At 37.1% G+C, this 288,358-nt stretch overlaps 1 protein-coding gene across 1 annotated transcript; it reads right to left on the bottom strand.

Annotated features, from left to right (window-relative positions):
• Positions 1–89,914: 89,914 nt before the first annotated feature.
• On the bottom strand, positions 89,915–96,367 carry LOC128863393 (uncharacterized). Its single transcript, XM_054102529.1, has 4 exons — positions 95,909–96,367; positions 95,639–95,804; positions 95,032–95,557; positions 89,915–90,270 (listed from the first exon to the last, which is right to left on the bottom strand). The coding sequence occupies exons 1-4, from the start codon at positions 96,292–96,294 to the stop codon at positions 90,086–90,088; spliced, it is 1,263 nt and encodes a 420-aa protein (XP_053958504.1). The 5' UTR covers positions 96,295–96,367; the 3' UTR covers positions 89,915–90,085.
• Positions 96,368–288,358: the final 191,991 nt, after the last annotated feature.

The raw sequence follows: 288,358 nt of genomic DNA, 5'->3' as shown, positions 1-288,358 counted from the left end.
ATTTTTTATTGCAGACTTTAATTACACTGCGTTACAAAAACGAACTTTTTTTCTGTCCTATGAACCAAATATACTTTTTCGGAAAGGGGGAAAAAAGTAAAAATACATGTGTATCGGCGATTTTCGTGTACACGTCAGAATTTCTTTTTTATGTATAAAATATAGAGTTCGTATAAAGATCGGGAAAAAAACCTGGCTTATTGTTGTGATATTCATTCGATGCTTGAAAAAATTGGTTACCCTCATATTTCAGAGGAGTGGCGACTTTTCATCGATGCATCGGTCAACAGCCTTAAAGTAGTGCTGCTTCATATCGGTAACAAACATCCAGCTGTCCCGATCGCATATGCCACCAACCTCAAAGAAACATACGAAGGCATGGAATTAATATTACAGCTGATAAACTACCAAGAGCATAATTGGAAAATATGCTGCGATCTAAAAGTGGTCGGATTACTCATGGGTGTTAAGCGTGGATTTTCAACCCACCAGTGCTTTTTGTGTACATGGGAAGGTCGCAAAAGAGATCAGCACTACACTGAATTTAAGTGGAAGCTGCGAACATGCTACAAAGTAGGCGTAGAAAGTATAGAAAATCTACCATTAGTGCAGCCATGTCAAATCATTTTGCCATCACTACACATTAAGCTCGGTGTCGTATTAAATTTTGTTAAAAAACTGGATCGTGAGGGCGAGGCGATTGCAAGTTTGCGCAATATTTTTCCGAAACTGAGCGGCGCAAAGATTCATGCAGGTATTTCTTTTACGAAGGCTTTTAGTAACTTTATTTTTCTAATAATGTGTATAATTTAAGGTGTTTTCAGTGGTCCGCAGATAAAACAAATAGTTGCAAGTTATGAATTTTCATCAAAATTGAATGCTATCGAACAACGTGCATGGAAAGGCACAGTTGCCGTTATTGAACAGTTTCTTGGCAACAAACGAGCTGGCAATTATAAAAATATTGTTGCAGAAATGATGTCGGCATATGGCGAAATGGGCATATTAATGTCGCTAAAGATCCATTTCCTTCACAATCATTTAGATTGTTTCCCTGGTGATTTAGGAGCTTGTAGCAATGAACATGGCGAAAGGTTCCATCAGGACATTCCGGCTATTGAAAAGCGCTTTAAAGGACAAGACATTACGCATATGCTTGGCGAATACTGTTGGTCTATTTGTCGCGATACTGACACAAATGCTTACAAAAGCAAAAATAAAAGGCCAACGTTTCTTTAAAAGCATTAAAATTCTTAATGGAACAATTTTTAATTTTAATATAATAAAATTGACAAAAAAATTCGGAGTTTTATATCTCTATTGTAATGCGGAGTGAAATACCTTTCTTTTGATACCCACATCGGCATATCTCATGCAATTTTTTTTTAATTTCGAACAGGTGGCAACCCTGTGAAACATTGTCAGTGGCAGAACCTAGGTGAAAAGTCTAGAAATGTGATACACTATCTGTGTGCCCAATTTCATTCAAATCCGTTAAGCTAATCCTAAAATCGTGTGGCTATACAGATATGCATACAAGAATTGCTCGTTTAAAGTTATAAAATACAAAAAAAAAAAAAAATTGTCACGTGTACATGAAAATCGCCGATACACGTGTATTTTTATTTTTTATCCCCTTTCCGAAAAAGTATATTTGGTTCATAGGACAGAATGTGTGTAACGCGGTGTTATTGATTAATTTTTAATCTGTGACAGACAACATTGGTATGTCACAATTTTTTTATTTCTTTCTTTATGTATTTATATATTTAAATGAATTAATCTAAAAATTATTGCAATGTTAGATGCAATAATTATAAATAAATAAATAATTACTAGTACTACTATACTCCAAAAAGGATTTTTCTTGTAATATACATTTTTTTCTACATATTTGGTAAAATGTTTTTTTCATATTTTTGATTTTGCAAATTTTTTTCTCTATTCTTTTCACAATAGCAAGACTTGAGTATAATATAACATAAACTAAAAAAGTTCTGAAAAAACCTTAGATTTATTCAATGCTGAAACCGCAGTGTACAGTTTTTTAAAGTTCCTTACAACATTTAAGGTATTTTTGTTAATTTTTTGTTAATGCTAAATCATTTTTTTTTGGTATTTCTCCTGTATTTGACCAGAGCGACCACAATTGTGCGACTTTATATTGTATTGATAATGTGAAATTTAGATTAAAAAAATAAAATTTGTAAAAGAAGTCTTTCAGCACTTTTTCCAACAATGGAGAGAGAGAGAGAGAAAGAGAGAGATAGTATATTGAAAATAATGACAAAGAAACATATATAAAATCTAAATATTCATTCATCGGGTCAGCATCAGTGTGAAATGGTCTCATATTTTTATTGTAAATTTTCATTCAACTCATAAATAGTACATAATCGTATCTTATTTACGTTTGACTAAGCCATTGCATTTCAATTGCAAAATAAGCCAATATTGAAAACGCATTCCTTTCGAGCTTTCAATTGAAGAATCGCATATGAATTGCAATCACCAGCACTGCTGCATATCTTATCTTCACGCGTCACTAGCAGACAGACAAGCAAACACCCAACACATTCCGCTCTACTACGAGTATCATTCATTCACTTAAACTTGCTTACACAAGCACGACAAAAATGCATAAATACTCGTATGCGTGCATGAATGTGTGTGTGTGTAGGTGTGTGGCATATGGTTGAAGCCCTTGAAGGAATATATGTAGGTATGAAAGCCTGTGGATGAATGGGTCAGTGCAATAAATTTCGATTGTCCATTCAACAACATTGTACAGCACCCACCACCAAGTAAAGACGCCAAGAATTACAACAACTAAGTCACCAAAAGCTCACCCTCCCTCAGCAAACCAACAAATACTAACATGCATCACTTTCAGTAACAGCCAGCGCAACAATAACAACAGTAGGAGTAAAGTCAAATGTTAGCATGACTGTGGGCAACATATTGACCAGCATATCCATTGCTGACTGCTGCTGCTGCTGGTGCTGTTAACACTGCCGCCAATCTTGCTATCGAAAGGACATCCAATCCATCATCATTGATTAATATGTTTTTGTGAGCCAGCAGCGAGCAGTAAGCAAAGATGCTAACCGTATTGGAGTCTAGAGAGAAGTTGCACAGGTCTATCCATATACATACATACAGATACATACATATGTACGTATAGGCCAGGGCGTAACTGCCGCAGACACACCTAGCTGGTGCATAAATAAACAGTGGTGTTTGTAGGTGTGACCTCTTGAGCCTATATAATACAAACGCCGAGATTGCGGCAGTTAATTTGCACCAACGAAGGCATAATTGTCAAATGCAATTTGCTTTTGTGTTATTAATTGTCCAATAACGCCTTGAGCTTATAGTTCAACTGTGCCAACACCAGCATTTAAACAATGCACCTTCAGCCATTTCAAATACCCAATAAACCAAAGTCCTCTAAATCGGATTATGAAACAAAATCTTAACGAAAAATATCAAACGTATTTTGCAATTTTAAAATCATATTTTCGCAAAATATTTCGTAGCGAATTCGTGTCTCACAAATATGAAATTTTTATAAAAATAATATTTTGATTAAAAGAAATGGATATTTTTCTTCATAAGATCTTAAGCAAAAATAAAATGCAAAGGCGACAAAATATCACTAAATATTGGGGGCAGAACAAGCAGCCAAAATGGGCATCCCTCACAACACGTACAGTTGTAAATAACCGGAGAAAACGGAAAAAATCTTTCATTTCCTCTGCGAATGCACTGCCCTATGGAAGGACAGAATGTTAACCCTAGGTAAACCGCTGTTCGAGATTCTGGAACAGCTGTCTGGCTTAGATGTCAACAACCTGAGAAGGTTCCTGAACCGCACAGACTGGATATAGTCATGCTGTAAGTAACTGTTAAACAAGTTGGTAACGAGGATGTGACAACAAAATGATGAGGAAGCGCTAGTTGGATTCTGGAAGAATCACCACTTAAACCAACCAACCAACCATTGGTTTGTGAAAAATATGAAAATCAAAAATTAACTCAATTTATCGTAGGAGGTAAAAAACTGTTACTGAGCAAATAAGGCCCCAACAATTCAGCGCAAATTTCATCTGGTCAAAACAAAGCATTTGAGAACTCTGCAGGGCCATGCAGCGAGGTCTTAAAGTCTTGGCGTTAGATCGAAAAATGCTGACTAAGTGACACATTTCGAGTTGGTTGTTTGCTGATTCGCAGCAGGCTGTGTGGGGATAGTGCAATGATGAGTCGCAGAAGAAAAGAAGCGTTGTATTAATATACTAAAATACTTAAAAAATCTTAAGGGATTAGGGGTAGTCAGAGGCCCGAAAAAATGATGTTTTTCAATAAATTTTTTTTGCTAGTCAATTGCTTTATTTTACAAAAATAAAAGCATAGCTTTCGACTTGACTTTAGCAAAATTAAAAAAAAAAAATTAGTAATTCTAAAAGTTATCGCGGCTTGTGTGCAGCCCGTTTCTCCAGAAGTCCCTTGCGGTGATCATCACAAGTCCTTAGAGACTCATCTAAAATCAATCTGACAAGAGAAATTAGTTTTATTAAGCAGTTAAATCAGGAAGGCATCCCGGATCCACTTTAAGGAAAAAACATGTTTCAGTAGGGTTTAGAAACTACTCAAATCCTATGAAAGACTTGGAATTGGATCCACTGCAACCTCCTCTACCATAAAGAAAACCACGTTTTGTAAGATTAATTTCTTGAAAGTTGTATACAATTTTCCGAAAAGTGTAAAAAAGGGATAATAAACCACAAATTAAAATGCTTTCAACAAAATGATATTTTGTAAATTTTTTCAAGGTTCGGATTTCTTCAAATTTATAAAAATTTATAAATTACCCATAAACCATTCGAATTAAAAACAGATGCAAAAAAAAAGGTTAGTGCCCTAGCAACTATTTATTCGTACCCGAGTATTTATTCTCAAATAATTACACCGCATTGTAAAACTATAAACACACCATTACTTAAAAAAAGGTATATTCCTATGAAATGAGACTGTCAGCTATTAGTCCATAGATGTCGCTAGGGGTATTTTTAAACCTTTCCAAATATCTTGTTTTTTTCGTTTGTCATCTGTCAACAATACTCAGTTCATTGATTGTTACATTTCATACAACAATGCATTTTTTTCGCTCTTAAAAATGTCGAATTTCGTGCCTTCAAACTATGATTTGCGGACATCGTTGACTTTCTGTTATCAATTGAAGAAAAACGCTTCTAAAGTGCATCAAATGCTTATAGAAGCTTATGGTGGACATGCTCTAAGTAAATCACAGTGCTCCAGGTGGTTTGAAAAATTCCGAAGTGATGGTTTTAGCGTGGAGAACGAGGACCGTGGCCGGCCACCGAAAAAGTTTGAGTACGCCGAATTGCAAGCATTGTTGGCTCTTCATCCAATGGTCAAGCGCAAGAAATGATGTCAGAGCAGTTGGGAGTGACCCAAAAAACCATTTACAAACGTTTGAAAGACATGGGCATGATTTTAAAGGTCAGAAGATGGGTGCCGCATAAACTGACTTGATGGCAATGCACCGCCACATCGGAAACGAGCGGCCCGGTAATTGGTGGAGACGTACGATTGGGAACCGTTGGTGCATGCGGCTTACTCACCAGACTTGGCGCCTTCCGATTACCTTTTGTTTGCATCGATGGCCCACGCAGCGGCCAAAGACGGCCAATTTTTTTGGTGCGGCATCCACCAATTGCCTGAGAGATGGGAAAAATGTGTCGCTCGCGATGGCTATTATTTTGAAGATTAAATTTGTAACCATTTTTTGTTAATAAACGTTTGAAATTGAAAAAAGTCTCATTTCATAGGTATCTACCTGGTAGCTCATATTACAACAAAAACCATGTAACGCAGACTTTCTAACTTTGTACGAATTTCTTCAAATTTCTTCCAAATTTTCAACTTTTTAACCAGAAAAACATTGAAAATTTCATCTCTGGGTATGCAGTTTTATAGGCCATTGAATTTTAATGCAACGAGGTGCAAGTTTCAAGTGACAACCGAATACCTTTGATTTTTAACAATTTTTTTTGTTGACGGTGCAAGCTTTTTTCTTCCATATAAATAAACTCAAACTTGTATGTGACGTGACAACTCAATAAAAAAATTAAGGAAAATCGGGAATATTTTGTGAGCATTTGTAACTTGCGATTTGTTGAAAAAAAATTCAGTGCGTTATGAAACTGTGGGGACAGAAAAATTCTTATTCAAAAGTTCAAACTTGTAATGATTTGTGACCACCCTCATGCTTGGACTTCAATTCCTGCGATTATGGCATGAGAAAGATTATTGAAGTAAAGGCTTACGCAAAGCCTCATAACACAAAGAACTATCTGAAGATCTCCATTATGAAAGGGTTGACGGCAATCGACAAAGGATAGTTTCAAAGGCTGGTCTCATAAATTTGTCCAACAAATTAACAGCATTATTCTTTGGTTGCAAGGAAATAAAAGTAAACGAGCTGGCAGATGACCAAACATTTTATTGCTCTGGCTTTCGAACGACACGACTCGCACATGAACAGGCAGATTAAAGCAGGGGATTAGGCGTTTGTAAAACTGCGAAAGCCATCTGTAATGGGATCGATCAACGGCACACTCGCTTCTTAGGAATATTTCCGGGTCATGTCTTGCTAGTGGCGCGTGGATTTAAGATGCGAATAACCAATTATGGTATATGTGGAAAGCTTAGCCAGAAAGGACCTCATAAATCACTCTTACGCTTTCTCTTGCACTGTCTTAAAAGCGGCTGAAATGTTAGATCATCTCTCAAGCTGGAAGACTAGCTGAAATTTAAAAAGTAGAGTAGAAGGAATTATTAAATTTTGCTAAAAGCATTTTTATCCTAAATAATGTCTTGTTCAATTAATATAGGATCGGACTCTATCTGGTATTGCAAGAAACCAAAGGTCTTGTGGCACACATAAATGACGATGTAATGGAGTTCTGGGAACTTGCCAATAAAATACAGCACACATTTTATTTTATTTTTACTATCGCCTTCCAAAATAGTATCCACTGAACTCAGCACAAGGATTCAAACTTTACTCGCATGATTGGAAGAATGCGTGGCAATTCTCCAGAGATCTCTTTCATGGTCTCCTCTATACCGCTGTTATGAGTTTTCTTGAGGTTGAAAACAAGAAAATGCTTTAAGTGACTGTATCGGAGCTATGGAAGAGATGGGGAGACTTTAGGATGCCTATTTTTACCAACACTAAACTCAAAATACGAAAGAAATCATTCGAAAATGTACGTCTCAAGCGTATCATTGAAAAATTGGTACAAAACGTAAGGCGCTGAAAAGAAAGTTGATGGTAGAGGGTTAAAGGGAATATAAGAAATGCCTTTTGTGGCGGTAGGAATAGATAAATTTCACGATTGCGATGTAAAATATCATCTTTATTCTTCTTCTTCTTCTTGATTGGCGAGATATTCGCTAACGCGATTTTGGTCCACTTCTCCTCCACCTGATCTTTCCAGTGCAGAGGAGTCTTTCCTCTTCCTCTGCTACCACCAACAGGTACCGCATCGAATACTTTCCGACCCGGAGTGTTTGTATCCATTCGGACGAGATGACCCAGCCAACGTAGCTGGATCTTTATTCGCTGCACTATGCCGATATCGCAGAAAAGCTCATATAGATCATAGTTCCATCACCTACGGTACTCACCGTCGCGAACTTGCAAAGGTCCGAAAATCTTTATTAGCCTAAATCAATTGAATAAGTCGCATGTAACTCGATCGAAGTTTTGGGCGATTGCTTTAAGAATTGCCTATGTAAGGTGTCGAGGAGGGACTGTGTTGAAGAATTGCGCTTGTGATACCCGGAGATTTATTTAAAAGCTATCTAAGTTGAATATCATACATAATATTCAAATGTTTCTAATTGGGTATTCTTCTAAGTGGGCCTTAACAAAAGAAGTGCATTTTTTGGTTACAATCTTTCGATCTTCATTCGCCAAGTTTTAATCACAATATAATTCTAAAAATTGTAAAGCAAGTTAACTTGGATAATTATGAAATTTATAAAATTTGTCTACGCCTTGCTTAACTTAAGCCCTCACTAGTTTATGACCTCTCCAATTCTATTTATATTTCAGAGTTCACAAAAATAAATCTTTTTTCAAAATTAGTAAAATCATGCTTTTACCCAAATTCGCACTAATACATTTGCATGCCTCCTAACTAAGCTAGCAAATAGTTTGTCAACACCATTCCATTGGTTTAGGCTTTTATTTATCGGACTATTGTGCTCCTAAAGCTTAAGTGACAGAGCTGAAATATTGTCTATATTTGGAGGAAAATTTATTAATACGAAATGACAGTCAGATAATTCAATATTCAAATTTCGAATGAACATCAACTTTTATTTAATAAAATTTCTTGCACCACATTAAAATTTTCTGCAAATGGGTGGTCATTGCCTTAATGCCGTAATAACAGCCGGTTTAGGGTTATTATAGCGGTTGATGTAGCGTTAAACTTAATTGATTCCATTAACCCGCAGTTGTAATAAATAAGTGTACTATTTCCGCGTAGCTGATTCCTATTTCTTGATACGTGACCAATTTTATAATATACTAGCAAGACGCCTCCAATAATTTTCATTGCATAAAACTGTAGGTCATTGCAAATGGTGAACAAATCACCGAAAATCAAGAACGAAAATTAGATGTAGAATGGAGGTATAGACACCCGAGTATTGAGGAGTACGAATAGTTGTATACTCAGTCGAAATTCGTTTATTGTTCGGTGGAATATTTTCTTACGCGATTTTGGTATTTTTCTTTGGTTTCTTTCTCGCGCTAACCGGCGCCGGTTCGGCAGACCAAATGAAGCCAAGTCCTACTCCACCTGGTCTTTCTAACGCAGAGGAGGCCTTCCTCTTCCTCTACTACCACCAGCTGGTACCGCATCGAATACTTTCAGAGCCGGAGTGTTTGTATCCATTCGGACGACATGACCACCCAGCCAATGAAGCCGCTGGATCTTTATTCGCTGCGCTATGACTATGTCGTCGTATAGCTTATACAGCTCATCGTTCCATCGCCTGCGATATTCGCCGCTGCCAACGTGCAAAGGTCCAAAAATCTTACGCAGAATCTTTCTCTCAAACACTCCAATCGTCGCTTCATCGGATGTTGTCATCGTCCAAGCTTCTGCGCCATACGTTAGGACGGACAAGATGAGAGCCCTGTAGAGTATTACGTGGGTGCCGATCCGCGAGTGCGCCGACTGTTTGTTTGAAGACAGGAGGTACTTCGTTTTGTCCTCGTTCACCACCAGACCCATTCGCTTTGCCTCTTCATCCAGTTTGGAGAAGGCAGAACTAACAGCGCGGTTGTTAAGGCCGATGATGTCAATATCTTCGGCATTCACCAACAATTGTAGAATATTATAAAAAATCGTGCCTGAGCGATTAAGTTCTGCGGCTCATACGATGCTCTCCAACATCAGGTTAAAGAAGTCACACGACAGCGAGTCACCCTGTATAAAACTTCGTTTGGCATCAAACGGCTCGGAGAGGTCCTTCCCAATTCTGACAGCACTACTGGTATTGAGTAACGTCATCTTACATAGCCGTATTAGTTTGATGGGGATACCAAATTCAGACATTGCGGCATATAGATAACTCCATTTCGTACTGTCTAATGCAGCTTTGAAGTCGACGAAGAGATCGTGTCGATTCTCCTTTCATGGGTCTTTTCCAGGATTTGGCGTATTGTGAATATTTTATCGATGGTAGACTAAAACCACACTGATGAGGTCCAACCAGTTGGTTGACGGTGAACTGCAGCCTTTCACACGATACGCTCGCTAGAACCTTATAGACGATATTTAGAAGACTAATCCCGCGCTGATTGGCACAGAGATTGCAGGATCACCCTTCTTATGGATTGGGCAAAGCACAATTAAATTCCAATCGGCAGGCACGCATTCATCCGACCATATTTTGCATAGAAGCTGATGCATGCACTTTACCAGCCCCTCGCCGCCATGTTTGAATAGCTTAACCGGCAGTCCGTCGGCTCCCGCAGCTTTGTTGTACTTCAGCCGCGTTATTTTCCTCTCGTCATGGTCGGGTAGTGGAACGACAGTGACAGTTTCGTCGTCAACGATTGGGATATCGGGATCTTCACATTCTCTATGGCATTCGCACCTGTCACTAGTTAACAGGTTCGAGAAGTGTTCCCTCCATAATTGAAGTATGATTTGGATGTCAGTCACCAGATCACCGCTTTTGTTCTTACAGGAAAACACCACGGTCTTGAAACCCTGTGTAAACCACCAAACTTTCTAGTAGAATTGTCGGGCATTCTTCCTCTCATCCGAGGCTTTGTTGTGTTTTCATTGATTTTGACGTGATAACGTCTTATAATTCGATTTAACAGGCTGCACGCACGAAAAAATGTGTCGTTACCTTTCTCATATGTAGTTACCTTGCTCATTAGTGTTACCTTGCTCATATGTAGTTACCTTGCTCATTAGTGTTACCTTGCTCTTTAGTGTTACCTTGCTCATATGTAGTTACCTTGCTCATATTAGTGTTACCTTGCTCATATGTAGTTACCTTGCTCATTGCATTGAATGAACTGCAAGCGAAAGCGCGGAAGGAACGACAAAGCAAACAAAGCAAACGAACGGCAACGTTCGACATCTTGCTCTCCCCTACTTAAGTGAGCGTATATATGTATGTATATGCGCATATGTACATATATAAATTCACGTATTTGTATTTGCATATGCCTTCTTATTGATTATTATTAATTTGATTTACTTGAAGAATTTAAAATAAAACCAAGTTTGTTAATAATACCTGTTGTTTTAATGTTATTATTATTATTTTTTTATTATATATGAAGGAAAAAATGTATGGTAATATTTACCATATCTATACTATTATAAAGAGGAAAACTTTGTTTGTTTGGTTGTAATGAATAGGCTCAAAAACTACTGGACCGATTTTAAAAATTCTTTCACCATTCGAAAGCTACATCACGAGTAACATGGATTATATTTTATTTTGGAAATAGGGGTCGAGATATAGGTCAAAACGTGGACCCGGGTAACCTTCGGATGTGTATGTACAATATGGGTATCAAATGAAAGCTGTTGATAAGTGCTTTAATACGGGGAAATTTTCATACCTATTGATGACTAGGGTCTGGAAATATATACCAAAACGTGGACCCGCCGTGTCTTTGAACCGAATTAAACCAAACTTACACACATTGTTAAGTAGGTATTGAAGATGATTTCCGTATAGTTTGAATACCTATTGGTAGATAGGGTCTCGAGATATAGGTCAAAACGTTGACCCGGGTAACCTTCGGATGTGTATGTACAATATGGGTATCAAATGGAAGCTGTTGGTGAATGCTTTAGTTCAGAGTATTTCCATCCGCTCCGTGACTAGGGTCTCGAGATAGAGACCAAAACGTGGACCGTAGAATGTGTTTGTACAATATGGATATCAAATGAAAGCTGTTGATAAGTGCTTTAATACGGGGTAATTTTCATACCTATTGATGACTGGGGTCTCGAAATATATGCCAAAACGTGGACCCTCCGTGTCTTTAAACCGAATTAAACCAAACTTACACACATTGTTAAGTAGGTATTGAAGATGATTTCCGTATAGTTTGAATACCTATTGGTAGATAGGGTCTCGAGATATAGGTCAAAACGTTGACCCGGGTAACCTTCGGATGTGTATGTACAATATGGGTATCAAATGGAAGCTGTTGGTGAATGCTTTAGTTCAGAGTATTTCCATCCGCTCCGTGACTAGGGTCTCGAGATAGAGACCAAAACGTGGACCCTAGAATGTGTTTGTACAATATGGATATCAAATGAAAGCTGTTGATAAGTGCTTTAATACGGGGTAATTTTCATACCTATTGATGACTAGGGTCTCGAAATATATGCCAAAACGTGGACCCTCCGTGTCTTTGAACCGAATTAAACCGAACTTACACACATTGTTAAGTAGGTATTGAAGATGATTTCCGTATAGTTTGAATACCTATTGGTAGATATGGTCTCGAGATATAGGTCAAAACGTGGACCCGGGTAACCTTCGGACGTGTATGTACAATATGGGTATCAAATGAAAGCTGTTGGTGAATGCTTTATGATATGTTATGTTATGTTATGTTATGTTATGTTATGTTTTGTTATGTTTTGTTATGTTATGTTATGTTATGTTATGTTATGTTATGTTATGTTATGTTATGTTATGTTATGTTATGTTATGTTATGTTATGTTATGTTATGTTATGTTATGTTATGTTATGTTATGTTATGTTATGTTATGTTATGTTATGTTATGTTATGTTATGTTATGTTATGTTATGTTATGTTATGTTATGTTATGTTATGTTATGTTATGTTATGTTATGTTATGTTATGTTATGTTATGTTATGTTATGTTATGTTATGTTATGTTATGTTATGTTATGTTATGTTATGTTATGTTATGTTATGTTATGTTATGTTATGTTATGTTAATGTTAACTCATTCTCTATATCCATACAAAATATCTATCAAACAAATAAAATTAAAAGTTTCTTTTGAAAAATGCAACCATTCAATCAGTGTTTTCTTATGACGTTATCACGTTAAACTATCGTCAGTAAACCGACTTTACAGACAACCTCTTTTTTTAAGTGGCGGCACAACCAGCTAGCCTGGGGTGCTTTTCCATCTCACGTTGGCTCGCTCCCGAACGGGTGTTCAGAAGCTACCCAGATCCCGAAAATTGTGAGCTGCATATGCAGAAGAATCGTCCCGGCCACTCTTAAGTGAATGTCGATGAGTAACTTTCCCCACTTGCGTGGACTTCTACATATGGAACCATATTTTCATATGCATATTTTCTATACTACATATTTTTAATGAAGTTCACAATTTTCGTCAACCATCCGGGTGATCCCATAACAATAAATTTATAAGAATCGCTTGAGTCGTCTAGAAGGACTAGAAGAATTACAAGCACACTCACACATTGGAATTTTATTTATAAGGACGTACAAATGTATGTTGTGAAGCAATTCTTAAAGGGATATTTTTAAAAATCAACGTATTATTTCTCAAAAAAAATCGAATATTAGTAAGTTTATTCAAACGCAATGCCCTCCAAAGTACTCATGGCATGGAAACTTCTGCTAATAAAGCCCTGGGGCTGTGTTCCAATTACCATTACGCTTCTCTAGTGCGTATATGGAAAAATCCACCATAAGTATTCTTCTTCTTCTTCTTTATTGTAGTACTATGACAGGTTCTTTCAACGAAAAAATTTTTACAATATGTTATTTATTATTTTTTTGTTTCTTTTCTTTAATAAATTATAATTATTTCATCATTCACATCGAGATCCAGACGCCCAGCAATCGTGGCAACGCTTTGGTGGTCTTCCTGGAGGTCGTGGAGTTTGAAGTTGACCTTTCATCACAATCTTTGCCAATCAATCGTCTCCCTATCTCTTTACATGCTGTTGCCATTCTTTTCTTCTCTTGCGGCTCCATTTTACTACGCCGGTGATTTCGCACATCTCTCGTATCTCCTCCTTTCGTTTAAGATCACGCCTTGTGTAGCCAGCTATTGCTCGCAGTGTTTGCTTTACGACGATGGATATTATTCGCACTGTTCTAGTTGTATCCGCTTGAATTTCAATTCCCTATGTCGTAATTGGTCTTATGCATGTCTTATATAAGCGAACTTTACTCTTGATGCTCATGGTTTTGTATAATATCGCGTAAACACCCGGACACCCGTGCGGCTTTTTCGGATTGATTTCACACTTCATCAACGACACTTTTTGAAGACGTTAGTTTTGCGCCCAAGTAATTGAGTTCCATGACCTGCTCGATGCTTTTGCTTTATACGGCTAACTTGCATCTTAATTGATAGTAATTTCGTCTTTGATGTGGATATTTGCATGTTGTATTTTTGCGAAGATTTTTCGAAAGAATATCAAAAGAAGATCATCTTCTGAATTCGTCTGAGCACTGTATCGTCGGCATATCATAATATTGTTACCTCAGTGGTAGATATATTAAAACCGTGTGTTACGTCATTAGCATCATTAATGATTTCATCCATTGTAGTTTTGAATAGGATTGGGCTTAAACTATCGTCTTATCGTATACCTGCTGCAATTGGTTGCTTAGAACTTATGATGTTTTTCGATTTGATATATGTGCTGTTGTCAGTATTCATGTGCTCTATGACAAATATTATGTTGTTACCCACAGATTTTTGCGAAAGTACCTTTATAATATCATTAAGGAGTACTCTGCCGAATGCCTTTGTAAGATCTACAAAGCAGAAGTGGAAGAGGCATTTAAATTCTATGGATTATTCCAAAATTTGTCATTGTACACATAAATTTTGCATCAGTTGTCGATGGATTTTTCCTGAAGCCTTGTTGTTCCTCATTTGCTTCTGCAAATTATGTTATTTCCTCAGCGACAATTTTTGTAAACAGCTTTAACATAGAGCTAAGTAATGTTTTACCACGATAATTACTTGGGTCCGTTTTGTCACCTTCTTTAAAGGTGAGTATTGTAATGCTTTCTTTCCATTCTAATGGAACCTTACTCGTATCGAAAATCTTTTGAAAAAAATGGCTATAAAATTGGAAAAAGCTTCGTCGCCATATTTTATAACATCATTTTGTTGTGCATTCCGTCCATTCCTGGACACTTGCGATTTTTTAATTTTTTTATCGTAATTGAAATACGTTTACTCAAGATGGTATAATTCCCCGCACTCGCCACCCTTCGGCAGTTAGATAGTCGACCCACTTCAACTTCTTGAAGTCAAAAGTCAGTCATAAATAAGTCTCAATACTTTGTTAGTCGTAGCTTACGGCGGACGAATAATGCAAATTTTCTGGTCTATGACGATATCAAAACAAAGACTGTGCGAAATCATAAAACAAAAGAGCGTCGATAGTATCATTAAATACAGGAGATATGGCTGGGTCGGTCTCAGCTTAACCTATTAGCGACCGTGGTTGTCAAATGACGACTTTCAGTATATATTTTTTATTTATTGCAATATATTTTTAGTAATGAAATTTCCTAGCACAATCATTGCACTGGTATGTGTTGCGTACACGAACATTGTTTTTATAAGAGTCGAGCTTATATGCAAGGTGATATACCAAGATAACTAAATGCGTATCATGATTTTTAAATTTTTTATTGTATTTTTGGTTCAGTTTAGGTATCGTTCCTGTGCAATTTACATCTCTTTCTTACCTAGTGCATAATATTTGATGAACTATTTACATTAGTGTTCGATTTATAAAGAAAAACTTAGTGTTAGTCAATTGATGACCTGGGGAGGATATAACTATATTTGGTAAGTTCAAATATTTTATAAATTAAAGTTATTTTTCACAACTATACGTTTATAATTAATATTTTTATATACCCAAAATGGCATCTAAAGGTTTTTGAGCTTGAAAGAAATAGAGGATATAATACATTATGAAGCATTTTGGGACAGAGGGGCCGATAGATATAGTCGATCTGCCAGTTGACAGTTTAGGTAGGATCTCGTTTTATCTTTGGTCTTTATATCTTTATAATTTTTTGATACGTTTCAATTTATTTATTTATTTAAGTCTATGAATTACAATCCTTACAGACTATGATACAAAAGTTGGTTAGACTAAACTACAGATATACATGTAATTAAAAACAACTATAATATAGAATTCAGGTGATTTAAAAATGCTACTCTTGAAAGCGAAAAATCGAGAACAACATCATTATGAACGAAATTCAATTCCCGTAAAGCACGAGTAATGGGAGCATTACTGGCATATAGTACTTAGTTTTAAAGCTTCCCCCATAAAAAAGGTAGAAGTTCCTAAGCGATCGTTGGGGAACATTAAATCGAATTCTGTCCAACAAGTAGGGACAATCAATTACTCCAGTAATAATATTATGAGTAAAAGACGGACACAATATAGACCTACGAATTTCTAAGGACTGGAAACTTAAACACAAAAGACGAGCAGAATATGACGGCATGGATCAATAAAATACAGAGACCGAAGGGCATATTTGAGAAATATTTTTTGCACACGTTCGATTCTATTGATAGCCTGCTGACTACACGGTCTCGAAATAAACACAGCATATTCTAAGTGAGATCTAACAAAAGATATATAGAGTGACTTAATAGTGTAGGGATCAGAGAACTTAGTGGGGATCTGTCTGACGAAGCCCAACATCGATAAAGATTTTGAAGTAATATAATTTATATGGTTATTAAAAGAAAATTTGTTATCAGAGATAACACCAAGATTCTTAAACTCACTAACACACCGCAGGACACATGTCGGGAACTGTACTGAGTGCACAAAATGTTGGACGTTTTCGAGTAAGATATTTGAAAGCACTAAGATAAGTTCAGCGAAAGACGTAAATTCTGGTACCACAAGTAAAGCCTATCCATATCAGCTTGAAGTTTAATCGTATCCACTTGAGTCTCGATCGCTGAGAATTTAGCAAATGAGAAACAACTTTTGATGTCATTAATAAATAACACAAATAAAAGCGGTCCCAAGATACTTCCTTGCGGAACACCAGAGATGGCAGCAAAGGAGGTAGATGAAATACCATCAATTGTTACAACACAACGTCTATTGCTCAAATAAGAGTTTATCCATTGCAGAAATGCAGAATGAAAGCCAAAACGAGCTAATTTTTTAACTAAGATTCTATGAGAAACTTTGTCGAAGGCTTTCGAAAAGTCGGTGTAAATACAATCGACCTGGAAGCCAGCTGAGAAAGAATCAAAGCAGTATTCACTAAAAACAGCCAGATTGATACCGTAGATCTGTTGGGAATAAACCCATGCTGATTAGGACAAATTAAAAATTTAACCGCAAAGCCTGGATATACAATGTTGTCAACATGCGCTTTATACAGCTCGTGTAAACTTTCAGGCGGCAAATACAAGGCAAGTATATATAAAGAGCCTTGTGAATTGGGACAACTTATGCAGACGCAGATCTGATCAAACAGAGAGTCACCGTTCACGAGGGACACAAAAATGCGTTTAAGTGACACTTGATACCAATAAGAACGCCACTTCTGCGCAAGCACCCTGTTTTTGCAGCATCCCTGTCGTTGCGAAAAACGTTAAATAAGTTCAGGTCGAAGAATTCACTGTCGTAGAAACTTGTATTTAGCCACGAAGAACTCGTAATCTAACGGCGCACTAAGGGAATGTACATACTCAGCCTTTGTGCGCATGCCGGATGAGTTCCGAAAATAGACCTTAAGACCACCACTAGGAAGATTCAAAGATGTTGTTATGCCGGTGTCGGCTGCTGCGAATCCTTTTGAAAAAACCGAAACTGCTTCACTATTACATTTGTTGGCCAGATTTCTGAGCTCCGGAACTCCCAACTTAAACTTGATCCTTTTAATCCTGGTTAATGCTGGGAAATTGCTTCGAGTGGCCATACGTAGGCTCAAATTCTCGTATGAGCGTTCGGTCAAGTAAACACGATTGTTTTGAGTGTTTATGAACTGCTCAATTGGAACATTTTTTTCATCAGATAACAGGAAATTCGCCACGTTCGTGCAAGCGCAACAACTGCTTTACTCTTTCGCACCGAACTTTTTTTGCTGGGGTGAAAGATCGTGTGCGTTTTGGAACTTGTAAGCCTTGACCTTGAGCTCATTTTTAAATATGCGTCGAATGCTGTCTTGCGATATTTTCAGTTCTTTGGCCATTTTTCTTCCACTTCGACGTGAATTTCGTTCAAGTCGAGCCTTCACTTTCCGAACCAAATCTGGCGTTGTTGCGGTTTTTCTTGGTCCACCTCCATAGCGTTTTGCAATGCTACCAGTATCATTGTAATGTTTTATAGTGCGCTACACAAACATTTTATTCACTTTGAGGTGACTGAGCGCACGAACAATGGCTGGTTGTGATTTTCCAGCCAAATATAACGCAATCACGCTATTACGTTTGAATTCCATCACAGGAAAAAAATCAACAAAACTGAGACGCAAATGCTTTTGATGGCTTATAAGCAATATATTGAACTATCATTAGAACAATTTTTACGCTGATGTCATGAGCTGTTTTACAGATACAAGCAGTGTGAAGTTGGTATCACATCGTTCACCCTGTAGTTTGTAACTAATTAATATAAGTTAACAATATATTTTTGAATTTTTTATTTTCACTGTCTCAGGTAATGCTAATTTTTTAACATTAAGAAAAAAAGCAAAGCATGTCACTAGCATATTAAAACACATCCGTTCAGCGCAACACCTTTAATCACAATTTGATGTGCAAATTAAATGAAACTGGTATAAAAGGCACCGGAACTGTAAGAATAAATAGAATGAATAACTGCCCTTTAAAAAACGATACTGGGATCGTATGATTACCGATTTGAGAAGAGAAACAAAATTCTGGCGATAACATGGAACGACAGTAGGTGTGAAAATGTTAACCAACAATTTAGAAATAATGCCACTTTATAATGTGAGAAGATGATCCAAATCGGAAACGAAGGAAGTTTGTGTGGATCGTCCAATTATTTTATCGCAGTATAACAAATTTATGGAAGGTGTAGGAGAATTGGACTGAAACGTTCAAAAATATCAAATAAGGTTCGGAGGGAAAAAATTGGTATTTCTCGTTATTTACAAACGCGATTGATGTTACGCTTTACAATGGGCATGTACTGTATATTTCTGCAAATAATCCAATAACATTATTAGATAAGATTGCTAGGGCATATGTACAACAGGATTCGACTTTCAATCCAAAGTTGTCAGGAAGACCTCCTGTTGTAAGGTCGTCAAGAGTTATATCGGAGGTCCGGTTCGACCCATTAGGGCACGTTTTAGAAAGAACCAATAAAGGAAAACAAAGAAAATGTTCGTATTGTTAGCGTACAGTGTGTAAGAAATGTAAAAAGTGCAACGTTGCCTTGCATTTAGAATGGTTTCCTAAATGGCATTGTAAATGATTTTATATATTTTTTTTATTTTTTCATAAAATGATTATTTGTAAAATATAGTAAAACAAATAAATTTTCTTTTCACAATGTCAATAACAATAATTTGTATTGGTAGCCTTTAATAGCCACGGTCGGCATTTGACTACCACTGATATTATTAAGTTTATCTCTACAAGTAAGTGAACGAAAATTTGTTTGGCAATTTTTACTTTATTTTAATGACCAAAAAATTAAAAAAAAAATCTGGCCCTTAATGGGTTAAGAAGAAATACAATCAACATTGCTCATGTGGCCTTACAATGGGACCCGCTTGGTTGTGGCAGCAGTGGACATCCAAAAACTATGTGCAGGCGCACAGTCTACAAAGAAAAATCTAAACAGTTTGGCGAAACGCGATGCACGGCTCGGCACAGAGAGAAGTGGAATTTCTTCTTGTAAACACTCTAAGTTCCTTATTTTATGATGTAAATTGAAATTAATTCGCCAATCATAATAATAATAAAATACATTTATTCATAAAGGCGCGTACACCCTTCGTTGGGTTTTCGGCGGAGCTTCTCTTCCAATGTATGCTGTTGCTCCAGAAATACAGATACCTACATGGATTTATTTAAATATTACAATAATAAACCATTTTAATGTCAGTGCAAAGCAATAAAAATGTTTTATTTTTATTTTTTACTTCACTAAGCAAAATTTTTTTAAAATTTTGAGATTTAGCATAAAATTAGAATCTTACGAGTGTATAAATTTCGTACCGTTCGATGGCTATGTGTTTTATTTTTATTTTATTTTTTTATATTTTGTGAAACGATTCTGTTAGTCGCAAGCAATAATTTTGAAGGCAGCAAATAAAAATGTTTGCGTAATTTTTCAATTACGAAAATTTATTGCACTTTTTATCATCCAGCGGCAAATAAAACTACTCATGTTTATTGCATGTTTGCATGTGAAGGTTACGCAGCAATAAAATAAAATTATTTAAATCATATTTGGCCTCTGATATGTGCTTACATCTGTATGTATGGGTGTAGGTATGTTCGCATTTATTGTAATATGCAAATAATATCTGAAAATAAATACATGGCAGGGAGCATGTAATTGAGCTTGTTATGCAAAATGCTGAGCATATGTAGCCTCCAGCAGAAGAAGTATGTTTTGAATGATAAAACATTAAGACAACATCCGTTAGAACATGGTGGGCAAATTTACGAGCTTTAAGAAGAGTAGAACCTTGGAGAATGGAAAATTAAAGAAAATTTCATACACTTAAAGCTGATGTGGAAATAGAAAGAAGCTGTGTGCTAAAAGTCTTGTACTAAGGCTAAGGGAAACTAAAAAGCTGAAAAGCAGCTCGAATTCATTACACTACCATACTTCAAGAACAAGACTAACTCAATGAAGTAAGGGACTAGACTAATCAGTGGCCACCTGCAATAAGAAGTTTCTCTTGGTACTGAAAAGTAGACAATCAGAGGCAAATCGAGGCTCAGACGACTGCATTCAGATCTGTATTCAGGAAGAATAAAGCGGAGTCATTTTCTCCATCCCATTTGTTTTTTGTTTCGGGATCCCGCCCATGAAGGAAACTCTCAGGAGTACTGCTATACCGTCGGTAGTCTGATGGAAAGCTCTAGGGAGAGGTCGTTCAAAAAGTTTGGACAGCATTGGTAGCATAAAAATAAGTCGCTATGAAGACACATCATTTGGCGATTTTCCGGCTTTCAGAATCATAATCACTTCTGCTGTCTTCCAGTACAAAGCGACATATTTTAACAACAAACACAAATTGATCAATTGAGACAGAGAAGTAACACAATTATTGGGCAATCTTTGAAGAATTTCTGCAGTTATGAGGTCGAAACCAGATGTTTTTTTGGTTTTCATTTTGAAAATTTCGCTCCTTACGTACTTCTTCGCTACTAATAGGCTCAATGCTGACTTGACGCAATGTATCTTCAGATCTATCATTGGCAGAGAAGGTTTTGCGAAGATTCTCTGTAAATAAATTTGCTTTTTCTCATTGGCTTTTGCCCATAGGGTATCGTTTATTTTGATGTGTTTTATCGGATGATTAAACGACTTCGGGAAAGTTTTTAAAAATCTCTATTTTCCAAAAAAAATTCTTTATATACCACATATGTATAAGGGATCAATATAGAACGGGCTAACCAAAATTAGTTAAATTCAAAATGTATCTGTCAAAAAAGTATTTATTTTGTATAAGCAAAAGACTGTTCGAGGAAGCAGAATGCGGTAAATCTTTTTCACAGAGGATTAGCTGTTGAATATTTGACTACCTGTCTTTTTGAGCCCAAATGTCACACTTTTTTTTAGTTTAGTGCAGTCCTTCAAATCTGGAAAATATTACATTTGCAGAGCCAGATTCGGTTAAAATGTTGAGGTCTTGGGCAGGCGGCAAGCTTCCGAAAAGAAAAGGAAAACTGTAGTGCCATATCAAAAGCGAACCATGAATTCAAAGAGAATCTCGAAACCCTGTTAACCCTTTCGAACAGGGAAACAACCATCGGGAACATTTCGAGTTTAGTGATATATCTAGCTTCAGTACAGGCCTTGAAATAGAAAATCTGAAAAGGAAGTCCACCAGCCCCTCCAGGGGCTCTAGGTGGGATATGTGAGTCCCGGGACCTTTACGTCCCATTAGGTCTCTATATCATACTAATAAATAAATACCAAATAATAAGTTGGATGTTTCGTATCAACTAAAAAAATGTATTTCATTTATTTTGAAAAAAAAAAAATTAAGTGAAATTATATATTATTTAATTCAGATATTATAGCAATCAACGCTAATGATAAGGAGCGAAACAATTCTTGCGCAGTGGAACTTCACATTCTTCACATAATGTTTTAGTACGCCTGGCGACAGCCAGCGCATCGTCGTCTTGTGCTTCCTTCGATTGGTTGATGAGTAGCGGACTTTTCATAAGTCTTTTTTTTTTGGAAATGTAACCAGACCTTCCACTGCGAATATTGGCGGCCGTTTTCTAACCTTCGGCAATCAGCTCTTCTGCCAAAATTATTATAAAATCAATCAGAGGCATCTTTTGCCGACGTAGCTCTGAATATAAAATCCATGAATTCACAACGGACATCATCAAAAGTCGATAAAAATTTTCTTCCACCACTTATTGGATTTTCGGTTGAAATCATATAAGCCGGCCATTTGATCTGCCATATCGATTCCTCCCATAATTTCCCTATAAAACTGTATCATCTTAGGACATGGTGTAGGTATTATTTGGCCATCCCTCTGCTTTTTTCCTATGGTTGTCAGTTTTCTATGGTTGGCAGTTGCTTAGGACGATAACTTCTTTGTATCCAGCCATTTTGTGTACATTAGTCCAGAGCTGCTTGTATTACTGAGTCAGATCCTCCGATATGTGAAGAAATGATGGGGGTTCGTTGAGCTTGAATAGTCTTTCGTGACTGGAAATTTTCATCAGGTGTTGACCGAACCGGAACATTTTCAAATGCCGACACATAATTATTTTCACCACTTTCCGTTGATTGCGACTCATCATTTTCAGAAGAAGTATGATTTCTATTATCTTCGCTAGATTTTTCTGATAAGAAGCTTTCCTCTTCAGAGGGCTCGTAATTATCGTCACTGCCGTCTGAAAAATCGACGTCACCAAGGTCACCAGAATCGTCATACTCCATTAGCTGGGCCAATATAACCTCTTAGACTTAGAACCTGAAATAATACTACAGTAATTAACTTACCCAAACACAGTGATCCAATTCGAACTTAGTTTTAGTAAAATCTACTACTTTTTTTACATTTATTTTCACTGAAAAAATCGAATATTCAGAAGAAAATAGAAATTGATTCAAGGTCAGTCACGTTTAGAAGCAAACTAAGCGGCGTCTGTTTACTATTTTAGCATAAAAAAAAACAAAGAACCGTTACTGAACCTCACTATACCAGACGGGACAGTTTTCAATGAGTTTTAATGGAAAATTTAGACTATACTTATAAGAAAACTTTGGTTGGGACGTATGTGTCCCAATAGGTCCAAAAGGGTTAAATTATATATGCCAAATTTCATTGCTGTCATAAATATAGTATTGTATCTATCAGCACAATTTTTTTTTTATATTATATAATGAAAAGTTAATCAGAAAACCAGTTAATTAGACTCGAAAATAAATAACTCTGTAATAAAATTACTCGGAAGAGTTGTTGAAGAATAATAGATAATTGCGATATATCGGCCCTTAGATCTTGGAAGCCAAATAATGTTTAAGATCACTTATATAATCTGGCTTGACAGCGACACAGCTGCAGCAAGAAGACAAATTTTTTCTTCTACTACAAAAATTGCCATCCTGGAGTAAAGAGAGATTCAACACGTTCGCCTACAAAAATTACACATAAAGCAGGCAAAGCAAATATTTATTTTTTCTACGCTATTGCCGAGAAAGTATCTTTATAGCAGCCAAAATTTATGATATTTTTCAAGCTCACTTTTGTTAGAGACTAATACATTTTGTTGAAACGCAATTTAAAAAATTTTGAGTTATTTTACTTTCAACAGGCCATACCTCTGATGACCTGCATTTATTTAAGCGCCCACATTCCCACATTTCAGCAAATAAAGCAAGAAGAAGAAGTGAAAGCGCACTCATTTAGATTAACATAAGACAACTTATAAGTACGTACATAGGTACCTGCTTAGCCCAATGTTGACTGATGAACCCTTCAGCTGGCTGGCACAAACGCCGCCAACTCAATGATGCATGTGGGGCAAGCCCATCTAACAGCTTGAGCGATTGTCTGCCAGATAAGCAAAGGCGCATGGCTCATTGTTAGCAAGCGAGACATACCAACAACTAATGTAATCACTACAGAGAAACAATAAAAGCACAAAAGTAGCTACTCGTGCAAGCCCGCATATGCATGTATAGAAGTGTGTGGATGTCTAATGAATGATCCTTAGAAGAGTTACTTATACGCCATGTGCGCACGCAAGGGGGGGGTTTGAAGAAACAAACGCTGCTATGAGAAGAGGTACAGATTAATTTTTAAGATTAATTAAAATATTATAGGTACAGTTATATGAAAAATCTTGCAGCGAAGAATAGATATATTTTAGGATACTTACAGACTGACAATTTATAAGACACTAATAAAGGGAAGTTATGTATGCACACACCACCGTGTCGATAAAATCCCTCACAAAGCAGTCGACAACCTCCAAGGAAGCCATGAAATGCCGCACATCTCTTAACGAGATGTCTGGGCCATTTCACCCAATCATAACATGGGTTCTTGGCGATTGTGACATTGAGTGGAACTACAAAGCCGATGAACTAACGAAAATCGGCCCCAAATTGACCGATGAAGACATAGACAATGATATAGGTATACCCTTGCAAACATGTAAGCTACGTATCCTCGAAGAAATTGTAAGAGTAGCGAATAAAAGATGGCGATGAGGCCACTTCCAAAATCGCCCGACAGCTGTGGCCGACTCTCAATGCTAAACGCAGAGAACTTCTCTTAGAAAGAGATAAGCACAGTCTTAACACATAGATTTCAGTTATGACGGGGCACTGCCTAATCGGTAGACACACCTAGAGAATGGGTGTGCAAACGCATGACTTTTGTAGAAGTTGTCTAGACGAGGAAGAGACGAGACTCGCCATTTTGGGCAGATAATCTTTGAACAAATTGGAAGATCTCAGCTCTGTCGAAATTAAGGATCTTATAAAATTTTTGAAAAGTACACACTAGTTTTAGGAGAGATAAGGGCAAGTTCCCCATGCGGCATAACAATGGGTCATGAGCCTGAGGGTGTCCCACAGTGGAGAAACGCTTCAACTTGACCTATGTCGGAAATTGGTAGTGATTTGCTATTCCATAAAAAAATGAGTTTTATCGCATTGATCTAAAGGTAACTTTTGATGAAGTGAAATTAAATGTTTGAATGAAAGAATTCTCAATATTGAATCCATGAAAAGGTGCTTGAGTACACTTGAGAAATATATTTCTAAACAGATACGAGTATATTGAATGTATTCGCCATTTTTGCAAAGAGTCGTAGGTCTAAATTATAGAAACCACATAAAGCAAATTCATAACTAACTTAACCATTTCGATGAGTAACTAACTAATTCTGCCGCAAGACAAAACAGGCTTGTACTTATATGGGTTCCAGACACTCCGGTGTTAAAGGAAACGAAATTCCCGATGAATTGGCCAACCGTGGATCAGCGGCTCCCCCACAAGGGCCAGAGCCAATAATCGGAATCAGTTCCGCAGGAGTCATGAATTGGATCAGCGATTATGTAGGCAATTTACATAAAGAGCGATGGTCCGATCTAGAACGCTGCAGAATGGCAAAGTGTTTTGTAACAAGTCCGAACGGAAAACTGTCAAACTTTCTACTAACTTCATTGCGGACCCAATGTGCCTGCCAAGCTTGGAGGAGGCGGATAGCACTGAGCACTTCCTCTGTGAGTGCCCTGCTTTTGCTAGATCACGGCTACGAGTTTTGGGTTCCGATGTCATGAGAATGAGTGAAATTCGTTCTCTAAAACTGGAGGATATTTACAGGTTTGTCAAAGAATCTGGAAAATTCTCACAGGACTAGCGATCTCTGTCTCTGTTTCTGTCTCTGTCTCTGTCTCTATCTCTGTCTCTGTCTCTGTCTCTGTCTCTGTCTCTGTCTCTGTCTCTGTCTCTGTCTCTGTCTCTGTCTCTGTCTCTATCTCTGTCTCTATTCTTTCCTATCTCTGTCGCTATCTCTGTCTCTATTCTTTCCTATCTCTTTCTCTGATACTTTTCTCCTTCCTTCCTTGACTATCTACCCCCTTTCCAATACAATGGGCTTTTTAGCCTGATGGTTTTAGGAGCCACCAAATCTCCTGGTGCTCCTTGGCTCGACCTTTTCAAATTTCAATTTTCACCTAACTTAACTATTTTGATGAGTATGCGCAGATCTTAATTTCAGAATCTTTGATACATCAGACAAGCTTTTCACCGTTAAGAAAAGCGTTTTCCATTTTTTATTCAGCTAATGAGTTCTCTCCACAACTGTTTCAACAGTTCAAAATTTAACAAATTTTTGACTTTAACAACTTGCCACCAATATTTATTTTCAAATTTAAAAAATATGTACAGTTCTCGAATTTCGAATGATCAAAAGACCATTTCAATTACTTCATGGGCTAAAAATCAGCAACACGTCCCGAAATCTGCATCCATTAAAATTTCATTAAATTTCAAATTTATTTTGGTGAGTTGCCCTAATGATGCCGCGTTTAAATCTAGACGGTGACCAATTTAAAGGTATCGGTTTTATAATTAAAATAAAGCAATGAAAATTCAATTTGATTGGGCAATCTTTATTATTTTTGTGAAGGGTTCATGACATTTATTTTTTAAATACAATTTCTTGCAAATGTTGGCCGCACCTGCGCTGTAGTTTGACTCTCCGTAAACATCAATTTTGAATGACTCGGAAAAGGGTTTCGGTCGGTATCTCGTGAATAACTTTAGCAATGTTGACTTCCAATGCTTAAATCGAAGCTCCTTTATCCACAAAGCACTTAGACTTTACATACCCCTACTAAGAAAAGTCCAATAGGTGTGATATCACACGATTTTTGTAGCCAATCGAGTGATCGGAGACGAGAGACAAATTGCTCACTGAAACGACGGCGCAGTAAATACATTGTTTCACGGGTTGTATGGCAAGCAGTGTCGTCTTTCTGGAACCAGTAGGACGGCAATGTTGTGGAGATCACGGGCTTGAATCTGCGGCATCAAAAAGTCGTTTATCATGGCGCTATAGAGTTCGCCATTCACTGTTACATGAAGAAATATGGGCCAATGATTCCACAAGCCCATACGCCGCACCAAACGATTATTGTCAATGGATGTATTGGCTCTCCTTGAATGGCTTGGGGTTGATTTTCAGCACAAATGCAGCAATTTTGCTTACTAATCGCTGAACAAAATTTCTGGTCTAAGCGCGCGATGAACACTTTTCATACAGCGTCGATTTTCGTAATGCTACTGTACAATTTGTCAACGTTGTTGAGGCGTTACTATTTCCATGATGAAATGTCAATGAATACTGCAAAAAATTATGTATTTAGTTTGACAGAAGTCACGTCTGATCTGTCTAAAAAAAATCCTATTGGAGGGTAGCGCCAATCTGATCACCCTCCACTTTGCAATAACCGCAGAGCAGCGCATGCCTGATATTTTCTTACATGTCAAGTAAGAAAATGTTTCTTGAAAATAAATTTATCTCCTCCAATAAAAAATTCTGTGTGCGCGCCTGTTTACACACATACACATACATACATACTTATACATTTGGGCACATACTTGTATGTGATGCATACCTTTGCACCGTCTAATATTCGTAATTTCGGTGCACTTAACCCACTCTAAGGAGATGACACATAGTGGTAATTGACGGTACATACGACGGACATACAAATATTCAGTGGACAAACCTACATTTTGCGTAAACATAAACATATTAGACTTGTACTTATGAGAGGCTATAAAGCCACTTCAACCAAGCAGATCCTTGCTTACATGTGGGTAAATATTTTACAAGCACACAATGACAACAAACACACTTAGCTCAGTCCATGTCGCTGCTAGACAAAATTTAATGTTGCTTCTGTATGTACGTATGTGTGTGTATGCATGAGCACAGGTACGCTTGTATGTGTGCGCTTTCCATCAGAGAATATCTGAAATAGTGAAAAATGGCTGATGATACTTTGGAAAGTACCAACCCAGATTAGCAGTGATGCTGTGTGTAAAATGCCATGTCAAATAAGGTAGATGCAGGTTTTCGATAACAAATTATGTGGACGACGTTTTCTGTTAATCACACAATCTTTTCTGTCAACCAAAGTAGAAGTGATAGCCACAGGTATTGAAGTGAATTTTGTTTGATTTCTAAAAATGAGCATAAATTTGATTAATTTTTGTGTCTAACTCTATGAAATTTTCAAAGCTAAATACTTGCTTTATAAACTCTCTTTGTTATTAGATGCACACTTCTGGCCTGTGGCAGGTAATCAGTTTTCATGTGATAGTAATCCTACTAAGTTCACCTGTCGCTAGCCACTGGGCAACTTTAAACTAGTAAATTTTACTGCAAGGTCATAAAGCTGCGCATAAGTGCGCACATGCATCAAAATCCAGCAGCAAGTTGCTTTCAACCGAGAAACTGTATTATAAAACTGTAAAAAGGTATAACGCTATTATGCAAATTTAGTTTGCGGCTTATGTGATAAGTTGCAGGATGTAGCGAAAGTATCTGAAATACATTTACCCATACATATGAACACTAAAAACAGCATCACTCGCAAGAACAATTCGAAGGCAGCCAGTTAGCAATAAAATTTCGACGTATTTTGGCATAAACTGTGAAGAAAACAGCTGAAAGTATGAAATTCGGTCACAAAGCTCTTCATAATACTAAAAATTTCGCAATAAAATATGAGTGATTTTGCTGTTTTATAATTCGTTTTGCGTTGTTTGCTTTTTCATACTTCAAGTTGATGGACATCATAAATTTTCAGACACGGATATGCACATCTTTTGAGCGAAGTTTAGTAGTTTACAATTACAACAAACAAATCAGGTTTCATATTTTGTAGACTACTAGAGAATGGACTACCGACTACTAAACTTTCAAAATGTTTTTGACGAAGACAATTTTTTTTATTGGTGCGCAACAAACACCTCGCTGATTTTTTTGATGAAAATACAACTTTATTCTGAAAAAACGGTTACAAGTGAATCATTGAAAGTATTGCCCATCGCTGGCTACTACTTTTTCCCATCTTTTTGCCAGATCTCGTATACCGTCACGGTAAAACTGTGCCATCGATCGAAACAGGTGATAATCGGACGGCGTAATATCTGAAGAATATGGCGGGTGGGGTAGTATTTCCCATTTTAGTGTTTCCAGGTAGGTTTTAAGGGGTTTGGCAACGTGAAGCCGAACGTTGTCATGCTGTAGAATCACTTTTTCATGCCTCTCCGTACTGCGGCCGCTACTCGCGCTGTACTCGGCTCAATCGCATCAACTGAAGTCGATACCGAACCCCAGTGATGGGCTCGCTTAGCTTTAACATTTCATGATAAATAACACCAACTGAATATTCGGCCAAGGTGACGACGTAGAAGCATGCCTAGGCAGTCCCCATGACTTTCTTTCCTTCGAATTGCTGTAATGAATCCACTTCACATGTCACGATGCGATGAGGAAAACCCTCCCTGTTTTGCCGCTGGAGCAGTTGTTCACAGGCGAAATAAAAACGATTTTCAACATCCCTTGGTTTTAACTCATAAGGAACCCAAGTCCCAAGTACCCTGTTTCTGAATCATTCCCAAAGCATGCAATCGCTTGGAAATGGATTGGCGGGTAACTCCTAATACTGAAGCAAACTCTTCTTGCGTTTGACACAGATCCTCATTGAGCAATGCCTCCACTTCAGCATCTTCGAAGGTTTTTGGCCTTCCTTCACGGGAACGGTCGCCAACATTAAATTCACCGTCTTTGAAGCGACGGAACCAATCTCGACACGTTATTTAACTCAAAGCAGCATCTTCATAAACTTTTTGTAGCTCTCGATGCGCTTCAGCCGTTTAGCCGCCGTTTTTTCGAATGAAAGTGGAAAATCAACACTTCCCGCAAATGGCGATTATTCGGCACAAAATCAGACAATTTCACAAAACCAAAATTATATGATACCAAAACAAAATCACTAATCTATCGAAACAGTTTGTTTACCATATGTTTAAGCTTGGTTTATGACGCTTAGGTTATGTTAGAATCGACTAGCACACACTGGTGGCGACATCTATTGACAAGTCGCGGGAACTTAGTTGCGCACCTAACAATTTTTTTAAAATTATATTTATATATGAGTATATTAATTCCACTGGAACAAAGGGCCTCACCAAATTTCCTTCATTTGTTTCTCTCTCATTGCACTAAAGGGCGCTCTGACGGTTGGGACAAATGACTATCCGATGATATCATTGTATCTGGGTTCCAGGACATAGGAACATAGAGGGAAATGAAATTTATGATGAACTTGTCAGCAAGGAGACCAAAATGGTTGCAGAGGTCTTCTATTCGGTCATTGGTATTCCCTTGACTGTTGTAAAAGGTGAATTACACAACTTATTTCTCAGGAAAGCGCAGAAGAGATGCTATTTCGAAAGCCCTTGGCATCAGTGCAATAGACGCAGGGCTCATAAAGCCCTGCGGACTCCACATCATTCAATTTCGAAACTCGCAGCTATGTTTACCGATCATTGGACGATCGGCATACACGCAAACACGCTAGGTTTACCATTTAACCTCCATTGGAGAAGCTGTGGGGACCTTTCAGTGAAGGAGACTATTGAGCACTTTCTCTGTAAATGTCCGGGCTTGGCAGTTCACCGATTAAAGTCACTGACTGCTCCTTTCTTCGGCAGCCTGGGACAGTACTCCAACCTAAATCCCATCAATATTCTCTAGTACATCAACAGCTCTGGTTGGCTGCAAATAACTGCCCATTGGAGGTCTCATAACTGTATCAAAACGGCGCTTTAGTGCTATTTGGGGAGTACCAGATTGGTACTTCAACCATTTTACCTATACATAAACGGGCCCCTAATCGGCTTCAGCTCTGAAGCTCATTATCTTAAGGTAACCAAGTGAAACTTATATTAATTTCATTTGCTGGAAAATTCTCGGGAATAAGCAGGGTTTTTATAAAAGTTGATTCATTAATTTTTGTGAAGAAAACGCAAGTAATCCGTAGTACCATTGGAGGCCTCAACTATATGCTTTTCTGGTTTATATGAAATTTCACGTTGGTAGAAACCTCTTTGAAAATTTAATTTAAGAAATATAGAGGGTGGCTAAATTTCAAGGGCCGATATTGAATGTAAAGCACACCTAAATTTCAACCTTTTTCGGCATTTTATTTAAATTTTTTTTAATTCCAGACTAATTCAATTTGAGCCGTGAAAAGATGCATAATCGAGCAACGCGTTAAAGTTATTCAGACTTATTTTGAAAATGGGCAACAGTGAATTACCAATTTTCGAAGAAAATCATCTTCAGTGATGAGGCACATTTTCACCCCAGTGGATTCGTCAATAAGCAGATTTGTCGCATTTGGGCGAATGATAAACCAAGAATGATTGCCGAAAAACCAATGCACTCACAAAGACTGAAAGATATGAATGTGGACGATATGTGGTTGGAACAGGACGGTGCCACTTGTCACACAGCTAACGAAACAATGGCTCTTTTTCGCGAAACATTTGATGGCCGAATAATCTCACGTCGCGGCGATATATTTTGCCGTCAAGATCATGTGATTTGACACCGTTGGACTTCTTTGAAAGAAAAGTATACATCGATAAGCCAGTAACAATTCAAGAACTAAAGGATGAGATAATTCGGCACATTAACGGCACAGAACCTCAATTATGCCTCAGCGTCATGGAAAATTTGGACCATCGGATGGAGGTGTGCCGCCGAGACCGCGGTGGCCATTTGTCCAATATTTTGCTCTTTGCGTAATTGAGCTATACCAATATTGGCATAGTAAAGAGAAATGACAATAATTTCTTAAAAAAATTGTATTTTATTGAAAATGAATACCGGCCTTTGAAACTTAACCGCCCTTTATTATAATTAGAGGAAGAAGCGCGATCTGTATGCGAGTTCTTATATTAATATAGTATACATCTGACTACAAATTTTCGTAGAATTGCCTACCGCACTTTGCAGCCCATGGTGGTGAACTGAAAACAAGTTCTACAATCCACTTATACAGCGTAAGCCCTTTTCAAGCTTATTAGCATATTTTAAAACTACAACAAATTTTTTGCAAACTGTCTGTAGGTCAGACATTTCACATGGAGACACTTAAGCATGTAAGCGCACGTGTAAGTGCAGATAAATCTCGTTTTCAAGCATTTCAGACAAGCGTAACTCGCATATGTAAATATGTATTTATTCATATATCGCTCCGCTTATCATCCTAAAATCACATTAATTTGCATTGTGGCTCTGCCTGTCGCACAGGAAATTTGCATACGCACATACCTATCTACTAACCACATATTTATGCCGCGCAAGTAGTTCCTGTCATGCATACATACATGCAAGTGTGTGTGTGTATTTTTGGTTGTTTTATGTTTGGAACTTTTACTTTTATTTGCTCCAAAAAAGTTTCATGTATTCACTTTTCAGCAGCTTACTTTGCCTTTGTATGCGTGCACGTATGTATATGTGAATAGGCACAACTTTCGGAAGCAAAGTAAACATTAAACAATATGGTGAGGCGTCTAATTACTTAATCATCCTTCTTTTAAAGCGCACAAATCGGATTTCCTTATTGTCCTTGTGAAACTATGAGCTAACGGCTATGAAAATTGTTGAAAATATCTTATGAAAGAAGATCCAGACATAGGTAGAATGCAGCATTGATGCTTTCCTCTGGAATTGAGACATTAAATAATTATCCTTTATAAGACATGTATGTATGTGTGGTGGCTGATGATTGGATTCAGGCTTGCTACGTTGCCACGAGCGTTTATTTCAGCTAAGAAAATGCGGTAAATTTCCAAAGAAATAATTGCGCTAGAATGAATCGCCCAAACACTGTTTGTGGCAAGGTAAATATTATTTCAGGCCTAATTAATTAAATTAGTTGGAAAATGCTAATAAAAACACACGTGGGGAAAGGAGATTCTTTAATTAATTTTAAGAAGATAATCTCCATGATGTTGAGTCAACAGATGTGAAAAGGATGTACAGGCGCACTTCAGCAAAAGTCTATTAAAAGTAGCTGTAATTCGTAATCAGCAGTTTGACTCAATAGTTTGGGAGATAGAACAACAGTATTTGCATAATACGAGTAAAATGTATTGATTTACAAAGTAAGGTGCGTTTCATAATCATAAGACACCTTTGGGATACAATTTTTGAACTACCATAAGCTCGCTTTTACTATCCGGAGTAGCTTTTATTTGGTGTCATTTTAACAGTTACAGACTTAAGACTGCCATCAATTGTTTCTGGTGCGAAAGTTCGCTCTATTTTGTAGTACCGTGCTCTTTTTCAAAGAAGCTGCACTTTTGCTAGTCTAAGATACTAGTCGAAAATAAGCTTCTAAACAGATAGACGGCTCTGATTATTCTTTTGCATGACTTTAATTATAATTTGATTCAATTTAACTAAAATGCCGGGGGTTTCAATATTAGCACAAGAGAAGCGTGGAAAAATTTTGACCTAGAAGGATTCAGGCTTGTCAATCAAATTAATTGAAAACAAAAAGTAGGCAAAATAAGTCTTTGTGTTATCCGGAATTTTTTACGGCGTCCTGAGAATTACAACATTTTGAAACCCGTTGAAAGAAAATTATCACTATCAAGTCGTGAGTAGCGCGCAATCATAAGTATAGCTTCTAACTCGACTAAGTCTTGCGCCAATGTGGCCGCCGTTGTTCAAAATAAGGTTTAAGAAACAACAGTTTTGCGCACACTACAGAGGTTCAGTCATTTAAAATTGTCAAAAATAAGAAAAGGATCCCCTTTTTTGCCAAGCTGGCGCATCTTCAGTTTGCTGAAAAACACCTAGACACCAACTGGGATACAGTAAAATATTTGGAATATTTTTAATGTTGCCCAATTTCATACTATTTTTTAAAAACGTTATATTTTCGAATAAAAAAAATGGAACCTTGATGGACCCGATGGTTTTTTAAATTAATGGACATATTTGCGCTAGAGCCTCCTCTTATTTTCCAAGCGCAACTTCGGTGGCGGTTCTGTTATGGTTTGGGGTGCATTTACATCGAAAGCAACTCTAGATATATAGAGTTTACATCATTGCGAATGAATAGTGGGGACTACAAAAACGTTTTGAAATATTGTCTGCTTCCTTTCATTCAGGACAATGGAGAAGTGCCCTTCGTTTTTCAGCAAGACAACGCCCGAATCCACGTACGCAGGGAAACAAGGCAGTATTTGACTGATTGTTCCATAGAAACTATGGATAGGCCGGCCTGTTTTCCGGATCTAAACCCAATAGAAACCATTTGGGGTATATTAGTCTGAAGAGTTTACGCCAAGAATCGCCAATTTGACAACACCAATGAGCTTAAGCGGCAATTAAGGCAGAATGGGCTTCTCTAGATGTAAATTTACTTAAAAAGTTAGCAGAATCGATGCAAAAAAGGTTGTTTTGTGTCGCTAAAGCGAATGGTGCTTCCATAGAATACTAAAATATTCTTTTTTTTTTTTTTCTTTAACTTTTTATTTGTTTATTGAATCTGCCTTTTCAAAGCCCTCACAATAAGTATTCAAATCTTAGAACTAAAAAGAAAAATTTTATTTTATCTTATTTTCTACAATAAATAATTATCAAATGGCCCTCTACTCATCGGGGTGGTAGGTCATTTCTTCGAAGCCTGGTCGTATGTTGCGTACTCAGGAGTTGACGTGCGAACGGGTTCGGGTGATCTTGCAATTTCAACTGATAGTTTTCACGAACTTTTTTGAATACTTCCTTCACCATCGGTACATCTAGGTCCCTATGGATGTTGTCGTTTCTTATATACCACGGCGCTCCAGTTATGGTTCTTAAAATTTTCGACTGTGCTCTCTGTATAAGACCGATACTGGAACTGCTGGCCGTTCCCCACAATTGGATTCCATAAGTCCAAATTGGTTTCAAAATTGCCTTGTACAAGAGGACTTTACAGTCAAGGCTCAATCTTGATTGCTCATTAATTAGCCAGTGAAGGTTTGAAGCTTTGATTCTCATATTAAGCCGCTTTGCCTCGATGTGGCGTCTCCATGTTAAACGCCTATCTAGGTGAACGCCGAGGTATGTGACGTGATCAGACTGTGGTATGCATACGTTGTTAAGGGTAACCGAGGTCTGATGAACGGTCTGATAACTGCTAGGAAGAGAAATACCACACTGCGCAAGAACCGCAGAAAATAAAGACACTGCCTATAGAAAGCCGTTGGGATCGGGCACAATTCGAGCGGTATAAGGTCGCGCTCAGCTGCTGAGAAAGGAAGGGAGACGTGTTATTCGAAATAAAATATATGAGATCGGAATAAATGAATTCGAAGGGGTTGAAGTGAGGACAGATAAGAAAAAATTCCTAAAACTTCTCTCAGAAAGTTCGTTGATTTACAGGAACGGCGAGCTAATGACTGACGGTGAGACTACTCACTCTTGCTGAAGGGACACGGCAGTGGATGTTACAGATATGGTGAGAGCAGCGATTTTTCAATCTTTAACGACGGGAATGTTTACCGGACCATAACGAAGTGCGAGTAGCAATAGCGCAGAAAAAGAACAAAAATACCACTGGAACCGACGGAATGCCAACTGAGCTATGACAGTATGGCAGCGGAAAGCTGGTAAGGTGGAGCATAATTGTACTCTGCTTAATAAATAAGAACGGGGACTCCACAAACTACGTTAGTTTTTTGCGGAATTCGTCTTCAGAGTAGCACATAAAATGTTCTATCGAGCATATTGGAGGAAAAACTGTATCGCACCAACCGATCAGGCCTTATCAGTGGGGCTTTTGACATAAAAAATCCACAATTGACCAGATATTCACAATGCGCTAAGCCTTGGCAAATTCCCTTGAAAGGAGAATCGGCACACACCATCCTTTCGTCGATTTTAAAGCCTCATTCTGCTGTTTAAAAAGAAGTGGCCTGCATGCCACAAAATCTGAATTTAAAATCTCCGCAAAACTAATACTGTTGTGCAAAATGACGTTGAGCAATACCAGCAGCTCCACCAGAATCGGGAAAGGCCTCTCAGGGCCATTTGATACCAAACAAGGTTTCGCCCATTGTGACTAGCTGTCGTGTGACTTCTTTAACCTGATGCTGGAAATGATTGTGCGAGTCGCAGACCTTCACTGCTCAAGCACCTTTTATTTTAGGAGCGTATTATTGCTGCATACGTCAGCAATATATTGACATCATCAGCGTTAAACGCTGCACGGTTAGCTTTGCCTTTTCTAATCTGAATGTGAGGCGAATGGATCTGGTGCTGAACGAATTCAAGATGAAGTATCGCCTCCGTCATTAAACAAACAGTCAGCGCATTTAAGTCTGAGCATTTGAGAAGAGTTCAAATTTCAACGTAGTAAAAAACTTTGTTTATTTGGAAACTTCTTTCAACACGAATAATAATGTTGGCCTTTAAATCCAACGTTGAATCGCTCTTGCCAACAAGTGCTACTTTGGACTAAGTAGGCAATGGAGTGATAAAATCCTCTCTTGACGAACAAAAATTACACTTTAAGTCTTATTACACAAAATTCTCTCATTATGTTCGTCTTACTTACTGTATGACATAAAAGCCTGAACGATAGTAGATTTATCAGGCCTGAAGTTACAGTGCTAAGGTGTAATTCATTCTTTAACGCTGTGTTTCTATGCCTTCATGCAATGCGCTTGAGTGAATCTTATATTGCTGAATTATGTACAATGATCGAGTGATATTTAGGGCAGATCTTCTGTGCATTGGCATAGCAAACTGAAACTTATTTCAGTTCATGCCCTGCTCAACCCAGTCATGCCCTGCATCATGCAGGCAGCTGCATAGGAGTGCAACTCAGTAGTTGTGTAACTCAGCTGTTAGTGCGTAGGTACAGTTTTGTTGTTTTTACTATTCGTATTTTCCACATTTTTTTGGACTTCAACAACTTCTCGCCTTTGCGCTGGAATAGCACCGCCGGCAATCCATCACTTGTTGCTGTTGCTATTTGCACTCTTTCGGAATTTTATTAATTGGGTTACTGTGCTTTAATTTAAAAATTCCTTTTTTTACTGCCATCCATTTGCTTAATTTTCGTTTATTATTTTAATAAGTCCAATCCAATTGCAAAACTCTTCACTGAATAAATCGAATTGAAGTTGGCTGCAACAACACTTCAATAGCATTTGGCCAACGTTCGCTGTTGAACGTAATTAAAAACGGCGGTTGCCACTTCAGAACCAGCCCAGCACAACTTGCGCGCCAAATTATTCAAGTTAAAACTTTTTATTGAATGTCTGCAGGAATATTTAAATTACCATATTAATGGAAATTTAAAGAGAGCATCAGGCAACTAAAGGAGTGCACAACGTTCGTGATGATAGATAAAATTTAATTTTACTGAAGAAGAGGAGGGAGGAAAAGAAAATCGATTACTGTTTACTGAGATATTATAAAATCATTTAATTTGTTTGATACTGCATATGATTCATCGTCGGGCAGCTTTACAGCGCATGCTAAACTTCAGCTTCATCAACCAGCCCTCGCCAAATTACAGGATTCAAGGCTGCTGGCCTACAGTTATGCGTTTTCGTTTCTTGTTATCATCGAGGACGTTTTCGAACCAGTGTTTCCTAGGCCTTCTCTTATATGTGGTGGCCAATGAGTTGTAGTTTAAGAAGGATTTTTGGGGACGCATGCCCAAGACATGACTTAACCATTGGAGTCATTGCGACTTGATGAACTTAGGTTAGGTTAGGTTATGGTGGTAGTCGGTATGACCAACTCAATTAGACCTCACAGGTGCGTTGTGATACCACTGTGCGACACGGGAACCTTGTTTATTTACTTTCATGAAACCATCTTTAGGCTCTTATGAAGCGTAGGATTGGTCTAATCCCCGCGTCAGACAGTTATGTAAGAGAATTGAAAAAGTGTTTACCTAGACAACCTGCTCTGATTTTAGCTTAGGCTGGACAATTGCAAAAGAAGTGCTCTCTTGTTTCTTCCTCCTCCTTATCTCTGCAGCTTTTACAATATTCATGGGAGAATACTCCTAGTCTGAAGGAATGCCTTCCAAATAGCCAGTGGCCGGTTAAAGAAGCCACGACCTTCGAGATATCTTCTCTTGAGAGGCTAAGCAATTCCTTTGTTCTTATTTGTGGCCATAGTAGCCTGGCTGTTACGCATGTACCTTCATCTTCCCATGACCTATTGGCCTTTTGGGTAATGTTTTTTATTATTCATTTACTTGTGGCCAAAGGTATTCCAATGGTACTTTTATCACGGATCAGTTGAAAAGCAGTACCTTTTCTGGCTAGCTCATCGGCTTTAGAGTTGCCCTCAATATCTCTGTGTCCCGGAACCCAAATAAGGCTGACCTTGAATACGACGCTAATATCATTTAGAGCTGCTCGGCATTCCTGTGCAATCTTTGATCTTTGTATAGCCGCATTCATTGATTTACTGGCCGCTTGGCTATGCGAGAATACTTTTATAGTCGTTTTTGTTACGGCATGCATATTTAGGTACACATATGTAGCCACATCTTTTATGGCTAGAACCTCTGCCTGATAGACGCTGCAGTAGTCTGGTAGTCGAACGGATAGTTCCAGCCCTAATTCTTTCGAAAATACTCCTTAGCCAACTTTATCGGCTAGCTTGGAACCATCTGTTGGGCCTTGGTTGCTGCCACTTCCTTCTTGACGGTATACTTGTCTTGGAGAGCTTGTCGAGGGTATGTCTAGGAGTAGAATAGTATTTCTTGTTTGTGAATAAAGGCGTGGCCAAACCGCCGTTCTTCCCATAGCGCCATACTTTTAAGTCTAAGCGCCGAGGCGGCGGCCACGTTTTTCCCTACGAGATTTAGTGCAGGTAAATTGATTAGCACTTCTAGCATTTTGTTTGGGGTAGTCCTTAAAGCACCAGAGATGCATAAAAGCGCTGTTCTTTGGACCTTACTCATGATTTTAGCGTAACTCGCCTTTAGAGCAGATGACCACCATACAAGTATTCCATATATTAAGATTGGTCTAAGTACCGAAGTATATAGCTAATGAGTAACACGAGGTGTTAACCCCCATTTAATACCGACCGCTCTTTTGCAAGAATATAATGCAAGGTTGGCCTTTTTTACTCTTTCCTCAATATTAGGTTTCCATGTGAGATTCCTATCTAATATGAGTCCTAAGTGCATGATATTCTCTCTCAAAGGAATCTCCACACCCTCGAAAACCAGCGGGGAGATTATAGGATTATAGGGTGTTAGGATATCTGCCTTTAACAGCAATTGCTAGGTCATCTGCGTATGTAGTGACGAGGCAACCCCCTCTCTCCAGGGTCAGCAATAGCGAGTTTACCGCCAAAATCCAGAGGAGAGGGGAGAGGACACCACCTTGAGGTGTGCCTCTGCAGACCTGTCTGCTTAGAACAGTGTTGCCTAAATTTGCCGTTACCTTCCTCCTGACGAGTATTGCTTCTATCAGGGCAACAACATGGGGTTCAACTCCAAAGTCTTCTAAAGCATCTACTATAGCGCTCGCCTTTATATTATTGAAGGCGCCTTCTATATCTATCTGTCATGGCAAAGGGGAGGGGGTGCGGGGTGTTCCTCTTGGATCTGAATGTAAACTTCGGCGATAGCCTCCTCAATCCATCTCCATTTTTCCTTAGGAATGTTGCCTTCCTCCTATCCCTTGTCAATGACGGCCAGTATCTCACCGCCGCCTTTTACGACCTCACTGAAAGGGTATTTATGGCCACCTATGTTTTGCTTTTTTCAGGTATCCGGAGCACTTTTTTCAGGTATCCGGAGCACTCCGTTCACGACTGGGCTATTTTTGATCTGGGTCCCCAGCCAGGCTGAACCTCGGCACGGGTCGTATTACATCTTGTTCCAGGCCAAAGTTTTTTTCAAAAGATTTGCTCCTCCGATGAACTTAACAACACCATCACTTTTGCAAATCCGCAGCAGCTACTCGTTGTATCTGTTTCTATAATAACCATTCTCAACCCGGATTTGGGCATATATTTTTCGTAAGACTCTGCTTTCGAAAGTTCAAAGTTTTTGTTCATCTTTGATTGACATTACCCATGACTCACAGCCGTACGTCAAAGCTGGTCTTATTATTGTTTTGTAAATATTGTATTTACAACTGCGCGAGTGTAGTCTGGATTTTAGTAGTTTCAGGTTGGAATAAAATGCTCGGTTTGCCGCAACAAGTGGATCTTGAATGTAACCTGAACGCTATGCGCATTTTTTAGTATTTTTCCCAGGTAGCCAGGTACTTGAAACTCTCTACTCTGTCAAAGAAGTAATGTCCATATATAATATTTGCAGGCTTCCGCGTTTCAGCATCGTGTGACATTTTCACGTATTTGGCCTTCTCGGCGTTGATAAGGAGTCAGACAGTCTTTGCTTTTGTGCCGATATTAGAAACAGTTCTTTAATGAAAACATCAGCGTTTTCGCGCAGGTTGGCCATGTCATCAGCATACGCGATGGGTAGGCCGAAGCGGCTGAATAGATGACCGCTGCGTATAAATATCACAAAATAAGTCCGCGATAGAACCTCAGCATTTGGAACAAAAATTATACTAATTTCTTTATTTTTTAATTTAAATAATTGCTTTTAAAAAAACACAGTTAGCCCTGTAATAAAGTATATGTATATATGTATTACTTCAAGTATCAAAATTCGCATATTTCATATTTGCAGGTCAGTCCATAAGTTCGTGCGTATTTTAGCCATAATTTCACTTTTGTACGATTTTTGCATACAAAAAATTATTCGCGGAATATAACGGAACTATTTATATTTTGCTTTGCAACGGCTTGAAAATAAAAGTGTTTTTAACCGTATCGCTACTGGTGATGAAAAATTGGTCCTTTACAATAATCCTGTTCGCAAACGCCAATGGCTAGATAAGGGTGAAACACCAGAACCAATCCCTAGAGATGGCTTTCACCCCAAGAAGATTCTCCTGTCTATTTTTTGGGAAAAATGCCTGTACTGTTTATTATGAACTTCTGCAGCCAAACCAGACGATAACTGCTGATTATTATTCCCATCAGCCTGAACCGTCTTTAGTGAATAGACGCAAAGTTTTGTTTCACCACGACAACGCAAGACCTCAATCCGCAAGGCAAGCATATTGCCCCTTGTGATTATCATGTTTTCCGTGGACTTCAGTCCCACATGAGTAACAAGAACTACTCCTCAAAAGAAGCTATAAAAAGGGATATCGACGCGTATTTTGGCTCCAAGGACAAAAAATTGTTTGAGCAGGGAATTAAAAATTTGCCTAAACGTTGGGAAGACATTGTAAATAATGAAGAAAAATATATTATTGATTAATAAATACTTTAAACATCTTTTTTATTAATTTTTAAACTTATGGACTGACCGATATGAAAAATAGGCAAATTCTCCCAAAATTTCAATTTTTTTTATTTTTTTTTTTCTAATTCATATTCCGAATTCCTTTGATATTCATATTCACAAAATAAATACCATGGAATTAATTTCAGCTTATAATAAAAATATCTTGTCAACAATATTTCCGTTTTGTATTACCATTTTAACTTCTCAAGCACTTTAAGAACACCCGATACTTTTTTTGCGCGCTCTATATGATTTGCCAAAGTTAGTAAACTTCAAATCAACGCATTTAAAACAATTGACTCAATTTAAAACCATTCGTATCCATTTTATTTCAACCATTTAATCACCAGAAACTTCTGAAAGAAAAAATAGAAGTGAATCCGGTCGCTCGAAGTCAACTATCGAATTAGCTTCATCACTTGCAGTAACGCACTTTGCCCTTCACACTTATCTAACACAGACTCGTATGGTGTTATTTACTGTTACTTACTGTGGTCATTTCAACCAATCGAAATAATCGTAAAGAAGTTAAGTCCTTAAAAATACTGTACTTAAGAAAATTTTCAGGTCAGAGTGGAAGTTTTATGTCTCCTAAGTTTAACTTTCGAATTAAAGCCATGGCAACGCAGGACACTCACAGTAAGAAATATATAGTTGCCACATGAATGTTTGTTTGTTCGGTTGCTTTTTTTTCTGGTTGACCATTACTCTTACTGTTGTTGTGTGTGTGTGTGTGTGGCAGAATGTGCGCAACTTTCAATAAGCCAATTTCTTTCTGTCGGTGGAAATACGAGTTAACAGCGTGCGAGCAATGGTTCAGACTGCAGTAAACAAGAATGCATGCGCAATCATGTAGCTGTGTAAGTAAGCACAAGTTCAAGTATGTGTGCGTAAAGGTGTCAGTGTACGTGCCACACATAACTTGTTATTGTGTAAGCTCTCGCTGTGGCTTTGGTTAACGCGCTGTGGCACTGGCTGTTAGCAAATTGTAGAAAATGTGTTTTCCCGCCAAGGTACTAGTTGATGAAAAAATTTGTATATGCATGCACGAGTATTTGCAGTGCGGCACTTTGGAATAAACTTTGATATTTTATTTTTCACTCTTTTAATTATTCTCTAACTTTCTCTCTTTCCCTCGCCCTGCTGTAGCTCTAAGCACCTTTCAACTTTAAATTGTTTTTCTGCAGGGAATTGTTTTTGTTAGACAGATTTCATCAGTACGGGTAGCACAAATGAAGAGCCAAGGGTGTGGTTATCACCTGCTCGGGAACTTCCTTTGAATTAGGTATTTTTTTTATATGAATAAGCCTTTTTGTGGCAGTTAAAAGCTTTAAGAAATTTATTAAAAATTCCGTTTTTAAATTTTTTTTTTGTCAAACTTATTCAATTGTATTTCTGGAAAACCTTCTTTACTCAGCTGGTATAAAACGGAGCAAATTTTATAGTCGGCTAATGGTTATGAGAGATATTTATTAAATTAAAAAATTGAATTAACTAAAATTGAATGAGAAGAAAAAAAATACCGCGCTAATTGCGAACCAATTTTTTGTAGAAGAATTTATTTTAAGGGGTTAGGGGTAGTCAGATGCCCGAAAAACCCGTGATTTTCAATAATTTTTTTTTTGCTAGTCAGATGCTTTATTTTACAAAAATAAAAACATAGCATTAATACATCATGCTTCGACTTGACTTTAGCAAAAAAAAATTAATAATTGTAAAAGTTATCGCTGTTTGTGTGAAGTCCGTTTTTTTCAGAAGCCTCTTGCTCTGACAATCACAAGTCTTTGTGATTCATCTATGTAAAATCAATCGGACACGAGCAATTAGTTTTATTATTAGATGATCTTGTGCCTGATCGAAGCTTTTGGTGGCTTTAGGAAATATTCTTCAGGTCTTCGAGAAAAAACCGACAATTAGTTGTTTAAAAAAATCGAAATTTTTGGAAAAGAAAATTCTCGTGCCTAAACGAGTTTCTTATATTTTTCAAAAGCTGTAAATTTTATTGAAATTTACCAAGCGGTTTTTAAGTTACAGTGATCACCAGTTCAAAAAACATAGTTTTGAGAAAAATGCATTTGAAGTTTTGCTACTTGTTCTCGAAAGCTCCGGAGCGCCCAAGCGCCTTTTGTTAATTGTTGAATAACTCAAAAAGTATTTGTCGGATTCACTTCAAATTTTCACAGAATATTTTTAAGATATTATACTTTAGTAAAATGCAAAAAGAAAGAAAACAAATTTTTTGAAAAATCTGTCTCCCCATAATCCCTTTAAACTAGCTTTTTTTTATACAAATTACTTTGAATAATTTTGGAAGCCTCCACATAAAACTCACTAGTGAGCCCATTTTAAGAAACTCGGTTTCTGTACTGTTGGCAACCCAATTCAAAAATATAATAAAATTAATATCTTTCATACGCTTTTCATTTGATACTCATGTAAAAATATTTCAGTTAACTTATGTACAATAATAAAATAAACTAACCATTTAAAACTAGTAGCAACCCTATTTAAAATTATTTAAAAAAATGTTCGTCCATATTTCTTTCACTTGACACCCTTGTAGTAGTATTTCAGTTAACCTATTTATGAAATTAAATAAACCCTTTAAAGCGGTTGGCAACCCTATTCGAAAATAATTAAAAATAAATATTGTTCATATATCTTCTTCTAATAGTATTTCACTTAACTTATTTATTAAATTAAATTAAAACTCTTAAAAGGGTGGCAACCGTTAGCAAAAATTCTTCCCGAGATTTTCGTCATTTCACTTTTTATTAATTATGTATTACTAATTTTTTAATTCGTTGAATTTAGGTTTCAAACAGGAGGTAACCCTTATTTTATTTATTGACTATGTATTACTAATTTTTAAGTCGTTGAATTTGGTAACCCTTTCAAAAATATTTTATAAATAAAAATTGTCCATACCTCCTTCGATTGACACCCAGGTAGTAGTAGTTGAGTTTGCTTATTAATTAAACCAAACTTACCCTTTAAAACAGGTGGCAACCATCTCCAAAACTATTTTCTAAAACAAACTTTCTTATTTTTTTTCATTTGTAATTTATTAATTACGTATTATTAATTATTTAACTGTTTGCATTTAGTTTTTAAGCAGGTGGTAACCCTATTCAAAAATATTTTGTAAATAAAAATTTTCCATACCTCCTTCGTTTAACACCCAGGTAGTAGTAGTTGAGTTAACTTATTAATTAAACCAAACTTACCCTTTAAAACAGGTGGCAACCATCTCCAAAACTATTTTCTAAAACAAACTTTCTTATTCTTTTTCATTTGTAATTTATTAATTACGTATTATTAATTATTTAACTGTTTGCATTTAGTTTTTAAGCAGGTGGTAACCCTATTCAAAAATATTTTGTAAATAAAAATTTTCCATACCTCCTTCGTTTAACACCCAGGTAGTAGTAGTTGAGTTAACTTATTAATTAAACCAAATTAACTCTTTAAAACAGGTGGCAACCATATCCAAAACTATTTTCTAAAACAAACTTTCTTAATTTTTTTCATTTGTAATTTATTAATTACGTACTATTAATTATTTAACTTTTTGCATTTAGTTTTTAACCAGGTGGTAACCCTATTCAAAAATATTTTATAATATATATAAAGATTTTTTAGCTCGGACTGAATTGCAAATTCATACTTACTTATATCGCATTTGAAGGGGTTTTCAAAGATGTCAAGAAATGGTTGAAAACAAACAAAATCCTGAAATCCGTCTTCAAAATTGTTAAACAATTGTTCGAGAATTGCAATATGATCACTCGGCTTAACACCCTCATGTTTCGTAATAATAAGCGAAGTTTTCGGAAAATGGGCATAATCGCCAGATTGAAGTTCCCTTAAAAGCAAAAATACATCTGTTTGGAATTAATGCACATTTTTCACAGCATCGTTTATTCCTGTTTCTTTTCCTTGAAGCTTTAAATTGAGTTTGTTCAAAAAAAAGGAGACATCAGCCAAAAATGCTAAATCCAAAATAAAATTGTCATCTTTTAAAGATCGAACTAGGGTGTCTTCATTACAATTAATTTCAAGAAATTGCAAAACTTCTTCCCTCAACCTAAATAACCTGTTGAGACAATCACCACGACTTAGCCAACGAATGTCTGTATACATTTTTAGGACATTATGCCGAGCAGAAGTTGTTTTTAAAAAATTTACAAATTTTCTGTTGGTGAGGGAATGGTGCCCTCCCCGTATTTCATTGATAATCTGTTCTGCACCTTTCATGACAGGATGACCGCTCAAAAATTTTGAAGCGAGTGCAACTTGAATAATGCAATGAAAATGTCTCCCAGAAATTCCATTATTCCATTATTCAATTGGCCAACGAACCCTTCATTCTTGCCGGTCATAACGTTTGCCCCATCCGTGCATAGTCCTACAAATTTTTTTGCATCGAAAACTGAAAAAACTTTTTCGTTTACTACGTCGAACAAGATCTTTCCTGTAACATTCCCACAGAATGTTTCAAGAGAAAACATTGTTTCAGTTATTTCATAATTTACGTTAACTATCCGAACATATATCGCCAGTTGACATAAATCATTAATATCGGTGGTTTCGTCCAAGCACAGAGAAAAAAATTGGCAATCATTAATTTGTTCCTTCACTGCAGATTGAATGTGTATTCCCAGTTCATCAATCCATCGGGCTACTGTTTGGCGGGATATGGGTATATTTTTAAGTAGCTCTGTATCAAGATTCATTTTTTTTTTAATTTTTAGACAAATGTTTTTAACAAAAACACCATCTATAAAAGGCCGGCATTGTTTAGCAATATATAAGCTGATCATGGAAGATAGCTCAGCTTTCATTTTTATATTTGATTGCTTAACAACTTCCTCATTTTCTACTTTAGCCAACAACCCTTTGAATTTTTCCAAAAAGTCTAACTTTTTTTCTTCATATAATCCCTGACTAGCTTTTTTGTGTAAAATTTGAATATTTTTGTGGGAGGAATCGAAATGCATTTTGATATTACATCTATAGCCTCCTTTGAACGACTTGTAACATAAAAGGCATTGCAACTCGCCAAAGGCATTTTCTAGCATAAAAAAGTTCTCACAGGGCATTGTATTGCATACGCTAAGTGTCGCGGACAAACTTGGTGTTTATTCGTTGCTGGTTTGTTAACGACTGATCGATGGAGAGTAAGAATACGTGTGATCAATTGATCTATGCGATGGACAGCACTGTATTAGTGGGATTTATATTGAATGATGGCTGTTATTTGATCAAAAGAAGTGAAGTAAAGCATTAAGTTTAAAATTAGCTATTGTAGAGGTAGCTCGGAATATTTCTTAGGCAAAGGTTAGGTTAGGTTAGGTTAGCCTGGTTGGCAGTAAGCCACGCATAGACCTTTTGGTCCCTAGCGATACCAGATGGAGACCGACCTCTATGAATACCTAAAGTAGACATCATGTAGGATGTCAGCGCTTTTGGCGAATTTAAGTAGGGCTGGGAGCTCCGCTTTTGTGACGTCTTCCAGACCCTCAAACAGTGGGGCTCCCAGGCATCTTAGTCGTGTTTTTGATAATGCCGGACAAACGCACTGAAGGTGTTCTAAAGTCTCCTCAACATCCTCTCTGCATTTTCTGCATTTGTCCGTGTTAGCAATCCCTATCTTGTACGCATGTGCAGCCAATAGATTGTGACCTGTTAGCATACCTATGATAGTTCTGCATTCCTTTCGCGAGAGCGTAAGTACGATTTGAGTAAGTTTTTTATCGTTAGTTCTACACATGAGTTTTGCTGTTTTGCATGTGGTCAGGTTAGTCCACCTAGCCTTAACTTGCCTTTTCATGTGGTCGTCCATTTCATTGTATATTGTGTTTAGCGGTCTCGGTATGTCGTTCTCTTGTTCAAATGGTAGACTCACAGCACTTTTTGCTATCTCATCTACTATTTCGTTCCCAGGCAAAGATTAATTCGAATTTAAAAATATTTCAATTTGAATGCCTACAAAATTTCCATTGATATTTTACATTAATCCATCTCCAGTGTATTTCTAGATTAAGTACTTTTTTCCATACTTTGGTGCAAAGTAGTAAAAAGAAAGAAATGTTTAAATGTAACGAAAGCTGGTGAATTAGTCAATTTCCAAACCAAAAAGCAAAGCTCAACATAAATTTCCTATTGGCGCAATAAACAACTTTGGCTGCGTTTGAAGCTTTGCCCAACTCTCATGGCTTTCAGGGGCAGAAAAAGCTTTGCACAAGCTATAGAAAATCACTTTGAGCTTTTTGATGAAAACTTTTATTAGAGCTTTAAAGTTGGCCTGACGAGGTATCGCAAGTTTAGTCAGAGAACTTAAAAGCAGGTGTAGGCGGAAATCCAAATTAGGACCAATTCGTAGGTGGCGTATAACAGAGATGAAAAATTGTATGGCTGTTCATCTCATGAGAACAGAGACCGCTTATAACCAAGAAAAATTTTACTCTTTATGTTGGCAAGCAGAAAATTATTTGGAATTTTATATTAGGCCTGTTCTATTCGGCTTTTCCCGGCTCGCTATCTCTATGCTCGATTAACTTGACGAAAAATTTGCATCCGAAAGCAATAAAAAAGTTATCGAGTAAGATTCGCCGCTCATTAGTCCGCACTGCCTTACCAGCACAAGTAATTTAAGTCACCTCTCTTACCGCATTGCCGACGTTTGCTCATTTGCTTCAACTATTCGCCACTTGCTAAGTCTTGGCGAAAAAAAGAGGCCTATTATTAAAAATAGCAATGAAAATCGGCATACAAATCTACAAAAATATTAACATGCAAGGTATTAAATAATTCGAACAGGTGCAGTATGTAAGTGACCTGTCCGACCGATTGTCGCAGTTCCTCCTGCCTGTAAGCAGAGGGGACTGTAGGAGGCTGGCTGGACTGATGACGGGCCACTTTCTATGGGTAAAGCACATGGAAAAGGTAGGCATCTCAGACAGTGCACTCTACCCAGCATGAGGATAGGAGGATGAGACGGCAGACCACTTTCTGTGCGTCTGCCCCGCTTTCGTTCGAATCAGGCTTGAGGTCTTTGGCACTAATGTGATAAGAAGCGACCACCTTGGAAAGCCAAAAAATGGAAACTTTCCCTTGTAGGTTACTAGTTATTATATGCAGACGTTTCCTCTTTTGGATCTGTGGTCCAAGTGTCTTTACAAAGTTACGACGTCCCTTTCCAATTGGGTTTACTTGCTTGTTGACTGTTTACCACTGAAGTGTTAATAAGAGTGCCAAATATGACCTTAGGTCAGCATCTTTTATATCTCATTATTGAAAAGTTGGTGTATTACGGGTTTATCTGGATGATGATCCATTAGCAGCCCAGCTCAGCGTGAGCTTTAGCTTCCTCAACGATTTCCTTCCATTTAACTCTGTCAAGCACTACCGTCTTTTATGTTTTTTTACAGGCCTTCGGTAATGTTTTATAGCTATGCAAGCTTAGATCTGCCTTGCATTATGGGATGATTGTATTGTAATCAATTTTTTTTTATATTAGCCATTCTTCCATGCACACTTTGTGACCGGCTCTGCATAGTTGTTGAACCTTAATAAATTTTACTACGTCCTCGCCTTTGCGCACTTCAATCAGCTCATTGTTATACCATATCCGGTAATCGCTGCTGCTTGCTCATATTTTTCTTAAGATAACGCGCTCCAAAATCTGAAGTCTTTCTACTTTCCGCAGTGTCATGGACCAAATTTCAGTACCCTATGTAAGTACTGGTCTCACCATCGAATCATACATGGTAAGCATACAATTTCTGGAGACAATTCGGTGGAAACAATCGTCCAAACGAGCCGCCAATTCAAAGGTTGGTGAAGGAATTTGAGGAAACTGGTTTTGTTGGGGATAGAATAAGCACTGGCATACCAAAAACTGGGCGTTTTTTTGAGAATATTGCTGGTGTAGCATAAAGTGTTGCTGAACTACCTCCACCATCGATATCTCGATGGTCTCAACAATTAAGAATTCATGAGCCGATGTCGACTGTTATTAAGAGTGACGACACAAAAGCAGGATAAGGTGATCATCCAACCTTTTAAGCGAGACCCTTCTTTGCGACTAAGCCAAACACCCACAATTCTTGGTAAAAAGGGAATAGATGTGAGTATCAACACCATCGAACGTCGACTGAAGGAGGCGAACATATCCTACCGTCCCACATCATCAAAACCACTACTCTCAGAAAAACACATTGAGAAAGAACAAAACAAGAAAATGACGCCTTCCCTGTCCCCAGATGCCAATCCCATTGAAAATGTGTAGGGAATTAGGAAAACTTTTCTTGCCAAAAGGAAAGTCCATGATTTAAAGCAACTCGTACGTCAAGTTCACAAAATCTAGTCCTCTTTGTCGATGAGCTACGCAGAAAAGCTGGTTCCAAGCATGAAGAAGATCCCAGGCTATACTCGGCAACGATGATGACTACACGGTTTATTGAGTAATTGCAAATCGTAGTTATGTAACAGGTGGCGCTAAAGTAATCCTCCTATCAGAAAATGCTATAAATTTTGCGATTGGCCCCTAATGTCAGTTCTGTTTTGACATTTGTGTAGTAAACAAATGCGAAATACACGTTAATAAACAATGTTACGCTACACTGCTCCAGAACGCGGAATATTGCTGACAATTTATTTGACCAATAATCGGTGGGTGACTTTGGCACAACGTGAATTTCGTCGCAGATTTCCTCGCCGTCCAACGCCTACTGGTGAAACACTGCGACGTTTAGCCGCTCGCCTCGAAGAGACTGGCACAACACGAGATGCTGCCAGACGTGGCAGACCCCGGAGCAGCCGTTCTGCAGAGAATATTGCTGCTGTAGCCGAGGATGTCATGGAAGCGCCGTCGACATTGACCAGACGACTGGCCACGCAAATGGGTATCAGTCGACGGTCGTTACAGCGAATTTTGGTACAAGATTTGAAGATATTTCCGTACAAAGTCCAGACGGTGCATCAGCTGTTAGCTGCTGACCGCCAATCGCGTCTAACATACGCTCAAGCCATTCTTAATCACCACCCAGAGGAAGATGATTTTTCATCAAAAATAATCATGAGTGATGAGGCCCATTTCCATCTTAGCGGGTACGTAAATAAGCAAAATTTACGCTTCTGGGACACTGAATATCCGCGTGTAACCCACGAAGAGTCATTACACCCGCTCAAAGTCACTGTATGGTGTGCTGTTTTCGCTGGGGGAGTCATCAGACCTTTTTTCTTCGAAGACGTTGCTGGCCAAACGGTTACTGTGAATGGTGAGCGCTACAGAGCAATGATCAACGAGTTCTTTTTGCCGCAACTTGATGAATTGGGATTGGAAAACATGTGGTTCCAACAGGACGGTGCAACGGCACACACCGCACGTGCCAAAATCGATATGCTGAAGGATGCATTTCCCGGGCGCCTAATCTCCCGTTTTGGCGATTTGCACTGGCCAGCAAGATCGCCTGATTTGACCGCTCCAGACTTCTTTTTGTGGGGCTTTTTGAAGTCCCGGGTTTATGTCAACAAGCCTCAGACTCTTGCAGCTATTAAAGACAATATCCGTCAAGAATGTGAGGGCCTACCGCCGGAAGTTTTGGTCAAATCAAAGTGATGGCAATCAACTGTGGCGACGGATATTTACATGACATCATATTCTCGAATTGATGTAAAAAAATTAAGAGACCAAATAAAAATAATCCACAAGAAGAATCAAAGTTTTTCATTTTTTTTTAATTACAGCCAAAAAACATCGCAAGGTTACTTTTGCGCCACCTGTACATACTTTAATGTAAATTTCAAGGGCCGATGTTGAATGTGAACCACACCTAAACGTCAACGAGACCATTGGACTTCTTTCTTATTTGAAAGAAAAGGTGTATGTCGATAAGCCAGCAACATTTCAAGAGCTAAAGGATGAGATAATTCGGCACATTAACGGCATAGAACCTCAATTATGCCTCAGCGTCATGGAAAATTTGGACCATCGGATGGAGGTGTGCCGCCGAGACCGCGGTGGCCATTTGGCCGATATTTTGTACTGTGCGTAATTGAGCTGTATTGTAATTGAGTGTATTTTATTCAAAATCAGTACCGGCCCTTGAAGCTTAACCACCCTTTAGATAAGGAACTATTTGCATTTGGTGGTCTTTGGAGGTGTGCCGCCGAGGCCCCGGCGGTTATTTGGCCAATATTTTGTTCCATACGTAATTGAGCCACACCAATATTATCACAGTAAAGAGAAACGACAATAATTTCTAAAAAAATTGTATTTGATTCAAAATCAACACCGGCCCTTGAAACTTAACCACCCTTTATATATCTTTTATACTTCATGAATAATCGCGGTTCCTTTTTTCTGACACAGACTGGCACTGAATTGAAATAGAGTTCTAGCTTAACTCCTTGTCTGATTTCTTATCGCTGAATTTTGAGTGTAGATTTTCAAATCATTTTAGCAATTTGTAAAATTTTCTTCCAAAACTTATATATCGCCACTCTCAATATTCTCTAGCAATCTGGCAACTTGATTATCACTGAGGTTCGTATTAAGTGCTGCAAAAATGTGCTGATTGCTGCCGAAAAGCTAAGCAATGAAGCCCATAAAAATGTATTGTCTAGCAAATATTTTCATCCATTGAAGCTTTTAAAGCACTACGAAAACTGGCGAGTAGGAGCTTCAGTATTTTTCATTTTGCTCAAGTTTGGTAGATGTCGCTAAATGAGTCATAGAATAACTGGAAGATATATTAATTCAAATTATTCTATAAATTTTACGTTCCCTTTAGTGTGCTTTAGCCATTCTCTTTTGTTTTTTTATTATTTACTTTATTTTTCTTTCAAAGCATTTTTTAATGCATATTTCCAAAGACTATAAAATGTTTACAAAATAAATATTGCAATCGCTAAAGCAAATATATCCCCCAACCACTTTGGAGGCAGATGAAATCTTTTTAAATGTTTTTATAAAAAAGAAAAACTGCTGCGCATCTACTAAATCTTTGTTCCATTTAAAATCCAAAGCAGCAGTGTCAGTTAAACAAGTTGTCTTGTTAATTGCTTTTTACACAGAAAAAACGAGAAAAAAAATCAAATGCCTTTCACACATTAGAGACAAACGTTCGCAGTTTGTGTACAGTTCGCAGCGTTTTGTGGCGAGCGTTTTGTGGTGTTGGCAAGTTCACATCTGCTGCTAATGTGTCAACAGTTGTAATGCATTTTATTATCCTATTTCCGCAGACATTTTATATGTGCCCCTTCCTTTCCTCTCTTCTGTTGTGTGTACACAAATGGTAAGCCGCAACGAAAATGGTAAAAAACGCCAAATGAGAAACAACAGCAACAGCAACGGCAATTGGATGAATGCAAATTAAAGAAAAAACCTCTTCACGCAAAAGAGTGTTGGATGAAAAAATTATGGTGTAAATGTTGCTAATTAAATGCGCACCCGTTTCCTGCTTCCTACTGCTCTCACATCCGACATTAGCTTTGTTGCTGCTATCCCTTTGCCGGAAATGGTCTTCTATGTAGTATTTGGGCTTTTTATACCAGAAGAATTACAAAAAAAAAAAAAACAAATAAAACATTTTGTTAATATGTGTCCGTTGATGTAATCGTTTACGCACACACATACACTTACATGTGCAGATACAGACACATTTAATATGTGTGTGATTTTATGTGCGTACGCTTTTGTGAGAATTTCTTATTCCGGCTGTCATGTGAAGATTTTCAGAGTCTTTTTTTGGTAATTTAATTGTTTAGGCATTTCCTAACGCCGCTGCGCCCTTTTCCGTTTCCACAATCAGAGTCAACATTTTAAGTAATGAGCTTTGTTTTATGCGAAGTGTTCCTTTGTTTGGCTTTGCCGGGAGACCAAAGCAAAGTTGCGCAATTAATTTCTATGACGGGTAAAAAAATTTAAGTTTAATGAGTTATTGAAAAATTTTCTTTTGTTTTGAAATCATTCAAGAAGAATGTGAAATTTTACTAGGATTGCGGAAAGTTGTCCCTATTTGGATCAATGAAGCACTGCTCTAGCATTATTTCTTCTGTAAAACATTGCAGCTCTGCTTGACGCTTGAAGCCAAAGCCCATTGATTTTAGCTTTGGGGGTGGCACCGCTCCAAGATTTTAGATAAACAAAAAAAAAACATCAAATCCTAAAAAACCATATCTCGTTGGCCTGCTTTGGCAAAAAATCTATTCATATTCAAACATTCAGTTCCCGATTTTACCACAAGTAACGAGTTAGTGCGTGACTACCATTCGGAAGTGCACAGGCTCGAAACTCCGGACTCGAAGCATTAATTAATATACAAATTTTTTCCTAATGGCGATCGCTCTTCGGCAAGCAATGGAAAACCTCCGAGTGTATTTCTGCCATGAAAAAGCTCCTCATAAAAACCATTTGCCATTTGGAGGCGGTGTAAACCGTCGCAAACTTCCGTTTTGTAAGCAACTTACGAGGGTTGCTATTTATATTTCTGGCTTTGACACCTAGTGTTATCAGGCGCTATCTAAAGTTTCCATTGGAAAGTTTAATGTATTTTTACGCCACCCAGCATGTTTTGAAGTATTAGCCATGCTAGTGCCATTAACAGTGGCTTATAGAATTAGTCTCGGCAAAAAAATGGAATTGAACCGATAACACTTTCGGCCGATTATTTAGATTAAGAAGACAAGAGTGCATCGACGAAACAAAAAACGAGCAAGCAACACCTTTTAGCACCACAAAGAACAGGTAGAACGGATTTTCTCGTGGTCGTTGAGTGCAAAATCAGTTGCTATGCCTGAAAATATCGAACTTCTGCGTGAGTCATGCGTGAGATTGAGGTATCGTTAGGCACTAGTATGACGAGCATCAATAAAAATCGTACGATCCCTTTTTGGTAAAACAGTGTGTTCGCGTTGATTTCAAAACAATTAAAACAAAAAAAAAAATACCCCAGAAACTCACCTGGGCAAAGTGCTTCGAAAATTGGTTCAAATGACTTTAAAATGTTTTAATCATCATAGAAAATTTTCTGGAAAACAGTAAAGCCGTGTTGAATTACAATATAACTGTTCACTTCTCCATATTAGCAACCCTCGTATATTAGACTTAAATAAATAGAACAATAGGTAAATGTTTTTCATATCTAGTTCAGGAGTGGAAGTTAAAGATAGCGAAAAATTAAGATAAAAATTATTATAAGTAAAAAATTTTAAATCCGGTAGAATTTAAAAAAATGTACCCTATGATCTGAAAGTACCGGGAATGTTTAAATAAAACAAAACAGAGTTTAATTTCAGGCAAATTTATTGTATCTCCTTTAAAATATGACCCGTCTGAAGCAACGCACATGTGCCAACGCTTAACCCAGTCCTCCATGCACCCCAGGTAGGCCGACGAAGGGATGGCCTTCAGGTTCTTCGTCGCATTCTCTTTGATCTCCTCTATCGACTGAAATCTTCTTCTACAAAGTGCTAACTTCAACATGGGAAAAAAGTAGTCGGACGGGGCCTTATCAGGTGAATACGATGCTTGCGTGTTTGGTCAAATAATCCCACGCAATTTGGGCTCGGTGTGAAGGCGCGTTATCATCATGCAAAATCCAAGAAATGTTTGCCCACATTGTCGGTCGTTTACGACGTACAGCATCTCTCAAACGCTTCAAAACGGATAAATAATATTCTTTATTGACTGTCTAGTCCGATGGAAGGTACTCATAGTGCCCACTGCCTTGGCAATCGAAAAAAACAGTCAACATCACCTTCCCGGTCCTTTTTGATTATAGGGTATAATTAATTCTATTTTATTTCATTAATTATTTTTTATTATATGATCACCTACGCAAACTCTAAGATGTTTTGGGTTCAGAAAAATAAAAAAAATCGTTATACCCTAATGTTTAGTACAAAGTATTACCTTTTCAATAACAAAAAATCTACTTAAAAAATAGGCATTCATTTTTGAAGTGAAAACTTCTTTAGAATCGTTGGGAGTGATTTGAGACTCGATGAAACGAAAAAGCGACACTCTTGGCTACGAAGCGTTATATGTTGATATACATACGTATATGTGTGTGGCTGCGTACTGCTGAGCCACGCTAGTATAGTGAGTATTGTAGTATGTATACTACACTGCCTATTACTTGCTTTGGTGTTTAGTTCAAGCGTCATACGTATGTATGTTTGTATGTATGCTAGTACGTATGTGTGCGCGCCTGCGTATTATGGAGCCACGGTGAGCGAGAAGGCATTATGTATACCTATACCACACTACCTAATACTTGCTTAGACCAAGCGTCCTACGAATGTTTGTGTGTATGTTAGTATGTCTGTGTAATATACGCGTTACGATGCTCACAATAGCAACCGCGTGTGCTGTATTGCGTCCATATTTTTATATTCGTAAATATTTAAATTTTTAAATACAATATTTACCGCAATTATGTCGAAAAATAATGCAGAAAAGTGTCGTGAATATCGACAGAAAAAAAAACAAAAAGAAAAAAAAACTAAAAAAAAACAAGAATTGACGCGGTATTTCAAAGATGTGTTGACAACATCGAAACCAAAGCATTTCTATCATATTTTAGCTATCATAAGCCACTCGTATCATTTGTTGAAATTGAAAACATTGAGGATGAATAATAATAAAATGAAGAAAATAAAATATGAACTTTGTAGCAATATTATAATGAACCTATAATTATCCCGCTCCTAATGCTGTTTTCGTCTCATTCTCTCTCAGTTTGTTTTACGGAAGGTTTCACTTCTATCGCGTCTAACCGTTAGACTGGTATTTTTTTATTCACAGTCCAATTAAATTAAACCCAAAAGCCAGATGAAGCACCCTCTTATTTGCATTAAAAAAACCCAAAAGAAATTTTTTCCTTTACACCCTAATGTTTAATATAGAGTTATATCCATTACAAAATCTAATTTAAAAATATTAATACATTTTTTATTCCAAGTCTAATTAAATAAATCTCTTAACGCCAGATGAAGCACCCTCTTATTTAATATATTATATAGAGGCTTTGCGTTCAAAAAACATTAAAATTTTTTTTTCGGTGCACCCTAATGTGTAATATAAAATTTTCTCTTTCCAATAAAAGAAAATCGAACTTAAAAACATTCATGAATTTTTTATTTAAAGTCTAATCAAATTAAATTCCAAACGCCGGATGGAGCGCCTTGTATATATTATACTAGCGGACCCTCTGCCTGCTTCGCTAGGCATATCAAAATTAGAAATGAATAATGAACACTCGATTTAAATTCACTCTATTTGTATTTATTCTTTTTTTACAATATAAAATTAATGTTAATTTTAAACTTAAACTAACGCAAAGCCTTTTCGTAAACTACATTTTTTGTTTCGCCCTGAGTTGTGGTATAAATAAACAGAACTGATGGCTTTCCTACACGTGAACATGATACATATAATTGTCCGTGGGAGAAGCACGTATATTCTAAGTCAATTCCGCATAATTCCAGCGATTGTCCTTGTGCTTTGTTTATTGTCATTGCAAATGCAAGACGTATTGGAAATTGCTATCTTTTGAAGTCAAAAGCTAAATCTGGTGGAATCAGCGGAATACGCGGAATCAATACGTATTCACCTTTGAATTTTCCTTTTAAAATTGTTGCTTCAATAAGATTATTCATGACCTTTTTGACTGCTAACCTTGTTCCGTTACACAATCGTGGCTGATTTAAATTTCCAAGTAAGGTATCAATTGATTTAAATGTTACAATCTCACCAGGCACATCATTTAAAATATTCGCATTCAATTGACCAACATCCCTATTTTTCGCAGCCAGTATTGCTCTTTCAGCTAACCAATTGTGGTTTTGATAATTTTGCGCAATATTTGGAAAAACACTTGAAACTAATTCTTGTTTTGTGTGTGCAAAATTATAAAAATTATGTGGCAAAGTGATTAAGCCAGTAGCCAGTAGCCAGTAGTAGGAATTTGTCCATTTCCTATCTTCAGAAGTTGTCTTGAAAATTCGTCAGCCGATGCATTATTTTGCAAATAAACTCGCAGATTTGTTTTCAAAGTCAAAGTTTTACGTGCCTCCATAAATGGGATGTCTTTAAACATGCTTTTAATTCATCTGCTGGTGTTGAACGGGGAATTACTGGCAAAGTTTGACGAAAATCACCAGACAATAATATTAAAGCGCCACCAAATATTTCTTGATTATTACGTAAATCTTTCAAAGTTCTATCCAATGCTTCCACTGATTTTTTATGTGCCATTATACATTCATCCCACACAATTAATTTGCATTGTTGCAAAACTCTTCCCATTCCAGAATTTTTTGAAATGTTACATGTTGGATTTTCATTAATTTGCATATTCAATGGTAATTTAAGTGCGGAATGCGCTGTACGGCCACCATCTAATAACGTAGCAGCTATTCCAGACGATGCAAGCGCTAATGCTATATTGTTTTGTGATCTTAGGCTTTCACCACAAAAAATTTATGGCGACTGTCAATCCATATTGATGGATTTCAAAAAATGTATGGATTCAACCGCTGAATAATTTCGTATATTTTAAATCCATCTAAACTTTTACATTTGCGCATTTATATATATGTATTTAACATTTAATTTAAGTAAACGTTTCAATATTTGTCCAAAAACTTTGAACTTCGAAAAATACAGGCTTATGGTTATTAATGGAATCAAATACATATAACGAATTTTTATTTTATCTAAATCATAAAACGTTCAAATGAAGCTCAAAATATTTTTCCAGTTTAAAAAAAAGCAATGTGCTTTGATGCCGTATCACGCATGCATAAAAAGGAAAGAAAAGAGATGACAACTATTGCGTTACGAATAATACAGTCGCATACGTCACTCGACATCGAAACAATGTTATTCATGTCTGTGTATATTATACAATATTTTATTCATTTGCGTGTATTCTCATTCCGTATACGTAATGTCCGTATAAGGGAAACACGCAAATATTGTATTTTTCACACTTACACAACGCACGCATACTTTTACCGATTTCTTTAAAACTTCACATAAACCATATATAGACCAATACCAATGATCTGTGAAAGTTTGATTGAAATCGGTGAATGCGTTTAGGCGTGAATCGGCGACTAACGAACACAAAAAAACGTCTCCATTTTTATATATAAGATAAAGGCTTTCCGTTCAGAAAAAAAATTTTTTTTCGCTACACACTAAGGTTTAATATAAAGTGCGTTCAAAAATATAAAAAAAATCGTTACACCCTAATTTTAAGCACAAAGTATTACCTTTTCAATAAAAAAATAATCAAATTAAAAAATAGGCATTCACTTTTTATTTACAGTCCAAATAAATTAAACTCCAAACGCCAGATGTAGCACCCTCTTATTTGTTATATATTTATAAAGGCTTTGCGCTCAGAAAAACCCAAAATAAATATTTGTTAGGTACACCCTAATGTTTAATACACAGTTTTCTCTATCCAATAAACAATCGAATTCAAAAACATTCATGAATTTTGTACTCACAGTCGAATTAAATAAAATTCCAAATACCAGATGAGGCACCCTGTATATATACATAGTTGCACATATTAAAACATTACTGCTTTATTATTTCGGCCTAAACGATAATGCAAAAATAAAGTATGCATTGCTACTTTTTATCATCTCTCCAAAATAAATCAAAGGTACCAGGGAAAAATATGTTTGAGGAAATGATGGCCAAATACTTACTGAGATTCAAAATTCCCAGCTCCTACTTATGTTTTCGCATATAAAGTGTAGTAATTTTACGCTCACTCTTGCCTATCTAAATTGAGCTCATCAAACCGCAATGACCAACATATTTTCCTAACAGTTGATTACAAAATTATGCCAAAGCCATAAATTTTGGGTTGTTTATTGGCCTTCGCATTGTTGGAATTCATTTTGCAAAGGCAAACATAAATATTGCGAGTAGTTAGAGAAGCTGCATATAAAAATGCCGTAGAAGCAATAAATGAGCAACTTGATATGCAATTCAATCAAGTAAACTACAGTAGCGAGTACGTCAAAAATAAAAAAGCGCAAGTAGTAAAAAGAAATTTCTGAAGGTTACCCACAAATGTGAAGCAAAGGAGTGGAACATAAAAAGGCATTCATGTTTGCTATTTCGTCGTCAATGATGATGTTATATTCATCAATAAGCAACTAACTACCAGTTGTGAATACTAGAAGAGTAAATCACTTAAAGCACTCGATATAAAGTTCGAAGTTGAATGGTGGAAAAAATACATAACCAAGGACTTAACAGTCAACTCAACCAACAGCAAAGGCCATCGACGGTAAGTACCTACTCGACGCTGCTACATAGCCTTCGCATACTAAACCTTTATGTGTGTGTGTGTGTGCGTTAGTACTTTCTCGCTTGTATCTATGCTACGTATGTACATATATACCAGGTTAATTAAAAATACGCCTTGCAGCCACAACCAATTGTGTGGATGCTTCAAATGCATATGAAACCAAAGAATGCCGGCCACTGAGAAGAAGCAGAGGAGTCTTCTAATAAGCATTCCCAAGCACAAAGCGAAACATAAAAAGAACGCAACATAAAATTAAAAGTCTAATATAAGTATGTATGAGGTTATTAATATACTTTTGCATACATATTTAAGTACGTGGATTGCTTGTAACGGAAGTTCATAAAGGCTGTTTTACATGTGTATGCCATATGTGTGGCTATAAATGCGGTACTTAGCTACCTATGTACGGTGGTGTAAGTGTGCTTGAGTCTGTGTGTGCGTGTTGGCCTGTAATTAAATGTTACCAATACCAACCGTAAAACGCGTAAAAGCGGAAAAAGCATAAAAAGTAAGTGCACATGTATGAGTATTCATGCGTTTGAAGGGCCCATGGCAAGGGTGTAAGTTTGAGTTGCTTCATTTTATGCGCCATCTACGTAGTTAGAAGCTACCTACCTACATCTCTGCAGTTGTATGTGGAGATACATACTTAAATATTTCATACATATATAGGTGTTTCCTTTTTCTGGCACATTTCCTTTTCGACGTTTCCCGCCTTCAACTTGCATACATCCAATTTATGTTTTTCCTTTGCTGTCCTTCAGGCAATCCTCTCCTCATTTATTTGCTTAGCCGAATGCCATTTACGCTGGTAATGGTGTTGTTGGTGTTTTGTATGTAGTTGTAGCAGTGGTTGCGGATGTTGTTGATTTTGAAGTAAGCAGGCCCTGCATTAATGTGCAACTACATAGCTGGCTTAACATAAGGGCGCAATGCATAACGTGAAAAAAGAAACAAAAGCTAAAAGCTTGGGGAAAGCAAAAAGTGATTTGCGAACTGATAAGATAAAAAATAATAATAGTGAATTGCTTAAAATGAAGTAAATTTATGTAAAATTATGTATCAAATGTCAAATATATATATATATTTTTACTCCGCTTTGCATAGAGTTTTTTTTTTCATTTTGGAGCTAAACTCTCCTACATAGCTTTTTTTGATACAATATAAATTTCATAAGCTCCCAAAATAGCCATATGTATATTCGGGCCAAAAAATGCTAAAAAATTAGTTTTCAAACACCGAGAAATTAAAAAGGACTCAACCGATGAGAGCATTTTTTTAACCATGAAGTGCTTACAATTATTCTGCTTCAATCAAATTATTCACCTACTTCCCGGTACTATTAAAATTGTGGAAATAATAGGGACATTTAAAAAAAAAACTGCTGCTTATGTGGGCGAAAATTCCATTAAGCGTGAAATAAGCAGGCAAAGCTAAGTTGAAAAATGTACGCTTTAATATTTCTATATCAGCAGATTTGTTTTCGAGTTGCTCACTATCCTTTCGTAAAGGGGATCACTAGATTACCGCCATAGATACATTAAACGGTGCTACAAAAAAAAAATCGAGCTCTTCAAGTGATATAGTGCACGTTTTAGGTCAAGACCAGTACAACACAAAACTGTGTTTAGAAAATTCAAAACACCCTCAAATTTTTTATTTATAGTGAAAAACCCGATTTATGGTGTTTTTGATGAAGTTAAATTCATAACTAACCCATTTTTCAACCGATGTTTAATTTCAACATGGTTTTGGGAAGGGGAGTGTATGTGCGATATGAATGTATATAATTCTTAGATTGAACGATTGACATTCAAAAGAAATTTTCAATAACAAGCTCTGATTTGTGCAATTTTTCCACGTCTTTTTCAATGTGATGCAATTTTTTTGGGCACTATTCTCCAACGGGCACCACAAATATATACACATTTTTAAACTCCAATAAAATGTGTTAAAAATAAGCTATTTTTCATCTTCATACATTGAAAACTGTAAAAGTTACGGTTTTTTTTAAAAAAGGTTTTTTCCACATTTTTAAAAACCAGCTGAACCGAGACTGCGAGAGAATACCGCATGACCGATAGTGCTTTACTGCTCATTGAGGCTAATTTTGAAAGATAGCAATAAGTTTACATAACTATGAATACATCTAACATATCAAAACTCAATATAACCCAAGCTTACCAAATCCAAACTGACCAACGGAAGCTTGCATGCCACAGCAGAACCGTTTGCAATTCGCTGGTAAGCATGTACAATTTAATGAGTGTGAAAAATCATCTCTCTTGAATGATCAAGACCTATTAGAACTTAGCATAAGTGCATCTAACCTAACCTTACCTAAGTGTACTAAGTAAATAAAGGGTGGTTAAATTTTAAGGGCCGATGTTGATAATAACCTAACATTTAAACATTTTTTTGGAAATGTTCGTCATAGACATATACGTATGAAATAAAAGCAGAATTTAAGCAGAAAACAAAAAAAAATGTTTAGTCAAAAAAATTAAAAATATTCTTCGAAACTTCCGTCATAAATATTTTCTCATAAATGTCTTTGAGAGAAAATTTAAAAGGTTTTTTTTTCCTTTCGGTCCTATTATAGATATCAAATGAAAGAAGAATATAGGAAGAATTCAAAATCATTTTCGCTTCGTCCTTAAAATAAATCACAAAAAATTTTAAAATGTTTTTTGAAACTCTCGTCATAGATAAAAGGAAAAAGAGCTGCAGGAGAATTAAAAAAAAAAATTTTGTGTCATAAAAATCCTTAAAAAAAAATTCTAAATATTAAAAAAAAATTAAAAATATGTTTGAAAAACAAATTTAAAAATATTTTGAAAAATACTTAGGTTTTAAAAAATACGTGTCTTAGAAATAAATTTAACAGCTCTGTTTCTGTTGTTCTAAGCGAAAAACATTCCGCAGGCTGACCCGTGACTAGCAATCAAAATCTCGTATTAAAAAACATTAAAATTATTATGTGAAAAACCTTAAAACTATCAATATAACTTGCTTTTAATACCATTTTTTATTTCTTTACATTTTTATTCATTCGAAAAAGCGAAATTGACCGCCTCTGCTGCTGCTCACAGACCATCCACAAATAATGTGCAATCCTTTAGGCCCGCTGCTGCTGTCATAAATCTTCGACAAGTGTCATTTGCCATTTGACGCCAAACGTTTATGGCGTTTAAAATTTGCGATATGCATCTGGGCAGAAAACCCTTTCAGACACAAGCGGCTTACGTTAGTGTTATTGTTATTGTTCTAGTTGCTTTGCACTGAATGCACGCAATTGTTATTGTGATTGTTGCTTTGCTTTTCATTGTAAGCATTTGTTGCCCTGGCTCATTGTTGTTTATCATTGAATTAGGGATGAGCCAGTTGCTTTTGCTGTTGCCAGCTACATTGTTGTTCTTGCCCTTGCATTGTGCCGTATATCAGTTGGGAATATATCCTACAATGTAGCGTCGCTTGGTGCTGACAACACTGCCGACAAAGTCAATCGCACGATTTGGCTTGCATGCTTTGTTGTCGGACCACAGCAAAACGGTAAATATGTGTGGATATGGAAATATGTATGCACACATACATACGTCACAATTACAAAATTGCAGTTAGATACGAGGGTGGCTGATAAGTTGGCGGTGTTAGTATTTAATGAATGAAAAGTGTGGTTAGATTTTTGCTTTCTGTTTAAATGAAATCGGTTGTTTTTCACATTCTAAATATAAAGTTTTTAAGGCATTGGAAAATTTGTTTCTAGGTTTCTATTCAAAATTATTTTTTTCGGCCCCTTGCACTGGCGTTCACAATCATTTGTTCTCGTTACAGTTTTCATAATTTTGAAAAAATTAAAATATCAATGAGAGCCAGATTAAGGCTATAGAATTCGTGGTCAATGTCTGTGAATCCCGTATTTAAATTGAGTAGATAAGTATATAAGTATAGAAGTATATAAGTACATAAGTTTATAAGCATATAAGTATACAAGTGTATAAATATATAAGTTTATAAGCATATAAGTATATAAGTATATATGTATATAAGTATATAAGTACATAAACATAAAAGTATATATGTATATATGTAAGTATATAAGTGTCTAAGTATATAATTATATATGTAAGCATATAAGTATATAAGTACATAAGTATATATGTATATAAGTATTTAAGTATCTAAGTATATAAGTGCATAAGTATATAAGTACATAAGTTTATTAGCATATAAGTATATAAGTGTATAAGTGTATAAGGATAAAAGTATATAAGTACATAAGCATGTAAGTATTTAAGTATATAATATATAGTTATCTAAGTATAAAAGTATATAAGTATATAAGGATATAAGTATGGATGTATAAAAGTTGTTTGTTATATTTTATTTATCTTAATTTTTATTATTTGACACTCCGCTGCAAATTCAAAAAGTAAAAATTTCTGACCGCTTTTCGGTTTATACATTCTTTCAAAAAAGTATTGAGAATTGTTCAATAAAACGCAAAATAATTGTAAACTCATCAAAATTTATTTTGTCACCTTCAAAAGAGGCTCCATTCGAAGCAAAGCATGTCAACGATTAGTCCAGTCATCAAAGCACCTTTTAAACGCATTTGAAAAGATCTTCTTCAGCTCCTTCAGCGAATTTTCCTTAATGGCCTCTGTCAAAGCGGCGTCCGTGGAAAAGGAAAAAGTCTCAGGGGCATAAATCCGGTGGTTGTTCAATGGTATTTGTCGAGCTTTTGGCCAAAAAAGTGTTCTCAATATGAGCCCTGAGAGACGGTGCGTTATCATGGTGCCAGATCCATGAGTTTTCTTTCCACAAATCGGGCCTTTCCTATGCACATTCTCCCGCAACAGTCGCATAACTTCCAAATAATATTCTTTATTTACCGCAGAACCATCTAGAATAAATTCCGAGTGCACAACATCACGATAATCAAAGAAAACGGGCAGCATGATTTTAACTTTTGACATGGTTTTTTGGGATTCGACTCATGTGAATAGCGCCCTGTGGGATTGCCGCCTGTTGATTGGCTTGCATATAAAATTCATATACCCACGACTCGTCACTTGTTATGATGCGCTGGATAAACGTTAGATCCGAATTCACTTGCTCAGCCACCTTCTTTCCATGAATCTTTTGAAAGAAATTCAACTCTCTTGGAACGAGTCCAGTAGCCTCATGCATCGAGCGTCTCATGCGCAATTTATGGTGACAATGGCAATGAAGTTAATGCTCACATGGTGTCTCCGCAGTTTTATGGATGTCGATTATGTGCCCCTTTCTGTTAGGCGAAATCAAATCCGACTGAAGTAAACCTAATTTCTATCTGCTAATCGAAGCATTTCTGGAGCCCAGGGTGGTTGGTGGCTCGCAACCGAGGTTGGATTGCAGGTAAGAAAAATGTGTCTACTATGAGTTGTTCTAGAGACAATTGCAAAGGGGGAAAATTGGACACTAAGCCGACCTGTTATGAAGCGATTTATTCCTTGTTGTGGTTTCTGGAATTATCTGCAAAAAGTACCTTTTAATTATTCCAATTAACTTGAATGTAACGTTATTCTTTGCATTAACAAGCAAGACGACGAGCTGTAAATAATAATAATTTTGCATCCGAAGTGTGCCTAATGGCCTACACTTCGACCTAAAAGATATCTTGTGTCCCCATTGAGGTGCCGTTGAATTTTTTCTTGTCGTTATTAAATCGAAACATAGATGGTGTCAAAGAGTGCTCAAAGCTTGCCTTCATCTTAAGCTTCAAATATTGCTTGTTGGGAAAAAAAAACTAACAAAAAAATTTTATTTTTAATAATAATTTTTATTTTTTCTTATCTCAGAATAAATTTAAGGCAGTCTTATTTAAAAACTTTACAGCACGTACTGTAGGATATTCTCGTATTTTTAATTCATTTAATATATTTTCAATACATGCATACATATGAAGTAAAATATTTTATAACAACTACAAATAAAGCAAAAACTACCTCGCTAATAAGATGAAAATCGAGTTGTATCACTTCTGGTACAAAGCCAAGTCAACGGTTAATACCAACTTCATTTATGCACATGTTGAGAGCCATGATAATTGTAAATGTCAAAAGCATTTGTGTAATGCGAGATTAAGTGGCATGTATATGTACGTACACACATACACACAAACACACAGATTTGCACACACATTCATAGAAGCGCAAAATAACAACACCTTCACGCTTCTGCACAATAATAGCGCCATGAACACCCATCAAAGTAAGCACACCAACAGCAGAGATGGCAGCTACAGCTAAACAACAACAGCTTCAATGACTGTTGACGAGCCGTAATGCTGCGTTGATGGCCATTACCGCAGCTGCGAGCAGAACAAAGCTTTCTACGCTCTTATCAATTTCACCGAACATCAGCCAGCAGCAGCTCCTTTGAACTCGCAGCTCATTCCCGCCTTCTCAATGGTCTGCCTCGAACTACTAATCAATTTCAATAATGCGCGCTGCAAAAGCAAGTTGCCCTCTTATCGATAATGACAGCCGCAGCAGAAGCAACAACAACAATAACAACAATCAATGAAAACATGTGCATACGTCTTCCCTAATCTGTCTCTGCGGGTTGCAAATTGCTATGGGTTGCGGTCGATTGTCTTGAACTGTTGTTTATCACAACAATTTTCTAGTAGATTTTTTAAAGAGTAAAACTTCTATGAATTTTTGTCGATAAACTGACTCAATTCAGACATTTTTTACACCGATATAATCTATACCTACGTCCTGTAGGGACCATTTCGGAGATATCTGCCAATGAATTTTTTGTATAGCTAATATTGTCGTCTAAATGGATAGAAAGGATCCAGCTCCGAATGTATTCGATGCGGTACCAGCTGGTAGTAGCAGAGGAAGAGGAAGGCGGAGAAGGACTTGGCTTCACTTGGTGTGTCCAACTGGCGCCGGTTAGCACGAGAAATAAACGACTGGCGCGCTTTATTCAACTCTTATCGCGCTAATTAAGAAGAAGAAGAATATTATTTCAGGGGTCCCGGTGGTCTAGAACTCTCAAAAAATCGATTTTTTCTGATATTTCGAAAGTATAGGCCTTTAAGAATATATCGTCAAATTTTTGGAAGGATATTCCCAGTATTTTCGATTCTACAGCCGTTTTAGCAGGTAGGGTCAGATTCGTCACGCAGCCACTCTCAAAACTGTAAACTCAATTATCTCAAAACTACTTTTTTCGGCCTGGTATTGTAAAATAAAAAGCAGTTCAGCATGCGTGCCAAATTTCTGCAGGGCTTAACGATTATAAATTTGTAAGATATCATCGCGTATGTAAACATAAATAGAGTAAGAACCAGTCTCGTCCCCTGTGCAACTAGTTTGAAGTTGGTGCCAAACGAATTCTGCTGACTGTAAGGAAGTGAAGCATAAAAGGGCATAAATGCTTGGACACTAGACACAGTTTTCATTCTGATTAGTTTTTTGTAATTTTGCTTTTATTCTAAATTCTTATATTTCTATGCTTTTTTTACTCGATTTACAGCAATAAAATACTGCATATGGGTGAATGCATGCGGAAGTAGGAAAGGTTTATTGACAGCAATAAATGTAAGCGGGCGGCTACTCTACTTCAGGAGCACAATTGAAAAGCTTTCGCTTAGAATTATTGCAGAATCGTAACTGGGTTGTAATTTTGTGTCACAGGAGCTTGTATTTTCATCGATCAAGTTTGAAATGCCAACTGACTATTGACTAACTGAATTGGTAGAAGACACAGGGAGCCATACCAGGCGAATACGGTGAGTGATTCAGGGTTTGATGGTTAAAATGCGATTTTTAGTCAAAAAATCAGTAAGAAGAGTGGATCGATGAGATGGTGCATTATCATGAAATAAGCGCCAGCTTCCTCCGTTGCGGTATTCAGGGCGAATTCGACGAATGCGATGCAAAAAACGCTTCCAAACGCCAATCGTAAAAAGAGGTTGTCTGTAAAGTCGGTTTACTGACGATAGTTTAACGTGACAACGTCATAAGAAAATACTAATGTAATGGTTGCAATTTTCAAAACAAAACTTTAATTTTATTTGTCTGATAGATATTTTGTATGGATATAGAAGAGGAGGTAAATGGAATTGCAATGGAATAGGTCAAGTTACATTTACAAAAACGTGAAAAATTACGAAACATTTATCAAATTTATGAAAGATATCTTCAATTTCGATTGTGCATCAGACGTTAATAAGTCAACAACACTAAGAGGCACCATCATCGATTTGCCTTTTTCAAGACACTTTACACTCGAAACACCCCCTTTCATTTCCTACTTTTTCTATCATCGTCCTATTCTCAACAAAGAAATGGTTCATTACCATGCAAGCAGCAAGAAGGCATATGCAAATACAACTATGTGAATTTATATACAAATGCGCATATACATACATACATACATATATATGCTCACTCAAGTAGGACAGAGCCAGATGTCGAACGTTGCCGAACGCGGGGGCCGATTGTGCTCTTTGTCGTTCGTTCCGCGCTCTCGCTTGCAGTTCAAGCACATTAGCTTACATTTGCTTGCGTACGGAATACATAGATTCGTATATTTGATATGTCCATATGACTTGAATGCATCTTTTTCCTTCATATATTGTATAATAAAAAAAGTAATAATAATAACATTAAAACAACAGGTATTATTAACAAACTTGGTTTTATTTTAAATTCTTCAAGTAAATCAAATTAATAATAATCAATAAGAAGGCATATGCAAATACAAATACGTGAATTTATATATGTACATATACATACATATAATTACATACGCTCACTTAAATAGGAGAGAGCAAGATGTCGAACGTTGCCGTTCGTTTGCTTTGTTCGTTCCGCGCTTTCGCTTGCAGTTCATTCAAGGTAACGGCAATGAGCAAGGTAACGACAAATGAGCAAGGTAACGACACATTTTTTCGTGCGTGTAGCCTGTTAAATCGAATTATAAGACGTTATCACGTCAAAAGACTTTTAGACTTCTCCAGACGCGATTTTTGGGTGGTGGCTCGTCTGGGGCCTCCCATTCGGCACTTTGACGCTTAGTTTCAGGTTCAGGTTGCAAACACCACGTTTCATCATCAGTTGCAATGTTGCAAAGGAAGTTCTTGTCTTTTCTCGCCTCTTTAATGAGGTCTTTCGAATGTTGAATTCTGAGTAATTTTTGGTCCTCAGTTAACTCGTGGGGAATAAAACGTGCACAGACCTTTCGTAAGCCCAAATGATCTGTTAAAATGCGATAAACCGATGTTTTGGAGATACTCAACTCCGATTCCATGAATTTTAACAACGATTTCGGTTCATTTTTGATAAATTCAGAAACAATTTCGATGGAGGTTTCAGTGATTACTGATTTTGTCTTCATTGTAATTTATGTCCTCACAACCATCTCTTAAACGTGTAAACCCCTCATGAACTCTGACACGAGATAGAGACAATCATCGCCATAAATTTTTTCATCAATTCAAATGTTTCAGCAAACGTTTTACCGATTTTAAAACAAAATTTGATATTAGCTCTCCGTTCGAAACTCACTTTTTGTACCGATGACTCAAAGATAGTGACACTTTAGACGCAATAACTTCACTTCCACTGAACCGAATGTCACTATGCGTTCACTAGAAGTTAGCGCTTTCAAAAACATTTTTATGACACCAGTCTTGTCTATTTTGGACCTCACCTTGTAATATTGGGTGAAGTGAAAAGGTCAATGGCACATATTTGATGTATGGTGAAGAGTTGATTTCTCTTTTTGTATTAAAATTTTTTTGAGGAAAATAGTATTTTTTATATAAACGTGACGATTTACTGTTTTACAAGCAGCATTAGACTTCTAAAACAAACTCTATAATGCGAACTTTTGTAAACATTTCTGTTAATACAAAAACACAATTGACGGCTAATTGAGTTTAAAGCCATACCTTCGCAGTTTCAAATTACTCGATATTAAAATTCTATTTCAAATTAGTAACATTTACAGCTTTGTGAGTCATTGTGCTATAAAAATTTGCTCTAAATAAACATTCTAAAGCTGTCCACTTTATTTTTAAGGCTAGATTTTATTTAGCACTCTTCCCTTCCCCTTAACCGAAGCTTGTGAAAAAATAGTTATAAAAAAATATGTAAGTATGCCTGATTTTTACTTGAGATGTTCTACAAATCTGCGCATTCAATCTATAAGCATCGATAACGGCCATTCAATCCAAATCTCTGCGAAAATGATAAAAGAAAATTTTAATTCCGCGAGGGAGAAAAAATTGTATGACAGTAGTAAGAAATGCCGAACAAAATCACTGCTTTGTAAAGCGAAGCAAAGAAAAAAGTTTTATAATTTCTGTGAAATATTAGTGAAAATCAAATAATCGCCAAATTCAATTTACAACACCCGCCGGTGGCCAAATATGTATGTAAGTGATAGATTTTATACTGCACTGCCAATACGTAAGTGAACTAAGTAAATTAGATGGCTGTCAAAAGTGAAATAGAAAAGCGGAAGTTATGAGGGAGACATAAAAAGCAAACGACGTGGCCATTAAATGTTAACGGTTTTCACACTGCAGGCAAATCGAATTTCATAGAGAATGTGAATAGATAATAGAAAATATAATACCTCTTTAAAAACAGCAAAAAATGAATGCTTAGGCATTGTTTTCTTACGAAAAAAAAAGTAAAAAAATAATATAAAAAAATTAATTTTATTCAAAAGAAGTCGGAAAGTGCGTGCCAGCGTGACTAGTCTGTCTGCCTTCGCTTGCATGTCAGAGAGTTTGTGAGAGAGGAGGCAGATGTCATCGGCGAAGTCCAGGTCCTCAAGATGTCTGGTGAAACTCCATCCGATGCCTTTTTTGTGCAGAGTCAATTGGCTCATGACGTCATCAAGAACGATGAAGAAGAGAAGGAGCGACAGGAGACAACCTTGCCTTGCGCCTGCGTTGGTAGTAAATGGATCCCTGATATCGCTTTTGGGAAGCACTGCCAGTTCGGAGTTCTCATAGAGGGCTTTGATGAGGCGGATTATCTTCGCGGAAACTCCCTCTTTACTCAGTGCCAGCCAGTTGCCACAGTCACGCAGGTTGCCTTTCTTGGGCAGCTTCACGATGATGCCTTTTAGGTAAAATGTTTATCCGGCCCATATTGGCCTACTAATGCTACAAGTATAGCTTCTTCTTTCTTCTTAATTGGCGCGATAATCGCTTACGCGACTTTGACCGAGTTTAACAAAGCGCGCCAGTTGTTTCTTTCTCGTGCTAACCGGCGCCAGTTGGGTACACCAAGTGAAGCGAAGTCCTTCTCCACCTGATCTTTCCAACGTAGAGGAGGGCTTCCTCTGGTACCACCGGCTGGTACCGCATCGAATACTTTCAATTAATTTGTATCCACTCGGACGACATGACCCAGCCAACGTAGCCGCTGGATCTTTATTCGCTGCGCTATGTCTATGCCGTCGCAAAGCTCATACAGCTCATCGTTCCATCGCCTGCGATATTCGCCGTTGCCAACGTGCAAAGGTCCAAAAATATTACGCAGAAACTTTCTCTCAAACACTCCAAGCGTCGCTTTATCGGATGTTGTCATCGTCCAAGCTTCTGCGCCATAGGTATAGCTATAGCTATCTATTTGTAGCTTACATGGTGCCAAGGGCATATACTAAATATATATAGTATAAACTTTTTCTTGGGTAATTTGGAGCGTAGTGCTCAGTCTGGCTAACTCATCCGCCTTATAAGTTATAGGGCTAGGTTAGGTTGTAATGGTTGCCCCGAGAGTGGGCCCAATTGGACGAAAGAAGTTAGGTTCATCCTTTGTGATACCATTGCCAGAGGGAAAAAGAGTGGGGTGGGGAGGTTTGAGTATTGTGGACTGTGTCGTTTTATGATGCTGATGAAGTTCATCAGATTTTTGATATCAAGACCTGCTATATCAGCAGACGGAGAAAAGAAGTGAGAACCAAGATGCTTAAATCTTAGTCCCGCGAGAGCGGGGCAGCTAAGAAGCAGATGCTGAGATGATTCCACCTCATCTCCTATACAGCTGACGCAAAAAGGACTCAAAGTAATTCCGAGTCTCACGGCATGTATACTCTGCGGATATCGGCCCGTGGAGATGCCCACGAAATTTGAGAGCTGAGATTTTGTCATCCTCAGAATATCCCTCAAACGCCTCCTATCCAAACGTTGCCAGAAGACTTCGCGACCTTACACGTTCGTATACTTGCCCAGCGCTGGCTGAGTTGGTGCAAAGCCCATCCTCCCAGGAGTAGAGTGCAGGTTGTCAAGGGGATCCCGATCCTCTCCTTTCGCGAGCACCTTGGTCCTCACAGGTTTCTTGTTTGGCCAGCTCGTCGGCTTCGCAGTTTCCAGCAATGTCACTATGACCAGGTACCCAAATTATCCTTATGTCGAAGAATTCTGATGCAGTCGAAAATGAGTCCAGGCATTCCCTGACCAGTTTCGAGTGCACGATAATAGAGCCTAGGGCCCTAATTGCCGCTTGGCTATCGGAGTAAATATTTACCTTATTAACAGTTATTACGCAAGTAAGTGCCAGTCAGAAATTGACTGATATGAGTGAAAGGTACGTGCAAAAATAAAAAAATGTGAGCCGTCATGGGACGCCTGGCAGATGTGAAACAGCGTGTGTGTACAAGTAATAGGCATAAAAGATAACATTATTACAGGAATTAAATATAGCCTAATGAAAAAATGCAGTATTACGAATTTCTTACAGAAAATGGTAACTTCATTTAATAAACATTTATCTAGATATGATATCAAAATTCGATATTAATATCAAGCCACAATTTAAATACTTTCATCTGTGACTTCAGTAATAGTTATATTCGATGTTTCCTCTGCCGGTATTACTGTGACGATTGGTCGATGATAACTAAAGTACGTTACAAAAGTACTGGATGAAATATTATCAAGATGTCTCACAAATACAGCATCTATTGTTGTTCCATATTTGGTAGTAGATTCTCTTGGATTGTTGTTGATTTGCAATTGAAATTTTTTTTGAAGTGTGCTTCGAGTGCTGAAATTTTTTGAATTTTCAGGTGGCGCAAAATCAATCAACCAGTTTTGTATTTGAAAATTATTAAATAAAATTAAAAAAAAATTAAATAAAAAAATTACTTTGAGTGATGAAATTTTTTTAATTTTCAGGTGGCACAAAATGAATCATCCAGTTTTGTACAATATTTGAAAATTATTAAATAAAATTTAAAAAAAATGAAATAAAAGAATGACTTTGAGTGATGAAATTTGTAGACGTTTCTGGTGGCGCAAAATTAATTACCCAGTTTTGTATTTGAAAATTATTAAATAAAGTTAAAAAAATATTAAATAAAAAAATGATTTTGAGTGATGGAATTTTAAATTATCAGGTGGCGCAAAATTAATCATCCAGATTTGTATTTGAAAATTATTAAATAAAATTAAAAAATAATAAATAAAGAATTTATATTGAGTGATGACTTTTGACCTTTACGCCCGCCATTGCTTGTCTGTTTTTATACAGCAGCTCTACACCTCACAAATTTCAATTATGATTGACGTACTGCACTATTTGTAAAAAATATAAATACTCCGATAGCATGATTAATTTTGTGTCACTTTGTATGATAATCCAAATGTGTCTTTAAAATATGCCTTCCTCCATAGGCTTAAACCTTTTATTCAATTTCAACTTTTGCTCATTACGAGCTGGCATATCTCGAATTTGCTATTAAATAAGTTTGCACTTTTCATTTCGAATTAATAAAGCAATAAATTTGGCATTGCAAAATAGTTCCACTTGGTTTAAATAATTGAGTAATGAAACTTCTTTCTGCTGTGGCTCTGCTTTCTGTGACCTTTTGATATTTTTCAACTCAAACACTGACCTTCGTCATTTCTTCGCACAGAGAGCGCGCCTCAAAGGTGTCCACTCTAGCCAGCCTTCCAGCTTCCCATGAATTCTCTGTAATCGAATTCCTATTAACTACATAGCAAATTACCGAACACATTCAAAAACACATAACGCGCCAACATTTACTAAGCACTCACGAGCATCCAACTTGCCGCTCTTTAGCAACTCTACATTTGTCTCTCTAACATGGCACACATACTAACACACTTTAACCCACATCATTCGTGAGTTGTTCCTTTGAAATTGGCTTAGCACTTCTCATACTACTACACATAAAATAGGTATATACCTATATGATACCTTAGTATAGCGTGGCTACCCGTCGTCACGGCAAGCGTCGCCACGCCAACAATTCGGTTTACAAGTGAGCCTATAGATGTTTCAAATCAAAAAGTACTTAATTATTTGGGCTAAAATTTTTTTTAATTTCGATACAGCTTTTTTTAATTTCGTTTGTGCAATCACCTCCTCGAGGCAAGCCTGGGGATTACGAGGGATGCGAAACGAGTTTGAACCCTATTTCCATTCATTTTGTGACCACAACTGAAACCTTTTGAAAATAACTCGACTTCCTTGATTCGAATGCCTAACACAAATATATAGACCAATCTGGCTGAAATCTGGTGTGCGTTCTTCCAAGAGATGCTCCTAAGTAAACATAATCTCCATACGCGCCAGTAAAGCCATTTTTCTAACTTCTTTATTAGTTTGTGGCTTAAAAGTCAAACTCAGACATAAATTTTCCTACAACATTACAGCATTTTCAAGTGTGAGTAGTACTAAGAAAAAATGAGAAAACAAAAAATTCCAAAAGAAGAAAAAAACACTAACAGAGAGCTAAGAACGACAAAAAACAAAATTTTGGCCTCTAACGTGGAGTGGTTTTTAGATTGAAATAAAACTCCAAAAAATTATAGCTATTCGAAAACCTACATCTGTACATACATACATACGTAAATAGTGTCAAGGTGAAAGTTAAATTACAGGTACGCCCTCAAACAGGCCAAACCATTTATCTAAAACTCTCCACAAACTTATTTTCTTTTATTTCGCTGCTTTTCTAATGCTATTTTTTAGGTGCAGAAAAGAATTCATGAATGAAAGAACGTCAACCTTCGGTATGAGGCGCAGTGTCGTCATTCGTCAGTTACGCAAGTGGTCGGCAAGTTTTCGGTGGAATTTTCTCATTCAACAAAAGTAAGCTTCTAAAAATTTATACTTTTGTGCATAAAATTGACTACAATAACTTTGAATCATATTATTGTTTAAAACTTATTGCTAAGAACAGCACCAGAATGAAAAAATATGTAAATGAGGTATGCTGATAAATTACACTACGCAACGAATTTTCAACTTTTTGTTTTATCTGATGTTGCATAATGTAATCACATAGGTAATGCATCGCATCTCAGTTCCCAGAAAAAAAAGTATAAAGCCAAAATTTTTTTATAAACATAAGTATTCACTACGACTTTTACTGATGCTTTAATAGAAAGTCTTTTTCGTGCCACAGCATTTGCTCTTGTTTTGGGCATCTCTCACTAGAATTCAAAAGTGATCTGCGAGCATAGTTGGCTTCTAGCTTTCTTGATAAAACTTTTCAAAAGCAGTGACGTCTTGACTAAAGTATTATCCGTGGCCGTGTATTTGAATCCATATTTTCTTCGAAAAGTCTAAAATTCAGAGAATGCAATTTTTTTTTTTTGTTTGGCGTTGTTTTAATATTTCGAACCCGTAAAGTTTGCATAAAACAGTATACTTTATCAACCAACGATTTATCTTAATTTCATATATCATGACCAAAACTCCTTAATCCATCCGCTTTTGTGGTGGAAATGAGCGGGGGAAAGAATTATTCTTTTTAATAAAATTGTATACAGGATCCGGCACTCGAAGTATAACAAATTAAAACGGGCATACATTTAGTTTGGAAATCGACTTTTATTAAATTCAAAGTAAAAAATGTGTGAAAATAGCACAAAATTAAGAATCAATTTACTTTTGCTCGACATGACCACCTTTTGCCTTGACTATGGCCTTGAGATTGTACAGAAATGAATCACAAGCTGCCCGAATGTGACTTGCAGGTATTTTGGAGCACTCGTGGTTAATGACTTTATTGAACGCCTCGATACTGGTGAATCTTTCAGTTCAAACCTTCCTCTCCAAAACGGCCCACAGAAAATAATCCATCAGATTCGCGTCTGGTGAACTTGAAAGCCATTGTGTGGACGCTATGAAGTTCGGAGCGTTGTTTTTTTAGCCATTCTTGGTTCATTCGAGCTTTGTGAGATGGTGTGGAGTCTTGTTGAAACGTCCATGATCTGCATCGAAATGTTTGTCTGCCCACAGCTTCAAAGCAACCTCCAGAATTCTTTCCCGATAATATTTCGCACTTGCCTTAGCGCCAGGCTGGATAAAAAAGATTGGAGAGCGCCCATCTGTGGTTACAGTGGCCCAAGCCATCACATGTGCTACCGGCGGGTACTGTCTCCTGGTGGCCAATCGATGACTCAAATTCTCGTATGAATGGTTGGTCAAACAAACCCTATCGTTTTGTGAGTTTACGAATTGTTCAATTTGAAGAATTTTTTCGTCAGAAAACACAATGTTCGGAAATTTATCGCTTTTGGCCAAGCGCAGCAACTCCTTCGCTCTCTCAAGTCTGACTTGTTGCTGCTTTGGTGTGAGATCATGCGCCTTTGGAGTCTTGTAAGGCTTGACTCTGAGTGGCGGTATGTGGCGGATGCTACCGTCAGATATTTTCAGTTCTTTCGTCATTTGATTGACATTTCATCGGGGATTTCGCTCAAGTTGCTTTTTGAATTTTTGAACCATTTCACGTGCCGTTGCAGTCTTTTGATGACCACCTGCATGACGTTTCGCGATGCCACTAGTATGTATCATTGTAACCAGTAATGGTGCGATAAACAAAAACTTTATTTTCTTTAAGGTGCTCGAATTCACGAGAGCAAATGTAGCAAGTTCACAAAAAAACTGGTAAATACACAAACTTGTAAAGTTGCGAAATCTTTCTGGTCATATGTGGATGGGGGCGTTCGAATGATTTTCTGAGGGTGAAAAAATCTTAGCTCTCGAATTTTGTGGGTGCTCTTACAGGAAACTGTCCGCCAGGTATGCATGCCGTTTAGACTCGGCATTACTTTGAGTCCTTTTGCAACAACGGTATGGAAGATGCGGTTGGATCATCTCTTCACCTTCTTCTTAGCTTTCCTGTATCATTCGGGGTAAATTCAGACGTCTTGGCTCTCATTTCCTTACGACGTCTGCTGATATAGCAAAACTTCATATTGAAAAACCTGGTAATCTTTATCAGCAGCAACTTTAAAACTTACGTGTATGCGCTTTTTTGTATACGATTTTTTTTAATATACGAGTTTTTGAGTATCTTTTGAATTTTTTTTCCCCTTATCCACTCCTCTCGGAAGCATAGGGCCTCGACAAAACTTTCGTTAGTTTCGCTAATTTATTTGATTTCTGACAGAGTAGGTGATTAACCTGCCGCTATCAGTCCTAAATAGTGGGAATACCCACCTGTCATTGCTTAGGAGCAACACCTTCTTATTGCTTGGAGCGCCATCTCTGTGTCACATTTTTCTGGCGGGAGGATCGCACAGATGATTGAGGACTTTGCTAAAGTAGTGTGTCTGCGCTATGACCGCGGCTGCCGGCTTCCTCTTGTTGAGATGAGATTTTTTTTTAGAAACAGGTAAAGTAGGTAAATTTGGAAAAGTGCGAGCACGCTGATTTACGTGGGATTCAAACCCACAACCTCTGGGATGGCAGGTTAGTGCACTTACGCTGAACTACCAAGGAATACCAGCATTTTAATAATTGAATATACGTAAAAAAATGAAAAAAGTTACGTACATATCTCCGCTCCCTGCTATGATAGTGTTGAGTAGTTCTTTTTGTTTGTTTTTCATATACTTATACATATAAATATAATACTTGAAGTCTAGCACTGAAAAACTCGTAGTAACATTTATCAACCCACGAACCTCTCCTCGTCTTATATGCTTTTCTGCAATTTTCGTTGATTGCATACTTCAAATACAACCGAAAAAAAGAAGAAATTCCATAAAATAGCAATACAAAGTAAAAGCGGAAAATTAATTACATTCATCAAATAGCACCACAACAAAAGCCAGTGAGTAGCTATAAAACAGAGACACTTACGTACATAAATCAATTATGCCATCGTGACCTATTGCGTCCATGGTGACTTTCTTACTCACATCGCCACATGCAGAACAGTTCAACGTACGCCACTATGAAGAAAACATGTTTCGCAATTTCAAGAGTACGCAACTACTTTTGCAAATGTATTAGGGTAGTCCACAGAAAGTTGAAGGACTGATTACTTGTATTTATTGAGACAATACACAGAATTATTCTCTACTCAAAAAACAAAGAAACGTATTTTGCTCTATTTTGGCGCTGCGATTGGGTTGTTCGGAAAATAGTTTCGATTTTTTTTGGGGGGCCAGGTCTGGACAATATGGTGGGTGTGGTAGTACATCGCATCCAAGGGTCCATTAGGTCTCGCATTATCTTGGTGGAACACTACACCTTTTCTGTTGAAGTGCATCATTCAATTTGTCTAGCAGGTGACAGTAGACTTTCGAACTAATTATTGTGTTATCCAGTAAAAGCTCAAAAAAAGTGACTCCTTTAAAATCCCTTTTCTTGACGGATATCGGTTTTGGAAATGCCGTTCATCCTTTTTGCTCCATGATCTCTTGCATTTGACATTATTATTGTATATACAACCCATTTTGTTCCCCAGGAATGATGCGCTTAAAAAATTGATCATTTTCTCGACGTTTGAGGAGTGAAACACAGACTTCGCAAATTTCTCTCCGTGAGGAGATATATCGAGCTTCCCGCTTAAACCCAGGCATTCCAGGTGGTCATAAACAGTCGAATTCAATAAATTTCACCTCTAACCGAACTCACGTGTTGTTATTCACCGGCCTGCATCAACTAATGCCTTTATCGCGGTTTTATCAGCTTCAACAGGCATTCCAGAACGCGGCGCATCTTCTAAATCAAAATCGCCGGATCGAAATTTTGCAAACCAGTTCAGGCACTGGGGTATTGTCTATAGTAAAAAAGTCAAATATGATCAAAATGCTGTGTATTTCTCCCCATATATAAAAGGGCACGGACCAAAAACTAATGCGTAAAATCAATTGAACTTATTCACACACAAACCTTGCTTTATCAGCTGTCAAAACATATGACAAATAATGACAATGCGACTCAGGTGTGAAGTTAGCTGTTAAAAAATACAATTAAATGCTCTGTCGGGAAAGAACAAAATTACTTTCCGAACATCCCAATATTTTTGAACTAAAAAAAGACGATTTATTATCGTACTTTGACTCTTATTTTTATATTATTCCCCAGTACTTCCTATATGGCACTTTCCGTAGTATTCAGAAAAAGTCTTCATTTCTGAAGCTATATATGAACCCACCCCATTTTTGATACCTTCATACAATGCAAAGTAACTCGTCCGTCATACATTGTGGCAATATAGGTATAGTCTATCTACATATCCATCAATACGGTGGCTGAGGTAGGACTTTCCTGTTCAGCGTTTCCAAATACGTTTTGCCTGATGTCGTGTTATGTGAAAGTTTGTCGCTTATGGCATAGTAATGAACGCATTTTTTCCGCAGTGCTTGACTTAAGTTTATGAACTGTGTGAGATAAAAACAGAATTTTCATAAAATTAAGGAAGTAATGGTCTGCACAAAACAGTAGTGCAAATGATGATGATGCCGAAAAAATTAATGCAAAAGCTTCAGAAAATGATGTATATTTGAGAAAAACTTCAAATTTTTACGTCAAAAAAATATTGCTGCTGTTAGTTCATAAATTCTTGCAGATTATGCTATTCACAGAGGCCGCTGCAGTCGTACGGGTTGGTGTGTGACGGCCATCGTGCACGAAACACCAATTGACAGAAAAAGTTGTTTTAGCATTTGACAGGCAATGGAAAATCTTCGAGGGAATTTCTGTTATAATAAATCTGCCGTTCGGAGCTGGCATACAATTGTGGACCCTCCATTTGGGAAAAACATTAAGCCGCACAGGAGCAGGAGCTCAGCCAAACGCACAAAAAAGGGTGTGAGCGTCAATTATATTTTAGTTTGGAGAAAAAGAAATCCATTATTTTCTCGGTAGATGCCTCTAGTGATCTATATCTCATAAAATATAAAGTTTATGCACTTTTTCAAGGTGACATTTCACACTAAAAAATCGTTTGCTATTTTTTGTTTGTTCTATACAATTGTGGCTACAGGGTGTTAACAATGGAAGCCAAAATTTGTTTGGTACATTTAAGAGTTCTTCTTTGATAAAACCAAAAATGCAAGCGAGGCCGGCTTAAATTGTGAATGGTGTTTATGGCGCCGATAGTGTAGCAGCTAACTATGTATACTCTTGGTTTCGTGGACTACGTTCAGGCATTTCTGATGTTAAAGCAAATGTCGATAAAATCACAGAGATAATCGAAGTCGATCGGCAAGTTAGTAGTCGTAGCATTGCCCAGAAGCTAAAACTCTTTATGGTCCAGTTTTAGCCATTTGCGCAAAGCTGTATTTAAAAAGCAGCTCGATGTTGGGGTACTACTCCAATTAAAACCACAAAAAAAAAACCTGATGGATCGAATTTCCATTTGCGAAGCCTTAGCCAAACGGACTGAAATCGAGGCATTTCTTAAACAGATGGTGACTGGTGATGAGCAATGGGTCACATACGATATTAACGTGTGAAAACGATCGTAGTCAAAGCATGATGAAGCAGCTCAAGTGGTGACCAAACTAGTTCTTGATGGCCTGGAAGGATCTACTGCGTATTCGGTGGGACTTGAAAGGAACCATTTATTATGAGTTGCTTCCGTACCGATTAACCAGAAATGGCCGCATTGGCCAACAGAAAAGGTGTTGTGTTTCATAAGGACAGCGCAAGGCTATACACATCTGTAGCGACTCGCCAACAACTCCGAGAGCTGGGTTGCGAAGTTTTAATGCATCCACCAAATAGTTCGGACCTGACACCAAGCGGTTACTAGCTTTTTGTCTCATCGTATATAAGTATAAGTATAAGTATACATAAGTATAAGTATAAGTATAAGTATAAGTATAAGTATAAGTATAAGTATAAATATAAGTATAAGTATAAGTATAAGTATAAGTATAAGTATAAGTATAAGTATAAGTATAAGTATAAGTATAAGTATAAGTATAAGTATAAGTATAAGTATAAGTATAAGTATAAGTATAAGTATAAGTATAAGTATAAGTATAAGTATAAGTATAAGTATAAGTATAAGTATAAGTATAAGTATAAGTATAAGTATAAGTATAAGTATAAGTATAAGTATAAGTATAAGTATAAGTATAAGTATAAGTATAAGTATAAGTATAAGTATAAGTATAAGTATAAGTATAAGTATAAGTATAAGTATAAGTATAAGTATAAGTATAAGTATAAGTATAAGTATAAGTATAAGTATAAGTATAAGGACCACCCTAATATGTGCAAATTTAGTGTGTCCTTCGGCCAAATTGCTCAGTAAAGGAGGTAGCCACTTAGAGAGTGCTGTGTGGTAAACACTTTTTTTTTTCATCTAATTGTTCTCGAGAGTGTTTTCTTAGCATTTTATTAATTTTCATAATTCATTTATGAGTGGACGTACATATGAAATGAGATACAGCATAAATAGAACGAGAAATAGCTGCCAAGGGAAGAGGAAAGCATTATGTAACAACAAGAGTTGCTGAAATGGGTTAAAAAAGGGGTTTACAATGACAAAAGAAAACACACAGGTGGTAGTCAAAGTCATTATCTGCCCTCTTATTTATCCAAATTTTTTAAATTCAGTGTATTTGGAAATTTATGTTGGGGCGTTAATTCGATTTTTTCCTAAAACTTGCTGAGAATTTATTCTACTTTAAGTCATTCTCTCATTTTTTTTTTTTTTTGGGAAAATAAATTTTAATGTGCGCAGTTTTTAGATATTTACACAATTTTCACTTAACCCTTTCGCTACATCTTTTTATTGCGCCATCCAAAAAATTCAAATTTTTCTCTGAGTATTTATTTTAGGACCAATAACAATACAAATAATTTTTTTTTTTTTTTTGTTCAGTGCTTTTTTTTAATGTTGCCATATGGCAACAAATGCTTTGTATGGTAGGTTAGGTTAGGTTAGGTTGAAGCGGTTGTCCATTGTGGACACACTCAGGCTCGTAGCCCATTGTGATGCCGCATGGGGAAACTAGCCCTTATCCCTCCTGAAACCACAGTGTACTATTCAAAAATTTTGCTAGATCCTTAATTTCGACAGAGCCGAGATCTTCTAATTCATTAAAGAAATGTTTGCCCAAATTGGCGAGTCTACGTCTGGATAGAGCAGGACAATGGCACAGAAGGTGCGGAATCGTCTCTTCCTCTTCCTCGTCTAGACAACTTCTGCAGAAGTCATGTGTTTGCACACCCATTCTCTGGGCGTGCCTACCAATTAGGCAGTGCCCCGTTATGACTGAAGTCAGTATGTTGAGACTATGTTTGTCTCTCCTTAGTAGAAGTTCTGTGCGTTTAGCATTGAGAGTCGGCCACATCTGTCGGGCTATTTTGCAAGTGGCTTCGTTTCGCCATCTTTCATTCGCTATTCTGTATGGTAAAGAAAAACAGTTTATTTTTGGTTTTTGCATAAAGCTTCGTACATTTATTAAAATTTGGTTTGACATCAAAATTTCAATTTATTTATAAATCAAGATTTCTAAACTAAAGTTCCAACAATAACAAAATATTTAAAATAAAAAAAATCCATTCAATACTATAAATATACACGTACATACATATTTAAAAGTGAACAAGGATATAAACTAAAAACATAAAATATTATTGTAGCTTAAAAAGTATTATAGAAAACTATAGCTATAAAAATTACTTAAAATAATACAAAGGAAAGAAATATCTTACCAAGAATTTAGTCGCTGCAGTGATAGTCCTTAAATCAATCGCGATCTCCGTTAGGTAGACACAAGTGAACCGAACACTTTGAACATTTGTATCTGGAAAATCCTGAATATCCTTTTAATTTGCATCTGTTTTTTTCTCAGTGTGCTCCACCCAATGTTGATTTCCATCATATCGGACAGAAACTGATGGTGCTGTTTCATATCTCTTTCGAGAAGTTGATGGGCTGTCGATGTTTTCATTCAAAAATGCGTCCTTATTTGATTGCGCCAGCAGACCATCAGCAATGTCGTTGCGGAACTCAACCAGATCCATGTGTTTCTGCTTTATTATTACCCTCATGATCCTTCCTGTACTCCAGCCATGAGTTTATGGCCAGGTCAATAAAGTGGTCAAATATTTTAAGTGCCCATTTTCTTGACCGTATCGATATTCTATACAATGAAAGAAGGAAGTCTATTTTATCAAATCCTACCATATTCTTGTTGCACACAGCCACAATGTAGGGCTGAGTTATTTCAACTTTCGTCTTTTTTTCAACTAAAAATCTTTGCACATTTTTAAGCGGCTCTTCGCCATATTTTGATTAAATCAATTGGACAACACCTCCAGCAAGCCATCTTATGACATAAAGATTGTCCTCCCTTTCGATGCGGTAATCAAAACTACCTCAACTTTCCTTTTTTAGTTCCTTTCCAGATTGCAAAGGCATTTTCCTACACCTATTTCCTCTAATTGTACCCGTAGCCCAAATACCTTTTTTCTGTAAGTACAGTATCAAATTAAGTGTAGCAAAATAGTTGCCAAAAATAGCTTCAAGTTTTTGTTTTCGGGAATAGTTCTTGTGAGATGAACTACAATATCGGAGCAAAACCCTAGTTTTGGTCCAGAAATAACGGTATTTTTTCCTTGATATATTTCAAAGTCATACAACATGCCATTTGAACAAAATAATTTAATTCCCCATTTTATTGGCTTTTTAGGCATGTATTTTCTAAGGACAGTCTTTCCTTTGAAAGGTACCATCATTTCATCCATACAAAGATTCTCTTCTTTGGGGATAGTATACAACTTTTTAGTAAAGATATTTATTAATGGACGAATCCTGAAAAGTTTGTCATTGCCTGGATCACTTGTTGTGAACTTCAAGTTGTTTCGCAAGGAATGAAATCTATTCTGTGTCATATTTTGACGAAATGCCGGAATATCTGTGGGCGCTGTTCAGTACATAGACAATCTGCGATAACCAATTGTCCCAATCATAACCTCCAAACGGACCTTGACGACTAAGCTCCTCCATCATAAAAGTTTCATTATTGTCAAATGCCTCAAATAAATCCTCTAATCTTTCTTCCCATTCCGAATTCTCAAAGTCTGAGAGATCTGAGACCTCAAAATTCTCCAAAATCTTTTCTATAACGCTGTCGCTAATTTTTCTTGCCATATTTGAAAATAATATTCCGCAAGCAACAACACGCTACCAGTTTCAATCGCAAATAAACTTCTTCTGCAATCTAATGCAAGTTAACACCTTACGAGAAATTTGTTGCCATATGGCAACAAGCTTAGTTTTAAAAATTAGCACAGCTTTTAAAGCTGCGAGCGAAAAAATATTTATATGCCAAATGACAAATTGAACATTTTTCTATACACTTTATTAAAAAATTGTTGAAAACATTTGCCCAAAATGCCTCAAAAATCTAAAAATGCAAAATTCAAATTTCAGAGTGAAGTGCTATATGCCAGAAGGCTTTCTTTGAAAATGTTGTATTACCGATATATAATGGGCGGTTATTATTTATTATATTCCTGTTTAACCATTAAACTTCAATTTATGAAAATATGTAACAAAAAAGTTGATATTTTTTACAAGAGAGTGTTGACGGCCTTTTAAAGTTTACTGTTGCCATATGGCAACAATATCGCGAAAGGGTTAATTCACAAGCGGGTGGGGCAATTTTTTGTATTGCTCAGCCTTACGATACCCGTGCGTATAAATTCCCTCCAAGGTTCACAAAGAAAATTAGAGTAGAAAAAATGTTTGTTACTTTTGCCTAAAATAGTTCATCAACTGTGGTTTGCTTTTCAAATAATGACCGGATGATAGCTCAGGCCTCATAATAAAAAAGCTTAGCTGCAAGCAACTTTTTTGTCACTTAAATTTCATATTTTGCTGCTTCTCCTAAAGAAACTCTGTACACGTTTTTATGTAGTCTGACTCATTTTGACTTTTATTACAAACGAGCCTGCGGCCATTAGGACAGCCTGACTAGACAGTGTCCTTCTGCGTAATTTGTAACTCCCACTAGCTTACATACGTACATATTTATTTGTGATTTGCATTTTATTGCTTCATTTTTGTATTGAGTCTTGGCAAATGAAGTGCATCACTACATAGATATAAATTTATTTGCAGTGTTTTTAACAAAAAAACTCCCAATTCTCATGAAAGCAAAATATCAAAACTTTTGCCATGAGCCAACCAAGATAGCGTTTTTGCTAATAAAACTGAAATATTTATAACAAAATGAGGTTCTAAATATGCTAATAGAAGATGTATCGTACCGAAAATATGAGATGGTACATTTGGAATTTTTTTTTTCATATATCCAAGTGACCTTCTGAGATTCATCATACAAACGAGCAAGAAACAAAAATGCCCTTCCCCGCTTAAATAATTTCTAATATAAGAAAAAGATTTTAGGAACTTTATTATTTCTCTAAATTTCAAGGAGAAAGACACTTCAGCTCTAAGCAGTAAAAACCACACTTATGCTGTGTTTGCAGCTGGTCGAAGGCAAGCAGTTCGCCGGCGAGCTGAAAATACTTGAGTAAGGATGGGCAAGTATTTTTTCGAAGCCGCAATCATTTTCTGCCCATTTTTATGGACAGGTAATTAATTCACAGAGAGGTCGTTGGTTCGAATCTCGGTGAAAGCAATTAATAAAAACATTTTTCTAATAGCGGTCGCCCCTCGGCAGGCAATGGCAAACCTCCGAGTGTATTTGTGCCATGAAAAAGCTCCTCATAAAAATATCTGCCGTTCGAAGTCGGCTTGAAACTGTAGGTCCCTCCATTTGTGGAACTACATCAAAACGCACACCACAAATAAGAGGAGGAGCTCGGCCAAACACCTAACAGAAGTGTACGCGCCAATTATTTATTTATTTTAATTAATTAGTGGGTAAACTTAGTGTCGAATGAATACTGCGCAGCCAAAGGTGTACCAACACAAGTGAAGCCATTTGGTTATCCATCTAAGGAAAGGTCATTAACTGGTTAGACGGCTAATATCGAGGGTTTTCTTAAGAGCTTTAGAACTTGAAATTATGACACAAAACAGAAATATTGTTGGAATTAATTTTTTTTATAAAATTATATTATAATTTGGTAGATAATTACGTGGCTTGCCAAATTTTGCTGAATAGAAATATCAACACACTTTGCCATTCTCAGCCCTCAAACCATAGTTATGATATCGATAGTTCTCATGCAGCTAAAAAACATCCGATGTATGGATGCTCATTGGTTAACTAACAGGATCCAATAAACTGATTAGGTCTATGAATTTGGACTGTTTGCCGGGTTTATGTCTTAAGAAAGACGTCCAAGTATATTTTATTTAAACTAAGCGAAACACTTTCCCACCTGCAAAACAAAGCTCCTACCAAGTTCGTTTGAAAAGTTTGTCCAAAGTGAGAGAAATGGCACTACAGCGCATGTCGAGGTTCTGTTTAGGTAGTAGCATCTCATCAAAGAACACACAACAAGTTTCAGCTAGAGCGGTCTGTTTCTTAATATATTTATAATATATATTTCTATAATATTATAATATATTATATATTTCTAAATATTTGGCATTCGTTTTAATCGAGGAAGTCGAGTGATTTAAAAAAATGGACGAAAAAGAAGTTCGTGTGTGAAATTTCACGCCTCAGCAGTTGTGGTCGCAAAATTAATAGAAATTGGGTGCCAACTCGTTTCACGTCACCACTGTATTCCAGACTTGGCTCTCCTCGAATCCTCTGGACTACTACTTACTCCCCAATTTAAAGAAATGGCTGTTGGGAAAAAGATTTTATTCAAATGAGAAGGTAATTGCAGGAACAAGTTGCTATTTTTTGGACTTGGACATATTCTGCAAACAATTCAGTAGTTTTTATTCCCTCGTAAGCCGTACGAGTTAATCTAGCAATAAACTTTTATTATTCATTGGGCAGGCTAGGGATCTTTCGCTCAACCAAGGCTGAAGCGTATGACTTGGTGTATCATCACCGTCGTCTCTACGTTACTCCAAATCACATAAAAATCCGAATTTTAAGTACAGTGGCCGACAGAAGTCTACATACACCCCTCCCTTTCGTTTTTTTTTTTTTTCAAAGTACAAATACTTTGCTTAAAAATGTGTTTATGCAATTTCATTTGAAATCCTTTTCTAATCGACATAACTAAAACAAATCCATTCTTTAACATAAAACAACACAGTTTTGCTAAAAAACGCAAAAAAAGCGTTGACAAAAGCGTACACACCGAACCGGTTTCCTAGCTTGTGCTCTGATATCCTATGTTGTGATAACGGTAAAATGCCGTTTGTCTATTTCTTTCCTTTTCTTATGTTTGTTGCTTTGCTAATATTGATTTAAGTTGCAATTTGAATACTTAAGCATCTACAATGACTCCTCGAAAAGAAATATCAGTTGACGTTAGAAATTTAGTTATTCAACACAGGAAAGAAAAGATTCATATGGCGAAATTTCAAAAATCTTAAACTTAAGTCGTGCAACAGTCCAGGCCATTATAAAAAGCTTTACAAATAGTGGTTCCACCGAAAATAAGCTGCGCAGTGGCCACCCGAGCAAACTATCTCGCAGAAATGTCAGCTTGATTCTAAAAGAAATGGACAAAAATCCAAAAGTTTCTGCTCCGAAATTGGCCGAGGATATAGCAAGCTCATCCAACACGTGTGTTCATCCAAGAACAATTCAAAGAGCTCTGAACAAAAATGGCTTTCATAGTAGAACACCACGGAAAAAGCCTCTTATTTCTGAAAAAAATCGTAAACTTCGCTTGGAGTCGCCAAAGCACACAGGGAAAAGGGGAAGGATTTTTGGCAAAAAGTTTTGTCTACAGATGAGTCGAAGTGTAATATATTCGGTAGCGATGGAAGACCAAAAGTGTGGAGGAAAAAAAATCTGCACTGAGTCCGAAGAATTTGGTATCAATAGTGAAGCATGGTGGCGACAATGTAATGGTTTGGGGAGCTGTTGCTGCATCTGGAGTTGGAAGATTAGTATTTATTGTAGGTAATATGCATCGCGGCCGCCGTAGCCGAATGGGTTGGTGCGTGACTACCATTCGGAATTCACAGAGAGAACGTAGGTTTGAATCTCGGTGAAGCACCAAATTAAGAAAAAAAACATTTTTCTAATAGCGGTCGCCCCTCGGCAGGCAATGGCAAAACTCCGAGTGTATTTCTGCCATGAAAAAGCTCCTCATAAAAAAATATCTGCCGTTCGGAGTCGGCTTGACTCAAGACGCACACCACAAATAGGAGAAGGAGCTCGGTCAAATACCCAAAAAGGGTGTACGCGCCAATTATATATATATATATATAATATGGATCGCTATAAATACAAATCACTATTGGAAGTCAATTTGAAATCTTCGTTGGATGGTTTAGAGCTTGGTCCAGGTTGGTTCTTTCAACAGGATAACGATCCAAAGCACACAGCACACATTGTGAAGGTTGCTTTACCATGCTCCAAGGCCATTAAATGCACTACTGCAAACCCCAAATTCGAATATTTTTGAACATGTCTGGGAAATTTTAGATTGAAAAATTAGAAAAAATCCGTTTTCAAGCGCTTCAGTACTCAAAGAACGACTAATAGAAGCTTGGAGCAATATAACTTCTGCAGAGTTAACAAATTTAGTCACCGCGATGCCACGACGGCTTCAAGCTGTAATTGAAGCTAATGGTGGACCAACTAAATACTAAGAAGCAATATTCAAGTAAAACTCTGTAAGCACATTTTTCAGTAAAGTTGTTGAACTTTCAATCCAGTGGAAATGGGGGTTGTATGTAGACTTTTGTCGGTCACTGTAGTCAAGTACTGTATTTTATTTTATTTTTTATTTATTTATGTATTTTATCGGCAAACAAAAGGTTTACAAGCTATTACATAGGTAGCTAGAAATTAAGATCTTATGACAAGATTCTTATAAGTAAGTTCTTAAAATTAAATTTAGAGTAACAGAAATCAAAGACTAAGGAAAAAGAATAAGCATTAAATCGAGTTGGAGTCCTTCTAAAAAGAACATTCAATCCATTAAAAGTTTTAGCAGTACCTCCAAAAACCAATTCATTGCAACGAAAAATGCGTGAGGGAGCATTAAAATTATTTTGATTGAGCAGTCTATTGAGCTCGCATTAATATCGAAAAGAAAGTACATCGACAAGAGAACACGCCTAGACTCTAAGGAGCAACGAAACCAATAAGACGGAACGGAATCAACGCATTTCATCGACTACAACGCAAAACGCAGAAAAGCTCTCTGAACAGACTCTAATCAATGAAGGGGACAGATACCTGTAAAATTTCGAAGAAAACATTGTTTTTTTTTTTTCATAAAATGTTGATATAATCTTTTAAGAATATGACAAACAATTTTTAGAACGTAAATTTATGTATTTCTTATATTAAAAATCGTCAACAGTGACGACTCTATTCTTTGCGTTCGAGCGCTGGGAGAGGTATAGTTACGTTGTATTCAAACTTTAGACGCGTTTTTCTCAAAACTATATTATATTTTTCGAATTGGCGTACACGATAACTCGAAAAGTTATTGACCGATCTCACTGAAATTTTGCACACATCTTTTTATGATATTATTTTCTATGTGAATTTACAATTCGAACATTTTTCAAAAAATTATTTTTTCGGAGCAAAAATACAATACATAGTAGAAAAATTAGCCCCAAAATTCATTTTTTTTAGCATTTTATTTCGCGAATTTTTTTTTTTCATTTATTGTTAATTCATATAGAAATGGTGACATTAATAAACAAAAAAAATTTTGTTTGTTTGTATTCAGGTCACTGATGCCGATACTACAATGCTCGCCGATTGAGAAGCCCCACTGCGACGTTCCCGGAAGAATTGAGTGTACATCCGCCATTTTAAATGATTAAAATTAAAAAAAGAAATTTTACATTATCTTAATGTATAAATAAACTGTATGCCAATTTTGAAAAGAATATATTGACTTCTTCATTTTAAATAATCTTAATAAAAATCAGGGAAAATATGGGCGTTTACAGGTATCTGTCCCCTAACGAAATAAATAATACCGAGTTAATAAGATAAGCCGGCATGTGGCTTTATTGTAGTTTTTATTTATATTTATTATATTTATTTTAATTCTCTTGCTTTACAGACTAACTTAATTTATATTTAAAATCATTTACTTTCTTATTTCCTAAAACTTTTTTTTACCAACTATCCTAGATTCTAAAATAGCAAAAGCTAATCCTTTTCAAAATAACCTAAATGCAAATACTGTGGCAGAAGTTTAGTCAACTCGTCAAGGAACTCTTTGTTGGCATACATTTCATTTCGAGCATCTTCGGATGTCATCATATCGTCAGGACCAATATCACCTCCGCGGAAAGCCAACCAAGCGGGAAGAAAAGTGGTAAGAAGGAAAAGTTCTGTAAATGAAAATGAAAGAAATTAATTGTAATTGGACAGAATAAGCAGCTGTTACGATGTGTTATGAAATACGATATATATCTATATATATAAAAAGAAGTTACATTTCCTTTGTAACCTTATAACTCAAGAACCGCCAAACCGATTGACACGAAAATGTTAGAGTTCTTTTCAATCTTTGAGGAGGTGGGAAAGTCAAATTGCCGGTGCTAGAACTTCCGCCAGAACCTTTGCATTCATTGGTTTTTGGCAATTCACCAACGTCGAAGCATTTCCTCTTAAACATTAAAAAATACAATTCATGATTTCAAATGACATCTTTTGGAGCTACAAATATTATAAGAGATGGATTTATGCAGACGTTTAAGGTTATTACTTCGTTTGGAATAAAAAATATCATATTTAATTTATGTGCCGTCCCTGTGTTCGATGTTTTTAAAAATTCAGATCCGTTATCTACATATATTCCTCGAACTTTACAGATTCAAGGTCAAATATACCATAGAGCTGGGTCTTTGCTACTATTCCCAGCGCTGTGCAATTTCGACGAATACGAGAAGATCAATCGTGAATGAATTGCAATCAATGTTCCATCAACACAATGAATTGGTGAAATGACCACAAAATAATAATAAAAGCCGATAAAACACCAATTGGGGAGCACGTCACACGATTCAATATAAAAAAACATTTTATGTATGGTGGTGCGAAGCCCACTGGGGAATGCTAGTATTTATATATATATAATTGGCGCTTACACCCTTTTTGGGTGTTTAGACGACCTCCTCCTACTGCGTCTCGATGTTTGTTCCAAGAATGCAAGGACCTACAGCTTTAAGCCGACGACGAGCGGCACATATTTTTTTATGAGTAGCTTTTTCATGGCGGAAATACACTTGGAGGTTTGCCATTGCCTGCCGAGGGGCGACCGTTATTAGAAAAAACTCTTTCTTCATTTTTGGTCTTTTCGAATTCCGAATGGTAGAGACGCACGAACTCATTCGGTTACGGCAACCGCCTACGATATAGGATATAGTAAAAAACTCTCAAAACGATATCCGGAAACAGGCGTTGGGATCACTTATTGTTAGATATTAAACAGGTATAGTCTGACAATCCTATTCGTCGTTTGGTGTTGAATTTTTTTGAGCACGGGACAGTAGAAGATCCACAACATGCCGTTCATCAACGACCAAGACGTCTCAATGAACTTGTTCAAGCAGTGAGAGAGAGCGTTGCCCAGGAGCCAACAGTGTCGTATCGTCGTCGCGCTCAGCTTTTTTGGAGTCAGTGAAACCACAATGCGGCGTATTTAAAAGGATAATTTAAATTTGTTTCCGTATAAATGGCAATTGACATAAAGAATATTGCCGATAGACCATTCACGTCGCTTGGAATACGGCCAAACAGTCGCAGGATGGTTGACACTGAACCCAATTTTTGGAAGCAAATTTTAATGACTGACGAGGCACATTTTAACCTCTTTGACAGCGTGAATAAACAAAATTGCCACATTTGGGGAACTGAGAAACCACACGAGATCTATGAAACGACGTTGCATGACCGGAAAGTAACTGTTTGGGCCGGCATTTGCGCCAAAACCATCATTGGGCCATATTTCTACCGAGAAAACGAAACGGTCGATGGAAACCGATATAGAAGGATGTTGGCTCATTATGTCTGCCCGCAAATGCATGAGAAAGGTTTAGACGGTTACTGTTTCAACAAGACGGAAAATCTCCGGGACGTCTAGTGTCAAAAAAAGGCGACATAGACTGGCCCCCCAGATCACCTGACTTAACTCCCCCGGACTTCTTTTTGTGGAGTTATCTGAAAAGTAAGGTTAACACCAACAAGCCGCAGACTATTGACCAGCTTAGGGCAAACATTCAGCCGAAAACGACGAAACCCTAAATGCTTGACAATGTGATGACAAACGCAGAAAAAAGATCGCAGTTTGTGATTGCTAATAAAGGTGGCCACTTGATTGATATTGTATTCAAAAAATAGTTTTAATAAATTGTAAATATCCAAACCAAATAAAAATACTTCACTTATACAAATCAGTTTCTTTTTTTCAAAGTTATTCGATGTTTTCATACCGACATAAAAGATGTCGCACCCTATAGAATTTTCATGACAAATGATGGAAAGTTATAAGCGTACGAGAGAATGACACCAGTCAATTTATGCTAACGAATTTTCTAGAGTGAAACATCCATCCACAGTCATGGTTAGGAGCTCTAATTTCAGTCAAAATCTAAATCCTGTACATTTCGTAGCGGAAACGTTGCGCCCAGACCAAAGAATTTCGATGCTTAAAAATATTCTGGTATCACTTTTATTATGTAATATAAAGAGTGAATAATTAAATTGTTAGCAGCACCGTGCCGTAACTCGGGAACTCGCCAGGCTCAAATTCGATCGACTGCTGTTGCGCTTGCCTTAAATGGAGAGCGCAAATAATGCATAAAGACAAAGGGTTGTAATCCCGGTCTATTGCGCTACTTAAACTCGCTTGGTCTAACTCTCCACAGAAAGAGCTGACAGAAAGGCAAGTTACGATGGAGCAGCACGCGCAAGTTATATAATTTTCCAGATATGGTTTACTGATTCGTCAAAAGTAAAAGTAAATTCAAAAATCGATTCCAATGAGATTTTACCCCATACTTCCAGATAGTCAGATGGCTTTGAAAGCCCGTCTTAGAGAACTTCAACACAGTACAATTAAGTACCGGGAAAGTCTTCCTAGACACTGAAGAATATTATTATTTAAATCGTTTCTGATTTATTTGATTATTTGATATGATAATAACGCGTGATTTTTTAGCTATTATCTTTTTAAATAGTTGGTTTAAACAGCTGACGCACGTTTCGTGTTTTGTTTCACTGTCAAACCTCTTTAGTTTGGTCTATAATTTAACCATGAATCGTCTTACAAACGAACAATGCTTGCATATCATTGAATTTTATTATAGAAATGCGTGAACCAAATTTACATTATTGGACAACGAACTATCAACACGCTTACGTAGAGTGCGAACTGAACAAAATATCGCAGCTGTATCGGCCAGTGTTAATGATGAACATCAATTATCGATTCGTCGCCGTTCGCAGCAATTGGGCTTCTGTTACTCAACAACGTGGAAAAGTTTGAGAACGGATTTAGGTGTGAAGCCTTTCAAAATACAGCTGGTGCAAGAATTGAAGCCGAGCGACCTACCGCAACGCAGAATTTTTGGTGAATGGGCTCTTGGAAAGTTCGCCGGAGATCCACATTTTTATCGAAAAATTGTGTTCAGTGACGAAGCTAATTTTTGGATCAATGGGTACGTAAATAAGCAGAATTGTCGATTTTGGAGTGAAGATCAGCCATTGTAAGAGCTACCAATACCAGAAAAGGTCACAGTTTGGTGCGCTTTATGGGCTGGAGGTATCATTGGACCGTACTTCTCAAAGATGCTGTGAATTGTAACGTAACTGTGAATGGTGAGCACTACCGTGAAATGGTATCCAACTTTTTTTGCCCAAAATGCAAGAGCCTGACTTGCATGACATATGGTTTCAGCAAGACTCTGCCACATGCCACATGCCACACAGCACGCGTAACAATGGACTTGTTGAGAGACTTGTTCGGTGAACATTTTATTTCAAGTTCGGGACCTGTCAATTGGCCACCCTGATCGTGTGATATAACGCCTTTAGATTTTTTTTTGTGGGGCTATGTTAAAGCTCATGTCTATTCAGACAAGCCTGCTTGAATTAACGCATTGGAAGACAACATTAAAGCATTTATATGTGAGATGCCGGCCGAAACATTGCAAAGAGTATGCCAAAATTAGACTAAGTGGATGGACCATTTGAAGCGCAGTCGCGGTCAACATTTGCAAGAAATAATCTTCAAACATTAAATTATATGGACTGTACTATCGGTTTAAAAAAAATTTCATGCATTTTACGTATGTTTTTTTGAAAAACTTTCCTATAGCTCATAAAAAATCACCCTTTATAAATCATCAAAATGTTTTAACCAGGAATTTATGACTTTTCACCAAGCTCTTCCTACTTCATATTTTTAAAAAAGAAAATTTTTATGGAACCTTTTCTGAAAATTATTTTAAAATCTTTTATATCTTTTTTAGTTATTCAAAAAGGTATAATATTTAAATTAAAGAAGTAACCCGTAGGCGGATTAGACGACTAGAGAGGGTAAAACTTCATGTGCTATAACTAAATTAATCAAAAATAGACTGTATGATAATCCCCGATAAATATCGATGCCGACTTTTCCAGTAACCTTGTATATGTGACTTAGTCTTATAAGAAATTTTCGGAAGATGTTATTTTTTTTTTAAGTTTTAAAACTTTAGCGAGAGGCGTCAGTTTGCAAAAATCTACGTACAAATGTATACAAATTTTATCCTAAGATTTCATAGATATTCCCAATAAATCTTAAACAAAGTTTTTTTTCGCTGAAATATAAAAAAATTCTAGGTGCTATTGGTCCTTTAAAAAATAAAACTTTGTTCGAAGAAAAGCTGTGCCGCCGCATTCTCTTTCATATTACATTTTATAATTTATACAGCTTATTACAAGTATATTAAATGACCTTTCTCAGTATTTTGCTTTATTCCAATACCCCATTAGAATAGTTTTTAAGACCAATGCCACTACGTAACTTTAGTCACTTTACTTCTGCTGAGCTTCAGATCGAAGTCAATGCTTTCCTCTGTAGTAATATTTTAGTTAAATTGACTTACCCCAATATTTGTGTTGCATTCGCTGCTCAGCGATCTTCATTAATTTCGGCATCGGTCCTTCGAAACCAATTTTCTGCAGCGTTTCTTTGAACTGTTCAAAATAGAAGTAGATGAACTCCGTCAAGTGTTCACGCTGATCCGAATTCAAGAGCATGTAAAATGAGTAAATCAAATCATTCACTAAAGGACCGACATAACACAGCTGATAATCCAGTAGCATAACATCCTCAAATTTTCCCGTTTCCGCATTATGCTTGAACATCATATTTTTATTGTGAAAATCACCATGGCAAAGCACATAGTAAGCATCCGCCTTTGGTGTATTGTGATACTCCTTGAATGAAGCGATTGCGCCTTCAAAAACAGCGTCTTTGATTTGTTCGAGATGCGGTACATACTCCTGCAGTGATGGCATTGTCTTCATTTGTTTGATCAAATGATCGATGCCGGCTGACATAACTTCATTGTCCTCAATCTTCGGTATGGAGAGTAGACCCTGATGAAACTTTTCGAAATATTCGGGCTCCTAAATAAAAAATATTATTGTAAATAATTTTTTTTTTCTTTTTTTTCATTGCTCTATTAATTTGTGTTTGCGCTCACCAACCTCCAAATTTATTTTATAGCTTATGGCATGCCATTTGGCCAACTTGGCATAGGCGGCTCTAAGCTCTTCATAGCTGAGGTAACGATCGCGCACCACCTGATAGCCCAGCGGCACAATATCCTCGAAGATGATAACCTTTTCAGGACTCAGCTGATAGTAGAGAATGCTAGAATGGGTAGTAGTAGTGCATATGTAGTGCAACTATTTTGCTAAATTATTCCATGCGAAAATTTGCAGAAGTACAAAAATGTTATTTAATTTTCCACTTACGGCGCTTTGAGCACTGTATCCTCGCCAATGTCACGCAATATCTGCTCGAAGCGCGGTATCACCTCTGTGTACATGCTAATTTCAGTTTCAAATATAGTCGATTCGGCAAACATTTCCTTTTTGTGTCCCTCCTCACTGGGCATTATCTTCATAATCATCTTTTTTACCTTCGCCACACCATCGCATTCATACCCAACAGCTGCTCGAAACATAACACTCGCATAGTGATCGCCCTTGAGTGTGGCCGGTGATAATTTAGTGCTCTTTAGTTGCAAATCCTTGGCATCAGTCTCGCAATTTTGCAACACCTTGCTGAAGAACTCATCATCCAACCACGTTGGCGGCTCCAGTTCATCCGCGTTGTAGTTCTGGTTATTTGGTGCCATTTTCACTTTGCCGTACCGAAGTTGTAGCGTTGAGTAACGCGTGGAGACTGAGACGAGCTAGTTATATTTTACGTTTATTTAAAAAGAAAGGCATTGCAAAAATCTCCAGTTCAAATTTATCTGGTTAGAATTGTGCCTAGTGCTTGATCAACTAGTGCACATCAACGAACAGTTATATAGTTTGTATTGTAGTATGTGTGAATAAATAAATGATTCAGCAATTCAATCTGGTTATACACTGAAAAAGTTGCTAAGCATATAAATTATACCAGCCGACACAAATATTTAGCTAAAAACCAGACTACAAAACTAAAGTTCTCTGAAGGCCAATCACTCAATACATCCAGATCTGAGCTCTGAATAACCCAGTGCACCAGGTTTTTTAACAGCTTAAAAGTGCAAAATTACTATTTTTAATGACGAAACTGTATATCAAAATAGAACACTTTGCTTTTTCAACCCAGTTTGATAAGAAAAAAAATCTTTATTTTGTCTCTGAGATAATGTTTGTGGTTGTCAACAACCCCACAAGGCTTCGCCTTGGAGATATAATAAAATACTTTTAGTCAGTAAGAAATCGCTTTACTTCAGATACGTTCAGTGTATTTATAATATAAATATACAGTTACTCGTATATACATACATACACAGGTAGCTGTCCAAAGAATTAAGAGCGATAAAAGATACTACAAACTGTTATCCCGTCTAGAAACTAGACGGAAGTAACGACTGTACTCTTATTTATTTCCTATATTATTGAGAACTTTGCTGTAAATTTATATATTTACTAAAAGATTACATTCTGCCATTTCTCCTTCACTCACCTACCCTTTCTGTCATACTAGGCATCAATTTTTTTGTATAACTTATGAAAATTTGGTGCCTTTTGCCCACAAAATCAGAAAATTTTCTTTAAAAAAATGGCTTTTACTTTTTTCCTTACGCGAATTTTGTTGAAAATTTCTATGATGTTTCAAAGTTACCTATAGCACACCAATCTTTTAACTCTTCATAAACGTAGAAAAATGCTAAGAATAAAATTTATGATTATATATACTTCGCCCAGGGTCCCTTTTTACCACATTGTTTCTGGCGCAAGTTAGCTTTTAGTTCCCTCTCGAGATTCAGAGCACTTCAGAAGAGCGATTCACTAAACGATTCGTTATTTGTGTCTACAGTATTTGTCGTTTGCACTAACGATGGTGCTGTTCACAAACCTATATTAACCAACACTAAACAGTTAGAAAATGTCATTTCTGCCAAATTATATAGCAAAATAAGCGAATACCGCGAAGAAGAATAACATAAAGACAAGCTAGCCAAGCCGTTAAATTCAATTTTCAGTGTTTTTCAATTATATTTGCACGAAGTACAACTAATTAATTTCGTATTTAAGTATGAAAGTGAAAACACTTTTTCCCATCTTTCAGGCAATTTATGGATTCCATCCCAAAAACACTTCTCATCTTTTGCGCCGAGAAAGTCATCAAGCCATTTTTTAATACCTTCAACATTGGTAAACCGTATTCCAGAAAGGTGATTCTGCATCGACCGAAACAAGTGGTAATCAGAAGGAGCTATGTCTGGGCTATAAGGCGGGTGAGGTAGTATTTCCCATCCGACATTTTTGCAACATGTGGCCGAGCATTGTCATGATGGAAAATCAATTTCTCATGTTTGGTCGCCCATCCTGGCCGTTTTTCGGCTATTGCTTACTTCAAACTTATCAATTGTTGCCTGTATAGCTCTCTTGTGATCGTCTGGCCTGATTATAACAGCTCATAGTACAGCACACCCTTCTGATCCCATCAAATACAGAGCATTTCCTTCAAACCATGAATATTCGGCTTTGGTGTCGATTTGGCTGGTTGGCCTGGCTACACATATGATCTTTTATGCTTTGGGTTGTCTTAACGGATCCACTTTTCATCGACAGCGACAATACGATGCAAAAACGATTTCTTTTTGTGGCGATTAAGCAGCATTTCAATCATGCAAAATCGTCTCTTAACGTCTCTCGGCTTCAATTCGTGTGGTACCCAATTTCCTTGTTTGTGAATATATCCGGCTGCCTTTAAATGTTTAGAAATGGCTTATTGAGTGACTTCCAATGTTTTTCCAAGTTCTTCTTGAGTTTGACATGGATCTTGCTCGAGTAATGCCTCCAATTCTGCGTCTTCAAACTTTTTTGATGGACCTGATCGCTCTTTGTCTTCTGTGTCAAAATCACCACTTTTAAATCGTGCTAACCACTGCTGACATACTCTAACGCCTGGAGCATATTCAGGATAAGCTTCTATAGAATAAACGATGTGCTTCTGTTGCACTTTTCTTTAAATTGAAGAACAAAAGCAAACCTCCCCGCAAATGCTGTTTTGTTGGAACGTAATTTGACATTTGGACTGTAAAAAAGAAAATTGTGTGTTTATTCACTGTGATATATCAAATTTACTTGATTTTTTGGCGTGCTTTAATATAGAGTAGCAGTCACTGTCAAAATATACATTGACTACATAAATAGATATGAGGTTAGTAACAAATACGAAATTAATTAGTTAAACACCCGATAGATAAATGAAATAAAATAGTTGATTATTTCAAATTAATATTTACTTAATATTCTCTATACATTTATTGCTTTAGGATATCATCGACTGCTCTTAAAAGAAGCAGCGCTGCAGCCGAGCAACTTGCCGCTTCACTTAGGTCATAGGACACTACACCTTTGCGTGAAATATGGAACAGTTCATTGGACCTGTTATATTATGTATGCCACGGCTAATGGATGGCTGGCTCATAGATACTCCCGCCATTGCTCACCTAAGGGTCGTTGACAAGATCAAGTTGCAAAAAATCGCAGTGCAGCTAGAACCGAGTAATACTCGTATAAAAGCAGGACGATCCAAAAATGTAGCGAATCGTACCAAGACAGTAACCGAGATAATTGAAACGTTGCTAACTATTGAGGTCATACTTCTTAAAATGCTATGACTGATATGACAGACTGGGCCAAATCATAATAATCGAAAAATTCGGTTGGGACACGCTAAAGTAATACAAGTGTAAATATTACATTGAAAACAAAAAACTCTTTCAACATGATTATTCTTCTTCTTGCTTCGCGCGATAATCGCCTAAGCGATTTTGGTTAAGTTTGACAAAGCGCGCCAGTAGTTCATTTCTCGTGCTGACCGGCACTAGTTGGATACATCAAGTGAAGCCAAGTCCTTCTCCACCTGTAGTGCAATTCACTAACACATTTTAACGATATTCGCGTCGTTATATTTCCTTAATCAAAATTTTTACGATTTTTCCATTCGGTAACCCATTTCATAACGAAAATCGTTAAGACAAAATTAGCTGTTTTAGTTAACATGTCGCTTATCTAAAACTATACGACAAGAATTTTGATGCGGTTAAATTAAACGAGAAAACAAGAATTAGTAGTTTGAATTAAAGTTGTGAAATTACATTAAAAAAAACTTATTAAAACAACTCGAATATGTCTTACGAGTATTAGGAGGTAGTGAGCCCTTAAACAAAGAATGGACGTTTGGTTTCCATTTGGATGTACGGGAGTTCCAAAATCATTTAACTGAGGACTTAATTTTTCAGCTTAACAGTAATCTCCGAGGTTTCAGAATAACAGCGACTTCTACTAAAAAACAGGTAAATCTTATATTTTCTAGCTTATTCAATTCTATTATAATTCTTGATTTTATATATATTACACCGCGTTATTGAGAGACAAATTCTACGTTAGATCTTTGGCCTCCTCTGCGTTAGTGGGGAGTACCGCGTACGATGGAACAGCGGATTGTATGAGCTATATGAGGACATGGACATAGTTAAACGTGTAAAAATACAGCGGCTGTATGAAAGTAGGCGATCCAGCAAGGCGAATTTACGACACGGTACCCCAAAAAGGAAGGCGAGGAAGAGGAAGACCACATCTCTGTTGGAAAGGCCAAGTGTTGCAGAACCTGCCTTCACTCGAGATTTCCAACTGGCATCAACGAACGCAGGACAGAAAAAGCTGGCGCGCCATTTTGGATTCGACCAAAACCACATAAGTAAGTAAGAAAGAACGCATTATTGATGTCAGCATTGTTTTTCTATAATTACAGACCTCAGGTGGGTTTAAGTTTTGACTAATAATCAGTGCCATTTGTGTAGCAGATTTTCCTACTTACTCAGCAAATTTATTGCCCTTGATATGGAATCGTTCAGGTATCTATAAAAGTTTATACTTTGGGTGGTGAAGAGATAGTAAAAATTTAATAAGGATTAGTTAAATGCTGTAGTATTTAAGTTAGAAAAGAGGGTCCACACAGCTCTTCTTTCTTTATGCTTTTCAAAGTGATGACTGTCTCTAAATTGCAATTATTTCTGCTGACATAACTGACGAAAAGAACAGAATAAGTCTAGATTTTATTACAAGATGTTCTGTTATTATTGGGTATTTTTTTCCCTGTTCACTCCTCTCGTTAGCATAGGGCCTCGACAAGATTCTTCCATCGTACACGGTTCTGTGCTGTTGTTTTTGCACCGCCCCATGAGGTGTCGGCATAATTCGCGCAACATCGACCTTTTCCAAGTGTTTTTTGGTCGACCGCGACCTCTGCTCCCTTGCGTGTTCCAGTCCAGTGTCATTCTTGTGATGCTGACTAGTGGTTTTTTCAATGTGTGACCTATCCATCGCCACTTTCTGCATTTGATTTGCCTAAAGATGAGTTCCTTGTTCGTTAATATTCACAGTACGTCGTTACTGTTGGTGTTTGGCCAGAATATTCTGCAGATGATGCGGAGGCATTTGTTGATGAAAGATTGTAGCCTCTGTGTGATGGTCTTAGAGACCATTATACAGTTCAATTATTCATTTGCGTCCCACTGATGGGTATAGTTTTCATGTTGCTCTCCAACAGCTTCGAAGCATTGATTGAAAATTTTAGTAATGGTGGGCCAGTCAATATAATTTAGCTTACTTATAATCTTTATTTATGTTAATATTGTAATAATCGCAGGTCAAGAGCTCGAAAATTTTGGAGTATTTTCAGAATTTATTTTTTACAATAAAAAAATGAAAAACGAGATTTAAATTTGTTAGGTTTTTTATTTAACTTCTTTTACATACAAAAAAGAAAATTTTGTTTTTTAATTTCAATAATTTTAAAAATGACGCTGAATTTGACCCTCTCGAAAAATTGGACCTGGACGGTATTGCCCATTTTGGCTCTTCTATTTACCTGAAGTACACAAACTAAAAAAACTATTAACTTGTATGACTGTAGCTATGACCCGTTACTAGAACAAAAAGAAGTTGACAAAATGGCGCGGTTTTGAATTTGACACTCTAAAAATCGGATTTTTTAAAGTTTTTTAATTACAAAAATAAGAAATATTTGAAATAATAATATGATTCTAGTATGGGAATTGTCTTTGATGTTGTGAACAACATATTCAAATTTCAGACGATTCGCTTGAATTGTGTTTTTTACAACACCAGGCCGAAAAAATAAGTTTTGAGATAATTGAGTTTAAGGTTTTGAGAGTGGATATTTTCCATTGATGCCGCCGCATGACGAATCTGAGTCTACCTGCTAAAACGGCTTTAGAATCGAAAATACTAAGAATATCCGTCCAATAATTTGACAGTATATTCTTAAAAGTCCATACTTTCGAAATATTGAAAAAAACAAGAAATCATTTTTTTGAAAATTCTAGAGCACCGGGATCCCTTACGCTTTCACTTTGTTAATAGTCTGTAAAGAATTGCTTCAAATATTGAATGAATAATTAAAAAAGTATACTTAGCTCTGGGAAAAAATGTCTTACTTCAATAGTGAGTGCTAAAAGCTAATAATAATAAGCTGCTTATAATAATTAATTCCAAAAGCAACACATGCCGTTCTTAATTCTTTGGATAGCTACTGTATTGCATATACAGAAATGCACATTTCAGTCTCGCGGTGGAGATACTAAACGCAATTTGTTAGCTCACGTAATTTAATAAAATGCAGTTTTGTTATTTATTTATCATTATCACGCGCCTCAAGTGCCCGTCAGCGGAGCTGTGCATGTCGGAATGTAACCGACAAGCGGGAAGTAATGCCAACATCTATCAATCGGTGAATGTGGCGTGGCGTCACACACTGCCGTATTTTGTCAGCAATGAACTCAAAATATGATAAAACCAAACGAAACAAAAAATAAGATAATTATAGGTAAACATTTTTATCAAAAATCTTATTGAATAATGTTCAGCTTATTATTAAATACGGGACATTTGGAAAGGTTCATTTATTTATATTGCAGAATTAAATTGAATTTTCATTAAAAATATGTACCCAAAAAGAAACTAACACCCGTAAGACCTGTATACAGCAACTGACGGATTTAGATGAGAAGAATTAACAAGATAAATGTAGTTAAACTAAAACTGGCACGAATAAATCTCTGTTCAAACAAATCGACCAACTTTAGTTCATACAAATACAACGACCAACAATGACTGCGCGATTTTTTTATTTATTTATTTTTTTTTTTTTTTTTTTCTTAGAACTAAGTACAGAAAGCATCAAAACAAAATTGTATCTAGTAATTTTGAAATGGGCAAAGAAAAATATGATTTAGATATGATAACAATGATGTATGGTAGAAGGGGGCACATACGCAATTTTTTTTTAACCGCTGTGGAAACTACAATAAAAAAATATTTTTTTTTGGTTTGATATTTGCTTACCTGGAAACCTTCATTTCTTATCTTCTTTGTTTTTTCTCCTTTGTAATTTTTTAATGTTTCTATATATTTTTTTAAAGATTATTTGAAGTTACCCAAATTGGCGAAGCTGCCCCGCCTATGGCGCACATACGCCAGGAAGATGGGGTAAAACCGCCACGATGAACAAAATGCTTTTTAAAAAAGTATAGCTACTTATAGTTTTTAATAAACTTTTTTATTTAAACATCAAAGGATGAGAACAAGAATGAGAAAGATGAGGAGAGGGGAGAGAGGGGAGGGAGAGGCTGAGGAAGAAGGATAAGAGTGGAGAGCAGAGAATAGAAAGCGAATGAGGGGAAGGGAAAGAGGAAGGTAAGAGAAATTGTTAAATCTATAAAATGCCAATAAAGTATATACTTTACTTCACATCAAATTGTGTTAAATCTGATTCAAATACATATGTTGCAGCAGCTCGAGAAGTACCAGGGGGATGAATGGGTTCAGGAAGCTTCAGAAAAATATCTGTTTTTGGCACATATGACTCGTCTTTAATAGCCAGATCAAAAAATACCCATGATTCCGTCTTTTTTCGTAGAAATTCGATTTCGAATGAATTTTCAAACTTGCCTATTCTTTGACCAACATAAAATTGATCTATTTGACCTTCAAAGTCCAGGCCCTCGGTGTCAACGAACGATCCAGTTGATTTATCTATATCTGAAAACTTATAAGAACGATGATATCGGTTTTTTTGAATTCAAGTTCCTTTTGGTTACTTTGTGTGGTCGTACTTTTTTCAATTCAGTATTTTCTTTTTCTTCCTTGGACGGCGTAGATGTAAGAATTTTAGATGAAGCTTTTCTTAGATTTGAAGAATTACGAGACTTGCCAATTTTAGGAAGAGGGCGAACTTGTTCTGGAGTTTGTTTAGGAGCTGGTATGGGTGAACATTCACAAGGAGTGACCGGTTCAACATCATCAGCAGTGGCATGCTCTACAGTTATGTCTACAAAGTCTGTGTCTTGAAATACTTGCCTGTTAAATGGGTTTATCCCGGCTGTTGTAAAACCCTTGCATATGTTCTCAGATACAAATGCCTTTTGAAAAGGCATTTTAGAAAGGTGAGGTATATCGTATATAGTTATAGCTCGTCCAGGATTAGATAAAAGAAAATCATTGTAAGTGCTGTGGTTATACCAGTTTCATCAAAATTTGTACATTGTCAAAAAATGCCATTACAGCTGCTTTTGTAAATGACGTAAAACGCGCAAGGCTCGTGTTTTCAGGTTTTCTCAAACTTAAATCTTTGTTTCGCTTCATGAAGCCTTGCATCCAATCAATTCCTGCTGTTTTGGTACTTATCCAACTTACAGGAACTTTTATGTCGTTCACATCGGCATAGTCGTAAACATACTTCCACGCAGCGCTGTACGTGAATCCATGTTGAAGGTTAGAACACACCTTGAAGTATTCTGCTATGTAATTTTCCTGTTTCTTTGTAAATACTTGGTGGGAGCTGTACTTTGAAGAGAATGGAAATGTTTCGTCGTCTGAAGAATTTCCAGAGTCATCAAGTGCTTGGGTTTTTTCTTTGTTCATTTTTGCTATTCTGTCTCTTAATGTAGTGCGACTTAAGCCGTATGTTCGCGCGGATTCGCTTACGTTAAATTTTTTAGCAAGAACATCCTTAATAGCAAGTTTAATTTTTTCCTCATCCAAATTGCTACGGTTAGTTTTTCTCTTATAGTTCCCAACCATGTTGCTACCAACAACCTAAGCGTAAAATTTTATATAAGTTTATCTGAGTCTGACTCAACGGTAGGTTGCATTTCCCATGGGGTAAATGCGCCACTGTTAAATTCAATAGCTCACATGTTAAATTCATCGCATGGAACAGTCCACAGGCACCTGATTCAGTTGTGAAAAGTTTCAAAGCTGGGAAAATGGTTTCCGCATAGACTTTCCGTCGCCAACCTTCAGCAGAGAGTGAATGTGTGTTCTCAGCTGCTGCAACGGCTTGAAAATGAAAGTTTTTTGAACTGTATCGTTAATGGTGATGAAAAATGGGTCCTTTACAATAATCCTGTTCGCAAACGCCAATGGTTAGATAAAGATGAAGCACCAGAACCGACCCCTAGAGATGGCCTTCACCCCAAGAAGATTCTCCTGTCTATTTCGTGGGATATGGCCGGTATTGTTTATTATGAACTTCTGGAACCAAACCAGACGATAACTGCTGATTATTATCCCACCAGCTATTAAACCTGAATGAGACACTTAACAAAAATCAACCGTCTTTTGTGAATAGACGCAAAGTTTTGTTTCACCACGACAACGCAAGACCTCATACCGCAAGGGAAACATTAGGCAAGCTGAACAAGGTGGGATGGGAGCTAATGCCGCATCCACCATACTCTCCGGATATTGCAGCTTGTGTTTATCACCTTTTCCGTGGACTTCAATCCTATTTGAGTAACAAGAACTACTTCTCAAAAGAAGCTATAGAAAGGGATATCGAAGCATATTTTGGCTCCAAGGACAAACAATTTTTTGACCAGGGAATTAAAAATTTGCCTAAACAATCGGAAGACATTGTAAATAATGAAGGAACATATATTATTGATTAATAAATACTTTAAATATCTTTTTTATTAATTTTAAAACCACCTTTAAAAACACACATGAGCTTATGGACTGACCTGATATATTTATCTCGATCTATCTTTATGAGGTTACTTACAATGGTTATGCGAAGATAATTACGTTCCCTTACGCTGGTATAAAAAAGAAAATTACGCTAACGTAATAACAATAATAATATTGTAATAAAAATATGTGCTAGAGATTGAAACTATCAGAGTCCATACATTTATTTTTGTCGATGTATGTCGATAAATTAAGTGAACTTAGAGTGTAGAGAAGATATACTTTTGCTATTAATTTTATTACCTTGCATATTTGCAATCTGAAGTAAAACTTGAAAATATTTTATTGGCTCTTATGTGTGTTTACCCAGCTATTTTAGATCTGTGTACTATTTACCCACTGTGCGATGTAAACAGTGACAAAGTATATTAAAAACGTAAGTAAAGAGAGTTAAGGTTTTATAAGTAGTTATGAGAATGCACTTACCCGCACACACACACGCACAAAAGTATGTGTGTGTAGCACAAATATAATAAAAAATGCATGCACCGTTGCTTGTCAGTTGTTGTTTGTTGTATAATTCAAGTTCAAGTGGCCCGCAAATGATCGCTGACGAGATTGTTGAGATGTGTACGCCCTACGTAATATATGTATTTATTTTGGCTGGTACTGATTTATAATTAAAACTCTATTGAGGTAGCAATTAAATGTAATAAATGATATATCTGTGAGTTAACCCTCTAACCGTTTAGACCGTCTGTAGACGGTCAATAATTTTTTGCCAACAACTACGCCTTAAATATTATTTTAGAATAAAAAACCGTTACTCCGCACTGTTGTGAGTATGCTTTTTATGAAGTGAAGCTAACAATCTCAGTTTTCTCTCTATTTTGAGCGCACACGCTAGTGGAGTGCCGCAGGTCAGTGTGATGAGTGAAATAAATTATTTTGAAAACTGGTGAAATTACGATTCGAAAGAAATTGGAATTTTTACTTATGCTGATGCTTTAAAATTTTATGGTAAGCTTAAAATAATATATATTTTGATAATTTATCATGTTCCTTTGAGTAAGCCGAAGGTTATATGTATTATTCTAGCATTTTCCGATGGCCGTCAGTAGACGGTCATAACGGTTAATGCGAAATTTTACATATTCATACCAAATATGACTTTCATTTATATATCCGCTATTTTGTAACGTATTTTTTCAAGTAATGGACAAAATGAGAAAATGTAAGTTGTCTACGATGTCGGATGAGGAGATAGAAGCATATACATATGATGTCAGTTGATGAGCAACTCAACGATGATGGCTTCGATAGTGACGACGATATTTCTGACCCTGACTTTCAACCTGATGATTTCATTGAGGAGAGTACCGAGGAGAGTACCGATAGGGCAATATTGGAGTGCTTAGATGAAATGGAGGAAGCTAACACAAGCTCTGCATTTTTGAATGCTTTGGATTTGTCTTTGAATGTCAGCAAGATATATCTGAAAACTCTTGTACTTTCCTTTACATTGAATTTCGATTTAAATTTTAAGAGAAACTAGCCCCTACCACCTCGGCAGCAACACCTTTTAAACCATCAAAGCGACCACGATCTCCACTACCTGTGATTGAAATCGAGGGACCTTTGCCAATTCCATCTAATGGAGGATTTAGCTGCAAAAGTGTGGGGGAAATCGATATCAGATCGAAAGAATTTCAAAAAATTTGTTGGAAGAAAAAGTCATTACAACTTCACGTTAACGACATCACATTTCGAGGCAATACATCTTTGCCAGCATTCATTAATAATTTAGAAACGCCATTCCAATTTTTCAAATACTTTTTTTCTTCAGAAATTGTCGACCTAATTGTTATGGAAACAAATCGTTCTGCACATCAGGAAAATGTCAATACTTCGTTTTCAGCTACAGAAGCAGATATTCACAAATTTGTAGGAATTTTGTTGTTTATGTCACTGTACCGATATAAAACATGGAAAGCTACTGGAGCAAAAACGCATTTGAGCCAATACGAAAAGCAATGTCTTGCAGGCAGTTTGAAAATATAAAGCGTTACTTATCATTTGCTGACAAAGAGCAACGCGCTGAAAGAGGAACTGCTGGTTATGATCCGTTGTATCGTATCAGACGTATTGCGGAACTGTTTAATGAAAGGTTTGACTCTGTGCCAAAAACAGCACGCCTTTGTGTTGACGAACAAATGTGTGCAACTAAAACTAAGCATCATCTACGTCAATATATGCCGAATAAGCCACACAAGTGGGGTATAAAATTGTTTGTTTTATGTGATACTTCTGGATATGCGTATAGGTTTGAAGTATTTATCGGAGCGGGCGATAACACTGTTTTGCCAGGAGAACCGGACCTCGGTCCCACAGCAAACGTAGTAGTTCGCCTAAGCCAATCGATTCCTGAATTTCAAAATCACATTTTGTATTTTGACAATTTTTATACCTCACTGCCTCTTTTAGTTTATCTGCGTGCAAAAGGAGTTTTTTCTTTGGGAACTATTCGCTCTAATCGAATTCCAAACTCAAAGTTGCCAAGTGAGAAAGACGAAGAATATTCAGTTTCGAGCATGGAATATTCCATTGAGTATGTTGGTGCAGCATATGGTGTGGACATTTCAACAGTGACATGGAAGGATAACAGAGCAGTTCGACTTGCATCGACATATGTAGGGGTGATGCCGTTTTTGAAGACCAACCCCACAGCAGTCTCAACGAAACTACCACATTACGATCGTAAAAAAAATCGTATATCGAAGTAGACTGCCCACAAATAATAAAAGAGTACAATACCCACATGGGAGGGGTGGATTTGATGGATGGACTGATGGGACGATACCACATCCGACTTAAGACACGCAACCCAATGAGCCGAATATTTTACCATTTCCTCGATATGGCCGTAACAAATGCATATATACTCTACCATCGCGTCAATCCAAGCGATAAAATTAATCTTCCAGACTTCCGCGAGAAAATCGCTTGTGGCCTTTGTTCTTTTTCGCTTCCAAAGAAAGTAGGGATACCATCAACAACCTCCTGTCAGCCAACTACAAGCCAAGGAAAAAGGTGTGTCAGACCTATAGATGACATCAGATTTGATAACACTGGACACATTCCCGCTATGTTTGATAAATCAGGAAAAAGGAGATGCAAATATTGCAAACAGTCCGATACTCAAATATATTGCTCGAAATGTGAGATAAACTTGTGTTTGACGCCTAACAAAAATTGCTTCAAGGAATTCCACTCGAAATAAAGTTCATTAATAATCTTTTAATATGATTTGTATTTTAAACCATTGCAATGTAGTATATTTTAACTTTAATTGAATTATTAAAATACATTGCTTACCAGATTTCATATTTGATTTGTTTTGTCTCAAACCGTTTTGACCGTCTCCAGACGGTCAAACTTTTTTCCTCTCTAATTTCCTCATTTCGGGAATTTTATTGATCTGCAGTATTACAACATTATTCAGACTGCTAAATTCACCGGAAAATGAAATTCGTATGCATTTTAAATCGTTATTTAAAAAAAACGGTTAGAGGGTTAAGTTTTAAAATTCTGTGCGACTTTTCGCATTCTCTACATAGACAATTTAAAAATGAAGTGATATTTCATGCCTGTCACGAGCCCCTAATCAGTTATGCAATAATGGCTACAATTGCAATTTATGGCTTTTCTAGCTATTACATTTTTCTCAACTCGATTTGTTTGCGAATTCTAATAGCAGTGTGGTTGGTTGGTTGGTTGGTTAGAGTGGAGATTCATCCTGAATCCAACTAGCGCTTCCGCACCATTTTGTTGCCACATCCTCTTTACCAACTTGTTATTTACGGCATGACTATACCCAGTCTGTGCGGTTCAGGAACCTTATTAGGTTGTTGACATCTAAGCCAGACAGTTGTTCGAGCTCCTCGAACAGCGGTTTGCCCAGGGTTAACATTCTGTCCTTCCATAGGGCAGGGCATTCACAGAGGAAATGGAAGATTGTTTCCTTTTTCTCCGGTTGTTTGCAACTGTGACAGTATGTGTTGTGAGGGATGCCCATTTTGGCTGCCTGTTCTCCGACAGACCAAAAGCCAGTTATGACTGCCGTTAGTCTCCAGGCATCCCGTCGTTTCATGTTTAACAATATTGATGATTGTTTAAGGTTGTAGGTGGGCCATAACGTTCTGCTGATTTTGCATTTCGTCTGGCCCCTCCATCTACACTCCGCCATTCGGAGGTATTTTAGGGAAATTGTACTCTTGACTGCGCCTAATGGTGTGAATACCGGTTCTGCAAGAGCGTTATTCATGGCAGATCCCTCTCTTGCCAGTTCATCTGCTTTTTCGTTACCTTCAATATTCCGATGTCCTGGGACCCAGATTAAGGTAACATTATGTTTTTCGCTCAAGGTGGAAAGGCTATTCCTACTTTGTTCCACCACCATTGAGGTTGTAGTCGCTGAATCCAGTGCCTGGATTGCAGCTTGGCTATCCGAGAGAATAGCGATATTGCTCTTAAAAGAGAAGTCTGTGATTAGTAGCCTACAAGCTTCCCCAATTGCCAGTACTTCCGCCTGGAAGACACTGCAGGTATTGGGGAGGCGCACAGATTTTTCAATCTTAAGTCTATGAGAATATATACCAGCTCCAACACCACAATCCATTTTAGAACCATCTGTATAGACTGTAGTGTCGAAGTTGTTTAATGAGAATCCCTTATTCCACTCTTCCTTAGATGGAAAGAGAGTGGCAAAATTCCTATTGAATGTTACCGTCGGGACGATGTAGTCAGTCCTCACCGAGGTTAACTGAGTTTGCCGCAATAGTAGACTGGCATGACCATAAGTGTTTTCTTTCCAGCGGCCCGCTTCGTTTAACCTAAACGCACTCATGGTTGCCGTCTTCTTAATATGTAGGTCTATTGGAATAACGTGTGTCAGTGCGTTCAGAGCCTCCCTAGGACATGATCTGATTGCGCCGACCGTTATTGCACAGGCTGATCTTTGTATTCTGCCGAGTAATTTGATGTTGTAATCTCTCCCTAGAGCTTTCCACCAAACTACCGAACCATACGATAAAATTGGTCGTATAACCGCCTTGTACAACCATAATGTATGCTTAGGTTGAAGACCCCATCTTCTTCCAAGCATACGTTTACAGGCATATAGAGCAATTTCAGCTTTCCTTACCCGTTCTTCGACGTTTAATTTCCAGCTAAGTTTGGAGTCCAAAATTACCCCTAAGTACTTTGCACTGGGTGAAAGTGAGAGGGTTTGTCCATTAATATTTGGTAGGGTAAAGCTTGGTACCTTGTATCTGGTGGTAAAGAGCATGAGTTCTGTTTTACGCGGGTTTAAACTTAAGCCACAGCCTGTTGCCCAAGAATTAAGCTCGCCTAACGCCCTTTGAATGATCCCACTGATCGTATTAGGACACAGTCCTGACGCCATTAGCACCACATCATCAGCGTACGCCACCGCTTTTATCCCTCCTCTATTAAGTTTTATTAGGATTTTGCTAATCACACATAACCAAAGAAGTGGAGATAGTACTCCCCCCTGTGGAGTACCCCTGTGGACTCTCTTAGTTATGTTGATGTTACCCATATTAGCTCTAATGATCCTGGTTTCTAGCATAGAGATGATCCAATTGGTGATACAATTTTCCACCCCTAAGTCTATTAACGCCCGTTGGATAGCATTCGTGCTAACGTTATTAAATGCGCCCTCTATGTCAAGAAAAGCTGCCATCGTATACTGTTTGTTTACTAGAGACCCCTCTATTGTTCGGATTACCTCGTGAAGCGCTGTCTCCGTCGATTTGCCTTTGAGGTAAGCATGTTGTGCAGTTGATATGCTAAAGCTCTCCAGCGAACTTCTAATGTGCATATCTAAAAGCCGTTCCAAAGTTTTAACAAGGAAGGACGACAAACTGATCGGCCTAAAGTCCTTCGCTGATTCATGTCCTCTTCTGCCTACCTTTGGTATGAAGACGACCCTAACAAGTTTCCAGCTGTTTGGAATATAACCTAGATTTAGACACGCTTTGAAAATTTCCATTAGCCATGGTAGAATACTATCAAGAGTTTCCTGTAACATCTTAGGAAAGATCCCATCAGGGCCTGGAGATTTGAAAGGTGAGAATGATTTGATTGCCCATGCAACCTTCTCTTTCGTAACTATTACATCGACAAGATGCTGTGGGTCATATCGGCTCCGCCGGATTCTCCCAGCATCACTGTCATGGGTGCTACATCCCGGAAAATGTGTATCTAAAAGAAGTTCTAGAGACTCTTCCGCCGTAGAGGTCCAAGTGCCATCCGGCCTCTTGACCCAAGAAGCCATTGAATGGTCCTTGGACAGAATACGGCTAAGTCTCGCAGAATCTCTGGTAGATTCGATAGAAGAACAGAAATCTCTCCAGCTCTCTTTCTTGGCGGCCCTGATTGCCTTCTTGTATTGTCTCCGACTTTCTCTATACAACTGCCAATTACCTGTTGAGTAGCTGAGATTGAAATTTGATCTGGCTTCTTCCCTTAATTTTGAGAGCTCATTGCTCCACCAAGGAGGATAGGATTTTTTGCTATATTTAATTGGACATGACGTTTTGTAGGCCCTACTGAATGTCTTTTCCAATGTTGTGACCCTACTCTCAATGTTTTCTGCGAGAGTGATTTGATGGATCGGAATCCTTCCTATCCTATTCCCTACTACATTTTTGAACCGTTTCCAATTTGTTCTAAGTGGGTTTCGATATGGTAAGGGTGGATCTACCTCAAGATCCAGGTGGTAGAGGATCCAGCTGTGGTCCGAAAAGGACTTTTTGCTTGAGACTCTCCAATTTTCTACCCTCACTGAAGTATTTTCAGACAGTAATGTAACATCTATTACTTCCGCCCATCCTCTAAAGCTTTCCGTGCTTGGAAAGGTGAAAGTCGGGGTATTACCCCTGTTACATACTGTTAGGTTAGTATTGATGATAAATTCATATAGGGACTCACCTCGATCATTCGTTTCGGTACTCCCCCATAGGGAATGCCTCGCATTGGCGTCGCATCCTAGTAGCAGGATACTGTTTTTGCAGTCAAGCACAAGCCTACGAGCCTCGTCAGGTGGTGCTGGTTGGTCGTGTGCCATGTAGATGGAGGCAATTTTGATCCTGACGCCGTCAGTAGCCTTCATTTCGATGACCGTCACATCCGATGAGCTGTAGGATGGGATTAAAAATATATTTAGATGTTTTTTTGCTACAATACATGCCCTGGGGTTACCCTGGGTCCGCTTATAGTACAAGTTGTAGTTTTTGAGAGAGAATCCGCTTACCTCAGTACTCCGCACTCTGGGTTCCTGTATCAGTGCGATGTCTACGTCCTCCTCCGATAGGAGAACGGCTAGGTTGTCCGTTGCAGTCCTGGAGTGCTGCAGATTGATCTGGACAACCTTGAGACCCATACTTACTGGTCGTTTTTGGGGGCGTCAAGCTGCATGCCCGTATGCTGCTCATTAGCGCCATTGTTTTGGGTGGACCCGGCTTCTTCCAGTTGCATGCCCATGAGCAACTCATTAGCGTCGTCAACCTCGTCCTGCTCATCCTCCGGATTTGCAGAACGGAATAACTTCAGATGCGCTTTCCTCACGCCAAACCGAAGTTTGTTGTCCACTTTTCCCAGTGGCTCAATACTCTCCTCCGAGATTTGGAGAAGGAAGGACACACTGTTCATTTGCGGAGCCTCCGCTTTGATGATACTCCAGTCATCCATTGGAACAGTGCGGTTGTGTGCTTGCAGGTATGGTATTAACTGCTTAGCTTCGAACTCCATGTTCGGTATCCAGATACGAGCCCTTGGTCGTCTTGGGATCTCACTGGCTGGGATTAGTTTGAGCCTCAAACCTTCCCAGTCGCTCTGGATTTTGCTAATAGCGTTTTGAAGGAAATCAACAGAGAACTGATCGTCGCATTTGATCACCCTGTATCCACGGACCACCTCCATTGAATCATAACCTGGCACTTGACCCTCCGGGCTTGCCATGACGTGATCAACGACAATGCGAGACAGCCGTGCCTCGATTTCGGACCACCTTTCTAACGCAGGTTTACCGCGGTTCGTTAACTCGTCCACCAACGCCGTTTGCAGGTGATCCCGTGCCACCTCGTTAAACGCGCGTTTGGCTGGTTTGGGCGTCAGAGCAGTGTGAGACGTCTTGTGCTTTTTCGCAGTTTTACAGCCCTCGTCCTGCGAACGATTGCGTTTAACGGCTTCTGCCTTCTGGGTGGCCTGGAACGCCAGGTACTCATCGACCACCTTTTGGCACCTTGCCTTATCGGCCGCATCTTTGGGATGAGTTTTACCTTCGGCCTCATTTTTGCTTATTCTGCCGAGAATAGCTAGAGACCGCTGGTAAAGCTTATATCTAGACGGGCCTTTTTTGGGGTATTGACGCTTTTGCCCCTTGGCATCAGCGGATGTGATCGGTTGATTTATAGTTGATGGCGTGCTGTGGCCCACAGCTTTGTCATCAACTGTCTCTTGACTGGAAGCCAAGAGCTCGTCCTCTGAGGGAGTTCCCAACTTCCTTAGCTCGATTGTGTCCGTTCGTTTGTCTGTCCGTTTTGTCATTGGGTCCGTCCGCTTGTCTGTCCGACTGTCGGTTCGTTTTGTCTTTGTGTCAGTCCGTTTGTCCGTCTGTTTGTCTGTCCATTTGGTAGCGTTATCCGATTTTTTGTTTTTTTGTTGTTTGTTCATTTGTCTGTTTCTTACGGTCACCTGCCCTTCCAAAGAGCTGCCCATGTCGCCATGTGCGGTGACCAATGAGGATAGAGGGGAAATAAACGGTCCGCCATGGCAGCGCCCCATACCATGGTAAGGCCACCGTTACAACCTGAGGCGGCCTGATATCAGGAGGGCTCCGTTAGGAGACAGCCTAATTTTATCCCCCGGCTGCCAAACCCACCCAACAGGCACGGGTCGCGTTACACCTTGGGTTGAGGGAGTTTTTTTAACGAAGTTTACGTCTTCGACCTGTGTGGTTCGCGGGAGACCGATTCTCCTGCCTTCCATATCTGGGAGGCGTTCCCCTATCCACCACCTGGGGACGCGCCCTATAGGGATAACAGGTTCCCCCAAGGGAGCAGTGTGGTTACTTTGATAAGACTGTTCGACAAGGTTTTCGCCGTGCGGATTCTCTATGCTAATTATTATTAATGCACTCCCTCATTATAAAATAGATATACGTATTCTCTGTCTACAACAGTTTTGTTGTGAAAGCCATAAATGATTTTATGCTTTATTTTATTTATTATTTTTAATTTTTTTCCGCTATAAGGCACTTCTGTACACAGTTTTTAGCTACGTCAAGTTTTCCTTTAAAGTACTGTCGAATTTTAATTTTAGCCTACACCAGCTAAACCATCGTTGGCCATGCAAAGCCAGTATCGGGAGTTTTTTTACTGCATGAGAACTATCGATTTCGACAACTATGGTTCGAGAACGGCAAGCTGTGTTTCAGGAAGGTTTGCCAGGTCATAACGAATTGTTTAACCCTGCTACTATGTTAGGGTCTTTTGATGACCCAAATTGCATATAACATCACCGTATTTCTAACTGGTGGAATATATTTGAAAGTTCTTACTACTCAGTGCATCAATTGTTGAAATATATTGAATTCAATTAGTTTTATCACCATTTTAGGCTTAGAAAATTGTTTATTGCAAGTGCTTACGCATGTCATGTTCGGGTCATTTTATGACCCCTATCATATTTGTAAAACGAATAGTAAATAAATAATGTAATATCCGCTGTTGCAGAGTCATCGTCTGGAACACCTCTCTGTTGTGAATGCTGGAATGCGTTTATAGTTATAATTTTCGTATTCAATAACAACGAAACCAAATACTTTCCGTTCTGTGCTAAATATAGTAGTGATCAGTTGCTATTGTAAACCTAAGTTTATAGACGATAGATTTTGATAAAACATGGAATCTAGATATACTGTAAGTATATATAATCTACATTTTTTTTCTAAATTCATACTAGTATTTATACGGTAAAATTCGTTGCTGTATTTACTTGCCAATAATATCAGCGTGGACAAATGACTGAGCATGACATTGGTGCATTCTTGAGTGTTCTTGAAGACGATGCAAGTGATGATTGTGATGCTAATTTTGTACTTGAGGAAGACGAATGTTTATCTTCAGAACAACCCATTTTCAGTGGCCCAGAAGCCTTCACTTCATTGTCCGTAACTAATAGCACAGAAGTTTTTGATAAAGATCGGATGATAAAGTGGACAACAATACCTTCTTTGCAATGTCTAAGTCGTGGAGCAAGTGAAAATATTCTTCACGGAAAACCTGGAGTGACTTCTTATGTTATTCATCGTATTTCAAAAATTTCTGATACTTTTGATGTATGCCTTACAGAAGCTATGAAAAGGTATATAATTCACTACAGCAATTTGCAAGGAAGTCTACCGGTCATACGGTGAAAGTCTAAACTCCCTGTGGGACGAGTTTCATGGACGTCCGTTTTTGAGAGAAATAATATTTTTGGAGCGATTTAGCAATATTTCTCGTGTCCTAGCATTTGACGATAGGCAAAGAAGAAGATTAGAACAAAGAGGAGATAAACTTGCTCCTATTCGCACATTTTATGAGCAATGGACTCAAAACTTGCAGCTGCTTTACGATCCAAGTGTTAACATAACGATTGACGAACAGCGTATGTCCTTTCAAAGTATACATTCCAAGTAAACCTGGGAAATATGGCATGAAAGCGTGGATAGCAGCGGATTTTGACACCGCATTTCGCTTACAGTTCCAAATATACTTGGGCAAAGTAGGAGACAATGCTGAAAGGAATCAAGGCGAACGGGTTGTTCTAGACTTAGTGTCTTCATACCGTGGACGAAATGTGACTACCGATAATCTTTTTACGAGTCATAACCTTGCATTAGAACTGCTAAAGCTAAACTAAACTATTGTTGGCACAGTAAGGAACAACAAACGTTTTCTGCCGGTTCATGCAACATCACAAGAATTGCGTAAGCTTCCAATACACTCAAGTACATTTTTTTTTTCATGAAAAAGAAACTGTAGTTTTGTATGTGCCTAAAAAATACAGAATGATTTATTTGCTTAGCACTCTTCACCATAATAGCAACATTTTGGAAGATCATCCTAAAAAAATTCCGGAAATAATTGAATACTACAACTCGACAAAAGGTGGAGTCGACACATTGGACCAAATGGTTCGTACATATTCGTGCAAAAGGAAAACCAATCGGTGGCCAGTTGCCCTGTTTTCTAATTTATTAGATATTTCTGCTCTAAACGCTTTTATAATATGGACCGAAATTTATCCTGAATGGCAAAAAAATAAATTGCACAAAAGGCGCCTAGTTTTAGAGCAACTGGGTGAAGTTTTAACTCAAGAACATATCAAGAGGCGTAGTCGGCTTCCTCGCGCAGAACCCTCTGCATCATTGGTACGAAGAATTCGAGAAGAATACAGTGCATCACCATCTAGGAATTCGCCTTCTCCAAAACGAAAATGCGCTAGTGAACGGAAAAGGTGCAAATTTTGCCCGTCGAAAAAGGAAAAAAAGACCTTTACTGAGTGCATAACTTGCAAAAAACCTGTTTGTCCGTCACACCGACACACAACCACTCTAACGACGACATATTGCATTGATCACAAGCCTTAAAAATATTTTTGAACTGTACAAATTTGAATTTTCTCAATAAAAAATGTGGGGTCAAAATAAGACCCGAACATAACAAGTGTATTTTTTTTCTAACATAGTAGCAGGGTCAAAGGGACAGATACCTGTAAACCATATTTTCCCTGATTTTCATTAAGATTATTTAAAATGAAGAAGTCAATGTATTTTTCTCAAAATTGGCACACAGTTTATTTATACATTAAAATAATATAATTTTTTTTTTATTTTAATCATTTAAAATGGCGGATGTACACTCAATTCTTCCAGGAAGGTCGCTGCGGTGGTTCTCAATCGGCGGACATTGTAGCATCGGCGTCAGTGACCTGAATACAAAAAACCAAACATTTTTTTTGGTTATTAGTTTTATACTAGGATCAACCGTACGTCGAAATTTCGATGATATGCGACGATATATAAATACGGAGAGCAAAATTTAGTCAAACCTTTTTTTAGTATTTATAGTCATAGATAGAAGTTGAGACATATATAAATGGATAGCTTATGTTGAAACTTTTTAAATGATATATATGAATAGACGTAGTAAAATTAAATGTGAAAAATATCCCCCTTTACCTGTATTAAGCGATCCTATATTTGTGTATTTCAAATATCATAATTTTTTTTACTCATGAATTGGAAGCATTTAAATTCATGTATTACGGAAAAAAAATTTTTTTTTTTTGAAAAACCATAATAAAAAACAATCATTAATTAATCCATTGCCATCATAATTTCTGAGTCAAATTTATAATAGTATTGATTCACAATATATAAGTTTCCAGTGGTTTCATCAACTTCTATATCATGAGATGTATATATAATATCATGATATATATAATAACATGATATATCAAAATGCAGGTAAAATAGTGTGATTAATTTTACCTGGACCTATTCACTTATGCATCTATTTTAATACATTGTGCGAACCGTCTCCATATATGGTATCCAGTGGTATATGTTTCAACTTTTTTCTCTGACTATAAATACTAAAAAAAGGTACGAGAAAATTTATTAATACATAGATGAATTAAAAAAAATGGAAAAAAAATTCGCAAAATAAAATGCTTAAAAAAAAAAGAGTTTTGGGGCAAAGTTTCTTACTATTTTTCCTTCGAAAATATTTTTTTTTTTTTTAATTTTCGAAAACTTGTAAATAAATAGAAATATCATAGAAAAGATGTGTGCAAAATTTCAGTGAGATCGGTCAATAACTTTTCGAGTTATCGTGTACGCCAATTCGAAAAATACAGCTTGAGAAAAACGCGTGTAAAGTCGGCAACGTAACTATACCTCTCCCAGCACTCGAACGCAAAGACGATCTATAATATAAGAAATACTTAAATTCACGGTCTAAAAATTTTTTGACATACCTATTCTTAAAGGATTATATTGTATAAACATTTAATGAAAGAAAAATTATTTTTTTTTCGAAATTTTACGTGTATCTGTCCCTTTAACTCCAGAACACCACTTCCAAATTGTGGAAATTTACTCCGAAGAAAAAAAAAATCTCTTTGCGACATTTATAGAGCACTGGTGGCTTCAGCGGTCCTTATTTTTTTCGAAATTTCTAAAAATTAATGAGCTAAAAATCAGTGACACTTTCAAGGCGGCGAAGCTTCCCATACAACGCCCTTAACTATCGATTTATTGGACTAATCGAATGGACCCTGCAACATACATAGCTCCTGCTTTTTTATTTGTGCAACATGTGATAATATAAACGATTTCGATTCACATAATTTTTTTAATGTATCGGCAATTGTTAACATTTCTATACTCTTATGTGGCCCAACCCTTTGTCTGACGATATTACTCGCAGGAGTTTTATTCCAAACTGTTTTGTTAGCCACCAATGTTGTGCTGGTGCTGTCGGAAACACATAAAAAAATCGTGTAACTAAGTCTTCGTATACATATTTCCGCCTATATATAATATTTACTATACTTCTTGAAATACACACTGTAAAGGAGAGAATATCTAAACAATGGTCGGGTAAGTACAGTATTGTACGTCAAAAACACTGTCTCTTTCGCCAGTTAGGATCTGTGTATGCGCACTGGCGGGGTTTGGCTGCAGTGCAGTATAATAGCTGTGTGATCATAGGTAAATTTGCCGGTAATGTATTGCCCATTCTACCTGACGAGAGAGAGAGAAAGTCTTTAACTGCTGCAAAACGAAGAGACACGTTTTGCTGTAACCTTATAGTACTATGAGGAATATTTCGATATACACAATCTTCATCTTCGCTCCCCTCCTCAGCGTCTCCTTCTCTTTCGACGTCATCGTCTTCTTCTTCTTCTTGTTGCTGTTCTTCCTTGTCGAAGTGTGCACTTTCTTCATTTTCAAATTCCTCATTATCTGATGCTTCAGTTTTGCTCTGATTGGTCTGAAACTTTGACATATAACTTTTCAGTAAAAAAACTACTGTCGCTTGGAAACCATTCGTAGGCTTTCCTGTCAAAAGGATCCGAACTATCGTCATCGCCCTCGCCTAGTGGCTGTTTCAAATACACATCTTTTTCAGCTTCACTCAATGTAAATAAAAAACAAATGTATTTATTATAAATATTTTTGATATTCTATTTACATATATTCTTCACATTACCTCAAAAAAATCCAATCTCGATAACTCCTCCATGGTTTTGCACTTATTGCAATTTTATTTGTTATTTTAGATTAAAAACTTCAAAAAGTATACATAAATTTCAGAAAATACGTCACACAATAGGTATAAAGTTACACAATCACATAAAATATTAACACACGCGAATTTCGTTTCCGCGTCGTGGTTTTTATTAAAAAAAAAATAAATTTATTTTTTATTTATTTTATTGAAGCTTGACAACTTCTTGACCGAATCGGAGGAACAAGACTGACTGTATTATTTCACTTAAGGTTCAATCAAAGCTTACATATGTGTACATATTTGCTTTTTTTGTTTTAATAAAAAATTGTTTATTCTCTGGAATATTGCATTTTCGTTTGGGAACGGAAATGCCGATTTGACAATATTTATTGCAAATTGCTTTCTTAGTGAAAAATTAGTTAAGTTTGGACGGTTGCAATTCTCAGAATTGCGACCGAAAAATATACTTTGCTACATTTTCTTCATTTAGTGCTTTTATTTATTAATGAAGTTAAGTCTTTTATATCAAATTGGGACGGTTGCAATTCTTGGAATTCCGACCGAAAAATAGTTTTGATTTATGGATTTAATCATAATTTCTTTAAACAAATCGGAAATGGGTTTAATATTACGTTTTTTCTTTATTTATTGGTAATTATATTTGCAATAAATTCATCTATAGGGTCGTTCCTAATGTAAGTGTTACTGCTCGGTTTTATATACATAGGGGAGAATGGGGAGTTGTGAGACATAGGGAGTTGTGAGACATTGTTACCGTTCGGCATTATTCATTTGTTTACATTCGATTTTAAGTGTCAACAAGTGTTCTCGATGCGATCTCACTTTTCAGCTAGCATTGGTCGTATTTACACGCATTCGACGCGTCTCTCCAGTTACTGTGTTTTGGAATTTCTCGGTAAGTTTTTTTCATCATTTGTTTTGCGATACATTCGATCAGTTGTTGAAGCAAATTGCAAATGTTAATATATACAAATTATTAATTGTCCTATTAGCTTTGAATTTACACATTCACTTGGGCATGAACGTTCGATGTGTTTATGACTACGCGGCCATTTATAAAAAAAACGATTTGGGGAGTTGTAAGACAACAAATGTGGGGAGTTGCGAGACACCGTTTTTTTCGACGTTTTAACGCATCTTTCATAAGTACCTCGCAATATTCATTAGAATTTGAAGAAGAAGAAGATTTTTGCATCATCTGCAAAGGTGCAATGCCGAAAAAGTTAAGCAGAAACAACTCCATTCATTGCAATGTATGCGATCGAGCTGTGCACCTAAAGTGTGCCAATTTACGAACTGATTATTATACATGTTGTCACTGCGAATCATCAGATTGATGGCATTGCATTTTTTAAACACTTTTTTATAAGAATTGTCTTTTCTTTTTTATTTTTCATCTTAATAAAGAACTAACAACTAAAATAAGTCATTTTTATTGATTTAAGCCATGGTGTCTCTCAACTCCCCACATTTTTGTATTTCGTATTATATTTTATATTATTATATACAATTTTAATTTTAAGGAAAATTGTAGTTTTGTTAAATAGGCCATACCAATAGCTTCCAGTATTCATTGACTAAAGATTCCATCGTTGACATATGCAGAATATTAAGATTTTGAGTAATACGGGTCCAAAAACAAAACCCGTCTCACAACTCCCCATTCTCCCTTACTTAACTCTCGTGCCCACGTACGCTAAAGTATCCAAACTATCTTAGTAATGACGGCGCACCGCTACGTCTTGCTTCTTCGACGATGAAAACTGAACAATGCTGCTTTTCAAAATGTTGAACCATATTGGTTTCAAAAGTGTTCTCCAACATACCTCAGGTATAAAAGATTAGAAAGACCGACCTTTTCACTTACCTTTCAAGTTCAATCCACCTGGCCTTCACAAAAACGAGAAATTTAGACTGCAGCTGCCTGCGTTTTATACCTGATATAGGAGTACGAAAGTTGTGTCAATATAATATTATTGATGTATTCGGTTAGAAATATGTTCTAACAACATAAATAGATATATATTTACCGAATGTATACAACTATTTCGGGATATAGAAGACTTAAACCCAAAGAATTATCGTCGGGGTACCCGGAAACCCGGGAGGCAGAGGATGTACATTTTTTTGAGTGGCAACATAAATGTTAAATGTATCTTGAAGATACCTAACAAAAATGTCTACTTTTTCTTTATTGCTTCTGGCCCACGTATTATCGGTTGGTGGTGAAAGTGCGTTCGACATTTTTTTTTATATGAACGAGAAGTTATTCTAGAAATTTGCAGAATTTTCAAAATTTTTTTGCAAAGTTAAAAAAAAATAAACGACTTGTATAACATAAAATAAATGGGCATTAAGGCCGGCGGGCCAATTAGATGTCCTAAATTCAGTAGTTCTCGCGAAGCGTTGTAGGATGAGAAAAAAAACAATTAGCTAAATGAAGTTTTGGGGATAGTTTAATATATATTTGAACTAAAAAAAAAATTTGTACAATCTCCAACAATATATTGTAAGCCGAGTTATCAATAGATTACCAGAGCGCCTGTATCCAACTTCTGTACAAGATACAACTTGCAATTTTCATCTGAAAACAAAAAAAAAAAAGATAATTAATTTTGATGTAATTATCTTCTATGTGAACTAAAACAAACATCCAAAAACTTTTTTTAAGCGACTTTTTTACCCAGTTGAAGAGTTTTTTTTCCTTGAAAAACCACTTTTTTTTTCTACAGTCCCCAAAAATTCGAATTTTATGTGTTTCTCCCAATTTTCTTAGTTCACATCGAAGATAATTACATCAAAATTAATAATCTTTTTTTTTTTTGTTTTCAGATGAAAATTGCAAGTTGTATCTTGTACAGAAGTTGGATACTTCAGTGGCAAGGCGCTCTGGGAATCTATTGATAACTCGGCTTACAATATATTGTTGGAGATTGTACACATTTTTTTTTTAGTTCAAATATATATTAAACTATCCCCAAAACTTCATTTGGCTAATTGTTTTTTTTCTCATCCTACAACGCTTCGCGAAAACTACTGAATTTAGGACATCTAATTGGCCCGCCGGCCTTAAATAAACAAAACAAAAAACATCCAAACCCGGTGCAAAATCACACTTATTTTATTGGGCATGACAGTATTTGCGTTATCTCCAATATGACGTTGTACTGTATATTGTGAGTGTAGAGAAATGAGGGAACCAGACCCCATAAATATGCATAAAAGTGTGAAAATTTGTTATTTATTTATTTTATTTATTGAAGCTCAACAGCAAACAATGACACAAATAATTGCCTTCTACGTAGTTTATTGTTATAAAAATTAGATTTACTATGATAATATTTATGAATAAGATAATGACATGCCACACTTCTTGTCAGATTAGCCGAATGCGATTACTTTTGTTTAAGTGCAAAATTATTGCGCTGGTTAAGACTTTTTCAAACTGAAAACGTAGCACATCAGAGGAAGCAACATACGTAATAACTTTTTACTCAATTCGGACTTCACAAATGAAAGGAATACTTATTTCTGGAATTTTTCTTCAGGAATTGCACATATACTTATAAATATATACATACGAGGTGTGTTAAAAAATTAAGATGAATTTGCATTTTTCTCAAAAAGTATTTATTTATTCATCAATTTTATTTTATTTCCTTGAAAGTATTCGCCCTTAGATAAAATAAGCTTGTGCCAGCGTTTTTTCCAATCCTCGAAGCAGTTCTGATATGCACTTTTTGGTATGTATTTGATTCGGTTTTTATCTCTTCAATCGTCGTCAAACGCCGTCCTTTCATGGGCCTCGTCAGTCTCGGGAGCAAGAAAAAATCATAGGGGGCCAGATCTGGTGAATGCGGTGACTGAGGCATGATAACGGTGTTGTTTTTGGCCAATAATCTCTCACAAGCCAAGATGAGTGAGCAGGTGCATTATCATGATGCAAAAGACATGCAATTTTTTACACAATTCCGGGCATCTTTTACGCATTGCTTCACGCATATGACGCATAGTTTCAACGTAATACTCCGTATTTACAGTAGGACTTTGTGGTAAGAACTCCTGATGCACTACGCCATGGTAATCGTAGAAAACAGTGAGCAAAATCTTCACATTCGATCGAACTTGGCCTGCTTTTTTTGGTCTTGGCTCCCATGTACTCTTCCATTGGGACGATTGGGGTTTGATTTCGATGTCATAGCTATATACCTATGATTCGTCTCCAGTTATGATCCAATTTGGGAACGAACTTCACCGGTATGAGAACATCCTCGGCAACTTCTCTAATTGTGATTCGACCAGAACAATTTGTTGATGTACCGGGGCGTCCAGAGCGAGCGTCGTCATTCACATCTTCTCGACCTTCTGCAAAATGCTTGTAGCACTAGTAAGCATTTTTTTGACTCAGAGTACCCTCACTGTATGCCACTGTCAACATTTCAAGTGTTTTTGAGCACTTAATTCCATTTTTTAGAAAACAATTTTAAGTAACTTCTTTGATCGATTTTTTCCGATAGCAGGAAATCGCCGAACACGCAGAACACACTTATTTATGCCTCTCACAAACAAATTAAATATCCTTTATTGCTAAAACGTTCAACATATATTCGAGGCGAGTGTACCAACATAAAAAATAATAATAATCGAAAGCCGAATGTATGTAGCCCGCGAAATTTATCTGCTTCTTTTATCGCTCTGTTTTGCACATTTCTTTTAGCAGATGATAAGATAACAACAACTATCTCGGTACCTTAAAAAGCAAATAAAGGCAGTGCTCGTTTATTTACATTCAACTATCTACTTCTACCTCTAAAATCAAAGTAAACAAATCATATTTTGCATGAAAAGTTAAACATCCAAAATTTTTTCAAGATCTTAATAAAATTACGTAAATCCAGTTAAGAAGACTTCAGTTCAGAAAAACAGTACCGAACTTCATAAATTATACTTGGCGCAAGTTTTTAAAGGGTGTTTTTTTTAGAGGTTAGGTTTTCAAGTTGGCACTACTTTTTTCGTAGATGGTCTTTTTGACACTGTCACTTGATTTATGCTCAGTTTGGTTTGCCATTTCATAATGAATAGACTTACACCTGAACAACGTTTGCAAATCGTGCAAATTTATTACGAAAATAATGGTTCGGTTCGCGCGACGCATCGCGCGCTGCGTCCAATATTCGGTCGACATAATCGTCCATCAGAATCATTAATTCGATTAACCATGGATCGGTTTCGCACCACGTTTGCTCTAGTGGATAATACGCATCCTCAGAGACGTCGTACAGTGCGCACCGAAGACGCTATTGCTGCTGTGGAGCAGAGTATCGAAGAAGACCCGAATGAGTCCATCCGCCATTGCGCGCAGCAATTGGAGATGTGCCCGTCCACTTTATGGAAGATTTTGCGGAAAGATCTTGATTTGCGGGCTTACAAAATCCAACTCGTGCAAGAATTGAAGCCGAACGACCATCAAGCGCGTCGCACGTTCGGTGAATGGGCCCAAAACGAGATGGCCACCGATCCCAATTTTCACAAGAAAATTTTGTTCAGCGATGAAGCTCACTTTTGGTTGAATGGGTATGTCAATAAGCAAAATTGTCGCATTTGGAGTGAACATAATCCACAAGCCATTGCTGAGACGCCGTTACATCCTCAAAAAGTCACTGTTTGGTGTGCTCTATGGGCAGAGGGAATCATTGGTCCATATTTCTTTAAAAATGAAGCCGGCCATAATGTTACAGTCAATGGAGAGCGCTATAGAGCCATGATTAATGACTTTTTCGTGTCTGAATTGGACGATGTTGATGTGGACGACCTTTGGTTCCAACAAGACGGCGCTACATGCCATACAGCCAACGCAACAATCGATTTATTGAAGGAAACTTTTGGTGAGCGCATTATCTCGCGCCGTGGACATGTGGCGTGGCCTCCAAGATCGTGCGATATAACACCGCTGGACTATTTCTTGTGGGGCTGTGTGAAGTCGCTTGTCTACGCAGATAAGCCCGAGACGATTGACGTCTTGGAAGAGAATATTCGGCGCGTTATTGCTGACATACGGCCCCAATTGCTGCAAAAAGTGGTCGAAAATTGGGCCTCTCGGCTGGAATTTATTCGAGCCAGCCGCGGCGGCCACTTGCCCGAAATCATTTTTAAAACATAATGGCAAACTCTTATCTTTATAATAAAGCTAAATTCTTGGCCATAACATTAAATTATATACGTTTTATTTCATCTTGAAAACCTAACCTGTAGAAAAAACACCCTTTACTATTGTAAAATGTTACTTGAGGTGATTACCGCTGGAAATACAAGCACATTCAAGCTAAAAATTAATGCTAGTTGTGATTAGTGAAATGTAGAAAGGAAGATATTTTTAGTCTTTTTATTTTACTACTTTAATTTTTGTTTTATGTTCTTGTAGATGGTGCACGACAGTCGGAGTTCCGGATACAGTGAGTTGCTCAAGAGATTACCAGTGCCCTCTGGTTTTGGCACCTAATAATAAACTGATCCCTTACGAAAGAACAGTGGGGATTTTCCGATACTGTCTTGGAAAGCTCGGTAAGAGCTCCAAGTCCGAATATGTTGAAAATGTTGGCGAAGGCTGAAAAGCCATGAAAGCCAAGTGGCCTCATCGGGCCTTAGAAACCACTCACATCTCTTCGAAAATTGTTGAGGGAAGATATTGAACTTATGTGAGTGCCGGCGAGTTAGCTGGCAAATTGGGGAAAGACGATTCCTTGCAGAGTGCACTAGTGCCGGAACCAATTTTAGAACCAAGTAAAGCGAGAACGATTGGCTACATCAAGACTGCCAAAAATAAATCTCACAAGAACCGTTGGTGCAGTACTGACAGCTGCAAAATAATCAAGTGTTTCCTGGAAAGACCTGATAGGTTGATATCAAAATTCCTTCTTAGATATTTGCTTCTTAGATTTAGTGAGCTACGAGCTCTCGTATAACTAATTACATAACACAATCTCTAGGGACGACATATAGTCATCAAAGGATTCATTGGTGATCCACTTGTCCATCTTATCTGGAGGATAAGGATGGTCTAGATTATTTTCTCTGCCCATTTTTCGCCAGACTTAGATGATGCATCTTATGGTCGGATGTATTGAGAATCGACTCTCTTCTCTCTCTTATTCTCTTTCAATCTGTAAACTGCTAAAACTGCCCACTTTTCTCTCCTCATCGGTTGAATTCTATCTATCTATTCTAAGTGCAACGGGCAATGTTGACTGAGTCTTTGGAAAAAATGTTCGCCCATCCGCAATTCCATTCCATCTGTTAGGAAGAACGCAGAGTGTTATGATAAAGTAGTTTACTCTGATTTCGAGAAAGACAGGGCATGGATCCAATATATAGTCTGTAGTTTTAGTACAGCGAAAGTTTCATCCTGTAACAAGGTTCTAAGAAAGAATTTGATGGTGTATTGGATGAAGACTCTGAGTTCAGGAATTCTGCAAAGGAGGTGATAAATGGCTTTGTTGGGATAAGAGTTTAGGGTCAGTTTCGTTCTTCACAAGTTTTCATAATCTTAAAGGAAATAGGCCTGTTTTAAAACTTTCAATAATCAGTCAAATTTTCTGGTATAATTCTTCGGGCTTATGTTTTGACGTGATAACGTCTTATAATTCGATTTAACAGGCTGCACGCACGAAAAAATGTGTCGTTACCTTGCTCATTAGTGTTACCTTGCTCATATGTAGTTACCTTGCTCATTAGTGTTACCTTGCTCTTTAGTGTTACCTTGTTCTTTAGTGTTACCTTGCTCATATGTAGTTACCTTGGTCATTAGTGTTACCTTGCTCTTTAGTGTTACCTTGCTCTTTAGTGTTACCTTGGTCATTAGTGTTACCTTGCCCTTTAGTGTTACCTTGCTCTTTAGTGTTACCTTGCTCATTAGTGTTACCTTGCTCATTAGTGTTACCTTGCTCTTTAGTGTTACCTTGCTCTTTAGTGTTACCTTGCTCATATGTAGTTACCTTGCTCTTTAGTGTTACCTTGCTCTTTAGTGTTACCTACCTTGCTCATTAGTGTTACCTTGCTCATTGCATGAACTGCAAGCGAAAGCGCGGAACGAACGACAAAGCAAACAAAGCAAACGAACGGCAACGTTCGACATCTTGCCCTCTCCTACTTAAGTGAGCGTATATATGTATGTATATGCGCAAATGTACATATATAAATTCACGTATTTGTATTTGCATATGCCTTCTAATTGATTATTATTAATTTGATTTACTTGAAGAATTTAAAATAAAACCAAGTTTGTTAGTAATACCTGTTGTTTTAATATTATAATTATTAATTTTTTTATTATATATGAAGGAAAAAATGTATTTTAATATTTACCATATACCTTATAAGATATGTTGTTTATACTAATATTATAAAGAGGAAAACTTTGTTTGTTTGTAATGAATAGGCTCAAAACTACTGGACCGATTTTAAAAATTCTTTCACCATTCGAAAGCTACATCATCCACGAGTAACATGGATTATATTTTATTTTGGAAATAGGGCTCGAGATATAGGTCAAAATGTGGACCCGGGTAACCTTCGGATGTGTATGTACAATATGGGTATCAAATGGAAGCTGTTGGTGAATGCTTTAGTCCAGAGTATTTTTCATGCCACTCCGTGACTAGGGTCTCGAGATAGAGACCAAAACGTGGACCCTAGAATGTGTTTGTACAATATGGATATCAAATTGAAGCTGTTGGTGAACGCTTTAGTACGGAGTATTTTTCATGCCGCTCCGTGACTGGGGTCTCGAGATATAGAACAAAACGTGGACCCGGGTAACCTTTGGTTGTGTATGTACAATATGGGTATCAAATGAAAGCTGTTGATAAGTGCTTTAATACGGGGTAATTTTCATACCTATTGATGACTAGGGTCTGGAAATATATGCCAAAACGTGGACCCGCCGTGTCTTTGAACCGAATTAAACCAAACTTACTTATGTTATGTTATGTTATGTTATGTTATGTTATGTTATGTTATGTTATGTTATGTTATGTTATGTTATGTTATGTTATGTTATGTTATGTTATGTTATGTTATGTTATGTTATGTTATGTTATGTTATGTTATGTTATGTTATGTTATGTTATGTTATGTTATGTTATGTTATGTTATGTTATGTTATGTTATGTTATGTTATGTTATGTTATGTTATGTTATGTTATGTTATGTTATGTTATGTTATGTTATGTTATGTTATGTTATGTTATGTTATGTTGTGTTATGTTATGTTATGTTATGTTATGTTATGTTATGTTATGTTATGTTATGTTATGTTATGTTATGTTGTGTTGTGTTGTGTTGTGTTGTGTTGTGTTGTGTTGTGTTGTGTTGTGTTGTGTTGTGTTGTGTTGTGTTGTGTTATGTTATGTTATGTTATGTTATATTATGTTAATATATGTTAATGTTAACTCATTCTCTATATCCATACAAAATATCTATCAAACAAATAAAATTAAAATTTTCTTTTGAAAAATGCAACCATTCATTCAGTATTTTCTTATGACGTTATCACGTTAAACTATCGTCAGTAAACAGACTTTACAGACAACCTCTTTTTTTTAATAATATGTCTCCCTACTTTGTGCAACATCCGACAGCAATACACGCCACTTTTCACCCACCCAGCGTATTTTATTTCTGAGACAGCGCGTCAATCCTCGTTGGCTTCCCGTTTTCTGATTAAAAAAAGGCATCTAATTTCATGGATGCCTTTCTGATGTAATTTCTGTTGGTAGCGGGGGTCTCTCTGAAACTATAAATGCGAGACCGATTTTACGCTACTTTACAGGATTGCCGGACCCGACGGATTTCGATGACTCGTTGGGCCCATTCCAATCGACGAGGCTTGTCCGCAGGCAACAATCTTTGCGTCAATTGAATCTTATACGGGAATAAATGCAAATCAATGCTGATAATTTGTTGTAAAGTGGTCCGAGCAATGCCCAACTGCTGAAAACGGCGATTTTGGGATGTTCTTGGCGACGCCTTGGTCGGTTTTGATTTGGCCTCTTTGGATTAGAAAGAGCATCACCGGTCGAAAACCCTTCGTACACACGTTTAATGGTGTTCTTAGAAGGCGCACTTTTCACATTATTTAATTTTTTATACGCAAGTTGAGCTTTCTCAATTGACTTCTTTTGTTGAATATAAATTTCAACAATTTAGGAACGCTCGCGTGGCGTGCACTGTTCCATGGTAAATATCTGCTTGGACTGACGCTTCCAACGAGGTATGTCATTAAGCGATTTGACGTCCCTATCAAAAGATACAGGGTTGCCAGATGGGTCCGTCGAATATTGCCAGCCCTGTATATGGTAACCGTACTAGAAGCCTACTAACCTCTTTGTCCAATGCATCTCTTTGTGAGTTGACGGTTACCCAGGAAGAAAGCATACTTGGACAAAGATATCAAATACATCCTTTGCGATGCCATTGTAGTGGAAATAAAGAGGAGGGATCTAATAAACCAAAAGGAAGGAGAGAATTTTTGGAAAAAGGCGAAAGATTTATTCCTCCGTACTGCTGACACAAAAAGAACTCGAAGTAATGCCGTATCTCACAGCATGCATGAGATTTTGTCAACCCTAGAAGATCATTTGAGCGCCTTCAATCTACAGGTGACCAGAATGATTTCGTTACCTTATAAGTTCGTGTACTTACTCAACGTGCGCTGAGTTGACGCGTAGCCCATCGTCCCAAGAGAATACTGATTGTCGCCCTCTCATTTCCTCTCAGATCTTCTTCCTAGCCAGCTCATCCGCATCGCAGTTTGCTGCAATGTCGCCATGACCAGGCACCCAAATAATCTTTATATCAAAGAATTCGAATGCGATTGAAAGCGAAGTCAGGCATTCCCCGACCAGTCTTAAGCCCCGGGTGCCAATTGCAGCTTAGCTCACAGATATTTACTTCTGTGACAGTTACTAAAAAGTGAGCAGACAATCATCTGCTTCTTTCATTGCGGCTACCTCTGCTCGGAACAAACTGCAGTGATTCGGTAATATGAACTTTAGTCCGGTAGGGAGTTGCTCGCAGAATAATCCTTCTTAACTCTTTCATCCAACTCTGAGCCATTCGAACACAGACAAGCCAGGCCCTGCCTCCAAATGCTGGACCCCATCCACTCTTCCCTTGATGGAATGTGAGTGGAGAAATTCCCGAGGGGGCTAAGCGAGTGTGTAAATTGATCAGTTGCCAGTGGGATGCACCCAAAGTTTGTAAGGATACTTGTGTGTACGTGAGTGAGGTCAAGCCTGTAGCTCGAGCCTCTCGGTCTAATTGTGGTACGTGCAGTGGCAGTTTTGCTTGCATTATCTTCGGGCACCACATTTAGCATTGCGTTAAGCGCTAGAATAGCAGTAGTTTGAAATGCCGAATGATTTTAGTGAGACTCAAACAGAGGTATCTTTCAAATTAATAGGCTTGTTATTTCAGACACATGCCCCCAAATTCTAGTCTCTAAATTATGTTCCGTGGTCGTTGCTGTTGCTGTAACAGCATAATACTCTCTCCACACATCCGAAATGCCGCTGAAGTCACATACTTCCAAAGTTGTATTACTTAGAGAGTCAAAATCACGCAAATAATGACACTCTTTGGAATTTAAAGTTCAAATGAATGCTAATACGATGAGAATCCCTCTCATCCTTGTAAAACCTACCTAATTAACTGTCAAATCGAATGCGTCGGTCGAATGGAGCCTTTGAAACCCCACCTCTTGGTCGATAAGTGTTGGTTACCGCATCCCACACTTAGGTTGCTGTGCCCAGAATTCAGTAACGGTACAACGTACATAGAGGCACCTCTATATCCTATTGCACCCGCCGAAAGCTGGGCTTACAATTAGAGTTAAAGGAGGAATTAAACTAAATTTCAAAAATAGCTTTAAATATATGAGCCCACACATACCTACAAACGATTTTCATGAGTTGGCGTTAAAAGCATATTACCCACTCAACGTAGATAAATACATACATATATACACACGAGTATGTATGTATGTGTATGTAAGTGTAATATTATTTTTGCGCTGCATTTTTCTTTTAAAAGGAAGCGACTTCGATTCTATAAAAAGTTTTACATTTTTATGATATCCTAACTCGATCTCCGTCTGTTAGGAAATTGTAGAACGTAACTAATGGCAACCATTGAAATGTTTAATAAGCCTAGAAAAAAGCACAAAACAAAAAATGACTACGCATAAGCTATGCGACGAACTCAGGCGGGAATAATTGAAGCACCCAGCGACACAACTGGCACTAGCAGCCAGTGACCAACATAACAAGTAAATCAAATTAAAAATTGTGTGATGGAGAAAGTTTTTGCGCGCCAAGCAAAGGAAAAGTGTAAAGTACGAAATAGATGCCTTTGCTATAAGCCATTTTACTATTTCGACGTTTTACTATAAACAAACATACATACATACTACATCCACAACTATATTTCTTCAACTTTTCTTGGTTTTTTTCCTCATACTTTCAAGCTTCTTATTTCCTTCAACTCCTTAGCCTGCTTATTCTTTTTCTCATTTTATTCTAAATAAGCCAATCTATTCTTTTTTCCCTGCTAGTACGCCCACGTTTTTGAATGAATGAACCAGCGCAATGGCGCCCATTTAACAGCAAGCAACGGAAACTTAGTAATAGCAGCCGTACAACCATTGACTGACTGGCGAACGCAGAGACCAATAAACGAGTGCATGGAGCAAAGTAGCAAACGGCGACCACTCGAATACGCTAAAACATGCGCGGAACTTATTTTCCTTATTTTTCTGCTTCCGCTCTTCTTATACTTCCTTCCTTCCTGCTTATTATAGTAGTCAACTATGTCGCACTGCTTCCTTTTGCTTTATTTATTCTTTTTTGTATACAATATTTCTGTTGTTGTTGTTGTTGTTGTTTTTCTATACTCACTTTGCTTCCATGAAATATTATAAATTTAATTCTCTTTATATTTCTGCGCGCTCTGCGTCCATGGTGGTGTTAAACTTGTTACCGCTATAATGATATCCCCAATTTAATTGAAAGACGAAACCGCGTGGCACGAAAAAACTCAAGTAGTTACTTGGCTACGCTCAACGACGGAAATAGTGAATGAGATTTAGGAAAAGAAAACAAAAAATATAAGCCAGTTAAGTGGCGTAAGAGTGCGAAAATCTGTTGAGACTTGTTAGTGATGGTCTGTTTGAGAAGACGTTACAAGAAAAATTCTGATTGAACTCAATCCATTATAAGCAGCTTCCTCATTATTATATTTTGTTTTGTTTATACTTTTGTGAATTACTTCAAAAATTACCACTCCCTGGATTTTACTGAACTAGCGCGGCCAATTGCCTTTCGTAATTTTATACTTTTAGTAATAAAGGTTTTGAGAAAAGCAGCTCGATATTGTGGTAGAAACCAGCCGCTATACACTTTGGATGTATTTTATTAAACTATTGTGCGCATTTCATAAGCATTGTGGCAATATGTTAGGAAAAAGCAATGGAAAAAATAAGTACTGTGCAGTGGTTGAATTTTTTATTTTTGGAACGTTTCAAGAAAATTCATGAACGAATGCTTAAAGTGGAACTTTTCACTATCAATAGGTAAAGTAGAAAAGAGAGTTACTGAACTTAAACGTAGTCGTGAAAGCCTTGAAGACGATCAACGCCAAGGAAGTCCAAAAACAACAAAAACATCAGAAATCGTAGAAAAAATACAGGTATTGGAAAATCAACAGATATTCCAAAATCGTCGAGTGACTGAAAGAGATTTAGTAGACGCCCTAAGCATCTCATTGGGCAGTTCAAGAAATATTTTGACAGAAGTATTGGGTTTCACGGTGGCCGCCGTGGCCTAATGGGTTGCTGCGTGACTACCATTCGGAATTCAGAGAGAGAACCTAGGTTCGAATAACGGTGAAACACCAAAATTAAGAAAAACATTTTTCTAATAGCGGGCGCCCCTCGGCAGGCAATGGCAAACCTCCGAGTGTATTTCTGCCATGAAAAAGCTCCTCATAAAAATATCTGCCGTTCCGAATCGGCTTGAAACTGTAAGTCCCTCCATTTGCGGAACAACATCACGACGCATACCACAAATAGGAGGAGGAGCTCGGCCAAACACCCAAAAAGGGTATACGCGCCAATTATACAGGGCCCGCCATCTATCGTTACGGATTTGAACTAGGTATTATTTGAAGAATGGTAACACTTGGCTGTCATCTGATTTGACAGAAAATTAGTTTTATTCTTCCGCTGAACGAAAATGGTTGTGTATACGCTCAAAGAACGCTGGGAAATATTGCGACATTACTTTGAAAATCATGGTAATGTTGCAGAATGTGTACGAAAATTACGTACGGCAATGGGAAGAAGAAAAGCACCGAATGAAGCGTAGGTGCGTTACTTTGCGAAAAAAGTAAGAGAAACTGGGTCTGATATCGTTTGGCCGCCTCGGAGCTGCGATTTGACGCCGTTGGATTATTATCTTTGGGGTGCCGTCAAAGACCAGTGTTAGGCCAACAAACCAGCAACAATTGATGCACTGAAGACCAACATACGCGATGTCATAGCTGAAATACAGCCGCATACAATCGAAAATGTGTTGAAAAATTGGACCGATCGTATGGGATGGTGCATGGCTAGCCGAGGCAGCCATATGAATGAAGCTGTGTTCCATCATTAACCGGAAGGATTGTACTTCAAAATAAAAAAAAACAGTTTGAAAAAATATTGAGTAGTTTCTTTTTTATAGCATTTTTAATTCCGTAAAGTTATATGGCGGACCCTAATATAGTTACTTACTAATGCTCCCTCTACCAACAACACACACTTCTTTACTCATTCTCTCTTTACCTCTCGTACTTATATTCTCACATCTCTTCTTCACGTTTCTTAATTTGCTCCCTTATTAACTGATCTTTAACATTATCTAAACCAATCTCTTCTTACGTAACAACAACAACATTTTGCACTCTCTCCCACCATTTGTTTTAAAGCTCTTCCTTGTTAACTTAGTTGTAAGAATTATGCAATATTTGTATTAATTAATAAAATTACCGTCAACAGGAATGGATCATTATTATATATATATATATATATATTGGGTTTCAGAAAGCTGTGTGCACAGTGGACGCTGCATTTGCTAACAATGAAACAAAAACAGACTTGGGTTTTCCACCCTGATCCTAAATCAAAACAAGAGGCTAAAGATTGGCGTTAAACTGATACTTCAGCTTCGAAACTAGTACACGTCCAGAAATCGGGCAAGATGATGTTAGCATCAGTTTTTTGGAATACGAAAGGATTTTTATTTGTGAATTACTTGCAAGTTTAGGTTAAGTTAGCCTGTTTGGTCCGTATCGATACCAGATGTCCGTATCGATACCAGATGGCGACCAACCTCTCTGAATACTGAAAGTAGATCATGTAGAATGTCAACGCTTTTGGCAAATCTAAGCAGAGCTGGGAAATCTGCTTTTGAAACGCTCTCCAGACCCTCTAACAATGGGACTCCCAGGCATTTGTCAGTGTTAGCAATTTTTATCTTCTACGCTTGTGCACCCAATAGATTATGACCTGTCAGCATACCTACTATATGATAGTTCTGCAGTCCTTTCGCGAGAGCGTAAGTACGAATTGAGTCAGTTTTTTGTCGTTAGCTCTACACATACCTTTTGCAGTACTTGCAAACTGACAAAACAATAAATTCTGAATATTATTGTAACTTCTAAGACCAGCTGAAGAAAAAAATTCGTGAAAAAGTGTTCAGTTTGCTAAGAAAAAAAAAAAAATGTTCATCAGGACCATGCACCGTGCCATAAGAGCATTCACCAAACATCCTCTGTATTCACCAGAATTGGCCCTAGCGATTTCCATCTGCTCTCGACCTAAAGAAGTGCATGTGTGGAAAGCATGAGGTCGTAACAGCCGTGGAAACGTATTTTGCAGCCCTTCCAGATTCTCACTTCAGGGATAGAATTCATAAATTGGAATCTCGTTGGAACAGGTGGATTAATATTCAGGGAGATGTAATGAATAATAAAATATATTTCAAACCATAAAATTGTGTTTTTCTTATTCAACCGCAAATCTTATTGAACAACCTAGTATCTTTGAAAATCATACGAGACGTCAGCAAAGCACAATGAATGCAATGGACAATTTTTTTATGATAACCAACTTGTGGTTGAAGCACTGGTTCTAATCGAACTAACAACGCCATACAGGAGAAAACTTAAAACAAGAAGTCGAATTCAAAAAAAGTTTATCCATCTTATTCAGTACTGAAACTTATTTCCAACATGTATTTCAGACATTCCTAAGCAACGACAGGTTGGCATTCCCACTAATTAGGACTAATAGCGGCAGACTAATCCCCTACCCTGCCAGAAAACAAAAACAGATTAACGAAACCAACGCAAGACTGAGTCTTGTTGAGGGCCTATGCTCCCGAGAGGAATGAATAAAGAAAAAATGTCGGCCATTCCAAGTTTTAGGAAAATCAGAACCTAAGAACTTTCAAAGAGACTAGTTTTCTAAAATTTTGAAGGATATTTTTTTCATTTGTGGGACAATACCAAGACGCACGCCACAAATATCAGGATAGGGTGTTCGAGCTAGAAGTATTTTTCTGATTTTGAATATTAGAAAATTTGTTAACAACTTATTTCGATTTATTGGCAGGTCATAAAATCTTTATAATCAACTGTGTTTAAAAGCACTGGTGCGTTGCGCGATCAAGCGAAGAGTAAATGTTAAAGCTCCTTTAGCAGTGGGTAGCCGATGGCAAAGAATGGTGAAGGACGAAAACGAAGCGCAAGCCGGTGATATAAGGCGGTGTGATTTTTCATTTCAGCAAGTGCAGGTGTCATGTTTGTCCTGCCGAATTTACATTTTTTAATCACGCGCTCTTATATTGACTCCTGATTAGCAGGACATCTAACCGAACAAATAAACTGACCTCACGCTAAATAAAATGCAGTTAGTGCACTGCTCTTGTTCTGTGACTGCATCGCTATTGTGCTGCGTTATTCCAATAGAAATTTCAGGGCTATCCCAGTAAAGAGCAAATCCAAGGATGGTGAATTATTAGATTTCGACTTGAGCTATGGTAAAAAACGATTTTGAGCGAATAACTACGGCAGCCACAGCATCACGGGCTCGACAATTGAATTCTGTCCGCCCATTTCACACTCGTCCAATCAATTGTTTTTCACACGGCATCAAAGTGACATTGTGTTAATTTTTTCGCATATCACCAACACAACCTCCATTTTTTCGTAAGCAACCCGCTGTTATGACCCCGGTGATGTTAGCGAATCGAGTGATTCTCTCCATGATGAGAAAATTTCTAGAGGTGCGCTCTTTAACACACTCTTCAATTTGACAGAATCAGCTGAATGGCTCACGTCACTTTGTTTGTGTTTACAAAAAAAAATGAAATTGTGTTGGTGAGATATGTAAATAATCAACCAATGCCACTTCGTGGCCGTCTAAACAACGACTGATTGGACGAGTGTGCAAATACATGCGAAATGATCGAGCCGAAGTTCCCCTCACAATTTTCTTTCTCACAATACTTAACGAGCAAATCTTGTAAATCTATATCCCTGGATTCTTTCTAGTCCACTGAATGTTAGTTAACAGTCTTATATTGATCACACCTTCTAATTTTTTTCACCATACATAAGCCTTTTATATATACTTACATATATATTCTTCGAAGTGTAAGGTATTTGTATAGGTAGAGATGAACGAGTTTAGTCTCTTTTATCCAGTAGGCTAATATACTTTTCTCTTTTGATAACCTCCCTACTCTTGTGATAACCTCTCTACTCTTTTGAAAACGTCAAAGAGTTGCATGCTCTTCTTTCATGGAGTGTACGCCAAACTGAAAGCTATGCTCTGAAGACATCCATATTCGTCAAGAATGATAGAAACAAGATTGCGCCCATCAAAGAGTGCGTGTCGTCGCATTAGCTGAGTTTCGCAGTGTTGCCAACCATTTGTTCTTTGCAATAAATTTAGTGCTTTTTTATACCCAAAATGCGAAAACTTTTAAGTTTGGTGTTGGTTTCTTTTTATTTTAATTTAAAGCTACAGAAGTTAACAAAAAACTGTATTACTAAATAAAAGAATGGTATAAAAGGTCACTCTGAGAAGATTTTAGTGTTAATGAAAATTTGTTGGTTCTTATAAAATTTGATATTTTAAAAGTGAAAATTTAATTTTTTACCCCTTAACATTAAACATCTTTTTACACATTTTAAAAAGCGTTCGAATTTACTGAATGCGTATTAAAACTATACAGGTGTAATCGTTTCTTTCGGTCCTGAATCCTTAGCAGGACATACGGCATTAAGACGTGTACTCAACTAAATACCAGAAAATACTGAAGAAACCATAACGAAATTTTTACAAAAAGAGTACCTTATCTTGTTGCATAACCTGAAATATAGCAAAAAAGTCGTTCTCTTGACAAAACAGTTTCTCTTAATAAAAAACTCATAAATTAAATTGTGCATATTCATAACACATTTATTAAAGAAAACGCACATTTTAAAGACAATTTGTCACGCATACAAAGTTCTTTAAGTAACTCAATAAAAACTTGGTATTTCATTTTCTTTAAATGGGCATTTTAGTGCGTTTTTATATCCAAAGCTAGGGAACTCTGCAGTAGCGAGAGAGAGATTTGACTGCTGATAGCACAAGAAAAACAACAACAATTGAAATCACGGGCAATGCGACCAGATGTTCAAAAAAAGTAAAGCTAAATAAAACTAATTTTTAAAAAAATGTATATTTTACAAAATTATAAACATTACTTTTAATTAAAAGAGGCTAGAAAAATGCCTTGAAGAAAGAACTAAAACTCCGAAACTAAATAATGAATAAAATGCTGCATCAAGTTTCGAAAATGGTAATCTGGTCATACTGGTGCTAATGGGACGTCACTCATTGTCAAATTTGCTGATAGCAAAGTAACGGTATCACGATAGGTGGCATCTCATTATTCTTTCCATCATGCATATTCGTATACCTGTTGGTAGTAGCCACTCTAGACTTTCGTTCGAATGAATGCACTCAATTCTGATGATTAATTTCATAGTCCTTCCTCGCATTAATGTCTATTTTCTTATTTTTTCATAATAGCACTGGACTGCGGAACCCTGTAGTGACTTAAGCTGTGCTGTCCAAATATTGAGCGAATCTTCTGATTTCCTGAACGCACTTAGAGTAAATTCTTAGCAATACAGTTATAAGAGATCGATAGTTTACAATGACGTCTCTTCTTGAAAGAAATATGCTGCTTACGAGGTGTGTTCAAAAAGTGTCGCGAATTTTGAATTTTCGCAGGTTACGTATACTCGAAGTTTGATTTTTTTGAGGCGATATGTTAGTACTCATGCCTCTACCTCATGTCGACGAGTTCGGCCATTTTGAATGTTCAGTTAATTGTTGATAGCTGCTTTGCTTGCACGTGTTTCGGCTCGTCTTCGATTTATATATATAATTGGCGCGTACACCCTTTTTGGGTGTTTGGCCGAGCTCTCTTATTGTGGTGTGCGAAACCTACAGTTTCAAGCCGACTCCGAACGGCAGACATTTTTTTATGAGGAGCTTTTGTATGGCAGAAATACACTCGGAGGTTTGCCATTGCCAGCCGAGGGGCAACCGCTATTATAAAAAACTTTTTCTTAATTTTTTGATCTTTCACCGAGATTCGAACCGACGTTCTCTCTCTGAATTCCGAATGGTAGTTACGCACCAACCCATTCGGCCACGGCGGCCGCCATTTTTACCTATTCAAAAAGATGTATCAAAGAACCTGTATCAAATTTTGTGTGAAAAACGAAATGAAGTGCCCGGATTCATTCCGAGTGCTGACTGTGTCAAACGGAGAAGCAACTTTGGACCAAAGCAACGTTTATCGGTGGTACAAAATGTTCTCAGAAGACCGAGAAGATGTGAACGACGAAAAGCGTGCCGGACGCCCGAGCTCTTCAACATTCAACAACGGACGAAAAAATTGATGAAGTGAAGAAAATGGTATTGGCCAATCGTCGAATCTCCGTGCTGAGTGCCTAGACATATCAGTTGGCTTCTGCCATTCTATTTTTTTTAATGATTTCGGCATGAGACGGGTCACCGAAAAATTCGAACCAAAACTGCTCAATTTCGACCAAAAGCAGTTTCGCATGAACATTGCTAATGAGATGTTGGACTCTGTCCACGATGACCCAGATTTGCTCCAGCGGCAAAGGGTCATAACTGGTGACAACTCGTGGGTTTATGGTTATGACGTGGAAACCAAAGCTCAATCATCTCAATGGAAGCTGCCGCACGAACCAAGACCGAAAAAAGCGCGCCAAGTTCGGTCGAATGTAAAAGTTTTGCTTACCGTTTTCTTGGATTGCAGGGGCGTTGTGCATCATGAGTTCTTGCCACAGAGTAAAACGGTCAATAAGGAATATTGCCTGCAAGTTATGCGCAATTTGCGCAAAGCAATCTGCCGGAAACGCCCGGATTTGTGGAAGAACAACAATTGGCTCTTGCGGCACGATCACGCCCCTGCTCACACATCGTTGCTTGTGCGCGACTTTTTGGCCAAAAACAACACACTAATGATGCGCCAGCCACCGTATTCCCCAGATCTGGCCCCCTGTGACTTTTTCTAGTTCCTGAAACTGAAAAGACCCATGAAAGGACGACGCTACGCTACGATTGACGAGATAAAGACGGCATCGAAGGAGGAGCTGAACAAGATAAAAAAAGTGATTTTTTGAAGTGAAGGTCGGATAAAACGTTGGCACAAGTGCATAATATCTCATGGGGACTTATTTTAAGTTGACAAAATAGATATTAATGAATAAATAAATAATTTTTGAAAAATCAAAAAAAATTCGCGATACTTTTTGAACACACCTCGTATGCTCATCAGGTGTTGTGCCAATTCACTAGCTTAGTTCACCTGCCACAGTGGTAGGGTGGGAGTGGGAGTAGCTGGAAGAGGCATTAAATTATGTTCGTGCTTAGTTTTCTTTAGAAAATATAATAAATAGTAAAAAATTTCATAAATAATCATTTAATGCGCGTAAGTTTTTCAAAAATGAGTTTCTGAAAATGCTGCTGCCTACGTTCGATATTCTTTGCAAGCACATATAGAGTCCATAATTGCAAGCCTTGCGCTCAAATGCACCCTTTCCATCGTAGCAAGTGCAAGTTTTAATTACGCTTAATGCAACTCGCAATTGAAAATCACTCAGCAACGTCGAGGCGAGCGCGTTTGAAAAAATGTTTGTTTAATTGCTGGCGACATTTACGCGTCATCACTTGTTAATTTCTGTTTCACTCTGCAACGCCCGCACAATCCTTTCGATCGTTTTTGACTAATGAATGTGAGTGTGTGTGTGCATACATATATGCATGTGTGTGTTTGTAAGTATGTATTCATGCATTTTAACCTTCATTAAGGCACCAACCTCCAAGGCCATTGTGGGCATTTGCGACGAAGCCTATCGAGCTGGCATTAACGTAAGGTTTCAATTGACTCTTGAAATGTAAAAAAATTACAGAAAATGTGTAAATTTAAAAAAGTTGTAAAGTACTTAAGTTCCTCATATGTATGTATGTGGGTATGTGGGTATGTGGCGCTTACAAAAGGCACTGGTGGAGGTGCTTAATGAGGAAATCATTAATTTGCAAATTCCAAGTTATAAGCACGCACATACATATGTATGTATACGCACACATATGGAATAAGCAACATGTGTAGAAGCCACACAAGAAGGTGAGGTATGAAAAGTCAGAAAAGTTCTCAAAAGTCGTGTGTATATGTGTTTGTACCGCAACTACTTCTATGGAGGCGACCTTAAATTTTCCTTCACCTTAGCATACACACACACGGGCATACTTAAGGGTGTATGTAGAGGTAAATAATTACATAAGCAACGATAAATTAGTGCTGCTGCTCCTGTCGCATGTCGACTCAGAAACATTACAAAGCTCCAACTCAGCGCATTAAGAACCACTCTTTCATCACCTCACCACCGTCACCGTCAACGGCTACTTTTGCTTCTCGTACATTTGTTACACTTCGTCGATTTCTTGGCAATCATTAATCAAGTGTTTCGTTGTTTTTTACTACACACTCGCGTTCACTCTGCTTGACTGAGTGGTGGTGCATATTAATTTGTCGCGGCCAGCTTAACCAAAATGATTAGTGTAGAAAGTAAGAGCGCACCCCTTCCGATGATGCTTGCTCGATTGACTGAGTTGAGGGCAAGGTAGTGTACACAAGTTGACGTTGTAACGGTGATGTTTCGCAAAGCTCATACAAGTACAATCATACAAATAGTAAATTCACGTATGCGCCACATATGCGGACAAGGACGAGTGAGTGGATGCCCTCATATGTTTGGAAATTTTTGAAAACGAAACTACGTAAATTCAGTTGAATGAATGCTTAACCTTTCCATTCAATTTTTACTTGAACACTACACGATTTTGAGAGCAAAAATTGCATGAAATCGAAACAAAACATATTTCGTCTAATTAGTACATGCAAGTACATGCTGAGCAAGGTGAGTTGTTGTTTTGTGGCATATATAATGATTGAAGCTAATAATAGTTACAGATGAAATGAAAATATCACAGTTGAAAAGAAATTCCCCCAAAAATGTATAGTACGCAAATAGTCATGTAGCTTCAAATTGGATCCAGCAAAGTCGTACAATTAATGATAAGTCATTATTACTTAACCCCCATTCGATGCTCAAAAAACAAATTAGAAATAATGTGAATTTCGCCCGTTAAGTATTTGCGGCTCTCATAGCCGATTGCGTTGGTGCGCGACTACCATTCGGCAGTGCACGAACGAGCAATTGGTAGAAAACAAATTTTCCAATAGCGGTCGTCCCTCGACAGACAATCGCAAAGCTCCAAGTGCGAGTCTGTCATGGAAAAGTTCTTCATAAAAAACCAACTGCCTTTTGAAGGAGACGTAAAACTGTAAGCCCCTCGATTTGTGGAGAAACATTAGAGGTATTTTTCAAGAGTTTGAGAACTTCAAATGATGATTAACCCATTTTCGGCAGCTGGTCGATTTTTCGACCACCAACTTCGGACTCCAATATCTCAGAAACTAAATGTAAATTTATTGATCAGTTTTCACAAGTGTTAAATTTGGAATTTAGTTAATTTCCAGAGCATAATTTTTTAAGAAAAAAAGGTTCAGGGCTGATTTTTGTAAAAGAATGAAATTATCACTATTTTTACGTGTTTTTTGTGCAGATGAAAAAATAATCAAAAACAAAAATACAAATAATTGTTACTAATTTATTGTGAAGAGAAAAGATGAAATTAAGAGAATCAAAAAAGTACAATAACATATCGATATTGCAAAAATTTTTACTGTTTCATGGACGTAAACTTTAGTGGTCGAGAAATCGACCGCTGGCCAGGAACTGTCATGTAGGATAGAACAAAATCCAGCCATATTTTTTTCTTATTGAAAGAGATGGAAGCGATTATCTTTGTGGTATAACTACCCCTGCCGGGAAAATCACTACTAGTGAACCAAAATTCTAGTTCAGCACTAGTACCTTACCTCCAAAATCGAACCTGTCCTATATTGGATGGTGCGGGACTATTAGAAAATACCTACAAATCGAACTAGTTCTCATTCGTCTAATATCGAACTAGGGCGGAACTTTCTTAAAAGGGATGCAGCGGTGGAATGTTGGCATTCCGCTAAGATTTTTAGTTCTAGAGTTTTTCGCTTGAGTAAATCGGATTTTGCCCGTCGCATATGGCGAAAACCCAGAGATTTTCAATACACAATACCGCAATAACCGCATAAATGTGGAAGCAATCGAATTGGAAGAATTTTTTTCTGAAATTGGTAAGCAATCAATCCTTTTGTATACGTATATATAATTGCACTATTTTGTAGGCTCAAAATCCCCCTATGATCTCTTTACATTGTTTTTTGGTAATAATATTATCACAAATATTACCACTTTCACAAATGAGTTTGCCAATATTATGCCACCAACACAATGCTGCAATTAACATCACCCCAATCGAAATACGTAGGTTTATTGGAATATTGTTCCTATCGGGGTACCATACTTTGGCACACATTGACCACTACTGGTCTGTTCGACCGGACATGGGAGTTCCAATTGTGAAGCAGGCTATGAGACGTAATTGGTTTAAAAAAATTAAGCAGTTTTTCCATCTCGCTGACAACACGAATTTAAACGCAGCAAACCGTTTTGCGAAGGTTCGTCCTACTACTGACGCTCTCAACAAAAAGTTTATGCAGTTTGGAGTCTTTAGCCATAATCTCTCTATAGACGAACAGATGATTTCATACTTTGGACGCCACTCCTGCAAAATGTTTTTCAAGGGAAAGCCAATCCGGTTTGGGTTTAAAACATGGTGCTTGTGCTCTGAAAGTGGGTACTTATTTTCTAGTTCATTGTACGGGGGAGCAGCAACCCCTCACGATAAAACTATTGGTCTAGGCACACAAACAGTCTTAGACTTGCTTGCCAACGTATCTGACCCTGAGTGCCACATCATTGAGAAATTTAAAAAAAGAAATACGAGGAACATTTGACCAACTACTTGATCATCAGCAAGAAATATTGACTGTCCGGTGGAATGATAATGCTGTAGTCAATGTTATAACTAATAACTCCACAGTCAATCCAATTATTAGCACTAAAAGATATTGTCGGAAGAAAAAACAAACTATCGCTATCCCGCAACCAAAAGTTATTCAAGAGTATAATCATGGCATGGGTGGTGTGGATCTCCATGATAATGCGGTGGCAAATTATGGAATATGTATGAGAGGAAAAAAATGGTGTTGGCCAATATGGACAAATGCTCTTGGTAACGCAATGGTCAATGCATGGAAACTTCATTGTATGATGGCAAAAATTAAAAAGATAAAACCACTGTCACAAATTGATTTTCGTTGCAAAGTCACAACAGAATTATTGAATTACGACAAGGACGAGGTGGAGTATGAAAACGAACATGGAGATGAAGGTCCATCGAACCTTCCTCGGATCAATGAAAGGGTACACGCCGTCATGAGAAGCATTGAAAACAATTGAATTTTGCAAGGAACATACTATTTTTACTTGCAAAAAATGCAATATTCCTTTACATACTAAATGTTTTGATGATTATCATAAAAATTTGTAAGCTGACTTTTCTATCAATAAAACAACAAAAAAATATTTGTATTTGAAATAAAATGAAATAAATTGACTTCGTGTGCTAAATTTTTTTCATAAATGTTTTATTTTTTTTAAAATATATTTGACAGTTTTTGGCTAGCGGTCGATTTTTCGACCAGTCCATATCTAAAACACCGATGGTCAGATTTTTGTTTTTTTTTAATTTTTCTTGCTTATGGTCCTATAAGCACTGACTAAAAAGGAAATGGAAAAATTATGTCGAATTCTTGTAGCGGCCGAAAATGGGTTAAAAAAAAAAATTGTTGGAATGAAATTTTGTTATTAGAACTTGGCAGATAATTTCATAGCATTTTTGTTTTATACGATATTTGGCTTATGTCCGTCGCGGCTACAAGTTGTTTAATTCATTAGTTAAGGCCAACTTTTGCCTGGTTTTTCCAATAAATCATAGTGTATGGTGTAATGCCGGCTTAAGGGGTTCGGGGTAGTCAGAATTGTAAAAAAATTGGATTTCTTTTAATTTTCTTAAAGTTCAATATTTTAGAAATATTGTGTGAAAATTTTAAGTGAATCCGATAAATAATTTTCAAGTTATTCAAAAGTAGTAGCTGGATGTAGCTGGATGCTGCACGTATGAAAGCGGCAGATAAGTGCCCTAACGATAACACTCGAGTTGGTAGAAGCAACAGCAAATCGATATTTTGGGAGCTACTATGACGACTGAAGAACTATTATATGGCCCAGGAATAGATGACTCGGTGTAAGTAATTAAATAATTCGTATAACAACATAAATCGATAGCAAAACTTTACATGCGTTTTTCTCAAAACTATATTTTTTGAACTGCTGATCACTGTAACTGTAAAACAGCTCAGTAGATTTCAATAAAATGTATACTGCTTTTAAAAAACATAAAAAACTCATGCCTGATCGAGGGATTTTTTTTTTCAAAAATTTCGGGTTTTTTCTCGAAAATCTGGAAAATACTTCCTGTTATTTTGAAAAGAAAAGCTTCGATCAGGCACAAGATTATCTATTAATAAAACCAATTTCTCTTGTCTGGTTGATTTTAGGTAAATTTTCAAGGACTTGTGATGATCACCGCAAGGGACTTCTACAGAAACGGTCCGCCCACAAACCATTATTATTTTTTTTTTTTTGAAATTTTGCTAAAGTCAAGTCGAAATATGATGTATTAATGCTGTGTTTTTATTTTTGTAAAATAAAGCAACTGACTGGCAAAAACAAACTATTGAAAATCTTCATTTTTTCTGGCCTCTGAGTACCCCTAATCGCTTAAATAGTGCATCGAATCGATTGTAAGGCACGCTGTATGGCGCGGAGAGTCATTTTATTGGAAGCAAATGTCGTTGATGTTTAGCTGACTAATTTTCGGAGCTGACTCTTTCCTCTTTCTGATCGACAACCGATAGTCCTCATGCAAGACTATGTGCAACAAGTTTTTATTTTAAATTAAATGAAGTTGTATAGAGTCAGTTAATCTCGGTTGCTCTCAGGTGCGACACTAAAAGCCTGGCCTATATAAACCTGCAAAGTTGATCTTACGGTCACAAGTAGCTCTTATAAAGGGTGGTTAAATTTCAAGGGCCGATGTTGAATGTGAAACACACCTAAACGTCAACGACATCGTTGGACTTCTTTCTTTGGGGCTATTTGAAAGAAAAGGTGTAAGTCGATAAGCCAGCAACAATTATAGAGCTAAAGGATGAGATAATTCGGCACATTAACGGCATGGAATCATTAGATGCTAAATCAGGGAGAACTCAAAAACTCTCTTGTGTGAGCCGGTATATAAGAGCTCGGGTTGATTTTCCTTCATTCTCCGAACACTTCTGGCAAATTAATGGTTGTTTACCACTCTAACTTGACTGCTTTAAATTTATCTAGTAGCACAGGCGACGATTTTCTTTGAGGTGCTTCTTCCACGCACAACTTTTGTTAGATTAAGCGCCAATAACACCCATATTGTGTAAGTCGATTGCTGTTTGGCTTCTGGCACAAATTGGCTTATCCTATCCTTATCCGTTTGTCCGGCATTATTAAAAACCCGTTTAAAATGCCTGGGAGCCCCATTGGCGAATCCCAAAAGCGAATCTCCGAGCTCTGCTTACATTCGCCAGAAGCGTTGACATCCTATATGATGTCTTCTTTAGGTATTCATAGAGGTCGGTCTCCATCTGGTATGGCTAGGGAGCACAAGGTCTATGCGTGGCTTAATGCCAACCAGGCTAACCTAACCTAATTTTAGCTCCTGGGCGGTGCACAGTGCGGCCGATTCCCAAAAAGCTGGCCAAAAGTCGAAAAAACAAGTTTCTAGATAGAGTTTTTTTGTCTTTGGGTTGGCTACAGTAATGCCTTGAGTAGTGAAAACCGTTCATAGCAACGTCCTGTACCCTAAGTATCCTCTGTATTTTCAGACGCAACGTGGCCTTCGTTTGAGCATCGTATTACTGTCGATGAATAGTGAAAGTTGTACACATTTGAAAGATTTTGGAATGGAGTAAATTGAACAAAACCAAATGGAATCATCTTCGGAAGGTTAGTAAAATACGAGAAATCTTTAGTACATATCAATACCTCGACAAACAATTTTTAGCTGCAGCAATACGTAGATGCATTTTTTGCAATTTTTTTTATAAAATTTGAGTTTTCAAACTGTATAGTAATACAACGCCGTCATATGCTGCTTTGAAACCTATTAAAGGTTACTCAAAAAAGTAATGGTTACTGAATAAAACAAGATTCAGCTGCTACTACTTGCTAATCAGCGACCCCGAAAACATATAAATTTACATGCATCTTGATTATGTTCTTGAATATACGCAATTTCACGTGAGGGAGTGGCCAATAGGGGTGGAAGGGGTTGGATTTTCAAAATTTTAAGATCAAATTCGTAATCAGCGACCCCGAGAACCCCCGAGTAAGAAATTTTGAATCAATTACTTAATTTTTTGAGTTTTGGCCAGCTTTTCGGGAATCGGCCGCACTGTGCGGTGCTACCACTACTAATTTGCCGATCAACTTCGATTATTTCTGTGATTCTATCGAAAGTTTTGATATTTTAACTATTAACGGCATTTCCTTCCTTTAACATCAAAAATGCCTGAACGGAATAGACGAAACCAGAATTGGCTGGCTGTAAAATGTATCGAGTCTTTTCTTTGCTGACTTCCATTGTTAACACCCTGTAGCCACAACTGTATAGAACAAACAAAAACCCGCAAAAGAATTTGTTTAGTGTGAAATGTCACCTTGACAATGAGCATAAATTTTAAATTTTTTCATCACTACTTCACACGATATCGATCACTACAGCCTTCTACCGAGAAAATAATGGATTTTTTTTAAATTAGTGTTCAAAATTATTTAACTCAGCAGAAATACAGAGCGAAAGTATCGCCTTTATATCCAAGCAAAAACATTAAACGAAAATGTATGCCCATATCATTTATCACAATTCTGCCTTCCGTGCTGCCCATGTTTATTTTCGCACAAGTTTTGCGTATTAAAACATATCAAGTGAGAATGAACAACACATACTTGGCGCACCAACACATATGTAGGCTGTCAACAGCAGGCCATTCGATTTAGGCGAGGCAAGCTGATCGGCTCTGCTGACCAGAGCCTATTGGTAAACAATTCATCGGTCTCTACATACACACACACACACACACAGTTATAGCTCTAAGTCCGCACCAGTGTGTCCAGCATACCGCAGCTTCCCACAAGCCTTTACTTTACTGTTCTGACTATTGGTTTCACTGCGTTTTTTCCTCTGCCTTCTCTGTCTCCTCTGCGCCTGTAAGCCAACAGCTCGGCTTGCCTGTTTGGCTGCCAACTGGCAGGATATTTATTAGGATTTCTGGGTTTTGTGGCAATTCATCAAATGCTCTTGTATTGTGTCCTTTTCGATGACTGCCTTTACTGTCATAGTTGTTGCTGCGAGCACTGCTTTACTTTGGAAGCTGTTGCTTTTGTTTTTGTGCTCGTAACTCCACCTACATCTGAGTTTGATGTTTGCATTTGCGTTGTTGACATTAGATGTTCTATTTCCTGTTTTATGTGTATGTGCGTGTGTGTGTGTGTGTGCTTTACGTTTTTAAACTGTCAATGGAGCCGTCCCTCTTACTGTTTTGGTCGAATTTCGAGCTTTCACTAACACAATTGTATGTGCCATCACTGTCGACCTCTTCATTCATTTTGCTCTGAGTTTTAGCATTCAATCTGTGTGCAAATGAAATTGAGAGGGCATAGACCTTTTTTATATTCTTTGTATACATCGAATACATTCAGTGCAAGTGGCAAAAAGTCGAGTTAAAGCCAAATACGGTGATGTGGCAATTAAGCTTCGGGAATTTAGTTGCAATGCGGGAACAGCTGAGAAATCTGGAAGAATTAGAGCTTGGAAAGAGTGAAGATCTTTCTTTAGTTTCAGTTGAAGTTTGATGCCGATAGCCCATTTCGCTTGTATTAATTATATACAATATATACGTACATATTTTGTTCTAAATAAAAATAAGTAACAAAAATTTTTAATAAGCAAAAAATTATAATAATAAAAAAATCTAGTTAAATTCTTGGTTAGCTTCGATTTGTGTATTTCAATTTCATTGAAATTTGAAATTTGAATAGGTCGAGCCAAGGAGCTACAGCTGTTTCTTTTCTTTGCGCCGATTCAGAGGAATTAATACACGATCGTGTGCTGATTTCGACGTTGGTCCACTTAACCATTTCTTCAATTATGGCGTATGTTATAAAAAGTCTGAAAACTTGTAGTAGATCCACAATATTTTTGCACAAGCGAGTAGGACCACGTACTTGATGTACAATATTTTGTCCATATCTATGAGGCGTAGCTTTTTGCACCGACCACTTATGACGGTTTTTTCCACGTAATATGGTTTTAGAGAAAGTAATTACATCAGACTCTTCAAGCAACACATTCAACGGGACATGGTCCTCGTCTGCAGAAACCTCTTCAGAATAATTTTCTTCGTCCCTTCGCTCTCTCAAGTCTGTCTCAAGCTCGCCAATGGCATAATCATCTTCATCCGAATCTATTAAGTCATCGTCTTCAGCAAGAAACTTTTCAATTTCCTTGTCATTTAAAAAGGCTTGTTTTGTCATGTTGAATTGAATTATATAAAATTTTTTAAGACAAAAAAAATCCTAGAAGCGATATATTATTTTGTTGCAAAAACCACACAAAAGACATTCTTCGTCGTTTCGACGACGCAAATTTTTTAAAACGGTACTTACAAGCAACTAGCACAGATGAACGTACGCCCACAACTAAAGCTCAGCAACGACTAAAGCTGTACGAAAAATTAAAGAAAAACAATGAGCGGAAATTATGATAAGCAGTTAAATGCAATCGAGCGTCGTCGAAGCGACGAAGAATGTCCGTCTAGGCTTAAATGTTTTTCAAATCCATTCCATTTCCTATTACCCCAGCGCATTCCACTTCATTCATTTTTATTTTATTTTATTTTATTTGAGCTTAATCCATCTCGGCTATTGCCGGAGATTACACATCCCGCATAAAATTTTCAAGGGATTGTGCTCTGGTGGAGCGTAGTCCAAGTTCTACGCCCACCGATTGCTATTGCTTAAATATTTAAAAATCCACGAACTATTGCACATGTGTCCAGTATGGTCGACTTCTGCATGTCTTCTAAAAGGTGTTGGCAGTCATACTTCTTCAAATTTTTGATTAGGTGCTTAGACACTAATCCAGTGGAAGATATAATTATTGGTACTATATTAACTTCCCTCGCTTTGTACATCCGTTTGAGTTCTATAGCCTTAGCTGCATACTTCGATACTTTGGTGGAGTATGTGCTTTGGATATTGCGAATAAGGGGCACCGCTATATCGATTACTTCGATCGTTTTATTTATCTTGTCGAACAAGATGATGTCAGGTTTGTTGGCAGCTGCGGTTTGATCTGTAGAAATAAATCTGTCCCAGTACAGTTTAAAATTTGCATTTTCGATTATTGCCTTTGGTTCATATTTAAAATACAAGACTTCTGCTTGTAAGAGATTGTATTTTAGCGCAAGTTGTTGGTGGAGGATCTTTGCTATATTGTTATGTCTCATGACATATTCACGGGGGGCAAGTACGTTACATCCAACAATTATATGGTCGATTGAGCTGGATGTAACGGATGCCGCACCTTCGGCATCTATCTTCTATTGCCTCGCCATGTATCGACCTTCGGAAATAACTCGGTCTTGGATAGCGCTTGCGAAACCTTCTGTTTCAGAAAATAGCTTTCCTCTTTTCAACAACAAGTTGGATGATTGTGCGTCTATCCATTCCATTTCGAGATCATGGGGATGGGCACCGTGTATTGTTTTTGCCTTCCATGCTGCGATCATTTCTGCTGGGGGTTTAAACCTCTCAGGTACTGGGAAAGCCTGCTCCATCAGACTTAGCGGTGTAAAGCCATTATCTGCCATAGCGAAAGCTTTAAATAGATGGGAATCAAAGTTTGCGAAAAGTGTAGACGCGCTATATTAATGATTCCTCTCCCACCAACGTTTCGAGGAAGCGATATTCTTTCCACAGGGCTTTGAGGGTAATGGCTTTGGAACTTTGTAAAAGTGGTGCGTATCAGGGTTTCAATCCGAAGGATGTCTGTCTGAGACCATTTTATTACTCCAAACGAGTATGTCAAAAGGAGTATGGCCCAGGTATTGATTGCCTTGCATTTATTTACACTGCTCAGACTAGTTTTTAATACAGCTTTCAGTCGTGCCTCAAATTTGCTAATGAGGTTTTGCTTTACTAGCGTGTGGTTAATTTCTTTAAGTTGCAGAAATCCTAAATATTTATAAGATTCGCTGCTATGCAAGTTGTCTATAATAATATTTTGATCTACTGCGTAGTTTTATTCGATTTCATCAAGCTGACCTCTAATTAGATGTATTATTTTGCTCTTATCTGTCCCAAATTCCATTCCTTTGTCATCACTGAAAGCTTTAGTGACATCTATCAGCTCATGAAGCTTATGCTTTTTGCTTGCGTAAAGTTTCAAGTTATCAACAAATAGAAGATGGTTGAACGTATGCTCTCTTATTTCTGTTTTGAGTGTAAAGCCGTTTTGCTTATGTTTAAGAAGCCTGCTAAGCGGGTTGAGGCCAATGCAGAGCCATAGGGGGCTTAAGGCATCCCCTTGGACTATACCACGTTTGATTGAAATTATTTTATTTTATTTTATTTTATTTTATTTTACTTTATTTGATTTTATTTTATTTTATTTTATTTTATTTTATTTTATTTTATTTTATTTTATTTTATTTTATTTTATTTTATTTTATTTTATTTTAATTATTTTATTTTATTTTATTTTATTTTATTTTATTTTATTTTATTTTATTTTATTTTATTTTATTTTATTTTATTTTATTTTATTTTATTTTATTTTATTTTATTTTATTTTATTTTATTTTATTTTATTTTATTTTATTTTACTTTATTTTATTTTATTTTATTTTATTTTATTTTATTTTATTTTATTTTATTTTATTTTATTTTATTTTATTTTATTTTATTTTATTTTATTTTATTTTATTTTATTTTATTTTATTTTATTTTATTTTATTTTATTTTATTTTATTTTACTTTATTTTATTTTATTTTATTTTATTTTATTTTATTTTATTTTATTTTATTTTATTTTATTTTATTTTATTTTATTTTATTTTATTTTATTTTATTTTATCCCATTCTATGTTTACTTATTCGTTCTTATTCGTTTCCTGCCCTTGCACTTCTTTCCATTCACTAAGTTTTTCGGTATCGCTTGACGATCTTCCATATTTGAGTTATTTATAATTAAATATATGAAATAAAATCTATTAGTTTTTTGTCCAAGGTAAAAATGGATTTGAAATTTGCTAAGTATTTTTACAGAGCTCTTTTGCAATAAGAATTATAAGAAGTCGTAGTCTCGGTGCGTTTTTCTAACGAAATTGAGGAAGCAAATTTCACAGCACAAGAAACTAACTGGTTTCAAAAGCAACAGTCCCTCCACACCCCATTACTCAACTACTTACACTCAACTGGCACGTTTGCCCTATTTGCCCTAAAAACAAATTTGGTGCGAATTGATCAATTACGTTAGGCGAGTGTGTCGGGCCGACACCTTTTAATTCTGTTAACTACGTTCGTTTTCTTCTACCACTCCATAGCAAAATAATGCAATCAATAAGTTACCATTGCGCTAACTGAATTTATTTGAAGCTGTAATGTTTTTGCTGCAGAAGCACTTGAAACATACTAATATTCAAAACGAGAATAAGTAATGTAAAAAAGTGACTTGTGAAATCGTGCATATTTGGATGGATTGCGTTAAAAAAGCTGGACTTAACTTATCTACTAAATATTCAAAATTTTCTATCGCTGAAAATCGATTTTACTTTCTTATGTATAAGCATCTGAGTATTTATAAGTAGTTTTCATGCTTCAAGGGGCATTCAGAAACTTTTGTCATTTATCCATAGTTGCTGTTGCACACCTTCTTCTCCAAATCCCAGTTCTCCAATTCCAATAACATTTGCCACTACCTCAAAACATTTCTTAGCTTTCCGAAACCGCATACAAATATAACCACAAAAACTACTAAAACTTTGTCTACATGAATATTTGCTTTTGTTTTTATGTTTTACTTCCTTTTATGCGAACAACTTCTCTCAAACCGAAGTCAACATACCGGAAAATAACAAACATATTCCTTTTGATCATTGTCCTTCCTAAATTCTTAAGGAGCAAAGCAATCGTGTAAGAAGTTAATAGAAACACTGTACGGACATGCATGTAAGTACAAGTTGCATTGTTGCATGTATTTCCGCTTCCTCTACAACAAACATTTCATTGTTGCCCAATGCATTCTATACTTTTATTATTTGTTTTTGAACTTTTTTGTTTGTCTGAATTTCAGTAGCAATCAAATACTTGTGAGTAATTCCTTTTTTCTCTGCTTCGGTGACATTGGAAGAAGGATCGATAGGGATATGAGCGCTCAAAGGCATTTGTGGTTAGGTGGTTAGGCGCAAACAGAGTGCTTGCAATAATCATTACATTGGTAAAGGGCAAATAGGAAACTTAATAAAAATGAGACATAGCAAGGAAACTACACTAAATCTGAGCGTAAAAGAGCTGTGATGTTTTATGTTTTATAAAACTTAAGAAATGAAGGGTGGTTTTGGAAAAGTAAGTCTATAATTAAATTACTGATACAGTGAATATTAAAAAAAAAGTATTATATGAGAAGAATTTATAGCTCTCTGTCATACTTCTAATAGCTTTTGAATATATTGCTCGATAAAGCAATTAATTTCTTGAAACAAAGTGGGAGTAAAGCCAATTTTTTAAGCTTTTAATCGAAGTGACCATATTCAGAAGATGCCATGCCCAATTAATATGATTTAGATGGAGTTCCCACCTACCATTTCGTAAACGGTCTTGAGCATTGCATTTATGGGCGGCCTCGGTAGTCTAGCATAGGTGCACTAGTCTGCCATCCCAGAGGTTGTGGGTTCAAATTCCACGTAAAGCACGGTCCTCGCTCTTTTCCAAACTTACCTATTTTCCTAGTTTCTAAATAACAAAACGAAATCTCATTTCTCAAACCCAAAACTTATCCTTTTCATACTTACTCCTGCACAATAGTATGCACATTGTTTGCATTGTGGCTGCTAAAACAAGCTTCAGTGGCGCCAGCAAGAGGAAGCGGGCAATCGCGGTAATAGCGTAGACACACGAAATTTAGCGAATTCCTCAACCATCTGTGCGATCTTTCTGCCAGAAAAATGTGACACACAGATGACGCTCCAAGCAATAAGAAGGCGTTGTTCCTAAGCAACGACAGGTAGGCATTTCCACCACTTAGGACTGGTAGTGGCAGGCTAATCACCTGCCCTGACAGAAATCAAAACAGATTAACGAAACCAATGCAAGACTGAGACTTGTCGAGGCTCTATGCTACCAAGTGGAGTGAACAAGGAAAAAATAAATATAAATTGCCTTTATGGATAATTACGTTCATGTGTCTAGCATCCAAATTAGCGCATTGCGGTTCTTACCAATTAATTCCTTCAGTCCACACCAAACAACACAACATCGCCTAAGAACCATAAATACTGGAATTCACGGTCGATGTGTCGGTTTGTTGGCGTCTCTTATGATTTTCTGTGCTTTGATTTTCGTTCTCATAATTAAACAATTTTTTTCATAGTTATCACTCGTTGCAGAGATGACTTTTTGAGGCAGACAAGAAGCATTTTTAATAAGAAAAATTGCTTGAGCATTTTTTCGCTTTATTTTGCTGATCAAATGATAAGATTAACCAATTTTTATTGCACTGTTTTACTTAGAAATTTTTATTTCACTTAAAATGCAATTGCATAATTCTGCATTTGAGGCAGTTTTCAGTGCTATTGATACAAATTTAACCATATTTTCATAAGTATTTATTGAGATTATTTGCCAGTTTTGTACTTCCAGAAAATTTTGAAAATGCTTAAAATTGCGATAATTGCTTTGTGCATGGTGTAGGGGGTAATAGAACTCCTTATCCATGGGCTTGCCACTTTTGGTGCTTCGATGATGAACATAACACGTTTCCTTTAAGCAACCTAGCTTTAGGTACCTCATGTCGATAGGCTGCCTTAATCAGATTAGTTGTTGACAGTAAGGTGCCCGATGGAAGCCGTTCATGGTGGTTGATTCATATTCAGTCAAACCAAACAGGCAGCAAAACTTCCATTCTAGCTCAGAAAACGGTTACATTGACTTGCCACGATTTGATCACATCTTCTTGTGCTGTTTTTCGCAATATGAAATATGTTTTAATTTTTCAGCGCTCCTTTTTTATCCACTTTAAATTTGGTTGCATTTTTTTTTTTGTGAGAGCTTTAGGAAAAGCATCCCAAATTTTAACAATTTCAACTCTTGAGGGGTTGAATACTGGCCTAACTCCACTATTTTCATAATTTTATTGTCATTTTTGACGATGGGCCTACAAGAAAGACCGGAGTTGACCAGAGAGTCGATGTCTATATTAGCAGTACAAAACAAGAATGATGGAAACAAGATTGCGCCCATCAGAGAGTGCATGACGTCGCATTAGTTTAGTTGTGCAGTGTTGCCAACCATTTGTTCTACGCAATAAATCCTTCGCCTTTCTATACCCCAAATGCGTAAATGTTAAAGTTTGGTGTTTCTTATTTTAATTTAAAGCTATCGAAACTGTAAGTTAAAAAAATGTATTATTAAATAAAAGCATGTTAAAAAAGGTTATTCTGACAAGAGTTTAGTGTTAATGGAAATTTGTTGGTTTTTATGAAATTTGATATTTTGAAAGTGTAAATTTATTTTTTTGTTGTTATGGTTATGCAAAAATCATAAATGTCCCTCTCTCAACTCTTCTTAACATTGACACCCTTTTACGCATTGTAAAAGCGTTTGAATTCACTGAATGCGGATTGAACCATATAGGTGTAATCGTTTCATCCGGTCGTCAGTCCTTAGTGCGTCATAGGGCATCAAGAGGCGTATTCATAGTAAAAGTAAACAAAAATATACTACTGAAGAAACTATAACGGCATTTTAACAAAAAGAGTACCTGATATATAGCAAAGTACAAAAAGAGTACCTGATATATAAAGTCGTTCTCTTGACAAAAGAGTTTCTCTTAACAAAAAACTCATAAATTAAATTGTACACAACCATAACAAAATTGTTTAAAAATAACGCACATTCTAAAGACAATTTGTCACGCATACAAAGTTCTTTAAGTAATTCAATAACAATTTTGGTATCTTACTTTCTTTAAATGGCCATTTTAGTGCGTTTTTATATCCAAAGCTAGGCAACACTGCATGAGCGAGAGAGAGATTTGACTGCTTAAAGCAGAAGAACAACAACAATAACTGCAATCGCAGGCAATGCGACCAGATATTCATAAAAAGTAAAGCTAAATAAAGCTGAGTGAATTATTAAACAAATTTTTAAAAAATGTATATTTTACAAAATTATGAACATTACTTTTAGTTAGAACACGCTAGAAAAAGGTTATGAAGAAAGAACTAAAACTCCGAGACTAACAAAAAAATGCTAAATCAAGTTACGAAAATGGTAATCTGGCCCTACTGGTGCTAATACGACGTCACCCATTGTCAAATTCGCTGAGAGCAAAGTAACGATACCACGATAGGCGCCATTTAATTATTCTTTCCATCATGAGTACAAAATCATTGGAACTACACTTTTGTTGTTGCCGCATTCGTAACGGTAATAGGTCATATGCGGCATAAATAAGTTCGATTTTTGCTCGTACTTTCTGCCATGCTCGTGGGAGATTTTTTATAGTTTTTTTTTTAAAACGCTGCCGCTTTATGAAACACAAGACTGTCAAGGAGCTTACTTTGACGAGCAATATATCCTCTGAACTGGCTTATACTAAAGCTAATCACTCCTAATTCGTTCTTTTACGATATTCTCTCTAGTTCATACTACAATAAAAACCGGGTTGGGTACAATATGATTTTGGTTCAAAATTCTGTATTTAAAATTCTGTATTCAATATTCTGTATTCAAAAATCGGTAATGTTAAAATTCTCTATTGCGGAACACTGTAATTTTAAATTTTGTAAATCAAAATTATGTATTGTCAAAATTCTGCATTGCAAAATTCTGTATTGAAAAATCGGAAGAGCATATGGAAAAATAAAAAAAAAGTGCGCACTTTTTTTATTTATCCATATGCTCTTCCGATTTTTCAATATAGAGTTTTACAAAACAAAATACTGGCAATACATGACTTGTCTTGACCCATATGGTTGCCTATATTATCAAAACAGATTTACATAAAGCAAATGTACATATGTTTGTATGTATTTATAGCTTCAGAAACAATGTGAATGAAATTCGAGCAACCATGCTAAAAAATATTGTAGAATAATTGCAATATTTTCTGTATACTTCGTTCAAATACCTAACTGTTTTAATCCATTCCCTTTCTTTCATTGTACGTTTTTTTGTTGTAAAATTTATAGAAACACAATACGACAACGACAGAACCAAACCCAGCGGTTTGTTTTTGTTTCTCGTTTACAGCAGGTCAAATAAGTTTACAAAGAGAGTTTCGAGTAGTTCTATTGATAGTGGCTGGCCAACGTGCATGAATCAAGTTTGGGGAAATTACAAATTTAAAGAAATAATAAAAGTTTTTGCATAAATAAATATTGACTGTGTTTAATATGGCGAAAGTCTCTCTTGTTAAGTCTAATAAAAGTAAAGATATGCTCTGTGTTGACGGATATTTTTTTTATTTGGAGCGATCTACAAAAAAAACATATAATTGGGCCTGTTCTAAAACAATACAAAAGAAATGTCGATCGCGTCTTGTTACAACACTTATTGAAAATGTGCATACGATTACGAAGTATTCAAAGGATCACTCCAATGAACCGTTTCCAGATGAGGTCAATGTCGTAAAAGCTAATAATTTGGTGAAAAAGTTGGCGAAATCAAGCTTGCTGACTACTAGCCAAATAATCCAGAAATCTGTTGTTGAGACCGTTTCCGTCAGCCGTGACTATTTACCCACAAAAAGTGTTCAAAAGTAAAAAATTAACAGGATAAAAAGAGCGAAAGTAGGACTTCGTGAACCAGATTCGATAGAAGAAATAGATATTCCATTAAGCTTGTATGTTTTGGAAAATGAACTTTTTATTTTGTCAGAAAAATATTTCCACAATGAATGTATGATTATATGTGGTACTAAATCATCATTGCAATTGCTTGATGAAAGCGACTGTTGGATCATGGATGGCACTTTCGATGTGGTGCCTACATTTAATGATCTAAAAGGCGAGCTGGTTTGTGCGAAAGCACAACTAGCTAAAATTCAAAATGGTCACAAAATTAGTCAAACGAAGAAGGCTGTAAAAGCAAACAACATAATTAAAAGAATAACAAAAAAAAGGCTTATATTAAGGCATGTTTCTTTTCTAAAGCGAATTGCTAAACATTTAATAATATAATAATTGTTTCGCCATTATAATGTAATAACTTTTGTTTTGAATGAATTTTTGAATTTTTCTTTAATTGACGTATGTATATACCTATACCATTGTTTCTATAAAATCCGAATTCTATTATTCATAAAATAAATGTGCTATTCAGGTAAGCGTGCTTATCAGGTTATCTGCTTATTTGGTTATATTTTTACAGCATTTTGATCGAAAATAATTTTGATTTCAGAATTTTAATATACAGAATTTCAGTTCTCCATCATTTTGATCATACAGAATTTTAAACACAGAATATTGGACCAAAAGAATTTAGGCTGCACAGAATTTTTTTTTTGATTTTTACAGAATTTTCATCAAAAAGAATTTTGAAAAGGAGAATTTAGTACCTCTCCCATAAAAACCATGTAAACCATATTATTTACAAAATTTTCGAAAAGTTTTCTAAATTTCATCAGAACTTTAACTCTTTGTTTTTAACAGAATTTTCAGAGTTTTTGTGGGTATGCAGTTTAATAGCCGATTCAATTTTATTATAACAAAGTGCAAATTTAAAATGACTGAAAAATATCGTAGATTTTTTGCAATTATTTTTCGTTTGTCTACTGTGCTAGGCCTTTTCTTCCTTATAATTCCATATAATTCGAGGACGTGCTTTTTGTGAAAGAAAAGGCGCGACACGGCAGCGAAAAAAAATTATTAAAAATCAATGAAATCTTTTAGTCGATTGAAATTTGCACTTTGTTGTACTAGAATTCAATTGGCAGTAAAACTGCATATCCAAAAAAAGCTTGAAATTTTCGCTTCATACTAGAATTCAGTATTTTAGATGCAGGTATTTTTCAGTCGTATGCAGCTTTCACTTTGTAATACTAAAGCTCAGAGGCCTATAAACTTGCAATCAAAAAAAATATTGAAATTTTGGTTAAAAAGTTAAAGGAATTTTAAAAAATTGTGTACAAAGGTTCAAGCTTTACATTATGGAACAAAATAAATTGTTTTAATTCAACGGTCGAGAGCCCATAAGAGAACTGTGTTTGAAAAAAGTACTAATTTTGTGGTTCTCCAACTTGGCAACATTCACAGACTTGCCATTTATAACCCCTTTATTCACGGTAGTTAAAAAATGAAAAATTTTTCCTGTTGTTCCACTAATTATTAACCATTCAACCCTGTTATGATTTATTCTGCTTTATGCCACTCCGTACCCTTGCTCAAGAAAATTAGCAGATTGTGAAAAAATCGTAGAATTTTCGTTTCTTCCTTTGGACCACTGGCTGTGTGCAGCAAAATTTCAATTCCTGTCTAAAGTCATAAATTACTCAGCAACGGCGAGAAGTGGCTATTCACGCCACGCCATAACTTTTGTTCTACCCCAACTTGGATTTTCCCAAAACCTCATAGCCACCCATACTGCAGTCTTCATTATTTAACCGTCATACTATCTTACACTTGCCTAGCAGCTCACTCTCTTTGCCTTGGCATTTTGACACACAAAATTTGTTGCAGGAAATAGGAAAACAAAACATCAACATGACTTGAACAGGCATACAAAAAAATTCCAGGTTAAAGAACACAATAATATTAACATAAAAAGTAGCAAAGACTAAGCAGAGAGCGACTTGCGTGCCAAAGGGATTAGTGAGGCAGGCACACACACACATATATACCTACAAAGCGTACTTTTGCGGCAGGGCGCAGCAAGCGTAGAGAATAGTCGTGGAAAACGGAGGTTTAAGAATATTATTTTTGATTTTTTTTTCACAGTGTGCGTAAGCTTCTTAGACGCGCTGTTGCTGAATTCCATTTGGCAAAAAAAGTGATTGCCAACATTTTTTTGAAGTGCCGCGATAAGACGCTGCGAATAATTTTGTAATTTCACTAACAAGTTTGTGTAGCAATTTATCATTGACTAAAATACTCACAAATACTTTCGTAGGCATTTTTATCAGTTTCTTAGTCAAATATTTAGGCATAGCTCGCCAGCTGTGCAATGCGCTTTTACGCATATCCTCGCTTAATTTTCGCAGTATCAAGTTGTTTTCCAACTGTTTCACCACGAAATTCACCGCACTGCTCCCCTGCAGCGGAACTACTTTTCCCGTGTTTAAGCTGCTGTTTTCATACTTTTAATTTATGCTGTTGCCGTTAATCTTCGCTTTTTGTATGTGTTTGCCCATCAGCCTGCTAAGGCGCATCCTTTCTGTCAACTATGTCCTGTGGCTTATACTGTCGCTTAGTCAAGTTGGTGCGACTAATTACAAAATTCTTTCTTGAGCACATCATAAATTGCAATTTTAATAACTTTGCGGACAATTTATTACTTGGTAGTTATTAAGAGAATTTGTAAATTTATTAAAAACGAAAAAAAAGAACTTTTGCCGCGTTGATTAATTTTCCAATTGAAACTTTTCTTGTTTTCAATCAGAAGGTGTGAAGTGAATATTCCAAAACTTGAAGCAAATAAACAGATATTTTTAAACAGGATAGTCTAGAAAATGTTGAGGCACTGAATGCGTAAAGGGTCTTCCAAAGGTGATGCCAACTCGGAACACTGAGGACGCTAGAAGGAAGCTGAACCAAGTCATGATAAGGACGCAAATATGGCTTGAGGACCATAGCCTGCAACTCGCCAAACATAACACCGAAGTTATCCTTATGACACGAGGTCACATGCCATTGGAAGTTAGCATGCAAATAGGCGACACGACCCTAGTGACCCAAAAAGTAGTTAAATACTTAGGTATTCAACCCGACTGCAGGCTTATTTTCTGAACCCAGATACGGCATGCAGCTACCAAAACAGCTAAGTAGATTAATGGCAAACATCGGTGGGCCAACACAGAGTAAAATAAACCTAATTATGGCGGCCACAAGCTCAATTCTCCTGTACGGCAGCGAAGTATGGGGAATTGTGCTAAACTGCAAAGCCAGGACCAAAGCACTGGAGGCTGTGCAACGAACAGCGGCACTCAGAGTTGTCTCAGCCTACCGCACTGTCTCAGGTGCAGCAATTTTCGTGATCAGCGGGCAGATACCCGTCGACCTCATGGTCCGGGAAAGAATGGATGCGTGAGACTCCAAGAAGAAACACGTCATCACTAGCTTCTCAGAACGGAGATGCCAAACTATGCTGCGGTGGGACACTGAACCGAGTGGCAGATGGACGGCGAAACTTATTCCATCAACTGACAAATGGGTCCAAAGGAAATTCGCAGAAGTGAACTACTTCTTAACTCAGTTCCTCTCGAGCTATGACGCTCAGCACAGTTAGTTGTACCAGATGGCTCGCAGAAAGAAATGCTCTGAGGGAGCAAATTGGCGACATCGCACCGAGCAACAAAACCAGCAAAATGCTCGAACGGGAGGACATCTGGAACGCGATAAAGAAATATATCGGAAAAGTACTACAAAAATAAAAAGACTGACCTCGACAGAGTGCAACAAAGCGAAACCGTACAGATAGAGACACAAGAAGACTATAGCATGAAAGTTGGCTACAAATATGGTCGACCCAGACGTGAGTGAGTAGTCCTTTATGGACGCTGTTCTGGGCCCTCCCGAAGTAAAATAGAAAGCAGTGTCGCTGTAATTGCGACGGCATTTTGAACCCTACCTCACCCACCGAAAAAAGAAAAAAAACAAAACGGTGATGCCTGGATATCAGGAGTGAATAATCCTTAGACGGTATCTTTTATTTATGTCGCCTTTGAACAGCGCGTTAAAATTAATGGAACTTATTGTGCAACAACATCAAGGCGTAGGCCACAAATAGTAGGAGGAACTTGGCCAAACCCCTAGCAGAAGGTATGCGCGCGAATTATTTATTTATTTATTTATGTATATATTAAGAAAATAGTCGCTCTTCAAGAAGAACATTCGCAAAATTCGTGATTTATATTATTTGATGGAAATTATCATCCAAACGAGACGACAATTCAAAGGTTGGTGAAAGAACTTTAAGAAACTGGTTCCGTTGAGGATAGAAAAAGTACTGGCAGACCAAAAATTGGCATACCTGTTGAGAATATTGCTGCTGAACAACCTTTAATCCTTTATTTAGACATCTCTAACCAGAATTGATTCATATCGAAAAAGAAAATGAAGCTTCCCATGCATTTTTTTCAAAATAAACTCAAGTTTTCACAAATATGAAATGAAGTCACCAAAAATAACTATTTTTTTCTTTTTTACGATTCTCTGCTGAAATGATTAAACAATTTTTTTTCAAACAATGGAATTTAAGTACTATTTTATTAAAAAAGTATATATTTTTTGTTGTTAAAACTGATCCTTATTAATTTCCATAGGTGGCTTTAGCAATCTGCACCTCGTGTTATAAATGTGTCATGAGGGTACACTAGACGGCATTAGGAGGGTAAGATTTTGTGCTAAAAAACGTGGGAGACAGTTTTGCGCTTTCTTGACTCAGTATTGATTGTGCGTGCAACAAAAATAGGCACCAATAGATGAAAAATAATGCCATATAGGTATTACAACTGCTCTTCGATTGGTGTGTGGGCAATAGCCAATCAAGATTTCGATGATGATGTCAAAGGGGTATCAGGCCAATTCAAAGGACAATATTCGAAAATGTAGATAAAAATGTTTGCAACTCCCGAGTCATCACCATCATTTTGGGAGTGACGATCCGAGTTGAACCTTGCCCTCCCTCAATAACTTCGACCAAGAATCTCGAGCCAATGCAGATAGCTCCCAGTTTTTCAGTTCAAAAATCTTGGCGCCATCACTAACTGTGTCAATCTAGGTTTTCTTTGAGCGACCCTTTTTATATGGCTCACACAACTCATATTTTCCATCCTCAGAACTGAATATTGATATGGTCGGCGATTTGGATGCAATTTAGCTCAGCTACGAATTCATCGTGTTAACTTAGGCGAAAGTTGACGTGACCTATCCGCAGGGGTTCAAGGTTGCGGCACAGGGTATTTTGCTCAAATATGTTAAGCTTTTCCTCATCCGCCTTACGCATCCCCAGATTTCAGAAATATAAGTGACGCAAGGTCTATATATTGCTTTAAAGATTTTCAACTTCATTCGCTTAAAAAGAAACGAAGAACCTTAAGCCTTGTATAGTGAAAGGAACACTATGTTTCCCACCTGGAGTCTCGCACTCACTTCTTGTGTGGCTGTTGTGCCCGCAAAGATGATGGGACCGAGATGTTTGAACGATGCCACTTGCTCAAAAGTGTAACTGTCTATCCATATGGTAGATTTGCATTCATTTGGAACTTTTCCAGTGCACAAAAATTTTATTCTTGATTCGATTATGCGGCGCCCCAAGCTAATGGCTGCGTTCTCAAGTTGTAAAAAAACGTTTTTTAAAAGCTGCTGCACTCCGCCATATTAGATCAATATCATCCGCGAAAGCTAGAATTTGCTAATAAGGTTGGATAAAAACTTAACTCAACATATGGACGCAGGGAGCCGACTACGCTAGCATTGAAGATTGGAAATGTGTTGCCTTAGAGGTACTTCAAAAGTGTTTATGCATCGATCGTATAATCTGAACCTGGCAACAAACGACTACCATGTCTACTAGCCTAGGGCGTACGAGAGTTGACCTCAAAAGAAATTTGGGAAAATCGATTAACTCTGTTTTTTTTTTTAATATGGACGTAGGTTTCGATGAGATTATATAGAATTGTATACAAACTATATTAATATAGTAAAAGTTATTGAACAATACGATTCATTTTTTAAATTTCGTTACCATGTATTGGTAAATATTTTTGGTAAAATTTGAAATTATATTTGTTACTGCAACCTCAAGGGAAGAGTGGGAACGGGACGATGTGAGACAGGGCGAGTCCATCCAACTATACCCAGATGGCTCAAAGCTCGAGGGCAGGGTGGGTGGAGGTGTATATTCTGAACATCTGGGGATCTCCTTCAGTTTTCGGCTCCCCGACTACTGTAGTGTCTTTCAGACTGAACTGATGGCAATAGCAAAAGCCGCGACACTGATACAGTGTAATACGATATCCGGAAATGACATCTACATTTTCACTGATATCCAAGCGGCGATAAAATCCCTCACAAAATAGTCGACAACCTTCAAGGTAGTCATGAAATGCCGCACATCTCTTAACGAGATGGCTGAGTCATTTCACCTAAAGGTAACATGGGTTCCTGGCCATCGTGACATTGAGGGTAACTGTAGAGCCGATGAACTAGCAAGACTCGGCACTAAATTGTCTGACGAGCACATAGATAATGACATAGGGATACCCTTACTACACATCCTAGAAGAAATTGTAAAGAAAGCAAACGAAAGATGGCGAAATGAAGCAACCTGCAAAATCGCCCGTCAACTTTGGCCGACTCTAAATGCTAAACGCACAGAATCTCTGCTAAGCCAAAATAAACACAGTCTTACCACACCGATTTCAGTCATAACGGGGCACTGCCTAATAGGTAGACACGCCCAAAGGATGAGTGTGCAAACACATGACTTCTGTAGAAGTTGTCTAGATGAGGACGAGGAAGAGACAATCTCGCACCTACTATGCCACTGCCCTGCTCTATCCAGACGCAGGTTTACTATTCTGGGCAGACAATTTTTTAATGAGCTAGAAGACCTCAGTTCTACAAAAATCAGAGATATTTTAAAATTTTTGAAAAGCACACATTATTTTTGCTTAATACCTCATATATCTAAAGTGAAAGGTTGACGTAGTTTCCTAAACTTAATTTACCATAAAAGTATGCAAAATATTAAAAGCTTTCATTCTCTAAAAAATTCAAGCGCAAGCTAGCAAATCGACAATGCCCGTACTCAGCTATCGAATGGGATATTTGGCAAATCATGAAGTATTCGGCCCTATCATAGAAATCGTCGTAGATAACCTACGAATACTAATGTCTATTACGAATACGAAAAAATTGTGATCGTGGGTTCCATGTGAACACGAATAAAGTGCTGCCAAACTCAAATGTCAAATTTTAATATTTCGACAACAGCTCATTTTTATATTAAAATGTATTTGTTGTCATGTGCGATTGTGTTAATGGAGGAGGAGAGAATTAAGGTAGGTAGATGAGATGGCAAGAGTACCCCAGGTACATGCCGTTTTGATACCATAATGCCGGTACGTGCCGTTTTGATACCATAATGTGGACCCCTACCTGTGAAAAGATTAAGAGAAAAACCCGTCTACAGCCATCCAGTGTTGTTGATGTAGTGGAGGAGAGAAAGGGTATGCTAAGGAATCTCAAGCGTGTAGCCAGCCCTCACCTCAAATGGGCAGCCCCCTGAAATGGACTATAACAACATACACGCAGAGGTTCGAAATATTGTAGATAGAACAATTGTCATTATCCACTTACAATGATGCAGCACCAAATATTAGACAATCTATATGTAGAGCACTAGTATAAAGTTTGTTCTTAGTGACAAATAAAATACATTTTAACACAAAACACTTGTAGTTTTCAATAAAATATGTGTATTAATATTTTGTTTTTTTGACAACGCTTCGACGCTCTTATCTTCTACATCTAACATTTGTTGTTTTATTTAATTTTTGGCCGCATTCAAGCACTCCATGGTGGCTACGCGTTTCTTCCAGGTCGGCTGCTTTCCAGTCGCACATTTTTTCAAGTGCCGAACACATTCGCTACGAGATTGTCTACCTTCATATCTTGCTGTTCAAAATGCTGCAGACTCTTTGCTTGGAAGTCCTTTTGAAGCGCTAGCTGCTCTTTAATAAGATCTGCAGCACTTGTATCGACTCGCTTTTGAACAGTTAGTGCACGTCTCGTGCAAGAAGGACTCCAGTTATCTGACAGCATGGATATGTCCGGATCGGGTCCACTATTCTCTGCTTCGACAGTAGCAGGTAGTCCGATACTTACTGTGCCTGTGATACCGTGCGTGCTGGTCTCTAAAGCGGTCAGTATGACGACGTTTTCTTCTATTTCATTGAAGTGGTGCTGCTTATATCGGCCACTGCCAGTTGTTGTTTGCTCCCTCTTGTTTTCGGACAATTTTCGCGTTATAGGTATAAGCCTTTCAATCTAACCACACCTGAAATAAAAACGTGTTGAGCAAACGGATAATGTAATTGTATACAGCCCTTTATTACCTTTTTCCAGCTTGATACATTGATACATAAATTCATTTTAATATTTAGGGATGTTACACATAGATTGTTGTACATTCCTGTACAATATAATGCATAAATCTCATATCATTGTTGTGACTGAGTTTCTGCTGCGGTAGATATCCAACTTTCTGCCCAACGTTTTGCTGGTCTTCCCAGTCGTCTTCTTCCTTTTGGTATCCCATCTCGAGCTATTAGCTCACCTTCCTGCTCTTATGAATTTTACAATATCGGTCAGTCCTGTCTGTTTTCTTATCTCCTCGTTTCGTATATAGTCCAGTCTAGTTTTTCCAGCTATGACCCTAAGGGCATGCATTTCAGTAGTCCGCAACAAATGTTTCGTTTTCATGTTTTCTACACGAGCTTCTGCACCATAAGTCCAATCGGCCTTACAATTATTTTGTAGATTCGTATTCTATTTTCCATGTTTATATATTTCTTTTTCCAAACGATTTCTCGCAGGTTCCCTGATATCCATGCACCGTTTGCGCATCTTTCTCGCACCTGTATTATTATAAGGGTTTTCCAATAACAGGTGTAATTTTGAATAGAATAGAGATGACTAACTATTTTTTATGGCCGGAATTGGATGGTATTGATCTAGGCAGCGTTTATTTCCAACAAGACGGCGCTTCGTGCCACATAAACAACGAAACCATTAACCTTCTCCGGGGAAAGTTTTCGGATCGTGTTATCTCTCGCAGAGGTGATCACAATTACCCAACGAGATCTTGTGGTTTAACACCTTGCGACTTTTTTTTTGAGGCCACGTGAAAGCGAAGGTCTACGCTAACAGCCCAGGGTCGATTCAAGAGCTCAAAGATAGAATTCGTGTGGCTTTCGAGGTCATTGAGAAGCCACTTTGCAATTCGGTTATGGAAAATTTCATGAAAAGGATATTGTCATGTAAGCGTGGTCGTGGTGTTCTTTTGCCTGATGTTATATTCCACTATTAACGGCATACATTTCTCTTTATAATGAAACTAGCTGTACCCGGCGCGCGTTGCTACGGGGCAGAAGTTGCTACTCAATAGCGCCACCTGGTGGCGAGTGGCATTAATAAGCATATTCTACTAACCTTCTCCGTGTAAAAATTTTTATAATAATCGGTCCAGTATTAGTTCAAGGATGACATACAGACAAACATTCATTTTTATATATAAGAAAAGAGACAAACATCCGATCATTTTTATTAAGCAATAGCATTTTTCTTTGAATATTAAAATAACAGCTCTTATTAGGTAACCCTATACGTAAATGCCCACTCCTTTGTAATGCTAATTCAAATGGCTGCTTTTTTTCTCTGAGCTGTTAAATTTAAATCATCAGTAAAATATGATCCAAGCAGTTTAAATTTAACTTTTAATTATTCAACCTGCTGAATCACTCGACTAATATAAAAAGTTATTTCAATTATTGGCTTTCCATCGGCTGAGCAAAACGCTGAATGTGTTACTGCACTCAAATACTATCCACTCTACTTTTAGTGGGAAAAAAATTATTTTTTTTTGTTTGGACGTCAAACGAAATCCGCATCAAATGAGAAGCTGTAAGAGCTACACTTTTTTCTTCTTTTGATTTCCATCAAAAACTTGTTCTGTGTTTTTAATTCCTCGTTATGAAATTCTTACGCGTACCATTCGAAATATTTTTTAATTTGACCTGCTTTATTTTTCCATCAGATAACAATTTAAGCATTTACTGTTATTCAACGAAAATAGGTTTTAAGAACTTTCTTCATTTGCCTTTCTTCTCTTCTTCCTTTTTTGCAGATCGGCACAATAGCACAACAAGTGATTTTTGTTGCTCGCATGCATTCAAATCTACTTAGGGAACCGGCTCGAAGCATCCTCTCAACTTAAGCTGCTGCTGCTGCTGCTGATGCCACGGCGTATACGTTACATTCATGCGGAATAAAACGCACTTCTTTTGTTATTATAGATTCTTTTGTGTTGTTACTTAGCATAGTGTTTTACAATGAATTACTCATAAACACCAACAAACAGAGTTACTTTCACACTGAACACAATAGTCGCAGTTGTTTACGCGTAGTTGCAAAACTCAACGGAATAAAAAGCCGGAAAAGTTGGCAAACAAAAAAATAAAAGCCCCCACAAAAGGCAATACTAAACCACATATTACTTACAGATACTGGCAATACTACTACGGCTACTACTACACATGTAGGCAATGGAATCTGCTGATGAAAGTCGTTGCTGCTTGTGCTGTTCCACAATATTGGCAATATTTTGTGTGGCGCGCCGACGCGAAAAGTTGGTTGTTTTGTGTTGTGGTTGTAAATACGGTAAACAATAGTTGCAGCGCACGAGAATTGGGTCAGTGGCAATGCGACAAATACCAGCATACTAATGCGAACACACACACACTCGTACAAAAACGGCACAATGCATTTGAATTGACTCTCAAGGTCAAAGTTAGTGGCGCGGTGTATTGCTTTCACTGCTGCTGATTCGTTGAGATTTCACTAGAACAGCAATTATCTTTGCCTTTTTGTGTGGTTTGCGTTGTGAGCTACTGATTTATAAACTGCGTCTTAGCTGCACAATAAAATATGGAAAATTTACGCCGAACTCACAGCAAATTTATTGCAATATTTATTTAACAGGTGTAGGAAATTTATTTAATATAATAATAATAAATTATAATATAAATTATATTTGGGGGACTAAAAGTGATGAACGAGGCGAGCGATTTCATCAAGATATTGCTACGATTAAAAAGCGTTATGAGGGCTTTTGGGATCAAGGAATGATGAGCGACTACTGCTGGATGCAACTTCGTGAAGATTCCGTGCAACATAGAAGAAGAAGTTTGAGAGTAAAAGCGTATTTTCGACCTCAAACACAGCCAAGTCAAAAGCTGCAAAATCACACGTGTTAACTTTAAGGGTCATAACTTCTACAATTTTTCGTCAATTCAGACAAACTTAGGCTTGAAATGTAGTTGACAAAGTTGTATTTCCGAAAACTTATCATATGTCGGTATAAAAAAATTTTTCGTTCCAGAAAAAAGTTAAAAAACTTTGATAATTTAGTAAAAAACGTCAAAATGCCTTCTTCTTTATCTTTCAAGAGCTGTTTTGCGAAAACTACGACATCCATTGACTCGATGTCATGTACGTGATATGTATGCCTTTGGAAATTTATGCACTTCAAAGCAATGGCGCGCACTGATTGCAGGTAATAACTGCACAATTGCACAAAAAACAGGTTTTTTGGGAATATTTCGGAAACCGTTCTTTCAAAAAAAAATAAAAATAAAAGTCATTTTTGGTTTCAGCGACCTCAAATTAGTCTAAAAAACGCTTTTGGGTCGAAGACCATTTTTGGTGTAAACTAGTGTTATTGAAAAATATTTATGTGTCTTGATGAATTTTGGTACTACTTTTATCATTTTACGAATCATTTTTTCACTTATGTGGACTATAGTGGCTTATCTCTCGCCAGTATGAACCTCAGTATAAAACTTGGTAAGGTCAGTAAGTCATTTAAGTAATATTTATATAAATACAGGGTGGCTGATGAATTTTGCTACATTAAGAAACTCAAATAACTGTTTTTTAGTGTATGGAATTCATTTATTTTTTTTTCAAGTTGAAGGTCATTAAATTTTATTAAATGTAGCTTAACTAGTTTTAAAAATAATTGAAATTAAATGCCCCCCATGCTCGTTGACACAAGTGCGGCATCTTAATAAAAAGTTGTTCATTGCTGCTTTGAGAGTTGCGACAGGAATAGCCGCAATTGTTGCCCGAATGGATTGTTTTAGTTCATCCAAATTTGTTGGCTTTGTTTTATAAACTTCTTGTTTACATAAACCCCACAAGAAAAAGTCTGGTGCAGTAAGGTCAGGCGACCGGGCCAACGAAATTCGGAGTTTCTTGAAATCAATTTTCGTCGCAACTCTGTCATAACAGTCTGGGCTATGTGAGACGTTGCCCCATCTTGTTGAAACCACACAGAGTTGAAAGGAATTCTCTTTCGGCGTAGTTCTGGATAGAAAAATTCTTTCAGTATTTTCAAATAACGGTCTCCAGTAACCGTAACGGTGTGACCATTTTCTTCAAAAAAATAAGGCCCGACAATACAGCGTGAAGAAACCGCACACCACACTGTCACGCGAAGAGGATGCAATTCCGTCTCGTGGAGTATCTGTGGGTTAGAAGTACTCCATATTCGACAATTTTGTTTCTTCACATTGCCGTTTAAATCGAAATGGGCCTCATCAGACATGAAAAGGCAGTTTAACATGTTTTGGTCTTCTTCCACCATTTGCAGGATCTTCTGGCAAAATTCCAAGCGAATCGGCAAGTCTGCTGCATTCAGTTTGTTAACCATTTGAATTTTGTAGGGAAATAAGTCTAAATCTTTGTGCATTATTGTTTGCAAAGAATGTCGGCTGACACCAAGTTGAGCAGATAAGCTTCTTGTTGAAACCCTTGGATTGCTTTGTATAGCTGCAGCTACAGCAGCGATCGTTTCCTCCGTCCGAACTGGTGGGTTTCGATGATAAGGCCTTCTTGCGACTGTTCCTTGCTCAGCAAAATTATTCACCAGTCTCATTATGGTCCATCTGCTCGGGGGATCGCCGCCAAACATCCGCCTGTACTCTCTCTGTACCAAAACTACGGACTCCAGTGCGTGATAGCGGCGGACTATCCAAATTCTTGTTTGCGTGTCCCAATTATCCATTTTAATAAATTTTAAAGATCAATCTGCAAATTAAAACAAAAATGGAACAGATAACTTAAAAAGAAAAAAAGTTATTCAATTTTTTGTTGGTAGCGGCTTTCATCAGCCACCCTGTAATATCTTAAAGAGGAACAACTAGAGGTAAAAGATTTTAAGTTTACTAAAGAAATCCAACAAGTAGCGAGGAGAAGCAAACCTTTTTTAGAAGAAAGAAAATAAACGAATCTAACGATCCCCAAAAAAAAGCAACTCATAGCAAGGAAAAGACAACTTCGCCAAAACTGACAACATGCACGATTCCCTGGAGATAAAACCACGCTTAGCAAAGCCTTTCAGGAACTAAGGCGAGAAATAAATAATTTAAAAAATGAGTCAATGTGTCGATGATTATCTGAGTTAACAACTTATAAAAAAATGAATCCTGTCTTTGGAAATGCACAAAATATTCAAAAACAACAAACTGTCTCATTCCGCCAGTGAAAAATGCAAATCACACCTGGGCGATATAAGGACAAAGCTGTAACATTTGCAAGGCATCTGTCCAACACCTTTCTACCGTACGAGAAGCAATGCGATGACTTATATTCCTCTTTAGAAAAAGAAACCACTCTAATCCTACATATAACTAACTATAAGCGAACTAAAAGGAGAAATCAAGCAACTAAAAGATAAAAAGGCACCTGGATGTGATTTAATCACAGCGGAAATATTAAAGCAACTACCCAGAAAAATCCTCGTAAGATTAGCGAATCTATTCAATTCGTCGGTCCGACTCCAGTATGTTCCAAGCCAGTGGAAAGTAGCGGAGATGATTATGATTGTTAAACCAGGAAAGATCCACATATTGTTTCTTCATACCGGAATATCTTCTTGTTGCCACAAATTTCAAAACTACTGGAAAACCTCATTCTAAATCGCTTAAAAGCAATCACTAAATTTCGCAATCTTATACCTTCACACCAGTTTGGATTCCGTTGTAAGCACTCCACCATAGACCAGTTGCACAGAATTACAGCTGAAATAGAAAAATCGTTCGAAGAGAAAAACATATCGCACCCTAAATACAAAAGGGGCACAACTCAAAATTTTCCACACTCGTGCTTCACTTGTTTACAGCAGCACAGAAAACAAGCTATGTGACATATCACGCTGAAATTTGCCATGTAAGCTTATAACAGTCCTACCAAAAAACAAAAAATGTATTTTTGCCATATGTCATCCGCGGACCGTTTTATTGATAACGTCTCGTTCATATTTGAGCAGAAGTACATTTTGAGTTGTGACCCTTTTGTATTTGGGGTGCGATATGCTCAGCAATCTTCTTGGACGTCGCGGTAGCATTCGACAAGTTTTGGCATGAAGGCCTTATCAACAAATTGAACTCATGCCTTCCACTTCAATACAGTGCATTTACATAACCGGCCACTACTTTCGCGTAAAACATGGGAATGAGTATTCCAAATTACAGAAAATAAACGTTGGCGTACCGCGTTGGACCCCTTCTTCATCTTCTGTATACGACAGATATATGTACCATTACCTCCAAGCGCTATGATCGCCACCTTTGCTGACGATACAGCAATTCTTGCAGTAGGAAAAACCGCCGAAGTAGCGACAGCTAAACTTCAAACCGCTATAGGCGCACTAGAAAGATGAACGAAGATTTGGTGAATAAAATTAAACAGTAACAAATCCATTCTGGTGACCTTCACCAATAAAAAAACAAACCATCGCTCAATAATGCTACTAGCTAATCCAATTCCATACACAAATACTGCCAAATATTTTGGTATAACCCTCGATGCTAAGCTACGTTGGAAGGAGAATATAAAAATAAAATGAAGCGAACTTTATATGAAAATACTGAAAATGAACTGGCCCATTGGAAGGAATTCAAAACTCTCCGTATATAACCAAATAATGACATAAAATCAAATTATCAAACCAGTGTGGTCTTATGGCGAGTCAAAATAATATTAACATAATCCACCGATTTCAAAATAAAATTCTCAAAAACATTGTGAACGCACCTGGGTACATTCGCAATTCAGATATTCATCGTGACCTCAACATTTCTACGGTCGCTGAAGTTATTAAAATATAAGCTGAAGCCCACTCTAAGAGGTTCCAGAGGCATGTAAACCAGCAAGCCAGCAAACTTCTCAACACTGCAAGCCTAACCCAACGACTCCAGCGGAAAAAACCATACCATCTTATTGGTAGTAAATGTAAAGAAGAGATTTTAAAACTTTCTTTATAAGTTAGTTTCCTTTAAACTAGTTCTAGTATCAACAAATATTGTATACTTATATATATTTTAATGTTTGTAACAAAAAAAAATCTGAAAAACTAGTCCCACCCTTAAAATTAGAAAGTAAAAGCTAATTAACTAAAAAATAATCCAATTATTTCAAAAAATTTCTTTAACTATTATTTGAGTTGATTGTCTATATTTGAACGCGGCAACTATTAGTCAGTGTAGCAGATAAGTCAAAAATATATCTCCATTTTTATTGTATATCTCATCATTCATTTCAAAATACAAAAAAAAAAACGTATTGCTTTATATCAGTTAAAAAATTATGTGTCTTTGTAAGCTTATCAGCAATGGAAATTCCAATGTGCAACAATACCAGAAAGTATTAGACAAGTGTGTGATTTTACTTGCGAAGGACCAAGTTCACCTATGCGTCAAATTCTTGATTTTTCCATAATATTTACGTGAATAATAACATTTAGAAAAGGCGTATTAATTGAGTGGCACCAATTGACAAACATAAGCAATAAGTCCCAAGTAAAGAACGAATCTACTCATACGCTAAAGCTCAGACAAACCTGCCGTTACACCCAAAATTACAGCATCCTTTGCTCTATACAATATACAAATTTATTATGAGACTTTTGTAGTAGACATTTATACAAATATATATTTTGCTATACCATTTGATTTATTTTTTACGAATTTCACTTTACTTGCGTTTAACTTCTAGAACACCAACACAGCAGACATGCCGACATGCATCACGAATGTGCGTGTGAATGAGTGCACCACCACTTAATAAAATATCAGTTACGCTTCGTCGCAATGTCTATGTTGCCGAGCTGACACTCTGCTGGTGCCGCCCTCTGTTTCGGCTTCAGTGTCAGCTACGGCAGCTTTTGTTAGATTTTAGTTGCTCAAGTCGGTGCACTACTTTCACGTCAAGCCAAGTGCGCCTTGCAAGACACGCTGCCACTTTGCCACAGATGACAGCTCTAAGTGAGTGAGCTGCATGTGCGACTATGTATGTGGGTGCATAATCTGTAGTCAAAGGCAATAGCGCAAACGCAGCATCGAACTGGTTCACATTGGAAGAGTCTAAGACCAAATGTGGTCCACAAATTAATGCAAGTAAGTTTTAGAGTACGTTAAGGGAATTGATATAGGAAACTTCTCACTCAGCTTATAGCTAGAAACAATTATGACAAATATTTTAGTTTACAAATCAGTAAAAACACCAGTAGTCTCAGAACTCTTTGTCGCTAAGCATCCGTTTGGCATCACTATGAAGTCAAATAGCAAAACAAGAGCTCAGAGCTAAGCTAAAGGTAAAACGGAAAGGTCTCTCTAATTAATATGTAGCTCAAGAATTTATATTTTTTTTTTGGTTTTAAGTTAGTTTTAAGTATACTCTTTTATACTCTATTTATTGTAGTAAAACAAGCCATGACAAATTCGTGCTTGATAATATTTTGAATTTACTATTTTTTAATCAATTTTTACTACTTCACATCACTAAAACCAAAAATTTTGTATGGAAAATATTCTCCAAAATGCTTTAAAAACTATTTAGTAAAGGTTTTGAGCTATCAAAAAAGATAAAATGATTAAATTGAGACAGAAGAAGCCTGTAGGCAGGCTCAACAAAATGGACGGTAAAATTTCATTTGAAGGAAAAAATTTGAAAATACGCCAATAAAACAAAATAGTTAATAGCAATATTTTTTTTTTTTTTACTCATGTTCATGTATTCGTGCATTATACAGAGTTACCGGAAAGGTCGCCTTTCATGCCCAATCGGTAACTTTCATTTGATAGTTCAGAAAGGCATTTTATGTTGACATAAAGTTTGGAAAGTCGTAATGAATCTTTTAACGCCAGAACAAAGCTTCCAAATTGTGGAAATTTACTTTGAAAAAAAATAAAAAAAAATTTTCGTCAGGTTTATATTGAAGAAGACGCCGTAATGTCGATTCCCAGATGTATTCAACTTGTTGCCCTTTGTAATTTGACCCTGTGGAAAGTTTTACGTAAGAATCTTGGCTTATCAGCCTATAAAATACAGCTCTTACAAGAATTGAAAGACCAAAATACCATCAATTCGTTGCATTTTTGCTGATTGGGATTTAGATTTATCATTCAGATTTATTGGGAGAAGTACTCAAAAATTGGATGGATCGAATTGAACCTGTAACTCATACCCTCGGCGGACATATCCCGGACATCATAATGAAAAAATAAATGCAATGAATTTATCTACCAAATTATAATAAAACCATAGTTCATTGCAGATACTTAAGGACTTATTATTTGCATTTAGTATTTTTCTTTATTATAGAATTAAATCCTCTTCTTCAAAAACTTTTGTACAAGAGATACAATTTGTTTGGATTAAATTGTATTTAAAAAATTATTAGTTATTAATAGAGCTGGATGCCCCACACCCATTCCAACATTTCGGAGGGCGCCCTAATAGTCTCGTAGTCATTGGCTTTCCCGTTACTGATTTAGTCAACCTACTGTTGAGCATGCGTAGCTTGTGATTTTTCCTTTCCCTTCTTCGTCTTCGGCTCCACCTAACAATGTTTTGCGTGTCGCACAGCCCTCTAAGCTCTTCGTTTCGCATACGATCTCTGCGTGTATGTCCTGTGCTTGATCGCAATGTTGCCATCTCAACTTTGTTCATTGCTTGTTGTGCTGCCATTGTATCTGCTCGTGCTTGAACGGCTGGTCGAACGCATGGTTTTTAAGTTCGGACTTTGCCTTTTAAGCTTAGCTGATTATTTTGCCATATCACATCGCGTAAGCATCCAGAGATTCGTGCTGCTTCATTGATGTGATTGTTTACTTCAGCTGTTAATTCTTTCGATAATGTAATTATGGTACCCAAGCGGTACATAGGACTTTCTGTTTTTAAGTTTAGATGTACTGCGTTCTACGTCCTCTTGCGTTATAGCAAAAGTTGGGGAAGTGGCATAACTTACCTATGCCCGGTGGCTTTATTGCTCTTATTTCTAAGTTTTCTGGTGCTGTATTTCTGTAAAGTTACAGGAAATGAAATTCTTACTTCTTAACTGGTAGCGATGAGAAATTAATGCACTTAATAAGTGTTTTTTTTAATTCTTTAAAATGTTCCACACTGTTTTTGGGCATCATAAAGCTCGTGTTCTATGCTTGTCAAAAAGCGTTCACATTTTTTTTACGGTTATTTTTTACTTCCGCTTTTTGTTCTTCAGCACTTGTTAGTTAAAATTAAAGGGTTAATAGATATTTAAATACAATTTGTTTTTGCTTGTACGACCACTTTTTTAAATGTTAGCTCAAGAATTTATTTTTTATTTTTTTTTCTTTTTAAAGAAAAGAATATAATATTATTTAATAAAAGTCATTATCATAAATCGCAAAATGTGAACCAAGTCATGACATTACAAAATGGTGCTTGGTAAAATTTTGAGTTTACTATTTTTCAATCAATTTTTCCTACTTCACATCACTAAAAACAAAAATTTTGTATGGAAAATATTCTCCAAACTACTTTAAAAACTACTTAGTAAAGCTTTTGAGCTATCAAAACAGAAAAATGATTAAATTAAAACAGAAGAAGCCTGTAGGCAGGCTCAACACAAGGGACGGTAAAAGTTCATTTCGAGGAAATTTCAAGGAAAAAATTAAAAAAATACGCCAATAAATAAAAAAAATTAAGAATTTTTTTTTTTGCATTATGAATTCATCTCAATGTTACCGCTCCTATTCTTAACACAAATTTTAATTTTGTTCTTAAATTTTTTAACACTTTTTTCGATTGTTTAAATTATGTCGGGTATTCGTAGTGATTCAATATTCAATTACAGTTAAGGGGGACTCGGTGGTCTAGAAATTTCAAAAAATCGAGTTTGAATATACTGTAAAATTTTCATGCGGAACTTCCCAATATTATAGCTTCTACAGCCCATTGACTAAGTAGAGAGCGGTTCGCACGCTCCTGTACCACAAACTTTAAACTCATTTAATTTTCGAAACGACTTCTTTCGGCCTGGTGTTGTCACAAAAACATGAAACTATGCAACCGGGTCGTCAGAAATTAATATGTTGGTCAGTGCTTATCGCTCGTACATACTAGAATCACTAATAAAAATGGAACGATAAACGCTTAAGCAATGCATTGAAATGATTAAAATTCACTATAAAAATGGTGAAAATTTGGCAGAGACGGTTCCTAAAACTCGAACATTTTTGGGTCATCGTGAAGCACATGGTGCGACCGCAATACAGAAATTGGTGAAAAAATTCGAGCTGTTGGGACAAGTTAGTGATGTGAAGAATAAAGTCCCTGCACGCCGCTTACGAACAGCCGAAAGTATTGCTGTTTTAGCCGAAAGTGTTCAAGAAAACACAGGTTTGTCCATCCCTCGTCGTTCTTTGGAATTAAGCATTCCACTAACGTCGTAACACCATATTTTGCATAAAGATTTGGGTCTTAAGGCTTGTAAAATCCATTTAACACAAGAACTCAAGCCGGCCGATAATCAACAACCTCGTGTCTTTGCTGATTGGGTCGTTGGAATGCATGAAAATGATCCGGAATTCCATCGAAAAATCATCTTAAGCGTTGAGACCCATTTCGACTTCGGTGGCTTCGTCAGCAAGCAAATTGTCAGATCTGGGGCTCAGAAAATCCAAGAACTATCTATTATTGAAAGCCTCTCTATCCTCAACGTGTGACTGTTTGGTGCGGTTTATGGTCCGGCGGAGTCATTGGGCCTTACTTTTTCGAAAATGAAGTTGGAGCAACAGTTACGGTGAAAGGATTGCGTTATCGGGAGATGATTAACGATTTTCATGGCCGGAATTGGATGTTATTGATCTGGACAAGGTTTATTTTCAACAAGACGGCGCTACGTGCCACACAAGCAACGAAACCATTCATCTTTTAGCAAAATAAAACCTCTTATTGGAAACCCCTTCATTATTATTTCAATTATTTCGTATTTTTTATTAAAAAAAAAAAAATAAACCGATTCTTAGAGCGTGAAATTCAAAACTGCTCAATTTTTTCAATTTTTTTTTATCCTAGTAGCGATACATGGCTACAGTCATACTGATTAATAACTTTTTTGTTTGTTTGTTTGTGGGTTTGAGTTTCAGATAAATAAATAGAAGAGCCTGGACAACACCGTCCAGGTCCAATTTTTCGGGAGGGTCAACTTCAGCGCCATTTTTTAAATTATTAAATTTAAAAAAATATTTTGTTTTTCATTTTCGTGTCTAAAAAAGTTAAGTAAAAAGCCTAAAAAATTTAAATATCGTTTTTCATTTTTTTATTCTAAAAAAATTCCTGAAAATACCCAAAATTTTCGAGCTCTAGACCACCGCGACCACTTAAGTTGTGCAATTCGGGTTATAGAAATAAGTTTATCGGAAGTCACCTGTATAATTATGTCCTTAAGTATCTAGACCGACTTTCTCGGTAACCCAGTCCAAAGAGTATATACGCAGCTTCCATTATTACAGCCTCTAAATTTTTGGTACAAATATATTTTAATAAATGTGAGCTCCTTTTAAAAGCGAGACGCTGGGCTTACATTATCCCGTTCCTTTTTTGTATGTGTGCCACAGTTTCACCTATGTGTGTATGCCTTTCATGCTGGTGTGCCTTTGGCTCTTTAACCGGCATGTCTGCGCTTTTAATTTGCGTCAAACTGTATAGCAACACAGCCATGGAGGGCAGGCATACGAACACGCGTACATGCACATTTTATTAAATTTATCGCCGCATACACTTAACACTAAGGGGTGCGTGTGTGTGCGTACTGGTGTTTGTGCAACGTGCATTCACCCACTTAGCCTTGTCTTGCAGCCCATATACGTCAGCCGAGGAGTGTCACTACGTTGACACTTTAATACAAGAAAATAGACGTGGAAATTGAGCGAGTCAGTGGATGACATATACAAGGGTGCAGAGGGTGAGAAAGAGTGGGCGGCGTGCCTCTCGGGGCGTTGCTAAGTTGGTTGGCTTCGGTGCAATTGACGCTGGCTAGGTCGTTGGCTTTGGTGCTTGCGCAATTTAGCAGCAAACAAATTATAAATACCAGCACTACGAATACAGCTGTGTGTGTGTATATGTTACGTTGCGTGTGTGCGTGTGTGCTTGTGTGTGAGTGCGTTGGTGCATGTTAAGTGCAACATTATTGCAGTGTCACAATTTAATGGTTGAGTAAATGCTCGTAAAATACTCTCACTTATTGCCAATGGCCTTACAGGTTTTTTTTTTTAACAACAACAACAACAACAACAGTTAGTACTACAACAAAAATAACCAATTGACCGGAGGCGAAGAATAGTGTGGGAATGAGCAACAGTTGCCTTATATTTTGTAGCTGCTGAAAAGTGCAGTCTTTGCAGTTCTGTTTACCCTTTTATTTGAATGGATGTCACTCTGCTTGTATTGCGTCGCTGCAAATCTCTTTTTTTAGATATTACGGTGGTTGTGCTTAATTTCTTCTTACAAATCGATTCTAAGCAGTTTATAAATTCATCACATTTTGTTATTATTATTAGCAGTGGACTTAACAATGTGACCTGGAATACTTATTTTGTCCCCTTTATGGATGCTGAATATTTCTCTGAGCACAACTTTCCTAATAAATCTTAGGACTCGCCCTATTTTAGTGAATTTTATTTCCAAATTTTATTTTGAAGTTCTATATAACAGAAATAAAATCTCAAGGTCATAGAGTGCTTTATTTCTTCTAAAAACTCCATAAGACGCAGGTGGCGCTCTTCTCTGAAGAAAACTCACTGCCTATATAGAACCGTTGCCAGGCCAATCATCCTTTACTTGAATATAGTCTGGTAGATGGGTTTCGACAAGACTACGATTGGAAACAGGACTTAGAACTACATCCGCTGATGCTCTGCATACTGCTTTCAGTTAACCTTACCCAGGATTAGTTTGTAAACAGAATGCAGGTTTCACTGCTCCGCGGCTTGCCGCAACTAATCAATGGCGCGATTTATGTAGGTGTAAGACACTCGACCATAACACTCGGCCTGGGTCCAACTAAACCAGTTGACTATTGTTTGGATGAACCAGAACTTAATAAATTATTTAGTACTAGAATTTAAGCTTGAAGTGAGTGGGTTGATAATATAACTGGTTGGAAAAACAGCTTGCGGTTTTTTACTGATGGCTGAAAGCTTGACGATAAAATTGGCTTTAGTCCCTATAGCTATCTGGCTTGGAAAAATTTAGAAAAATTTGTAGAGAAATTTTGATCTATTCTGGCAGCCAAGCGGCGATTAAATCTCTTTATGGGGTTGTCACTAACTTCATCATTGCTTGTAAGCGCCGAGCGTATTTAACGAGATCTCAGAATATTTCTGCATCCGATTTGGGTGCCAGGACATGAAGATATACCAGAGAATTTGCAAAACATTGATCGCAGGCCAGTGTCTTCATGGCACTCATGCTCAAAGATTGAATGTCCCTCATTACCACTATTGCAGCAGCTGCAAAAATGTGGAGGAGGAAGAGTCTGTTAAGCATCTTCTTTGTTATTGTCCTGCCTGGCATGCCACTTGATTTAGGTAACTTCAGCTAATCGTTCATGAATGCCACTGAAAACCATAGGGATATAATTGTGAGCCGGATCAATGGTGTTTCACTTAAAAAAAAATGATTTAACGAGTAGTACGAGATAGCAGTAGGCAAAGTGAGTTGCTCGGATTAATATTCAGGAGGATTTTGCTATGTTTTTGGTGGGACATCAGCATTAACATTTTTTTATAAAAAATTGCCCTTAAAGCAGCTATTTGCCCTGCCACCAAGTACGGGTGATGGGAAATCGCTTAGTGCTGTAGGTCACTTTTAGACATACCGAGGACATGATTTGTTTAGTTAAATGCCTGCAAGTTTTTACTCTTACATTAGAGGAAAACAATCAAGTAAGAAATAATAAAATTTTGAGTATTCAATAACTTCACAATGCAACATGGCTTTTTTCACCAAGAAGTTGTTAGTTGATATTTTTATATTCCTGAGAAACCTTTTCACAATACTGGGTCTTATTTACTGAAATATGTAATTTGATAGGTAATCCAACAAATGTTGATGAGATCAGCGAGTTTTTGAAAATTTAAGTCAATAGCTTTCTCAGTTGATTTCATTTAATTAATTTAGACATCTTACTTTTAAAAAGTGGTCTCTCCGAAAGTGGGCGGAAATACCTTAGCTCCTTTTTGTGCTATCATACATATGTACGTGTATTGAGCAGACATTACCGAGTTATCTTATTGTTATGTGCATCAGACTTGTATACTACTGTGGGCAAAAAGTAAGGTGAATTTATTTGTCAAACTTCGCGGGATTAAAATTTCGCTCTAGTTATTTTTTTCATGAGTTGGCAGCACTGTTAATAACATCTGGGCCAACTTTCATGTGAATGTCATTATCAGTAATATATTTACGATTGTGTTTACCAAACGACCAAGAGTGCATTTTTCGATTTTTACAATGTCTGATTTGATTGAGCAGAGAAGTACCATCAAATTTTGTTTGCGGAATGAAATTTCGGCTGCGGAAACGTTTAGCGTTTTGCAGAAGGCATTTGGTGATTCGACCATGTCGCAGAAAAATGTTTATAAGTGGTACAAAGACTTCAAAGAGGGTCGAGAACGTGCTGATGTCTTGGAGCGCTCCGGACGACCATCGACGTCAACAGATGACCAACACGTCAATAAAGTGAAGGAATTAGTGCTCAAAAATCGGCGGTTGACTGTTAAAGACCTTACTGATATGATCGGAATATCAGAAGGATCTGTGAAAACCATTTTGAAAGACCATTTGGGCCTACGAAAAGTCAAATCTCGTTTGGTACCGAAAACTCTCAATTTCTTTGAAAAAATTCGTCGCGTTGATGTGTGTGAAACAATGCTTTTAGACATCAGGACAAGCTCAAATGCATCGTTACGGGAGATGAGACTTGGATTTATGCTTACGACCCTGAAACAACCGACCAATCAAGCGAATATCGTGCTAAAGGCGCGGCCAGACCGAAAAGAGCACGATTTTCGTGGTGTAGTGCACTATGAATTCCTTCCACCTGGCCAAACTGTTAATAAGGAATATTATTTGAGCATTATGTTTCGTTTACGTGAAGGAATTTGTCTAAAAAGACCAGAATTATGGGCCAACAACTCTTGGTTTTTGCATCACGATAATGCACCGTTTCACACTGCACTCGTTCTTAGTGGGCATTTCGCCAAAAATTCCACGCATACCGTTCCGCAACCACCGTATTCGCCTGATTTGGCTCCGTGTGACTTTTGGCTATTCCCAAAACTCAAGAGACCACTCCGGGGAACGCGTTTTGAGTCGATTGAGGAGATAAAAGCTGAATCGAAGAAGGTGCTGATGACTATACCGGAAATCGACTATTTGGCATGTTTCGGGGATTGGAAAAATCGTTAGCATAAGTGTATTTCATCGAGAGGGGATTATTTTGAAGGGATGAAATTCCCCTTACTTTTTGCCCATAGTAGTATATAAGTATTTCGTTTTGATTTTTCTGCCATAACTCTAAAGTAAAAATTAGTTTTTGAACTTTAAGTTTCACGATGAAAAAATGTCAAATAGAAATTTTCGGCTTGCTTATGCATCTAATCACTATTTTTGTAAACGTTTTGCCCATAATGTCCATCAAATGATTTGAATGTTTTAATTTATTTAATTTCCAATTGAATTTACTGGTGATTTGACGTATCTATGAGTTGCCTTTATTCACTTACTTAGACAAATGCCGTTTAATAGATTCACTCATCTTAATTCTCCCAAACTCTTGCAATTGGCCCACTCACGTAATAATCTTATTGGACAAGGTAGGTATTCATCCCGCTGCTCCTCTGAAATTTTCTGTGGCACAAATAAATGCTTTATATACAGTACTGTAGTTTTTTGCTTACATACACACATTCACAGGAACCCTCCATTTGTAGCAGCTTAGTAAATATATATCGTTTGATGTGTTGACAAAAATTCGAAACGTGTTTCGCAAAAGTTTGAATAAAAAGTAATTTTACTGAATCAAAATATTCAACACTCTGTCACAACAAGGAGCAAAAAGCGCAGTGGAAGCAAAAACTAAAACCACTTTTCAGAATGCGCACAGAAGTTGAGGTGTAAACTAAATAGACTACAATGTATTGCTACGTGCAACTTTGCCAACGCTGTACAAATATTAGATTCATATGCGCATATACATACAGCCATGGACGAAATAATATATTAGATACAAGATATTTTGAGCAGTTTTAACTATTAGGGTATCTTTTGTTATTTTGCATTAAATTCGTATAAAATTCTACAATAAATCAAATATAAATGAAATATTCAAACTTTGCGCAAGATTAATGAAAATTAGTAAAATCAATAATGCCTCAAAACTTTCACACTTTTTCATTAGAATTTTGAAAAATTGGTTACGCAGTTTTATAGTCCATCAAATTTAATACAACAAAGCACAAGTTTAAAGTGGCTCAAAGTGCTCGTTGATTTTTGCTAATTTTTTTTTCCTGACGGTTTTGCGCATTTTCTCCAAGTAAAAGACAAATGCATTACCGTGCATTCTTTAGTCAAAAGTGGTCCAAGTGTCATGCATCCATTATTTTGATCATGAGTGTATGCAATACACTCTGTGTAGTGCTGAATTACCTTTGCGCTGCCAGACGTGGTTCAAAGTCACGTATACGCAATTTTCTTGACGGCACTAGACATCACACGTACGCTGTTTGTCAGCGACAAATTCCCGCAAAGGCATTCGGAATGTGAAGTGTTTGTTTATGAAAATGTACCTGTATTGGTTGGAATAGTTTATGCATATATGGAAACAATTCTGTGCCGCAAATGAAATTCGTATATTACATGCAACTACTACATCAAGCAGGCATATTTATGTTAGTTTATGCATATAAAGGATGGCTTGGCACTTTACATTATCAGTAGCCTCCGTATTATCATATTACAAGTAGTGACATCACCACGCTTACATTTCATAAATTAAATTTAGTAACAAGCTTTGTGGTTCCATTTGGGTTTCCAAGGTATTGGAATGAGAGTAAATATAATAATAACCCACTAAGTCCAATGGTGCTTCCAAATACTTCCTTCTTTTCTTCAGTTTACTTGAAAATATTTCGAAAGTTATGATAATTTTGTATAAAATATAATCCAAAATACTTTAATACAGCACATTTTTATATTGGATAGTCGAAAAAGTCGTTTCGTATTTGTCAATAGATGTCGTTGGAGTCATCTATCTCCAGTGCTACCAATCACATTGTGTCATGTCATATGGTGTTAGAAAGGCGGCATTTTAAGCTTTATTTAACCAAAAAAACTTAAATTCGGAGAAGTTGAAAAAAAGTTATAGCTGTTCAAAAATGAGTGAAAATAATGAAGAAATTCGCTATACTTTGAAATTTTTGTATAAAAAAGGGAAGAATGAAACGCAAGACACCAATGAAATTTGTGAAGTTTACGGAGACGTTGCTGTATCAGTTCTTGTAGCACAACAATGGTTCGCTCGCTTCCGTTTTGGAAATTTCGATGTGAAAGATGCACCTCGCTCCGGCCGACCTATCGTTGAAAAAGTCTATGAAATTATGGAAAAGATTGACCAGGATCGCCACATAAGCTGCCATGACATCGCCAAGGCACTAAACATTCATCATCAAACGGTTTTGAACCATTTAAAAGTGGCTGGTTACAAAAAGAAGCTCGATGTTTGGGTACCACATGAATTGTCTGTGAAAAATTGAATGGACCGAATTAACATCTGCGATTCTTTGCTGAAACGAAATGAAATCGAACCATTTCTGAAGCGAATGGTAACAGAAGACGAAAAGTGGATCAAATACGACAATGATGTGCGAAAAAGATCATGGTGCAAGGGTGGTGAAGCTCAACAAATGGTCGCATAGCCAGGATTGACGCCTCGAAAGGTTATGCTGTGTGTTTGGTGGGATTGGAAAGGAATCATCCACTATGAGCTGCTCCAGCCTGCTCTAACGATTGATTCTACACTTTACTGTCAACAACTGATGAGATTGAAGCAAGCAGACGAAAAAAAACGGCCAGAACTGATCAGCAGAAAGGGCGTCGTCTTCCATCAGGACAACGCTAGGCCACACACATCTTTGATGACTCGGCAAAAACTATGAGAGCTTGGCTGGGAAGTTTTGATGCATTCACCATATAGCCCTGACCTTGCACCATCAGACTACCATTTGCTTCGGTCAATGCAGAACTCCCTTAATGGAGTAAAGTTGGCTTGAAGAGAAGCCTGTGAAAATATTGTAACTTGTCGCAGTTTTTCGCCGAGAAACCAGAAAAGTTTTACACTGATGGAATAATGTCTCTAGAATAAAAATGGCAAAAGGTGGTCGACCAAAATGGTACATATTTGGTTCAATAAAGTTCATTACAAACATAAAAAAAAATGAGTTGAAGTTTGATTCGAAATACGAAAAGACTTTTTCGACTACCCAATACAAATGAAATGCTTTGGGATGCAATGTAAACACCCCACGACAAAAAGATAGCACATCACCATTTTGACCACCTTTGACTATTTTTATTTTACTCAGTTTTCCTTATTTTTATAATCAAGTCTAGCCCATTGTCTAACAAAATTAATATAAATTTAAGTTAAAAATTACAAAATTTAGAAAAATTCCACGCACTTTTCATCACAATTCGACGGTTATAATTAGAGTCTCTAGAGTGCCGCTGGTATGCCGTTTTATAAACTAGTTTCAAGCTTCTAACTAATGCCATCGATTTTTAAGAATTTGTTTACTTGATGGTTCTGCACTTTCGCAAATAAAATAAATAATGATTACAAATTTCGTGCATTTCTAGAATTCCTAAATAAAAACCGTGGATTTGTGCTGAAAATTTTGCGGAATTTTTCTAATTTTTGGAAAAGGTTTGGAACTTGAATTCATATGATATTTTTATGCTGCAACTGCGGAGAAGCCCATCCAGCTAGTTATAGAGGATGTGTAGTACCAAAAGAACTACAAAAAATGCGCAGTCAAAAATTTCGACAGGAAAAAAAGAACTTTCAGCTCCCTATACAACGAAATCAAACCAAATTAATGAAGAAAATTCTGAGAAATCAATGGCTTGCAATTATATATTATACATTAAAAAAACAAACCCCAAAACAACTTACTTACGCACATGTTCTAAAACAAAAAACTACTAATACTGCTTGCTCTGAAGATGCACTAGCACAGATACTACAGAAACTAAATGAGCAAATGGATTTCAATAAAGCACTGGAAATACGCTTATCTAAACTTGAGATATTCTTATCCGAATCCAGCCATGTCTAAGACCCTAAAAATACTTTTATGGAACTCGAATGGACTACTAAAGCACAAAAATGAGTTGGAGATTGTACTCAATTTGGAAAATGTTGATGTCTGTATGATATCTGAAACGCATTTCACAACGCAATCATACATAAAAATTAAAAACTATGAAACCTATCATGTGATTCATCCAAGCAATCGGGCCCGAGGTGGTAGTGCAATAATAATAAAAAGCTGCATCAAGCACTTCGAAGAAGAAAAAAGTTTCTGATAAGTAACCATTAATGAAGATCAAAACCCCCTTTCGCTTATCGCACTATACAGACCCCCCAGTTACCAGATCAAATTTGAACAATATTATAAACTATTAAAAAGATATAAAAATAGATTCATCATGGGTGGAGACTTTAACACTAAAAACGTATACTGGGGTTCAAGACTAACTACAACGAAAGGAAGAGAATTACCTACATAAGGCAATGCAACTTGCTGGATGAGATGCGGTCACAACATGCAAGCCAACGTACTGGCCAACTGATTCCAAAAAAATGCCTGACCTAATCGATTTCTTCATAGTTAACAAAATATCTCGAAACTTTCTAGAAATTGAAGATAGTGATTAGCTAAACTCGGATCACTCACCAATATTTTTGTCTCTCAGCGAGCATATCATTTTTAAAGAACATATGGACAAATTGAGTAACCGATTCACAGATTGGCATTACTTCAAGGAAATTCTACAAAATTGCAAAAATAATGCAGCACAAATAGTTAATGAGGAACAATTAAATGGTGAAGTTCAAAATTTTACGTCCGCGTAGAAAAGTACTCCAACTATTAAAAAAACCGCAGTCATTACTCAATGCCCAAAGGACATCAGAGATCTTATTTCACTAAAGAGAAAACTTCGCAGTAAGTGGCATCAAACACGAGCACCAATAGATACAACTAGGCTAAACAAAATGATCAAAGACCTTAGTCGGAAAATAAAGAAATTTAAAAATGATGGGTTTTCTCGTTACTTGCATTCATTGTCCAACGATCGTCGCGTGGATTACTCGTTATGGAAATGCACAAAGTACTTAAAAAGGCCACAAATGCACTGTCCTGCATTCAAGATAAAAGAAGGAAAATGGGCCAATAACAATTCCCAGAAAGCAGAACTATATGCAGATTATCTAGCTGATATTTTTACACCTCATGAGGCAACATCCGAAAGCCTGTCTACATCCGTGCTACAAGAGTTTAAAGAAATTCCTCGGGTGACGAGCGCCGAACTAAAAAGAGAAATTAAAATGCTAAAAAATAGAACATCCCCTGGTTTCGGTATAATCACTGCAGAAATACTCAAGCAGCTTCCCCCTAAAAGCATCCAAATTCTCACTACCATAATGAATGCATCTTTTAAGTTTCATTACGTTCCTATTCTCTAGAAAACTACGGAGGTTATTATGTTCCAAAAACCATGCAAACCTGGACACGAAGTTTCATCGTATAGACCTATATCACTCCTACCAGTGATCTCAAAGCTGTTTGAAAAGCTGTTGATTAAAAGACTCAATAAAATAATAGAACGAAAAAAAAATAATTCCAACACATCAGTTTGGTTTTCGAAGTAAACATTCTACAATCGACCAGGTACACAGGATCACGCACGGAATAGAAAAAGTACTCGAAAATAAAAAAGTATGTTCTGGGGTATTCCTCGATGTGGCAAAGGCATTCGATAAAGTTTGTCACACAGGTTTGCTTTTTAAACTAAAATTAATACTTCCTAAGCAATACTACGAAATCTTGGAGTCGTACTTATCAGATCGCTATTTTCGAGTCAAGCAAGATGGGGCTTATTCAAGTCTTCGACAAATAAATGCAGGAGTACCTCAGGGCAGCGTTCTTGGCCCTCTGCTGTACCTTATCTTTACACATGACCTACCGTCTGATCCTAATTACGTCACAGCAACGTCTGCAGATGACACCGCCTTGATTGCAGTTGGTGAAACTGAAAACGAATCGACAGCCACATAACAAACCGCGTTAAATGAGATCTGCCAGTGGACTTTTTGTAATTGGCGCGTACACCCTTTTTGGGTGTTTGACCGAGCTCCTCCTTCTGCTTATGGTGTGCGTCTTGATGTTGTTCCACAAATGAAGTAACCTACAGTTTCAAGCCGCCTCCGAATGGCAGATATTTTAATGAGGAGCTTTTTCATCACAGAAGTACACTCGGAGGTTTGCCATTGCCTGCCAAGGGGCGACCGCTATTAGCAAAATCTTTTTCTTAATTTTGGTGTTTCACCGAGATTCGAACCGTCGTTCTCTCTATGAATTCCGAATGGTAGTCACGCACCAACCCATTCGGCTACGGCGGACTAATACATGGAAAATTAAACTTAACCAAACAAAATCTGTACACGTAGTTTTCACAAACACTAAAATACAACATATACCACTAGACATAGATGATCAACAGGTCCCATACTCAAACTATGCGAAGTACCTAGGTATGACTTTGATGGCAAGAGCATGTCAAGAAAAAGAGGCAAGAATTGGACATCAAACTCAAAAACATGCAAAGGCTCATGGGTAGCAGATCAGCTCTCACGATAGAAAACAAGCTGTTAATTTACAAGCAGATACTAAGGTCAGTATGGAGTTATGGTGCGCAGCTATGGGGGTGCGCCAGTCAAAGTACGAAAAACGAAATCCAACACTTCTTTAGGTGCATTGTCAAAGCCTCATGGTACTGCAGAAGTTCCGACATTGAGCGCGACCTTAAAATAAACTCCGTTAACACTGAAATCGCAAAGATTGCAGTTGCCCACAAAGAAAGACTATTAAACCACATCAATGAAGAAGTACTTAATTAAATTGAAACCAACGGATTAATACGAAGTCTCAGACGCACTAAACCTAGCGATCTCATACCTCCATAGAAATGCTTTATGTCATGTAGAGTGAAAATTGTGTTATCATAATTAAGTTGCTTGTTAGTCATTTTTAAATATTTATGAACTAGTTGCAATTACAAAAAGAAAAAAAAAAATGTTTTTATTTTTTTGTAAAAAATATTAAAAAAACAACAATAGTAAGTGAAAATGTTGATGTGTTATCATTTGTCGTCGGCTATACATCACGAGGCTCACCAAAAAAAAATTGGCAGAAAATACTTACGGACCGTAGTTTAAGTAAGCCAATGGAAACTCCTTTAATTAGAACAGAAGCAATACCTTTACATACATACATATACATATGAGAAAATAATTGGGACGATTAGGGTTGTAATTTTATTTAATACTGGACCCATTTGAAATGGTGTTGGCTTCTTAGTGATACTGCAGCATTAATTGCAACGAAATATGCAGAGCAATGACCAATTTTAACTGCGGAAAACAAAATGTCCAAAACGCCTTCTCCAAACCAACTAAAGAAGAAAATATCTAAAAATATATTTGTTTATTTATTTAATGGAATAAGGTTTGACAGCTAACGGAGAAGGCTGATGCGTCTGTTTATAGGCAAAGGATAGTGAAACTTTTCAGAAGATCTTTTCTTCAGCTTTTTCATACAGTATTTTAAAATCATCAGCTGCGTACATACATAGTTTTAACATTAAACACAAAAGTCGTTGTATAAAGAGCTAAGTGTGGTCTGTACTTTTGTACGGTGTGGAATGACCACTAAAAGGCGCTGACATGAACAGACTTGAGAATTTTTAAATGTGGACGTTTAGAAGAATTTTAAAAACTCCCCGCACGAAGCTGTTTTTAATATGGAAGTTTTATGTCGTATTAAACGAAATCGTGATCACTGCAAAATGGCGTATCTTTGCCACATATTAGGAATTTCAAAATATCATCATATACAGTTAATAACGGAGGCTAAAACTGAAGGAAAGCGATGTGTTGTGAGAAAGCAAGTTTGTGGTTGCATAAAATCATAGGACGGTACAGGCCTTGGCAAATAAATTTAATCTTTGATAGTAGCAAAAAATGTTTGATGTAAAAGTAATTATTGTATGATCGCTAATATTCCAAATAGAATAAGCGAATAAAGAAGAAAAAAAAATAATATTTTGAAAATATTCTCAGAAAATTTAAAGTTGGTTTATTACACATTGTCGTATATGTTTGGCAACTAAAGAGTGACTTTCATATCAGCTGAGTATTCTGGTCAAACACCACAGTTACGATACACTGTGAAGATTAACGAATGAGGAACCCATCCTTAGTCAATGGCGATGGATAGGGTAGGCAAAGGTCGCGGTCGACCAAAAAACACTTGGAGAAGGTCGATGTTGCGTGAACTAGCAGATGCCAACATCTCATGGGACGGTGCAAAAACAAGAGCACAGAACCGTGTACGAGGGAAGAGTCTTGTCGAGGCCCTATGCCCCGGAGAGGAGTGAACAAGGAAAAAAAATTCCAAACATTTCGAGCAATTTTTCCTTTTTTCTTAGTTCTGTAGAAAATTAATATTTCCTTTATAAAACCAGTGCATACATTTCAAACTTTTCACAAAAATTAGAACATTTGTGCAAATTTTCATGAAAATTTCATACTTTTTCATTAGATAAAGAAGTAAAAAATTGGGTACGTAATTTTGAATGCAAGCTTTAAGTTGCTAAACTTACTGTTTTTAGTTGTTTCCTTGACGTAGAAAATAGGCAACTCTCACATTTCATATATTTGTAATATTGAGATAATAGCCAACACCGTAGGGAGAAAAAATTATCAAAAATCAATGAGAATTTTGAACTATAATACTTCACACTTGTCCTTTATACTATATATAATTTACTTGGCATACAAAGCGGCCTCGGTAGTCTAGCGTAAGTGCACTAGCCTGCCATCCCAGAGATTGTAGGTTCGAATCACACGTAAAGCACGGTCCTCGCTCTTTTAAAAACTTACCTATTTTCCTAGTTTCTAAAAAAAGAAAAGAAAATTGTATTTCTTAGCCCCAAAAATCTTACACTTCCAATACTTACTTCCGTACAAAAAGTCAGCGCATTACTTGCATTGAGGCTGCTACACAGTTGCACATTGCATCAAGTGGCGACAGCAAGGGGAAGCGGGTAACCGCGCTAATAGCGCAGATACACCTAATTTAGCAAAGTCCTCAACCATCTGTGCGATAGTTCTGGTAGAAAAATGTGAAACACAGATAGCGCTCCAGCAGTAAGAAGGCGTAAGCAGCGACAGGTGGGCAATTCCACTACTTAGGACTGATAGCGGCAGGCTAATTACCTACCCTGCCAGAAAGCAAAATAGATTTACGAAACCAACACAAGACTGAGTCTTTTTGAGGCCCTATGTCCCGAGAGGAGTGATCTCGAAAAAAAAAATGGTATACAATGACATGTAGAATTGCAAACTCCGTTTGTTTTTTAAAAGTTTTGACGAAAATTTTACATTTTATAAATTTTGTACCAAGTTTGTAACTTTAGTTACAATGGTCTTTATTGTCGAATTAAATAGCATTTATTTTTCCGAAAAAAATTATTTAAATTTGTGTTTTTATAAAATAGTGAAAACTTGCCAATAGGTTGAGGTGCATTATCTTTTTCGCGTGCTGTATATGACTGCTGTTATAATTACGGCACGTCAAACAAAATAAAAGAAGTAAACGCTCCACTCTAGCCCATGGGCATGCGAAATTGTTTCCGGGCAAAGTTGAGCACGAATGGATTAAGGATATTTTGGTGTATTGAGCTAAAGTAGCAAGAAGATTTTCTAATAAACTGAGTACGGAAAATCTGTACAAAAACTGTGAAGCTACAATTTCGTAGAATTATCTCTTATTATTAGGTTCATAAAATAAATTAAATTACTGTCGAAAAAGCTGAAAGAAGATTAATTTTTGCGTGTTTCTGACTCCAGTTTAGAATAAAAGTATTTTATTTAACGCTTCTACTATGCTTGGGTCAATTTGACCCAATTTTCAGTAAAACTCATCGAAATTCGCCTGTTAGTCTAGTCGTATTGTATTGATTCTTCTTCTATTTGTTAACTGCAGTAAAAGGAATAGATAAATATGAAAATTAATATAACATTTGTTTTTTATGTTGCTGGAGGATGCCAAATGTAATTTCATTACACTTATTACGTTGTTGGGTCAATTTGACCCACCTAGTTTTTTGAAACATTTTGTCGTTTATTATTACATCACTCGACCAAAAACGCAGACAAAGAAAGCTAGTTATCGGAGATCAAGTATATTTTGCACAGCTCTATGTTTATATGTATATTCTCGATAAATTTATAGCCTTTTCGAAAAAGGGGAACTCCCGTTTTATGCACCTGTGCAAAGAGTAAGTGTCGATTGTTTGCTTAGTTAGTAATTTATTATCGCGCAGTAAGGAGCTTATCAAAGTTTTTATAAAGAAAGTGATTGCTAAATATATATTTCTACAATGTCCCAAAGGAAGAGAGTAAGTCAAGTTATTTAATTTACTATGTTTATGTTGCTGTTACACATTTTTATAATTTTATTTTTGATAAGAAACTAAGTATTGAAGAAATACACCAAATTATTAATTCTGATGCTGAGGATATTTTCGACGAAAGTGATAGCGATGAAGACTTTGTACCTATCGCAGAAAATGAAACGGACGATTCAAATACTTCATCCAGTGAAAGTGAAGTAGATGTCGTTTTTGAAGGTAGCAATGCGACAGAAGAAGTCAATTTGCCAAATATTTTATCGAAAGATAAGAGCATAATATCGCATGATCACCCACTTCCAATTTTAAGAGACAAAATTCTTCGAAATCAAATTTTATGTCACAGATATAAAATCCTCTTTTGATATTTTCATGCCCTCAAGTATAAAAAACATAGTGGTAGAAATGAGCAACATCAAAGGATTACAGTTTTTTGGAGACAATTGGAAAATTATAGACCTTATAGAATTGGAAGCATACATAGGATTGCAAGTCTTAGCAGGAGTATACAAATCGTACAATGAATGGGATGAAAATAATCGCAGACCAATTTTTCGGGCCACAATGAGCTTGGAAAGATTTATGAACATATCACGATGCCTTCGTTTTGACTCCGCTGCAGACAGGGATGAGAGAAGACAGCGTGATAAATTAGCACCAATAAGAAACATTTGGGATCAATGGAATCGGCAACTCAGGTCATATTATCACTTACATGAAAATGTAACAATAGATGAGCAGTTAGTACCTTTTCGTGGTCGTTGCATCTTCAGGCAATACATTCCATCGAAGCCCGCAAAATACGGCTTAAAAATATGGGCTCTATGTGATGCAAAAAGCAAGTATGCCTGGAACATGGAAGTTTATTTAGAACGGGCAAGAAATACGCAACCGGAAAGGAACCAAGGTAATGCATTTATAAATTGGCTTTTTGTATGTCCCAAACCTATGTACAGTATAAATAAACCGTCTCTATACAAATATTTTTAGGTGAACGTGTTGTTCTATCCCTATCAAAACTCCTTCCCAGAGGTCACACTATTACTTGCGATAACTTTTTTACGACGTACAATCTCGCCATTCAGCTACTTCGCAGGAACATTACTTTAGTCGGAACAGTGAGGAAAAATAAGCTTTTTCTGCCACGAGAAATTGTCGACATGAAGAAAAAGAACGTTTTAGAAAGCCAATTTTTATTTACGGATAATGTAACTATTGTATCGTACGTCCCAAAAAAATATAAATTTGTTGTAGCATTGAGCTCCCTTCACCATTCTCCACTTGTTGATGAGGGTGACAGAAAAAAACCTGAAATAATACTTCACTATAATGAAACAAAAGCTGGTGTGGATGCGCTTGATCAACTGGTTGCTAACTATACATGTAAACGTCAGACCAAACGTTGGCCAGTTGCCCTCTTTTCGAATATGTTAGATATTTCGGCATATAACGCATACGTAATATGGACAGAGATAAATCCCTCATGGAACTCCAACAAGCTTTATAAGCGAAGACTTTTTCTTGAAGAGCTGGGAAAGCAAATGATCGAACCAAATATTGTCCGCAGAGAGAGACTGCTGCTGCTAAGAATATAGTAAAAAATATTCAAGAAAACTCCAAATCTGCAGAAGAAGCGTCTACTTCTAATATTTTTGCCAGAAATGAATCCACCAAAAAACGACAGCGATGTTTCTTCTGTCATCATACAAAAAATTCGAACAAATATTCAGCTGTTTGCAGTACGTGCCAAAAATTTGTTTGCAAGGAACATAACAGCTTAGTTTGTGAAAATTGCCGTTAAAACATACATATCTCAACTATTTTCTACAATTAACATACAATTACCTTCATTCAAATAAAAAAAATATGAATTCTTTCAATAAAATAGTGTTATTAGTGGAGTTTTTATAAGTGGGTCAAATTGACCCAAATGTGTAATTTTTTCCTAACATAGCAGAAGGGTTAAATTAAAATTACAGTTTGACATCGGAGCAGCAGAGAACTGAAATGCTGAAATGGCGCTTTAATTTAATCAATTAGTTCGCAAGTTGACTGACCACTTCCATTTATGCTGATTACTTTCGTTTCCAAATAATTATTTTGGCTTACGGTTGCTTTGCAGAATTAAGGCAATAGTCTGTTAATCTGTTAATCTGCTTATCTGATCAGCTTAACGCTGTCCACTTGCCAACAGGAAATATAAATATAAAACTTAATATTCTATATATGTATGCGTGAGTATATAAATGTTGCGTATACGACATGTGGTCGACGCAGAGCAACAAATTATGTCAGCTTATAAATGCCACAATTGGTTGTTATTTGTACTCTGCTATCAACTACTCGTATCTTCCACTGTTGTGGACTAAATAACTGACTTTCTGTGTCTATGTAGTTGTATGTATGTATGTATGTATGCACACATGCAAGTGTGTACAGTTACATGTATGCTCTTTTTGTTTTTGATTAACACCGTCCGTTGTTGGTTTCAGTTCTGTAATACCTTGCTGGAATCTCCTTGTGATTGCCTTGTTGGTCAATTTGCGGTACCTAACTGTGGCTGACGTAAGTTTCGGTTAACACGTACGCCTACTATGCGCATGTAATCGGATGGTTGCATGTACATATGTATGGTTATATTAGCGTGCGGTCTTTTTATGCACATCACATCATAGAATATCCTGTTATAACCCGATTATGCGCATGTAGCGAGCAAATAGGATTAACTAAAGAGGACATAAGAAGCAACAAATATGAGGCAAGCACATGCCTACGGACATTTCCAAAGCACGGTAACAATTCAGCTTTCGACGCAGCGCCAAACTTACAAGCATGTCTTCCTTCTTTAATACTATTTAAGTGCACTTAAACTCATTTTTGTTTTCGCCTTTCAATGTTTTGTTCTTTGGTAATTTTGGTAATTTTTAGTAAGTCAAGCCTTGCTTTCTATGAAATTTCACATATGTATGTGTATGTATAACTTGATGTGAAGGCATTTGCGTCGTATAAGGAATACCTGCTTGCAGTATAGTGAACGCTCGCTTGCCAGCCTAATTTTCGGTGAGCTCAAGCCCACTTAACTGCGAGGCGCCTGCAGTAAAGGTATCTCAATTATAATCCTTGGCTAAACGCAAATTCTCTACCAGCAGGCCTGCTGCCTTACAACACCCAACTTGTTGTTGCTTTCTCTCTCAACATTCACCTCAATAGTTGGCAGGAGCCTCACACACGTGTGCATGTATGTGTAACGCATGACATTATCGCATGAAACGCATGTGGCTGGCAAGTCCATTTGTAATTAATTTATGGCCGAATCTTTGGTGACCGAATTTCGGTTTTGCACGCCACTCCATTACGGTGACTGCAAAGCGGCTGCTGCTGGTACAGTGCCTCTTACTCAGCACGAAAGAAGAAGATTTCGGTTACCATGAATTTTTAGGCAACGTACTCAATTTTCAATTTATGTTGATATTTAATTTTGTTGCCTCTTTGGCGACAGATAATTTAATGTGCTTTATACTGAACAATAAAAGGAATGGAGTTTTATTCCAAACTGCTTCCACTTTGAAAATATATCATATCGCCACCTAAGACGTTGGATGCCCAAGTATTTAGCGTTGTCCGTTTGGGATATTTTGCAGATACATTGGACGACAAGTATCCTCGCGGAACGTGAAAATTAATTGCACTGATTTTGCTATATTGGCTTGCATAAGCTATTTGTTCAGCCACGTGCTATAGTTGTCAAGGTTTTGCTGAAGTTGATTAGAAGCAGTAAAAACGTGACTATTTCTAGACATTACCACAGTGCCATCTGCATAGGTATGTAGCTGAATGTGTGCTAACTGTCAAAGGTAGGTTGGCTGTGAAAAGCGTATAAAGTACTGGACCAAGGACACATCCCTGGGCATATCTGCATTAATTTCTCACAGATCTGCAACTTCTTCATTTATTTTAACGCGAAAACGTCTGCTTTGTAAGTATGATTCTAGTTGCATGAAGAAATCATGATGAAGATTCACTTTTTGCGTGTGTAGCAGGCCCTCTTGCCACACCTAGTCAAATAAGCAGTTTTTTGAAAAATGATTATATTAAGATTGTTTTATTTGTACTTATTATTATTATATGTTCATTGATGAGAGTAGCTGACATTCGTGTCGTGTATCTATTAACACGTTGGTTGCCAAAGCCTTTTTAGAATTTTGATCGTTCAGTAGCAGTGTCATTTAACAATTTTGGTCACCTGAGGCCAACAATTTATTTATGTTCTTTTTTGTTTCTTAGTGCCTAAAAATAAGTTTTGACTACTCGCGACTTTATTTTGGTCGCTAATTTTGCAGTTATAATGGTTTTTTTGTGTCGCACATTTTTGTGCGACATGGCCTGGGAGATCATAAAACATGTTGTGGGGCCACGTCGCACGAAAATGTGCGACAGTAATTTTTTGTAGTTTTTGAGTTGTATTTGATATTTTTGGTTTATTTTACTTAGTTTTCCACCAGGAAGCGAAGGCAACGAGCTTTTGAAAAACCTCTTGCTGTTATTGATTACAACAAAGCCAAATTAGGTGTTGATATATCCGATCAAATGACCGCCTACGCCACCACTCTCAGAAGAGGTGTTAAGTGGTACCGCAAAGTGGCTTTTGAACTGTTACTAGGAATGTCTGTCGTAAATGCCTTTATTATATATATTAAAAGGCTACAAACAAACAAATCTCAATAACCAAGTTCAGGCAGGGGACTTCAAATGCTTTGTTGGACTTCATGTCTCCAGAACCCATAACAAAAGGAAAACATTTTATAGAAAAAAGAAAGAACGACAACGGAAAAACAATAAGGCGTGCTTGTGTATTGTGTTATGCCATGTCAAAAAAATCTGCTGATAGAGTAACTGCCATAAAGAGTTTGAAAATGACCACCACCTACTGCCCAATAAACCGCAACTATGTGTAGAATGTTTTCCTAAATATTCCCACCAGAAAAATTAATTTTTGCACTGATCTCCATTAAAAAATTGAGTTCTTAATTTTAAGTTTATTGTTTTTCTACTGATTTCCATTTGAATTTACATACATATACATTTTTATATTTGTTTTGTTCATAAATGAATTAATTTTTAAAATAATTAATAAAAAGACAAATTTTAATTTACAACTTTTCTATATCCAAAAAAATACCATTAAAATTACACAACGGCCATTGGAAATACACCAAAATGTTCACCACAGGCCAGAGAATCCAAATTCTATGTAAAATTCCATATTAAAATGTACAAAAATGTGCGACGTGGCCTCAGGGTAACATTTAGGTGTCGCATGAAAACGTGCGACGTGGCAGCCAACGTGTTAAAATAGAATAAAAATAATAATAACAATAAAATGTGGCGCAAAATTAATCATTCTGTATATATTTGATCCTTTTAATTATATATGGAACATTGAACCTGAACAAATTATTTCCACTGTTCCCGATTTTGCGCCAGTAAATAAATTTCGTTCCATGTTGTATTCGTCTTCTCCTTCTCCATATCTACCATCCGTCTCCATGTGTTTGAAGGTCTTCCTCTGCGGCGGCTACTCTGCGGGTTCTACACAATTGCATTTCTGGTTATGTCGTTGTTTGATCTGCGTAAGCAGTGGCCAAGCCAGTTTCACTTACGTTTATTGATTTCAGCTTGCGCATCTTTTTGCAACCGACTATATGCTAGCCTCCAATATCTGTAGTTTGGTATTTCTACTTATCTTTTCCAAGCGCCACATGGGACAAATTTTACTGAACGCTGTTTATGCTTTCCTCATTCGCTCTTTAATATCTGCACTGGATCATCCATTCGTCACGATAACACTGCCGAGGTAAGTGAAAGAATTAACTTGCTCTATCGCATATCCGTTTATGGTGAGGTTTGCAGTGTTATGTAGCATAAATTTCATAGCCTTGATTTTTGTGATATTTATTTTCGAACCCGCTTTCCTTGCATATTGAGTGACTGCGTCCATATTCGCTTGTATCTCAGTGTGATTATGCGCCAGTAAACAGATAACGTCTGCATAATCCAAGTCTTCTAGACGATCTGTTAAGCCACAGCGAACACCTCTTTTTAGTTTGATAACCGACGTCAGTATATCAAATCATAGGCTCGTCTTCTTGTGTCTCTACGTCAAGTACTGCGTTATTGCAAGTCCATGACTCAAGTGTCTGTAGTTGTCGTCGGTCCCCCGTCAGTTTCGGTCAGCCTTCACTGCACTGCTGGTAATGGTGATGCTTCGTGTGGTACTACTACTATTGATTGCTGCCGTGCCTTGTGCTCCCAATCGATATGGTGGAGCCGAATTATGATGTTTGCTGCGAAAGCTCAAACTGATCCCATTTCCCGCTGGTTGAGTATATACATATCCCTCGTGAGGGTGTTTAAAGCTATTGGATACTTCAAAACTCTTTCGAGTGTATCTCTTTTTCTTTAAAGTGGTGACAGCACAAAATTCATATTCCGCACCTTCCACCGTGTTGTGGCAGTCTGGACAAAAAGGTGTGTCTGCCAGCTTAAATCATGCAGGTATTCTTGAAAACAGTTATAGTTATTCACTCACTGAAATTGGGTGTGGTAGTAGTTTACGTTTCCGTATTTCTTGTAAGCTACTCATCGATGCATGGAATGAGTTTGTATGTCCAGCACTCGTTTCGAGAAAGCTCCCAACGCTGCTGCTATCGCCCAATTGTCAGCACCTCGCAGCGCGCTTTGCCTGCGTGTTTGTGTGGCCTCTGTCCAGGTAGGTGCCACATACAAGATGATCGAATCAACAACCGTTGACAGTAGGCGCCTCCGATTGCCTTGGGACCCTCCTATGTAAGGGAGATTTCATGTTAAAACACCATTGACTCTTGCCTCTTTTGAACTGGCATTAATCAAATGCTCTCGGAAGCTTATCTTTGCATCAATCCAGACGCCAGGGTCTTCTACCGTCTTCTTCGACGGTATTTGGTGTTCACCAATCCTAATTTTAACGACCTTTTGCACTCCTGCCCTTATCAAAACCGCTTCAGCTTTTTGAGCTTCTAACTGCTTGTTGCTGGGTCGTTGCATTTTGCACAACAACCGCGAGATATCATCAGCATATCCCACTAGTACAACATTATCGGGTAACTTGACGTTCAGGACCGCATCGTACATTGTGTTCCACAGGGTTGGAAGGAAATTTTAGTTTAGTTCTAAGTTCGAAACTTGTGCCGTGCTGTGCAACTAACCGATGCTGGTCCTAAGTAATCAGGAAGCCTGCCAAAGCAAATTACTTGTTGTTTAGCGGAAAACTCCTAACAATTTCCAACAAAGCTTTCACAGTATTGCGAGCCGTCTTACATGCTTTATGTATAAATAGCCTTCTGTTGAGGACATGAGCTTAACCCATCTTCGGCCGCTACAAGAATTCGACATAATTTTTCCATTTCCTTTTTAGTCAGTGCTTATAGAACCATAATCAAGAAAAATTAAAAAAAAAAAATTCTGACCATCGGTGTTTTAGATATGGACTGGTCGAAAAATCGACGGCTGGTCAAAAACCGTCAAATATATTAAACAAAAAATACAACATTTATGAAAAAAATTTAGCATACGAAGTCAATTTATTTCATTTTATTTTTTTGTTGTTTTATTGATAGAAAAGTCAGCTTACAAATTTTTATGATAATCATCAAAACATTTAGTATGTAAATGAATATTGCATTTTTTGCAAGTAAAAATAGTATGTTTCAAAATTTACACCGCTGAAATTTGTTTTCAATGCTTCTCATGACGGCGTGTACCCTTTCATTGATAGGAGGAAGGTTCGATGGACCTTCATCTCCATGTTCGTTTTCATACTCGTCCTCGTCCTTGTCGTAATTCAATAATTCTGTTGTGACTTTGGAACGAAAATCAATTTGTGACAGTGGTTTTATCTTTTCAATTTTTGCCATCATACAATGAAGTTTCCATGCATTGACCATTGCGTTACCAAGAGCATTTGTCCATATTGGCCGCCACCATTTTTTTCCTCTCATAGATATTCTATAATTTGCCACCGCATTATCATGGAGATCCACACCACCCATGCCATGATTATACTCTTGAATAACTTTTGGTTGCGGTATAGTGATAGTTTGTTTTTTCTTCCGACAATATCTTTTAGTGTTAATAATTGGATTGACTGTGGAGTTATTAGTTATAATATTGACTACAGCATTATCATTCCACCGAACAGTCAATATTTCTTGCTGATGACCAAGAAGTTGGTCAAATGTTCCTCGTATTTCTTTTTTTAAATTTCTCAATGATGTGGCACTCAGGGTCAGATACGTTGGCAAGCAAGTCTAAGACTGTTTGTGCGCCTAGACCAATAGTTTTATCGTGAGGGCTTGCTGCTCCCCCGTACAGTGAACTAGAAAATAAGTACCCACTTTCAGAGCATAAGCACCATGTTTTAAACCCAAACCGGATTGGCTTTCCCTTGATAAACATTTTGCAGGAGTGGCGTCCAAAGTATGAAATCATCTGTTCGTCTATAGAGAGATTAAGGCTAAAGACTCCAAACTGCATAAAATTTTTGTTGTGAGCGTCAGTAATAGGACGAACTTTCGCAAAACGGTCTGCTGCGTTTAAATTCGTGTTGTCAGCGAGATGGAGAAACTGCTTAGTTTTTTAAACCGATTACGACTCATAGCCTGCTTCACAATTGGAACCCCCATGTCCGGTCCAACAGACCAGTAGTGGTCTATGTGTGGCAAAGTATGGTACCCCGATAGGTACAATATTACAATAAACCATTTTAGGATAGTTCCGCCCTAGTTCGATATTAGACGAATGAGAACTAGTTCGATTTGTAGGTATTTTCTAATAGTCCCGTACCATCCAATATAGGACAGGTTCGATTTTGGAGGTAAGGTACTAGAATTTTGGTTCACTAGTAGTGATTTTCCCTGCAGGGGTAGTACCTTTCCTATACCACAATGATACTTACTTCCATCTCTTTCAATAAGAAAAAAATATTCCTAGAATTTGTTCTATCCTACATGACAGTTCCTGGCCAGCGGTCGATTTCTCGACCACTAAAGTTTACGTCCATGAAACAGTAAAAATTATTGCAATATCGATATGTTACTTTTTTGATTCTCTTAATTTCATCTTTTCTCTTCACAATAAATTAGTAACAATTATTTGTTTTTTTGTTTTTCATTATATTTTCATCTGCACAAAACACACATAAAAATAGTGATAATTTCATTCTTTTACAAAAATCTGCCCTGAACCTTTTTTGCTTAAAAAATTACGCTCTAGAAATTAACTAAATTCCAAATTTAAGACTTGTGAAAACTGATCAATAAATTTACATTGCTAACAATGATATGTCGGATGAATTGAGCGCGTACAGCTCGGAGGAAGACGAGGTGACATCACGAAAATCTCGAAAAATACAGCCAACTGATGCTGCGGATTACGAGGATGGGGGCGGAATGTAAAAATGTAAATTAATTTGTGTGCAAGTAAATTACAAGTGATATTTTCATATTTGAGCCGTAAGCCCTGGCAGCTAGTGCTCCTTTTTTTTATTGTAAAATAATAATTTATTGTTATTTTCCATATATTAAATTAAATTAATTTAATTAAAATTTACATTTAGTTTCTGAGATATTGGAGTCCGAAGTTGGTGGTCGAAAAATCGACCAGCCGCCGAAAATGGGTTAAACCTGATCGACACTGATTAGGGTTAGATACTCACCATTCTGAATATCATACCCTAAGCTACCAGGTAGGGTTGTAAGTGGCAGCCAAAATGGAAGTCGGTCTTCCTTTGCCGTGATAGTAGACTGTTTATTTAATATTTATCGTGTTGCAGCTAGGCAACGTCTATTGAATTTAAAAATAATATCCGCAAGTCGATTAAAACCTAAAAAACATGTGAATAATCCCCCTCCTACTCCACCTCCCTCCATCTGCTACTCAATACATACCGTTCAAAACTTGCCTTTTCTAAGACCGAATTTTGCTAACTCCAAGACATGCGTAAGTGGGCAGAAATCAAATTTAATTAATAAGAAGCCGTAATTGCAGAAATTTCTTTGCACAGACTAACACGTGTTCCTTATCTTTAAACCAAAATTAAATCTTTTTTTTTTTCAAATTAACAACAAAGGCTGCAATTTTTGTATTCCCGAATTTCATTCAAGTTGCTTCTTTCTACGCTTAACAAAAATGGCAAAGCTGCTCTCAGTGCTTATTCTTATAATTAAAACTTTATAATAAACAAATTCCCACCAGGCATTGAGATAAGTATTTGGTTAATTACATTAAGCCAAATATGCACATACATACAGACATATGTGCCAAACACAAACACATTCATTGAGAAAAGCGGACAAAATACTTGTATCTAAAATGAAGTATGAGGAGCATCAACAAGGCTGCGGTTGGGAATGCAAAAACCGCCAACAAAGCAAAGAATAAATAAACTTTTCACAACCAACATCGGATTTAATACGCTTTCGAGTATATGGACACAGGCGGAACACGAAAGATATTTTTAGAGGATTAAATGAAATTACGTTGCTTAATTTTGTACTTCTAGAAGAAAAATGAGGGATTTGAGTTTGCTTAGCGATGAAATTTTTGAAAGTTTATTACAATTTATAGCTTCGACAGTTACTCTCTTTACATATCTTTTGCTATATGTATTCGTATATGAGTATGTACACATACATTTAATGAATCAGTTTTTAGTGCCCAAGCAAAGGCATTGAAGAATAGTTCGACTTCGCGTTTTATTTTTGATATTTCGCGCACAGGACGGGTATTAAGAGGAATAAGAAGATATGGGTATATATTGGAAGAGTGACTGAACAATATTCGAAGAAAATCTGGTGTCTGTTAATAATAAAGTTTCAGTGATAGCCAATATCCATTCGTGATTGCTTCTTGGGCGTGCGTAGATCGTGAAAGCTAAAATGTGTCAATTTCGGTCTCGCAAAATTTGAGCAGCTGTGAAGTAAATACTGAGCAGCATTTACTAAGAAGATTCGTCATCACTACATAGACTCCCAACGGATAGTGTTTTATTAAGACTCCCACCTCATAGGGCAGGGGCAGTTTTATTAGCTGTAGATGATCTCACGAGCTCCTGTGACACACCCGCAGCCAGAAGGTCGATCCAACTCTTAAACTTTCCTAATTTGAGCTTGATCAAGGCCACTTATCTAGAGCAATTATAGCATAGCTAATGGAGCTATTTGTCCTCCTTTTTTCATATAGAAAACTCTTTCCCCCTTTCACAAGAGCTCCCACCTAGTCAGCTTATCGCGATTTGCGAAGTATCTGCCTGGTATCCATATTAGCTTGATATTAGAGTTTTCAGTTGCAGCCGAAAGTAAAGCTAAATACTCACTGATCAATTTCGATCGGTGAGTTTGGCTATCAAAATATTTGTTAATCACTTTAATAGATGTTGCACTTGAGAGCAGCCGTTTGGATGCTTGATTGATAGCGTTTACCTCTGCCTAGAAAATATTGCAGTTAAACGGAAGTCTAAATTTATGTCTAGGGGAAAGTTCCTTATAAAATGCTGTTGCCACAAAGTTTGCATCCAATTTTGAATTATGAATTCAGTCAATAAATGGTTTAATATTCAGTTTTCTTTTTAATTTAAGTTTTTAAATTATTGAACACACAATTAATTGAGTTGAGTCGTTTTTTTATAATAAATATAGGACTATGAATAAGTTCGCGCGGTTTTACAACAGATGGCGTAACTTGATTATTATTCCATCGATCCACATTTCCAAACATTCATTGGAGAGCTACTGTCGTAAGGCATAAACGTCAGTATAAGTTTTTTATTTGAAGCGTAAACAACAATATTTTTACCACACTTGAAAATGTCGAATTTCGTGCCAAATAATGTGTTTTTGCGGGGAATTCTTCTTCATTATTTTAATATGAAGAAAAAAGCAGCCGAAAGTCATCGTATCTTGGTGGAAGTTTATGGTGAGCATGCTCTATCTGAGCGAACGTGCCAGAAGTGGTTTGCACGCTTTAAAAGTGGTGATTTTGGCTTGGAAGACGAAGAACGCGAGGGTGCGCCGCCAAAGTTCATGGATACCGAATTGGAGGAATTGCTCGATCAAGATCCGGCTCAAACGCAAGAAGAGGTTGCAAAAACTTTGGGAGTTGATCAATCAACCATTTCCAAACGTTTAAAAGCCATGGGAATGATCCGAAAGGTAGGCCATTGGGTGCCGTATGAATTGAAGCCAAGAGACGTTGAACGCCGTTTTATGGCATGCGAACAACTGCTTCAACGGCACAAAAGAAAGGGTTTTTTGCATCGAATTGTGACTGGCGATGAAAAGTGGGTCCATTGCGACAATCCAAAACGTCGGGCAACGTATGGATACCCTGGCCATGCTTCAACATCGACGTCGGCGCAGAATATTCATGGCCTGAAGGTTATGCTGTGTATCTGGTGGGACCAGCTGGGTGTTGTGTATTATGAGCTACTGAAACCGAATGAAACGATTACGGGGGATGTCTACCGACGACAATTGATGCGTTTGAGCCGAGCACTGCGAGAAAAACGGCCGCAATACGCCGATAGACACGACAAAGTTATTTTGCAACATGACAATGCTCGGCCACATGTTGCACAAGTGGTCAAAACATACTTAGAAACGCTCAAATGGGATGTCCTACCCCACCCGCCGTATAGTCCAGACCTTGCGCCATCCGATTACTATCTCTTCCGATCGATGCAACATGGCCTGGCTGACCAGCACTTCCGTAATTACGGTGAAGTCAAAAAATGGATCGATTCGTGGATTGCGGAAAAACCGACCGAATTTTTCACAAAGGGAATCCGTGAATTGCCAGAAAGATGGGAAAAAGTAGTAGTAAGCGATGGACAATATTTTGAATATTAAATTTGTAACCATTTTACGTCAATAAAGTTTCAAATTTCGAAAAAAAACCGCACGAACTTATTCATAGTAAAAAAAATAATTAATTAAAAAAAAAAATAAGTAAATTTTAATTAAAAGGAATTAAGTTGTAAAAATAAGCAAACATTTTTTGTCTAATTAAAAATTTAATTAAAATTAAAAAAAAAACAAATGTTTGTTTAATTAAATTTCAAATTTAAATAAAAACAAACGAACCAAAAAATTTTTATTTCATTAAATTTCAAACTAATTAAAAATTAAAAAAAACACAAAAAAAAAAGAAATTCTATTAAATTATATTTAAATGAAAAACATAACATTTTAAAAATTTTATAAAAAAGTTTTTATAAATATGTTTTATAACAAAAATATTTTGTTTTTTAATTAAAAGGAAATAATTTAAGTTTTATTTTTTATTAAACTTGTCATCGACAACTTATGTATAGAATTAAAAAAATTTATGGTGAATAGTAATAATAAGTATAATAAATTAAAAAAAAAAATTTAATTAAAAAATGTATTAATTAATTAACTAAAAACATGTATTTAAAGAACTAGAAAGTAATTATTTAATTAAAAAAAAAATTAAAAAAAAAGACAGAAAACATTTCCATTAAATTATTGGAGGTTGAATTAGTTTTAAAGGTGACACACAGATGGCGCTATTTATCACTTTATCGCGTTGGCAATACTGAATATATATTCATGACAAAGCCTCATCCCTAGGCTTTGTTTATCAGTATCTGTCATTTCGCTGAAGTATAAACAACGCAGTGTTTTCGTGCTCCGAGTATGTCAACTTTCGTGCCGTCGAAACGCAATTTGCGGGAAGCTTTGCTTTTCTGCTTCAATTTGAAAAAAAATACAGCCCAATCCCGTGAATTGCTGCAGGAGGCCTACCCAGACCATACTCCGTCGATTTCAACATGTGAGTACTGGTTTCGACGATTCAAAAGTGGTGATTTTCACACCGAAGACAAGGAGCGTCTTGGCCAGCCCAAAAAGTTCGAGGACGCGGAATTGGGGGAATTGGTAAACGAGGACTCGTGCCAAACCCAAGAAGAGCTTGCTGAATCATTGGGCGTTGATAAATCAACCGTTTGCAAGCATCTAAAAGCGATGGGAATGATCCAAAAGCAAGGACATTGGGTCCCGTACGAGTTGAAGCTGCGCGACGTCGAACGGCGACTTTTTACGTGCGAATTGCTGATCGAGCGACAAAATCGGAAGGGTTTTTTGCATCGGGTGGTGACTGGCGACGAAAAATGGATCCACTACGTTAACCCAAAACGCAAAAAATCATGGGGTTTGCCCGGCCACGCATCAACGTCGACGGCCAAGCAGAATATTCACGGCAAGAAAATCAGGCTCTGCATTTGGTGGGATCAGGTCGGCGTCGTATATTTTGAGCTGCTCCAACCGGGCGAAACAATCACGGGGGATCGTTACCGACTGCAATTGATGCGTTTAAGCCGGGCATTGAAAGAAAAACGGCCGGAAACGGTAAAAAGGCACGACAAGGTTATTTTACAACATGGCAACTCTCGGCCGCATGTTGCTCAACCTGTCAAAAAATACCTTGGAACGCTTGGCTGGGAAGTGTTACCCCACCCGCCGTATAGTCCAGACATAGCTCCCTCCGATTATCATTTGTTCCGGCATATGAGTCTCGATTTGGCGGACCAGCGGTTCTCCTCGTACGAGGCTACCAAAATATGGGTTGAGTCATGGATAGCCAAGCAGCGGCCAGAATTTTGGAGAAACGGCATCCGGAAATTGCCCGAAAGATGGGCGAAAGTTGTAGCTAGCGATGGCCAATACTTCAAATAAAATATTTTGTACCGTTTTTTCACAATAAAGCCCCAAATCTTCGAAAAAAACCTTTAAAACTAATTCAACCTCCTATATAATATAAATTATATAATATATATAAATAAAAAAACATAAAATGTTTAAATTTGAATAAATATTTTTTATAAATTAAAAACTTTGTTTTTTTTTGTAATCCCTTATTAAACTTGTAATCAACAACTTAAGGGGACAATTCGACTTTTATTTACAATATAATAAATAGTGATAATAATAATATATAATTGAAAAATGGACTAAGTGTTAATTTAACAAAATTTAACAAAACAAAGTTTTATATAAGTATGTTGAAATTTAATAAACGAACAAAAAAATGTTTATTTAATCAACTTTCACATTTAGATAAAAAACACAAATTATAAAAAAGTTTAATTTAACTAAACATTTAATTTAGATAAAAAAAATTTTTCGGTTTTAATATAAATGTTTTTTTTTAATAAAAAAATTTAATATTAAAAAATTTTAAGTTAATTAAATTTTTTTTTTTTTATTAAAAAATTTTTAATATAATCATTTTTTTTTTTTAAATTTAAAACTTTTTTTTTTAATTAACCCTAGTAAGATAACGCTATTGTCTACCCCTAAAGAGATAAGGATACGTCTAAATGACGTATCATCTTTTTGTGTCAATTAAGGGTGGAATAAAAATAAAAATTATTAACTTTTTAATTGAGATCATTTATTTCATTTATTTTCAGTTAAATAAAGTAAACAAAAACATAAAATAATAATATACATAACGTAAAATAAATAATAAAATTCATTTTGTCTTACAAAACGTAACAAAAATTAGGCAGTCTTCACATAAGGACACAAATTGATTTCTTAAATCTAAATGAATGGAAATTTTTTAACTTCATTTGCACAACAATGCATCGAATAATCATTCAAAATAAAAAAAGCTAAAATCGAACAAGTTTGTATGCACATGTTGCAAACTTAATTTTGGTGCACTCCACACAGAGGTGTTTTACATCCGACGCATACCTTCTTAGACATGCGTCTTATTTTTGACGGACAGAAACTACAGTATTTTCTTTTTTTTTTTTGGTTCTTGTTGATCTGCACTGTCTTCTCGAACACTGTTGGTATCATCTGGATAGGCGCCTGGAACACCACTGCTTCTTCCAGCGCTGTCGGTTGAGTTTTGTATGGCAACTTGAATGCTGCTGCGCAAAGTTTTTGACAGTGAAGGAATTTCAAGTCTTCTTTTCATCCATGGTGTTATAAACGATGAGGAAAGTGCCTTCATATAATCTTTACGGCTCAATCGCTTTTTATTGATACTCATTATGTTATGGCAATATATGATATACGAATTAATGAATGCTGTATTTAACATGCCATAAAAAACTGCCATCGGCCATCTATTAGTTTTTCACGAACACGACATCACGAAACACATTTGATCAAATGTATCTACCCCGCCTTTATTTTGGTTATAATACAATATTACATTCGGCTTTCCTGTTGCATCATCAATAGTACCTTTTTCATTATTAGATGACAGTAAATAAACCATTTTTGATGGCTTAGGTTTATATAAAAGGAATGTTAATGGGCCGTCATAGCAAAACTTCGAAGTTCCAACAGGTCGTGTTCGTGAATTTTTCATATCTTCGGGTATTTCACGTTTGTTTGATCCTATGGTGCCGACAAGAGTTAATTTGCATGGCTCTTTCAGTAAACTCTTCGCCAAGGGGATCGACCTGAACCAATTATAACAAGATATATTTCTGCATGTACCATGAATTGGTCGTGAAAGCTCTTTTACATAGTACTCTCCCAAAGGGAGATCGCAAGTTTTCGTTGTTTTTCCAAGATAAGGTATCGCATTAAAAATGTATTTCGTAAGCTGCTCGTTGTATGTGAGCCAGGAATGTAGCTGGATTGGCCCTGTTTTAGAAAAATATTCCATATATTTCTAACAAGAGTAAATGCGTTGTTTGGTCGAAGTGATTGGCGCAATACTCATATCGTCACGACGATTTATAGAGATTTCAGCGTTAGTCCATTGAACCACTTTTGTAATTATTTCGTCAGTAAAAAATACGTTGAAGCATTCCTGTGGATCATAAAACGGTTTGCATTGTCGATTAGGTCCTCTTGCGGTTCTATCTATGTTTGTCAACGCAAATCGGGAACACTATTTCCTTTTGATGTACTCCAACAATGCCCACTTTTACTTCTTAAGATAGGTATGGATACTGTTATAATGCGTGAATCGGAAGGAGTAGTATTTGAAGTTTGAGATGGTGACACATTCTCGTCTTGCTCTTAAATATCAACGAGATCATCTTCTACATCACTTTGTATATCATCCTCCAGTAAGGAATTTTCTGTTTCACTTCCATTATTAGATAAAATAGAGTCATCACATAACTGCTCTAATAGACTACTTATTTGTGAGTCATCTAATCTATTTTCAACAAATCAAAACTAAACAAAAACAAAAATAGTACGCTAAGATAAATTCTAATAAAATTATATAAAGTGCTAATAAATTGTATAAACAATATGCAATTCCAAAACCAAAAAGGAACACAAAAGATAATGGTACGTCTTTTCGACGTACATATGTTACGAGCATAACTCAGAAAAATCAAACTCACCGCGAAAAAATAACCACCACCAAACAACTGCAGCTACTGACTGAGCAAACTGAGCGTGTGAAGTTTCTCCGACAACAAACAAGAGATGGAGAGCGTAAGAGAAAAAATGAGTACGTCATTTTGACGTGCGTTATCTCGCTCGGGTTAAAAAAATGTTTTTTTGGTACTCCTTTACATATTAAACTTGTGACGTCACACTTATGCAATGGTCAATATTTTTTTGTTAATTTTTGATTTTCAATATCACTTCCCTGGTAATTTAGAATTGAGCAGCACTGTGCCGAAGACTGTAATATATTTATCAAATATATAAAACTGTGCAAAAATGCGTATGGCGGTTCCGATCCCCTAAAAGCCCACTCGCTCCTCATATACAGACACACACACATACGTAAACATGCCTGTGTGAGCATCACACAGACGCTGCTGGTTAAAATTGAAAGACCAAAAACGCAAATAAAGCAGAAGTTTTTATTAAACAAATTTTCATGAATTTTAGATGAATTTTGGCTTTGTTTAACTAATTGGATTTTTTTTAAATACCAACTCATAAATTAAACACATTCACACATGCGCGCATAAGTGCATACACATGCAAATTAGGGGCAATAAAAATGTCATTTTCATTTGCCAATGAACTGTGTGTGTATGTGTTCAAAAATAATACAGCTTAAATGAAACATGCGAGGCATGCATTTGCTGACTGCGACTAAGAAGACTTATAAATGGACTTAATTAAAATAATTTGTGTACTTGCATATGAAATGAGCGAACTTCTTTGAGGCGCGAAAATTCATGCATTCGCACTGATTTCGTTCAAATAAAGTTCCAGCTAGCGGGCATTTAGTTGGGCTTATCTTGAGGTATGAAAAAGATTTCTAAATGCCGCAAAATATGCGAAGGCTCGTTCAACCTTAGTGTTTTAAAAAATGCCGGATAGTCAAGAGAATCAACAAATAAATGAGCCGCAGAGAAGAGGAATTTTTTTTAAGGAATGAAAAATTGTAATAAAATTATTATTTTATATAAAAATGGAGAGCTAAGGAGAGCATGGCCTTTTCAAATAAAAGTAAATATTGCAAACACGCTCTAGCATTATTTAAAAATTTAATTTTTTCCTTTTTATTTTAATCTTCGTCGCTGCCCCAATTTCTAACTACGGAAGCTGGCACTATTTGCATATATAAATAAACTGAGTTTTCGCAACTAAAGGAAAGTCCTAATGACATTGTAATGTGTTACGAGCCCTGCATCTCGTTCTTTTCTTATTTGGGTTGCCCTTAACTTTCAAAGCCCAACTGTGGGCAATATGAAAGTTATTAATAAATTGATAACTGGACTTCATACTGATACCATGGGCCTTAACAATCGCAATTTCTACTTTTTCTAAGCTGAATAAAGCAACAAAGTAAATGGGTCTGGCGATGAATGAGGACAATAGGACGGCATCCAACAGACAGTCGACGCTCTCACATGCACCCAAATGGCACCCACGTCACTGTGGGCAGTTATGAGTTTAAATTAGTAAGAGACTTTATTTATTTAGTAACCAGCATCAACACCGATAAAAGCATCGCCCTTGAAATCCAAGAATCTCTCTTGCCAGCAAGTGCTACTTTGGATTAAGTAAGCAAATGAGTAGTAAAATCCTCTCTTGACAAACCAAACCACCTCTTTATAAGGCTCTCATCATGCCCGTCTTATTGTATGGCGCAGTACACATCCCTCTGCAGAAGATGTTCGTATCTTTACACGTTGGAGATGGCGAAGATCCTGGGCGCTGGGGTAATGAGCTGTATGTGAGCTTTATGACGACATTGACTTAGCGCAGCGATCCAGTGGCGTCGTTGGCTGGGTCATGTCACCCGAATGGATACAAACGCTCCGTTTCTGAAAATATTCCATGCGGTACCAGCTCGTGGTAGCAGAGAAAGAGGAAGTTGTCTCCCTTGCGAAGATCAGATAGAGGAGGACTTGGCTTCACTTGATGTATACAACTGGCGCCGATTAGCAAGAGATTAGCGCTTTATTCAGTTCGACTAAAATCGGACCAATGAAGAAGAAGAAGAATAAATTCATAATTTTATTAAAAATTTTTATTAATCGACATATCTTTTAAATAAAACCGGATAAAAATCGGACACTTGAACTAACATTTAAAAATAAGTTGATGAAGAAGCAAATAAAAAAAAATAAGTAATCATAACCGGCATTACTTTAAGTATCTGGGCCGTCTTTCCCGGTGACCTTGCATAATTTTTTAAAAGTACCAAACACTTGCAGAAAACAAACATGATAAATGGCATGCAGACTACGTTTAATAGGTTAACCACAATTATTTAGAAAATACCAAACTCAGAAAGTTCCTAAAATTTTTTTTTTTAATTTATTCTGATTTCATTCGCTTTTTTTTTATTGGCTAATTATCCGATTTGACCAGAGCATAATTACTTACGCTATCCTAATATGAGTATTTGCCACAACTCTACTTCCGCCTTTCTATTGTAGTATTTGCCACAACTGGATTACATTTCTCATTATAAAGTTAGGAAATTTTATGATCCGCTTAGCGCTTGCGTTGGCGTGTAATAAATTCGCATAAATTACGAAAGAGTTTATCAAAATCGTTGACGCATTACAACGGCACTTACCACATGCATACATACGCACGTGAGTATAAGTAGCAGCCACGTACAGATATACATACATACATACAGCCATATACATGCATACATATCCGAAGTGAAGCACTTGTGGATTATAGTTGTGGCTACAAGCGCGACGTTGTGAATGGTAACCCTTCCATTCGCGCGGCTAGATGTTTGTTGTTGTTGTGGGTGTGTTTTGTGTGAAAGTTTATTTATTTTGTGCGGTATTATTTCGCAGGGCATACACTCGCTGAGAATGGCAGCAACCTGACAGCTTTCAATGGCGTCAGCTACGCCAACACAAGCGCCACTTTTTACGCCCATAAAATAATGGAAAAATCGACGCAAAATGCTATAAAAATAGAAAGAAAAAAATGGACGTGTAAAGGCTCGCAGTCGTCTGTATATTTTTACTAAACGCAACAATGAGTCAGGTGCGTACGTGTGCGGTCACTTTAAACAAACCGTTCCAAGCTTTTCATTCATTAATTTTAGTTGACACTAAGGCGCTTTTCAGTGAGTCAATCGTGGACGTTTAATATACAAACACATACACATATCTACATATATTCGCGCGAGAGTAAGCTGATTTAATACACGAGCACACTTTAGGGCGCACAAAGCGCATACTAGGGGGGTGGGATTCCGCGATTAAGGGATTTCGGTATTTTCAGTCCCGGGATTATTTACCGCAATGCCGGAATTTTTGTGAGAGGAGATGAGATGAGATGAGATGAGATGAGATGAGATGAGATGAGATGAGATGAGATGAGATGAGTTGAGATGAGATGAGATGAGATGAGATGAGATGAGATGAGATGAGATGAGATGAGATGAGATGAGATGAGATGAGATGAGATGAGATGAGATGAGATGAGATGAGATGAGATGAGATGAGATGAGATGAGATGAGATGAGATGAGATGAGATGAGATGAGATGAGATGAGATGAGATGAGATGAGATGAGATGAGATGAGATGAGATGAGATGAGATGAGATGAGATGAGATGAGATGAGATGAGATGAGATGAGATGAGATGAGATGAGATGAGATGAGATGAGATGAGATGAGATGAGATGAGATGAGATGAGATGAGATGAGATGAGATGAGATGAGATGAGATGAGATGAGATGAGATGAGATGAGATGAGATGAGATGAGATGAGATGAGATGAGATGAGATGAGATGAGATGAGATGAGATAAGATGAGATGAGATGAGATGAGATGAGATGAGATGAGATGAGATGAGATGAGATGAGATGAGATGAGATGAGATGAGATGAGATGAGATGAGATGAGATGAGATGAGATGAGATGAGATGAGATGAGATGAGATGAGATGAGATGAGATGAGATGAGATGAGATGAGATGAGATGAGATGAGATGAGATGAGATGAGATGAGATGAGATGAGATGAGATGAGATGAGATGAGATGAGATGAGATGAGATGAGATGAGATGAGATGAGATGAGATGAGATGAGATGAGATGAGATGAGATGAGATGAGATGAGATGAGATGAGATGAGATGAGATGAGATGAGATGAGATGAGATGAGATGAGATGAGTTGAGTTGAGTTGAGTTGAGTTGAGTTGAGTTGAGTTGAGTTGAGATGGGATGAGATGAGATGAGATGAGATGAGATGAGATGAGATGAGATGAGATGAGATGAGATGAGATGAGATGAGATGAGATGAGATGAGATGAGATGAGATGAGATGAGATGAGATGAGATGAGATGAGATGAGATGAGATGAGATGAGATGAGATGAGATGAGATGAGATGAGATGAGATGAGATGAGATGAGATGAGATGAGATGAGATGAGATGAGATGAGATGAGATGAGATGAGATGAGATGAGATGAGATGAGATGAGATGAGATGAGATGAGATGAGATGAGATGAGATGAGATGAGATGAGATGAGATGAGATGAGATGAGATGAGATGAGATGAGATGAGATGAGATGAGATGAGATGAGATGAGATGAGATGAGATGAGATGAGATGAGATGAGATGAGATGAGATGAGATGAGATGAGATGAGATGAGATGAGATGAGATGAGATGAGATGGAATGAAATAAGATAAAAAGAATAAATGAATGAATGAAGTGAAAAATGAGTGTCAAAAAGTAGACCCAGATCTTTAGATTCTTTAACAGATTGAAGTACAATATTAGATATACTATAGGAACCATGAAAAATAGTAGGGATTTGGGAAAAGTAACATTTTTTTTATTTTTGATATTCAAAGAAAATTCTGATCCTTGGCAATGTACAACAATATAAATAAACCTATACATATATTTGGAGCCACACATTTTTCAGTCGTGCAATTTATAAAGTAAAAAACAGAAAGAATAGCTAGCTAATCCTGTGAGAATTTTCTAGATTCTTTCACAAATCCGAAAATATCCTCCAGTTTGAGAGAACGAATATTACTCATTCTCATGGCATCGGAACTCAAAATTCGTAGTCTTACCTTAGTAAAGGCAGAACACTCACAGAAAAAATATTCAGTGCTATCAGCCTTTTCTAACCAAGACAGTCAAATCGCATCTTCCATGATTCAATGGTGATAACATGCTGATTCCAAGGATTGTATTCTGTCTGACCCTCAACCGAACGTTTTTTCTTCCAAGTTTTAGAAGAAAATTTCACACTTCTCTGTTCAGGCTCGTCCCAAAACACTTTGCAGTTCTGTGGCATTCTAGACTGACCCATCGTTCTTTATATATATTGCATACATAATCGTTGATATAATTTTTGACTTCTGCATAACTATATTTCGGCTATAAAATTTTGATTATCATGGATAAAGGGTGGTTAAATTTTAAGGGCCGATGTTGAATGTGAACCACACCTTAACGTCAAACTTTTTTCCGCATTCCATTTCACATTTTTCAATCTAAGACTACGTGAATTTAAACCACGGAAAGACACACTTTCGAGCAACGCGTTAAAGTTATTCAGGCTTATAATGAAAACGGGCGTTCAAATCAAAATGCATAACGGTGCACTTCCGCAGAAAATCATTTTCAGTGATGAGGCACATTTTCACCTCAGTGGATTCATCAATAAGCAGAATTGCCGCATTTGGGTGAATGATGATCCAAGAGTGATCGCCGAAAATCCAACGCACCTACAAAAAGTGAATGTTTGGTGCGGTTTATGGGCCGGCGGCATCATTGGGCCGTATTTTTTTCAAAATGAGGCCGGTCAGGCAGTTACTGTATCATCGTGAGATGATAACGAACTTTTTGTGGCCCGAATTGGAAGATATGGATGTGGACGATATGTGGTTTCAACAGGACGATGCCACTTGCCACACAGATAACGAAACAATGGCTCTTTTGGGCGAAAAATTTGATGGCCGAATAATCTCACGTCGCGGCGATGTCAATTGGCCGCTAAGATCATGTGATTTGACACCGTTGGACTTTTTTCTTTGGGGTTATTTGAAAGAAAAGGTGTACGTCAATAAGCCAGCAACAATTCAAGAGCAAAAGGATGAGATAATTCGGCACATTAATGGCACAGAACCTCAATTATGCCTCAGCGTCATCGAATATTTGGACCATCGGATGGAGGTGTGCCGCCAGGGCCGCGGTGACTATTTGGCCAATATTTTATTTCATGCATAATTGAGCCATACCGATATTATCATAATAAAGAGAAATAATAATAATTTCTAAAAGTGATTGTATTTTATTCAAAATCAAAACCGGCCCCTGAAACTTAGCCACCCATGTGCTTCATGGCCTCTGTTATGAGGAATTTATTGGAATCGACAAATGCGGGACCGCAACAACATTTGCCTGGCTGGCAGCCATATGCGCATTATTTCGATTGGATCTTCATCTTATTGGTACATAAAAATTATGCAAGAAAACTACATTACAATAGCGCAGGAAAAATTGCAACTTTGTTAAGACGTATAACTTTCCGGACCGAAATTGCAAGAATTAGTATGTAAATATATGGGAAAATAAATAGCAGATATAATATATCATAGACTTCACCAATAAATCATCCACACCTAATGAAAAACCCTTTATTCTCATTTCCTTTACAAGGAAGGAAAAGGTTAGCTGGCATTTCCTAGAATTCCAGACATTGCGTTGTCCAAGTACAATTTATTATTTGCGAAACATACATACAAACACAGTTAGATTTACAAAGTGTGTAAAAATATTCTATTGAGTTAAGTGCGAAAGTGCGCACTCTGCCCCTCGCCTTGACGACAGAAATAAACAGGTGCTCTGTTGTTTGTATGAAAATATTTATTTTCCTCTTCACCGCACCTCTTCAACTTAAAAACAAATTCATTAGCATACACCATTGGCCTATCTTCGCAAAGCTATTCACGCATTAATACACAAACATGCGCACACAGCTACGTCATTATGAATGATTCAGTCCTACTGGGCGGGTCACATTGCTTATTGTGTGTCTGCTGCCGTATTTTTGGAAACTTACTTTTCTACTCTGCCACGCACTTCATCGGTTGGTAACAAAAGCAAGTGAAAATCTTACAAAGCCATTTGACTTTGTGACTGGATAAGTGATAAGTTGGGAGGTTTTTTTACCATGAATAAGCTCATAATTTATGCTCATAAATATTGTTTGGCTTGAATGCGATAGGCACTGAGTCAATTTGCTAATCCTGTTAAGCGGAAAGCATCTGATGTCCTTGTGTTAATAGAATTCGGTTTTGTCTTAATGATTTTTGGTTAAGCTTATGGTCTGGGTGAAGTGTGTAAATATATTTATATAAGTGCAGTTTGTCATTTTGCTGGAAAGGAAGGCATAAATGAGAATTGTAAAGATAATTTCTTAACGCGCTGAAATTAATGCATATATTGATTAGGCTATTTTTAAAGAATATTAATCACTACATTTTATTGTCATTCACCACCAAAGCAATCGTAAAGCAAAGCTGTCCCCTATCGCCATCGTTATATACGCCGTTATGAGCCAATTTACCCTGCACAAAAGGCGCATCGTATTGAGCACCAGACATCTTGAGCACCTGGACTTCACCAATGACGCCTGCCTCCTCCCTCACAAACTTACTGACATGCGAGCGAAGACGGACTTACTATTTAGTAACGCTGGCACGCACTGTCGGACTGGAGGTCAACATCGCATGACCAAGGTTATGAGAGTGAACCACAATAAAGCAAGACATAGAAAGGACAACGATTGACTGGTGGAATTTGTCGAGAGATTCTGCTACCTCGGCAGCACTACCGCAACAGATCGCGTAGAGATATGTAGGTATACCACTTATGAATCTCAAAATGTATAATTTCTCTGGAAGAAATGATTAATCTATAATGCAAAACGGTTGAAATCGACCAAGGAATGGCAGGTTACTGAGTAACTTGCGGCAAGTGTCACATCAACTGAAGGAGAAGGATATCGAGAGACGTTTGGTGACGTGTGAGATACTTCTTGAACGGAAGAAAAGAAAAGATTTTCTGCATCGCATCGTCACAGGCGACGAGAAACGGTTCTATCATGATATCCCTAAGCGTCGAAATTGTTGGAGCCGGCCAAGAAAACCATGTCCAGCGACAGCGAAAGAAAATATTCAAGCTTTAAAGGTTATATTGTGCATTAGGTGGGATTAGTGGGATCAGAAGGGTACCATCTATTATAAACTCCTTAAACCAAGTGAACCAAGTCCAGCGACAGCGAAATATTCATGCGAAAATATTCAAAGGTTATGTTGTGCATTTGGTGGGATCAGAAGGGTGTCATCTATTACAAACTCCTTAAATCATCTGAAACCATCACTGGCGATCGTTACCGATTGCATCAAATGCGTTTGAATCGAGTTCTCAAAGAAAAGCGGCCGGAATGGGACGCTAGACATGACAAAGGGATTTTGTTGCGTGACAACGTCAGGTGCACGACAACATCGTTGGTAAATCCGACCAGAAATATGTAGAGGGACTGAATTGGACAGACATTGCACCTTCGGACTACCATCTTTTCCGATCAATGCAGTCAGCCCTTAATGGAGAGCGGTTCACTTCTTACGAGAGCATCGCAAATTGGCTCAATGAATGGATCGAGTCAAAAGAACTCGAATTTTTCGTCAGAGGAATCCGTATGCTGCCTGAAAGATGGAGTAAAGTTGTAGCTTACAATGTCACATACTTCACATAATATCATCTTTATTTAATTGTTTGAATAATTCGTAACTTTTCGGACGGAAAGACGGAAACTTCTTCGCACACCCAATAAATCCACATATTTTTTTGTGCTTTTTCGGGTTGATTTGCTTGGATGGCATAACTTATGAAGAAGAAGAGGAATAAAATATGTAAATTTTTAAACAAAATTAGTTTTATTTATGTATTTCAAATAAACTCCCTAAACTTCAAGTATTTATGACGATGGAAAGCTTACTCCGATTTGCCTTCTTTACCGTGTCCTGTAACCTGTTTGGAGGAAACTCTCGGCTGTGGTGCTATATTTGGCTATATGCTAAAAAATACTATACAGCAGCCGCATCGCTAAAATGAGAGCAAGCTTTTTTTATAATTGTCTAACGTTGTTAAAAATTTTTATATTTTTATTACAAACATTTAAATATATAAAAGTATACAATGTTTGTTGACACTACAACTGTTTTGAAGGAAACTAACAAGCAGTATGATTTTAACAATTTTGTGGAGTTTTTATGAAGAGAGTTTTAAAATCTCTTCTTTACATTAACTACCAACAACATAATATAAGGTCTTTTTCGCTGGAGTCGTCGGATTACGCCTGCGGTGTTGAGAAGTTTGCTGGCTTGCTGGTTTACACGCCTCTGGAGCCTCTTAAAGTGGGCTTCTGCTTATATTTCAATAAATTCAGCGACCATAGGAATGTTCAGGCCACGATGAATATCTAAGTTGCGAATGTACCCGGGTGCGTTCACAATGTTTTTCAGAATTTTATTTTGAAATCGGTGGATTATGTTAATATTATTTTGGCTGGCCATAAGACCCCACTGGTTTTATCGTTTGATTGTATATCATTATTTGGTTATATACGGAGAGTTTTGAATTCCGTCCAATGGGCCAGTTCATTTTCAGTATTTTCATATAAAGTTCGCTTCATTTTATTTTTATATTCTCCTTCCAACGTAGCTTAGCATCGAGGGTTATACCAAGATATTTGGCAGTATTTGTGTATGGAATTGGATTACCTAGTAGCATTATTGGGCGATGGTTTGTTTTTTTTATTGGTGAAGGTCACAGGAATGGATTTGTTACTGTTTAATTTTATTCGCCAAATTTTCGTCCATCTTTCTACTGCGTCTATAGCGGTTTGAAGTTTAGCTGCCGCCACTTCGGTGGTTTTTCCTTTTGCAAGAATTGCTGTATCGTCAGCAAATGTGGCGATCGTAGTACTTGGCGGTATTGGTTTATCTTTCGTACACAGAAGATAAAGAAGGGGTCCAACGCGGCATGCCAGCGATTCTTTTCTGCAATTTGGAATACTCGTTCCCTTGTTTTACGCGAAAGTAGCGGTCGGTTATATAAATGCACTGTATTGAAGTGGAAGGCATGAGTTCAATTTGTTGATAAGGCCTTCATGCCAAATCTGGCGAATGCTTTCGCGACGCCCAGAAAGACTCTCTTCGAACGAGTTTTCTATTTCAGCTGTAATTCTGTGCAACTGGTCTATGGTGGAGTGTTTACAATGGAGACCAAACTGGTGTGAAGGTATCAGATTGCGAAATTCAAGCGATTCAGAAGTATCTTTTCCAGTAGTTTTGAAATTTGTAGCAACAAGGAGATTCTCCGGTATGAAGAAAGAATATCTGGATCCTTTCCTGGTTTGGCAATCATAATCATCTGCGTAACTTTCCACAGGCTTGAAACATACTGCAGTCCGATGGACGATTTGAATAGATTGGCTAATCTTACGAGGCTTTTTTTGGGTAGTTGCTTTAATACTTCCGCTGGGATTAAATCAAATCCAGGTGCATTTTTGTCTTTTAGTTGCTTGATTTCTCTTTTCAGTTCGCTTTTAGTTATATGTGAAACTAGCTTTAACCCGCGGCCCCGCTCGCGTAGGAGTAGTTTTGAGGGATTTAGGATATGTATACAGGTATAAAAGAATTACAAACAATAATTTCATAGAAAATAATTTTTTATTAATAACCATAATATTACAATACCCGGCATCTGTGGCCAAGCCTCGTTGAATAAAATCAAAACAACCAATCAGGAAAATATCAAGCAAAATAATTTTTATTAATTTTCTCTCTCAAACCGTTTTTGAACTTTGCATTTGGGTCATAGTTGAACAGCTTATGCGGATTATGAAGTCTCGAGTGTGCTATAAATAGTGGGAAATAGGAAAAACTAAATGAGAGAGGGGGTTGTGGGAAGGGAGTTCCATCATAAAAACATGTCTATAACCTTCATTGGGTGAAAATATAGTTACATGATCACCCTATATACGTATATACCTATTCCTATATTATACTTACTCTTAGCTCTAACTTAATCTTACTCTTATATTTAATTACTTATGTTAACTCTTATTTAAACCAACAACTGCTTTACATACTTCCTCACACTCTACACCCCCACGCTTACTCACGCACTCAACATACACAAAACATAATTCCTACATTCATTGCTAGTTTTACTTTCTCCCATTCTCATTAAATGTTAAATATTAGTTAAGCTTTAAGTTAAGAAGAGTCTTTGTAAAAATTGGAGTTCAATAAAGTTCTTCGACACAAGAAGACGTTTGACATCTTTTCTATATGAATGTATAAAAATTTTTACGTCATTTGGTGTTGTCGTTTCGTAGTGATGCGCGGACACCGTACAGACATTCATCTTTATAGTATAGATTAGAGTCATTTCTTGTTCTAAAGAGGAATATAAGTCATCGCATTGGTTCTCGTATGGTAGAAAGTTGGATAGATGCCTTGCAAATTTTATAACTTTATCCTTCTCACTTCTCGCTCAGGTGCCATTTGCAATTTTAACTGGCGGAATGGCACAGTTTGGTATTTTTAAATATTTTGTGCATTTGCAAGAAAAGTCATCATTTTTTTGGATCAGCTGTTAACTCAGATAAATATCGACACATTGACTCATTTTTTAAATTATTTACTTCTCGTGCACAAGTAACGCATTTGAGGCTGCGCCTAAGTAGTGCCGCTTAATTGGCAAAACCTTCACCACCACCATTTTCTCTAACCTTTTGAAAAGGTCTAACCTTTTACAAACGTCTGCTGCCATAAATTTCGGATTAGCAGATGATATATGCACTTCACATGTTGCATTTTTTTTTTTCTTTTTCTCAGCTGCCAGCTAAGAAGCAAATACCACAACGAAATGCTCTTTGAAAAATCTACAACCAAACAAAAAACAAAAACGCAAAATAAAAGATACGAGTATGAGTAAGTAGTTTCACTTCGCTGCACTTACTTTTCTACTTGTTTGCTATGCATCTTCATTTCTGGTGTTTGCACACAAGCCGTCTGGTGTCTGCGGTCTTTCACTGCATTGCAGTGAACAGGATATCCAACCACAGTTTTTTGTTTCACTTTGACGCCAAGGCCCAAAAGCAAGGTCCCAAATTGTGACTCACCCAAATCACTTCCTTTCGTGTGTGTATTCAAGAAATAAGGCCGAGTTGTTTGCGCTTTGCCCGCAGGTATGCATACAAACCAATAAACAAATCTGAGGCACTAACAGCAATTCCATGCACCGTACAAGAGGAGGTATATTTCGTGGAGTGTTTAACTGAATCCAGGTAAGTTAAAATTTACAAAGTTCTAAATTCTGTAAGACTTTACTCTCATGTGGCTCAAAATAAATGGAGGACTTTTTTTTTATTTAAAACTAACTTGTAGTTTTTTCAAAGTAGTAGGCGTGAACAGTTAAGGTAGAATTTTTTTTCACATGATTTTCCCACAAGCAGTATGCTTTCATTGGTCTACACGTGTCCAATGTATACTAGGAGGGCACAAAAAATGGGGTTACTGCCATCCCTAAATTTGTACCATGGCGAAAAAAAGGAGTCACCCATATATTTTTTCCCATGAAGGGGGTTGATGTAACCGAATGGTTTGGTGCGCGACTACCATTCGGAATTCATAGAGAACGTAGGTTCGAGTCTCGGTGAGAGACCAAAATGAAGAAAAAGGTTTTTCTAATAGCGGTCGCCCCTCGGCAGGCAATGGCAAACCTCCGAGTGTGTTTCTGCCATGAAAAGGCTCCTCAAAAAGCAAAAAAAAAATAACATTTAGTTATTTTTATTAAAAATTTATGAATGTAAAGTGGTAGGTGTACAAAAAAAAATATTTAAAGAGAAAAATATTTAAAATTTGTATTTTGCATTTTTTCAATATTTTTCTTGGCTTTTCACATTTTTTAATTTGCCTTACTAGTCCTTTTAGGAATTTTTCTTCTATATCAACCTAAATTTAGCAAAGCAACAAGTTTTTCCGTTTTTCAAACTGCGTTGATTTTTAGAAAGCTTGAGTCAGAATCGAATAAATAAAAATCGAATAGAAGAAACAACAGAGCTTGGGGTATACGGGTTATAATAAATCACGACACTGATGCTGTGAAATATATTACTGTAATATAGAATATATTTATTTATCATTACTTTCAATAAATTCACTATCGATGCCCTCTTCTCTGCCCACAACTGTCTATGTGAATCTTCCATTACTTTAAACAGACTTTTTCTGCCTCCCTTGCTCGGAATTCAGTGCCTTCAGTGGCCTGCTTGCGGTACAACAAAATAATAAATACTGAATACTTTTGCACTTAGCTCGATATATAGGGTTGTTCAATAGGTGCGCTTCAACTTTTTTCCGATAGGGAGGGCGAACGACGCAATATTTTGTATTTTTCGCTTGTCATTTGTAAACTTCATTAGTGTAAATTTCATCATGGAACGCTACACACTTGAGCAACGATTGCAAATCGTGCAAATTTTTTATGAAAATAATCGTTCTGTTGCTGCTACTTTAAGAGCATTACGGCCATTTTACGGTCCATTTAACAAGCCGTCCCGTTTTGGGGTTATGTGAAGCCATTGGTCTACAGTAACAAGCCGGCGACGATTTGTGAGCTCAGAGCCAATATTGAACGCGAAATTGCTGGAATTTCGGCCGATTTATGCAAAAGAGTGGTCGAAAATTGGGTTCAACGATTGGACTTCGTAAAACGTGGCCGCGGTGGTCATGCAAAAGAAATCGAATTTCATACTTAAATGTATATGTTCAAACTCGATAATAAAAAAAAAAATAGTTAAAAAAGTCAAACCGTTTGTGTTTTATTCAAAAAAGTTCAAAAGTTGAAGCGCTCTTACTGAAAAACCCATTATTAGTACATATACACATACATACAAATTTAGTTTGTTTCTATTTTGTTTTCTTCTGAATTATTTCAATATTGATTACATGCTTGAGTGGTGTTTGTCTGATTGAATTGCCCATATGGGTTTCAATAATATCAAATATTTTAGTCGCAATTCCCCATCTACATCCATTGGCACTTGCATCTGTATCAAAAAAGGAAATGTTGACGCATCTACAAATGAACGAATAAGCGAGATTAGAAAACCAGAAAAATGGGAAGGTAGAAAATGAAAGCAAAATGGTAGAGGTAGCAGGAGTATAATTCGAAGAAAATATGCTGAAGTATTAGAGTCACTTATGCTAGGAATAGATGGGGATATTTTTTGGGCTGCTGCAGTAGCATGGACTTATACGTGGGTATCATTTGGTAGGACCCGGTTATGAAATCCACTGTGGGACTAAATTGTATAAATTCTATAAATTATATGGGATTTATTTATAAAGGTATATATTTACATGCCCAATTTCAACAAATTCTGAAGTGGCAAGTTGTTAAGAAAGCTACGATCAGATATACTTGTATTATAGAACGGGTCCATCCATATGTACACTGATTACACAAAGCTCTATGGTAGAGTGGGCGGATTTATAAATTCTGAAAATCTGACTAATGCACTGGCTTTCAGGCTGAACTGATGGTCATAATAAAAGACGTGACACTGGCATAGTGTGATGTGATACATGAAGATGATATCTACATATTCACCGATAGACAGGCGGCGATAAACTCCCTCACAAAGCAGTTGAGAATCTATAAGGTAGGCAGAAAATTTATTTTAGCGAAAGTTGTGAAAACACCAAATGAAATTTGGCATTCGACAAATCTGGCTGAGTCTCAATGCTGAGCGCATAGCATCTCTGCTAAGCCAAAATAGGCAGCCTTAGCACATTTATTTTAGTTATAACAGTTATAAGATTTCAGTTATAAGCTGTATAAATGAGGAAGCGACAATTTTGTACTTTCTATACCACTGCTCTGCTCAGTCCAGGCGTAGATTCACTACTTTAGGTAGACAATTATTTAATGAGTTCGAAGATCTCAGCGCTGTGAGAATGTGCGATCTTAAAAAATGTTTGAAAAGTTCACGTGAGTTTTAGGAGAACATAGGGCAAATTCTTCACACAGCGACACAAAGGGATATGAAGCTGACTACAACTCAACCTAACCTAACCTTAAGGAAGTATTTAGAAGCAAGTAAATAACCAAAATTCGATGTTAGCAACTCGTTCGGAATTTCATTTTTTTATTTGTAAAATAACCAGATGTTCTCACAATAAAAAATCTTTTTCAGAATCGAAATTTACTTGTACATCTTTCCACCGCTACCGTTGCTTAAACCCCCCAAGTATAGAATATTTTCTTGCTGCATTTAAATATGAAAAAGAAAAAATTAAAAAAAATGTTTTTTAAAAAATAAAAAAAATATTTTAAATTTTTTTTAATTTTTTAAAAAATTGTTTTATTTTTTTTTTTCTTTTCAAAATAATTTAATTAAAGAATAAAAATTAAAATAAATCAAAATATTATTAAAAATTAATTTAATTATTAAAAAAAATCAGAAAAATTCTACCAACTTTTTTTTAACTTTTTTTTTAATATTCTGTTTTAATTTTCTTTTTTTTTAGCAAAAAAAAAAAAAAAATTATTTTAATTTATTTTTTAATATTCCTTTTTTTAATTATATTACTTTAATGTTTGTTAAATTATTTTAATTTATTTATATTTTCAGAAAAAAAATTATTGTAATTTTTTTTAATGTTTTAAAATTTCTTTTTAATTTTTAAAAAGTATTTTTCTTTTTCTTTCCAAATAATTTAATGAAAGAAAAAAATTAAAATATTATTAAATTATTAAAAAAAAAATTAGGAAAATTAAATCAACTTCTTTTTATCTTTTTTTAATGTTTTTTCCTTTTCCTTTTCTTATCAGCAAAAATAATAAAAAAAATTATTTCAATTTATTTTAATTTATTTTTTAGATTTTCTTTTCAGAAAAAAAAATTAAAATATTTTTTTAAATTTTTTCTTTAAAAGCATTGGTTGGTTGGTTTAAGGGTGACCCCGCATCGGAGTGCCACATAGACCGCAAGTTGGGTCCGTTGTGTTGCCCTAGAGCTCATTATGTTATATGATTTCCCCACCTAACCGAGATTTTTATTGTAGATTTTGGTCAAAGATATTAATTCGTTTCGAGAATTTGATGAGAGATTCGATTTTCAGGTTCGAGAGTACTGAAAGATTGTCAATTGTTGGAGAGCCTAGAAGAGCGAGTCGACTTCTGGCTAGACCGGGGCAACTGCACAACAAATGTCTGCTCGATATTTCCTCACCTTCGTCCTCGTAGTATCTGCACAGGTCGTTTTGAGGAACCCCGAGCCGACGTGCGTGAGTGCCCAACAGGCAGTGGCCGGTGATAAGAGATATTATAGGCCTTAGTTCATGTTTCGAAAGACTTATAAGGGTTTTTGTCTGTTTCAGATTGTAGGATGGCCAGATTTGTCTGGTCGTAACGTAAGTAGTTTCCACTCGCCACCTCCGATCAGCAATGCTGTGAAATTCTCGATCGATGAGCATTTTACATGTTGAGAGCGGAATGTGGATTGTGGGTAAGTTACTAACATTTGATTGCGCAGCTCCGGCTCTTGCGAGCTCATCAGCTTTGCAGTTACCTTCGAATCCACTGTGACCCGGCATCCAGATAACTTGGACAGAATTCTGAACATTCATCCCGTTAGGAGATAAGAGACAGGATCGAACCACATCTGAGTGGATATAAGAGGAGCTGAGTGCTCGAACGGCCGCTTGACTGTCGGTAAAAAAGCGGATATCCTCTAGTGATATTCTATTTTCTAAGAGAGTTTTCGCAGCATACCAGATAGCGCATACTTCCGCTTGGAATACGCTACAGTAGTCGGGTAATCTAAATGATAGATTGATGTGAGGGGAATTGGAAAAGATTCCAAATCCCACTTTACCGTCTTGTTTTGAACCATCTGTATATATAATCAGAGGGCCATCGATTTCGGTAAGATTTGTCTTCCATTCTTCCCTAGTTGGGAGTGAACAGGAGAATAGCAAGGGTGGTGATGGAAGACTTACATGATAGTCTATGTCGGAAGAGATAACAGTGTTCCTGTTCAGTATGGCTGAATGGCCAATATACTTATTCCATTTCGATATAGCATTCATGCGTGTCGCTGCTTTCGCTGCAATCGCTTTGCCAGTCAGATCGATAGGGAACAAGTGAAGCAACGTATTTAGAGCTTTGGTAGGTGTTGTACTTAAGCATCTTGTTATCAGGAGGCAGGCTAATCTTTGGACTCGATTGGCTGCGATATTACTTTAATTTTTTTTAAATTATTTTAATTTGTTTATATTTCTTTTCAGAAAAACAAATTATTTTAATAAATAAAAAAAATTTTTGTAATTTTTTTTATATTTTTTTTAATGTTTTAAATTTTTTTTTATCTTTTAAAATTGTTTTTCTTTTTCTTTCCAAATAATTTTATTTAAGAAAAAAAATTAAAATATATTAAAATATTATTAAATTATTAAAAATAAGTATTAAAAAACTCAATCAACTTCTTTTTTTTTCTTTTTTTTAATGTTTATTCCTTTTCCTTTTATTTTTAGCAAAAAAATTAAAAAAAAGGTTATTTTAATTTATTTCTTAGTTTTTCTTTTCAGAAAAAAAAGAAATTAAATTATTTTTTTTTAATTTCTTTTCTTTAATTATATTACTTAAATTTTTTTTAATTATTTTACTTTATGTATATTTCTTTTTAGAAAAAATTAAATAACCAATTTTTTTTTTTATTTTTTTCCTTAAATTAAACTATTTTAAGTTTTTTTTAATTCGCTTAATTTTTTGTAAATTCTTTTTTCATTTAAGTTAGACATTTTTTTATTCACAAATAGGAAAGAGGGCTCATTATTTCAATTTGCTTATGCCAACTTTAAAATGCTTTAATGTAATTTAGTTTTAGTTTTAATTTTTTTTCTAATTTTTCCTTTAAAAATTAAAAAAAATTGAAATTCCATAAATTTGCTTATTTCTTCTTCGTGACAGTCGCCTTAACTCCTAATTGAAATAACACTGTGTGACAAAAAAAAAAAAAAATTAAATATACTTTTATGGAGACCTAGAACAACTTGTGGCTATAGAAAAACTAAACAAAATGGTATAGGAGAAATTTCCAATACACCCCCAAAATCTCGTTTTATGGCCATAAAACCGTTTTTCAGTAGGTTGATGTGAAGAATCACATAAATTGTTTTTATTTTTTTTAATTTTTTCATTTAAATTTAAAAAAAAAATTTATTCAGAGAAGGTAAAGAGAATTAAATATTCCGATTTTCTTATGCCAACTGTGAAATGCATTAATGTAATTTAATTTAAGTTTTAATTTTTTTCTTAATTTTTCCTTTAAAAAATAAAAAAAAAATTGAAATGCCACAAAGTTGCTTATTTCTCCTTCGCTAAAGTCCCTAAGCCCTTAAGTAGAGATTATTTTCTTGTTGCATTTAAAAAATTTTAATTCTGATGTTTTTTTATTGGTTTTTTTTTATGTTTTGATGAAACAGTTTTAACATTTATTTATTTTTATTTTTTAATTTAATTTCTTCAAGAATTTAGAAACTGATAGTTTATTTTTTTCATTTTTTTTATTTCTTCTTTGAAAACTCTAATTCTAATTTTTGTTTAATTTCTTTAAATTTTGTTAAATTAATGTTTTTTGTTTTAGTTTTTTTACATTTTTCCAGTTAAATATTTTTCATTCACAAATAGTGAACAAAGTTAATTATTTCCATTTATTTATGCGAACTGTAAAATATTTGCTCATTTCTAACCCGGCACATTCACTTTCACTTTAAATATCCATTTCATTTTGAGTCCGCATGTATGTGTGATGTGTGTGTGTGTCAGCTAACATTCCCACTGCCATTCAGCTGTGTAAATCCTTTCGCTTTAGATCGTTTTCCCTTTTTAGGGTTATTGCAAGCGATGGGGAAATAAATATGTCAACCCACTAAGTGGCATTCGTGAGAAGAGGGCGGGGGGAAGTGAGCAAACTCTCTTCCAACTCATGCAGTCATAACTAAACACATTTATACACCTACGATGCATGCAAATGAATGTGTGTGTGTATGTGTAGCTATGTAGGAATGCCAGAATTTCGACACATATGGAAAACTAAATTGTTCTACTAAAATGAAAACAAAAAAGAAATTAAATAAAAAATATGTAGAAAGTGAAAAACGAAAAGCCGAAGCAGCAGCAGCAGCAGAAAGCGAAAAATGTGCTTGTGCCAGCGCACTCAGCTATAATTGTGCAGTTTCCAATGAATTCTTTGATTGTGCGCACAATTTATTTGGTGCTTTGTGCGCTAGTTCACTGTCTATGTGTGGAGCATTTGTATGCACATATACAACTACACATACATATATATTATATTATATGTATGTACGTAACTATGTAGAAAACTCATTGTGCGCAGTTTTAGTACCAACTGTTGTAGCCTTGAGCTACTAAAAATGCAAAACTTACACAATTGAAATAAAAGTAAAATAGAAATTCCGAACGAGCGCACATTCGGGCATTTGGAGCTTTCCCTTTGCAGCAGACGTGCACTGCTCTATTTCAAATCCTATTGATCACGTAGTGGAAGCATAAAGACGGTTGGTTGCGGGCAACAGTGGTGGCGTCCGTCACTACGTCATGCACTAAGTGGGTGATTCCGATGAAGTCAACTAAATTGCAACAAATGTCGAGGCAATACTTGTGCGTGTCAGCATTTGACTGCGTGAATATTTTTACATATAAATGTTTACTCATAACCTGTATGTGCTGCAGAGAATAACCGAACTATTGATTTGGTGACGCACTGGTAACATTGCGAACCACTTTGTTACTCAGGAGAGTTGCAATGGAAAAAAGATGCAGCGGTTTTACGAATTCAATATATGAGATGTGTTTTTGAGATAAGTTTTTGAGTAGCTACAGAAATTCTGTAATAACGAAAGTTAGCTCGACAAATCTTTTCTATTTACTGCGTAATAAAAGGATTTTTCAATAAATGCGCTTGAAATTTGAAAATTTATAACTACAACAACTACCAAATTTTGCGAGAACACTTCTGTACTCGAAAGTAGTCTTAGCATTTAAAGCTGGAATGCTACGCGGTGCAGCAACACGTTGATGCCATTAAAATTTATCATAAAAATCAGTGCTCTGCCCGCAAAAGGTTTCTTAGTGTGAAAATCCTCTTCAGTGATGAGCCCAACTTCGCGCCACTTAACATCGTAGAAAAGCAAATTAGCCAGTTTAGGAGCGTTGAATATTCGAGGAGACTCTTTAGATGCTTGCTTTGCAAAAGTCACTGCTTGGTGCGGAATTTTGTTTGCCAGTAGCATCGGCCCCCATTTATTCAAAACTGTGCAACGAACTATCGATAGTGGCTGCTATCGGATGATGACAGGAAACTTATTGCGGACTAGAATGGATGATTTGGATTTCTTAGTCATGCGGTTTCGATAAGACGTCTTGCCTCATTTCGTGGGAAATATTGAATTTGTTGAATGAGAAGTTTGAAGACTTGGTTACCTCAACTATTCATTGGCCATAGAGATCGTGTAACTAAACAATGCATGACTATTTTCTGTGAACCCACATAACGCAGGCAAATTAAAAAAAAAGTTATCTCTCAAGGTGTATGTGACAATGCCCAGCCAGCGTCAGCTGAAAATCCACACCAAACAATAACTTTTTGTTGTTGTGCCTCCTGCGGTCTTGACTTTTCTGTTATAACGGGTGGTTAAGTTTTAAGGGCCGGTGTTGATTTTGAATAAAATACAATTTTTTTTGGAAACTATTATCATTTCTCTTTATTATCGTAATACTAAAACAGCTCAATTACGTGTGTAGCACAATATTGGCCAAATGGCTGCCACGGCCTCGACGGCAGACCTCCATCGGATGGTCCAAATTTTCGATGACGCAGAGGCATAGTTGAGGTTCTATGCCGTTAATGTGCCAAATTATATCATCCTTTAGCTCTTGAATTGATGCTGGCTTATCGACGTACACCCTTTCTTTCAACTAACCCCAAAGAAAGAAGTCCAACGGTGTCAAATCACATGATCTCACAATTGACATCGCCGCGACGCGATGGCTCAAAAGAGCCATTGTTTCGTTAGCTGTGTGACAAGTGGCACCTCCTGTTGAAACCACATCGGTCAAATCCATATCTTCCAGTTCGGGCCATAGAAAGTTCGTTATCATCCCACGATAGCGAACACTATTCACAGTAACTGCCTAACCGGCCTCATTTTGGAAAAAATACGACCAAATGATGCTGCCGGCCCATAAACCACACCAAACAGTCACTCTTTGTGGGTGCGTTGGTTTTTCGGCAATCAGTCTTGGATTATCATTCGCTCAAATGCGGCAATTCTGCTTATTGACGAATCCACTGAGGTGAAAATGTGCCTCATGACTGAAGATGAAGTGCGCGATATGCATTTTGACTTGAACGCCCATTTTCATAATAAGCCTGAATAACTTTACCGCGTTGATCAATTATGTATCTTTCCATGGTTCAAATTGAGTTAGTCTGGAATTGAAAAATGTCAAATGAAATGCAGAAAACAGGTTGACGTTTAGGTGTGGTTTACATTCAACATCGGCCGTTAAAATTTAACCACCCTTTATAACAATTTGGTTGCTAACACAGCCTTATCCAAAAATGCGCTTGATCGCTAAAGTTGACTTTTCGGACGAAAATAGAAAATTCGTCCATGCCTCCTGAGTTTCGGGCACACCAACTACTTTGCCTATGGTCATCATCTCCTTTGAGCTTCTAGATCAGTTGGATCTTTTTTGATTCAGCTCCAAGATTCGTAGCCAAATTAACCAAGCTGAAGCTTGCAGGAGGCCGAACACAACGAGAAATTGACTTTCGCCGAGTTTCCTGTACACCTTCAAGGTAAGACCAATGTTCTTAGACGACCTGACAATCAAGTGTGCCATTTCCCATTGTGATTTATTGTAAAACCAAATATTTCAAAGGAAATACTTGACAGACGCCGCCAAAATAATCTAATGCCATAGTTCATCAATATGGACTATTTCAATACGTACAGTGGCTCACAGCTTATTTCCTGCAGGCGAACTACTAAAACTTGGAATGATGTATTTTGAAAGTTAAAACTTTCTTTGAGAAAATGTAAATATCAAATAAATAAAAAAAAATAAATAATTGGCGCGTACACTTCTGTTAGGTGTTTGGCCGAGCTCCTCCTCCTATTTGTGGTGTGCGTCTTGATGTTGTTCCACAAATGGAGGGACCTACAGTTTCAAGCCGACTCCGAACGGCAGATATTTTTATGAGGAGCTTTTTCATGGCAGAAATACACTCGGAGGTTTGCCATTGCCTGCCGAGGGGCGACCGCTATTAGAAAAATGTTTTTCTTTTTCTTTTAATTTTGCTTTCACCGAGATTCGAACCAACCACCTCTCTGTGAATTCCGAATGGTAACCACGCACCAACCCATTCGGCTACGGCGGCCGAAAATAACTTAGCTTTAAATAAAAAAAATGAAAAACAAAAACACAGAACAGTTCAAATTTTTATGTCACAGCTTATTTCATGCAATATTCATTTTTTCTTAAATTTAAGTTAAAGTAATGATTTAAAAATGATTCAGGACTTTGTGTGGTATTCTTTAACTTTATTAACAGCTTTTAACCTTTCTGACATTGACTCCACTAGCTTTTTCGTTACTTCCGGTCCGATTTTGTTCCACTCCGCCAAAATTACGGTTTTTATCTGATCTCTATTGCTTATGTGATATGTGCGGATTTTTGTTTCCAGTAATGACCCTAAATTCTCGATGACGTTCATGTCAGGTGATTGAGCCGGTGGTCGTTTGAGCCATGTCTGCACGATTGTCGCCTTATGTTTAGGGTCATTGTCCTGGTAGAAACGGAAATCTTGAGGGGTATTCCAAGTTTCGCCGCACTTTGGAGTACATAGATTATCTTTTAGAATATTGACATGTTTCACAATCGGTTTTATGTTGCTTTTGTGGAGCTCTGTATTAGGTTTCCGCCAGACGTAAGGCATTCCATCTGAGCCTAATAGGTTGAAATTGAACTCGTCAGAAAATATTATCATTTTCCAGAAATCAAAATCTTTAATTTTGAGCTCTCTGGCGAAGGCAACTCGGTTCAATTGATTTTTTTTATTTAAGAATGGCTTCTTCCGAGCTACTCGACCATGAAAGTCCTTTTCACGTAGTACCCGTCGCACTGTTTCGACGCAACATGATTTGCCCACTTCCTGATGAATTTCGTTTAGCAGTTTTGAAGCCGATAGCATTGGGTTTTCTATTATTTTACGTACAATTAAACGCTCATCACGTTCGTCAAAAATTTTATTTGGCTCACATCGGCCTTTATTTTGTACCCGATTTTCATGAATGAAGCGTTCAATGATACTTTGTGCTGTAGCAATACTCAAACAAACTATTTCCACAATTTTTCGCTGCGACTTTCCGCTTTGAAAACGCTTGATGACCAGTTCTCACTGTTCAATCGTAGTACGTCAGCCCATTTTTTTATATTTTTATATATTGTCCACTTGGCTATCACAAACATACTAAAAATTGCATAGAACAATAACTGTGCACTAGTTACATGAACTAGAAATTCAAAATACCGTTAACCAAGCGACTAGCCGCCGCCACAACATAAACAATAGCTTGCATGAAATAAGCAAAGTGAGCAAAGATACCGCATTGTGGTTGCATTTCATCCCGTAGTGTGAGTGGGACTATATTTCCACGAATTCTGCTCTTCTCATTATGTTAGCAAATCACTTAACTAAATCTTTACATTAAAATTTTGTCTAAATTGCGATAATTTTTCATTCTGCAATAATTTAAATTCATAAACTGAAACTGCATGAAATGAGCTGCAAATTGATGTGATTTAAGCTTTTCCACTACTTTAGTTAGGACGTCATAGCGAAGTGGCTTCGGCATGACTATTACTCACTCGAGTCTCAGTCTCGATTTCGAAGGATATGAAGCACCAATTTTTAGAACATTGTTTTTCTTCTTAACCGGGCGGCAGGCATTAACACAACCTGGTCGTTCCCCTCGGCGGTGAAAAGACTTCACGTTAAAACATAACTTCAATAAAATCAACGTTTCAAATTCGTCATCTGCTTATGAGTAAAGAAGAACAAACGGAAACTAGTGTTGGTTTTGAATTGACAAGACATGCAGTACTTCTGATTGCCCTGCTGAGTATCTTCACTTGGTTTATGTTGCGCTGGCTTTGAAGATTTCGTTTTGTATACAAATGCATGTGCATATACCTATGTGTGTATATCAGCTTGAGCAAAAAGTTCCCAAAACAGCCACCAAGATGCGCTCTAAGTCAACTCATTCGAGTTCTGTTTTGATTATTTTTTTTATTATTTCCCACATCTGTGGTTAACATTCTTGTCAAAATTGTATTGCTTTACAGTTTTCAAAATATATTTGTACTTTATTCGTATAAACTCGGTTCTATTTTCTATTAAATTTTGCGTTAAAAATGGATCCCATGGAGTCTTAGATATGTTGGAAAACTGTTTCGCTAATGAAACTTCAAAGAAAACAGCCGCTGTCGAGTGACAAGAACGCTTCAGCAGAGATTGTGAATCCATCGAGTAGAATGAACGTAGTGGCGGACCGTCGACATCGAAAACCGATGAAAACGTCAACAAAGTGAAAGAAATTTAACATCAGAGAACTTGCCGAAGACTTGAACATTGCTTATGGATCCATTCCAGACTTTGCAGTTAAGAACAGGACACTAAAGTAAGACCCAAAGAACCTGCATTTCATGCAAAAAAGGGACTGTGTTGATATCGAAGAAGGCATGATTTCCAAGGCTGTATCCAAGCTGGCTGTATCCAAGCCAGCATTCATCAATCACTAGTGGAAACGAGGTGCGGGCTTATGAGCACGACACGCAATCCAGATATTAGGCGAGTGAGTTTATAACTACGAATGAACCAAGACCAAAAAATTTGCGTCGTTTTCAGTCAAGAACGGTTTTCATGGATTACAACGATATTGTGTACCACGAAATGCGTGAATTTTGCAACATGATAACGCGCTGTCGCACAGTGCCATGTATTTTTGACCAAGAACGAAACGAATACCATCTGACAGCCAACGAATTCGCCTGATATGGCTCTAAATGGCTATTTCTTCTCTTTGATCCAATCGAGCGACCACTAAGGGAAACGCGTTTAAACAGCCGAAAGAAAGTAACGAACAACTCGGAGACGATTCTGATGGATAAAAAGAAAATATTGTAGAATTACAGAAATATTTCGCGTGCTGAATCAAACGCTGCCATCAGTGCGTTGCGGTTGATGAGAAGTAAGAAGTTTTCCAATAAGGAGTGTTATTTTGATTTTCAAAGAAAAACGCTATTTTTTAATAGTGAATAGTGAATAAATGATCGGATGTTTATTTCATTATAAAGAGGAAGGTATGCCGTCAAATAACATTAGGCAAATGACCACCACGACCACGCTTACATTACAATATCCTTTTCATGAAATTTTCCATAACCGAATTGCAAAGTGGATGCCCTATGTCCTCGATAGCCTCACAAATTCCATCTTTAAGGTCTTGAATCGACCCTGGGCTGTTGGCGTAGACCTTCTCTTTCACGTGGCTCCAAAGAAAAAAGTCACAAGGTGTTAAATCACAAGATCTCGGTGGCCAATTGTGATCACCTCTTCGAGAGATAACACGGTCCGGAAACTTTTACCGTAAAAGATCAATGGTTTCGTTGTTTGTGTGGCACGTAGCGCTGTCTTGTTGAAAATAAACGTTGTCCAGATCAATACCATCCGATTCTGATTCATTAATCATGTCTTGACAGCGCAATCCATTCACCAGTAACACCAGTTATTGGAAAACCCTGTACTTTTAAGGCAATAATACCACTTTTGAGGAATAAAGTAGTATTTTGAATATTGAATATTTTCTGATTATATTCCGGGAACTATTTGATCAAGGTGGAATTCTATATTGTTAGGAAAAAGCACGAAAACTAAAAATATGTAACCTTACCAAACTCACCCACTTGCACACTCATACACACACACACACAAAACTCCAGAACAATAGAGAGTGCATTACCTATTTGTACTTTCTGCACATTCGTGCTTTTGCCTTTTGCCTTTTTCATTTTATTGATTTTTGATTTTTATAGCTAACTCATAAGCAGCAGACTTTGCTTTGCTTTTACGGCTTTGATTGTCATGCGCTTTGTTGTTGTTGAATGATTTTCGTTTGGAGTTTCGCACGTGATGCTGCAGTCGGTGGCAAGAACGTGATGATTTTGTTTCTAGCAGCACTTTATGCAGTTTGATGGCAGGAACTCTCTAAGAGAGTAGACAGAGTGAAAGAAAACTTTTGCAAAATATGATTTTATATGGCACGAACTACTCCAAAGTAATTTAACATAAGAGATCATCTTTACTATTTTCAGCAAATAGTAATTTAATTTTGAATCAGTAGAAATATGACTTTAGTATTAGGCTTGAAGAAAACCGAACTCCGCTCGTCAAATTTAGAAAGTTTTGAGCTTGCAAAGCATACGTCAGCCCTTACTATTATATGGCGTTGTATTTTATCATATACTATATATATATTAATTATCTTAAAGTGCTTAGATAACGAATATTTGAAGTAAAGTGTGAATAATTTCATGAATATCAAAGCAAGAGTGAAAATTTGGGCCCAAGCTCATCTATTATCGCCAAATGTGAATAATTCTTCTACAAGCGGAATAAAAATTTTACTTTGGCATCCAAGAAAACACATGCAAGAATATTTTCCCTTTCTTTCAGCTTTAATTGGGCAGTACTGCATCAAGACGAGGGCCAATTTCGTGAAATTTTCCAATTTACTTTTTTGCTGCACTTAGTGGGTAAATTTGATAGGCAGCTATGGAAGCCTATTTAAGAATGGTGGTGGAATGAAAGGTGGCACAATATTTTATTGTGATTCTTGCGAGAAATAGGGAGGCTCTTCAGAACGTTTTCATGCGCTTAGTGCAAGCTACAAGCCCAGCAGGCCACAATATATATGAAGAAAAGACGAAGTATATCCCGCGATTCTTTCATGATAGTCACATCAGAGTCGGAAATTATGTTTTTGAGTTCATGCAAGAGTTTAAATACTTAGGCGTAGTACTCAGCATAATTAAGGAAATGTCCTCGCCTATACAAGTCCGTATTCAGGCAGCTAACAGAGCATACTTTGGTCATATCAAACTTATGAAGTCTTCATTGATAACAAAGGTACAAAAACTACAGATGTACAAAACTGTAAGAAGACCGGTTCTCACCTGCAGCTGTGAAACATGGGTCCTTAAAGTTAATGACGTGAATCTACTGATGCGATTTATAGGAAAAATTCTTAGTAGAATATTCGGCCCTATACGTTTAGAAGACTTTACATACCATAAAAGGCAGGCCCGTGCGCAGACCCTCAGATGTAGGGGGGGTTCCAACTTTTGTAGCAGTCTGATATAACTTTGCTTGTGTCTATAAATAATAATAAAAAAAAGATTGAAATTAATGAAATGTTTAGAACCCTGCAAACCCCCCGTGCGTACGGGCCTGGTAAAAGGTACAACCACGAGTTGCGTGTAAGCCCAAAGATTACGGTGGTATGACCACGTTTTAAGAATGAGCAGCGAAAGAACGACAAGTATTTGAAGTAAATTTTGAAGGAGCAAGATGGAGAGGCCGGCCAAGGAGACGATGGTTGCAAGACGTAGAAGACGATATAAAGGGTGGATGTTGAATGTAAACCACACCTAAACGTCAAGTTTTTTCTGCATTTCATTTAACATTTTTCAATTCCAGACTAACTCAATTTGAACCATGGAAAGATACACAATTGATCAACGCGGTAAAGTTATTCAGGCTTATTATGAAGATGGGCGTTCAAGTCAAAATGCATATCGCGCACTTCATCTTCAGTGATGAGGCACATTTTCACCTCAGTGGATTCGTCAATAAGCAGAATTGCCGCAGGTGGACGAATGATAATCCAAGAGGGATTGCCGAAAACCAATTCAACCACAAAGAGTGACTGTTTGGTGCGGTTTATGGGCCGGCGGCATCATTGGGCAGTACTTTTTCCAAAATGAGGCCGGTCAGACAGTTACTGTGAATAGTGTTCGCTATCGTTGAGATGATAACGAACTTTTATGGTTCGAATTGGAAGATATGGATGTGGGCGATATGTGGTTTCAACAGCACGGTGCCACTTGTCACACAGCTAACGAAACAATGGCTCTTTTGGGCGAAAAATTTGATGGCCGAATAATCTCACGTCGCGGCGATGTCAATTGGCCGCCAAGATCATGTGATTTGACACCGTTGGACCTCCTTCTTTGGGGTCATCCATCGCATGGATTTGGCCAATATTTTGTTGCACACGTAATTGAGCCATACCAGTATTACCATAATAAAGAGAAATGATAATAGTTTCCAAAAAAAAAATGTATTTTATTCAAAATCAACACCGGCTTTTAAAACTTAACCACCCTTATAATAGGACGACTTATAATAAACCATTGCTTGACTAGTTCATGTTTCCCAGCAGTATGGAAAAAGGCTATAGTTTTCCCAGTCGCAAAAAAGGCAAATGCTATTTATGCTGGTGACTATAGACCTATCAGCATACTGCCTACATTTTCCAAAGTTTGCGAAAACTTGATGGCCATGCAAATTTCATTATTTGTACAAGACAATCATCTACTCTCTCCACTGCAATCTGGCTTCAAACTAAGTCACATTTGCTCGGCAGCAAACGGAGACGTGCCCCTAGTTTGTTTACTTGATTTTTCTAAAGCATTTGACTCGGTGAATCACAAATTGTTATGTTTGAAGCTTAAGCACTATTTCGGCTTCAAAGACTGTGCTGTGAAGCTCATGGCCAACTACCTTGGGGGCAGAACGCAAAACGTTAAGACCAGAAAATTAACATCTCAGTCTAGATATGTGCACCTGGTGTCCCGCAAGGGCCTATCCTCTATTTAGTATTTTTGTCAATGATGTTTTTACCGTTTGTCAGTATGTGAATGTGCATGCGTATGCTGATGATATATTATACAATTGTACTTTTCCAGTCGTATTGGTCTCGTTGAAGATTATTTATGCTTCAAAATAAACAGTGATTTGTCTGCCACTTCTGTATGGGCTATTGATAACTCTTTGCCTGGCGATCAAGGTTACTGGGCTGTTGCCTTAATAGTTATTTGTCTGCTAGAAATTGCATATTTCTGTGCAAACTTACATTATTCAAGTCTCCTCCCTACCTGACAGAGAAGTTGATACCAGTAAGGTCTCGCAGACACAACAAATTCATCGGTCCAACATTGAATTACCAAGTATCATCTAGATTATTCGTCATTAATGCTGTTAAAGGGTGGAACTCATTACCTACACTGTGAAGGCTGAGCTTAACAGATTTGACTACAGGGCACAAGTCTATAAAGACTTTAAAAGCGTTTGATTGCATTGAATTAGGGCATTAAATTTCTCTCTATATTCTCTAATTACTACTTTTTTTTTCTCTAAATCATTCTTTTCTTTTCCTGGTGGTGCAAAAATTTAGATTAAGAAACTTTCCCGTTAAAATCATTATAGTTGTACGAGAACATACTAATGTTGAAGTAATATTAAAAGACTTTATTCTTACTCTGTACTGTTGGTACAAATAAATAAATAAATAAATTTATGCGCCAGTAGTGTCACCTCTCTGACTTTACACAGACTTTTCAAACTTTCCATTTTTACTTAGCGTGTTTTTTTCACAAGAATAAGAAAGATGTTTTAGGTGTCCTAAAACCTCTTTGGTATTACTTTTATTCTGATAAACGTTTTCTATAGCTCCAAGCGTACTAAGACTCATTATAGCCCTGAGACATCGGCTTAAATTTTTGTATACTTTTCAATTTAATATCAATCTCTTCCCTACTTACATATATATCGACGAATATTCGTATCTTTACATGCGCGAAAATCGTGTGATGCTTCCCCGTAGTCTAATGACGTCACTGACTGTTTAATGAGCTTATACAGCTATACCTGCACGCATACCTGCCAAGCCACTCATTGTAAACGAATTACAATAATAATTTTACAGTTAATAGCTTTTCAGATTTTGCGATATTTTGTAACACAAGAAAGCCCCATAGGCTATAAATATTTATGCTCCTCGCGAGTGTCATTCTCCCATCACACAATTATTCTCCAATCAAGCATACAAATTTATTAACTCAATTACAGGATAAACACGAAATAAACACGAAAATGGAATAATTGTGCTTGATGAGGAAATTTTAAAACGTGCACTCATACTAATGCATAAAAATTAAACAGTAAATGTCAATTTAAGGGATATATTTGCGTCTTTAAATCAAATACTCAATGCGCGTGCACGCACACACTATCACCACCAGCTCCAGCCCCAGTTCCAGCTCCTCATTTGTCTAAACTATGTACTCGTGCCGTCTTCCCTTGGCTCGCATTTCCATACGCATTGCTTGGGACGTTGTTATTGGCGCGCGCTCATCAGTAGCCTCACTGAAGTATGACAAACATAAATCTTAATTTTGTATATTTGCCAAAAATGTCATAAATAACGACTCAGTATGGCGTCGACGGTAGTAGTTGCGGCTGTTAAGATGTTGTGCTTGCGTGTGTGTGAGTGCGTTTGCTGGCGTTCGTGTGTGTGTAGCTGAGTGCGTCTGTGAATTCATTCAAGCGAATGCATGCGTTCACATACTCTCCTAAAGCGAATATGAAGTGGTGAGAGCCATGCAGTAAATTGAATTGGCTCCGAACTGGCGTCGTGAATTAAGTCCTCAGCGAATGGTGTTGGTGTTCCCTCTATTCACGTGCAAGATACCTTCAATTGTTTGCGGCGGTGATTTTGCGAAATTAAATACTGCCAGAGCATTAAAGCCCAATTCACTAAATATTATTTCCTTTGTCATTTATGGGCCTGCGTCAATTTCTCGTTTCACCAGGGCCTCATTTATTTCGTCGTTTGAAGATTTTGGTCGTGCTTTTCGAGGATCGTCCACCACAGAAAAATGTTCGGCCTGGAATCTTTGATATCACTTGCAAAACATCTTAAGATACGGAGTTTCTGTTTTATATGCAGTTTGGAACTCATTGAAAATTTCTATGAACTTGACTTAAAGCCTTAAAGTATTGAGTATCGAATTTTCTGTTGCGTCGATGGCGGAATTTCTACTGACATTGCATAACTTATTTTACATTTTCTCATCTCTATTCAACCCGATTTTTCGGAAACTTTACAAAACTAATGGACTATAACAAAACTAATGGCATTTTTTCATAAAAAGAAACAAATGCGATCGACTTACTGAACTTTTGTTAGTCGACTTAAATTAAAGCAGGAGGGGCAAACCAGCTTTTAGAAAAACAGGGGGCTTACCATCTATCCCAGCGGCATTTCACTTTTTTTTTTGTCGGGATAGACTGGGAAGTACAGCATTCAGACCTAATTAAGTCCATTGTACTGCACGCGGGTTACCTTTTTAATATTTTCTTAAATCTACTCGTCCTCCGAAGAAACCTAAGTAGATCTTGTGGTACCAAAGAGCCAAGGTGGTCGCTTCTTAGCACATCAGTGCCAAGGACCTCAAGCCTGATTCGAGCGAAAGCTGGGCAGATGGACAGAAAGTGGTCCGCCGTCTCATCCACCTCTCCACATGCCCATAGAAAGTGGCCCGTCATCAGTCAAACCAGCTGCCTACAGTCCCCTCTGCTTAATGATGAGAGAAACTGCGATAGTCGGTCGCACATGTCAGGTAATCTCAGTTTTGCCCACCTGCAGCCTCTCTCAGCCTGCCAAGCTCACTTAAGGGTTAGAGTAATTCGTTTGCTAACCGTGGCTTTGATGGCTGCAGAAGGGAGTAGCAGAATATTTGACTTGATAGCTAGCAAACATTCAAGGGCGTGTGACTGATCAACGCTAAAACGCAACTAAAAAAAACTAAATTTTAGATCATTTGGTAGAGGGCAAGATAAATTTATGTTAGTCTTCGAGGCTCGAGGTGCCAAGATATTAGAATCTGACAAAGTTACGCAACCTTCAGAAAACAAAATTTTGCATAAATTTCCGGAAAGTGTTAATGAAATTACGACACCCTTTCCGTATCACAAATTCTGTTGTTAGTGCAATTATTGAATTCGAATTTTCAGAATCGAATTTTCACCTCGAGATCCGGACTAGTCACCCCAGGCATCAAATGCTGTAGTTAACATATGAGACTATTTTTCAGCAGTAAATCTGCTACCGCAAAAACGACTGCCAACTGTTCCACTTTCGGCTCATTTTGTACCAGTTCGAAGGCAGTCCGGAAATAACTGGTATGCCACCAGCTTTTTAGGAATCCATCATCTCTTCTTAGTGCATGGAGCATGTGTGGTTACATATGTGTGACTTCATGTATGCATGAATGTATGCAGGTATGTGCACATGTGTCTAGGAGTATGAGCGCGTGAATGGGCATGGCGCATTTATGACACGAAATCATGATAAACTACATTTGCCAAGTAATAATGTTCGCATACACAAACGCATTTGCCAAGCACAACATACTCATACTCATATTTACACGTATGTATGTGCGTGTATGTGTCAGCTACTAGTCGTATTTGAGTATGCGTATGTTTTATTTGGCAGTTTGTGGGTATGTCGCAAGCGATATAATAATTTATGATCTTTCAAGTGCATATAAAAGCTGAAGTAAATGGAGAATACCAGCCCATACATACATGACACGCACACACACATACACACATACAACCAAACATAAGGATCTACACACGCAGTACAGGTCACAAATACACGGTTATACCCACTTGCAAACGCTTCTAAAATTATGTATGAATATATGAGTGTGTGTGTGTGTGTATTCTGCAGTATATCACGCATGTCAACGAGTTCAAATAAATTCAGATTTACTGTGAAATAAGTGCTTTAAATTTCTCTTTTTCGAAGCCTCAGCTTGCTAGTATTGAAAAGTGCAGTTGGTTGGGATTTTTTTAAATATTTTTTCCCCGCATTTTTACTTAGTTTTTGTTGGCAAGCCCAACACAAATTTAGTTGATGGTATGCTATTGTAATTGAATTGGCTTCTCTCCATCATTCATCATCAATATGACACCTGCTTTCCACTTGTCTTTATATTCTACTTAATAGGTGTTGTAAGGCGTGCGCGACTGTCAACGTTGCATCAACTAATCGTTTTTATCTGAGTAGTTGACTTTTCCATCATTTTTCCTAGCCGACGTCTACAGGCATGTTGGCGGATTTCAAGAAGCTTGACGTTTATGGGTGACGTTGTTAAAGATGTTTTCGTCGACCCAGAGTGGCGCTCCTGCACGTTTATGTGCAAATCCAATAATTTTTTTTGGAAACAGAAGGCGTAAAACGTTAAATGCGCGTAAAACAGAACTCACGCTATTTACGAGCAGATATAAGGAACCAATCTTTACCCCACCAAATACAATATTAACGGACAAACCTTCTCTATTTCACCCAGTGCAAAGTACTTAGGGGTAATTTTGGACTCCAAACCTAGCTGCAAATTAAACGTCGAAGAACGGGTAAGGAAAGCAGAAATTGCTTTATATGCCTGCAAACGTATGCTTGGAAGAAGATGGGGTCTTCAACCTAAGAATACATTATGGCGTAATAAGGCGGTTATACGACCTATTTTATCGTATGGTTCGGTAGTTTAGTGGAAAGCTCTAGAGAGAGAGTACAACATCAAATTATTCGGCAGAATACCAAGCTCAGTCTGTACAATAACGGTCGATGCAATCAGATCATATCCTAGGGAAGCCCCCAACGCACTGACACACGTTATTTTAATAGACCTACACATTAAGAAGACAGCAACCATGAGTGCATTTAGGTTTAAAGAAGCACGTCGCTGGAAAGAAAAAACTTATGGTCACGCCAATCTATTATTGCGACAAACTCAGTTAACCTCGGCGAGGACTGACTACATCGTCCCGACGGTAACATTTCAATACGAATTTTGCCACTCTCTTTCCATCTAAGGAGGAATGGAATAAGCGATTCTCCCTAAACAACTTCGACACTACAGTCTACATATACAGATGGCTCCAAAATGGATTGTTGTGTTGGAGCTGGTATATTTTCTCATGGACTTAAAATTTAAAAATTTGTGCGTCTTCCAGGTGGTAGTACTTGCAATTGGGGAGGTTTGTGGGCTACTAATCGCAGATTTCTCTTTTAAGGGCAATATCGTTATTCTTTCGACTAGCTAAGCTGCGGGACATCGGAATATTGAAGGTAACGTAAAAGCAGATGAACTGGCAAGAGGGGAATCTGCCATGAATAACGCTCTTACAGAATCCATCTTCACACCATTAGGTGCAGTCAAGAGTACAATTTCCCTAAAATACCTTCTTAATGAAAATGTTGTTCATTCTCTTACGAAAATCATGTAGGTAAATCCGAGTCTCAAACGTTATCCAAAATTAAAAAAAAAATCAAAAAAATTTTATAAAAACTTCAAACTTTTTCCGGAATTTTTCGAAAAATTTCGTGTATGCAGTTTTATGGCCAATCAAATTTTGGTATAACAAAATTTTAAGTGTCAGTGCTATACTCGTACATATACAAGTAAAAGTTGAAGCTCTTCTATATGGCAATGGTACCTTCCAAGCTGGAGTGTACATCTTTTCTTTGATCTCCGTATTATATTCGATTGCTCGGAAAGTAATTTCGTTTTTTCCCGACAGAGGATTTAATTGTATTTTTTCACAGCTAACTTCACACTTAAGTCGCATTGTCATTATATTATATGTTTTGACAGTTGAAATAGCAAGGCTGGTGTGTGAATAAGTTCAATTGATTTTACGCAGTAGTTTTTGGTCGGTGCCCAAGAGCAAGAAAAGGTAAAAATGCTGTTCAAGCGAGAAAGAAATAAATCGATGTGTATGGAGAAGTTGCGTTGACAGTACGCCAGTGCCAAAACTGGTTTGCAAATTTCGATCCGGCAATTTTGATGTCGAAGATGCACTTCGTTCTCGAAGACCGGTTGAAGCGGATAAAGACGCGTTAAAGGCATTAGTTGATGCAAACCGGCGAATAACAACACGTGAGATCGGTGAGTGGTTAAATTTGTTGAATTCAACTGTTTATGACCACCTGAAAGGCGTGGCTTTAACCTCGAAGTTCGATTTATCCCGAAAAAAAAAAACGAAATTACTTTCGGAACAACCTAATAGTTGCCATGCTGCTAGAACTGAACGGATCCAAAAAGTATTCTAACATTTCGCGTTGCGTAATTTATCTACTCGACTCCTAATCCCACCTATCAGGCGCGATACTTACTGATTAACTGATTAATCATTGCAGAACAGGAGAAGAACTTTATTTTTGTCTTTCATTTTCGATTTGATCCGTGCTTCTGTTGACTGTCGCGTGCTTCATGACTGGATTTCCTTTAATACTTCGGCCAGAGGTCTTCGAGTTCGGAGTTTTTCTATGTTGGTCCCTCAAAAGCTCTTTTTGCTATAAATGTTACTATTACTAGAGCCGTAATTGAGTTTAGTAAATTTTTTAAATTTATGAAGATAGATTTTCATGGTTAAAAGATCGTCTATTGAATATTTATTTTTTTTATTTGTACTTTCCTTTTTTTAATGTCTATTAACCTCAAAATGTGTCAATTGGAATTTTGTGTTAAAATAATACAACTTTTACAATTTGCCAGAATTCGCCAAAAATTTTCTGAACAACACAAAATATTTTGTTAGAAATGGTTCTGTACTAGGCAAATTTATTACAGGTTATGGCAGCCACATATAAGGTGTGACGGGCTCAAAATCGAATTTTTTTTTAAATTTTTCGGAAGAAAAACATCTTAAAAATATACTATAAAAATTTCAGTCAGAACTTTTAATTGTTTTTGAAGTTATAGCTAAAATAAGAAAGCGCGCCGTAGTGTGTATGAAAGCGTGGGACGCGCCAGTAGCAGCTGTTGTCGAAACTTTAAACGCGTTTTTCTCAAAACCATGTTTTCGAAATTTCGGGGAATCACTGACTCAAAACTATTCAACCGATTTAGCTAAAAATTTAACCCGTTATTCTAGACACACATATCTAGATCTCGGATATTTAAAACATTAAATTTTTTAATAATAAACTATTTAATTTAAACAATTTATGAAGAAAAAAAATTAGATTTTGAGAACTTTTTTCACAAGTCCGCCATTTTGTTTTTGTATTTTTATTTTTATGTATATTTTAGGTTCGGGACCTAAAATAAAGTCTACAAAATAATAATTTTTTTGAATTTTTTATTTTAAATGACTTTGGAAGGCTGTGTGTTTCCCCGAACCAACTCAATTTTTTTAAGGACTCCACTTTGACGTCAAAAATTTTATACGAATTAATATAAAATTAACTTTAAACAATTTTTTTATATACTTCAAAACACTAATAAAAACATGTATAAACTTTAAAACGATCGTATTTTATCTTCTTTTTAAAAAAGATTCATGAAAAAACGTTGAAATTTCGGTCGTTACACAGGATTACTATATACCATAAGTAAAAACATACACGTATTTGTTGTTGCCTTAGGTGTAGGCGTCACGTCAAAATCAGCTGTTTGTTTCCAGGGTGATTTGCTTGTGAAACCTAAATAAAGTAATTCAAGCTTCGCGTTTAAATTGCTTAGCACTTCCGATTAAATTACTGAATTGTGACCCTAAGCAAATTGTTTTGCAGATGCCAGCACATGCGATGCGGTGATGTGCAGCTAAGTAAAGATAATACTTACCGATACTTGCATTTAAATAATATTTCTTCCTAAGCGCAGCGCCGGCTAGGAGGATTCGATACAATTATAATGGGAGTTAGAAACGCTCGCCAAAACTGAAACAAAAAGCAACGATTGTTTTCCATATTTATAGCAATTAGCAGAAGAAAAAGAGGAAACGCGTTTAGCTAATTTACTACCTGAAGAAAGTTAGCTGAAAAACTACGCTAGAAAAAATCACAAAATAAAAAGTCGCCACATTTCCCACAGTTCATTGAAGATTTATTACGTAGCTTATGTCTGAATTGTAAGTAGATATGAAAAAATCCTCTACGTTTGCGGTATTTTTAATATTAATACAGGGTGAACGATATGAAACAAACACCATAACTATTCTCGTATAATCGCTTTTTTCAGCGCATCCATACTTTCATATCTTTTAGGCCCTACCTTGCTCTCCAAAATGGACCAGATGGAATAGTCCATCGGATTTGCGTCTGGCCAATTCGAAAGCCATTATGTGGACGAAATGAAGTGTGGAACTTGATTTTTTAACCATTTTTGGTTCACACGAGCTTTATGAGACGGTGCCGAGTCCTATTGGAACGTCCATGGTCTACGACCGAAAAGTTTGCGAGTCCACGGCTCTAAAGCAGCTTCTAAAACATTTCCCCGATAATAAGTCGCATTCACTTTGACACCAGTCTCGATAAAAACGGTGGAGAGCGTCCATCAGCGGTCACTGCAGCCCAAACCATTACTTGCGACGGGAAATTGCTTGAAGTGGCCATGCGAAGGCTCAAATTCTCGTATGAGCGTTTGGTCAAGTAAACAGGATCGTTTTGAGTGTTTATGAACTGCTCAAATGGGACATTTTTTTTCATCAGTAAACACAATGTTAGGAAATTCGCCACGTTCGTGCAAGCGCAACAACTCCTTTGCTTTTTCGCACCGGACTTTATCGCTGTCTTGCGATATTTCCAGTTCTCTGGCCGTTTTTCTTCCACTTCGACGTGGATTTCGTTCAAGTCGAGCCTTCATTTTCCGAACCATTTCTGGCGTTGTTGCGGCTTTTTTGGTTCACCTCCATAGCGTTTTGCAATGCTACCAGTATCATTGTAAAGTTTTATAGTGCGATACACAAACATTTTATTTACTTTGAGGTGACTGAGCTCACGAACAATGGCTGGTTGTGATTTTCCAGCCAAATATAACGCAATCACACTATTACGTTTGAAATCCATCACAGAAAAAAAGAAATTCAACAAAACTGAGCCGCAAATGCTTTTGATGGCTTATAAACAATATATTGAACTGTCATTAGAACAATTTTGACGTTGATGTCATGAGCTGTTTAACAGATACAAGCAGTGTGAAGTTGCTAACACTTCATATCGTTCACCCTGTACATATTTTAGTAAAAATGAATGTGGAGAATGAAGTTAGCTCACGGAATAGTTTAAAATAGAGAAACACAATGTATGTACGTAATATTGATACGCAAATGTAATGTATGTAATATTGAGCTCAATTGTATTTGTATCACATTTTTAATTTGCAATTTTTACATGCGTAATTCTATATCCTCATGGGATATTGATGGCTATCAGAAATCCACCTTGGCTACTAAGGACTACGATGACTTCATGTGAGATGCGCATAGCATATTGCATAAAAAATGTTTGCTTCATGTTGTTTGTGGAAAATCGATCGCTATGAATTACATCTACAACTGTACAATTAAAAATTCTGGATAACAAATTTCTAGCATGCTTGTGAATTCATTTTATATAATTATATCATACTTTATTAAATATGTACAATATAAGAGAAAAAAAATTACGTTTTTATCATTTTATATATATATATATTATTATTTTTACACTTTCTGAGATCGATGATGAATGAGAATTTTTAGTTTTTGTTTTTTTTTTATAATAAGTTCTTAAACTTTCAAGACTGATTAAAAAATAAATTATTTAATTTCATTTAAATTTATATTAATTTTATTTAATCCATTTAAAGCTGAAATATTCGCTTCTAGCTTCCAACAGTGCATGTGGTAATTCGGCAGCTTCAATTAGCCAGCTCTGGATGATTCGCCAACTGTTGGGATGCATGTTTTTAATAAATTATGTAAAACATTTTTATAGCAAATTTCATACCTTGTAGTCATTATATAGCCATTGCGGTATAAAAGCGTTGAGACTTAGCAGCTTGTTTGCTATATATTTACGTACGCTAGTAGAATTTTCTAACTCATAATCATAAATGAGTTTTTGTGACAGTGACCGGGCCATATTGGCTGCTTTATTGCGATGAGGCAAATCTAAATTATAGACAAAATCTTATAGCAAAGAAAAAGTTCGTCTAGAAAATACTCTTTCTCACCAGCCATTTCATTTTCCTGTAACCACACTCATGCTTCACTGGCGCTTTCCTTCGTAATGTGGCGTACCCATGTGGGGAGAGGTGATAATCCGAGGCCAGTAAGCAGGTTCAATGCAGCTGTATACATATCAACCACAACCAGATGAAATTATTGCCAATTCTTGTGGACTTTTGTACGTCTTTTCGATAAGCAGCGAGTCGAACCAGTGCTTTGTATGATTCACCACGGTCTAGCAAGGATACAGCCACAATAAAGTGTCCTAAAATTTTAAATGAATTAAATTAAAGGACAAACACGAGTCAATAAATTGGCATACGTGAATATACATATGTTCCACTTGCACCCCTAGCTCAGTAAACACAAATGTAAACATATGTATGAATGTAAACATACAAATACAAACAAAGCATGTCATTTTGACGTTGCTCATATCTACGGCGAAAAATTCAGCTGGGCGGTTTGCCATCAGCTCAATAAATCCATCTTGGTTCTGTATCCATCTTTGTCTGACCCAAGGCGCATTCATTAAAGGTGGTGGACCAACAACATTGTTTTGTACGTTTGATTGTCGAAGCAAAGTATTGGAAAACTAGAAAACAAATAATGAATTCGACTCGTTTCATACTGAGCTGACAGCCACATGGACACGGCGAAAGGAAAAAAAACAAATCAGCTGATTTACCAACATCACCTTTACTTAGATTCGCCTTGGTCTGGCCTATGCGTTTCATAATATTATCGTTTTATGTAAATGGCTAATTTTCAGGCAATCATCTCGCCTGACAAAGCACTTCAAGGTATACAATTTGTCTTGTTTGCTTTGCCTTTTTAGCAGAGTTTGGAATTTTTAGAATCGAACTTACAAAATTGGAGGACAAAGAAAAATCAATATAAAGTGTTTTCCAATAAAAGGTGTGACAGGTGAATGGATTGCACTATCGAGAGATGATTAACGATTTTTTATGGCCGGAATTGGAAGGTATTGATCTGGACAACGTTTATTTTCAACAAGACGGCGCTACGTGCCACACAAGCAACGAACCCATTGATTTTTACGGGAAAAGTTTCCGGACCGTGTTATCTCTCGAAGAGGTGATCACAATTGGCCACCGTGATCTTGTGATTTAACACCTTGTGACTTTTTTCTTTGAGGCCACGTAAAAGAGGAGGTCTACGCCAGCAGCCCAGGGTCGATTCAAGACCTCAAAGATGGAATTCGTGAGGCTATCGAGCACATAGGGCAGCCAATTTGCGATACGGTTATGGAAAATTTCATGAAAAGAATATTGTCCTGTAAGCGTGATCGTGGTGGCCATTAGCCTGTTGTTATTTTCCACTATTAACGGCATACCTTCCTCTTTATAATGAAATAAACATCCGATGATTTATTTAAAAAAAATAATAGGTCTATTTATAAGTTCGTGCGGTTTTACAACAGATGGCGTAACTTGATTATTATTCCATCGATCCACATTTCCAAACATTCATTGGAGAGCTACTGTCGTAAGGCACAAACGTCAGTATAAGTTTTTTATTTGAAGCGTAAACAACAATATTTTTACCACACTTGAAAATGTCGAATTTCGTGCCAAATAATGTGTTTTTGCGGGGAATTCTTCTTCATTATTTTAATATGAAGAAAAAAGCAGCCGAAAGTCATCGTATCTTGGTGGAAGTTTATGGTGAGCATGCTCTATCTGAGCGAACGTGCCAGAAGTGGTTTGCACGCTTTAAAAGTGGTGATTTTGGCTTGGAAGACGAAGAACGCGAGGGTGCGCCGCCAAAGTTCATGGATACCGAATTGGAGGAATTGCTCGATCAAGATCCGGCTCAAACGCAAGAAGAGGTTGCAAAAACTTTGGGAGTTGATCAATCAACCATTTCCAAACGTTTAAAAGCCATGGGAATGATCCGAAAGGTAGGCCATTGGGTGCCGTATGAATTGAAGCCAAGAGACGTTGAACGCCGTTTTATGGCATGCGAACAACTGCTTCAACGGCACAAAAAAAAGGGTTTTTTGCATCGAATTGTGACTGGCGATGAAAAGTGGGTCCATTACGACAATCCAAAACGTCGGGCAACGTATGGATACCCTGGCCATGCTTCAACATCGACGTCGGCGCAGAATATTCATGGCCTGAAGGTTATGCTGTGTATCTGGTGGGACCAGCTGAGTGTTGTGTATTATGAGCTACTGAAACCGAATGAAACGATTACGGGGGATGTCTACCGACGACAATTGATGCGTTTGAGCCGAGCACTGCGAGAAAAACGGCCGCAATACGCCGATAGACACGACAAAGTTATTTTGCAACATGACAATGCTCGGCCACATGTTGCACAAGTGGTCAAAACATACTTAGAAACGCTCAAATGGGATGTCCTACCCCACCCGCCGTATAGTCCAGACCTTGCGCCATCCGATTACTATCTCTTCCGATCGATGCAACATGGCCTGGCTGACCAGCACTTCCGTAATTACGATGAAGTCAAAAAATGGATCGATTCGTGGATTGCGGCAAAACCGACCGAATTTTTCACAAAGGGAATCCGTGAATTGCCAGAAAGATGGGAAAAAGTAGTAGTAAGCGATGGACAATATTTTGAATATTAAATTTGTAACCATTTTACGTCAATAAAGTTTCAAATTTCGAAAAAAACCGCACGAACTTATTCATAGCATTTATATTAGCATTTTTTTTAATATCAGAATAATACCTCTGTTTTGAAAACCTTATATTATTTTTTATAGAAAGAAGAATAGTATGCATATTGGGCTTAAATTAAATTGTTGCTAGTTTGTAGTCTGTTAGAGGTCTCGAACTCTACAAGAAACTACAAATTGGATCAATAAGGGCTCCATGAGTTACTATATGTGAATTGTAACCTGTTATTCAACTAGTGGCGGATTTTAATCGAAAATCAACATTTTAATAATAGCCCAAGTGCAAAGTAGATTAATATTCAGTTATAACTTTGCAACTATATAGGTAAGTCGCATCTCATTTCAATTTTGCATCCCGGAATTACTAAGGCATGAAGTAGGTGTAGTAAGGTAAATGGCGATGAATTCATGCAAAAGAATGTGCCACTTGTCGTCTGGAGTAGGTCTGGAAAATACTCCCTCCTTTAACTTCGCAATATGTGGGGGACCATAGCTTCATCAACAATCCTGCTCCAATTCAGTTTCTTTCTTGCTTCATTTCTCCAATTACGAACGTTCATCGGTTTTATGTCTGCCTCGACGTCATCAGGTCATCTCTTTCTTGGTCCGTCTCTCTTTCTTGCTGCAACTTGAAAATTCAGAGTGTCATAATCATAAGGCAAAACGATATTGTGAAACACTGCAGAGATTACAGAGTCCGGCACTCGAAGTGTAACTAATTAAAAAGGCCATAAATTTAGTCTGGAAAATTACTTTTATTTAATTCAAAGTAAAAAATGTGTGTAAATAATACATAATTAAGAATCAGTTTACTTTTGTTCGACATTATCACCTTTTGTCTTGACTATGGCCTTCAAACGGTCCAGAAACGAATCGCAAGCTGCCCGAATGTGACTTGCAGGTATTTTGGCCCACTCGCGGACAATGGATTTTTTCAGCGTCTCGAGACTGGTGCACCTTTTAGTTCGGACCGTGTTCTTCAAAATGGCGCAAAGAGAATAATGCATCGCATTCGTGTCTTGTGAATTTCAGAGGCATTGTGTGGACGTTATGAAGTTTGCAACGCTGCTTTTTAGCCGTTCTTGAATTACTCCAGCTATGTGAGGTGTTGCCGAGTACTGAGAGTACTGTTAGAACGTCGATGGCTTGTCACCGAAATTAAAGCTTTCAAGAATACTTTACCGGTCATATTTCACATTTACCTTGCCGCCAGACTCGATGAAAACGATTGGAGAGCACGCATCTGCGGTTACAAGGCCCAAACCATTACCTGTTCTGCCGGCGGTGGCCAATTGATGACTCAAATTCTCGTATGAACGGTGGGTCAAATAAACCCTATCGTTTTGGGTGTTTACGAATTGCTCAATTTGAAGAATTTTCTCGTCATAAAATACAGTGTTCGGAAATTGATCGCTTTCGGACAAGCGAAGCAATTCCTTCGCTCTCTCCAGTCTGACTTTTTGCCGGTTTGGGGCGAGATCATGCACCTTTTGGGTCTTGTAAGGCTTGACTTCGAGTTAATTTTTTAGTATGCGGCGGATGCTATGGTCAAATATTTTCAGTCTTTCGCCATTTGATTGGCACTTCATCGGGGATTTCTCTCAAGTCGCTTCTTCATTTTCTGAACCATTTCACGTGACGTTGCAGTCTTTTGATGACCACCTCCATGACGTTTCGCGATGCTACCAGTATCATTGTAACGAGTAATGCTGTCACAAAAAAACTTTATGTACTTTAACTCTTTCCGGTGCACTGAAGAAAATCGGTAAAAATTAAACACAAAGATTTTTTTATTTCATTTATTCGAAACATTTAATGAAGAAAATGTAAAAAAAAAATGTTTATCCTTGCAGCATTTTGTACAAGGATGTGATACGATTTTTTTACCACCGCGCATAGAGGGCGAGGATTATTTATGAAACTCATTGAAACAAGTTTCTGTTTTGCTGAGGCAAAGTGGCACATTACAAGTTCAGCACATCCCCTGAGTCCTTCTTTGGTGGCTTGTCGTGCTGCAGTACGCACATCTACGTAAGGTTGTTCTGACTGGTTGGTGAGATGTCAAGGATCGTAAGCTTGGATCTACATACGGTTTGTTTTTCTTTATGCGGACTCTAGCTTGCATTTTTATTTTGGTTCCAAGAGTAGGTGGTGAGTTGAGCAAAGTTGATTCCAATAAATGCATATATTTCTGACACACTTGTTGGAATATATGACTTACCAGATTGCTGGGCATACAAATTAGTTTGGAATACTATATGCTGAACCACAGCTGGAGTTACAATTGAACTGAAAATTGAAAAATTGTCGTGTGATGGCATGCTTTCGATAACATCAGTAGCCCAGCAAATACTACTAATAGTTCGATCGAATTTTGCTTACTCCACTTGGGTGGCCCAAGCAGCTCACGGTTTCTTCTTAAATCAGCTAGAGGAACTTCATCATCGCTATCATAAACTTCTCGTGAATTATGGGCTTTGCTAAACCCCAGTTTTTCGCTCTCAACAATTCCCACATCCTCATTGTTATTTTCAACGATGGCATCAGAGAGCTCCTGCTAGTTTTCTTCATCGAATCCTTCAACTTCATCAACAATTGAATCGGTATCCGAAGGAATCTCTGCTAAATCAATTTCATCTTCGAAAGCTTCTAATATTTTGCATATATCACCCTGCTTCAGTTTTTTAGCCATTGTCATTTACCTACGTTTATACCGCGCGGTGGTATAGTTTTTGTACCAGGCGCTATAAACACTTTCCACACTAAGTCTTTTGATTATTTTTATTCCACTGGCTGATTATATTATTTTATAAACACTTTATTTGATTGAAATTGTAGGAAACCGATGCTGCACGTGCTTTTATTTCCAAAATATGATAAATTCTGATTAGCACTTTAATACTAAAATATTCTACTCATTTTGCGCATAAAAAACATATATATTTATCTCTTTCAATCACTTGTTATATTTTTTTTTAGAAAATATAAGTTTAAATTTGCCTGTATAAGAGGTAAAAGAATTATACAAATGCGCATAAAATGCAGGAAAAATATTTAAATAAGTGGTATAGATTTTATACCAGCGCCCCGGAAAGAGTTAAGGGGCTTGAGCCAAAAGTTGGTTACAATTTGAGTGTCGAACCCTGCAACTGAAAATTTTCAGGTCTATAGACAGTGCCGCGACCTCCTAAGCCGGGTGTCGTGGGGATATTGGGTAATGGTTTGCGAGGGAAAACTCATATAAAGGGTGGTTAAAGTTCAAGGGCCGCTGTTGAATGTAAACCACACCTAAACGTCAACTTTTTTCTGCATTTCATTTGACATTTTTCAATTTCAGATTAATTCAATTTGAACCATGGAAAGACACATAATCGAGCAACGCGTTAAAGTTATTCAGGTTTATTATGGAAACGGATATTCAAATCAAAATACATATCACGCACTTCTTGATTTTTTCGGTCTATTTAATCGTCCAAATGTGCGTACAATCGGAAAAATTGTGCAAAAGTTTGAGCAAACCGGGTCTGCAGGAGATGTGAAAACACCAGTGCATGCTCGTACAGCTCGTACTGCAGAAAATATTGCTGCTGTTCGCGATAGTGTGGTTGAAGAGCCGTCCACCTCAACTCGTCGTCGTGCCCAACAATTCTGCATAAAGACTTGCATTTACACGCTCACAAGGTGCAATTGACTCAAGAACTAAAGCGTCTTGACCATTTCAAGCGTCGTCAATGGTCAGAATGGTGGCAGGAAATGGCAACAGTGAATGACCAATTTTCGAAGAAAATTATCTTCAGTGATGAGGCACATTTTCACCTCAGTGGATTCGTCAATAAGCAGAAATGCCACATTTGGGCGAATGATAATCCAAGAGTGATTGCCGGGAAACCAATGCACCCACAAAGAGTAACTGTTTGGTGCGGTTTATGGGCCGGCAGCATCATTGGGTCGTATTTTTTCCAAAATGAGGCCGGTCAGGCAATTACTGTGAATAGTGTTCGCTATCGTGAAATGATAACGAACTTTTTATGGCCCAAATTGGAAGATATGGATGTGGACGATATGTGGTTTCAACAGGACGGTGCCACTTGTCACACAGCTAACGAAACAATGGCTCTTTTGGGCGAAGAATTTGATAGCGGAATAATCTCACGTCGCGGCGATGTCAATTGGCCGCCAAGATCATGTGATTTGACACCGTTGGAGTTCTTTCTTTTGGGTTCTTTGAAAGAAAAGATGTGCGTCGATAAGCCAGCAACAACTCAGGGCTAAAGGATGAGATAATTCGGCACATTAACAGCATAGAACCTCAATTATGCCTCAGCGTCATCGAGAATTTGGATCATCGGATGGAGGTGTGCCGCCGAGGCCGCGGTTTCATATAGTACATCATTGAGATACACCAGTATTATAATAATAAAGAGAAATGACAATAATTTCCTAAAAAAATTGTATTTTATTCAAAATCAAGACCGGCCCTTAAAACTTAACCGCCCTTTATATGTGGAAAGGTAAGGTACTTTCACAGGGCTTGTATGGTATATGAGCCCAATTAGTTATTAAAAACATTCCAAAAAATCATTTCAAAGCTGCAGTTGACCTGGCTGAAGTCAAGTGTGTAAAGCAGGGTTAACGAAATTATTAGTAATTGCGCGCTAATTAAGGATTTCATCAATCAGGCGATTCATCTGGCGCTAAAACTACGTAAATCTGTTAATCTTCGTAAACAAAGTTACCAAGTGTCAGCATGAAATGATAGTGGTTGCAACATTTTGGGCTATGTATGTGTTGTATGTTTTCCATTTGCCACTTGACTATCTGATTTAATGTTTAAGATTTTACGCGCACCAAAACACGCTTAAACACTGCTGGTTGAAACTCTTCTAGACGCGTCTGCATGCACAAAGTACTACGTCTAATCCTTCACAAAATCATAAATATATTTGCCAACAAATACACGCACACATACATACAACTGCATCTGCACCTTTTGCCAACTACGCATTGCGTACTTTTTTCCAGTGAAATTTTAATTATAAAAGTTTTACATAACGAAAACAAAGCACAAAAAGTTTCACACGAAAACGCAAACAAAAACTTTCTCCTTTGAAATATTTTCCTTTATAAAAAATACTAAATTTTTTTGCATGCGCAAAGCTTCAATGTTGGCATTCTCTTATTTTTTTTCCTTTTGCGCGCCACTGACTGTGTGGCATATGAATGGTGAAGAGACAAATCGTTGCAAGGCGATTACGGTGCGTTTTATTTGATGTTACTGAGCGTCCCGCCAAAATACTAGGCATTGGTGTGAGCACCGGCGGCGGCAGCGCTACTTTTTGAATGGGCTTATGCGTTAGCTTTGGGGAGAGGTGCAGGAGATGGTGTGCATTTTATGGCATTTTAAACACCTGTTAGGCAGCAGGCGGTTGAGATTGGTGAATAAAACGCTTTTGGTGGTCGCAAAGTGCGTGTAGTTATTCATGTATGCGTGTGTGTGTGTGTGTGTGTTTCGGTACACTTCTACATACATCTGTTTGTTTTCGTATATTCGCGTTTGAGTGCCTTTGCAGTTAAATTAACACATGTCAGCGGATATGAACATTGTAAGCGCGGATAGGTGGCCCAAAGAGAAATGGTGTGGTGGAGTGCAGCAGTGATAAAACCTTGGAGAAATACTTTTCTCATTAAGTTTCTTTTAAATGCGTTTAATAAGTGTAGAAACAAAGTTTTTGAGGAAATTTTGCTGAAATAAATGTTGTCAGGGAAGAGGTAGAAAAAATTATTATTGAAAAAAGTTAACTGCAGATATTGCAGTAGTTGTGTCATTTGCAATCAATTCCGAACAAAAAACAAACCTAAAGCGCGACAAATGCTTCTGCTTCCTTTACTCACTGCACATCCAGCAACTTAATGCTAATGTTCATGTGTATGTATGTAGATATGTATGTGTGTGTGTGCTTATACATATTTATGCTGCCTCCCGTGTGATTGCTATTTTTAGTGCAACGTTAATGCCACCTGATTGCTTGTAGACTTAACCTGGCTTGCCACCAATCGCGGCATACTCATTGGAATATTTTCATGAACACACACATTGACAACTATTTAGCTTTCGCAGCATATTAGCCTCACAAGATAGGCTTTTTTATTGCACTTTTCTTTGCATACTATTTTTTTTTCCTCTTCTTCTTCTTCGTTTTGCAAACGTTTGCATTTTTTACTATGCACATCATTCATGTTTCGTTATTTGCACTATGCAACTGTTTCAATTTATATTTTCTCTCAAAAAAGCAACAACAATTACTCTGTAGTTGCGGCGAAATAAGTAAAGATTTATGTTGTGAGGTCGTTCTAAAATTCACCTAGTCGGAAAACAGAGCGAAAGTGAGACCGAAAGAGTTTATCTATTCACTTTGAAACCAGTGAGAGTCTGTTCATCATTTACTCCAATTCATTTGGCATTTTACTCCTGCTGAGAGCGAAAGCTTTCTGCATTGCGCGCGCTCATTGTTAGCAGTGCCAGAGAGTGTTAATTAGGTAAATGAGAAGGCGCAAATGTTACTGTAAAGTTTTTTTAATGCAACTGAGTTTTGAAAGGGGTTTTAGAACATCGACGATATAGACATTACACTCAGTTTTACACCACACAAAGCGAACCTCGAGTACGCCAATTAAAAATCATCCACCACTATAACAGCGCAATCGAAACTGCTGCTAAATGTAAAAGGACATAAGAAAATTGCGGCAAGCTTCTGTCTAATGTCGTGAAAAGCCAATTTTTTTGTGGTGCACCTATTTAGTAGAACAAAACGTGGAAGTATCATACTTTAAAGGACTACAGTCCACCTATCGGTTATGCGCACTAGGCCTATATAGTGCAATTAAAACGGTGTCCGACGATCCAACCTCTGTTATATCCGGCAAGTACACTTTAGACATAATTGAAAACGAACGCAGAAGCCTTTAAGCTGGTCTGCTCGTGTGGCGTTCAGATAAAACTGCACCGTTGAGTGGCAGACAAGGTGGGATAACTTTTCACAAAAGGGTGGATGCACAAATGTGTCTCTAATCGAAAGTTCTGACTGACAAGTCCACATGGATAAGTAGAATTTTACCTTACCCAGTTCTTGAGGTTTTATAAGAGCGCACAATTTTTGGCGTATTCCGATGCTATTGACATTGTCGCTCTTAACAACCGCGCTGTTAGTTCCAACTCTTCAAAAATTGATAAAGAAGCAAAACGAAAGGGTCTGTTGGTGAACGAGGACAAAACGAGGTACACCCTTTCATCAAACAGCCGGCGCACTCGCGTATCGGTACCCAAGTCACTGTTAACAGTTATAATTTCGAGGTTGTAAAAGACTTCGTTTATCTAGGAACCAGCATTAACAACGATAATAATATCAGCCTTGAAATCCAACGGAGAATCACACTTGCCAGCATGCTAAAGGGTTTTCCAATAACTGGTGTTATGAATGAATAACGGAACCGTGTTATATCTCGAAGAGGTGATCACAATTGGTCACTGAAATCTTGTGATTTAACACCTTGTGACTTTTTTCTTTGGGGCCACTTGAAAGAGAGGGTCTAAGCCAGCAGCCCAGGATCGATTCAAGCCCTCAAAAGTGGAATTCATGAGGTTATCGAGAATATAGGGCAATTCGGTTATGGAAAATTTCATGAAAAGAATATTGTCCTGTAAGCATGGGCGTGATGGTCATTTTCCTGATGTTATTTTCCACTATTAACGGCATACCTCCCTCTTTATAATGAAATAAACATCGGATCATCTATACTAATAGGACTATGAATAAGTTCGTGCGGTTTTACAACAGATGGCGTAACTTGATTATTATTCCATCGATCCACATTTCCAAACATTCATTGGAGAGCTACTGTCGTAAGGCACAAACGTCAGTATAAGTTTTTTATTTGAAGCGTAAACAACAATATTTTTACCACACTTGAAAATGTCGAATTTCGTGCCAAATAATGTGTTTTTGCGGGGAATTCTTCTTCATTATTTTAATATGAAGAAAAAAGCAGCCGAAAGTCATCGTATCTTGGTGGAAGTTTATGGTGAGCATGCTCTATCTGAGCGAACGTGCCAGAAGTGGCTTGCACGCTTTAAAAGTGGTGATTTTGGCTTGGAAGACGAAGAACGCGAGGGTGCGCCGCCAAAGTTCATGGATACCGAATTGGAGGAATTGCTCGATCAAGATCCGGCTCAAACGCAAGAAGAGGTTGCAAAAACTTTGGGAGTTGATCAATCAACCATTTCCAAACGCTTAAAAGCCATGGGAATGATCCGAAAGGTAGGCCATTGGGTGCCGTATGAATTGAAGCCAAGAGACGTTGAACGCCGTTTTATGGCATGCGAACAACTGCTTCAACGGCACAAAAGAAAGGGTTTTTTGCATCGAATTGTGACTGGCGATGAAAAGTGGGTCCATTACGACAATCCAAAACGTCGGGCAACGTATGGATACCCTGGCCATGCTTCAACATCGACGTCGGCGCAGAATATTCATGGCCTGAAGGTTATGCTGTGTATCTGGTGGGACCAGCTGAGTGTTGTGTATTATGAGCTACTGAAACCGAATGAAACGATTACGGGGGATGTCTACCGACGACAATTGATGCGTTTGAGCCGAGCACTGCGAGAAAAACGGCCGCAATACGCCGATAGACACGACAAAGTTATTTTGCAACATGACAATGCTCGGCCACATGTTGCACAAGTGGTCAAAACATACTTAGAAACGCTCAAATGGGATGTCCTACCCCACCCGCCGTATAGTCCAGACCTTGCGCCATCCGATTACTATCTCTTCCGATCGATGCAACATGGCCTGGCTGACCAGCACTTCCGTAATTACGATGAAGTCAAAAAATGGATCGATTCGTGGATTGCGGCAAAACCGACCGAATTTTTCACAAAGGGAATCCGTGAATTGCCAGAAAGATGGGAAAAAGTAGTAGTAAGCGATGGACAATATTTTGAATATTAAATTTGTAACCATTTTACGTCAATAAAGTTTCAAATTTCGAAAAAAACCGCACGAACTTATTCATAGTCCTATTATAAAGGTGAATGTCTGTACGTTGTCCGCGCATCACTACGAAACGACAACACGAAATGACGTAACAATTTGTATGCATTCATATTTTCACCCAATGAAGGTTATAGGTATGTTTTTATGACGGAACTCCTTTCCCACAGCCCCCAGGCCGCGCCAACATTCTCATTCGTCGCTAATAATCGAATATTTGCTTAAATTTAATCTAAAAAATCTTAGTTTTTCCTATTTCGCTATAGTCACACTCTAGACTTCATAATCCGCATAAGCTGTTCAACTATGACCCAAATGCAAAGTTCAAAAACGGTTCGAGATAGAAAATTAATAAAAATAATTTTGCTTGATATTTTTCTGATTGGTTGTTTTGATTTTATTCAACGAGGCTTGGCAACGGATGCCGGGTATTGTAATACTCGTATTATGGTTATTAATAAAAAAATATTTTCTATGAAATTATTGTTTGTAATTCTTTTATATACATATCCTAAATCCCTCAAAACTACTCCTACGCGAGTGGGGCCGCAGGTTAAAGCTAGTTAATAATATACTAAAAATAGCATTTTTCTTTGAATATCAAAATAACACCTCTTATTGGAAAACCCTTACTTTGGACTAAGTAGGCAAATGAGTAGTAAAGTCATCATGTCCTATTGTATGGCTCAGCAGCTTGGACGATGGCATTATCCGTTGAGACATCCCTTGAAGGGTTTGAGAGAAAGATTCTGCGGAAGATTTTCACACCTTTGCTCGAAGGTGACGGCGAGTATCGTAGGCGATAGAACAATGAGCTGTACTCAAATGTGCCTTGCGTCAATATAGTCATAGTGCAGAGAGAAAAGGGAGAGAAAAGATTCATCGACTTCTTTGGCTGGGCCATGTCGTCCCAAAGGGTACAAATTGATGCTAGCAAAGGAAGACAGATAGATAGAGAAAATCAGATAGGGAAAGGCTTGAAGTGTGCAACTGACTTCGGCTAGCACGAGAAATAAACGACTAGCGTGCTTTGTCAAACTCGGCAAAAGTCGCTTAAACATTTATTGCGCCAATCAATAAGAAGAAGAATATATTTAGTGGACTTGGCTACTTCAAAACATATTTGGACAGGCTCAATCACTACGACTATCCTTACTGCTACTACGATGACGAAAGATTTGTGCAACATATGCTGCGCTCAAAGGAAATGTGAAATGCAGCATACTACTTGGGACTTGGAGGCCGAGACTATAAAACAGTTTATAATTTCTATAATAATTTTTAAGTATTCACTTATCATTACAAAAATAACCAAAAAGGAAAAATAATGTATTATAATTCATTTTAATTTAATGTTGAAGTGAAAGATGTATGGCATTTTCAATATTTATCTGGTGTACAACTCAGTGTGGTGTCTATGTCACCAATGTTTTAAAATCTTTTGATAGCAAAAATTTTAGTACACAGTTGTGCCAGAGAATGTTAATGAAATGTTAAACTTAACAGTAATATTTGCGCCTTTTCATTCCTTTAACATTCTTTGGTAAATGCTGTTAACCTGTTAATGAAATGCTGATGTTAGACATTCGGTGTTTTTGTTAACATTTTATTTGCAATTTTGGTAACATTCAATTCAAATAACAACAACAAACAGCTCGATATCAACGAATGGACAAAATAAGACACATAAAAAAAAATTCAGTTGATTTTATACACACAAACCTTGGCTGAGTTGAAAGTGAAATCAAAGATTTTAGCGTTATATTTTCGAGTAACTTTTCATTTATTTTTACTCGGTATTAGGGCTTGTGAGGCGTAGTAGTTCCAAATTCACTCACACTTACACTCTAAAATTATTATATGCGTCTTTCGTGCGTTTCAATTTGGAAGACCAAATCAAAGTCAAGAGATCTACATAAACAGAACTGAACGGGTCCACAAAATTTTGCTTAAATACGTTTTACGTTCATTGAACGTGAATAAAAAGAAGCCACTGGATGCTAAATCAGGTCTGTACGACGTCCATAAATTCGCTTTCTTCACATCTCAAAAACTCACTTGTTTGAGCTGATGTGTAAGAGCTTGCTTAACCCTGATAAAGAATGCTCCATCTACTGGCATTTTTTTTTTAATTCTTTGACCATCTCTTGCGATCAAATGGTTCAATAATGGTTGAACTTTGGTGACAAGTGCAATTATTATGAAAATACAGCTGTGTATTTGCTTCGAAGTGCATCTAGCGTGGAAAACTGTTATAGGCTTTGCCTGGTTTTGAAAGATCTGTATGGGTCTGTTGTGGGCTGATTTTTGGTTTACATACATACATATGCATGGATCTATGATTGAGGTGCCAAGATCCTAAAGATGTTATTTAGGATGAATGTAAAGCATTTTGTTGTAATTTCATTACATCAATCGACATACGCCATATTTGAGCGATTGCTAAATTATGTGGTATTCAACACGAAACATGTTTTCAATGGTCAAAGGTTGAATATGTGAATGGGAATCTAATTTAGATTTTAGGTACTTACTTTAATGTTGCCATATTTCTAAACTTAAGCAGCAGCACTTGGCTTTAGGGAGCAGATTTTTTTGATAAGCCTTTGTCGTAGAATCGCCTTTACTTGTAAGAATCTCATTGCTTATAGCTGATGGCCTTAGTTGCTTACGCTGCACTTCGCACACGCAAACTCACCTAAATTTTTTTTGTTTTTTTTGGCAGTGAGGTTGGGTTAAAAAGCCTTCGCACCACACTGTAACTGTCGCTACTACGTGCGTCTTGATTCCACTAAAAATATCCCTTCTCTTTGATTTTTTCCTCCATCCCGGGACTGCTTTCGCATTGCTTCGAGGTACAGGGCGAAGACGGCGTCCTAAGAAGAACACATTCTCTTACTCCCCCTGCGTTCAGCACCGCCTGTTTCTAGAATCCTAAATGCTCAATGTTCTTCAGCATAACTTTCCATTTCACGCTTTTTTTTTCGGATAACATCCTCCACAAAATTTGCGACGGCATTCCAGTTTACTGCGCCTATACACACCAATAGCTCGTTGCAGACCTGTTCTCTCTGCGTTCCACCTCTCGCATTTAAAGAAGGTGTGCTTGGCATCATCATTCTCCGTATCTCCATATATGCAGTTTGGTTGGCTCGCTTTTCCCATTCTCCCCAAATACTTGCGAAAGGACCCATGTCCGTACAAAAACTGTGTGAGGTAATACAGGGTGGCTGATGAAAGCCGTCACCAAAAAAAAATTGAATAACTTTTTTTCTTTTTAAGTTATCTGTTCCATTTTTGTTTTAATTTGCAGATTGATCTTTAAAATTTATTAAAATGGATAACTGGGACACGCAAACAAGAATTTGGATAGTCCGCCGCTATCACGCACTGGAGTCCGCAGTTTTGGTACAGAGAGAGTACAGGCGGATGTTTGGCGGCGATCCCCCGAGCAGATGGACCATAATGAGACTGGTGAATAATTTTGCTGAGCAAGGAACAGTCGCAAGAAGGCCTTATCATCGAAACCCACCAGTTCGGACGGAGGAAACGATCGCTGCTGTAGCTGCAGCTATACAAAGCAATCCAAGGGTTTCAACAAGAAGCTTATCTGCTCAACTTGGTGTCAGCCGACATTCTTTGCAAACAATAATGCACAAAGATTTAGACTTATTTCCCTACAAAATTCAAATGGTTAACAAACTGAATGCAGCAGACTTGCCGATTCGCTTGGAATTTTGCCAGAAGATCCTGCAAATGGTGGAAGAAGACCAAAACATGTTAAACTGCCTTTTCATGTCTGATGAGGCCCATTTCGATTTAAACGGCAATGTGAACAAACAAAATTGTCGAATATGGAGTACTTCTAACCCACAGATACTCCACGAGACGGAATTGCATCCTCTTCGCGTGACAGTGTGGTGTGCGGTTTCTTCACGCTGTATTGTCGGGCCTTATTTTTTTGAAGAAAATTTTCACACCGTTACGGTTACTGGAGACCGTTATTTGAAAATGCTGAAAGAATTTTTCTATCCAGAACTACGCCGAAAGAGAATTCCTTTCAACTCTGTGTGGTTTCAACAAGATGGGGCAACGTCTCACATAGCCCAGACTGTTATGACAGAGTTGCGACGAAAATTTCCCAATAAACTGATTTCAAGAAACTCCGAATTTCGTTGGCCCCCCAGGTCGCCTGACCTTACTGCACCTGACTTTTTCTTGGGGGGGTTATGTAAACAAGAAGTTTATAAAACAAAGCCAACAAATTTGGATGAACTAAAACAATCCATTCGGGCAACAATTGCGGCTATACCTGTCGCAACTCTCAAAGCAGCAATGAACAACTTTTTACTAAGATGCCGCACTTGTGTCAACGAGCATGGGGGGCATTTAAATTCAATTATTTTTAAAACTAGTTAAGCTACATTTAATAAAATTTAATGACCTTCAACTTGAAAAAAAAATAAATGAATTCCATACACTAAAAAAAAAGTTATTTGAGTTTCTTATGTAGCAAAATTCATCAGCCACCCTGTAGTTAACCTCACCGTGATTTCCTTCTACCCAGTTTTTGGATCGGGTAGTAGTCTCGCTGCCCACCTACCGCACCGTTCAGAATTCCATCTTGGCTGTCAAAGTGTGGGCGTTTGAATTTTAATATCGGAGACGGGTATTACTGGGATTACTGGGATTCCTGAGATTTTTATAGATTTGTATAAATATTATATTATTATTATTAGAAATATTAGTATATAATATTATTATATAAGTTAAGTATGAAAGAAAAAACAATTGTGAACAATTTTACATATTTTTAAATGCACACCGTTAAAGCTGAAATGCTCCCATAATCTTAAGTTATTTTGTGAAAAAAAACAAAAAAAATTTAAAAATGTTTTTTTTTCATTTATAAGTAACTCGGTTTTTGGAGGTATATTTAAATCGCTTGCACACATAACGGTTGCATGGGAATCAAAGCAGATATTTATACAGGCACTCGTGTACCAAAATGTTCAGAAAGAATGAGAAGAATCGACATAGCTGTACCCGTCCGTCCATTCTCATTTCTATTTCTGTCCTTGAGCCCATGTATCGAGTCGACCTAAATGAAACTTGGTGCACATGTTAAGGGGTTATATGCAGTTAGAAATTTAAAAAAATCGATTTTATTTTTTCCTTCTTAATGTGCATATATTTAAGAATACACACAGAAAATTTGATATCGTTCCAGTGAATATTTTCCAAGTTGCACGCAAATTTGAAAAGGTGTTTCAGAGTGCTTGAAAGTACAGGATCAAAGCAGCAGCACTTACTTGGAAGAAACCTTAACGCGTTTTTCTCAAAATAATGTCTTCAAAGTCGGTGAAAATTCTTAAGCGTTTTTAAGAGAAATTATTTTACGTGGGAAGGATGCGCGAACACAACAATTGCCTGTTAAATAAAATGCGAGCGCGTTCGGTGGTAACTTCACAAGTGATTTATTTATTTCTAAATTCGAGTTTTTATAGTGTCTTAGCCTAACGGATTGAGTTCAAATTTATGTAATTACAGTAAATATGTATTGCTCTGTTACGTTTATGTAATATAGGTGTTTATACATATATAGTGATATTTTTAAATTCATATACGAAAATTGAACAGTATTTTAGAAAACAGTAAGCTTAATAACGTTATGAGAAATTATGGAATTTAACAAATTATTATAATAATGATTAAAATTAAATTAAATATATAAAATTAAATTAAAAATTAAAATTCTAAGCCATTTGGCGTAACAGTCGGTGACCAACATTACTCGAAAACGGCTAAACCGATTAGTTTCAAATTTAAGGACGAGCTCCTTAAATATATTTTTTAGCAATTAATATAAGATTTTTGTCACCGATAAATATTTCTTTTCATAAACAATTTAAGGCCGAAATTTTTTTTCGATTTTCGATTTTTTTGTTTTTAAGAAACCGCCATTTTGTCTAAAAAAGGTATTCTGCTTAAACCTTCGACAAATTACTAGATTTAAAACTACTTTAATGAAATCTGTTTGATCCAGTTCAGTGATATAGTGGTCACCGCAAAACGTCTGTTTCGAGAGGAACTCCCGGAGATCAGCTGTAGCTTCTTTTCAAATAAATATTTTTATTAATACTAAGTCATAAAAGGCAGTTAAAAGATAGCATAATTTGTGTACAAATTTTTAGATCAATACATTTAAAATTTTTCTCAGAGAAAATTCTGGAATATTAGGGTTTTTTCGGACTTCCAACTGACCGACCAAGCTTTGCTTGGAGTCGGTTGGTGAGACTATTATACAATTTTTTAAGTTTTAAAAAATTTAGGTATTTAGTTTTTTCGCGGAACGTCTGAATTTTGTGTAAGAACGAAGAGTAGTAATTTATATAAAAATTGTATTAGTTGCTCAACTAAGTTCCCGCTGCTTGTCAATAGATGCCGCCAGTAGTGTGTGCTAGTCCATTCTAACATAACCTAAGTGTCATAAACCAAGCTTAGAGATATGGTAAACAAACTGCCTCGACACATTAGTGATTTCGTTTTGGTATCATATCCATTTGGTTTTGTGAAAATGTCTGATTTTGTGGCGAATTATCATCATTTGCGGGAAGTGTTGATTTTCCTCTTTCAGATGAAAAAACGGCGGCTAAACGGCTGAAGCGCATCGAGAGCTACAAAAAATTTATGGAGATGCTTCTCTAAGTGAAACAACGTGCCGAGATTGGTTCCGTCGCTTCAAAGACAGTGATTTAATGTTGACGACCGTCCGCGTGGAGCAAGGCCAAAAACCTTCAAAGACGCTGAATTGGAGGCATTGCTCAATGAGGATCCGTGTCAAACGCAAGAAGAGTTCGCTTCAGTATTAGGAGTAACCCGCCAATCCATTACCAAGCGATTGAATGCTTTGGGAATGATTCAGAAACAGGGGACTTGGGAGTTAAAACCAAGCGATGTTGAACGTCATTTTCGTTTCGCGTGTGAACAACTGCTCCAGCGGCAAAAAAGGAACGGTTTTCTTCATCGCACCGTGACGGGTAATGAAAAATGGAGTCGTTACAGCAATCCAAAGAAAAGAAAGTCATGGGGACTGCCCGGTCATGCTTGAACGTCGTCGCCTCGGCCGAATATTCACGCTGCGAAGGTTATGCTATCTGCTTGGTGGAACCAAGTTGGTGTTATTTATTTTGAACTGTTAAAGGAGGATCGGTATAGACTTTTATCGACAATTGATGTGATTGAGCCGAGCACTGCGCGAGAAGCGGCCGCAATACGCGGAGAGGCATGAACAAGTGATTCTACAGCATGACAACGCTTGGCCTCACGTTGCCAAAGCCGTTACAACCTACCTGGAAACACTGAAATGGGCAATCCTACCGACCCGCCATATTCTTCAGATATTGCGCCGTCTGATTATTATCTGTTCCGATCGATGGCACATGGTCTAGCTGACCTGACCAGCAGTTTCATTCATATGAAGTCCTCAAAAAATGGCTTAATCCGTGAATAGCCCCAAAAGGTGAACTGTTTTACCGCGATGGTATAGGAGATCTACCAGAAGGATGGGGAAAAGTAATAGCCAGCGATGGGCAATACTTTCAATGACTCACTTGTAGCCATTTTTTTCATAAAAAAACAGAAAAAAAAAACAGCGAGAACTTAGTTGCGCAACTAATATAAATTATAAAAGGCATGGATTTATGAGTTTTAAATAAAAGAGAACAGCCTGTAATATCCAAAAAACTCCTATTTTGATTGTTTTCTGTGCTAAAACGTAACAAAAATGCCTTGTAAAGTTTCCACCCTTGATATCTTTGCCCCTTTTTTTTTTAAATTCCATTTTTAATGGATAGAAGATCCTTTAGTTTGAGTCCAGTAAGATTTCGAATGGAAATGACCATTATTACTCATGTCCATATATATATATTTAAGTTGCTTAAAACTAATTTACAGCTTTTTACTCATACAATTTCAAATTTTTATTTTTTCTCAAAAATATTTTTATCCAAAAAAAACAGTGTCACATAAAAATTCACCTAAATAACTTAGGTTTTATCTAACCAGCCATTGCTGTACTAACTGCACCAAAAAAAAAAGAAGAAGAAGAAGAGTTGTCCTCATTTTCTTGATAAACCCATTAAAAATCAAAGGCGCTTCTGCATATCAATTGCTGACTCAGATATTCTTGACACATTTTCAATCTCGGTAATAACGTTGTCAATAAGTCACAATTCAATTGAATCAGCTAGAGGGAAAATTATATCATAAAATCTGCTGCAATCACCAAATACAAAAACTAATAACTTTAGATAGAAATCCAAAAAAACAAAAAACGAAAAATGCATTCACCAGCAAAGACAGTGAAAAGACAAGCAGCGGAGAAGACCAACGCAAGCGTATAGGGAAGCTATCGAAGATACCATCAACTCACACATACACACATGCATATATACCTTAAAGAATGGGTATTTCTATGGGTATTCAAGTAAATGACAAATTACTCAAAAGTACAGTGAAAATTCGCAAATACCCTTCGCTTGTGCAAGCCACATTTTTTTCCTTCCTTTTACGGGATTTCTATTTCAATTTTTACAATTTTTTACTACTCATCGAAAAAGTGGAAATTCAGCGCATTTTTACGACTTGTAAGTTTTCCTGTCACTGCGAGAAGTGGAATTTGCGCGTGTAAAATACGCGATTGAGCCTTTAAATTCAAAGTACTTGCGCTACCGTCTTTCGCTTCCCCTCCGCGTATATGTAGGTGCACACGTAAGTGCGCACTCACAATTGCGGACACAGTCATCAATTTAAGTTTATTGCTTTTGTTATTGTGGTGTTGTTTTTGTAACAAATTTAAGTGCGAATCTGCTACTTCTATCCCCTACAGGCTCGCAGCTATTCGCGCGATTGCTTGATAGTGTGCGAATGCAATGTAATGTGTGTGTGTGTGTGTATGTATGCACACCTCTTATATACACATGCGTGTTAATGTAGCCACGTGCAAGCGCACACATTTCAGTGTTCCATAGTTTTTAGTTTGTTTTAGTGGCGTCTAAGCATTTAACTACTGGAAAAGTGTTCAGTGCAAAGGAAATTCAATTACCGAAGTTTTGACAGTGAAAAATTTTACTTCAAACACTTTTGTGTCATTGCATTTTTGAAAAGCTGAGGACAAACCGCTTAGAAAGATGAGGAGGGAGATCATTCAACGGATTTAACACCGCCAGAATATGCATGGCCTTCTGGCTGAAAGATAGTTTCCAAGGGCAGAAGGTAGCAGTTGTGCATCAGCTGTGGCAACGCGTATTTTTTTAACAGCTCGGGAACTTAAAATGATGATATAGGGTGGGCCATGTAAAATTGCTTTTTGAATCGGCTATAAAAAAAAACGAATCAATATTTTTTCAAACTTGATTTTTTATTTTAAGGATTGAACATTGTCATTTATGAATGAAAAATAATATCGGTCAAATGACTGCCACGACTGGCTTTACAGTAGGCCATTCGCTCAACCCAATTTTTAAGCACATTTTCGATTGTTTGGGCTCCAATTTCATGAATGGCATCTTCGAATTCGTGTATATACGTAAGTTTTACGTGTATGTCGCAAAAAAAAGTCAGTTACACTTTACCGTTCGGCGCTATCACTACGACCTCTTGGCAGTGCTTCCTTTATTTTATTGTTGCATTAACAAGTGAATCATAAATCAGTTGTTACTTCGCGTTTAGCTTTAATCGTTCTTTAAAAAAAAGTGTGCACGTAAATTTTACGTGGTCTTAGCATTAACGTATACATTTTTGTACGTAAGTTTTATGTGGTCTTGTTATTAGCGTATAAATATTTGTAAATGAAATTTATGTTCCGTGCGGTTTTCAGGAGAAATAAAAGAAAATAATGGAAAACTCAAGTCGTTGCCTTGCGGATGCAGAAATAGAAGCCCTCCTGGACAGTATTGACAGCGATGTAAGCTTTACTGAGGACAACCTTGAAGAGGAAGTTGATTTTGACAGTGACGATAGTTTGGAGGATCCAGACTACTCTCCTGAATTCCAGGAAAATACTTTTGAAGAGGAACTGATGAAAGCCGTGTAGTCCGCTCAAAATATGGCATTTGAAAAAAAAAAATAAAGGTCCCCCCTGACAAAAGTCAGCACCAACAGTGCAGCTACAACTAAATGACATTGAAGATGTATCCAGTTCTAGTCCACTTTTGGGAAGGAATGGTCATGTTTGGAGTAGCAATCCAGTGCATCGTAGTAACGGAAGAGCAATGGCTATGAATGTTGTTTATATTCGACCAGGTAAATATTATTAACCCTCGAGAACACGCGCCTCGTAAGATAGCACGGATTCTCGCGCATGAGCATTTTGCTCACTTCATGTAAGAATGTAACTTTTTAATGGATTACGATTTTTAAATATTTCCTTTTTAGCATAGTTATAATACCAAGTAATTTTTTTTGCAATTATGTGTTTATTTAAGAAATTCACACTGTAAAATTATATAGATGCATTCAATCAAGACATAACCAAAAATTTTACATTCATACTTTAGTATATTAACAAAAAAAAACCGAACGTATGTTTTTACTCCTGGGGCAAAGCTCGCAAAAGCCAGGTTGTAGGTGTTGGCTTTCATGTTCTTTTGCTGGTACAATGCGATCCATAGTATTTCTTAAATCACGAGGTAAAGTTTTTATGGCCTGCCGATTAGAAATATGTGGCTTTATTAGCTCCAGGGCAATTTCCTTTAGAAACGTCCTCCTCTGGGTTAAATTGCTAGTATTTAATTTGTAAATAATTTGTGCGTTTATGCCAGCAATGTCAAAAAGCGTGAAAAAGGGGCGCATTGGCCACCTGCAGGTTATCCTGGAAACTGAATATGTGCCCTTAATTTGATCAACAGTGTTTACACCCCCTTTCGTCTGGTTGCAAAAGGTTATTACTTCGGGTTTGTTCTCAGATGTTTCATCATTAGCTTGGCCATCGGCATGAAGTGATGATAGCATAAGTACAACTCTTTTCTTTTTTTTTCACTGGAACGTAAGAGACAAGAACCTTGTTTTCGGCAAATGCAGTCATTGTATGTGGTTGCGGCCTTCCTTTTGCTGAAATAAATTGAGGTGGAATTTCCTCTTTATTTTTCCTTATTGTACCAACAATGGTCGTTTCTTTATTGTTTGTATAGTTCATCTGCTAAAGGTATTGAAGTAAAATAATTATCCATGGTAATGTTTCTGCCACTATTCAAAATTGGGGCAGCAACCCTTTTCACAACCCGAGGTTTTCAACAAAAAAGATAAATCAAGAAATACTTACATTGTTTCTCGCGCAATGAGCAAAATGCCGCTCTTAAAAATCAACCGTCTGCCTACACGTCCGATCGTGCACTAATCGAAAGAAATGCTCGTCAAAGTACGATGCACAACTACTAGCGAAGGTACTCACCACAATTAGTGCCAGAATTACATAGAACATAAAAATTTCGCGAAATGAAAAATTGCTTGAGCAAAATGCTCATAGCGCGCGTTCTCGAGGGTTCAAAGCGGATGTTTTTTAAACACTGTTAAAATAAAACAGAAACTAGGTCCATATTCAGGAGCCAAGGATGCTATCGAACCCATCGATGCGTTTGGCTTATTTTTTAACAACGAAATACTACGCGAAGTGCTTTTGAGAACGAACGAAAAAATTGCACAACTACGAGAAAAGTATAAAATCAAAGACTGCACTGTTTCAGATACAAATCTTTGTGAACTGAAGGCCTTGTTTGGTCTTATATTTCTCTCCGCAACTTTAAAAAATAATCATCTCACCACGGATGTGCTGTTTGACCACAATTACTCAGGCGACAGGTACAAAGCAACCATGAGCCGTAACAGGTTTAACTTTTTGATAAACGCCCTAAGGTTCGATAATCAATTGACAAGAGAAGAACGCATGAAAGAAACGGTTTTTGCTCCAATATCCATGATATGGGACATCTTCATTTACAACTGCACAAAGTCTTACAAGCCAGGATCGTATGTTACAATTGATGAACAACTTGTAGGTTTCCGGGGAAGGTGCCCATTCCGCATGTATATGCCAAACCACCCAAACAAATATGGTATAAAGATTGTAATGCTATGTGATGTAGCGACAAAATATGTAATAAATGCAAGTCCTTATCTTGGTAAATCCACTGAAACCGATGGTGCTCCATTCGCCAATTACTTCGATGAAAATTTGACCAAACCATTGCATGGAAGTCATCGAAACGTTACAAAGGATAACTGGTTTACCAGTATTCCCTTAGCACAAAAATTACTGGCTAATCCATACAAATTGACTATCGTGGGAACCTTACGCAAAAATAAAGCAGAAATACCGGCAGAGTTATTGGAAACAAAATCTCGCCCAAATGGATCATCAATGTTTGCGTTTGATAAGGAAATGGCAATGGCAAGCCTAAGCAAAACAAGAACGTGATGTTACTATCCACAATGCACATTACTGGCGCTTTGAACGAAGTTTCATCAAAGCCAGAAATTATACGCTCCTACAATTCCACTAAAGTTGCCGTAGATACCTTTGACCAAATGGCCCAAAATATTTCATGCAACAGGAAAACCAGGCGTTGGCTACTTTGCATATTTTACAACACGTTAAATATAGCCTCAGTGAACTCTTACGTTATCTACACTCATAACGTAATGGAAAAGGGATTGAAACCATTAAATAGAACAAAGTACAGGTATCCCTCGTATAACGCGATAGTTACGTTCCAGAAGAATTGCGCGTTATGTAATTCCGCGTTATCTAAAACATAGTTTTCATATAAATTTGGGGGTTATGTTCCAATAGGTTCTTTTTTAAATAAAATACGTACAAAATAATTCAAACTTCATATGGTAATTAATCTGTTTCACTGTCTTCAAAGATATTTGCACGTGGGCGTTTTCGGGGAGCAATAGCTTCATCAGAAGATATTTCTTCAACATAGTTTTCGCTATTGGATAAGGAACTCGTTCTGGGACCTTGTGGTTCTTCTACTGGTTTTATAATTGCAAAATCTGTTATCAGTTTTTGGTGGGTGGTTTTTTTAAGCTCCTTTTCAATTTCGTAATAAGATGCTAGATTAATATCTATTCGATCTATCTAAGGCAAAAAAGGGTAATTCCCGGTTTACATTAAAAATACATTACATATTATAAATATGTGGTACGCAAATTAGTGTTACCAGATTTTATAATTATGTATTTTCCCCTTCGCATTATATAAGCCTAAATTTCCCGTTGTACTGAAACCTAATTTTTCCAAATCGCGTTATATCGAAACCGCGTTGTATAAGACCGCGTTATACAAGGGATACCTGTATATGTTAAAACTACACGAACAATTAACAGGACCGTGGCAACAAGAGAGACTTGATAAAATACCAAACCTTCCTAGAGAACTGAAGAACAATATTCGTAATATACTCAATATGAAGGAAACTGGAACAGTGAGCGAAGCTTCTTCATCAAAAGGCAAACGGACATACTGCAAATTTTGTCACTATTCCAAAAAACGGATAACAACTACATATTGCTCGATATGCGATGAAGTGGCCTTATGCGGTGAGCACCAAATAAAAATATGCCAGGAATGTTAGCAGAACTTCGCGTAAATTTTTTTATAATTCACTTTAAGAAACATAAAACTTTGTGTTTTCAATAAATAAAATCAAAACAGAGGATATACAAGTTTTTGTTGAACATTTAATTGACCGAGGCGGTCGGTTGATATCGGAATTTTTTTGCCTCCTAAAATGGATTACCCTCCTCTGTAAGTTATAAGAAATTGTATCTTTTTCTTTTACTCATTACAATTGAAGCTAGTTAATTATAAGTTTAATTTCACTTTGATTAATTAATTTACAATAGCATTAATCTGTTTTCATAGTCTGTAAGAAATACTGTATTTTTTGGACTATTAATTGAATTAAATAAATAAATAAATATGCCATTTACTGTCACAATGTTCTAACAAAACGTGATACGACTTTGAATCGGAGAGAGTTCATGAAAAACTCAGTACTCAACTGACTGCACCGTGGATGACGCAAAGGCTGGAAGCACCCACTTTGCCAAGGCATGTACGAAGCAACATTGAAAATAATCTTCCAAAATCTGCTGTACAGGCTTCCACAGATGACGAAGAAGAACCTTCAGCCAAAACAAGGCGTTATTGCAGTCTTTGCACGCCTAAGAAGAAAAGAATGTCAAAGATGACCTGTGCCAAATGCAAAAAGACAGTTTGTGGTGAATACAAGAAAGAAGTTTGTCATGACTGTCTCTAAATAAATTGTATTACACTGATTATATTAAAGTCTACTAGTTTGTAAGGATAAAACACTATTTCTTGTGATATTTTACGGGATTTGTTCCCATACACCGAAGACTGTTGATTTTTGTTAATTTTTTAAAGAGGTCTAATGATTTATGTTTAAAATTACTTAAAATATAGAAAAATATAATATAAAAGCATTTCGTTTTTACAACAATGTTAAACCTTTAAAATGACTAGATTAACTTATATAAATATCCATTGTTAGTATAAAATTTACGCCTTAGGAAAGCATGCGCTTCTGAAGCGTATGTTATCTTTTACGTACGTTGTCATATCTTTCTACGATTAAAGATGTAGATAAATTTTGTTACCTTGGGAGCATAATTTTAAAAAACGGTGGATCAGCAACTGACACACGCAACCGAATATCTGAGGGATGCGTTGCATTTGGTATGCTAGGCAAGGTATGGAGATCAACTCACATCTCCAGACACACAAAACTGAAAATATTTGATGCCAACGTAAAGTCGGTAGTTCTGTATGGATGTGAAACATGGAACTGAACAACAAACATATCATTGTAATCCTTCCTAAATTATAAATTATTATCCTTCATGATATTATAAGCAACGATGATCTTTGGGCGGCTACCAGGCAAACACCAGTTCACATAGAAATTTCTGCTGCTCATTTTTGAAGTCGCGAATATTTGTTAGACTATTAATGTGCAATCAAGGCGGCCACCGTAGCCGAATTTGTTCGTGCGTGATTACCATTCGGAATTCACAGAGAGGTCGTTGGTTCGAATCTCGGTGAAACCAAAATTAATAAAAACATTTTTCTATTAGCGGTCGCCCCTCGGCAGGCAATGGCAAACCTCCGAGTACATTTCTGCCATGCCAAAACTTAACCGTTTTCGAGATATTCGACTTTAAAATTTATTAAAAAAAATAATTTTCTCTTGCGTTTTCTCTATTATAATATGGTGGAATGCCCTTGAGAAGGGCGTGAACATCAAAAAACTAGACAAGGTTCAAATACTAGCATCTGTGTTCATAACTGACGCGATGTCAACTACACCATCGAAAACATTATAAGCGACATTAAACTTCCTGCCCTTAGGACTGCAGGCAAAATATATCGCGCGTAGTGCGACAATAAGGCTGAACACTCTAAGTAAGCGGTCAAGTAAGAAGTACGGTCACGGCAAAATCCTGGCTGACACGACGGAGGTTCCCGGATTGGTGGACTATGCACTCCCGGCTACACTTGCCATTACAACGTTCACGACCCTCCTACCCTCAAGGGAAAAGTGGGAACAGGACGATGTAAGACAAGACAAGTCTATCCACGTATACACAGAAGGCTCAAAGCTCGAAGGCAGGGTGGGCGTGTCGAATGTCTTTCAGGCTGAACTGATGGCAATATTGCAAGCCGTGACACTGATACAGTGTGTTGCGATATCTGAAAATGACATCTACATTTTCACGGAGAACCAGCGGTGATAAAATCCCTTACAAAATAGTCGACAACCTCCAAGGGAGCCATGAAATACCGCACTTAACGAGATGGCTGAGTCATTTCGCTTAAGGATAGTATGGGTTCCTGGCCATCATTGAGGGTTACTAGCGAGCCGATGAACTAGCGAGACTCGGCACCAAGCTGAGCGATAAGTACATAGACAAGAAAACATGTAAGCTACTCTTCCTTGAAGAAATTGTAAAGAAAGCAAACGAAAGATGGCGTAATGAAGTCACCTACAAAATCGCCCGTCAACTGTGACCGACTCTGAATGCTAAACGCACAGAATCTTTGCTAAGCCAAAATAAACACAGCCTTTCAGTCATAACGGAGCCATTGCCTAATAGGTAGGCACGCCCAAAAGATGGGCGTGTAAGCACATGACTTCTGTAGAAGTTGTCTTGGTGAGGAAGAGGAAGAGACAATCTGGCACCTTCTGTGCCATTGTCTTGCTCTATCCAAACGGATATTTGCTATCCTAGCTAGACAATTTTTTAACAAATTGGAAGATCTCAGTTCTGCAAAAATAGCAGGTATTCTAAAATCTTTGAAAAGCACACAGTGGTTTTAGGAGAAATAGCGAAAGCTCTCCACGTGGCATCGCACTGGGCTATAAGCCTGAGTGTGTCCCACAGGACAACCACTTTAACCTAGCCTAACCTACGTTCTCTTAAATGTTGTTTCAAGTGCCCCATTTTCTTTCCAGTTAAGGGTTATGTGAATTAATAAAAATCATCAATAAAATTCTAACCAACCTCTTAACCAGTTAAAAATGGCGGCGCACATCTCATGTCTTGCACCCGTCTGACTAACTTTCTAATTGCGCTACCTAAATACATTTCATTATTTTACTAGCAAACAGTAGTGAAATTACTCTAGCAGCCCTTGTCTACGTTTTTCTTTCATTTTCTCACACTCACGCCTTTGCTTTCTTTTTTGAGCACCATTGTACAGAAATTAATTTGGTAAATTACAATTACAACTTGCCAAGTAGACAAGTAGACAAGCTGACAAGCAATCAGCAAAGCCGAACAACCAGAGACTGGAGCAACAGCCAGTCAATCGGTGCAGTGTTTTCGCTCTAATGAACATTGAAGCGAATTAATTTTAATTTTCGGTTTATTTTTCTTAAGTATTTCAATTACAGCATTTCTAATTGCATTACACTTTCTGCAATTTATCAATCAGTGCCGCAATCAACCGACCGAGTAACCGAATCATAGAACGGAGCAGTCCCTCCGAACTAAAAGCGTTTGCATTTCAAATTAGTTTTCAAGTGACTCAAAGTAGGTTGGTTGATTCAACGTATTGTGGCTCATTGCAAGGAGTTTTCTGAATGATTTCACTAGGGTGTAAATATAATAGTTCGATTCGCGCTTGCATTTCATTCAGTTGCATGTAATGCTACGCTTTCTTCTTTTTGCAGTTAATCGCGAGTGAAGTGCAGAGCTTGGAAAATGAAATTCTCTATTTTCTAGCTTATCCCTTAGAGGTCCATTATTGCTTCTTTGCTTCCTTTTCCAGGCATAACTGGCACTATGGCTGCCTCTGTAGCCACGTGCTTCGTACGTAACTACCCTTTGTTTGTTCACGTGTTCGATGCTCAGTCTAATAAACATGAAACCCTTCGACAGGCAATGGTAAACCTCTTTGTGCAACCATGCGCTATTGGGAAGCACAAATCGGAGGTGAAACTTCGCCGAATACCTATCAAGATACACCTACGCAAATTTATTTATTGATATGGTTTTGCACGTTCTGAATAAAATCTTTTCTTATATATAAAAACAATGGGTTTTCGGGGCAGCCGTAATAAATATTTAGGACATTGTAATTTAGGTAATTTCTAATTTAGTCATAGGAGATGATACTCAAGATTTAATAGTATTACAAGTATTCGATTATAAAGATTTTTTTTTAATTTTTTCCTGCTCCTTTTTGGAGGCTAGTTCAATGATTCAATGATTCTTTTCGTGTTTTAATTAAGGGGTTACATACGTCCAGAATTAAAAAAAAAAACGCCCGACGAGAGTTTGATGCGCACAGGTAGCCGTCCTTCGTTTGAGGCAGCAGGCCGTTACTTTCGGAGCCTTTCAACCTGTCGGTTATCTTGTTCTTCTAAAGTATGTATAGGGAGATCTATAAAACATTATGAGAGAGAATTGGATATGAGGGGTTCCACTATTGTCTCGGAGAAGTAATGCTTATCCGCCGAAAGAGATTCTCTATACAAGCAAGGTAATACTCGAGAGGTGAATCAAGGAGAGCGAGTTGTGAACGAACTTGTCGTCGCTTACAAAGAGCCTGGCCGAAACATTTGCATGAACAGATTTTTAACAACGTTACCTCTGGGTAAAAGTCTTGTTTCTTGGAACTTTACTATCGTTGGTATTTTGAACAAGCTTTCTGGCTTTGAGGAACAAGCTACCATGTGTTCATACGTACCAAAGAAAAACAAAGCTGCGATGCTTCTTAGTACGATGCATTACGATGCTATGATCTCTGATTTAGCACATCAAAAACCAGAACTGGTTTTGTTTTACAACAAAACCAAAGCCGGCGTTGATGCTATGAATCAAATGTGCATGAGCTACTCTACGCAGCGGCGAATTTCCAGATGGCCGCTAGCTTTCTTCTACAATATGCGGGATATTGCTTGTGTTGCTGCTTGCGTCATTACTTTAATGAAAATAATAATATGCTTTCCAACTAAAGCAATCGACGCAGAATATTTTTGCGCCAGCTTTCAGAAGAGTTAACTATGCCGGTGATTCCAGAGTAAGCTTCCAATCAGCAGGTTATGCGTAAACACGCAACGAGACTTGCAGTCAAAAGTTACTTCGAAAAACAAGCGGGGGTGGTCATACCTGCTGACAACCAACGTCGATTTGCCACTGGCAGAAAAGTTGTTGTTGCGTTATGCTACACTTGCAACGAGCAGCCTATTCGTAAGCGAAGAAAGACAAAGAAGTGTTGTGCAGAGTGCGAGAAGCCCGTTTGTGATGAGCACTCAGTAAAGATCAATAAATGTGTATATTGCGATCAGTAAATAATACTGAAAAAAAGTAAAAAACCAAAAACACGAATAAATACAACCAAACAATAGAATATATATATAATAAAAATTGTTAAAAAACAATAAGAAGTAAAAAACATCCCTTTGGTTGGGCACCTATTGCGGCGCGTCCCAGGTGGTGGATAGGGTACGCTACAGTTATCTTCTGTGGTTAAGTAGGTCATAGCCTTGGTAAAAGCCTACTCGCGAATCAGCCTAGTTCTCGTCAACCAACAACTATGGTAGGAGGAACAACATGCTGTGCAGTGTTACTGCACGCGTGCCGTAACTGCCATAATTGCTGGCAGTGACCCATATCCACTTCGGTGGAAGGCGAGAAGCCACTCGTATTAATAGGTCATGTCTCTGCTAATACGAATGGAATAAACATGGACTCACGGGGAGAAGGCCACTTCCTTATATCAAAGGCTACCAATCCAAGGTGGAACAGCACACGCCGAGGGATGCATGGCTTAGGGTGAGCTAAGTCGCTAGTATGCGGACTGTGGAGCACCTGTCGCACCCCAGTTTAAATTCGACTTACCACGGCATAGGGCTCTGGCGTGGCGAACCCCATTATTTCCCTACTAATATCCCAGGTTACGACTGCTGACTCGTCAGCTGAGTGACCGCCCCGCAAAAAAAAAATGAATAAAATAAACACAAAACAAACAACGCAACAAAAAATTCCTTCCCGACGCGGAAGACCTCTTGGCTCCACCAAACTCATGGCGGGGTCAAAAACCACCCCTTCGGTGTCGAAAGTGCTCACTAAGAGCAAAACCGTCAAAGAGACACCACCGCATTCTCTTGTGGCTTCTTCCTCCAAAACCGACTCGGCTGCGGAGAAACAATCAATAACCAAAACTGTTTTGCCAGAAACTGGGAAAACTAATCGGACAGAAGTCTCCAAAAAACCTGTCCCTCCTCATCTCCGTCGACATAGAGATAAAAGACGCGCGACTTTTCCTTATGTCCGACCAACAAAACACAACTCTCGATTGGGCCCGGGAATTCCTTCGGAAGTATGAGGCGTCCAAAGAAAAACCGAGTGCAGCTAAGCGGCAGCGGTCTTCAGAGGATCCTCAAAGCTCCAACGACCCCAAGAAGCATAAAACTTCCTCTGAGGTCAAATTACGCAAGTTCTGCGAAGTTGCCAGGGATAGTCTTGTCATGGCGGTGGTGGATAAGAGCCACCCTGACGGTTTCATCTCTCCATCAAACTGGAAGATTGTGGAGAGAAAACTTCAGTTGGGCTACCTGGACGTTCTGAAGCAGAACCCAGGACCCCCTCCCTTCTGCTCTGACGCGGGATGGTTCCAGGCAAGGGTCAAGTTGATCGCGTGCTCGGATCAACGCTCTGTCAACCTGTACGGCATGGCCCTCGACCGACTCGGCGAGGTATGGCCCGGGGCGAATCTCCAGCTCGTCAATAAGAGCGAAATACCAAACCAACCACGAGGCAGAGCAAGAATACCTCTAGAGCCATCCGATCCGGAAACCATTCTGGAGCTACTGAAAATCGGAAACCCGAACCTACTCACCGAAAACTGGAGGGTAGTTAAGGTGGAAGAGCCTTCAGGAAACTCCAGACATGTCACGCTGCTCCTGGACCAGGAAAGCGTTAAAGCACTGGACGACCGCAAGGGGATTGTGGCGTTCGGGTTCATCACCACTACCATTTGGACCTATCAGCCGAAAAATCTCCTCACACCCAGCGAAGAGAGTACGGCGGCCCCCAAGATGGATGTCGATAAGCCACTCTCACAAGCTTCGACGATTGAGTCCGACTCGGAATCGAATAGCGAACTTGTGGGACACTTATTTAACATTCAACTCGAGGACGAGGATAGACTTTTAGATAGCAGTGATGACGCGAACGCCACAGTCATTGAATGTTCGTCTAAAAGTGCTGCAGATTAATCTGCACCACTCTAAGGCTGCCTCGGTAGCCCTCATTCTTCGTCTCTCTCACCACAGAGAAGACATCATTCCCATCCAAGAACCTTGGATATCAAACGACAAGATATGCGGCCTGAAAGGTAGGCACTACACCTTGTTTCAAGGTGAGGCTAACGTCAGATCGCGCTCTTGTATTCTCATTCGAAAACATATTAATGCTTTTCTTCTTCCCTTTAGCAATGCTGACACCACTGCCATAGAGGTTGAAGCTGTCCACGGCCCGATTTGGATTGTGTCGGCTTACATGCCTTACGACGCAGCGGAGGTGCCTCCTCCTGAAGCAGTGAGAAGGCTCGTCAATACGGCGCATCTGAACCAGAAACGCGTCATTATTGGAGCAGACGCTAATGCACATAATACTGTTTTGATTTTTGATTATATTCTAACGAATAAGCTTGATATATGTAATAGAGGTGATGTCCCTATGTTTCTTAACTCGTCTAGAAGAGAGGTACTCGATATTACTCTTGCTAGCGAATCATGTACACAACTGGTGCAGGACTGGAGCGTTGATAAACAGCACTCTTTTTCCGACCACCAATATATAACATTCACTTTAAAACAGGAGGTAGGCATAAACCTTTTTGGTGGACTCCAGAAATCTCAGAACTACAGCAATACTAAGTTTTAAAAAATGTAAATCACCAGGTCCTGACAACATCATTCGAACAGAACTTCAAGAAGGACTGGAAATTCTACTGCCTTGGTTAACAAGGATCTTTAACAAGTGTTTAAATCTCTCTTACCTTCCGACAATTTGGAAGAAATCGAAGGTAGTATTCATTCCGAAAACGGGGAAGCCTTCACACTGCAAACTAAACGACTTCAGGCCCATTAGCCTAACCTCTTTTTGCTTAAAGGCTTTTGAAAAAGTCTGAGATGAGCAAATCAAAACCCAACTTGATACTAAGTTGAACTCTGAGGCACAACATGCCTACACTAAAGGGAAATCGACTGAAACGGCACTTCATTCACTGGTGCAAACAGCGGAAACTTCCCTTGACAATAAGGAGCACTCTCTTGTCGCATTTATGGACATAGAAAGTGCTTTTAATAATATTGCACCCAACGCTATTTTGTCTGAAATTGCCAAATTGTGTATTAATTACTCCATCCGAAAGATGATCGAACAAATGCTCCAAAATAGAATAATCACTTCAGAGCTTGGGTTAAGCCGCATGGGAATGTACGCCGTCAAAGGCACTCCTCAAGGCGGAGTACTTTCACCCCTTCTCTGGAATCTCGCTGTAAACAGTTTGCTTCGAAATCTCGAAAAAGCAGGCTGCAAGGTTGTAGCCTATGCAGATGATATTGCTCTCTGCGTGTCAGGCAAACACCTAAATACCCTCACTGAGCTCATGCAACGCTCAATCAATATTCTGTCAAAATGGTGCACCGAATGCGGACTAAATGCGAATCCAGCAAAGGCAGATCTTGTTCTCTTCAATAGGAAACAACAATTTCCTCCACTGCAAAAAATAACCTTAAAAGGGGAATCATTACTCCTATCTGATTCAGCTAAATATCTAGGAAATTGAACATCGAAAACAGATGTAAAAAAGCTTGCATAGCTCTTTATACTTGTAAGAAAGCTATAGGCAAAACCTGGGGTTTTTCACCTCGGATCATTTATTGGATATATACCTCGATCATCAAACCGATACTCTTCTACGGTGTGGTTGTATGGTGGACAGCACTCGAAAAACGGTGTAGAGTAGCCACAATTGATCGAGTTCAAAGAACAGCCTGCCTCCTGATAACAGGATGCTTAAGTACAACACATACTAAGGCTCTAAATACGTTGCTTCACTTGTTCCCTATCGATCTGGCTGGCAAAGCGATTGCAGCGAAAGCAGCGACACGCATGAATGCTATATCGAAATGGAATAAGTATCTTGGCCATTCGGCCATACTGAACAGGAACACTGTTATCTCTTCCGACATAGACTATCATGTAAGTCTTCCATCACCACCCTTGCTATTCTTCTGTTCACTCCCAACTAGGGAAGAATGGAAGACAAATCTAACCGAAATCGATGGCCCTCTGATTATATATACAGATGGTTCAAAACAAGACGGCAAAGTGGGATTTGGAATCTTTTCCAATTCCCCTCACATCAATCTATCATTTAGATTACTCGACTACTGTAGCGTATTCCAAGCGGAATTATGCGCTATCTGGTATGCTGCGAAAACTCTCTTAGAAAATAGAATATCACTAGAGGATATCCGCTTTTTCACCGACAGTCAAGCGGCCGTTCGAGCACTCAGCTCCTCTTATACCCACTCAGATGTGGTTCGATCCTGTCTCTTATCTCTTAACGAGATAAATGTTCAGAATTCTGTCCAAGTTATCTGGATACCGAGTCACAGTGGATTCGGAGGTAACTGCAAAGCTGATGAGCTCGAAAAAGCTGGAGCTGCGCAATCAAATGTTAGTAACTTACCCACAATCCACATTCCGCTCTCAACATGTAAAATGCTCATCGATCGAGAATTTCACAGCATTGCTGATCGGAGGTGGCGAGTGGAAACTACTTACGTTACGACCAGACAAATCTGGCCATCCTACAATCTGAAACAGACAAAAACCCTTATAAGTCTTTCGAAACACGAACTAAGGCATATAACATCTCTTATCACCGACCACTGCCTTTTGGGCACTCACGCACGTTGGCTCGGGGTTCCTCAAAACGACCTGTGCAGATACTACGAGGACGAAGATGAGGAAATATCGAGCAGACATTTGTTGTGCAGTTGCCTCGGTCTAGCCAGAAGTCGACTCGCTCTTCTTGGCTCTCCAACAATTGACAATCTTTCAGTACTCTCGAACCTGAAAATCGAATCTCTCATCAAATTCTCCAAACGAATTAATATCTTTGACCAAAATCTACAATAAAAATCTCGGTTAGGTGGGGAAATCATTTAAAATAATGAGCTCTAGGGCAACACAACGGACCCAACTTGCGGTCTATGTGGCACTCCGATGCGGGGTCACCCTTAGACCAACCAACCAACCAAGTACAAAAAAATAGAAAAAAATATAATCATAAAAAATAGCCATAAAAACTTTAACTAAAAAAAAAAATAGTAAATACGGAAAATAATAAATTCCAAAAAAACAAAAATAATCATGAAAAAAATAAAGATAAGTACTTTCTATTTGTATAAAAATACATATAATTATGTACAAAAAAAAAAAAAAAATTAGTACAAGAAAAGAATAAATACAAAAAATAAAAATAAAAGATGAATAATAAGTACAAAAAATAGAGAAAAATATCATCACTAAAAAAAATAAAATAATAAAAAAAAAAAAAAAAAAAGGTAAAGAAATAAAAATAAATACAAATGGAAAAAAGTAAGTGCAAAGAGCGAAAAATATTAAAATATCAATAAAATAAATAAAAGTAGGTATACAGAAAAAATTAAAAGTCAAAATAAGTCCACAAGAAATAAAAAAAAAAAATCATCAGAAAAAAAAAATTAATTTAAAAAAAAAATTTTTTTTAAATACTGTGGGGGGTCAAAAAATAGTCGATTTTTTGGAATTTTTTTTTGGTAAGTAGGAATGATTATTCGAGAATCGGACAAAATGCTATTTATTATATATGTATTCAACTATATTGATAAAATGTTTTATTAAAAAATATTGAAAATTGAAAGTTTATGTAAAAAAAGTTAAAAAAATGCCGTCATCTGGTGGCATCGATACAGCAATGAATAATCATCTGAAATCAAAACACCAAAAATTTTATTAATCTACGCAATAGTGACTATCGTTGTACGTAGCCTTTTTGTTTTGTTTTTTTTTTTTTGACAAAATGGTGGTGATTTGAATTTCGATGTGTATTTTTCACCATTTTTTTGATTTTCAACAGGCCCAAAGAAGTGCGCTCGCTTAAGTGCACATAGAATCGGGAATAAAGCGAATTTTGCTTCCCCCTTGCGTTCCCCCTTAATAAAAGAAAGAAAAAAATAAAATTAAGTACACAAAAAAAACAAGAAAAATAATAATCATAAAAAAAAAATTAATTGCAAAAAAATTCAAAAAAAATTTTTGTAAAAAAAAATATATAAAAAAAATAAATACAAAAAAAAAGTTAAAGCTTGCAACTCCTATTACTTTCAGCACATGTGCATATGTATGTGCTTAATTGTGCAAAACTTATTTCAGTTGTCCCTTATTGCAGTCTGTCCCCCGAACCGACTGTACTTCTCTTTAATCCAGCAGTAACAACAAATGCGGTGAAAAAACATTTGCAGGTTTTCTTAATTTCCGTTTGCTACTTTACTCGTTTTTCCATTTTTTTTTTTTTTGTATTTTTTCTTTGTATTTACGCCTGCATAAAGTTTTTCTTACCACCTCTGGCACTGAGGCATCCTCTTTTCGCTATGCTTCCCCTTTTTTTTATTCATTTTTTACATCGCCTTCGTACTTACCTTCCACTTTTTATGCATATCCCAGCTTTCTGCTCTTCATCTTCTGCTCGATTCGTTTTCTTGGGCTGAAGCCGGTTTAATTTATATGTCGACCATTTGTTGAAAGCAACTTTAGGGTATAATCAATCTTAACGTCGGTTGCAACAACTATGTACGTGTATAGTCTAGATGTAGGGCCGCCGTAAGCATCCAACTGCGTCGAGCATAGGCAGCCTGGGTGTGTAGCAGAGATAGTGCGCTGCTCCTATACAAC

This window comes from Anastrepha ludens, chromosome 2 (genome assembly GCF_028408465.1).
Source record: "Anastrepha ludens isolate Willacy chromosome 2, idAnaLude1.1, whole genome shotgun sequence".
Lineage (NCBI taxonomy): Eukaryota > Metazoa > Arthropoda > Insecta > Diptera > Tephritidae > Anastrepha > Anastrepha ludens.
This window is presented reverse-complemented; position numbering and strand designations above follow the sequence as displayed.

Bases quoted from the DNA above. Each gene is read 5' to 3' on its own strand.
- LOC128863393 (XM_054102529.1), bottom strand. From the start codon at position 96,294: ATGGCACCAAATAACCAGAACTACAACGCGGATGAACTGGAGCCGCCA. The intron at 95,805-95,908 runs GTAAGTGGAAAA...TACCCATTCTAG, and splicing joins GATACAGTGCTCAAAGCGCC to CATTCTCTACTATCAGCTGA. The intron at 95,558-95,638 runs GTTGGTGAGCGC...TTTTTTATTTAG, and splicing joins GCTATAAAATAAATTTGGAG to GAGCCCGAATATTTCGAAAA.